The 249,113-nt window shown below is 38.5% G+C and overlaps 6 protein-coding genes across 8 annotated transcripts in view; 4 read left to right on the top strand and 2 right to left on the bottom strand.

Moving 5' to 3' along the window:
- Nucleotides 1–8,183: 8,183 nt before the first annotated feature.
- Nucleotides 8,184–48,947, bottom strand: LOC120523130 (high-affinity choline transporter 1-like). 2 transcript variants are annotated; one of them, XM_039744127.1, is made up of 9 exons: nt 48,906–48,947; nt 30,173–30,387; nt 27,308–27,421; nt 26,910–27,065; nt 22,498–22,646; nt 17,014–17,157; nt 14,859–15,012; nt 11,839–12,056; nt 8,184–8,761 (listed from the first exon to the last, which is right to left on the bottom strand). In XM_039744127.1, exons 2-9 carry the CDS (start codon nt 30,354–30,356, stop codon nt 8,264–8,266), a joined length of 1,617 nt encoding a protein of 538 aa, XP_039600061.1. In that variant the 5' UTR covers nt 30,357–30,387; nt 48,906–48,947; the 3' UTR covers nt 8,184–8,263. The 2 variants fall into 2 exon arrangements, with proteins under 2 accessions (XP_039600061.1, XP_039600062.1); XM_039744128.1 differs by having other exon boundaries at nt 30,173–30,365; nt 48,906–48,942.
- Nucleotides 47,670–62,155, top strand: taf13 (TATA-box binding protein associated factor 13). The gene is made up of 4 exons (XM_039744129.1): nt 47,670–47,851; nt 52,541–52,619; nt 54,947–55,044; nt 61,868–62,155. The coding sequence occupies exons 1-4, from the start codon at nt 47,825–47,827 to the stop codon at nt 62,036–62,038; spliced, it is 375 nt and encodes a 124-aa protein (XP_039600063.1). The 5' UTR covers nt 47,670–47,824; the 3' UTR covers nt 62,039–62,155.
- Nucleotides 62,156–69,539: 7,384 nt separating this feature from the next.
- kpna1 (karyopherin alpha 1 (importin alpha 5)) lies at nt 69,540–123,230 on the top strand. 2 transcript variants are annotated; one of them, XM_039744125.1, is made up of 14 exons: nt 69,540–69,681; nt 75,520–75,679; nt 84,938–85,048; nt 88,403–88,502; nt 89,013–89,107; nt 89,625–89,756; nt 94,334–94,422; nt 94,702–94,801; nt 100,661–100,824; nt 104,043–104,121; nt 105,597–105,722; nt 117,745–117,872; nt 118,279–118,457; nt 121,707–123,230. In XM_039744125.1, exons 2-14 carry the CDS (start codon nt 75,554–75,556, stop codon nt 121,892–121,894), a joined length of 1,617 nt encoding a protein of 538 aa, XP_039600059.1. In that variant the 5' UTR covers nt 69,540–69,681; nt 75,520–75,553; the 3' UTR covers nt 121,895–123,230. The 2 variants fall into 2 exon arrangements, with proteins under 2 accessions (XP_039600059.1, XP_039600060.1); XM_039744126.1 differs by lacking the exon at nt 69,540–69,681 and adding an exon at nt 75,133–75,238.
- Nucleotides 123,231–128,044: 4,814 nt separating this feature from the next.
- Nucleotides 128,045–143,407, bottom strand: fam162a (family with sequence similarity 162 member A). Its single transcript, XM_039744124.1, has 5 exons — nt 143,185–143,407; nt 141,765–141,911; nt 132,738–132,846; nt 132,150–132,258; nt 128,045–128,869 (listed from the first exon to the last, which is right to left on the bottom strand). Exons 1-5 carry the CDS (start codon nt 143,228–143,230, stop codon nt 128,759–128,761), a joined length of 522 nt encoding a protein of 173 aa, XP_039600058.1. The 5' UTR covers nt 143,231–143,407; the 3' UTR covers nt 128,045–128,758.
- A 33,439-nt stretch (nt 143,408–176,846) lies between these two features.
- LOC120523127 (interferon-induced GTP-binding protein Mx-like) lies at nt 176,847–226,327 on the top strand. The gene is made up of 14 exons (XM_039744123.1): nt 176,847–176,959; nt 184,784–184,871; nt 187,882–188,071; nt 191,188–191,325; nt 192,160–192,314; nt 193,114–193,252; nt 196,515–196,713; nt 197,220–197,298; nt 200,760–200,882; nt 204,691–204,832; nt 208,964–209,119; nt 215,484–215,560; nt 224,560–224,757; nt 225,781–226,327. Exons 2-14 carry the CDS (start codon nt 184,803–184,805, stop codon nt 226,009–226,011), a joined length of 1,896 nt encoding a protein of 631 aa, XP_039600057.1. The 5' UTR covers nt 176,847–176,959; nt 184,784–184,802; the 3' UTR covers nt 226,012–226,327.
- An 11,093-nt stretch (nt 226,328–237,420) lies between these two features.
- The window catches only part of mix23 (mitochondrial matrix import factor 23), a 21,836-nt gene continuing 10,143 nt past the window's right edge, over nt 237,421–249,113 (top strand). The window contains exons 1-2 of the mRNA XM_039744121.1: nt 237,421–237,521; nt 246,838–246,963. Of these exons, the coding sequence (XP_039600055.1) occupies nt 237,471–237,521; nt 246,838–246,963 (177 nt within the window). The 5' untranslated portion in view covers nt 237,421–237,470. The remainder of the gene's footprint in view (nt 237,522–246,837; nt 246,964–249,113) is intronic.

The following is a 249,113-nucleotide window of genomic DNA, read 5'->3' as shown; positions in this document are numbered from 1 at the left end:
AGGACGGTTTGATTTGTATCGATATGCAATAATACTGTACTCCTGTTTAATTACAAGTGCGTTTTTCAGGACACAACGCAGCTGTATTGGGAAAATTAATTGTCAAACTCTGATTAACTCCAAATCCACATAATGGTAACCACCTTATTCAATGGATACTACAATGCAGTGTTTTAAATAGTGGGTCACCATAGTTAAGTGTGTGATCAGTGATATTGCGCCCTCAATTTCGCATACTATTTATTGGAGTAGTATACACGGACTTCTCACAACCTCTGAAATGCTCAGAGATTAATGACAAGCAAAGATACGTACAAGCTTAGGAGTTTAACAGACCGCGGCGCTAGTTTGAAATGTCCACATGAAAATAACGGACGCGACTAATGTTGCCTGGTCATACCGTCGAAATCCCCCACCAGCAAGCCAGTCTCCCTGATTTCGAGAATCCCCTTCCTTTCCGAACACAGTAATCTCTTAAGTATTCTTTAATAATTTACACGCAGAAAAATGAAACGCTGCTCTGTTGTAAAGTAAGTTTTTGTCACTTACGGTTGCCCGAGAGAGTCACTGAACTAGCTTGAGCTACGCTGGTCACAAGATATTTATAATTATATTGATGAAAAACTTTTGCCGAATTTCAACTTTAAAAGACCTTTAAATGTAAATGAAAAGCGAATCCATTTTACTTACTGAAGTGTATTGGATCTACTTGATTTAAAAAGAAGTTGACATAATTCAGACAGGTTAATGCAAATTTATGCGGTAATTTTTTTCGTTGACCTGAAATATTGTTTTTAAAGAGTCTAAGAAGAACCACTCTAAACAGGTAAAGGCAGTATTTTGATATCTGATATGAAGTTTTATTTTAACCCCGTGTTGCTTAAATCTATTTACAATTACATAAAGAAGGAAATATTTGTGTTTTTGCTGTCAAGCAGATGCTAAATTAAATTGATATTGTTTAATATTTAATATAACACACAAGCAAACAGTACGCTGGTACGTATTTTTATCTTAGCACAACTTACTTCAAATTTAGACAGTTTCTCAAAATTAGCAGCCAGAATTAACGTGCACGGCCACACCAACACTTCACTTCCATCAGGTGGGTGTAGTTTCCACTTGCTAGATGGCGTGACCAGTGCTTCCAATACAGAAGTATCGTACCAGTACAAATTGAATACGCGTCAGCCGGCATTGGCAGGATACATACGCCACCTTGGCTGCATTCAGGCCAGAAGCGACAGTCGTCTACAAAGAATAATTTATAGCGTTTATCCCAAAATATAATATGTAGTGACAGTTTAATCACAAGCTAAAAAACCTTTGAATTAGTGTAAGCCGCCTTAGTTCATTGTGATCATAAAATGCAATAATTTACTTCATGGGATAAAAGTTTATAATAAATAAGAACAGTTACATCAGATTATTAATTATTCAAATATTTGCTTCAATTTAAATGTCTGAAGTCCAAATATTCTTGAGTGCAAGAGAAATTTGTCATATTGCATCCTCTGATAGAGGTTCATAGAGGTCCAGATTTCTAGTAATGGATCCAATGTCAGAAATAACATCAGATTTGTAATCACTAAACTTGAAATAGTCTAAAACAATAGCCAATGTGCTTATCTTTGAAATGTGTAATTTTTTAACCTTCTAAGAGTGGCTGTTAGAGGACTAGGACCAACGGTGAAGAATTGAATGTCAAAAATATTATATTCGTGATCCGCAACCTAAAAATAGCATAAAACAACACTCTACGAGCCTTTATTACCAGTCCCCATTTTATCAATGTTGTGTGAAAAGGAGTAAGTTTAACCCCTTTTTTCCTTTCGGGGTCGACCCTGGGGTCAGTAAATGTGGCAACTTGGCAACTTCATGTCGTTCTGATCATTTTTTGCTGAAGACACCCATTGGTTTACTGTTTATGATAATGGTGTAATCTCTTGCACAAAGTATGTACCAAAAATGGTCTAAAATGAGGATTTTTCAGGTCTAGATGGCCAAAAGAGGAGGACGAGGCATCTTCCCTAACTAGACATCAAAGCAAATTAGGAAAAAAATGAGTACACCCCAAGAACTAAAAGAACAAAATTATTTTCTTTGGGATCTCTCCATTTTTAAAGCTATCAGACTTCTCCAAAAAGACAAACTTGGGCATACAATTAGTGCTTGTGGTGGGTGTAGCACCTAACCTTGTGATTTAATGGCTGTGTTTGTCTTATGCTGCCACTAGGTGGAGTTAGTAGACTTAGAAACAACAATTCAACCTCAGCCACACTAATGTTTAAAAACTTCTAAATATGCTCACCATGGAGAATGTGTGTAGATTTTACTTTTCTTGTTTTATTATTATTAGGTAGGCACCATTACCCAAAGAAAGCTACAACATTAAGATTGTTAACATATTACATTTTTCAACTGACAAATGAGCAGGCTGCTCAAATTCACACAGTAATTGGAAACTTGTGGTTTAAACAGCTTTGTAACACTTTATTTATACATTCAATTATATCTGAAATTTGAAGATGTACCTTCTACTCCTTGCATCCTCAGCATTCCACTGACCTCCCTCTTATTTACGCACATGTATTCTGTCTTGTTCCTGCTGACTTTCATTCCTCTCCTCTCTAGAGCATATCTCCACCTCTCCAGGGTCTCCTGAACCTGCTCCCTACTCTCGTTACAGATCACAATGTCATCAGCAAACATCATAGTCCACGGGGACTCCTGTCTAATCTCATCTGTCAGCCTGTCCATCACCATTGCAAATAAGGAAGGGCTCAGAGCCGATCCCTGATGTAATTCCACCTTGAATGCATCCGTCATTCCTACCGCAGACCTCACCACTGTCACACTTCCCTCGTACATATCCTGTACAACTCTTACATACTCCTCTGCCACTTCTGACTTCCTCATACAATAACACAGCTCCTCTCGAGGCACCCTGTCATATGCTTTCTCCAGGTCCACAAAGACACAATTCAACACCTTCTGTCCTTCTCTATACTTCTCCATCAACACCCTCAGAGCAAACATTGCATCTGTTGTGATCTTTCTTGGCATGAACCCATAACTAATCATCACCTCACTTCTTAACCTTGCTTCCACTACTCTTTCCCATAACTTCATGTTGTGGCTGTAGTTACTACAGTCCTGCACATCCTCCTTATTCTTAAATATCGGCACCAGTACACTTATTCTCCACTCCTCAGGCATCCTCTCACTTTCCAAAATTCCATTAAACAATCTGTTTAAAAACTCCATTGCCATCTCTCCTAAACACCTCCATGTTTCCACAGGTATGTCATCTGGACCAACGGCTTTTTCATTCTTCGTCCTCTTCATATCTGTCCTTACTTCCTCCTTGCTAATCCATTGCTCTTCCTGATTCACTATCTCCACATCATCCAACCACTTCTCTCTCTCGTTCTCTTCATTCATAAGCCTCTCAAAGTACTCTTTCCATCTGCTCAACACACTCTCCTCACTTGTGAGTATGTTTCCATCTTTATCCTTTATCACCCTAACCTGCTGCACATCTTTCCCAGCTTGGTCCCTGTGTCTAGCCAATCGTTACAGGTCCTTTTCTCCCTCTTTATTGTCCAGCCTCTCATACAACTCATCATATGTTTTTTCTTTAGCCTTTGCCACCACTCTCTTCACCTTGTGCCTTATCTCCTTGTACTCTTGTCTACTTTCTGCATCTCTCTGACTATCCCACTTCTTCTTTGCCATCCTCTTCCTCTGTATACTCTCCTATATTTCCTCATTCCACCACCAGGTTTCCTTTTCCTCCTTCCTCCATCCAGATGTCACAACAAGCACCCTTCTTGCTGTCACCCTTACTACTTCTGCTGTAGTTGCCCAGCTGTCTGGTAACTCTTCACGGCCACCCATTGCCTGTCTTACCTCCTCCCTAAACTCAACCTTGCAGTCTTACTTTTTCAAATTCTACCATTTGATCCTTGGCTCTGTCCTCACTCTCTTCCTCTTCTTGATCACCTACGTCATCCTACAGACCACCATCCTATGCTGCTTAACTACACTTTCCCCTGCCACTACTTTGCAGTCTTCAGTCTCTTTCAGATTGACTCTTCTGCATAGGATGTAATCTACCTGTGTGCATCTTCCTCTACTCTCGTACGTCACCCTATGTTCCTTTCTCTTTTTAAAATACATATTCACCACAGCCATGTCCATCTTTTTGGCAAAATCCACTATCCTCTGACCTTCTTCATTCCTCTCAGATCCAACATGAAGACTAGAGAACAAAAGTGAATCATTCACCTAATTGCCAATACATATTTGTATTTACAGGACATCAGACACAATCTAATAACTTCATGGTACTGGCTGAGTACATAGCATGCACATATGTCTTACACAAAAATAATTTACATAGTGATTAGTATAAAATACAGTGAAACCCTGCAATAACATAAAATGAAAAACAGAGCAATCTTAATTTGGCTGCCTTTCCACCCACAAGTGATCAGAGAGGTCAAATTCACTGATTGTGACTGACCTTCCTAAAGCAAATTATTGGTGTGGTGCTGGATCCTGCTGAGGCTCAAAAACTTCACTCCAAACCAGCCAGCAGTGAGTTGTACTGGACCAGTTCTGTAGATCTATAAACAGTAATGCTATAGCCATCCACACTATTCATGTGTAATATCCTAACTCTACCCACCCAGGGAGTCTTATCATCATATCTGAATACAACAGAAAACAAAATTAGTGAAGATATGCAGAATAATAATACACATAGTACATAATTCCTGATATGGAACCAACCCTGAATGAAACATCAGCCTGTCACAGTCCACAGCTACACATGCACTCCTTCATATCAGACCAAGATAGTGGCATAACTTAACCCATCATGCATGTCACTGACTTTTGAGAAAAAAGTAAAGTGCCTGGTGACAGGGCAGGGAATCAGACATTGCAAGGTAACAGTTCTTATCACTGAAACTCAATTTCACCTATCGTCCAACCTGTATGACTTTTTATGAAATAACTTTCCAGTGAATACATTTTCTTATTGGTCAAGGATGCATGTGCCAGTCTTATTACAAACAAATTAATGCATAAAACACACATGTAACAGTATAGGGTAGAATTTGATTTGTGTAGAGATATACTGTATAAAAAACAATACATGGAAAATCATACAAACTCAGCACGTCAGAGCATTCCTACCAGTTTGCTGATGGAGTCTTATTCCACAATTTGCGGTCCCGCGAGAGGAGAATTTGTGCCAAGATATTTAACCATGCCTGGGGCCGGAAATAAAAGATAAGAGTAGATGTCAAAGAAAGCTGCTGTACGGGCTTTTAAATGTTCAAAGCACTGCGCGAGATGCAGATCACGCAGCATGGCGGCAGCAGCAGCAGCAATCCAGCAGCTGATTGAGCAAAGAAGAGGTAAAAAAAAATTTTATTTGTTTCCCATTGTATCACCATTTAAGAAGGGGTTCTTAGAGGAGTGACTGCATCTCCTTGGGGTTCGTTCAGCCCCCCTCTTCACAACATGAGCAGCAAAGACACAAGTGGCTGGCGCGTAGCGTAGGCCCCTTGGCGAGCGAAGCAATTAGGGGGTAACCCCCTAGTTTTAAATTAAAATACTACTGCTATTTTGCACCGTGTTCCCTGATTCTAACTTGTTGTCTTATGGTATATTCACTTAAATTGCTTAATTCATTGCAATGATTTTCTCAAACAGAACCTCCAATATTTTGCTATAGTATGGCTTCGTTAGTGTCATCTTATTTCTTCTTTTTCAATTCTTGTTATATACAGTACATCTTCTCCAGGGCTTTCTTAAAGTCTGTCAATACAGCATTCCTGTTTTGAATTGTACTATTTTTTTAATTCTTCTTATTTGTTCTTTCATTTTCTGAACCTTTTTAATCCAGCTCCTGGTCATGAGGCTGGAATTAATCCTGGCTGTGTCAGGCACAATTCAGGCATCAGTTGTCATGGACAGAGGGTGCTGGTTCTTTGCTTGGGTTTTACACATTTTGATGCTTTATTAAAATCTTATTCTGTTCAACATCTTTTAATGGGCATGTGAAAAAAAGGCCACATATAAAATATGGGCTGACTGCAAGTTTGATTTAGAATTTCAATACCGTGTGAAAAACAAAGAAAGGGCTCTGTTTTCTATGCATGTAATTGTATCCAAATACTGATCTTCAGGCTACTTTCAAAGAGCAGTATGTAAATACACCATTTGCCTTTATTAAAATGCAACTTACACGAACTGTTTATAATTTTTTCTTTTATTTCTAGTAAAACTTTAACTACACTTTAGTATGTATCCATCAGCATTTCATTGTTTTTCTCTCAAATATCATGAGGAGCAACAATAATGAGATCAAAGCCTGATGGGATGTCAGTCAGTCATAGGGCACAGCGGAGCTGATAGTGAAGAAAATTAGAGTCACCAAAGAGTCTAGCAAGTGCATTTATGGGTGTAAAACACAGGTAAAATCATAATTTGAATGAGCAGGCACTAAAACCCAAGTCTATGGAGTGACACAGTCTACAGAAAAAATATTTAACAATTCAACAATAATGTACTTAAAAGTGCTATCCCAGACATCTTCAAAGCCACCAGTCTTAAATAATTACCCACAAAATAGAAGAGCTACATGTTAGAATAAGCAAAGGTTAAAAATAAAAAACTTACATATATATGTTTGGTGTTATTCTTTTCAGAGTGTTTATTGAACTTTAATGTGATGTTGTTAGATTTTCAGATTCTTATTCCATTTTTAAATCATAAACTAAAATATCAAGAAAGTTGTGGTTTTTAATATCAAGAAAGTCGTGGTTTTTATTTTTGATCGCGTACATTTTCTTTCACAGGAACATTCTATTAAAAAAATTAATCTATTCATAACACCAATGCTTGTATTTTGGTGATTTAGTTAGCTGAAGGTCGAGTTACGATGACCCACTGCATACCACTTTAGTTTTCATGTGATTTATCCTCTTATTTAAATTAGTTATTTGAAAAAAAAAAAAAAAAATTTTTATCTATAAGAATGTCAGCTAAAATATAAAATATCTGGGAGTGCAGCTGGATGACAAATTGGACTGGACTGCCAATACTGATGCTCTATGTAAGAAAGCTCAGAGCAGAATATACTTTCTGAGAAGGTTGGCATCATTCAACATCTGCAGTAAGATGCTGCAGATGTTCTACCAGACGGTTGTGGCGAGTGCCCTCTTCTACGCGGTGGTGTGCTGGGGTGGCAGCATAAAGATGAAAGACGCCTCACGCCTGGACAAACTTGTTAAGAAGGCAGGCTCCATTGTAGGATTAAAGTTGGACAGTTTAACATCTGTGGCAGAGCGACGGGCACTAAGCAAACTCCTGTCAATCATGAAGAATCCACTGCATCCACTTAACAGTGTCATCTCCAGACAGAGGAGTAGCTTCAGTGACATACTTTTGTCACTGCCCTGCTCCACTGACAGACTGAGGAGATCGTTCCTCCCCCACACTATGCGACTCTTCAATTCCACCCGGGGGAGTAAATGCGAACATTAATTTTATTTTAATTCTTTTCATTTTTATTACTATTTAATTTAATATTGTTTCTTTGTATCAGTATACTGCTGCTGGATTATGTGAATTTCCCTTTGGGATTAATAAAGTATCTATCTATCTATCTATCTAAAATGAATGGATTGTTTATTTAGTCTCTTATAAATACTCATTGAGCACAGTGAACATCAGTTTAACAGGAATACTCCAATCGGTAAGAGAATAAATATTTTAATCTCATTTCATGATTTTTACTCCGTTAAATAGTAATTCATTCTTCTTCTACATATTTATAGAATTTTGTTATTTTGATTCCAATAAATAATATTTTTTCTTTTGTACAGATTTTCCTAATATTCTGGCCGCAACAGGGGGTTGGGCACCAAAGGCGCCAGTGGGCTTTGCACCCCTAGTTGGATATAAAATTGAGAATTAAAACTGGAGAGGACAATAGCCCATCAAAGTGCACACTCGTGTCTCATCCACATGCGCTCACAGGCGTGTGTCTGAGTAAAAATGGAGTAGAGCTTGTGAGAGGGGTATGCTCAGAAGCAATACTTTTGGAGGTGGAATTCAGTTAAAAAATGATGCAAGTATACAGTATGACAAAAAAAAAAGACAAATTCTACTTTAACATTTATTTATACATCCCCGACTGAAAGAATATTTGCTGGTAATAACCTTAATTCAGTTTCCCCCCTGTTTATGAATTTCCCAGACATATCTCTTCTGCTGGTTCCTCTTGGTTTCTATTTCTGCTATTAATTTGTAGATTACAGATATCCCATCTGACTGGCAGCAGACCTCGGTGGAACAGGAGTGAGGCGAGTGAGGACACAATGACAATGGTCAAAAAGGTAACCACAACTGACAAAGTTTTGAATGGGAAGGACTGGACATAGCTGTTATGCTTTATCGAACATCCTGGATAGCAAATAAAAGGAGGGATGTGCAAAGCAGAATCTCCCCCTCCTAATCTCATTGTCAATTGCATGATGAGTCCAGCTATGGCCCCATATCCATTTGACACTGGAATAAACAGTACACACACCAGCTGGGCAAAAACTAGTGAAAACAACAGATCCAGACTTAGAAACCAGAGCTCATATATTGAAGAGGATGCCATTGCCAGGGACATGGCAATGATACCGAAGACAAGAATAGCAGCTCTAATGGCCCACAGGACCTCTTGATCTGATGCCTAGGGAAAACAAAAATAGTAGATTTTAGTACTTCTTTTTAGAACATTAGAACAATCTAGAAGAGAACAGGCCATTCAGCCCAACAAAGATCTCCAGTCCTATCCACTTAATTCTTTTAGAAAAACATCTAAGTCTAATTTTAAAAGTCCCTAAAGTCATACTGTCTACCACAGTGCTTGGTATGATTGCACCCTCGATCAAGTAGGGAAATGCAGCTGAACCAGCAAAATGATGACTCACGTATAATAATTCATATCATCACACTTTTATTATAATGTGCTTTGATTTTGCAAATGTATTACTGTCCAAAAGTGATGCATATGATGCATAGACTATTTTAGTTCCCTTGTTCTGAGGAACTTTGTTTGTTTTTCCATTTAGTTTATATGGCCTACCTGTCACTTGGCAAGTTCTTCAGATCTTGACTTGATGTTATTTTGGAGAATTTAGTGAATAGCATTGCAAGCTATGTTGGGATGAATAGCTTGTTCTTTTCAAAATTGTTATAATGTCCTAATGATTGAATTTTTGTTTTAAATTAAAAACATATTGAGATGATGAAATGTGGGAACAGAGGGGAGTGGTGAAAATTCAGAGGTATCCATTGCTCTCTTGTTTGAGGGAATGGGATTACAGAAATAATCCAGCAGAGAAGTTTCTATGTTCAAGGGGCACCTGAGAGTGAGGGAAAGAATTCTTTATTCTAGCAATATGGCAATATATAATATTACTTTGATATTCATGCATGCACACACATATAAAGAACAGATCAAATAATATTACAGCTATACTGTGCAAGAGTTGGGGTAGAAGAGAGTATGTGAGTAGAAGCAGGGTAAAGAATAATATAGGATATGCGGATGATGTAAGGAGAATGATTTTATACAAGAAGGAGCAAAAACAGTAAAATAGTAGCCATTCCCTTGGTGTCAGAATGATTGTCCAAATGTGGTATGGCACACTATAGTCTTTTGTGAACTCGGTTAGAAAAATAAACTTAATAGTAAATGCTATATACAATGTTCTAAGAGGGGATCATGACCACAGGATTGATGGCAATGGCGTTTACTCAGCAAATGTTCTACCAACAGTTCCGGAGTGTTATACTTGTAAACTGCCATAACACCAAGGTGATGTCAATCTAGTAAAGGCTTTCCAGACTGTGTACTTTGGAACCGTAGAAGTTCATATCAGCATGCACAGGCTCATATAGCTGTTTCGGGTTTTGATTGAGGCAGTATAGTCAAAAGGCTTAAATTTCAAGAACTCGGAGGGCAAAGCATGGAATAGAAGTAATACAAAATCTTTTCATTTTAGAGCTTCATACTTTACTGCATTCAGCTTACCAAGTACACTTCTTTAAAAAAAAATTCTGTTTCATTTTGGTTGACATCAAAACTGCAATTGTAATATTATACTTGACTGGCTGAAATATCGGTCATGAATCAGTATTTTCAGGATGGTTCCAAATACAATATTCCATTACAAAGTAATGGAGTGCAGGAGAAAAGTAGAGTTTCCATTTATTCATCCATATTGCAAGACAGGTGTGGAATTAAAATGTGTATGTGGGTGCAGCTGACGTAAGGTGGCTGCATGAAATAGTATGGGCATGGGGATGGGAGAGAAAGAAATGGGCTATGGTTTTATTTTTAAGCTATTGTTAAAGTCCATATGCAAGGTTTACCTTCTCGTCAGTAGATGGCTTTTCTACATTGTTAAAGACTAATTGACAAGTTAGATACCACTAGTTTCAACATTTCCTGTTAAAGGCGCTCTCTAATGGCAGGAATCTTCTTCAGGAACCAGGGACTTTTAAGGAACTATTCAACTTTTATAGCATGCCTAACGCAATAACTCTGGTCATTTGTAGTTTCTCGTAGATAGTTCCTTGTACTTTTTTAGCTCTTACTCGAGGGTATGTACTTTTCATTCATCCATGAATCTCTCAAGGGTAGAGCCTGGGCAATGAATTGTGCTGAGTGGATGACAGCAAGCACTGGCACCATGTAACAAATCTATTAGTGGACTTTGTAGAATAATCAATGAAGACAGAGCCCCACGCTTTGCACTACATCACTCTTCATAGCCAATTCCCTGGTGAGCTGGGTAATACACCACACTGAAGCAACAATCTACCTTGTAAGTCATGATTACTTTGAAGTAATAAGGTGGGAAGACCCCAGTATACTCCCAATTGCACTGAACTTTGCACCACATTAGTCTTCACAACCACCTCTCTGGTGCACGGGGCCCTATACACTGCATTGAAGTAATAAGTCTGTGGGTAGGATGGCGGGGAGCAGTCCCCAATTATCTCCAAATGGGCCTCAGATCTTCACTTCACACTGCATCACTTTTCTTGGCATTTCACATATTTTGCAATAGACGTTCCTGTTCTGTGTTGGGAATGCAACACATGAAAGAGGCTCAGGGCCTGATTCGTACAGAATCTCATTGATTCCTGAGGCAATAAAAATATCTAAAATAAAGGCAAGTACCTGTTTCCCAATAATACATACTGTTAGCCCAGTGAGGCACTGCCCCTCTTCAGAAGCAGATATTCAGCCTATTGCTGATATCTTATGCTTCTCCATATGTGCTGGTGCTTGATTCGTTTAGCCGATCCTTTCAGGTTTATTTCATGACACAGGAACTAAATGCTGTTCATCCAAATTGGACCAATACTGCAGCCAGCCAATAAACATTAGATAAGTTTATACTTCCAATTATATGACCCAATTTGTAATTTTCCTGACAATTTCAATACCGTTTAATTTTTTAAAACCCTGAACACAAACATGAAGTCAAAATTGGCTATGGACATTTGTGTATATATGTTGACAACAGAGCCATTTATTATCCAACAATACTGCAACATGCAAACGAAATAAATAAAACGATGAATTGCTCTTTTTGTGTATTATTACAACAAGTCATTTTAAATGCATCTTTAAATCCAGATTGGGACATGCTAGTTATTAGTTAACTATAAAAAAGGAAGTATTTTTTATTTGTGTATTAACCTTCTACAATCACAAAACTGTACATGAAAACAACTGGGTAGATCTCTCACCTTTTTCCTGATTATATTTTTGTATATGTTGCTTGCAAACATGGAACTAGAAGACAGAAGAGCAGAGTCCACTGAGGACATCACAGCAGCAGCCACAGCTCCAATCCCAATGATGGACACATAGGTAGGGCAGAGGTGTTCCAGCATCAAGGGCAATATGTTTTTGCCTTCCCCCTTATGAAATGGAGTAGGTAGACCATGACTGGTTTGGTTCCAATCTGAAAATAAAATGACATGAAGTGTTTGCTGCTGCAATGATTGCTTGGAACATTCTAAAAAATTAATAAGGAGTTCATAAAAGATGACACCTAGAAGCAGCAATAAACAGTTTCTAATGTATCCACAATTCATAAGATGCTCATATTTTTAATATGAGACACTTTAGTGTAACAGAATTCTTGAAAAAACTGCCAGAATACTACATAAGATGTCATTCTGCCAAAAATAACAGATGCATGCTTAAATGAAAAGAATATAGCAGTGCTGAATCGCAATGGCTCCCACGAGGCCTTGACTAGATGTATGAACACATGAAGACTTAAAAGAGAGCAAAACCATCTGAGACTGTATTTTCATTAAATAGCCAGATAAATATATTTAGGACACAAAGAAATCCACTATGGTTTAATGCATGCCATGCAATTCTCAAGTAGTACTGAGGTTCAGTCGCTAAATTCACAATTAGGAAATCTGAAGTACAATGTAAACTTGATAGAATTTAGTTTACAAACCTCCATACTGATTAGCATTATTTCATATTACTTTTCTTCATTTAGCAGATAGAGAAGATAAGGTTCCATATTTTAAAGTCAGCTCAAATGTTTAATAATGAAGGGTCCAACTCTGTATTCCTTGTGCACAAAGACTAAATAATTTCAACTTAATAACATTACCTTCTAAAATAAGCTGAGCACTTGCACCTTAAACCTGACAAGTTAGTGAAAAACTCACCCTTTTTAATTGTGGCACCCATTCTTAACATTACTTTTAGAAGTTGTATTGACAGGAACAGTTCCTGATGCACTAAACCTGAAAACTCTCAGACGATTATTAAAGAAATCAGATCTCTCTCACTTGGACAGTGGCAGTGGTGCTGTAAGAATTATGTTTTTGGACTACTCTAGCGCCTTCAACACCATCCAACCTCTGCTCCTTAGTGACAAGCTGACTGAGATGGGAGTAGACTCACATCTGGTGGCATGGATCGTGGACTATCTTACAGACAGACCTCAATATGTGCGTCTTGGGAACTGCAGGTCTGACATTGTGGCCAGCATCACAGGAGCGCCGCAGGGGACTGTACTTTCTCCGGTCCTGTTCAGCCTATATACATCAGACTTCCAATACAACTAGGAGTCCTGCCACGTGCAAAAGTTCGCTGATGACACTGCTATTGTGGGCTGCATCAGGAGTGGGCAGGAGGAGGAGTACAGAAAGTTAATCAAAGACTTTGTTAAATAGTGCGACTCAAACCACTTACAATTGAACACCAGCAAGACCAAGGAACTGGTAGTGGATTTTAGGATGCCCAGGCCCATCATGGACCCTGTGATCATCAGGAGACGACTGTGTGCAGAGAGTACAGACCTATAAATACTTGGGAGTGCAGCTGCATGACAAATTGGACTGGACTGCCAATACTGATGCTCTGTGTAAGAAAGGTCAGAGCCGACTATACTTTCTTAGAAGGTTGGCGTTCTTCAACATCTGCAAGAAGATGCTGCAGATGTTCTACCAGACGGTTATGGCCTCTTCTACGCGGTGGTGTGCTGAGGAGGCAGCACTATTTATGGAGAAACTTGTTAAGAAGGCAGGCTCTATTGTAGGAGTAAAGTTAGACAGTTTAACATCTGTGGCAGAGCGACGGGCACCAAGCAAACTCCTGTCAATCATGGAGAATCCACTGCATCCACTGAACAGTGTCATCTCCAGGAAGAGGAGCAGCTTCAGTGACAGACTTTTGTCACTGTCCTGCTCCACTGACAGACTGAGAAGATCGTTCCTCCCCCACACTATGCGACTCTTCAATTCCACCCGGAGGAGTAAATTCTAACATTAGTCAAAGTTATTGTCTGCTTTTACATGCATTTTTATTACTATTTAATTTAATATTGTTTTTTGTATTAGTATACTGCTGCTGGATTATGTGAATTTCCCCTTGGGATTAATAAAGTATCTATCTATCTTTCTATACCCAAATATACCTAACTATAAGACGATCAGGATCTGGATGTAACTAATGTTAGTTTAGTTTGGATTTCTTTGATTTCTTATATAGAAATTGATTTTCATAATGTTTATGTACATTTTATTGTCAGGTAACATTTGTTGGTAATGTCACCATCTTCTCCATTTAGTATTGGCATTGCCATGATGCTGTATGTGTATATGTGATGCAGTGTGCAATTTAAGGGCTGCCATCTTATTTTAGGGTGACTTGGAGGATCATCTGAACAATATTAAATTAAAAACAAAGCCAAAACTTTTGAGTTTAAGAGAACTTTAGATTTTCCTCACCTGCCCATTAAAGCTCTTTGATTTTGTTGTTTTAATAAAGATGGCTTCTATTACAGTTCTGAATGTATTACATTTTAAGACAACTCAGCTGTATCATCAGTCATTTCTTTCCTTCATTTGATTCTTATGTGTTTTCAATTGAATATTTTAGGTTGTGACTTGCAGATTACATTTGCTAATTCTCCCCATTATCTGAGTACAATATATTCATATTACTTATCTAGAAGATGTGTTGCTTTGTGTTCAGTTTGCTTTGTAAAAGATTGTTTCGTGCAAGGATGGATGGATGGATGGATGGACTGGCTTTGTACAAAATGATGTTGTCAGACTCATCATAGTGTGTTTTCGTTTGTAAAATGAAACAAACTGCACATTCTAAAACATGCAAATAGATTTTAGTTTTAGTCCAAGTCTTATTTTGAGATTTTTTAAAGATTTTCAAAAAAAAAATGAAACACATCATGCACAGTTGCTTTCGAAACTGTGTATGAAGCCATTTTCACCTGTTGATGCTGCCATTGCCCCAATCAGCATGGGTGGGATTCCCAAGGACAAGCAAAATATCCCGGAGACGAGGCACATTATCTTGGCGTGTTTCACACTCGATGATGCCAGCACTCGCTGGTAGAATGGTTGACAGCAAAGTCCACCAAGACACTGAAAAACATTTCAAGTAATAGTTTTGGTTGGAATGAGTAAGTTTTCAAATGTATTTAACTATATTCCTATTTATGTAACTAGTTGTAATAGTGGAGGATGTGCCTTTGTGTACTGTGCAACAAGGTAACAGTTTCAGGTTTTGGTCTTTTTCCAGGTTCTGGTAAACCCATTTACTGTATTAACATTATACTATAAAGAACATTTTCCTAATTTGTCTCAGGACTAAGATGATAAATTATTTGACTTTGCCCATTTCTTTCAATACCTGCTAAAAACAGGAACATGGAAATTCACAGTGTTGTGTCTCCCGTCAGTGAAGTGATGAAATTCTGTCATCATAATCATAATTCTCCACCATTTCTTTCAGGTCTCTAGCTCTAGCCCTAGTGATTCTTTCAATGAGCTCAGCTGACAAGCCTGGTAAGTCTCAATTTTGTAACTGCTAAACTTCAGTCTCATTAAAATCCAAATCTTTTCAATATTAATTTTATACATGCTGAATTTATTCATTTTAGCTTGAGAAAATTAATTTAAATTAACTTAAATCACGAATATTGATGCTTTATTTGCAGTGTTAGGACAGCCTGTAGTCTTTATATCCCTCCTGCTCTGGCCTGCTGCTATGCAACATTTAAAACAAAGCAGTCACATGATGGAGGGGCAGGTGGCATAATCTGGTGTAGCTCGGGTGGTACTTTTACTCAAGCATTGTGTATCATCTTCTTTAAAGAACTAATTTAGAGCTCCCTTCACTGTTCACTGTTTTTAACGTTTGCTTCATTTTGGGAATGATCAGATTTTGACTGTTTTTGATTCCTGTTAAAATGCTTACTTCTGACTACTGTTTTTTGGTTGCTATGCTTCTTTCACTTTTACTACTTATCACAGATGCTGTCCTGAGTATTACAGCCCGCTTGTCTCCTTTTTATTAATTTATCAAAATTTCTGCTGGTTTGTGTTATGATTTTTTTTGCATTTATTTCTTAGACTGGTATGCATGAGAATTGATTAGTATTGGGTTCTTGTTATTATTGTATCATTTCATTTTTTGTTTTAATTTTGTCCAGGAATTTTGTCTATCTCTTGTACATCATTTTTTTATTTTTCCAGGAAGCTGCACATTATGATGTCACTTCCAGGAAGTATTTAAGGAGACTATGTACTCCACTTGGTGTCCAAGCTTTTAGATTTCCAAAATGAACAACAATTTGTGGTATTAGGAATTACCTTCGTAAAGAGAAATTAGGGCAATAGGCTTTTTGCTGGTTCTTTTTTTATTTTGATTTTTAATTTACATATTGGGTTTCGTTCACTCATGTTTTGTTTTAAAGTACAGATTTGACCTCAGTTTTTCGTCTGACAATAATTTTAGCCTTATCATGTCTTGGTCTTTCTTTAAACGAACTAAAACTCTTTCTGCTTTCATTCTTGTGGGTGATTTAACTTCTTTGCTGATATTCTTATATGTAATTTTAATCACCTTTTATTATTTACTTTTTGTCCTCTTCTTTAAGTTTTTACTGTTTTTGTATTTTTTATTTTTGTTGTTTTTTTTTCTTATTCTAATTTAGGGGTTTGTGTTTCTTATATTAATCTATTATTTGGTATTTAATGTTTTTTTGTTAATTTGTATCCAATGTCACTAATTTGAACTTTTGTGCTTTTATTCCTTTTGTACCCAATTGAATATTTATGAAGCACTGTGAGCAGGGGAGCTATATACATAAATTATTATTATTATTATTACTAAATAGAGCACTTTTTGTGGCTCACCCTGAACTTCACTCTTAAGGTATACGCGGCCTGCTTCACTTTACAGAGCAGCACATCTCACAGGGTTCCTAGCCTGCACTTGGCACTAGGAGTCTGTGCATATGTGTACTCCCACCTCTATCAGTACACGAAATTGCTGTGTACCTGACACCCCACACTAGTATTAAAAGACCAAACAACTTTACTGTAACTTCTCATTGTAAGTTAGAGGATTTAAAGTCTTACAGTAACAAAAAATTCATCCAGCCATATTCCAGCATCCTCAAGCTCTAGGAATCCAATCCATGGTGCCTGATATACTTCATGTGTTGCTGTGTACCAGATATTGGTGACTGCAGGGTTAATCAGAAAAAATGGAATGCAGAGCCACTGCAGAGTAACACAGAGAAAAACACAGAGAAAGTGTGAGGGAAGAAGATAAACAAAAGGTCAATTAGCATTTGCTTTGACTTTCATCTAATTTTCCTGAGATTGGTAAAAAAAAAAGAAGTTCTGATAACAATGTACTGAATTCATTAGAGGCAATTAAACATCAGGAGTGTCCATAGATTGAGCCAAGCTACTGCAACAGTCTTTAGCATTTTGTATCTGTTGTTCTAGTCTTCCACAGCTTTTACTGCATGCCTGAGGTATTCTTCTGATGATAACTTACTGTTAATAAACTCCTGTGCATGATCCAAAGCGTTATGTATTGACTTAATGCTAAGATATCAGCCTCTAGCCTGAACATTTAGTCTGCACTTTAAATATTTACAAAATACATTATTATGGATATAATATATTGTGATGCTCTTTATTCTTTATCTAGAAGTCTTAAATGACTACCGAAAGGTGACTCTTACATCACACATTATGAAGACCTTGGAAAATGATCATTTTGGCTGACCTGCAACTCCTGCTCAGAACAGCTCTGGACCTCTGCAATTGGCCTACCAGACCACATTGGGGATGGATGATGTTGTAATCTGTCTGATGAATAGAACTTACTTAAGTCTGGAGAAACAGGGTAGCAGGGTGAGGATATTGTGTTTTGACTTCTCTTGTGCATTCAACAACATACAGCCCAAGCTGCTTGTGAGGAGCTCTGGTCAATCAGTGTTGATACTATGTAACACTAAGTCCTGGGTAATGGATTACTAAACTGACACAGCCATAGCTGGGTTTATCAGCGACAAGTAGCAGAATGAATACAGAATGCTAGGGAAGGACTTTATTGCATTGTGCAGATTGAACCACCTGCACCTCAACATCAGTAAGACAAAGGAAACAATTGTAGGCTTCAAAGGGATGAAGCTCACTCTGCCCCAAGTTCTAATAATGGTGAAAATGTGTATGTGTGAGTAAATACAAATCCTACTGGAGTATCTGAACAACAGGTTTGAGTGGAGTACCAACGCATTCTATACACAAAAAGGGTTAGAGTTGCCTTTATTTCCTGTGAAGGTTGAGGTCATTTGGTGTATGCAGTCTACTCTTACATGTTTTCTACCAGTATGTAGTGGTTAGTATATTTTTCTATGTGATAGTGTGGCAGGGAAATGACATTAGTGCAGGTGATGCCAACATGCTAAATGATAATCCAATTAAAAAGGCTAGTTCAATCTTGGGACTCTGGCTGGACTCACTGGAGGAAGTGGTAGAACAGTATGCTGCTTACTCACCTGGACTATGCCTGCCTGCCTGCCTGTTTTGTTTGGCTGTGTCAGGCACAATGCAGGCATCAGTCGTCACGGACAGGGGGTGCTGGTCCATTGCTTGGGTTTTACAATTTTGATGCTGTATTATAATCTTACTAGCCAACCCGCGGCGTACCATACGCCACGTAATCAGGCCGGTTTTTTAATAATTTTTAAGCACAGGGAGAAAATTAACATTTGAAAAATCTGTAATGTAATAAATGAGCAAGAAAAGCAACATTGTAACAATGCACGGAACGAACCAACACACAATCATCCGTGCGGCGTAGCGAGGTGGGAGGGGGGTGTGTACAAAGTGCAGGAGCATCTAAGAAGACACAGCAATTCGCATCCGCGACAAACATGCATGTAGCGTGTGAAACAGTTTGCTATGGTGCACGCGGTCATGCATCATAACCGAAAACTCGTTTTTTAAAGACTGCTCACTTCATTGTGTTTTAACCTCAGTTGTAAAGGAATGTTTTAAAGATACCATGGGATACCCCTCGCAAACAGTTTTACACGCTGCATATGGCGATTCACCTTCGCGAGAAACATGCCTCTATGAACAGTCAACGTGTGGGAGGGGGGTGTATACAAAGGGTAGGGACGAAAACAGTGGGAGCGTATGAGTCGCACTTAGTGGGAATTCCACAGTTTGCAGCCCGAATGGGGTTCAACATCTTACCCACGCCTAGACACAGGCTCAATCTCATGCATAATTATTTATTGAATGCTAAACACTTCTGAAAAGACACGGTTGTCTAAAACGTGTTGGTGTAAAAATACAACAGTAAGTGAATGAAAAGATGGAACTCTGGAGAGAGCAAAATACAACACAATAGTGAACCCGCGGCATAACAAACGCCGCATAATTATTTATTGATGGTTGAACACTTCTGGAAAGACACAGTTGTCTAAAAAGGGAGGGTTTGAGGATACAACAGAAAGTGAATGAAAAACGGAACTCTGGAGAGAGCAACATATAATTGTCCGTGAGTGAAGAAGACGCATGTTTGTCGCGGATGCGAATTGCTGTATGTAGCGTGTAAAACAGTTTGTTATGGTGCACGAAGTCGTGCATCGTAACCAAAAAGTTGTTTTTAAAGACTGCGTACTTAATTGTTTTTTAACCTCAGTTGTAAAGGATTGTTTTAAGGATTCCATGGGATACCCCTCGCAAACCGTTTCACATGCTGCATATGGCGACTCACCTCCGCGAGAAACATGCTTCTATGAACAGTCAAGGGGGCTCGGAAGTACATGAGGCCTCCACGATAGTGATGGGTCATTCTTGATCGATTCGTTCATTTTGAACGAATCTTTAATGTGACTCGGGAAGAACGAGTCGTCTCGTGGGAGTGATTCGCTCAGTCGCGCATGCATTGGCTAACTTCCTATAGTTTCTGTATTGGAATTGATTCACCTGTTTCGAGTCCTCGGGTTTTTCGAGTCGTTCGTTCATCACATGACAGCCCCATAAGCTTAACCAATGCAGTCTGAGCTGGAAAGAGAATTGAACGAAATGACTCGAAAAATGATTCATTCATTTTGCTGAACGAGACTCAAAGGTCCAAGTCGGTAAAATGATCCGAACTTCCCATCACTACTCCACGACAGACGAATATAAATGACGCTGTTCTTTCCGTGTCATCGCGTCTGAATTCGTGGGCGTGGCTCTGTGAGTTGTCGTCGTATCCAATGGTCTTGGAGTTGGTGGGCGTGGCTCCTCCCTGCGTGCGCCATAGGTGTCTTACTTGTCGCCGGCTTAGTGAATCCACGCCCCTTCCGGCGTGTTTTCCATGGGTGTCTTGCCTTAGTGAATTATATATATAGATTCTGTTCAACTTCTTCTAATGGGCATGTGAAAAAAAGGCCACATATAAAATATGGGCTGACTGCAACTTTGCTTTAGAATTTCAATACCGTGCGACAAATAAAAAAAAGGGCTCTGTTTTCTATTTATGTAATTGTATTCAAATACTGATCTTCAGGCTACCTTCAAAGAACGGTATTTAAATTCACCATTTGCCTTTATTAAAATGCAACTTACATGTACTGTTTATAATTTTTCTTTTATTACTAGTAAAACTTTAACTACACTTTAGTATGTATCCATCAGCATTTCATTGTTTTTCTCTCAAACATCATGAGGAACAGCAATAATGAGACCAAAGGACTGTGGAAAACCCAGCAGGGTGAGCCGAGTTGGGAGGAAGTGTGACAGAACTGGTGGGTTCAACGGGGCAACTCCGCCTCTAGCGTCCACAACCTGCAACAGGGTCCCAAATTATGTACTGCAAACTGCAGGAGGTCATCTGAGAGAGGCAGTTTATTGCATGAAACCCTTAAACACATACACACCTATAAACACTCACACCAAAATTTGAAAGGAAAAGTGGAGTACCTGAAGAAAACAATCCACACAGACACAGGAAAATTGAGTAAAATCCACACAGACACTAACTGGGCCTCAATTCAACCTGAGAACTCTGGAGCTGTGAGGTAGTAAAGCTAACCAATAAAACAGAATTTAGAAAAGTGAAATAACCACTGCATTTAAACCGTATATAGGTTCCAATACAAGACCTCTTAAAATCTAAAACACATTTTCTCTTTCAAAAACAGATTTTGTGGAAAAATGACTGGTATATTTATGAATTACAAGTATGCCAAGACCATTTTTCTTTTCATGGAATCAATTTCACTTGACAAGTTACTGTAATGTGCACTGAATCAGTTTCCGTTTAACACTCCCACAGTGTCATGTCTCTGGATGAAACAGACCAAGTAACAAGAAGATTTCAAGCAGAGCAGTACTCTCAAGAAAGTCCAAATTGAATAGCTAAATAGAAAAGCTATACATCAGTAAAAGTACATTTTTCTTTTTAAGCAAAATGGAAATTTTGTCTGACTTTGTGCATTTTTCTCCATGGGGTTTATGTATTCATTTCATAGCTGATTTAACACTGCTGTGCAAGATCTAATGATACTAGTGTACACTTACACACTGAATAGCTAAATGAACTGAGTTTTGATTTGTTTTTTCACAGCTGGTCAGATTAATCCAATAAGTACTTTTACATCAAATCATTTACAGTTTATAAGACAAGGGATTTCAAGGTTTCTAATCAAATATTTGTGTAGCTTTCAAAGTATACAGTATATCTACAATTCAAACAAAGGGGATGGATGTTTATGCAATACAGCCTTTTGTCAATAGAAGTGCTCACACTGTTATGATTTCCAATGGGATTTGTTCTAACCATATTTGTACTGTATATAAATATCAATGTGCATTACTTCTGAGAAAGAGGGAAAATGTGTTTAATTAAGGGATGATTTTAATTAAATATTGGAATTAACTTATGATTAGGAAATTCAGGAGAATTAAAGACAGCAGGTATTACTATAAGAACAGACTTAGTTTCTGCATCTAAATTATTGCATGAGATAAAGAAAGAATCAAGCAAACAAAAGAGGTTTGAAAGTGCTTGCCAGTGTTAGAGTTATATAGAACATAGTCAGGTCTGGACCCAGAAAACTAACTAATCTAGCAAACAAATTTTATGAGCATGAAAGAGAGATAATGAATCAAAATCCCAACAACTGAGCTGAGTTTCTGAAAACGCACAAACAAAAAATGAGCCCTAACAAACAATGATACAAAGTCGTGCAACAAAGTTTTGATTTCTTTTAAATTATCCCAAGGCTAGGATAGCAAATGTACTGCTTTGCCATCTTAAGCAGCACCAACGAATGTCACATGATGGCAACTAGCCTAGCAAAAGGAACAGTGACGTGAATGGCAACAACAAATTGAAGATGATGTTGGAATAAACTCATCACCAGAACATGAAATAATTGCAAATAAAGCAAAATCAAAATATTAATTTAAAATTACACATGGAATTCAAGCACAGCTAAGAACAACACAAATTAATAACACTAGGATAGTGAATCCTATGTAAAAAAAAGTAAGAATGATATCATCATTAAGGAAACCAAAAGAACAGAAGATAACAGTACCTACCAGGGTGAAGAAAATGAAGATCAGTTGAATGACGTCTGTATAAACCACAGAGTACAGTCCTCCAAGCAATGTGTAGCATATAGCCACAATTGATGAAAGAAGAATGGAATACAGGGATTTAATATCGAGAATTACTTTCATTGTCCCTCCTGAAAGGATCCATATAATAAAATCAGATTAATACAGTTTAGGATAGGTTAATAGAGCGTGGCATCTTTTATATGTCACTTTGGATAAAAGCATCTGCTAAGCAAGTTAATATAACCATTAATGTAAGAATATCCAACATATTAATCAGTCTTCTTCAATTTAATCAGCAGGAAGTATTCTAGTTCAGTGTTTCTAAATCATGCCTGTTTTGCCCCAGAGGGGACTGGGCAGTCTCTTGGTCTGGAATCCCTGCAGATTTTAATTTTTTTTCTCCAGCCGTCTGGAGTTTTTTTTTTTTTTGTTTTTTCTGTCCACCCTGGCCATCGGACCTAATTTATTCTATGTTAATTAATGTTGACTTATTTTTATTTTTTATTGTGTCTTCTATTTTTCTATTCTTCATTTTGTAAAGCACTTTGAGCTACATTTTTTTGTATGAAAATGTGCTATATAAATAAATGTTGTTGTTGTTGTAGTCATGTCCTTTTTCAGCAAGTAGTGTCTTTAGTTGTTAGGCACTGACACACACACACACACATATATACATATATATATATATACACATATATATATATATATACTATATATATATATATATATATATATACACATATATATATATATATATATACATATATATATATATATATATATACACACATATATATATATATATATATATACACATATATATATACACATACATACATATATATTATATATATATACACTACACATATATATACACACACACACACACACATATATCTACATATATACATATACATACATATGTACATATATACACACACAGCTATTTCGTATCAGTGCAATACGCTGCTTGTTAAAACGGATAACTCCGCTCTTACGCAAGTGTGCGTGGATATTATGAACTATCGTATTTGTTCAAGTTCTATTTAAATTTTAAATAGAAGGAATTTTTATTTAGTCGACAGAAATATCTTTGGTAGGAATGGTAAAAACAGACAGGAATATTATTCCTGAATAAATCAACTCAAACCTTAAACAACTTATAATATTTTGCTCTCCATAAAAATATATCCTGTCTAAATTATACAAGTTAGAAATAAAGTAAACGTTAAAAGAACAAACATTCAAATTTCTTTACTCTTATGTAATTTTATATAAAAAATAAACTTAGATTTTAAATATCCCAAAAGATTTTGCTCTCCATAAAAATATATCCTGTCAAAATTATACAAATTCAAATATGAACATGCTGCATAACAAAACCTGGAAATATAAATAAAATGTGTTCCTTTCAGCAATAACAAATCAAATCATTCAGTTGTCTTTGCTCATATGTCATTTTAGAGCTGGACGCTTGGCATGTTTTTTTGGCAACAAGTTCGTTTATGTTTGGTGTGAGGTTCTGTGTTCTGGAGATTCTCAGGATGGATTGCAGGTGCTCATCAGTGAGGCGACTCCTGTGTGCTGTTTTGTTACATGCACAAGGTTCGAGCCGCATGTAGACGGACCTTTTTTGTTCTTCAAAGTCACCAAAGCGCCGTGCAAACTCAGTGCGCTCAGTTTATCAGCAAAGTGCGTATTTGGGAACACCGTAGTGACGACTTGGTTCAACATTACTTGGCAACAGGGAAAAGGCGGCAAGTTGCACTGGTGCATTTGTGTCTCCCATAAAAGCAGCTTCACTTGAAATCACTTTGTGATTGTGCACGGGTAAAAACGTCCGCTGAAGTGTCAGATTCTTATTTAATTCTTCTGCTTTCTGTATCTTCTGCATTGCATTCAGGTCTTTCAGGTTACCCTGATGTTTTGTCTCATAGTGCCGTCTTAGATTAAATTCTGTAATTACAGCCACATTAGCTCCACAAATGAGACACACGGGTTCAGTAAACATATACTCAGCCTCCCATCGGTTTTTAAAGGCTCTATTTTCAGAATCAACTTTTCTCTTCAGCATCGTGTGAGCTAGCTTCGCAATAACTTGCAGCATCATAAGCTAGACTTGATTAACGCAGCAAGTGTTCGGCAAGGCAGCTGAAGCGCTGCATTATGGGATCTGTAGTTTATTGTGTTACCAGCGCTTCATATACCCGGGCCATTAATAACAATAATACAGTATATAAAATGATCTCGCGGGCGGATATAATTACACGCCGGGCTGGATGTGGCCCGTGGCCCTTGAGTTTGACACATATGGACTAAATAGAACTTGAAAAGATATACTTTTTCAAATGTGATCGCGCAATTCAGATAGAGTTGACGCAAGACTACAGCCTGCATGCCTCAATAAGTCATCCTCCCTCGCTCTTACTTTTTACCGTTCATCTAATGAATACACTGACTATGGCTTTACCAAAACAATCATTGATGGCGAATAAAGTATCCATTATTCGAGCATGTAGCATATATATATACCCGCGTATCGGAGCGGAGAAGTAGTGTGTTAAAAAAGCTATGAAAAAGAAAAGGGAACATTTTAAAAATAACGTAACATGACTGTCAATATACAGTATTTGTTTTGTGAGTGTTACTGAGTGTTGCTGTCATCAAGGATTTGATTATCATTATTTCTTTCAATCAGGTTCGTATTTGTAGGATGTGTTGTGTTCAAGTTACATTCCGTGTTTGTCAATCGTTGTAAAGATGACAGGTTTCATTCATCGATTCGTTTCTTACTGCATCAATAAACAGCTCGTCTTCTTCTTTATCTGAGACCTGACACACTGCATGCACGGTTTTTTTACACTGTCTTCCTTTAGCGGAACATTGATTTTTTCCACCGTGTGCTTTGTTTCCGCAGTAGCTGGATTTATGAATATGCTTGTATGTATCAGACGCTTCATATTTTTTGCTGCCTTTTCAATTGTGTAATTCGGTTTTTGTTCAGCGCTCTTTGGAACTGTTGCTTTTTGGCTGTGCACTGCGTTAGTTCACGTGAGCCGCTCGGTGTACATGCATCGAAGGTTCCCAGCTGTGCTGGTGCCATCTCGTGCTATGTCCATGGCTGTATTTAATGTTACCTTAGTCCTGGCACTTAAAACTTTCTCTCGCAGTTTCGCTGAGTTTGTGCCAAACACCACCCTGACCATCTCATCTTCCTCTGCATAAGCACAGTCCTTCACCCGTGAATATTTAGTGGGAGTTTGCTATTGGATTGCCGCTGACGGACGGCCTTATATGGGCAGGCACTAAATTACAAACGCCAGCGCAGCCTGTCTATGAACTTAATTTAAAGTGTAGGTTTACATCGTGCTTTGTTTCAAGTAGCAGAACTCATGAATATGGTTGTATATGTCACTTTCGCCGCTTCTTATTGTTTCGCTGCCTTCTCAATTATATAATGCATGTTTTCTTCAGCGCTTTTTGGAGGTCTTCCTGGTTTTCTATGTACTGCGTGATTACGTGGGAGGCGTGATGATGTCACACGAAACTCCGCCCCCACGGCGTTCAAGCTCATCTCCATTACAGTAAATGGAGAAAAACTGCTTCCAGTTATGACCATTACGCGTAGAATTTCAAAATGAAACCTGCCCAACTTTTGTAAGGAAGCTGTAAGGAATGAACCTGCCAAATTTCAGCCTTCCACCCACACGGGAAGTTGGAGAATTAGTGATGAGTGAGTGAGTGAGGGCTTTGCCTTTTATTAGTATAGATATATATACACACACACACACACATACATACATATATATATATACACACACACACACATACACACACATACATATATATATACACACATACACACACACATACATATATATACACACACACACACACACACACACACACACATACATATATACACACACACACACATACATATATATACACACACACACATATTTTTCGTCTAAAGGTTTGCTCTGCAATGACCAGCAACAAAAGTCAAGTCACTAGGAAAAGCAGAAAAACACAGGAACTGATCTAATGCAGGAAACTTTTACTCATGGACAATTGTATACGGCATGTTCAAAAGTAATCAGCTTTAGTGACCTAACAATTTTATTACTTGACTGACGCCTTTACTCAAGGTGACTTGCAACATTTGAGATATAACTGGTCACATTTTTTGTTTGCAAACCAATTAAGAAGAGAAATATACTTTCCTTAACAAATTTCTAGTTTTTAATTGACCGTCCTGTGGATGTACTAATGCATTCGATGTGTCACTTGCAAAACTCCGCAATTAAAACGTCAGCTATTTCAAATACAGTAGTTTTAAAAATACATAATTTCTCTAAGTTTTATTAACTCCACAACTTGTATAGTACCTAAAGCTCCAAGAATGCAAGCTGCCCAAAATATGTCTGACATTACCAATGGAAGGACTAAAATACTTGAAACTATATTTCCAAATTTCTTCTGAAAGGGATCGATAACAGTCACATACTTCTTCGCTCTCATTGGGCCAGCAAAGAAAAATCCACCTGGTGAGAAGAAGAGTAAAAAATATATTATGAGTTTTTAGCAATGGTTGAAAGATTTATACATTAAAGCCGGGTTTGGTGAAGAGCGGCTATATTGAAGTGTTGCATTTAGGTGGCACTGAAACAAAAAGTGAAAAGAAAATTCATAAAATTAATTATAGAGCTACGCAAATTTCACCATATATTGTATATTGTAACTTGTATTTATAACAACATAAACTTTCTATATGTATTTACTTTACCAAGAATCAGACTGATGGTGTATCCAACTGGCCCAGTGGCCCAGAGGAGTCCTTTTGATGGAAGGTACACAAGTTCTGCTGTTCCAAGGATGTATCCTCCTCCAACCCAAGTGGCTAACAAAGAGTAAATAGAGGAGCCAAGTTGTTGTAATTGGTTGACAAAAAGTCATATTTAGTTAATTCTTGTTGAAAACATTTATTTTCCCAAGCATGTTGGTAAGTATATGTCAGCAGGGGTTAGAAATCAGCACCAGGTCACTGTTTGTATGGAGTCTTCACTTTTGTACTGTATATGTATGAATTTTCCCTAAATATTCTAGTCTTACTCAAATATCCTAAAGACATGCTTGTTAGGTAATTTGCCAATTTTAATTTGGCTGCGTGTTATACCCTGCTGTATACTAGCACCAAGTGCTGCCAAGTTGGACTCTGTCCAATCATGACTCTGTATTGAAATAGGCAGACTGAACAAAGTTATTTTATGCTTTCCTAAATGTAGGCTGGCAGTAGACTAGACTCTGTCTCACCTTCACTACGCTCAAAGCAAGAATGATCCCTGGTGGACGGATGTGATACCAATCCATTGAAGGACTCAAAAATTTTGATTTGCCAATTAGACTAGCAACATTGTGTTTGGAATATGGAAGGAAAACCAGAGAGCCAAAAGAAAAACTCTTGAGAACAGAGAATAGTGTATGTGCATATTGCACATAGACAGCATCTGGGCTGAAAGTGGAGCATCTTCCATTTAAATAAATACAGAAGGCTTATTGAGTTGTGAGGTATTGTTTTTGAGGCTGTTTCAATTAAACATTATATCTACAGTATTAAACATTTAATCAGTACAACAGCACTTGGAACAACAACAAACATAAGATATAATAACATTCAGTATGAAAAGAGTTCCTGAAAATAATTATTTTGTTTCTTGTAAAAGTAAAAAAAAATGAATAAGCCAATGTAAATGTATTGTGTTCCTACAGCTTTTGCAATATGCTGTCTTTGGAACTTTTCATTATGACTAAAATTACAAAGTGCTCTGCATAAAATTCTATAGCATTGCAGTGAAATGGGAAATACTTGTTGCAGAATAAAGAAATTAAAGTAGTACTCAGGCTGTCATCATTTCATATAGTGTTTGTCATGTGAAATATTACCACAAAAAGCTTTAGAATGCTATTCCAGTATCCACCTTAATATAAGTGTCTGTGTATCTGTCTGTGTGTCAGTCCAATTACTGTATCTCTGCTGTCCAACAGATGGCACATCACATACATTAGCACTGCTTTTACAAGTCCTGTACCAAATGACATGTAGCAGAGACATACCTTCAGACAGACACTACAAATGTTAACACTGAGGTCTACTTTGTTTACTTAGATTTAAGCCCATTTTAGCAAAAGGACGAAGGTTCGAGTGTTTAGAGTCGTTGTGCTTCCTACCCTGCTATATGGTTGCGAGACATGGACGCTATCCAGTGACCTGAGACAAAGACTGGACTCCTTTGGTACTGTGTCTCTCCGGAAAATCCTTGGAGTCCCGAATAAGGCACATTACCTGCATTGTGAGGGAGCGTCAGTTACGGCGCTACAGTCATGTGGCGCGTTGGGGACCTGAGTGGCTGGACCAGGTGAAGGGGTCGCCCATGTAACACCTGGCTGTGGCAGATAAAGGGTGATTTACGAAGGGTGGGACTGGACTGCATGTCTGCCTGGGGTGTTGCCAACTGGGATCCCAAGTTATTTCATTGTGTAGTGGGTGCGGCAACACACTGTACCAGTGCATACTCCCCAACTTGACTTGACTTGACGAAAAAACAAATTATAGAAACTGGTCAATTAATATTATCCTTATATACAAGTATAATGGTGTCTTTCAAATCACTTTCTGACAATAATACACATTTTTAATAACAAGTTCACATAGAAGTGAAGCAATTTACATTGCAACATTTGATCACAAACATTACAGTATGTGTTCATGTTTAACCTTACCAGTTATCTTTAAATGGTGATTTGGTAAAGGTCTTCTGGAAACAGATCTGATCTTTTATTGTAATGAAACATTTCTTATTTTTATTTTGACATTTTTTTGTTTCTTATATGGTATCCAAATGAAGATTAGATTAGATTAGATTAGATTGATAGATTGATAGATAACCACTGTTGTGTATCCTGGCAGCATCAGGCATGGGACCAGAAATAACCCTACACAGGACATATCATATGCCATAGTCAAACACACACAAAGCTCTCAACAAACCAATTTTGAGTCACCAGTTAACCTAACATGCACTTTTTTTTGATTTGCAAGGAATAACAGACCACTTGGGGAAAAATATATGCAGACAGAGAGAGTATGAGCAAACTCCACAAAGCACCTGAGCTTGAATTTGAACCAGGACTCTATATGAGAATGCTACACTAACCACTGTGCCACCTTGTGACTTAATTCCAATATAGCAATAGGTTGTTTTACATAATTTGACTGCACTTCAGTTATAGATACAGGCACCTAGAAACCATTTCCTCCGTACACACCTGTAATAATTATATTGTTTGGGTAAAGTGCTGAAGGATGTACTTAACATTGTCAAGATGTTGTATAGAAAAAAACTAATTACTTTAGTCAGAAACAAAAGAGAAACTGCTACTTTCCTTCTGCAGACTCATTAATACTTGAACTGCATGTATTACAATAATAACATGAAAGGCAAAAAACTTAGGGCATATTAAACATCCTGAAGCATAATGCCATTTTTGAATTCATGGGGGTTGTAGTTATTCTTGTTACATGCTCATAGAATGGCACTAGTCATCACGTTAACATTTCTATTCTAGCCTCAGTGACAGAAGCCAAGCTTACCAGTCGTGGTGAAAATTCCTAGCCAGATTCCAAGATTTCTCCCTCCCAACATGGATACTTCACTCCGCTCTCCAACATATTTCTTCTCCTCCTTCTTGGATATCTTTGCTGCCCAAATCCCAGTGATCAGAATGACTGCATAAAACACAACCACAGCAACTAGACCAGGGATGTGAAGAGCCATCTTCAGATACTGTAGGTAAAATGTAGATATTCTGATAGGCACAGAGTAAAAAATATATCATTACCATACATTTGAATACAATGCAAATAGCACTTATTAGAATTTTATTTCAGGGCAATGAGTCTAATTTAACTTAATTACTCATTTTAACTTAACTTATAAAGTAATGTCAAATGTTTACATTATTGAAACTGGAAAATGCTGTGGCAAAATTGTAGAAAAAGAAAATAACAGGCAATAAAATTGTGAAGTAAAAGTGGGGCAATAGTATATTCTAAGGAAGATCTCTTCAGATTAATTGTCTTGTTCATCTTGGTGTGGAACTAGCAAATACAGGTAGCTGCTACTTCATTCACCTTTCTACAGTGTCATTTGTGTAAAAGGCAATAAGTCATGAAGAAGGAAGCTGAATCACAGCTTAGTTTTATAATACTTTTTCAGTGATTTTCCTTCTTTGTCATTAATTACCTTTCCTTCCAATATCCTATGTGTCCACCCCTTAGATGAGTCCTTCAGAGAGCAAACAAGGTGGCATTCCCATCAAGCTAAGTGGGCAAAAGCTTCTATTGTAAGACTACAGACCTGGACAGAAGATAAAACTAAATATCCACTGAATAAATTAGGGGAGATCCCAAAAAGGTGAAAATACTCTGACATCAAAAAGCAAAGACAAAAGCAGCCAAAAGCTGAAGTGAATAATAATGCAGATATAAGTATCAAAAATGCAAAGCTTTAAGACAAAATCCAGAAAAAGGCACTAAATCAAAAACAAGAAATACTAAGTAATCAAGTGAGAAGCTCACTAAGGGTTTCACAAGGCTAAAAGCACAATGTTAGACAAAAGAATGAAAATTAATTTCCCCTATTTTTTGGCCTCGCTCCCAACTGTCATGACCTAGACCTTACTAGTCAAAGTCAAAGTGAACTGTATTGTCATCTCAACCATATACAAGTATACAGATAGATGAAATTGCGAAGCTCAGGGTCCACAGTTTAACAACGTGATGTGCAAATAATAAATTAAAAATAGAATTTAAATTTAAAATTAAAACACAAACAAGACAAAATATTGTGCAAAGACAAGACAAAGAAGTAGCAGGAATATTGACGTGTAGTTAGCAATATGAACGTTGATGCAATGTATGGTATTTGCAATCTAGATTCATAAGTATAGTCAATAGATATGTAATATAATAAATAAATAATAGATTTAGATAATACAGAAATTATCAGTGTATGATAACAGTTGTTTAGGATATTTGTAAACAATGACAGGTCAGAATGTTTCACAGCAGAAGGATATCAAGAATGTCAAAATACTGTCAGTATGAGATTTTCAGTTCTTTTCTACATGCACACTCGCCTTTGCAGGAAAGTGGCTTGCATGTATAAAAGTTCTGGTTTTAGAGGTGGTTGAGGCCGTGTGGAAGATCCCAGGGGGCAGCATGGTGTTAAGGAGTCTGACAGCTTGGGGGTAAAAACTCTCCTGCAGCCTGGCAGATCTGGCTTTGATGCTGCAGTATCTTCTCTTGGATGGCAGAAGTGTGAAAAGTCCATGTGTGAGGTATAGGGAGTCCTGAACAATGCTGCAGGTCTTGTGGACACTGCATTTGTAAAATATACCCTGTAGTGAAGGGAGAGGCACCCCAATAATGTTCTCTTCTGTCTTCACTATCCTTTGCAGGCGCTTGCGGTCAGATATATTGCAGTTGCCATACCAGACAGACAGTGATGCAGCTGGTCAGAACACTTTCAATGGTGCCTCTGTAGAACATGGTGAGGATGGAGGGGGGAAGTCTTGCTTGCTTCAGCTGCCTCAGGAAGTGTAGTCTCTGCTGGGTTTCTTGATTAGTGATGAGGCGTTATGTGTCCACGAAAGTTCCTCAGTTATTTGCACACCGAGGAACTTGGTACTCCTAACAGTCTCCACATCTAAACCGTTGATGCTGAGTGGGATGTGGGCAGGACGTGATTTTCTGAAGTCCACGATTATCTCTTTTGTCTTGTCGACATTGAGAGATAGATTGTTGTCTTTACACCATGCAGACATCCGTTCCACCTCATCTCTGTAAGCTGTTTCATCATCCCTGCTTATCAGTCCCAGCACCGTCATATCATCTGCAAACTTGATGATGTGGTTGGTGTTGTGTGTGCCTGTGCAGTCGTGAGTCAGCAGGGTGAAGCGGTGCTCCAGTGCTCAGTGTGATGTTGCTGGAAGTGTTGCAGTCCATCCGAACTGACTGGGGCCTCTCTGTCAAGAAGTCCAGGATCCAATTGCAGAGGGTGGTGTTCAGGCCCATCCTGCTCAGTTTTACAACCAGCTTTTGAGGGATGATTGTGTTGAAGGCAGAGCTAAAGTCTATGAATAGCATCCTGACATGTGTCTTTTTTATCCAGATGTGTCAGGGAGAGGTGAAGAGCAGAGCATATGGCATCCTCAGTTGACCTGTTTGAGTGGTATGCAAACTGAAGAGGGTCAAGGGAGGCAGGGAGATTAGTCTTTATGTGTGACATGACTAACCTTTCAAAGCACTTCATTATGATTGGCGTGAGTGCAACTGGTCGGTAGTCATTCAAACATGTCACTGATGACTTCTTTGGCACTGGTATGATGGTGGTCGACTTGAAGCATGCTGGGACTGACGACTGGCTCAGAGGTGTGTTGAAGATGTCTGTGAGGACACCAGCCAGTTGACTGGCACATTCTTTCACCACACGACCAGGTATGTTGTCAGATCCTGCAGCCTTGCGTGGATTGACTCTGGATAGAGTTCTCTTCACGTCAGTTATGTAGAGACAGAGTACCTGGTCAGTGGAGGGAGGTGTTGCTTTTCTCACTGGCTCTTTGTTCTGTGCCTCAAACCATGCGAAGAAGTTGTTCACCTTATCTGGAAGGTAAGCATCACCATCGCTGCTGTGTGGGTTGGGCTTGTAGTTTGTAATTGTCTGAATACCCTGCCACATACAATGTGTCTCTCTGGTACTGCTGAATTGTTTGTTAATTGCGTGGCCTCTAAAAACAATAGAGGTATTGTTTTGGGGTATTTAGAGGTCAAAATATATAAATGTCAGGGCAGTTCTTTGATTTAGGATGTTTTGAAGGCATTATTTTTTTTAATACATCTTCCCATAGTGCAATTTCTTTGTTATGGGAGCTGTCATTGTTTTTGATGGAGGTACGAGTTTGCCAAGCTGTTGCTGGGTAGGACAACTGTGAATGTGCAATGTGTGACACATTACCACAATGCATTAAGGTCATGATGGCACTGGCCAAAGGGCAGAAAACAGCACTGGGCAAGGTACCAGTCAATCAGAGGGCTCACATATACACACCCCTGAGTGAATGTAGATTTACAAGTTAACCAAATATACAAATCTTTGGGCCAATATACAAAAAGGTAAAAAGTACAAACTGGACATGAACAACAAACAAGCACAACATTTGAACCCAGGAGACTGGATCTATTAGGTACTAGTCACTGCTCCACTGTTCTGCCCAGATATAATTTTATACTGTAGGTACTGAAATTATTCCCAGTTTTACATATTATTTTTGAATATGTTTCTAAGTATTGGAAAACAGTTTTGCATTTTTACCAATAGGTTTAATGGTTCTCAATTACATCACAAATAGAGTTTGCATTTCTTTAAACATTGAAACCCATTATGTCATTAGTCTTTATTCACACATGCATTAACTCACTCATACTCATCAGCTAAAGATTCAACAACTGGTAATTATATACAAAGTATTTGTTGTAATATAATTTAACTGATGTGAGGTAAATTGTGTGTGCAAGAGACTAAATAGCCAACAGGGTGCTGGTGGAAATTGGGCTACTGTTGGCCAAAGAAGAAGAAGGAGATGAAGATGGGGGAGACGTGTCTGGAGGCAGGAAGAGAGGAGAAAGGTAAAGAGATTGGAACTGAGGGTAGGAACTTTGAATGTTGGCATTATGACTGGTAAGGGGAGAGAGTTAGCAGATATGAGGGAGAAAAGGAAGGTTGATATATTGTGCGTGTAAGAAACTAAATGGAAGGGGAGTAAGGCCAGGTAGATTGGAAGTGGATTCAAATTGTTCTATCATGGTGTGGATGGGAGGAGAAATGGGGTAGGGTTTATTCTGAAGGAACAATATGTGAAGAGTGTTTTGGAGGTGAGAAGAGTATCAGACAGAGTAATGATTATGAAGCTGGAAATTGGAGGTGTGATGATGAATGTTGTTAGTGCAAATGCCCCGCAAATTGGGTGTGCGTTGGATGAGAAAGAAGATTTTTGGAGTGATCTAGATAAAGTGATGAAGAGTGTACCCAAGGGACAGAAAAGTGGTGATTGGAGTAGATTTCAATGGACATGTTGATGAAGGGAACGGAGGAGACAAGGAGGTAATGGGTGGGTATGATGTCAAGGAGAGGAATGAAAGCGGTCAGATGACAGTGGATTTTGCCAAAAGGATGGACATGGCTGTGGTAAATATATATTTTAAGAAGAGGGAAAAACATAGGGTGACGTACAAAAGTGGAGGAAGATGCACACAGGTAGATTGCATCCTATGCAGAACAGTCAATCTGAAGGAGATTGAAGACTGTAAAATAGTGGCAGGGGAAAGTGTAGTTAAGCAGCATAGGATGGTGGTCTGTAGGATGATGTTGGAGATCAAGAAGAGGAAGAGAGTTAGTGCAGAGCCAAGTATCAAATGGTGGAAGTTAGAGCCAAGTATCAAATGGTGGAAGTTTAGGGAGGAGGTAAGACAGGCAATGGGTGGCAGTGAAGAGTTACCAGACAGCTGGGCAACTACAGCAGAAGTAGTACGGGTGACAGCAAGAAGGGTGCTTGGTGTGACATCTGGACAGAGGAAGGAGGAAAAGAAAACCTGGTGGTGGAGTGGGGAAGTATAGCAGAGTATACAGAGGAAGAGGATGGTGAAGAAGAAGTGGGATAGTCAGAGAGATGCAGAAAGTAGACAAAAGTACAAGGAGATAGGTGCAAGATGAAGAGAGAGATGGTGAAGGCTAAACTAGAAAATGCATATAATGAGTTGTATGAGAGGTTGGACACTAAAGAGGGAGAAAAGGACCTGTACCAATTGGCTACACTGAGGGACCAAGCTGGGAAAGATGTGCAGCAGGTTAGGGTGATAAAGGATAAAGTTGGAAATATACTCACAAGCTAAGAGTGTGTTGAGCAGATGGAAAGAGTACTTTGAGAGGCTGATGAATGAAGAGAACTAGAGAGAGATAAAAGGTTGGATGATATCGAGATAGTGAATCAGGAAGTGCAACGGATTAGCAAGGAGGAAATAAGGACAGCTATGAAAAGGATGAAAAATGGTCCAGAGGACATGCCTGTGGAAGCATGAAGGTGCATAGGATTGTTTAATGGAATCTTGGAAAGTGACAGGATGACTGAGGAGTGGAAAAGAAGTGTACTGGTGCCAATATTTAAGAATAAGGGGGATGTGCAGGACTGTAGTAACTACAGAGGGATAAAAATGATGAGTCACAACATGAAATTATGGGGAAGAGTAGTGGAAGCAAGGTTAAGAAATTAGGTAATGATTAGTGAACAGCAGTATGGTTTCATGCCAAGAAAGATCACCACAGGTACGATGTTTGCTCTGAGGATGTTGATGGAGAAGTATAGAGAAGGCCAGAAGGAGTGGCATTGTGTCTTTGTGGACCTGGAGAAAGCATATGACAGCATGCCTCGAGAGGAGCTGTGGTATTGTATGAGGAAGTCGAGAGTGGCAGAGAAGTACGTAAGAGTTGTACAGCATATGTACGAGGGAGGTGTGACAGTGGTGAGGTCTGCAGTAGGTGTGAGGATGCATTCAAGGTGGAGGTGGGATTACATCAGGGATTGGCACTGAGCCCTTTCTTATTTGCAATGGTGATGGACAGGTTGACAGATGAGATTAGACAGGAGTCCCCATGGACTATGATGTTTGCTGATGAAATTGTGATCTGTAGCAGTTGGAAGACACCCTGGAGAGGTGGAGATATGCTCTGGAGAGGAGAGGAATGAAGGTCAGTAGGAACACGACAGAATACATGTGTGTAAATGAGTGGGAGGTCAGTGGTGGATGAGTTTAAATACTTGGGATCAACAGTAGAATGTAATGGGGATTGTGGAAGGGAGGTGAAAAGAGTGCAGGCAGGGACGTGTGGGTGGAGAAGAGTGTCAGGAGTAATTTGTGACAGACGGGTATCAGCAAGAGTGAAAGGTTAAGTTCACTTTCCCAGAGAGTCATTCTTCTTGCATCACCCCAGTCCCAAAGGTATCATGTCCTATTGAGCTGAATGACTTCTGGCCTGTCACTCCGACGTCAGCATGTGATGAAGACTATGGAGTGGCTGCTGCTTCACCACCTGAGGCCACAGGTCCGCCACACCCTCAACCCTCTGCAGTTCGCATACCAGGAGAAGGTGGGAGAGGAGGATGCCATCATCTATATGCTACACTGATCCCTCCCCCACTTGGACAGAGGCAGTGGTGCTGTAAGAATTATGTTTCTGGACTTCTCTAGCACCTTCAACTCCATCCAACCTCTGCTCCTTAGGGACAAGCTGAGAGAGATGGGAGTAGATTCATAACTGGTGGCATGGATTGTGGACTCTCTTACAGACAGACCTTATGTACCAGTACCAGTATGTGCGTCTCAGGAACTGCAGGTCTGACATTGTGGTCAGCAACACAGGAGTACTGCAGGGGACTGTACTTTCTCCGATCCTGTTCAGCCTATATACATCGGACTTCCAATACAACTCGGAGTTCTGCCAAATCTGATGACACTGATATCGTGGGCTGCAGGAGGAGAATAGGAACCTAATCAAGGACTTTTTTAAATGGTGCGACTCAAACCACCTACAACCGAACACCAGCAAAACTAAGGAGCTGGTGGTGGATTTTAGGAGGTCCAGGCCCCTTATGGACCCTGTGATCATCAGAGGAGACTGTGTGCAGAGGGTGCAGACCTATAAATATCTGGAAGTGCAGATGGATGATAAATTGGACTGGGCTGCCAATACTGATGCTCCGTGCAAGAGACGACAGAGCTGACTATACTTCCTTAGAAGGCTGGCGTCTTTCAACATCTGCAATAAGATGCTGCAGATGTTTTATCAGACGGTTGTGACGAGCTCCCTCTTCTACGCAGTGGTGTGCTGGGGAGGCAGTATAAAGAAAAGGGACGCCTCATGCCTGGACAAACTGGTGAGGAAGGCAGGCTCTATTGCAGGCACGGAGCTGGACAGTTTGACATCTGTGGCAGAGCGACGGATGCTGAGCAGGCTCCTGTCAATCATGGAGAATCCACTGCATCCACTGAACAGTATTATCTCCAGACAGAGGAGCAGCTTCAGCAACAGACTGCTGTCACTGTCCTGCTCCACTGACAGACTGAGAAGATCACTCCTCCCCCACACTATGCGACTCTTCAATTCCACCCAGGGGGGTAAACGTTAACATTATACAAAGTTACTGTCTGTTATACCTGCATTTTTATCACTCTTTAATTTAATATTGTTTTTTATCAGTACGCTGCTGCTGGAGTATGTGAATTTCCCCTTGGGATTAATAAAGTATCTATCTTGGTGATTTCAACATCCATATTGACATTACTACATGTAAACTGAGAAATGAATTCCTATCTTTACTGGACTGTTTTGACTAGGTGCAGCATGTTGATTCTCCGATCCACTCTGGTGGTCATATACTGGACCTGATCTGCACATCTGGATTACCTGTCGGCAACACTTTTAGCAGTTATTTGGGACTCTCTGACCATAAAGCAATGCTTTTCACTGTCTCATTACCTCTCCTTCCTCTTACCTGTAAACGTCAAATTTATTTCTGAAACCTTAAAAATATCTGTCCCTCTGTTATTGCTGGATCTATTTCTGATCTTTTTCTTTCTTCACCTATTCCATCAACAACACTAGATAGTCTTTTGACCACTATAACTCAGCCCTTCATTCAGCACTAGATAAAACAGCTCCTTTAAAACATAAGGAGGATTCCTTTAAGCGTTCCGCTCCATGGTATAATTCACAGCTACAATCTATGAAAGCAACTGGCCGATGCCTTGTGAAAATGTCACCGAAGTTTGGCCTCACTGTTCACATCCAGGCTTTCTCTGACCATCATAGGGCTTACAGGGATGCACTAACTGCAGCCAAGAACACACATTATGGCAGAATAACAGAAAGTGGCCATGAAAACCCAAGAGTTTTGTTCTCTGTAGTTAATAAATTACTTCAACCTGCATCTGGCCCTATTACCTCCTCTACTGAAGTCTGTGAAAAATTCCTCCACTTTTTCTGCAAAAAAATTAAAGATCTAAATAATTCAAATAACATAAATGCATCATCCATTTATATCATTCCCTGTCTTCCCACTCCATCCAGCTCCTTTTCTAAATGTTCACCAGTCACATCGGTATTTGTTAATGACCTGCTTTGTAAGATGAGGCCAACTACTTGTATACTGGACCCCATCCCCACCACACTTCTTAAATCCTGCCGTCATGCCACAATCCCGACTGTTACGACAATAATCAATACATCCCATGACACTGGGTTTGTGCCAGCCACTTTTAAAATTGCTTTTGTAACCCCCATGTTAAAAAGTCTGGTCTTGATGGTGACGATCTTAACAATTTTCAGTCTATTTCCCACTTACCTTTTCAAAAGTTCTTGAGCGTGTTGTAGCCTCCCAACTCACCAATTACTTAACCTCTAATAATTTGATGGAACCCTTTCAGTCTGGTTTTAGGGAGCAGCACAGCTGTGAAACTGTCCTTCCTTGGGTAACCAATGATTTGCTAATGGCAGCAGACTCTGGACAGACCAGCATATTAATTCTGTTAGACCTCAGTGCAGCATGTGACACTGTCAGACATGATATTCTACTGTCCAGAATGGAGAACATGCTGGGTATCTCTGGCACTGCCCTCCAGTGGTTCAAGTCCTATCTGACTGATAGGCAAGAGTTTGTTAGTCTTGGCAACAGCAGATCCAGCTCAGCACCAGTCACACAAGGAGTTCCTCAGGGCTCTGTCCTCGGCCCTCTTCTCTTCTGTATTTATGTGCTTCCCCTTGGCCATATTATTCGTAGCTCTGGACTGGGTTATCATTTTCATGCAGATGACACTCAACTCTATTTCAATGTCAAAAGTGTAACATCAGAGTTTTCTCAGCTCACAGCTTGCTTCAGTGAAATTAAAAACTGGATGGAGCAGAACTCCTTATAATTAAATTGCAACAAAACTGAACTCCTGCAAATTGGCACTAAAGCGCTACTTAAGAAAATGGGCTCCTTTTCAGTCACTCTTGACGGTGATCTCAGACTTTCTTCTGATGCAAGGAATCTTGGTGTCTTTTTGGTTCCTCCCTTTCTTATTCCGCCCACATAAACCACTTTAAGAAACTTTCTTACTTTCACCTCCGTAACATATCCCGTGTTCGCTCATTCCTCTCCTTTTCTAATGCTGAGAAACTTGTCCATGCTTTTATCACATGCCACATCGATTATTGTAACACTGCTGACAGGTGCCCTTTCTAATCTTATATCACAGCTCCAGTTGATTCAAAACTCTACTGCAAGAGTCCTTACTTGAACCAGCAACAGTGAGCACATCACACCCATCCTGCTTTGCCTTCATTGGCTCCCTGTGTCTTACAGGGCTGAATATAAAATTCTATTAATAACCTACAAAGCTTTAAATGGCCTTGCACTGGACTACATCAGTAACCTTCTAAATCACTATGTGCCTGTTCACCGACTAAGGTCCTCTGATTCTGGTAATCTTGTTGTGCCTCACACTAACCTGCAGTCTATGAGTGACAGGGCCTTCAGCTCCATAGCACCCAGACTTTGGAATGACATCCCAAACTTAATTAGATCAGCTGACTCCATTCATCCTTTTAATAAAAAACTTAAAACTCATCTATTTAGGAAGGCTTTTAACTTAACAACATTCTGCCCTTTCTTTCAGTTTACCTCTCTGTCCAGGTGCTCAGAATAATTGGTATGTCTGTTACAGTCCATCCAGAAAGTATTCACAGCTCATCACTTTTTCCACATTTTGTGATGTTACAGCCTTATTCCAAAATGGATTAAATTCATTTTTTTCCTCAGAATTCTACACACAATACCCCATAATGACAACGTGAAAAAAGTTTCCTTGAGATTTTTGCAAATTTATTAAAAATAAAAAAACTGAGAAATCACATGTACATAAGTATTCACAACCTTTGCCATGAAGCTCAAAATTGAGCTCAGGAGCATCCTGTTTCCCTTGATCATCCTTGAGATGTTTCTGCAGCTTAATTAGAGTCCACCTGTGGTAAATTCAGTTGATTGGACATGATTTGGAAATGCACACACCTGTCTATATAAGGTCCCACAGTTGACAGTTCATGTCAGAGCACAAACCAAGCATGAAGTCAAAGGAATTATCTCGAGGCACAAATCTGGGGAAGGTTACAGAAACTCTGTGGAGAGAGGAGAACCTTCCAGAAGGACAACCATCTCTGCAGCAATCCACCAATCAGGCCTGTATGGTAGAGTGGCCAGGCGGAAGCCACTCCTTAGTAAAAGGCACATGGCAGTCCGCCTGGAGTTTGCCAAAAGGCACCTGAAGGACTCTCAGACCATGAGAAACAAAATTCTCTGGTCTGATGAGACAAAGATTGAACTCTTTGGTGTGAATGCCAGGCGACATGTTTGGTGGAAACCAGGCACCGCTCATCACCAGGCCAATACCATCCCTACAGTGAAGCATGGTGGTGGCAGCATCATGCTGTGGGGATGTTTTTTGGGGCAGCAACTGGGAGACTAGTCAGGATAAAGGCAAAGATGACTGCAGCAATGTACAGAGACATCCTGGATGAAAACCTCTAGAGCACTCTTGACCTCAGACTGAGGAGACGGTTCATCTTTCTGCAGGACAACGACCTTAAGCACACAGCCAAGATATCAAAGGAGCGGCTTCAGGACAACTCTGTGAATGTCCTTGAGTGGCCCAGTCACAGCCCAGACTTGAATCCGATTGAACATCTCTGGAGAGATCTTAAAATGGCTGTGCACCGATGCGTCCCATCCAACCTGATGGAGCTTGAGAGGTGCTGCAAAGAGGAATGGGCGAAAATGGCCAAGGATAGGTGTGCCAAGCTTGTGGCATCATATTCAGAAAGACTTGGGGATGAAATTGCAGCCAAACTTGCATCGACAAAGTATTGAGCAAAGGCTGGGAATACTTATGTACATGTGATTTCTCAGTTTTTTTTAATCATCTTCTTTAATAAAACCCTTGTGTGCGTCCAGTGTCACTGTGTGTCCTCTGGTGAAGTGCGCATGCGCGGGGCAACACAGCACGTGTTCAGTCTCTTCCTGTGCATTCCATGTGCAGAGAGAGAGACAGATACACACACAGGCGCGCGCGAGTCGCATGCACGCACGCACACACACACACACACACACACACACACACACACACACACACACGGGCGCGCGCGCGAGTCACGCACTCACACACAGGGCGCGCGCGAGTCACGCACTCACACACACGGGCGCGCGCGTGTCACGCACTCACACACACTGGCGAGAGACAGACAAACACACACACAGAGGCATGCGCTTAGAGACACACACAAAGGCGCGCAAGAGAGAGACACACAGGCGCGCGTGCATTGTTGCAATGTTACTTTTCTTGGTTGTTTATTAAATGACAGATTTTTCAAATGTTCATTTTTTCCTCTGTGCTTAAAAAAGAGTTTTTAGCGAGCGGGTCATAAGGCTATAGCGCAAATTCTTGCAGTGTTAGTTTTCTCTGTTGTTCAAAGTTTTCTTAAGTGTTATTCAATGTTTTTACATTTACAGTAATCCCTCCTCGATCGCGGGGGTTGCGTTCCAGAACCCCCCGCGATAGATGAAAATCCGCGAAGTAGAAACCATATGTTTGTATGGTTATTTTTATATATTTTAAGCCCTTATAAACTCTCCCACATTGTTAACATTATTAGAGCCTTCTAGACATGAAATAACACCCTTTAGTCAAAAGTTTAAACTGTGCTCCATGACAAGACAGAGATGACAGTTCTTTCTCACAATTAAAAGAATGCAAACATATCTTCTCTTCAAACGAGCGCCGTCAGGAGCAGAGAATGTCAGAGAGATAGAGAGAGCATGACAGAAAAACAAATAATCAAAAAATCAATACGTGCTGTTGGGCTTTTAAGTATGAGCACTGCGATACAGCAGCCGCAAAGAAGGGAGCAATGTGAAGGTAGTCTTTCAGCATTTTTTAGAGTAGCCTCCGTATCTTCTAAACAAACAGCCTCTGTGCTAACAGCCCCTCTGCTCACACCCCCTCCTTCAGGAGCAGAGAACGTCAGAGAGAGAGAGAGCGCGCGAGATTAAAGCAAACAATCAAAAAATCAATACGTGCTTTTGGGCCACCGCGATAAAGCGGCATTTCTTAGAGGAGCGTCCGTATCCTCTAGGCAAACAGCCTCTGTGCAAACAGCCCCTCTGCTCACACCCCCTCCGTCAGGCACAGAGAATGTCAGAGAAAGACCAAGAAAAGCAAACAATCCGCTCGGGAAGCACATCGTATTAGTGATGGGTCGTTCTTGAACGATTCGTTCATTTGGAACGAATCTTTAATGTGACTCGGGAAGAACGAGTCGTCTCGTGGGAGTGATTCGTTCAGTCGTGCATGCGCATTTGCGCAACTTCCTATAGTTTCTGTATTGGAATTGATTCACCTGTTTCGAGTCTTGGGTTTTAGTCGTTCGTTCATCACGTGACAGCCCCATAAGCTTAACCAACTCAGTCTGAGCCAGAAACAGAATTGATTAGTTCATCTCTCGAGTCTTTGGGTTTGAGTCGTTCGTTCATCATGTGACAGCCCCATAAGCTTAACCGAGTATGCAGTCTGGTTTGGACATGTGCAGAGGAGAGATGCTGAGTATATTGGGAGAAGGATATTAAGGATGGAGCTGCCAGGTAAGAGAAAAAGAGGAAGGCCTAAGAGGAAGTTTATGGATGTAGTGAGAGAGGACATGCAGGTGATGGGTGTAACAGAACAAGATGCAGAGGACAGAAAGATATGAAAAAAGATGATCCGCTGTGGCCACTTCCTAACAGGAGCAGCCGAAAGAAGGAGAAAAAAGTAAATTCTAGGCATGTCCTATATATTTAAAATCCAACATCTGTCTGTTCACTTTTCACAAGAGAACTACTTAACAGATTTAGATCGGGTTTTTTTCTATAATTTGCTTGAACATTCCTGTTGATTTTGTGACATCTCTCATTGCACTATGTATCATAGTACTGATTTATTTGTGCAAATCTGAGAGAAATGCAGCGGGCCGATCGGAGAAGGACTGGGCCCTCTTCACTCACGCAGCAGCTTTGGGGAGTACCTTACCTCTGTTTAGTTAGTGAACGAGAAAATACTTAACAGATTTAGATTGTGTTTTTTTTTTCTATAAACTTTTTTTTTTTTTGCTTGAACATTCTGGATGATTTTGCGATTTCTCTCTTTGTGCTCTGTATCATAGTTCACTTGCTGTAACCGATATATTCACAGTAATCCGAGACAAAGGCTGCGGGCCAAGGGCAGGGGGAAGCATGGCGTCAGGAGTGGAGAGCCGGACAGGGCCCTCCTCATTGTCCTGATTCAATACTACATGGGCGGAGCCGTGGGGCACGGCTAGTTGTTAATATCTCTTAACAATATAAGGAAGGGGGCGGCACGGTGGTGCAGTAGTAGTGCCGTGCCCACATAGCAAGAAGATCAGGTTTCTTGTCCCAGGTGCTACCTGCATGAAGTTTACATGTTATCCCCATGTCAGCATGGGCTTCCTCCAGGTGTTCTGTCTGTCCTCTACTGTCCAAAGACACTAAATTGGCCATAGAGAGTGTGTGTTTGCCCTGCGAAGGGTTGGCACTATGTGCAGGATTTATTCCTCCCTTGCACCCTATCTAGCTGGGACAGGCTCCAGCCAACATCCCCTGCATCACTGATCTGGATTAAGTGGTTTAGAAAATCACATGACATGTCAAGAAGATTAGCTGCTCTATTCCATGAATGCTGCGTGCATTAACTCAGTGAGTTAAAATTTACTTTGGACTCAAATGAGAAAGAAGACCTAATCACAAGGCAATTTTTAAGCATACAGTATATTAATAAAAGAAATATATACTTTATGTACAGACTCCATTCGTATATTAAGAAAGACAACAGTTGAGAGATGGGAGGCATTTCTCTGTGCCACTTTCTTTGTTTAGAATAAAACTGCCAAGGCAAGGTTTATAAAAATAATAATACAACATTAATTTTTATTTCTAATATTTATTTAATATATTAATATTGTTGCCATTTTGGCTGAAAGAATACATTGTGTTGCTGTGCATGTAAGGCACATGCATCATTGTGTTATCATGTTTGTATTAAAAAAGATTTCCTTGTACATCAAGTTATACTCAAACTTTAAAATTAAAATCTTTAAAGGAAAAACTTTGCAAAGGGCTTAATTTGAGCCAAAAATTCTCGGAATCGGTCAAAAGCGCAAGAGTATGGTGTAGTTATTGACTGTGGTGGTGTGGTGTCTGGTATGATCAATCAACCTGCTGAGTGGCATCTTGCTGAGTTGATCGAGTGCATATTTTTGCACAGTTTATTCTACAATTACACACGTAAGCTTGGTGATTTGTTTTTCTGATGACGTTGACATTGACGGATTTGCTCATAAAGACTTTGTTTCCTGTGAACAGACTGTTAATCAAGGATATTACATTAAAGTTTTGAAGCATCCACAGGAAATCATCAAAACTGCATTTTGCACTATGACACTGCATCTGCACACACAGCTTTGCCAGTCAGAGTTTTTGATCAAAAACTATGCATTTGTTACTTTGAATTTTTGACATTTCATTTTGACATTGACAGGATCTTTCTATTTAAACAAGCACTATAACTTCCGCTGTACCAGACTTTGCTCTGGTTTTTGACTATTCTTTAAGTCATTCTTTAAGTTCTGACATTGTTTCTAATCAGGACACTCTGAATCTGCTTACGGGGTAATCCCCAGAACTACCTGTAGAGTCATTGGATTTCACACCTGCCCTTCTTCTGGCTGTCCTAGGTCTTCCCTGCATCCTTCAGCCCTAATATACACTTAAACAGCAAGGTGGTATTGCTCATTTTAGTTGTTCCTCCTACCAAGCCACATAACTCCACCTATACTATGAGAAGATCCCATTCATATTAAGTGGCCCATAAGTATCCTGAAAGTGCCAAAAGTAAAATAATGCAGGGAAAAAATACAAAGGGTTCTAATGGGGAAAAGATATGTCTCTGCTGTCTCTATTTGAAGACAGGGGGCCTACTGTTCAACAAAGGTGTCTGGCTTGTAACTTGGAACAGAGGCTTATGAGTTCAAGAATACAAGACATCTTCAGAGGGAAATCTGGTGGATCAAGACCAGGATTATTGAAGAGCATTCCTGACTGTACAAGATGCTTTAGACACTGGCCAGAAAGCAAGTCCTAGATATGGAATTTACCCTGTCATCAACCACAATCGGGCATTTATTATGATATAATTTAGGTAAAATAGACATTTTTCAAAGCTTCTATGCTTTTGTTAATCTGGTAAAATCTGGTTTATTTTGCAGTGAATGGGCAAGTAATGGGATTCTTGAGTAAATAAATAGTTTCTCTCTTAAATAGTACCTGCACGGACTACCATGATAAAGGAATTTAGTATTTCACCTTCTCTGAATGAACTTATTGTGTGAACCATTACCTATTAACTACCATAGCAAAAATAAAGTATTACAAAATTTGTCAGAATCTTGTACTAAGACATGCAAAATTTTGATCTAGTGGCATTACAATATTCATCCATAAAAATCCTGGGTTACCCATCTGCAGTTTACAATATACATAGTTTACGGTATACCGTATAGTATAGACCGGGGTGGGCAAAGTCAGTCCTGGAGAGCCGCAGTGGCTACAGGTTTTCATTCCAACCCAACTGCTTAATTAGAAACTAATCCTTGCCAATCTCAGACCTTATTTAATTTTATGGATTGTTAGTCTGCAATGCAAGGTTCTTATAGCATAGATTTTTTCCTTTCCAAAGATATCATCCAAATGATTTGAAGCCTTAAATGGATAATTGTCAGTCTGCCACATTTTTCTATTAAGTGTTTTATTAAATCCAACAGTGCATGATGAATACACACAGATGTAAATGGAATCAAGGTAGATGGAGAACTGCTGGCAGCTTTGTCATTTACATCTTATTGCTAATAAGGAGCCATTAAAACAGGGAATGCAGCTGTTTAAGATTGAAATAAGCAATTAAGGTTGGGGACCCTTAACGAGCAAGACCACTAAAATGAAGAATCAAAGTTACACTTAAGCAATAAGTGCTTCATCAGCAATAATTGACTTCTCATTAAGAAGGTGTGTTGGAAGAAAAACCTGCGGCCACTTTGGCTCTCCAGGACCGACATTGCTCATCCCTGGTATAGACCAAAGCCTCCAAGCAACATACATGTTTTAGTGCCCATCTCCCATCACTCAACTTCACTGTGTCAGTGGGGGACCTTGTTTGTTGAAGGGCCTTAAGCCCACTCTTAACTAGGAATGACCTGGGTGAAACCATTCATTTAGTAATTCATTTTTAACTCACTATCCTAAAACAGCACTGGTCACACCATAAAAACATAATGATAGATTTGAGTGTTTAAATAGTTGACAAGTTTGCTATATTTATGTAGGTGCTCTAAAGTGCAATACGATGATGGTCTATGATCAGAGTGTTTTCATAACAAAGCAAAGACTACTTTTATTGAATCTGTATTCTGTATTTGAGAATGTGACATATGAATGTGTATTTGACAAAACTAGAGTTTTAAAATCTCTTTAAACTACCAATAAAAATGCCAAAAAAACCTTAAAATAGAAATAACTATGCGATATAAAAAACGAACATTAGAATTAAACATTCAAACAATACAGAAATAAAAAGTTAAAATAACCCTGGATAAAAATATACAACTTTTTTATCAACTTAATACTTTTTCGCAAAGGAAATAACACTTAGGCCAAACTTAGAACTAAGTGCAAATGTGTCTATTGCCAACATAATAGCCCTATTACTGACCATTACGGTAACGGGCTGAAGAATAGTATTCGTTCAATATCAGGCTACTAACATTTCGTATCGTGTGCAGGCGTAATCTATTCAACCTCCCAAAGACAGATGGCAGTATTACGATGTAGTTGACCCTCGGAAAGATTTGTAGGCGTGTATTAGTTTATTTTATCCGGTCGGGGGCACCGGCAAGTGGTTTATATTTTCATATGAGTTCGTCTCTTGCCTGTTGGTAGAAAAGCTGCAAGTTTACCGAGTGATCCGTCAGTATTGTTTATTTCCCAAGCTACTAGAATGGCGGACGAAGATGATGATGGAGGAGTGAGTAGACACTAATTATTACCGAGTCGATTTGCTTCATTTTTGTCTCTTTGCTACTGCATTGCTGGTTCCGTTTTGATAGAAGTTATGTCTAGCGGGCATGTTTTAGCGAGTGTGTTTTGACCAGGCAAAAGAAAAAGACTATTGTCTTGAAAAGTGGAAGACTTTTTAATACTCTTCATTTCAAACATAATACCGTCTTGTAACTAATCTCACGCATTCATGTTGAGAAATGACCGTATCGTGACTTCACTTTTGTGTCTTACGTCTTTGACACCCAAACGCTAGGTTTTCGTTAAGCAAATGTTTCTGTTAGTTTCCAAAATGTGTTAATAGTGGGTTTAAATATTACATTTATGTGCGTCTGCAAACACACGATTTCATTTGCACATCTCCTTTATATTGGTAGTGTTATGCGCCTCTCTATTTATTATTTATGTAATTAGTATGTGAGTGTGTTCAGTTATAAGCAGGTCCTAAGCTACCAAGTGAAACTCCTGTGCATTAGGTATTGGCGAATGCATTAGGTATTGGCGAAGAAAACCGATTCTGATTCAGAGTAGTCACAATGTATCGGCGTTAAGAAGCAAAAAAAGGTGGGAACTGCTTATATCCAAAAAAGTTTTTTTTAAACATTATATTGACAAAGTGGATGGTGTTTAATTTCAAAATACATAAAACATGGAAAAGTATCAGTCATGGCTGTCATGCACACTGCCAGTCAAAAGTTTTAGAACACCTCAGTTTTTATTCAAATTTTAAAACGATGAATGACCAAAAATGGTGAAAAGGTAAGCAATAAACTGCCATAGGGTTAAATGTAAAGTTTAATTTACATTTACAGTTCCGTTCCTACAACAGTGATGTAACCCAAAGTTTGGTGCAAGTCGAAACACACCCTAGCCTAAGTCACTTACCTATCCAAACACATTTGCAAAATCATAATCTAGAGCATAAAAACACAGCTAAGCCACAGAAAAAGGAAAAGAACATAAATATACTGTACTGTAGTAACAGAAAAAAATGACAAAAATGAGTGTAAAAAATTCCTTACCTTTATTCTTTCTGATCTCTTTACAATTTCACTTCCATCGTTATGGCTTTCCTCTTCTTCGAAGCACTACCATCTGAAGACTCTGACTTTTCGTTTAGGAGCCATGATAAGGGCCACACAAATAGAACACTTCCCCCGCACGCAACAAAACCCCCAACAGAGAACTACTTTGCCAACTCCCTCACTCATACGCTGCATTACTGTGTATTCTTTCGCTGTGCGCAACAAAACTATTTCGCCCACGCTGCATTACTGCGTATTCTTCCGCTGTGCGCAACTAAACAAGTTCGGCCATGTAGTAAGTGCGATGCTAACACTCATGCCTCAATTTTTGGGAGTGAGTGTTGTAAACTCGAAACGTTGTAACCCGAGGACTCCCTGTATTACAAATGGAACAGCTAAATGGTTACAACCTACAGATGTTTTGCAGCAAATAAAGTAAATTAATCCTTGCAAGTTGAAGCAAAAAAATTGCACAGGGGTCCCAACTTCTGTTGATTACTTAAAAACCCGTGTCTGTCTTAAAGCAGTTGGAACAGGCTGTGTTACTACACCCTCTGAAGTACTACTTGGGCAATATTCCAGTGATAATGGCACAAAAACAAATTAAATGAGACAAAGCATTATTATCCTTAGAAGTCTGGCCTTTCATTAAGAGAAATTGCAAAAAAAAAATAATAATCAAACTGTCAGTGAGTACAATATCTTATACAATCCAAAAGCAATTGGAAACTGGAAGAAGCTGTGACAGGAAGAGATCTGACAGACCCAAAGTCACAACCCAATCAGAAGACAAGTTTCTGAGCGTCACCAGCTTGTTTAACGGGAGCCTCAAATCACAACAGCTTCAAACAGAGCATAACAGTGGTCGAAGAAAACAAGTATCAGTTTCTACTGTGAAGAGGAGACTTTGTGTGGCATGTTTGACTGTGTGAGTGACAGGAAAAAGGCCATTCCTTAAAGGACAAAATAGGGTCTTGGAAAAACCCATCTGTGGACTACTGCAGAATGGAAGAAAGACTTATGGATCAAAATATGAAATCTTTGGTTCATCACACAGGGTGCTTGTATGCCATTGAGTTGGTGAAAGGATGGTTCTTCAGTGTGTAACATCAGCTGTCAAACATGGAGGAGGAAGTGTGATGATCTGGGGCTCTTTTGTTTGAGGCAGAGTTGGTGACTTGCACAGAGTGTCTACTTCTGAATCAAAAGGGTTAACACAGTTTGGCTGTTATATCGGCAAAAGGTGGCTACTTTGAATAATGCATTTGAATACAATTTTGTACACTTTAATAGGACATAAGGCTTCTGTGTATCTGGTTATGGAGGAGGATAGGGCAAAAAGTTTTTTAAAGGGATAAACAGGAGGGAAAAAATTGTTTTCAGAATCAGCTGATCAAGTAACATGAAATCGGTGATCAGTATTTGACTTAAAAAACCAGATTGGAGCATCCCTAGCACTTCATTTGTCTTGCTTAGTCTTTATAGTCCAGTGGATTAGATCTTGGTGTCAAAAATCTAATGCACAGTTTGGTTGGAGATCATGTAGAAAAGACTTTATTTTTTTGGTTCTGGCTACTTATATGTTCTAGATGATGTCAGATGAATCATTTAACTGTTGTAAACATTCAGTTTTGTTAAGCCTGTTAGACGGCTTTCACTGCATCTCTGGACCCAAAATTACCTTGAATAAAACGAAGCCTACTTTTCTTAGTGAGTTGTCTTCAATGACAGACTGCTCAAAATAATTGTTCACTGACTGCCTTGCAACTGTTTCAATATCAAACATTTAAAATTACAAGAAACCTTAAAGATCTGTCAGAATTACATTTTTGCAATTTGAAGGAAGCAACAAACAAAATGTTAAAACATTGCCTTATCTCCCTTTAGCTGAGAAAATGGCAGCACGGTGGCGCAGTGGTAGCGCTGCTGCCTTGCAGTTAGGAGACCTGAGTTTACTTCCCGGGTCCTCTCTGCGTGGAGTTTGCATGTTCTCCCTGTGTCTGTGTGGGTTTACTCCGGGCGCTCTGGTTTCCTCCCACAGTCCAAAGACATGCAGGTTAGATTGATTGGCGATTCTAAATTGGCCCTAGTGTGTGCTTGGTGTGTTTGTGTGTGTCCTGCGGTGGGTCGGCACCCTGCCCAGGATTGGTTCCTGCCTTGTGCCCTGTGTTGGCTGGGATTGGCTCCAGCAGACCCCCGTAACCCTGTGTTCGGATTCAGCGGGTTGGAAAATGGATGATTGGATGAATAGCTGAGAAAATTAATATTGTTAAAATAACTTTCCAAACTACCTGTTTCTTTTTCGGAGTACCTCTTTATATACAGCAACAGATACTTTTATTAATTAATTTATTTTCCTTTAAAAAATTAGATACAGTGCAATGCAGATGTATTCATCTGCAACAAAAAGGACCACATTTAATTGATGACTCTGCATAGAGCTAAAACAGAAGATATGACATTATCAACCTTCTAGTTTTACTACTTAGTTATTTTCACATTTTCAGACCGTAAAAGAATCCGAGGTCAATTAAATCACACTTGACTAGTTACCTTTGGAAATTAAATGTTACACTCTTCTCTCCATACTTTGCTCTGAACTCCAGTAATCGCTATCACCAATTTAGTATTTATTAGGTGGTGCATCATTAGCTCAGGGCAGCACTGCTGCTTTGCAGTAAGGAGGCAGGGGTTCATGTCTCTGGGTTTGCCCTGTTTAGATTTTGCATTTTCTTCTCTTGCCAGTGTGGATTTTCCTCCCTTAATCCAAAAACGTGCAGGTTAAGTGAGTTAGTTTTGCTAATTTGGCTGTCCAGGTGTTGTTCCTGCCTTACACCCTAGAATTGCCAGGATAGTTCTCGGCTGTTCCATGTCCCTGTCCTGGATAAACAGATTAAGAAGATGAATAGATTGTTAGCTAAAAATATTGGTACTAATGTAGAAAATAGTGTAAGGCTGAGATACTATTATTTAAGGAATAATCCATCCAAAAATGATATTTTTTTTTATATGTTCCTTACCCCATGTGGTTCATGGTGATGGCCAGCAGAAGATTTTAATCTCCTGTTTTAACTGAGAATGGACATAACAATGTTTCTGATAGAACTGGAGTCTCTGGAGACCAATACTGAATGCCGAACAATATCAAAAATATCCATGAAAGAACTTCTGCTTACTTATGTTGCCCAATCTACATTTCAGGTCATCCAGTTATATGCAAACAACATACAAAACACATGTATTTTTGCTAAAATATTGCTAAATACTTAAGGAAAATCAGTGTAGTACATGAACAGGAAACATGTTCTAACAGAGTTGGACATTTATTGAGAAACATTGACGAAGTTGTATTGGTTCACTCTTGGATCCTTTATTTAATAATAGATTTTGGTTGAAGACCTGAAAATATTCAGTGTCAAATATTTGCAAAAGTAAAGGAAGCCAAGAAAGGGGAATTTTTTTTCATGTCACTGTAATAATAAAGCTTACCAGTGTTTCAATTACATTTTGTTTTAAGATGGTGTGTTATTTGTGTGGTTGGTGCATCTTTTGAAAGGAATATTGTATTTGTATTTATTTGATTTATTTGTATGCTTGCATAAAAACAAAGTTATTTTTTCTACAACCTGTAGTTTGAAGAAGATATTGAAGAGGTGGGAGGTGGCATTGATGGAGGACAAGGAAAAAGAAAACGATTCTTCTCTAAAGAATGTAAGATTGTTTAGGTTATCACTTTAGAATTAAATCAATGGAACCAGGGTTAAAAATTGTACAAATAGTTTTTTTTTTTTTTTTTAAGTTGTTTACTTTTTGTCATACTTCATTCACTAATTTTTAGTAAAGAATATTATTTTTGTTTCAAGTAACAGTAGCAGTTTAAACAGACTGTGAAACATTATACACCATAATACCTTTAACCCCCACCTTTTTTTATTTTTTATTTTATTTTTAAACTAGAAGACCTGCCCATTGTATGCAATATAGAATAATCATTGACTGTGGTTTTATAGTAATCCTAAAAATATTAACAACAACAAATAATAAAACAGAAACATAAAAACAAAAGTACAGTAAAACCTCGATTATCCATCATGTGTCTGGACCGAGGCAATGACAGATAAGAGAAAAGAGGGATGACAGAACAACTACTTTAAAAATGATATATAGTAGATTAGTTTAGCAAATAGTCATATTTACTTACAAAAAAATATATTGGCATAATTTAATAATATTAACAATATTAATTTATACAGTATTGTAATGACCAGCATAATAAGCAAATACAACTCAAAGCTATGGGAGTTTTCTACATTTTACTTTGAGTCTTTATTCCATAACAAACGGTGCCCTGTCTTATAATCCATTATCTGGGTTACAGAGCACATCTCCAAAACAACTAAAGAAAGTTTTCCCTACCAATAATTATCTCCTGCCATTCACGTTCTTTTTCTTTACCACAAACACTCCTATTTATTGTCTACTGACTCCCTACTCAGAACTTTAGTCCGCTTCACCTTCCTTTTTCTCCTAACTTCTCCTGTCACTCACCTCCTAAGAGGCGTATCCACCCCTCACAGAACAGAAGCCTTTCACTCACTTCTAGCACTTACACAGCATTCCGCCTTTTCTGCTCCCGCAAAGCGCATCACAATATATTAACAAAATGTAAAACAACAGAATATAAAAAGAAAATTACAATGCAGAAGAACATTAATAAAGAATAACATTACCATCTGTGGTTTCCATTTTCGACACGGTTTTCAATTTCGTCAGCATCACGCTTTATATCCATTGTTCTAACTACTCTGTAAATTGAAGCAGTACTTGATGCCCTTGTGCTGTTTCATAAATGTTTAATAACTTCATTTTTTTGTGACAATTCCAACACCACATGCATATGTTTATTGGCCATAACCCTGTATAGTAGTTTAAGTATAACAAAAGAGAAAAGCTGAAGGTGTGTAACTGACACTGTGATTTCAAGATGCAGCAAGACACGTGGTGCTGGAGAGAAGCACTACATGCTAGCAAAAGGGAGAGTTGTTCCCATGTGCATAGCTTGCAGTGTAACATGTGGAAGTAGTAATAGGTAGACGCTGACAAGCACAAGGTTTTTTTGCCATGATTTTTAATAGAGACTGATGGTTAATCGAGGTTTTACTGTACTATTTTGTTCATAAAAAAACTTGTGTCAGTTTGTCTAGTGATTGTTCTGTGCATTTATCTGCAGTATAAACTAACTCTTAAATGAAGTGTCGCATAAAGCTTTAAAATACTTCACTTGCATATAAAATTGACCTTTCCCACTCCTCTGCACAGCATGTTTAGGTTTGTATATTACTAATATGTATTCTCAGTGTTTGATGCATGGAACAACATACTTGGCAAATGCAGAACTTTTAATGTTGCTTATCACATTTTATTATTTTTGGATTTCTTACATAAACATGTAATTTGTCCAAAGGTGTATGCATTTTCACCATTTTAGCTTTCAGAAAGACCCATTGAAGTACTGTGATTAGTTTGAAAATTACAGAAACATTTTGATATTCTGGAGTGGTGATGTGGCAGAATGGTCAGCTTTCTTACCTCACAGGTCCAGGGGCCTCTCTTTCCCTTCCAAGTTACAGTCTCTGTAAAACCTGAAAATGTTCCTGTGACATGCATGCAAGGTAAGGTAAATGGGCCTGTTATGAGTATTAGTTGTGGGTGCAGATCAGATTTTCTCTGCTCTGTCCAGTTATGTAATATTGACCGTCTGTCTATTTAGTTTCTACCACACTTATCCATTTCATGGTTATAGAGCTGTTCATTCATGCCTCTCACCTCAATTTAAATAATTCAGGAATCAAAAATAAACCAAGAGAAAAAATCAGGTAACAAAACAATTTTCTGAAAATCGACCAGGCAAACTTACTGTATATATGTTTAAGCTGAGTGACATGTCTTATAAAATACAATAAATGTACTTCTCTTGTAAAAAATACATGTAAAATATTCATAAATTTGTGGAAATTTTTTGTTTATACTCCCTACAGTGCGGTGTATGATGTATGGTTTTGGTGATGATCAAAACCCCTACACGGAATCTGTAGATATTCTGGAGGACCTAGTAATAGAATTTATCACAGAGATGGTAAGTTTTTGTTTAATTGCATTAGGTTATTGTAATGTTAAAAAAATTAAGTTGTTACATTTAATTGATAAATGACTCTTTAAGATTTCATGTCTAATGATCAGTAGATATTAAATTTTGCATTTTGATACAATTTAGAATTTGATTTACATAGTCAATTCCAGTGTGCTTACATGTTGCTTGCAGTTTGTATAACATTTTCTATCATTAATTCTGATAATTTTTACCAAATGTGCATTGACTGTTCTTCCTATTTTAGATATACTTGGTTAGTCCCTTACAGCACGAGTGAAGATTTTTTTTAACCTCTGTCCAACCATTCATGTCCTGAACTGGCTTAATCCAGTAATTCGTTTTTTATATAAATGGTTTGTCCTGAGAGTATTTGTTTGGTTTTGCTTTTTTGTTGCTAATTATATTAGAAATAATGTGCAAAAGAACAGGTGAAGGATTGTTCTATAATAAGAAATTGCATGTCAAAATAGTATATGCTGACTTCTTCAAAAATACATTAGACAATCTGATGATCTATAAATCCCTTCATAACTGGATTTTGTTGTTCACTGAATGTTTCCAGGTCTTCCAACAGTTAATATATAGTGTTTTATGTAATTTATTGAATGGACCATTATAAAATACCTGCTTAAAAATCAAATTACCTCGTAAACTTTAGTAAATTGTGTATTACCTTTAGTGTTAATTACTGCAACCAAATGCTTTCCTTAATTCAGCTGTAGGCTTTTCACATTATTGTAATAGCATTGTGATTTAAGTCAGGGGTATTGGTGGATTTTTTCACCATGAACAGCTGATTTTGGCCATAAAAACAGCCATAACCTGTAATTGGGATTAGGTCTGGACTTTGACTCAGTAAAAACTTTAACTTTTCTTCTTTTTAGCCATTCTGATGTGAACTTGTTTGTTTGTTTGTTTGTTTGTTTTTTTGGGTTACCTCATGACCCCACTGTGCTTTAGCTTCAGCTCATTCCCGATTCGATATTTACCTTAAGAATTTTCTGATACAGAGCAAAATTCAAGATCCCTTCAGTTATGACAAGTCATCTAGGTTTTGAGGCAGCACAATATCCTCATACCATCACATTACCGCCACCTTCTTTTACTACTGCTGTATTCCATTCCTGCTGTGGAAAGTTGTATTTGCTTTATGCTGGACACAATAGGACAAAAAGTTCCATTTGTATCTATTCTGTCTATAGAAAAACTCCTAAAAGACTTGAGAATGGTCCAGGTGCTTCTTGGCAAATGAACGATGAGAATTAAACTTCTTTTTGGTTAGCAGTGGTTTTCTGCCTTGATATTCTCCAGTAGTCTTGATCTGTAAAAATTGCCAAATGCATCTTTCACAGCAAATAAGCTATGTTTAACTATGCTCTTATTTGCTGAATATTTTCCTGGAAATTCTCCTTGGGGTCAGGTTAGACAAATTACTTTTTTCCCCTAGCACCCCATGATGTTCTGTGAGGCCAGTGTGACAGTAAAGAGCTGTAGCAGTTTAAATGGGAGAGCACCCCACTGATTATATAACACCCCGGAAATGAAAGGAAAATTTTCAAATACATTTAAACATAAATTGTGCATGCAAAATGAAAACTGGAAATGGGTTGGCGTATTTGTGTCTTAAATGTAATGTCTTTTTGTATGGACTTGTATGTGAAATGTGTAATACTGAGCCTACCCATTTAATAGTATTATCTATAGTGCTGTATATTTGATACAGACCGGAAGGAGTGAAAAATCCACTTATTTGTTGTGCACTTGGTAGCAGTGGCAGTGAATGAGCAAACGCTCCAGGAGGAAAAAAAAATAGTTTTTCAGTTTGAGAGTGGGATTACCTGCTATCAAATCTGTGGTGGACAAGCCTTAGTGAATTAATGCTTTGTGTCTGCAAGTAATTTTACTGTTCTAACATTTATTTCTATTCATTTATCTCCCGGAGGCAAGGTGGAGAGCACTGCTGCTTCACAGCTTAGATCACATTTTTGGCCACCAAGACGGGCCCAGCATAGTCCGCAGATGTTTCCCTAGCCATCTGGGACACTTAAAAGACAATTCCAAAGTTATCCACTCAAACTAGTTCAGTTTAAACTTCTCCATTTACTATTTTGACAAACTTGAGATTGGGCAAATTCAACAGGTTTCGCTCATTACTACTCTCCAATGAAGTTTATTCTTGCCCATTGTCTCGCTTAATGTGTAGTCATGAGCACTGTCTGTTACTGAGGCAAGTGAAGCCTACAATTTTTTAAAACGTTTTGGTTTTGTTTTTTTTTTGTTTTTTTTGGATGATGAATGATTTTTGCTTCTCCCCTGCAATAATTTGGGCAGGCCAGCCAATATGAAGGAGATGTTGTTTCAAGTGTTTTCCATTTACAGATTATGGCTGTACTTGTGGTTCAGTGGAGTCCCAGAGTATTACAAATCGCCTCTGTCAGATTGATAGATATTATCAACTTCTTTATATTTTCAGAAATTTCCTTTGATGGGGTAGCATTATGTGATGAACCTAGAAGCTATACAATTCAGAGGTAATCTGAAAAACTGGGTCTCAAGTTGGTTAACTGGCAGGAGACAAAGAGAAGAGATAAAAGGAGAGTGCTTCATGTGGAATGAGAACATCAGTGGGGGACTTCAGAGTTCTGTCCTTGAACCATTACTTTTTTTGATTTATATTAATGACATAACTTGTGAAATTTGCAGAGCACACTAAAACTAGAGGAATGACAGACACTGAAGGAGCAGCAAAAATAATTAAAAATGGACAAACTGGCCAAGCTTTAAAACTGGGTGAACACTTTAAAAATTCAGTCTAATGTAAAAAAAAAAAAAAGCAAAGTACTACATGTGGGAAACATGTGTGTCAACTATAAATATCAGAATATAGACACTGTTGTAAATTAATCAAGCTCTAAAAAGAATTTGTGTTCTTTTTTTTTTTTTTAACCCATTTTCATTATCAAAGCAATGTGCAGAAGCAATTAAAAAGGCAAATATATATTCAGGTTATATCATAAAATATGTTGTGCAAAAAAAAAAAGATATAGCAGCACTTAAAGCTGTGCAGAGGAGAGCAATCAGGTAAAGTCTAGCATTTTAGGATATGTCATACTCTGACAGACTCAGAGAATTAAACCTGTTTGTTGTTAAACAGATAAGGGTGGGGACCTAATCCAATTCTTCAAAATTCTCAAAGGCATTGTAGATCCAGCAGAATTCTTGCAGCTTAAGGGAGAATCATATACTCGATGTGCATTTAAGACTGAAGCCAGGAAGCACTCCATTGCCCAAAGAGTTATTGGAATCTTTAACAAATGGCTGAGACGTGTAGTTAAGGCAGAAACCTTGACAACCTTTAAGAAGAATGTGCATGAGATACTGGGACAGCTTATCTATTAGCTAAAAAAAAATGAGCTTGATGAACTGTATGGTCTCCTCTCATTTGTCACTTTTTTATGTTCTTATGTTTGTTGAATCTTTGTGCTGGCAACTTGGTGCTGATTGTAAGAGCCAAAATATGTTAAAAATTATATTGTGCAGTGCTAGCTGCATGGCTGTAATGAAGTCTGCCTGTTTCCACTCAGTTGACCTGTAAATTAGTTGTTCATTTGATAAACTAATTAGAAAATATTGATTCATAATTTTACTCCTAATTCTGTCCCACAAACAAATTATAGAAAAACTAATAAAAATAAAATACTAAGTAGCAGTCATCATGGGTTCTGAAGAGGAAGATTGTTAAACTTTTCATTTGGGAACCTCAATTAGTTGACAAAAGCAAAGCATAGGACATCATTTACCTAAAGTTTCAAGAAATCTTTCAAACAGTACCACACCAAAAATCATTTTGAAACTAGAAGTGTTGAGATCAGTAGCAAAGTAGATGTTGGTTGGTTATGACAGTGATTCTGATTATAGTTAGTAAACTTGAAATTGAAGTAAAAGGAAATTGGAGGAATAGCAGATATTGATAAGACAGCAGTTGAACAATTGAAAAGACATGGACAATCTTCAAAATTAGGTAAACACTTGGAAAATTTAGCTTAGTGTAGAAAAACACAATGTTTTTTGACATTTGGACATTGACTTCAGTTTCCCATTATGAAGGCATTTAGCAGAATCAATTAAAAACAAATATAATGTTAGATTATATTGTTAAAACTGTTGAATGTAAATCAAGCAATGTTATAGTTGGACTTTATGCAGTTCTGGTTACCACATTACAAAAGGGACATGGTAGCTCTTTCAGTTTTACAGAGAAGAGCAACCAGAAACAACCAGAGGATGTATCCTAGAACTAAATAATGTGTCCTATTATGATGGGTTAATGGAGTTAAGTTTCTTCAGTCTTGACCAGTCAGGGCTTTTTGGCAACCTAAATCCAGGTCTTAATCATAATCATCAACGGCATTGATAAAATTGACTCAGCAGATTTATTTTCATTAAATAGTAAATCACATACTCCGGTTGAAACTAAGGGGAAGTACATGGAAGAGTGAAGCTGGAAAGCACTTTTTTTTTGTTGTTTGTTTTTTTTTTTACACAAACAGGCAAGCAGTAATAGAGCAAACTGCTGTGCCATGTTGTTGATATGGAGACCTAGACCAGGGGTGCCCACACTTTATCGGCTTGCGAGCTACTTTTAAAATGACCAGGTCGAAATGATCTACCTACATTAAAAGTGAGATATATATATCTCTCTCACACACACACACTGAATATACTTTATACATAAAATATATGTTGTCATACCTTGCATAACTGAATAACCTTTGTGGCACAATAACAATTCAATACATTTATGGTCACTACAGTATTTGGATTTAATAATCTTCATGTAGGAAAAGGCTGACTCGCGTAAATAAGCCGAATAATGTAGTCAAGGAGGTAACTCTTGGAAGTACTTTTTATGCTTAATGATCGAATGACTCACCCGGAACGATGCTTCGGTGTGTCTGCCTTTGCTTTTGAATTCAGCCGAGTGAAAAATGACGGCTGTCCGATTAACTGCGATTTTAGTTCCCAGTCATTTCTCCTTCTCAGATCACTTTTCGGAAGGAAGTCAGTTTTGTAGTTTTTATGAACAGTTCGAAAGTGCCTTCCACATTTTCTTTCTTTGGAATAGTAATGATAGATTGACAGATCAGACAAAGACACTTCAATTGTGAGAAAAAAATCCTCTTCCAATTCCACATCCAGCCCATACCCTCTCCAAACAAATTTTCTTGTAAATCCCTTTTTTAGTCGATATAAATTGGAAGGCTAACTAGATCAATTAGCTGGAGTTTTGCAGTAGCTCATGCGTTTGATCGTGCGTGTGGAATGACCAGTGTGTTAGAAGAAAAGAGATCTCAGACTGGCTGTCCGTTATATCAATCAAGTGGCAAATGCCATAGGGAGGATATATGATAGATGAACGTTTAAAAAAATATTTTTTGAATGCAACGTGATCTACCTGCACTACCTTCGTGATCGACGTCTTGGGAACCCCTGACCTAGACTATTTTTTTTTTAAAAGTATATTGGAACAACTTAACCTTATTTTGTCTTGGTAGGGTCCTAGGTAATCTTATTTTCCCCTTTATACTCTTTATTGGGTAGACCTTAACAAAATGTATTAAATCCTATACTGTTATCACTTTTGTCAGGTACACATTTAATTATATTTTTTAGATAATATGCCCAAATTGTAAGTAACATGAGTGTGACAAAAACAGCATTATAGCCAAAGTAGCAGTGCATCTGTAGACAGCTCTCAGTCTTCTGTCTGACTTGCTCTTTGCTAGCACATGGCCTTTAAATTGAGTACTGAAACAAAAAGCATGCCTGTCTTGATAGACTTTTATTCATCATGGAGAAATGGCAAAAGGAGAGAGGTGGTCTTCTCTTCATGGCAAAAGAGTAGGCCAGGGTGACCAACTTATACCATTCCTGTCACAAATGATAGACCAATGGGTGTGGGCAACTCCCTTGGTTCCTTCAGTCGTGTTTCAGCATGAGTGGACCAATGGGGTACAGAATGACCAGTTATAAACAGTCATTTCAGTTCTCCAGAACCTGTTTCATATGGTTTTCCTGCTGAGGATGGCTTATAGGCTTATGTAATATCTGAACAGAGTCACCGTTGCCAAACCATTTCGATGCATGCTGTCAATCCCTCCGTCATAAATTTCACATCCTGAGTTAGTATTTAACACTTCTTTCTAAAGACTTGTGGGTACCTTAGGTAAGAAACAAAGCACAGCTGTTCTTATCAGTAAAGCAAAACATGCCTCCTGAAAAATATCTAATACAAACTTAAACCTATTCTTATAAGACATAATATATACAATAATAATGCAAGATATCACAAATGCACTTTTTAATATTCTTTTGTTATGTATTTTCTGCAGTCCTTAAATCAGTTCATTTCTGCTTATATTAATTTCTGAACATTTGTAATCCCCATTACAGCTATTAACCAACCAACCATGAGCTGCTTCTGTTTTTAAGTGAATGCAATCAACATTCTGTTCTTGTGCATCTAGTAGAGTGGGTAGTGTTAAATATTCATAGAGGTAAAAAATTTCACAGAACCAGCAATGTTGATAAGTAAATCTGCTCTGTCAGTTGCATCCATTAACAGACAATATGATTGTTTGTAAGTGCATATATAAAAAATGTATTCCTATTTGTTGCTGCCTCTACACTAATCAGGGTGTAGTTAAAATATGGATTTCAAAACATCCAAATGTGTAAATTGTAAAGTAACTGCAAAAAGTGAATAAAACAATGTAAAATTACTAATCAAGTCTTTTTCTTTTGACAGACTCACAAAGCAATGTCAATTGGACGACAGGGACGTGTCCAGGTTGAAGACATAGTGTTTCTAATCAGAAAAGACCCTAGAAAGTTTGCTAGAGTTAAGGATCTTTTAACCATGAATGAAGAACTGAAAAGGGCACGTAAAGCTTTTGATGAAGCCAATTATGGATCTTAGCATTCAGACTACCCTATTGATTATTCTCATGTATAAAACTGAAACCTATTTTATAATTTCAAATCAGTTTTTTTTTAATCCTGGCAATCTTGATTTTTTGCATGTTTTTCATTTATTTTGTGTTTTAAATGTGCCATGCTGAATTTTTTTTGACATTTTGAAATATGAAATTAAAATAGTTTTACAAAACATGTTCTACTTTATTTTTTTTCCCCATATATTGTTTTTATTGTCACTATTTGAGTAACAGAATAAACTTGTAAATTAACTCTTTACCTAGAAATCTTCTTTACGTACGGGTGTGGTAAATGTCATAAAAATGCACTATAGATATAAATAAAGAGTGATATGACCACTTTAGCATAGCTCAAAACCCCATTCAACCGGCACTATCAAATTCAACAGAAGTCTGTTTTATGGGTTTAGCTGTTTCTTTATTAAGGTAGCTGGTACAGTATGTATAGTGGAGGATGCACTAACTGCAGCATCACCGAAAACTAATTGCAGTGTAAATCATTTTGTGAAGCCAAGCATTACTGCAAGAACAAGGACATGCTGGTGATGCTAGCTGAACAGTTAATTTTACTGTGCAGGAGTAAGTGGTGATGTTTTTAATAGACCAGAGTGAGACTTACCCCAAGGAAAAGGAAGAGAATATTTAAAAACAGTGGCCTTATTCAAGAGTTCAGGAGATTGTGAGACTGACCAGTGCAGTGATGTTGTGTAGGTGTTCTACTGGGCTATGGTTGTGCATCCTGAATTAAAAGGGACTAAATCCCTGAATAAACCCAGTTGTCATTTGTTGCATATACTCATTATCTTCTATTCTCATGACCTGTGTTTAGTGACTGAGAAGGTCAACAAAAGAGAACTTACTGCTGCTTTGGACTGACAGGAGCAGATTGAGCTGATTTAAGCATCTAAAGTGAGGTTGCTATGTATCACCCACTTGGACATTGTGGTGGGATTATATGTTTGAGGTAATTTATGGGAAAAGATTCTGGTGGAGATAAAGGAGGTCTAGTTAGACCTGTTAACTGTGATGTCATAGAAACATTTCCAGTGCAAATGAATTGAAAATAAGATGAAGTTTGCAAGCAGCTTTGACTGTTTTAAACATACTATTTTTATTGCAGAAAATTGCGTTGGTAGAATTTTACATAAAAACATAAACATTAAGTGAGTTAAGCAATATACTTTAAATATTTTTTATTTACACAGTTCTATTAGAAAAGGCATATGTTGAAGTACAATTTACCTTTTGTATGATTGTTTTTCCCCTTTTTTATTGTCTAGGTAATAATGTATAATTTGTATATAAAATTAGAACATGTTCCCATTTTTTGTAGTTCATATAAAAAGGCAAAGTGTATTGGCCTACTGCAGTCATGAGCATGTTGATTCCTCCCGAGGATGAGAGTGAACACTGACAGTAATTTCCCCTACTTTCCATCCACTGTTTTGAGAGGTAAAGCAAGGATGACACGTTCCATTACTCTCACCCTGTTTCAGGGACTCCACCCTTCCAGGAGAGGTCATATAAATTCTGGCCACTTGCAGGAAGTGGCATTCAATTTTGAACCTTTAGCCAGAATGGAGAAAGGACTCCAGTGATGTATCCAAAAGACATGGCACCAATATACTGTAACCATGGCAAAGGCTATTGATTTATATTATTTTTTTTGTTCTATATTAAAATGGAGGTGCCACAACTCTTGAATCTTCATTGCTCTCATCATTTCCAATGTTCATACAGTAAAATATTACTAATCTTTAAAATTGTTAAACTTTATACAGTGTTTTCATAAAGCACTATAATTAATCATAAAAATTATGCACAGAATCAGTGACAAAGGGCAGCACTGCCAGAGCCCCAGAGTCTGACTTACTGCTGATACTGAGGACTAAGATTTCACTTTGGTTCTACAGAGACTGAATATCCCGAAACAGCAGAACTGGTACTCAAGGGATACAGTCATGAACCTTTTCCATGTCCACAAAACATTTGTAGGCTGGTTGGGCATACACCCATGAACCTTGCAGAATCCTTGACAGGGTAAAATACTGGTCCAGTGTTCCACGAATGGGGTGAATCTACATTGTTCCTCCTGAATTTGAGGCTTAATCAACAGCTGGATCCTCCTTTCAAGAACCCTAGCATTGGCCTTCCCAGAGAGGCTGAGAAATGTGATCCTCCTAAAGTTGCAACACACCCTCCGATCCCTTTTCTTAAAAATGGCAACCACCATCCTAGTTTGCCAATTCAGAGGCACTGTCCCCAACATGGAGAACGACTTCCGGAGGGCTTTGAGGAGATTCTCGTCCACCATCCAGCTTCTCAAGAGGGGGAAGCAGTGCAGTGTCAACACTGTATATGGTGGGGATGGTTTGCTGCTGACCTCGACTTGGGACGTGGGTGAGGGGGGGAGTACTTCGAAGAACTCCTCAATCCCACTAACATGCCTTCCAATGAGGAAGCAGAGCCTGGGGATACGGAGGTGGACTCCCCCATCTCTGAGACTGAGGTCACCGAGGTGGTCAAAAAACTCCTTGGTGGCAGGCCCCCGGGGGTGAATGAGATATGCCCGGAGTTCCTCAAGGCTCTGGATGTTGTAGGACTGTCTTGGTTGACACGCCTCTGCAACATCACATGGAAGTCAGGGACAGTGCCTCTGGATTGGCAGACTGGGGTGTTGGTCCCCCTCTTTAAGAAGGGGGACCAGATGGTGTGTTCCAACTACAGAGGGATCACACTCCTCAGCCTCCCTGGAAAAGTCTATTTGGGGGTCCTGGAGAGGAGGGTGGATTCAGGAGGAACAGTGTGGTTTTCATCCTGGTCGCGGAACAGTGGACCAGCTTTACACCCTTGGCAGGGTCCTGGAGGGTGCATGGGAGTTTGCCCAACCAGTCTACATGTGTTCTGTGGACTTGGAAAAGGCGTTCAGCCGTGTCCCTCGGGGAATCCTGTGGGGGGTGATCCGAGAGTATGGGGTACCGTACCCCCTGATAAGTTCCTGTACAACCAGAATCAGAACTTGGTCCACATTGCCGGCAGTAAGTCAAACCCATTTCCGGTGACAGTTGGACTCTGCCAGGGCTGCCCTTTGTCACAGATTCTGTTCATAACTTTTATGGACAGAATTTCTAGGTGCAGCCAGGGTGTTGAGGGGGTCAGGTTTAGTGGGCCCAGGATTGGGTCACTGCTTTTTTCAGATGATGTTGTCCTGTTTGCTTCATCAAGCCGTGATCTTCAGCTCTCACTGGATCGGTTCGCAGCCGAGTGTGAAGTGGCTGGCATGGGAATCAGCACCACCAAATCCGACACCATGGTCCTCAGCCGGAAAAGGATGGAGTGCCCTCTCAGGATTGGGAGCGAGATCCTGCTCCAAGTGGAGGAGTTCACGAGTACGGGAAGAATGGAGTGGGAGATCGAGAGGCGGATCAGTGCAGCGTATGCAGTGATGCAGGCTCTGCATCGGTCTGCCGTGGTGAAAAAGGAGCTGAGCCGTAAGGCAAAGCTCTCAATTTACCAGTCGATTTACGCTCCTACCCTCACCTATGGTCATGTGCTATGGGTAGTGACCGAAAGAACAAGATTGCGAATACAAGCGGCTGAAATTAGTTTCCTTCGCAGGGTGTTTGGGCTTTCTCTTAAAGATAGGGTGAGAAGCTCAGTCATCTAGGAGGGGCTCAGAGTAGAGCCACTTCTCCTCCGGACCGAGAGGAGTCAGATGAGGTGGCTCGGGCATCTGAACATAATGCCTCCTGGATGCCTCTCTGTTGAGGTGTTCCGGGCATGTCTAACCGGAGGAGGCCCCAGGGAAGACCCAGGACAAGCTGGAGGGACTGTGTCTCTCGGCTGGCCTGGGAATGCCTTGGGATTCCCCCGGAACAGCTAAAAGAAGTGCCCGGGGAGAGGGAAGTCTGGGCATCTCTTCTCAAGCTGCTGCCCCCACAACCCGATCTCGGATAAGCAGAAGAGGAAGGATGGATGGCTGTCCCCAGCATTCATGAAATGTTGAATAGATATGCTGGCAGTGTGGTGTGGTGTATTGGTTAAAGCTTTGGACTTCAAAACCTGACAATGAGCGTTCAAATCTTGCTGCTGACACTTTGTGCTCGTGACCAAGTCACTTCATCAGCCTGTGCTGAAATTGGAAAAACAAAGGAAATGTAACCAATTGCATTGCAAATGTTGTAAGTTGTCTTGGCTGACACATTTATTTGTCAGACACCTTTATCCAAGGCAAGCCAACAACATCCAAAGCCTTTTAAGAACCTGAGACAAATATCAAACACCAAGTAGTTTTTTTAACTACTTAAGCTCCAGTAACGGGTGAGTCATCCTTCAAGTATGCTTCCTCAAGTGAAGGTGTGTCGGTTAGATGTGATGGCCTCAGGATTGCATCTCTGCTTTTTGAAGATGATGTGGTCATGCTGGCTGCATTGCACTGTGACCTTAACATGCACTGGGGTAGTTTGCCACCGACTGTGAAATTGCCTTGATTAGGATTACGACCTCCATATCCGAGGTCATGGTTCTAAGAAGGAAAAGGGTGTATTGCCCTCTCCAGGTTGGGGATGAGGTGCTGCCTCAAGTGGAGGAATTTAGGTATTTTAGGGTTTTGTTCATGAGTGAATGAAGAACAGAGTGGGGGATAGACAGGTGGAGCAGGGCAGCATCCGCAGTCATGTCATGCGGATATTGTACTGGCCAGCCATACTGATGAGGGAGCTGAGCCAAAAGGCGAAGCTCCTGATTTAAAGGTCAATCTGCGTCCCTACCTCACCTATAGTTCCAAGCTTTGAATAGTGACTACAACAACTAGACTGTGAATATTAGTGGCAGCAACAATTTTGCTTTGCAGGGTGTCTGGGCTCAGCCTTGGGAGAAAGGGTGCAGAGGGCAGAAATTCAGAGGGAGCAAAGAGTAGTGTCACTGCTCCTATGCATTGAAAAAGGACCCTGTTGAAGTGGTTTGGGCATCTGATTAGGATGCCTCCTAGACACTTCCCTGGGGAGGTGTTTTAGAATTGTCCATCTGGGAGGACACCCAGAACAGGAAGGAAAGATGCCTAGTAATGCCTTTGTAATACCATGGAGAAGTTGGAGGAAGTGGAGGGGAAAAGGGATGTCTAGGTATTATTGTTTAGACACCTGCCCCAATGACCTGGACCTGGATAAGTGGTAGAAAATGGATGGATGGCTAGGACTTGAATTCCATCCATCCATTTCTAACCCGCTAAATCTAAACATAGGGTCATGGGGGTCTGCTGGAGCCAATCCCAGCCAACACAGGGCACAAGGCAGGAACCAATCCCGGGCAGGGTGCCAACCCACTGCAGGATACACACAAACACACCCACAAACCAAGCACACACTAGGGCCAATTTAGAATTGCCAATCCAACTAACCTGCATGTCTTTGGACTGTGGGAGGAAACCCACGCAGACACGGGGAGAACATGCAAACTCCACGCAGGGAGGACCCAAGAAGCGAACCCGGGTCTCCTAACTGCAAGGCAGTAGTGCTACCACTGCGCCACCGTGCAAGCCAGGACTTGAATTCATTTCAGTTATTTATGTCTGCAGCATCCTGACTTACCAGTACAAGAAAACCCTAACATATGGTATACCGTTTGACTGGTCTTGATGTGTAGTTATGCAAAACAATCAAGTGTTTTTGAGTTCCTCCTATTTTTGGCATTCCAAACCTGAAACACCTTTATTCTTAGGCCATTTTTGGAAGTATGTTGTGCAGGAAATTACGTCCTAATGATAAAGAGTAAACCAGTATGTATCTTCAGCAAATATGATCAGAATTTTCTTCAAGAAAATTCTGCCCAATGGCTGTCAAACTTAATTCTTTTCACAATACTATTAAAAATGAGGATCAGTAATACAGGCATGTGAAGGGCCATTTATTATAATACATTTTATTTATATAGTGCCTGTCCCATGTTCAAGGTGTATAAGATACAATATTTTATGCATAGAACAATAAACAAATGAAGTATATACAAAGCATTAAATAGAATAGAAAAAAGAATAAATCAAAAGTATAATACTAAATTAAATGCCTGAAACAGCTCACATAATTTGTGAAATAACACACACGCAAATTATCCCCAGCATCTGGACAGAGAGGTTACCTGAAAGAAGGGGTAGAATGTTAGGTTAAGTTAAACGTCTTCCTGAACAGATGTGTTTTAAGCTGCTTTTGTTTTTTAAATGAATAGTCAGCTGATCTAATTCATTTCGGGAGGTCATTCCAATTTCTGGGCGCTATACAGCTGAAGGTCCATAGAGTGTAGGTTAGTGTGGGGCACAATATCAGAATCAGAGGACCATAGCGGGAAAACAATATTGCTATTTCGAGGTTGCTGATCACAAATATAATAATACTTGTTATATTTGACTCATTACCGCGGGAATAGGCATACAAGAGCTACTCTCAGAAGGTTTAAAACGTCAAATTTCAGACATAAACACGAGAGGTATCGTTTTAAACTATTTCAAGGCAAAGGTTTTTCTATTACAACCGAGATTATTTTGACTTTAAACATATGCATTAAATATGTTTTAATATTTCAAATGTCTGAATCAATTATTCTTGTTTATTATGTACTTCTGCCTCATTAAATAAATCATAGTTCCTATGAACATCGCAATTTAGGGTGGGTTAGTCTAATTCAGATTTGTTTTGCTGCAGTATACATGTACAGTATATTTAATCTAATATCTGCATTCACCTGAATAAACGAGATGTGCACTTACATGAATACAAATTAATGTGTCTGTGTGGATGTCCTCCCAAAAAAAAATCAGTTTAAGCAAACTTGCGAATCTAAACTGACCCAGTATGTGCGATTGATGACAGGGATGGTTCCTGTTTTGCCGCCAGTGCTTGCAAGGCTGGCTCAGCCCCCCACAAGCCGTTAATTTAAACGACAGTCAGAAAGTGAATGAATGTATCGACAGAATTATTACATTTTTTTTAAGAAAAGGGTTTGCTATATACTGTACACAGATGTAAAATGACCCCTCAAAAAAATAAAAAACGTCTCTGCCTGATAATTAATTTTGTCCCGTATGGCTTAATGATTGTCCATCATACTACCTAGAGTAAAAATGTGAATATAATAGAACGTGAAAATATTTTTTACCAGCAACGTACTTTAAATATCAGCATACTTGAAGAATGTGTGGCGCAGTTAACCTGAAAAAGACTACAAGTAACGGACATGCACAGTCGTATTTCCCCAACAAAGCTTACCAACGTTAAGTAAATATTGCCTGAACAAAGAAACTGAACAAGCGGCTTCGATATGAGAAGAATCTTGAATTGCGTAAACTGCTGTCCAGCCCAATGGCCGTGCAGTGGCGCTCTGACCCGCGATAGCGATGACAGCGCATGACTAAACGCAGCTTCGCTTTCATTTCCAATCTTGAGGTGTCCCGCTCGTGTACGACGGCAGACTTCCGTCTCGCGTGCACGAGCTTACAGCGCCACAGATGCGCGTTCCCCCTTTTTTTTCCTGCGCGCTACCCGAGCGACGACGTATAGAGCATGCGCCATAAAGCACCGCCAGCGGTCACCGGCCCGAAAACGCAATAGGAAACAAAACGCAATTAAACAAACAGGTCAGCACTGAAAAATATTCATTTTCTTGTAACCGATATGTGAGCCACCGTCCGCTGAGGGTGGTAATCGTACCATGTTAACAATACCGAAACGGGCGGTGTGTGGAGAAACGTTTGGACGGTGTAGGTCCGACGGCACGGCGTACCTCGCTGTTCAGAGTAGGGGCTGCGAGGGTAGGTCGCGAATAAAGAGTAGGAAGGAACTGGAAAGGACGCCCAGCGGACTCCCGGTTAAAGTTCCGTTGTCCCAGATTCTCCCTTGCGACTGGACCGTCTCGTATCGTACTGTCACGCGGGTCCATGAGCACATTACTCGCATGAGTCCAGTTCGAAAACGTTTTTTGGAAGGAGGCGGGTGCGCATGGACAGCGTCCGCGGGGTGGGGGCGGGATGGTGAGCCCACAAACCGGGCTCAAGTCGGTACGGCCAGGTGTGCTTTACGTTAACCGTGTGTTTCAACTTCCTGTTAGGAGGACAAACGTGTACTTGGAGAAAATCGCCTGCAAATCAGTGATGTGTGTTTAGATTGTACCATGTGAAGGCAGATGTGGGTGGGGCTGGTTTGTAATGATAGGTGAAGACTTGTGGCATATACAATGTATCCGTACAAATGGAACCTACACTTATCTTGTAGGTTTAAATATATTCATAATACATCGGACTAATTATATGAATTAATTAACGATTGGTGCCAAATTAATTTGTTAAATAAATTAGTTTAAGAGCGTTAGCCTTAAGCTTTTGTAAGTTCTGAAATACGAAAGGTGTTAAATACTGTGCTATCCTGTCCTGTACTGTACTGTACAGTACTATCCTCCCCTCCCCCCTTTTATTAGAATGATCAGTGTAGCCTCAGTCACTTTGTGGCTCTTGGGCATGGAGGAAACACAATGCAAAACTGCCTTTCAACCGAGGTTGTTCCACCTTATGTTATTGTTATTGTTATATTGAGCTTACACCCTTACTTAAGGCAGTCTGTGTGATTAGGATACTTTACAGTAGTTTACGTAGTATATTTTTATAATCAGGAGCACAAGCAGATGTGGCTTGCTCAGTTTAACACAGTCGGAGGCAGGGATTAAACAAGCTGACTTGTGGTTTCATTCATCAAGTTGTTTGAATTACTGACACATTTTAAAAATATTTTTGATGAACAACAGTTAATTTGGTGTTTATTGAGGTGTTTTTTGATTCACAATTTAAAAAGTTAACATTTTCAGAATATTGAGATACTTTTGAAGTAAATAACAACAGTATGGCTACATTAAAACATGTTTTTGTGTACCTTACACTCTTTTACCATTTAATGTAACTATGTGTTTTGGAAACCTTAAATTTGTTTGCTAGAGTAGAGTGTCCAGTAGAGTAGGAAATTATGTGTTCTAACGTTTATGCCTTAAATCACCTGTAATAAATTCATTTGAATGTTCAAATATCTGGTCCCAGATGAACACTGTTCTTCCAGTTTTTCATTTCATCTCATTCCTTACTCATAGAATAATTCGTCCCATTAAAATGTGACATGGTGTGATGGAGACTTTGACTATTTTTTATTATGCACTCCTTAGTTGCATCTGAGGTGCTAGATATGCTTGGGAGTTTCACCTTAATAGTACTGTGGAATTGGTGGGCAGAGGTATAAGAAGATATCGAGTTATTAACATTGTAGTGCATTTCATTTGACTTTAGACAAACTCCAACTCCTGCTTGTCCCCAACGTTTTGCTGAGGTTTTTTTTTTTTTTTGGTGTTTAGTTCAGTAATAAAACTGCATCTTCCTGTACAAATACCTTTTATCACAAGCAAATAGTACTTTTTATTTTGACCTATGCTTCATTCATCAGATGTTTGTGATTTTATTTTTCCTTTGGTGAGTGCTCATACCGGCCACAATTAAATCCACAGGCAGTTGACCAACTAGTTAAAGATAACTGCAGCGCTGATGATTATAGTCTTTGCCTTTCTAGGTGCTTAAATCAATGTGACTGATATGACCTAATTTATTCCTTTGCAAGAAATAGTTTTTTTGTTTTCTTACTAGAAACTATCAAAAATGTGTTAACTCTACATATACTCTATTTCCTAGTCTCAATTAGTTTCCCATTTATTCTTTTTCTGAATGCACTTAATTGAGTTTGAAAGTGTGGAGAGCAAGAATCTCTCTGGGTAAGGCAAATTATGTGACTTATAGTCATTGGGTATGTCAGACATGCTGACCGAGTTGCCCATCTTGTCGCCGGACCAAGTCAGTTTACATGACTGAAACTCACTGGGAGTGACAGCTTTAGTGACTGCGTGCTGACCTTCTAGCACAGTTCTCTTCGCCCCCTTTTATTACAGCCAATAACAAGCTGCCTGAAAGAGCAGGTGCTGTATGAAGGGTTAACTGGTATGATGAGTTCAGCTGCAATCATGGCCCAGTTTTTCTTTAAAACACAAGACCTCAAGACAGAAAAGCTTATTCCTCGTTGCTGGATTATATGTATTGTACTTCTGGATGAGCATTCATGCACACAGAGTCCACCCCTACAGTTAAAGACATAGTCAAACTTGTCTGATTTTTTCAGGACAAGTCGTGGACTAGTTAGAACATGTCACATTGGGCGACCGGCAGCCACAGAAGCATGCCATCGACTGTCTCCAACTAACAAAGATTATTTAATTGAATACTATGACTAAAAATATCTCAAAACATTGTCTAATATGGAATGCCGTTTACACTGGACAGAAAGCAAGAACCAAACTGGTATGATTATGAATCCATCACATTCAATATGTGTCCTAAACTTGTTTATATAGGGCTATTTCAGAGTTACCAGTTAACCTATTACCCATGTATTTGGGATTTATGAGGGAAACTCAAATAGCCATGGGAAAACGTGAAAAATGCACACAGCGACACGTGTACCAGTGTTAGAAAATAACACCCTTGAGATGTGAAATATCAGCACTGATGACAGTCGTATAGAGCATTCTCCAAACATTTAATTTTAACATTTAATATGACTGCAAACTGAAGAAATGGTTTATAGTTAAACTGGTTGTTTATAGAGAATTCAGTTTTGTTCCTAATTTTAATAGTTGAGAAAGTTAAATATTTCATGCTGATAATAATAAGGAGTTGTCCAGTTCTGTTAATAGTTGCTACAGGTTGATTCTAATTTACAAAGTAATTCGGGCAGTAATCATGAGTTGGTAGTATGGTTTCTCAAGACTGAGATTGAGAGCTGTTGTTGTTCCCTAACTGGGCCTTTGAGCACCAGCACTGTTGGTAATATTGTTAATGTATTGTGCCAGTGTTAACATACAAAATGTCTGGCCAAGACATTGTTAAGAACAGGGTTGTTAAGATAGAAGACTGATGCTGAAGAAGCAAAATCTTGAGGTCAACCAGAGACAGACAAAATAATGGAGAGATTGCAGCTTGGGGTTAATCCAATGGTGCAAGGGAACCAAGTCCCCCACCCTTCTGACAACAAAATTATTTAACTAGAAGGATCAAGAGAGTGTTGGTCTTATATATTAGACAATTTATTCATATTGTTGGAGTTATCGTGTAAAAACTGGTTGTGTGATGTGGGGAATGTTAGGTTATGTGCTTTAGAATAAAAGATGTATGATCCTTCTAAAATGCTGTTTTTTTCTGAACATGTGCATATGCTGGAATGTTGCATGAGTTGTTATATTAGTATTAAAGTAGTCTGCCTTGTGTGTCCATTATAAAACAGCATTAAGAGCTGAGCCACGCAGCTGTGTGGCCAGTGTGAACATTTTGAAACCGTGATTTGTAAATTTTATTTTGAGATGAGCAAGTTATATATAGAGCAGCTCATTTCATCACAAATGCAGGCTAGCCACCTGTACAAATGCAGCCATTTAGTTGGAAATTTGTCTTGATTCTTTTCTTGCCAAAACAATGTAACAGTTGTATTCAGAATGTGAATGAAAACACTCGTCTCCATATTTAAGGTATACACTGTAATTGGATAGAATTTAAAAAAAATTATGACCTTTTATTTTAAAATGTTTTGTCTAAAAGAGCAGCCGGATGTTCCCATCAATCAAGTTAAACTTTAACAGATTTTTTTTTTTAAAGTGTGCATTGAAATTCAATCCAGAGATTATTGGGAATACTGTATATTTATTTCTTTGCATATATGTTTACCTTTTCATACTTTGGGGGTGTTCTTGGTAAACCTAACTAAACAACAGAAAAGATTAATTTTTGGCTAAATATTTAAGGTAAACTTTAGACTTTGCACAATAATGTTGTGTATTTAAACACTACTGATAATGAGAATAGCTTAGTTTTAGTTAAAAATATTTACCTACGTTTCATACTTTACATCTTTCTAGCTTATATGAGGTTATATTATCAAGAAAACGGGCAATCCAGAGTTTCACGAAAGATTCATCTACACATTTTGTTTCAGCTTTTTTTGTGAACTTTAGGGATACAACTTCATTCTACCAGTCTTTGCTCCTAACATTTTTCATGCTTGCTTTAAATAGGCATCAGAGAACATTCAGAATAGAAGAGAATCAAGAAAAGTTTTTGTATTTTGCTTACTCCAGATTACAGAATTTTGCCTTTGAAACTAGTGAGTGGTCAGCCCAGTAATCCTTATGTGAAAGCATCCAACCTTGAAGTGAATGAAGTTATAATATTAAATCACAGTGGATTTTCAAAGGGATACACTACAACCAGTTTGGTTGTGTCACATCTTTGTTAATTTTTGCGTGATGCTCCAGTTCATATTCTGCCATTCATTGCTTTGATTAGTTGCCAACATATCCCTCCCCTTGTGCTATTTGCAATACTGACTTCGAGTCTGTGGGAAAGTTAAGAAATAGTCTTTTCGTTTGTCATGCACTGCAATTCACTTAAGATGGCAGCTCATGTGACGCAGTAGTTATGTGATTTTAGCAACTACTGGGCTTCTGTGTGACATGTCTTCTGTCTAAGACTTGTTGGAAGTTGTTCAGTACAGCTAAAACTACATTTAAACAGTAACTTGAGCACCCACCCCGACCAAGCAAGCAAAACTCAAGATAGTGTTGAGCAAACATTAAGTTTCACTGCGTATCCAAAGAGTGACAAATAATAGGGGGACAAAGCACACTGCAAATACTTGTATCATATGAGTCATCCAAAACCTCACCATGTGGTTATCACATAAAGTGTACTTTGCTGCAGAGTCGTTGATAGTTCCGTGTCTTGGGTCTTATACAATTGAGCATGTTAAAAATGAAATCTATTGAAATTATATGATTGCACATGTTGTGAATAGAAAATTTTAATATCCATGTAAATGCCTAATTTACATTATGAAATATTTGAAAAATTAATGCATACAATTGCAGCATTATGAAATATTTGTTAAAGTAATGCATACAATTGCAGTCATTACTATTAGTAATTGTGACTGCTAAGATATGCTTCTATGAGTATAAAAAAAAAAAAAATCGGTGATCGCTAAGAGAGTAAGCTGTGAAAACTTGAATTGAGATGAAGAAAGAGGAACAAAGACAATGGATAAGGTGCAGTGAACTAGGAGGTATGCAAAGAATGCAATATTTGTAAGATGCATATAAAAGAATATCTTATGGTGCTGACGATAGTATAATTAAATAAAATGCTCAGTTCTGAGGTCTCTGTCTGAGTAAGAAATGGTGATGAAGTGAAAACAAGTAGTGTCTTAGGCTGCTTGATGAATTATGATTCAAACTTCTTGCACTATTAAAGGTGACAAAATGTGTAAAACTTTTTCTTCTTGGCTCTAGCGAGTCAGTCACAACATGACTAAATCTGGTGATATTAATGTGTTTCTATTTACAGCTTTTTCTGGATCCTGGGGAGTTAACCTACAAAGATGAGCTCAGGAAAAGACAACTTGCGGCTAAAGAGCTATAAAAACAAGTCTCTAAATGCAGATGAGATGCGGCGTAGAAGAGAAGAGGAAGGCCTGCAACTACGAAAACAAAAAAGAGAAGAGCAGGTATTATTTGAAGTGAAATTTGTGTGTAAACTTTTTCAGAACCTTTAGCACATTTGTCATGGGGGGTCAGGAATCTTTTGTGTTTATGTTAGAAGCACTGCCAGTGAAACAGCAAAGCACACCCTATGACAATTTTTAACTTTACGCAAGCCCAGCTCCCCATGAATACATTTTCATTAATGAGCTAGGACTTAACTAAGTCGAGGAGACATGGAAGGAACATCATTAGTTAATATACTTTTGCTAAAAGTCTCTTAAGTAGTGTGAGGGAATAACACCTACTACACAGCCTTTAGCCACCAGGGAGACCTCTGTTTCCATGCTATCATAGGTGACTGTAACACAGAACACATAATAGTATTGCTTAATACACTCTACGCTGCTCTAAGCCGTCTAGATAAAGGAGAATATGATAGACCAGAGGGACCTATATATGTCCTCATCAATGTGCTAAATTTCAGTAGCAACTGGTTTGACTGAAAGTATCATCCTATATCTTTGCGTCTCCCTCCATATTTCCCAATCTTAATATTAATATATTAACATGAGATGTAGCACAGTAATGTTAGATTTACAATATTTCTGGATGCTGATGTGCAGCATTTTTCATTCTTTTTGTTTTCTTCTACAGCATGTGTAAAACAGTATTAGAAACTACTGTATAAACAGCAAGGAACAAGTTAATTCATAGCTAATCAATGTGTTTAATTTTTCAGCAAAGTGTTTTTGGTGAGGATCTGTATGATCTACCATTCTAAGCAAGATTACTTCAGTTGTAGTGAAATAGTGAACTGTTTTTAGATTTGTGCTGAAAGATCTGAGAGGATGATGCATAATTTCAGACAATCTGTGTAAACATTTAAGAAAAACTTTATTAATGAAATTTGTATTTTTGGAAAATAGAGTTTTAGTGTACACCACTTTTGACTCTAATTGTCTCACTATTTGTCTGAACTTTCACTTGTAAAGATGACAAAGGGGCCAAAATACAAAAACTGCATTTTATTATCAAAATAAAGTACACCAGGTAGGTTAAAACAAGGCAGATCATAAAGTGACAAATATATAAAACAACAAACCAACTGTTCCTGTAGGCCTGCTTATACTGATCTTGAACTTTCTTTACTAGGTCTTGTGGTTTGCAAAGTTGCCCAACTCAATAGTACACCAAAGCATGCCTCTTTCATATGTCACATCTTTCTCCGTTTTCTTCAACCTTGGAGTCCCTCTTCTTCCTGACATTTAAGCTTTTACCCCCCAAAAAATCCTTCGACTTCCAGGCTTAAATTGGTTCTGACTATGAGGTAGTTTTAGACTCTATTCCAAGTTCACTTGGTCACATGGTAGCTCTGTTTTTACTCCAGGACATCAGGTAAAAACTGCCTCTAATAGCACCTAATGTTCCTGCTAAATTAAGCTTTCAGCTATATTTAAATGGCTAAGTCTTCCTTCTGCCCATTCTGTATACTTTCTTAAAGTCACTTGATTTCCCCACAGGACTGTGTGCCTTCTGATGGTCAGGATGTCTTGCAACCTCTTGCTTTTTCTTGTACCCTTTAGCCTTTCCTCCCTATCTTGACAAACTAAGGAGCAGGTTAAGCGACACCAGCACTGGTTGAGATTGTTTCGCTGTAGCATCCTGGAGGGAACAGTATGCACATTTCTGATGAGGCAGCATCACTCCTTCACTTGTGCTCATGCCCCGGGCTATTCCTCAGGAATTTTGGTCTATATTGACATGAGAGTATGACACAGTTACAGATTTGTCGGCTGCACATCCATGATGCGAATCTCCCGTTCTACCACATTCCAAACGTGCTCTATTGGATTTAGATCTGATTACTGTGGAGGCCTTTAGAGTACAGTGAACTCATTGTCATGGTCAAGAAACCAGTTTGAGATTATATGAGCTTTGTGCCATGGTGCGTTATCCTGTTGGACGTAGCTATCAGAAGATGGGTACACTGCAGTCATAAAGGGATGGATGTGGTCAGCAACAGTAGGCTGTGGCGTTTAAATAATGCTTGGTAATAATTGGTATTAAGGGACCCAAAATGTGACGAGAAAATATCCACCACACAATTACACCACAACCAGTCTGAACCATTGATACAAGGCAGGATGGATCCATGCTTTCTTATTGTTGATGCCAAATTCTGACCCTACCATCCAAATATCACAGCAGGAATTGAGACTCATCAGATCAGGCAACGTTTATACAATCTTCTGTTGTCCAGTTTTGGTGAGCCCGTTCAAATTGTAGCCCCAGTTGACTGTTCTTAGCTGACAGGAGTGGCACCCTGTGTGGTCTACTGCTGCTGCAGCCCATCTGCTTCAGTGTTCAACATGTTGTGTGTTCAGAGAGGCTCTTAATCATACCTCAGTTATAACGAGTGGTTATTTGTGTTACTGTTACCTTTGTATGAGCTTGAACCAGTCTGACCATTCTCTTCTGACCTCTTCTGATTTTCACCCAGAAAACTGCCACTTACTGGATATTTTCCCCTTTTCAGACCATTCTCGGTAAACTTTAGAGATGTATTAGATGATTCGATATTTGCATTAGCAAGCAGTTAAACAGGTGTACCTAATAAAGTAGCCGGTAAGTGTAGTGATTGGTGGTGTAGGTAGGGTGTGCGGCTTTGAATCTACTCACACTTACATTTCAGAAAAGTTGAATGCATTTGATGCTACATTTCCTTTAATAAGCATTGCTGGCCAAAATATCAAATGCTCACTCAAGAGTTTTTGCCAGACTATCTCAAAATGGTAGCATACAATGCTATTTATTATATTGTTAGTTAAATGTTTACTCCCGAAAATGTTTTGAGTAATGCATTTCTACCATGCTGGTTTTAGAACTGCAACAACTAATAATCGATTATTAAAAATGTGGGCAGCGATCACCTTAATCGAGTAGTTGATTACATCATTAGGCCTAATGTGTTGTGACTTGTAATTGCGTCACTGCTCTCAACTGTGAACATATTTGAAAAAAGGCAAATGGTAAGCAAATGGCGAAATATGACTATCAAGGTTTGGGAACACTTTACTCTGAATGCAGAAAAAAAGGATGTGAGTTGCAAAATGTATAGGCCATTTAACATTTTTTAAGGCAAACATAAATTAGAATGAACATTGACATGCTTTTACAAGAAAAATTGAATATCAACAACCTGTACTAAAATTTGCTTCTCTGGACCATTTCTTGTACTGTATAAGCTGTCAGTTATTTATTTCGCCATGGATGGGCTGAGAATGGAAAGGTCATAGGTTTGCATCCTTCTGGATGGTGCAGGCTCTATTAGCTAAAATTACAGAAATTGTGTACTTTAAAGGAATACTGCACACACAAATGATAAATTTTGTATTTGATACTCATGCTGTGTTGTTTGTAAAAAAATATTTTAATTTCACATTTTCTTGGAGAACAGAGAGATAGCAACGCTCTTCATTAAAATAAGCAGAAAGGAGACTGATTAAACAGCAGCAATTTTTATACTTCTCGTACTGCATAATTTAAATGTCAGGTATCCAGTCATATGCTCACAATATTTAAGACGTGTATTTTTACTAAATCATTGTTAAACAAACCCGTTTCCGAAAAATCGCCTTATTTAAAACAGAGCTGAGGAATCAATACACTAAACTTTCAACTCCAATCCTCAATTTATGGTACTACCGTAGATCCCGGAATATAAGCCGACTCGGTATATTAGCCGACCCCCTTCTCTACCTACTAAATTACATGTATTTGCCGATGACCGGTATTTAAGCCGACCCCCTTCTCCAAGCAAAATTTTCTAAATTTCCTTAAAAGTGTCTCTTCAGGTATATTTATCATGTTTATCTACGTGAATTTGAGACTGTCTGCATTTTTGATGGAAACCAGGAAGTGATTGCGGAGAAGTTTGGTAAAATGAAACCTTTGTGTTGAAACTATATACGCAAATATGGTACATCGGCGGGTGGATTTTTGGAGACTCGTTATAAATTTGATTAACATAAATACGCAATACATTGGACCCTTGACTTACAAACTTAATTCTTTCGCAAAGGCTAACCCATAATGCGTTCCGAACCTCCCACTGCAACACTTACTTAACCTTTTCATAATAAAAAAGGGTTGTATAATGTGCATAATTTACAAAAACACCAATAATTTTTCTAATGTACTAACTAAAATTTATTACTATTTAATTTAATATTGTTTTTTTTATCAGTATACTGCTGCTGGATTATGTGAATTTCCCCTTGAGATTAATAAAGTATCTATCTATCCATCTAAAAAGTTATAAAAAGTGCCTAGCCTACCAGAAGTAGGCTAGATTAAGCTAGGAGCATGGCGGTGCGCATTGTCGCAGTGGCTCAGGGCTCTTCTTTTCAGTGCACTTTTTTGTTGTTTTTGTACTTTTTTTTTTTTTTTTTTTTCCTTGTTTGTGCACAATCGGTTCGGCGAACATCCACACACTCGTCAGAACCTTATAGACCTCGGTGTCCAGAGCCAGACATCTGTTTCGGGTGTTTTTCATCACACACACAACATCCCAGACAACATGGCGAGACCAGCGGGCTCTCCGTGGATTGTTGTTGGGTCTAGGAGACGACGCAGACGGAGGAGGGAAAGAAAGCAGAAGCGGGGCCGCAGATCCGGTGTTATGCTAAGGCTAAAAATACAACCATACAAGCCCTATACAGAACTTTTTTTCTGCACTGAAGGAGCTGCTTTTAATCTCATTGTAGATTTGTATAGTGACAGTAAAAGGCATTCTATTCTATTCTAGAAGCAACAATTTCATGCTGTACTCGCCATTTAATTTGACATCTTTGGGCTGCAGGAAGGGAGGAGGAGAATGAAACGGAAGGTGGTTATTGTTTAGAAGGAGCCTCCTTATGCAAATCTTTTCTTTGTAAAATTGCCGAGATGGTGGATTTCGACATGTTGTACATATTAGCGAGATCGGTCACATGAACAGCACTCTCATATTTCCACACAATTTCCATCTTCGTTTCGATTGTGATCACTTTCTTTACCTTCTCTTTCTTCCTTAGCAATTATGTGTCTTGTTTGCATGGTCTTAGTGAATTATATATATATAGGTAAATCACTGCAATGACCGAAATTACATCCACAAACACCTGTATCTGGGCTCCGACTGACACTACTAATGCTCTCGGTTGTTTGTTTACAATCGCGCAAGCGGATACACGTGACCGCATTTGGGTGGTAACGCAAGATGTTGGTCGTAAATCAAAACAAAAATTTTTATTTTAAACTTCACGATAATTTATTATAAATTTTATTAAAAAAAAAAACTAAAACACTTTTTTGAATAAATTCTTTATTTAATTTAAAGTACCGGCATGCAAAGTTACTTCTTCATCTGATAGATGGCTCTGTGGTTTCATCATTATTTACTCCGTATTCATCGGCAAAACCGGCATTGCGCTGGAAATCTTGAATCTGAAACAATACTCGTTGTATAAGCCGACCCCCAAACTCCAAGCCAAAATTCTAGGACGAAATTCTCAGCTTATATTCCGGGATCTACGGTGCCAACTTCGACTCCATGCATAGTACCGGTCAAAAGTTTGAGGTCAATCAGAAATTCTCATGTTTTTGATAGAAATTGTTGCTTTTTTTATCAAGATACCATTAAATTAATTTTAAAATAAAGACAAGGTCTTACAAGTGTGTATAATGGCTATTTCTGCATGAAATTACTGATTTTTAGTTTATGGTTGACAGGCCCCATTTTCAGCAACAATTCTGTCATTGTCCTAATAGTAAACTCCTATAGCTAATCCTTAATTAGTCAAGTGTTAATCCTAACTGGTTATTAGAGAAACCTTTCTAACTATTTTAGCACTACTGAAACCTGTTATCCTGTTCACTTGTGTTACAAGATACTGATATTCCTAAAGTTCAGTTCTGTGTATTTATTGTGTATTTACTATTTTATCACTAAAAGCATGAATCATCAGGCCACTTTTTAGCACACTAACCTGTTAAAGTTTGGGTTTAAAGGCTGTAGCGATGCTGTTGTGGCCTTTTATATAATTTACTAAAGAAGTTGCAAACATTGAGTAACATTACACAAAACTTAGAAAATTAAAAAAAAAGTTTACATTTTTACAAAAAGCTAAAAGAAAAAAGTTTTATTTGTAATAGTATATGCAAATTGGAAATTTTAACACCTACAATTTACATAGTCGGAGTCTGTACATTTTTACCGACCCCAACTCCAATAATCGCTTATGACTCTGACTCCACAGCCCTGTGCATCATAGTAAAGCCCACATAAGTTGTTGGAATGAAGTCCCACATCTCCATCATTCATTGATCAGAAGCCTTGATTACTCATTGGTGACCCTGGCACTTCACATGTTTTTTTGGTTTGAATATTCCTCCGAAGTATAGCAGCCAATGCTAAAAATCTTAAGATGGATCCTCTGCTCCTTCAAAGGACAGGTGTAATTCATCTATGGAAAATAGAACAACGGGACAGTTATGCTTTTATATGATAAGAGTAGAAGCAAAGTTCACTGAGGGGTTTAAAAATAGTAGTAATTGGGATTTCCACATTTATCTGTAAGACATGCTTGTCACATGTTGGTTTTTTTTTTTTTTTTAACTTACTGGTTGATTTAGTGAGTTGTTGAACATAAGGAAAATGGTTAAACTAAACTATTAAAGGAAGTACAGTGGAACCATGGTTCACGACCATAATTCGTTCCAAAACTCTGGTCGTAAACCGATTTGGTCGTGAACTGAAGCAATTTCCCCAGTAGGATTGTATGTAAATACAATTATCCGTTCCAGACTGTACAAACTTTATGTAAATATATATTTTTTTAGTTTTTAAGCACAAATATAGTTAATTATACCATAGAATGCACAGCGTAATAGTAAACTAAATGTAAAAACATTGAATAACATTGAGAAAACCTTGAACAACAGAGAAAACTAACACTGCAATAGTTTGCGCTATAGTGCTAGGAACTGCTCGCTAAAAACACTTTCTTTTTAATGAGTTTTAAGCATAGGGAAAAAATGAACATTTGAAAAATCTGTAATTTAATAAACCACCAAGAAAAATAACATTGCCACAATGCTATGAACCGATCGCTGTAAACAGAACTGAAAACAAAAACAAGCCTTTTCTACCTTATGCATCCAGCCCTCCCTCTCTCGCTTGCTCTCTCTTTTGTGTGTGCATGTGTCTCTCTCGCCCGCCTGTGTGTGTCTCTCTTTGGCGAGCCTGGAGCGCCTGTGTGTGTCCTCTTTCGCGCCTGTGTGTGTGTGCCTCTCTCTCCCACGCCTGTGTGTGTGTGTATCTCTGTCACGTGCCTGTGTGTGTCTCTCTTGCGCACCTGTGTGTGTGTGTGTGTCGCGATCTCTCTCTCTCTTGCTCGCTCGCTGCACAGGAAATGCACAGGGAGAGACTGAACATGTACAAACCAAAAGGGAAACTGGCTTGTTCGTATACCTAGTGTGTGGTCGTGAATGGAGGCAAAAGTTTGGCGAACTTTTTGGTCGTAAACCGATTTGTACGTGTACCAAGACGTTCGTGAACAGAGGTTCCACTGTATAGTGAAAGTTGTTACAAGATTAGTTCCTTTCGCAGTACAGAACTGAATTGCTTGTTGGCCAATATGTAAACAGATACATGCTGTTAGTGAGCTGATGCATTGCTTGTGGCAGTAAATATTAGGCTAAAGAGTGGATTTTTTTATGTGGAGCAATGGCAACGTACAAACATGAATCTCATGACTATTATGGTTAACGTGTAGTATACATTTACTTAAACAGAAAGAGATGCCCCAAATTATTCAGTTCTGCTGACAATGTTATCGTCTTGGTGAGATTTTCCTAAAATCTGATAAGACCAGCATGTCAGTGCTTCTAGCAAAACTTGAGCTAATGAAAAGTGGAATTTAGCTTAATACTGTGACAGATTTGGTTATGAAGCTACTACACACATGTACCTTGTATAGTTTTTATGTGTTTTATTATGAATGGTGTATAATCTATTTTTGTTGGTATATTAATTTCAACTAAAGCACCAAATAGTAGAAACTATTTAAAACTAGTTCGTTAAAATCACATATGTGACATTTACTTGATAATCACAATTTAACAATGGAAACTGCCCCAATTTCATCATGTACTTGTACAAGGTGTGGCAGAAAAGTAATGAGACTGGCAACACTGCAAGCGATCTGGCAACGCTGCGCTGTTGTCCTTGATAGAGCACGTGTATCAGTACCCTCCCATAGCTCAGTGCGAGTTTTAACACCTTACGTTAACTACGTGATTTTTGTGACTGCTATTAGCGAAGTTGTGTTTTTGGTTGTGCGTCACGCAAAATGGAACAGCGGAATTTGGAGCAACGTTGTGCCATTAAATGGCAAGTGTGACGTTTGAAAAGTTAAATCAGGCCTATGGGGAACATTCTTTATCCCGAGCTCAAGTTTTTCGCTGGCACAAATCATTTTTGGAAGGCAGAAAACACGTTGAAGATGAACACCATTCAGGGAGGACTTCAACTTCGAAAACCAATGAAAACATCGAACATGTGAACACTCATGTGAGATCAGATCGTTGTTTAACATTAAGAATGTTGAGTGAACAATTAAATTTGAACAGATTTACCGTTCATCAAATTTTGACTGAATATTTGCACATGCGAAAGGTCTGTGCTAAAATGGTGCCGAAAAACTGCCCTCTCCATAACAGAATTTTTGACCTCAAAAGGCATTCCTGTGGTTCCCCAGCCCCCTTATTCACCTGACCTCAGTCCATGTGACTTTTTCCTTTTTCCTAAACTGATAAATGTCCTCAAAGGACGTCATTTCGGGACTTTAGAAAACATCCAAAAGAGTGTAACAGACATGCTGAAGACCATACCGGTTGAAGACTTTCAGCGCTGCTACCAAGAGTGGGAACAACGTCTCCATCGGTGTGTAGCTGCCCAAGGGAACTACTTTGAAGGGGATAACATTGATGTTTGAAAAAAATAAAAACTTTGGTAAATAAAAAATCAGTCTCATTACTTTTCTGCCACACCTCGTATGTCCTGGGGCTCTGTGAAGTGTAAGTAGTCTGAGTCAGATATACTATAAATAGCTATGGTTGCATTGTAAGTAGGCACTGTAAAGTGAAATATCTTGGTCAATTATTAGCTGATTAATTTCATGTAATTTTAGAAAAAAAATAGTCTTTCATGGTCTTACAATTTTGTTTTCTTATTTCAGCTGTTTAAAAGGCGAAACGTTGCTACTGCAGGAGTTTCTGGTGTTGGAGATGAAGAAATGTCAGATATGGGCTCCCAGGATGTTCAGATCAACAACTTGGATATGACCTCTGTAAGCTGCATAAATCACAGTACATCATTATTTTTTTAACTGCAGAATTAATGTTATTCTCTGAAAAAAGACATACAGTTTGTATTGTACATTTTACAGTAATTGGACATGATTATCTATCTGTAGTCATGGGATAAAGAAAGTACATACTTCTTCAATTCTGTGAATTTGTTTCTCTGTGTGTAGTACTAGGGTGTTGTACCATGTTAGTCATTATGAATGTAGAGAAAAGACAAGCAAAATGACACCTTTTATTGGTTAACTAAAAAGATTACAATATGCAAGCTTTCGAGGCAACTCAGGCCCCTTCTTCAGGCAAAATGTAATACAGAAACGGGAGTTACCTGTATGTATATACACACTAGGACAAGAAACAACATTGGTAAATATTTTAATGAGAAATCTTAAATGTAAGAAATTAATAGATTCCTTCAGGCTAGGGTTCATTTAAAAAGAGAGAGAAGAACAATGTATGGTCAAGATCTTTAGATAAGTTAACTGTTCAACAAAGTCTTTTGAAGTTTCTGATGAGCTTTTCAAAACAGTATGGGTCTGTAGACAGGTTGTCTGTGTCAGTCTGAGAGACAAAATCAATCATCATATCTGGCCATAAAACTCTTGTCTCTATTCAAATCATGTTGTAATGTATTAAATTTTAACATGAGTTTAACTTCCCATTCTTTTCTCTCTTGCTATGCTTTGAAGTTGCCCATAAGCACTGTGACTTTAAAGTCCCACTCACAGTGTCCATGGCTGTTGAAGTGGGCCACTACAGAAACATCTGTGTTGTCATGTTTAATGTGGAACCTGTGTAAATTCATTATCTGGTGGAGTGTTTGTCATGTTTCTCCCACATAGAGTGCAGTGTCAGGGCATTTCATGCAGAAAATTAAGTAGACCACATTAGATGATCTGCAGGAAAATGATCCCTTTATGCGATGTTCTATTCGGCAGTGTGGTATAACTATACGGTCTGTATTATAAACGTGGGCACACGTTTTATATCTTTTCTGTAGGGAAGGAGATGTGCCATTTTCTGTTGGTTCACTTAGGAAGTTTCAGACAATTAGATGCTGAAGGTTTGGTGGTTGTCTGTATGTCAGGAGGGGAGCTTCAGGAAATACATTTTTCAGTGTTTGGTCATTGTTTAGCATTGGCTGAAGTACTTTTATAATTTTTTAAAGTGCTTCAAGATGTGGGTTGTAGGTGACAACAAGTGGGATGCGGTTCTTGTTGTTTCTGTTTTTATATTCCAGAAGGTTGTCTCTGGGTATGGCAGTAGCTGTTCTTATTTACCCATTCATCTACCCAAATAAGAAGAGCTACTGCCATACCCAGAGATAACCTTCTGGACCAGTACCATTTTTTTTTTTTTTTTCCTTACAGTTTCAGTAGTACAGAGAAAGTCAGTACTGCACTCATGCGTGATTGCAAGTTGACAAACTACTATGGAAAGCACAATAATTACATGACAAAAACTGAGCAAAACTGCATTTAAAAATGGTTCACTCTGGTGATGATGCAGCACAGCATCAACTCATGTTTAAAAGGGAAAGCAGCAGAAGTCAAGTATGAAAATGCTTTTGTCTTCACCCAATGGAATTTCAGCCCGCAAGTGCAGGAATTGTACTTGTTATTTTTTAAAAAAAAAAAAAAAAGCAAAACACACAAAATCTTGCGTTATTACTACTTTTATCCCATTATAGAGTTATTTCAAAATCAAATTTCTGCATGCTTTGTCAGAAAAATAACTGTACCGATCAAAAGACATGTAAATTGTTTAACTTGTATTGTCATGCATTTGTAACAAGTGATTAAAAGATAAAAGGATTAAGCAGTTTTAAATAGTATCCTAAGCATCTGTCTGTTTTTAACTGGTGTATACAGTTCAGTGTCATGCTGGGGTGCAACTTAGATGCATCCACGGTTTTGGGAGGACTGGCAGCAGAAACAACAGTTGTAGCAAGTTAACATCACCATAAGATTCAAACAAGGTGGCTGTTTGGCTTGTTTGCACCGGCAATGACATAAGTTGCTCCATTTGATAGTACTAAAATAAAGGATTTATGTAAAACTGACCAGTTTGATTTCACACAGGATGTTTTAAAGATGGGACAAATGTAGAAAGAAGGGACACATTTAAAAAAAATTACAGAAAAAGGGAAAGTATTGTTCAAAACAATAAATGGGAATACTTCAATAAAAAGCCATTGAATGAGATTTCTGTTTTTGCTGTGGTATAGAAAGGTGCAAGGTATCCTAAAATTTCACTGTTATTGTTACCAAATACAAAAATTCTGATATTGTGACATCCCTACAGGTGACAGATGAAACATTACAGATTTCAGCAGGGCTGTGGACTTGGAGACAATTTTGGGTAACTGGAGTTGGGGTCAGAGTCTGCAAAGATGTACCAACTCCAACTCCTAATAAATTTAAATTGCAGTGAAAAAAATACAGCAAGTTCAAATGTCCCATTTCACAAATAATAGTCATAATTAAGTACTTCTCTGATGTAAGAATAAAGCCCAGTGTATAGATGTGTTACTACTAGTGTGTAGTTCAGCTGAGCCATTATACAACCTCACATTCACATATTGTAATCTGGATTATAGTACATTACAAAAAGTTTTTTCATTTTATTTCAGATATAATGTGTTTAACAAGTTCATTTGAGTGTAAACAAGTGTAATGATGTAGGGTGTAGGTGCGTGCTATGGCCTGATGTGTGTTCAGGGGTTCTTGTCTTTTGTTTAAACTGGCCAATAGAGAGTCAGCTTCCTAGCCAGTAGTTCTGTGGTTAAATGATGTGTATGTTTCCTTCCTTTAATCAACATGGAAAATACATTAGCATATTAAATACAGAGGAGTCGGAGTCAGAAATACCAGAAACTAAGGAGTCGGAGTCGAAGGATTTATCTACCGACTCCACAACCCTGGATTTCAGTATGTGGTAATTTTTCCAAAATGATGTAAGATACTGATAAATACATACAGTCAAATGTTTACTTCAAGATATTGCTACCAAAGTTGATTCCAAATTATAAAATGTACTTCTTTTTTTCCACATGGTTTCTGAATGTTTGTTTTGTTTTTGGAAAAAATAACATATTGAAATCTGTTTTGTTTGCCACCTGAGGTTAGAAGTCTCTTTGTATAGAAGTTAGTGATGACAACACAATTGTGATTCAGACTCTGATTATTAAAATAACAGAATTGAAGGTGGATGTGCTTTTTTCTTACTTTGAATTAACCATCCATCCATCCATCTAACCCTTCCTTGCCTATAAGAATGGTTGGAAAAAATCTGCAGTGCTACAATCTATATAACTGAGTACTCGTCTGTATTCTTAGGCAGGTGTCATCACACTTGAAATGACACAAATGATTTTCTCTGATGATCCAGAGCAACAGTTACGTGGCACTCAGAAATTCAGAAAACTACTTTCTAAAGGTAAGAATAGACTTTGTTTTCTGTCTGTTTTGGTTGCATGGTAGGTATCATTAACATTAGTTTTCTTTTTTCTATATACACTGCTTTAAACAAATGATATATGTTCTTTTAATGGAACGGTAACTGTGGTGTGATAAACTTACAGAAAGAATGAAGGTTGGCATTAAGTATTATAAAAGTTCCTAGACATTTTATAAATTAACGTATTTGTTCCAGTGTTAATAATAAATAATTTTCTAAAATATTTAAAAATATTCTGTCTGTAAAGTATTAGAGGTGAAGACATTTTTTAAGTTACAGCTTGCTTTCTACAAAGTATTGTACTGCAGAAACACATTACATTAAGAAATCTAGTGTTTTATTTTAAGAAAACAGTGTGAAAATGTACAGTTGTAATTGCACTTTGTAGTAATGACTAAATTTTTACAACTGTATAATAGCATATACATCTCACTATATGTCTGTATTTACTGTGTTTCCAGCATTTTTAATATAATTGTATTTTAACAGAGCCTAACCCTCCTATCGATGAGGTTATTTCTGCTCCGGGTGTTGTTGACAGATTTGTAGAGTTCCTTAGAAGGAGAGAGAACTGCACCCTTCAGGTACTTTTGCATTTCTACCACTGTTTTCTCAAAGTAACTCAATGAACCTTTTAAAGAAAATTATTAAAGCATTATCAAAAATGTATCTTTTGTTTGAATTAGATAAAATATGATAATGTAATGTGGGAGGACTATATTTAGCATTTTCCTTCAACTTTAGAAGATAGTTTTGTCAAGAAGAGCAGTGTTGTTCCACATGGGTTAAAATTACAGTCAGTGTGATTTAACAATGTCATCTTCCTGAAAGGTGAAATGGGTCATGCATTTTCAATCTTAAATTAACACTTTCCAAGACTCCAAATAATAATGGTGCCGAGCTTCTTCTTAAATTTTAATGTAAAGTCAGAAAAACTTGCATTTTGTTTGCTTTCAACCTGATTTTGTAATAAGTAACATTTTTTTTTTAAAGTTATTGTGAGAGAATAAATATTAATTTGTAAATAATGGTATTTAACAAATGTAATTTTTTTCCTCTAGATAGGTCTTCTTATGATATATTCTTTTTGTCTATTTCAAGTTTGAAGCTGCTTGGGTCCTCACTAATATTGCCTCTGGTAACTCTCACCAGACAAAAGTTGTCATTCAGACAGGGGCTGTACCAATATTCATTGAGCTGCTGTCCTCTGAGTTTGAGGATGTACAGGAGCAGGTAAGAGGCACCTTTTGAGGTGATAATGTTGACTTATTGCATATATATATATATATATATATATATATATATATATATATATATATATATATATAGGCTGAAGATGAAGTTTTATAAACCTGAAATAATTTGCATGATTTGTTGTTTGCTGCTTTGTTTAATCCAACATGACATAAAATACCTGAAACTGAAGTGCTATTACTGAATACCTTAACTATCCATCCATCCATTTTCTAACCCTCTGAATCCGAATAGGGTCACGGGGGTCTGCTGGAGCCAATCCCAGCCAACACAGGGCACAAGGCAGGAACCAATCCTGGGCAGGGTGCCAACCCACTGCAGGACACACACAAACACACCCACACACCAAGCACACACTAGGGCCAATTGAGAATCGCCAATCCACCTAACCTGCATGTCTTTGGATTGTGGGAGGAAACCGGAGCGCCCGGAGGAAACCCACGCAGACACGGGGAGAACATGCAAACTCCACGCAGGGAGGACCCGGGAAGCGAACCTGGGTCTCCTAACTGCGAGGCAGCAGCGCTACCACTGCGCCACCGTGCCGCCCATACCTTAACTAGTTTAGAATATTTTGTGTCTTATGTTAAACATGGTTGTTACATATGTCCAGTCATTTTTAAAGAAAATAAATAATTTTTTTTGTCTGAGAGGTGGAGTCTGTCCTGGTAGCAATGTGAGAGAGATGGGAGCCAGACCACAGGTCACTTGCATGCATACTGACAAAATTCCCATACTACGTACCAATTACATTGTGTTTGTAGGAGGTAATAGTAGACTTATTAATTATATGTGCATTTATAGTCATATCCTTGCAAAACCAATCATGGTGAATTAGGAAATTCAAACAAACTATGTGTAATAACACCTAGGTTTGAGGAGGAACAGTCAGCTTTTGCTGCTTGTTCAGACTAGATGTACAAGGTATGTGTAGAATAGAATGAATTGTGTGGAGGAATGAGACATTAATCGATAAATTTAATTGAACTACACTTACCGTGAATTTTAGAAACATAAATGAGAGGCAGACTACACTTTGTCATTTTAAAGATGCTGGCTATACGTTTGCTGCCCATGTAATCCATTACAGCCACAATTTTTGATGTGGTAACCACTTTCATTTGTACGTTGGTTTGCATTATGAGTCTTCTCTGCTTGTAAGCACTTTGAGTAGTGAGAAAAGCACTATATGAATGTAAACAATTTATTATTATTAGTATGTGCTGTTCCCACTTCCAAGCCTCATTAAAGAGGTGCACATCCACAATATCCAGTGCTTTTATCATTTTGTGTTGGATTTCCTCTATTTCTTCGGCCTTGACACTACAGATATTTTTTTCTATCACAAGGATCCTGAAACCCAGAGGTGTTGTTCTCTTCAGTGTGTGCCTAGTGGCTGGGTGACCCACAGAGTTAAGTTGGGCTCAGCCCAGAAAGGCGTAGCTGCTGTATGATCTTCCTACAGACAAGGCAAATAAAGAGAGTCAGGTGCACTACCATTCACTTGGTACAGGCACAGACATACGACTTCTTTCTTTCAAGAAGATCTCTCTCCCTCTCAATTGTGAAGTTTCTGTGCAGAAAAGGTGGCCTTCAGACAGGTGTTGTATTAATCACAATCTCCCACCTCAAGCTTGTTCCAGTAGACACGAGGGTTGCCACAATTAGATTTCAGATTGCAGAGAACTCTCTGACTGTTGTTGGCATGTATTTCTGAGAAGGCATTCTCAGAAGGAATATTAGGATATTTTTTAGATACATTGGATTTGGTGCTTGAATCTACTGACCTTTAATGATAAACAGGGAACTGCGAGAAATACATGGAGAGATATGGTTGGGAGGAATAGCCTGCCTGATGTGAATTGGAGCAGAGACTTATTAACTGGGTTTCTGAGTATGAATTTCCTAAAATGAACATGTTCAAACACAAGGTTCCAGAATGTTTTGGACGAAAGGTCTATGACCAATCTCATTTGAAACTGGGTATTCTGGACACTTGCATGAAAAGAGTTGCTGAGATGTCAAATCATCACCACTTGGTGTTGAACTGGCTCAGACAGATGGAATACCTGCTGGACAGACATGGAAGCCCAAATGAGTAGGCAGTGTGTGCTAGGAACAATTAGCTATTGTCTCTATTTAGAACAAATTTTCCTTTAATGTCCAGAAGAGTGTCTCCTAAATCATTTGAGAAATTGGGGATATAGAGTCCAAGTGGAAACTATTCAAGGCCTTAATAGTGGAAGAAGAGGATGAAGCTGTTGCCAATAGGTTGTTAGTACCCATCATGGCAGCAATCCTAGGAACTGTTGGTGGACACCAGCAGTAAGGAAATCGTTAAATTGAAGTAAGTGGCCTTCCTTGCAGTATTAGTAGGATGGCCTCCCCGATGGTGCTCTAAGTGCTCAAACAATTCTCAAATGAAATGACAATTGTAGTATTCATACAATGAGCTACAGTAAACCATTGCATCCTTTGGGCTGTATTTGCTACAGATGCAGAAAGGCAATGAGGCGAAGAGTACAGCTGGACTTCTTTAGAAGTGTCAGAATCTCACAAGTTTTTCTATTTCTATAAACAATATGAATATGCAGTAGTGAATCACAGCTGAGTAAATCTAATTTTATAAAAGCTCAGACAACATTCAGTAGTGAGAAAAGTGCTATATAAATGTAAAGAATTTATTATTGTTATACATCAAGTCTCACACAATGAAAAGCTCATTACCATTAGGCAGCTGAGGTTCAGAGCATTCTAACGATGTATAGTTGTCTATGATTGGTCATTTATACTACATGTTACAGCTGTGAATAAAAAGCAAAAAATAAATTGGGTGTGCAACAGCACATCTTTACACACTGTTGCACACAAGCCTTCATGAAAGTGCATGGGGATTGTTTGGTTGACGTGTGATAAGACTTGAAGTTCATCCTAGGGAAATATAGTTGAGGAAGTCCGAGAAAAGTTACAGAATGTTACTTTGTAGGGAATGTGACAACCTTGAGTCAGATTCTGATCATAGTTTTGATTGTATTGAGAATAACACATTTACTGAAGGACTCAATGTTCCATTTGATTTGTAAGTACTGCTTATATCATACATTTGAAGTTATACAGTTTAGGCATCAAGGGTTCAATTACCATACCTGAATGCTGTCTTCTTCATATTCACCCTGTGTTAGTTCTTCTTTCAATTTCAACTTACAGTACAGGCAGTATTTCTCCACGTAATGAGTACTGTTAACACTGTGTCCACGCTGCTTGAAGTTTCACATGAAAACAACCTACCCTTCACCCCCAGGAGAATATCACTAAGTCATGAGCAAATGAGAGGGGGAAAAAAAAATCAATTCATGTTCCCACCAACCCAGAGTACTGTGGTATTTTTTTTATCCAGTTTCTAAATGTGCTGGCTTCACCTGCCCCCTACTATCCCCACCTTTGATTGGACACTCTGTTGGCCCCAGTGTGAATTGGTTTAGGTCATTTACTCACATCCTTTATGGTCTTGAGACCTGCTTTACCTAGTAAAGCTGATTGGTGACCCACATATAGGGGTATGATACAAACACAATAAAAATCTTGTTCAGCATTGTTGATCCCTTTTTATTTTTATATTATGATCAAGTCTAATGGGCTTGCGACCCAGTGACGGCCACCTGCAACCCAAAAGTGCCAAAAACAGTATAACTTTGCAGTGGTATGGGATATGACATCTGAACTTGGCACAATAATAGTTGACAGATTGGGGCACAAAAAAAGATTCCATAGTTGTGCATCATACAATGTATTAGATGTGCACTGAAAAATGCAGTTTTCATAGAAATCCATAAAGCACTATTTTTTGTGTTTTATTTAGTTGATATTGGTGTAAACAGATGTTTTTAATCATATAAATACTTTTAAAGATTTGAAGTGTTATATTCAATAATCTTCACCTATTTACAGCTCCTTTATGATATAAGCAGAATAATAGCCTTTCATTTTTTGGGTATGCAAATGTGTATAAGAGGTTAAACTGCAAGAACGGCCAGAGAGTTTTTAAAAGTTTATAAAAAATGCTTTACTTAAGAACACAATTTTCCATGGCAAATTAGCGAATACTATAATTGTGCAAACATAATTGCACAAAATTACCAAACATGTTCTCTAAAGCCAGCAGCATAAGCAGAAAACTAGGATGGAAACAGTTTTTAAACCTGTAAACATATCTCCGTTTTGATTTCTGGTGGTTTATTTGATGTACAGGTGCTGTGTGAAATCTGTTGTGTTGTTTCACATAGGGTGAATTTCTATAGTATACCGTCTAAATTGTAGCAGGGAGAATGTGTTAGAACTTCCCATTTGAAAGTTACACAGGTACAAATGGACATATTTACTTAGAATTGGGAGGAATGTGGATGATATTGTCTTTTGGAATATAATGAAGATTATTCTTTAGACAGTCTTTTAAACTATATATATATCTTCTGTAAATATTTACATGGATGAGTGAAGATGGTAATACTAGTTTCTGTAATTACACATGATGTTTATTTCCATATTTTATAATGCAGGCAGTTTGGGCTTTAGGCAACATTGCAGGAGACAGCACTGTGTGCAGAGACTATGTCTTGGAGTGCAACATCCTCTCACCTCTATTACAGTAAGTACCAGTGGAGAACAAACACTTGACTTGTAGCTTTTAAGTGAGATGAGCAATTGCCTCTCTGAAGACTACCAAATAAAATTTTCATCTTTTTATGATATGGCTGAAAATGTTAACAAAGTTGAAGCAATACATTTAAAAACAAAATGAATAATAATTAGGTTATCCTCAAAATACACCATTGAACTCTAACAGATTGTTAAACACCTCCAAGAATGCTACAATTGATTGTACTGTTCAGTTGTTTTAAAGCTGCTTTTGCTTATCTTTTGTCAGGCTACTGTCAAAACAAAGCCGCTTAACGATGATGAGGAATGCTGTATGGGCTCTTTCCAATCTGTGCCGAGGGAAAAGCCCACCACCTGACTTCTCCAAGGTAAAATGCTTTAAAATTCTTAGTCTTTTTACTAAAATGTAAGAGGCAACCTTTCAGAAGTTTCTTCCATGAGATCTAGTTTCCTGTTACAGTCCAAAGACATATTGTCAGATTTGATGGACATCAACTTGGTATACAGTACACCCCCAAAATTCGCAGGGGTTACATTCCTAAAGCACCTGCGAATTTTGGATGTGGTTTAAAAAAATGCCAATTTTCATAGTGTTAAACCCTAAATATGCCCCTAAAACACTTTAATTTAATTTCAGACTCAGCTTAATACATTACCTAAAAATAAAGAATGTAAAGGTAAACCTGTATACTGTACTGCTATGTCTCCTGCAGTGCTAGGATGTGAAATACTGATGTTACCACTATATGTACTGTAATTCATGCAAGTGCGTTTTCATTGCCAGAGGCCTTAGACGGTGCAGCTCGTTTTGGTGGCATCTTGGGGCTTTAACCCTTAAACTGCCACATACTTGGGGGTTAATGCATCCCTGGACACCAAATACTTTTTTGCTACACTTTAAGTAAACGTCACAATTAACAAAGAAAAAGTCAAATATTAATGGAACACATTTTTTTTCATGCAAAGAGCATCACAATTACTGCAACACTGATAATTTTACACACTGCTAATGAACTGTAAAAACTATTTTAAAAACTACTGGAAAAATATGTGCAAAGTGCAACTGACACCATGGATGTAAATCACTGAGCCAACTGCGTTTGAACTGGCAGCACAGAAGCATACAGAGGTAAGCGCTGGTGCTTGCAGGCTAGTCTTAGTGCAGCTTGGGTCACACAATTGCACAGAAACACAGGAGATTGTAGAGACAGAAACTTTATTCAAACACTTCAAACAATCATGTCTCTTTCAGAAGTAAAAGGAGCTCAGTATGCAGTAAGTTATCGATTAAACAATAGTCAAACATCATAGGGGAGCACAACCCCCAACAGGAGCAGAGAATGTCTGGGGGAGGAGAGAGAAACAAAGCAATCAGCCAAAAAGGACAGGCTTTTAAGTAAAGCCACAATCGAGAAGACGGTGATTTATTTATTTTTATGGTAGAGATTCCAGGGACGCACTCACAAACAGATAAAAACAAAGCAAACCGGTAATCAAACAGCAAATAAAGAATGTAATGAAAACTAATGAAATAAGAAAACGATACCACCCCTGTTCCCCTTACAGAGATTACACATTAAATACAACAAAGCACAAATAAAACACACGCAGTAAATCATGAAAAAGTTCATGAAAAACGGCAGTGGATGAAATGTAATGATGAAAATAGATAGTTCAGAGATCCGCATAGTGAGATCGGTAGTTCCTGAAATGGTGAAGGATGCAGGATGGCCATGAATCCACTTACAGTCCTCATGTACACAGGCAGACAGCAGACAATCCAGATGCACGAAACGATCCAGGACAAAATGAACAAGTACAGGTAACCCAACAGAAGGCAGACAGACAGGAACTTGAAACACAAATTACAAAACCTTTTTTTTTTTTTTTGCTTTTGGTCACCGGCCTCCATTTTTAAAGGCAACGCTCACATCCTTTGACCTCAACAGCCCCAGCACCCTCTGCAGAAGACTAATCGGAGCCACTGCAGGGACTGCTGGGAGTTGCAGTTTCAAATTCTATTGGCTACTTTCACCATCCCAAGTCGCGGATTTCTACAACTGCTTCCTCTTCTCTCTACTGTACAGTATTGCCACGAAAAAAGCCATAAAAATTGTGGAGGATATTTGTGGTTTCCGCTAACAATTACTAGTTAGGTTCTAAGGAAAACTCACCGAATGACTAAGGCCGCGAAATGTGAACTGCGACATCATGGGGGGTCTACTGTATTTAAGGCTGCGTGCATTTCATAGCATTGAATTGTGATCAATTGTCAATCCATCCTTCTATTTTCTGGATGTGCTTTGTTCATTACTGGGTTGTAGATGCCTATCCTGATAGTTCAGAGTGCAAGACTAGAAGAAACACTAGACTGGATGCAAGTTAATCATTGTGTACGCTTGCACATTTCAGGCTAATTATGAGTTACCGGTTAACCTCAATTGCACATTTCTGCCATTTGAAAAAAATTGGAGTACTTGAGAATGTCTGTAGACACAAGGAGAATGTACAGTTCCACTAAGAGTGCATTGGAAATTGACCGCAGGTTCTTAGTGCTATGAAGCAACAGTTTTAATTATTGTGCTGCCTCAATAAAGTCTTTATTCATGGGAGCAAATGCTTTTCAAGACAGCATTGACCTTAAGACAAGAACCCCCTCTGGATGGAACCGTAGTCCTTTGTTTGCCACATCCCCATGGACACCCACACTTATTCATATGGGGCCAATCTAGAGTCAACAGTCAGTCTATTGTGCACATTTATGAGATGTATATGAAAACCAGTGTAACTGGAGAAAATGAAAGCCAACACTTCAAACACATACTTACCAAGTTGGGAATCTTACCTGGGTCTTTGCGAATATGAAGTAGCAGCTAAAACCACTGAACAACTCTACTGCCCCCTTGATTATACATATCTGACTAGAAAAATGTTTCTTGGACATAAGAAAAGTCCGCTTTACGATTTTGAGATTGAATAATATTAGAAACTGGTGAGACATTTTAAATAAGAATCTATATTCGTAGACACCTTTTTCAAAGTTCAGATCCTAAGTAGAAATAACACAAATGCTAAAGAGCAGCTATATTTATTCTTTGTATCAGTTTTTCTTTATATTTTAATGGCATTGCTTTAAGCAAGCACTAGCTGAAAGTGTTGTATGTAATAATAAAGACATTTCAGGATAAAGCAAATAGGTTTCAAATACATTCCTATAAAGGATGGCAGGAAAAACAAGGGGAAAGTACATTAAAAGGATTTCCTTTGAAAAATTGGAGGTGATTGGACTCTAGTTGTAGAATCGCAAATATTAGTTGACAAGGTGGTTCTTCAGCCTGCCTTTAAAATGTTGAGAACAAAGAAGGTTAATAGACTTGATGATGAAGAAGGGTTCTAGAATAAGGGAACCTGTAAACTTAAAGAACATTATGGTAGAGAAGTATGGGGTTGGTCCTACAATTCTAAGAAACTTGGCTTCAGTGAATCATAGTTGTTGTGCAGAATTGCAAGTAAATTTCTATGAGGCAGTTTATCACCTCTTGCACTGAATGTTATTGTATACAAATATTGTGTATAAATAATAGGTCCTGCTGAAATAGACTCCGTTACTATTTGTACCACATTTAAGCTGTAGTAACCACTACCTCCCTGTAAGTGTTACTCAGCCTCTCATTTCATTATCTCATTCCTGCACAGAAAACGGCAACATTAAAGAATTTCCTAACTTGGGATTTCTTCATTCAGGTCCTGCCACAAGTTTTTTATGGACTGTAGCCAATGACTTTTACTTGAACATTCCACAAAATTTAATTAATTGATCTTGTAGATTTGTATGTTTTTATTTTAACTGCATGACTAATTTATCTTTCACCTTCTGCTGATGTAGGTGTGTGTCAAAGTTCTCCTTTAATATTTCCTGATATAAGCATTTGTGTTCCCTTCCATGGATGGAAAGTCATTCTGATTCATACTTACACAATAGCACTGTCACTGTCATGCTAAATAATGTGTTTTTTCATAGACATCACTAGGCTTATGTTGCTTTAACGGTTGAATTTCTGATATAGAAAATTCTTCCAAGAGCAAAAAACAAGCACAAGCTTTGCATGGGGCATCAGGTTACTAATGATATCTGTCATATTGTTACTCTTCAATGGTTACATTTTTATAGTGTCCCTTGTCCCCCACCCACTTTCATACTGGAGATTTAGCTGGGGTGAGAGAGTCCAACGCTTCTTTCAATTTTTTTTTTTTAAATACATTTATGCATCCGTCTTATTTGTGATTTTTGGCAGAACTACAACATTTGGGTGATTTCACAAACAGCCCAAAATTTCTACATTTCAGGACTATCTCCGATCTGTAGACCATGACGCATCTCTAGAATTTCAGGAAAAAAATGCACAGTAATTTCTGTGGCACCCCTGCAAAAGAACCACCTCTTTCAACCCTCACAAAAATATGCAGTTTTTAATATCTGGAAAAAATTTGGAATTAACTTGCTTAGAGACCTTTATATAGACAACGTCTTTGCATCCTATGAACAATTACGTTCCAAATTTAACATTCCAGCTACAAATTTCTTTCACTATCTTCAAATCAGGAACTTTGTTAAACAGAACCTTCCAGATTTTCCTCATCTTGCACCCTCATCCACGCTGGAAAAATTATTGCTCAATTTCAAGGAGTTAGACTCCATCTCTACAATATATAAAATCCTTTTACAATCCCTTCCTTTCAAAGATCCAAGAGGACACTGGGAAAATGACCTCTCAATTAATATATCAGAAAAGGAGTGGAAAGTAGCAATGCAGAGAATTCACTCAAGCTCCATATGCGCAAAGCATACAATTATACAACTCAAAATTATATATCGAGCACATCTGTCTCGACTAAAACTCTCCAAAATGTTTCCAGGGCATGATCCAACCTGCGAACGTTGCAACCAAGCCCCAGCCTCACTAGGTCACATGTTCTGGGCCTGCTCCAAATTAACATTATTCTGGACAAAAATTTTTAATTACCTCTCAGACAGTCTTGGACTCACAATCCCTCCTAACCCATTAACAGCTGTGTTTGGGGTTCTTCCAGAGGGTCTTAAAGTGGAGAAAGACAAACAAACTGTGATTGCATTCACTACACTGTTGGCACGCAGACTTATTCTGATAAACTGGAAGAACCCAAACTCTCCTCTTTAAGTCAGTGGGAAACTGATGTGTTATATTATTTAAAATTGGAAAAATCAAATACTCAGTTAGAGGATCTGTGCAGACTTTTTTCAAAACATGGCAGGATCTAATCAGTAATATTTTGAAATGATTTTATAAAGCACAGAGAATTTGTTGATTTAGGTATTTTAAAAGCCTTAAATTTTACACCGTTTGGCTTGCTCTCTCTCTCAAGGGTGGGGATCGATCTGTTCTTAGCATAATTCTTTTTTTTTGTAAAACTTGATTGCTATGTATTGATTGTAATAAAATTAATAAATAAATAAATAAAAAAAAAATAAAAAAATGCACAGTAATGATAAAATCTGAGGACACTTAATGAATATAATATATTGCTGGCTCACATAAGTCCTGATAACTAAATCTAGCTATATTAAGCTGGATAGACTAATTGAGGTTTTGCAGCTCATTTCAAAAGAGATCAATAGATACACTGTGTTTATTAAACTGGAATTTGAATGTTTATCAGATAACTGAAATATCAGAATTTTGTGTTCTTCAGATAAGTAGTCATTGTCTTTTTTATTAGCATTTTGGTGCAGTTGTAGTAACACACAATGCCAGAAACATGCATACAAAATTCAGTACGTCTAATTTTGGAGTGTTCCAATGGGATCTTGAGGACCAGGGAGAAATTTTAACACTCTGAAGAACTATACAGGCATGGTGTTTGATATTATAGCAAGCTTTTGTATAAGGTTTATTCATAAATATTCTTTAGAAAGGTAACTAGAAAAGAGAATAGCATGAATCCAATGCAGACTCTTCTAAAATGTAGCGGCAGACCAGACTCTGGGGAATTATTTCATATAGTAAATTTGTTTGGAGAAGTTGATAGTGATTTGTTAAATTCTATTAGAGACAATGGAGTTATATATAGTAAAGGAAGTTGCATTGTCTAAACAGGAATAAATAGCAGAATGCAACAGGAAGACAGGAGGATAAGAAGAAAAAATACTTTACTGAAATAACTGTATTTTTCTGTTATTTATTTTGCAGGTTTCCCCATGTCTTGGCGTTTTGTCCTGGCTATTATTTGTTAATGATACAGATGTTCTTGCTGATGCTTGCTGGGCTTTGTCGTACCTGTCGGATGGACCCAATGACAAGATCCAGACAGTGATTGATGCTGGTGTGTGTCGGAGATTAGTGGAACTTCTTATGTAAGTAATTTAATCAGTCATTAGGGATTTATTAAGGCCAAAGCAATAATAAAGGAATAAAATACAGTGAGCAATAGCAGCTAAAAATATAAATCGCTCTGATGTTCTTTTGAGCCCCTTAGGGTCCCGTTCTACTTAATACAGGTCAAATCTTGTTAAATTTTCTAAATAAAGAATAACTTTTTGTTGACCCGGACAAGTATTCATACAATATCATGTTAAACGAATTGTGTTTAAATGAAATGTAAATTTCTGTATAATTAATCTTTTTTTCCCCAACCAAAAATGGCCACCGAAGATGATAATATGATGCAAAAAAAAAAAGCTTAATGCCATGCCTACATTTTCGCCTAGTCTCGTTAACCCTGCAAACGGGCTGTCTCTCTATTGTTAGACATAAATAAAGTGACAGTCTGTTGCAAAATTTCTCTGGTGTCGGGCAGTCTCTGTGAGGCTTGGCGAGAGTGTAGGTGCAACATCATACACATAGCCGAATTCTGAGTCAGTGCTCCATCTAGCGTCTACGTGGGTAGTTGTGTCGTGTGTGGATACTGCACTGTTCGAGTTTCATAGCAGTTCTTAAAGTTTTCTTTCAGATAAAAAAAACAAATGAGAAACTGCATCAGTTTATGATGAAAAAAGAATTAACAATCCTGGAAAAAGTTGATTCCAGAATGAAGAATTCAGAATCACACTTTCATCTTTATCTAACGTTTCATACCTGTATTTCTACAAAAGTTACATCTAAAGTCTCATTTTTATTCTGTATTCATAGTTGTATTTCTATTAAAAAAGTTACTTCTAAACATCTTGTTTTCATTCTGCATTTTCATACTTTTTGTTGTATAAAAAGAAAGTTGCATCTAACGTCTTATTTTCAAATAAATCATTTTTTCGCAGTTTAAGAAGCATTTTTTTATACAGGTATTGTTGTGCTTGTGTCAAAGAGTTGCATGAGAGATGGGAAGGTGAGTCTGAGTTTTCATGGAAAATACAGGTACTTTATTACTATATAGAGAAGGCAGATACAGTCTTAAGTCTTAGTTCAAAATACGAGCGCTCAAGCACATGACATGTGAGCTGCGACATGGCCAAGCATCCTGCTTTAGCTCCCACCTTCAAATTAAAAGAGCACTAGTGGCTCGGAATCACCGCTATGGCAAATGTGGTCTGAAGAAGAGAGATCAGGAAAGTGTGAGGAAGAGCAGGTCAAAGTCTGGTGATAAATGTTCTAAACATTAGATAGGTAGATACTTTATTAATCCCAAGCACGTTGCTCAGTAAGCTTGATCTGCAGACAACAACCAATTACTTTGCCCTTGGTTTACTGTTTACCAGACACAGTACAGTAGCTACGGAGCTGTCCTTGCGCCACTGCCGTTAGAGATAGCAAATCGCTGGCAATCCCGGTCACAATAGTATATGTATTTTTCCCATATTCATTATAACAAAATATTAGTTTTCTTGCAACAGAGTTCCACCTGTATTCTTGGTCTGTTTTCAAAATTGTTACAATTACTTTTTTTTTTTTAAGTGTTAAGTCTATATGTGTGTTTATACTTGTGTAAATAGATATTTATTTCTAAACTATATTTGTAAAGTTTTGCTTGATAATGTGTATATCAGTCTTCAATACCTCAGCATGTTGTATTTCTAATAGCACAATTACTGACACAATCTCAGCAATGTAGAGTTTATAGAGAGTAGAAGTTACTGTAGTAAATTAATTTGTTGTTTGTTTGTTTTCTAAACTTGCTTAAACTTGCACGCTAGGGAGCTGGAAGCAATTTCAGTAGCTTAATTTGGAGAGGAGGACCAGTTACTATCTTATATATGGCCAATATAAGGCTTCAAATAAATGTAATACAGTAATCCCTCCTCGATCGTGGGGTTGCGTTCCAGAACCCCCGATAGACAAAATCCAAGTAGAAACCATATGTTTGTGTAGTTATTTTTATATATTTTAAGCCCTTATAAACTCTCCCACACTGTTAACATTATTAGAGCCCTCTAGACATGAAATAACACCCTTTAGTCAAAAGTTTAAACTGTCCTCCATGACAAGACAGAGATGACAGTTCTTCCTCACAATTAAAAGAATGCAAATAGATCTTCTCTTCAGGAGCAGAGAATTTCAGAGGGAAAGAATTTCAGCTCGCAAAGAAAAGCAAACAATCAAAAAATCAATACTTGTGCTTTTAAGTTTGCCGCAGCATTTTTTAGAGGAGCGTTAGTATCTTCTAAGCAAACAGCCTCTGTGCAAACAGCCCCTCTGCTCACATCTCCTCCGTCAGGCGCAGAGAAAGTCAGAGAGAGAGAGCGAGATTAAAGCAACAATCAAAAAATCAATACTTGTGCTTTTAAATATGGCGAGCACCGCAATAAAGCGGCATTTTTTTAGAGGAGCGTCAGTATCTTTTAAGCAAACAGCCTCTGTGCAAACAGCCCTCCATCAGGCAGAGAATGTCAGAGAGGGTGAGATAGAGGCAGAGACAAGCAAACAATCAAGCTCCGCGCGGGATGCATATCTTATAGCATTGAGGAGTTTTAGTTAATATGTAATACATGCTCTGATTGGGTAGCTTCTAAGCCATCCGCCAATAGCGTCCCTTGTATGAAATCAACAGGGCAAACAAACTGAGGAAGCGTGTAGCATAAATTAAAAGACCCACTGTCTGCAGAAATCCGCGAACCAGCGAAAAATCTGTGATATATATTTAGATGTGCTTACATTTAAAATCCGCGATATAGTGAAACTGCGAAAGTCGAAGCGCGATATAGCGAGGGATTACTGTATTTGTCTTTTGAATTTGGGAGAATTCCATACTTTACAGAAAAGTGCACAAGCATGGAAAGAACTTGAATAGCTACATACACAAGTGCTCAGGGTGCTGCTGGAGCTGTGAGGCAGCAGTGGTGAAGAATATGCTGCTATGTTATCTTTGCTATACTTTGTATAAAAGATTATGCTGAAAATTGTATCAGACCTCTCAAAAATATAAAATAAGTTCATCTTTGCACTGTGATTGAGAATCATATGCTGTTTTATTGATAGTGTATATTTAGTGCTGTTCCTGATGAATATATTTGCCCAATGCAAGTATATTTTTAAAATATACTTTCTTCCCAAACCAGAACATTCTACGTTCTGTCTGAAGTGACTACTGTTTCTGTTGTGTTTGATACTCAAAATTTAATTTTCCCATTTGTATCAACAGGCACAATGACTATAAAGTGGTTTCCCCAGCATTAAGAGCTGTAGGAAACATTGTGACAGGAGATGATATTCAGACACAGGTACATTTTTGCTGTTCTAATCTCACAGTTTACACAAGATATTAAGCGCTAAATTAAATTTTCTGCATTAAAAAGAATATTTTTAATGTCTCTATACTGTGAATTTAAATAGTTTTGAAATTTGTAACCTTTTTCTGTGGTTTAGTTTAAAACATATGGTATTTTTTTATAGAACTTTAATATAATCTAATCTCTAAATATTACATTACATTCAAAATGGTACATGCTTAAACCTGGGGTGATAGTCTTATTATATATGTAAAAGAGTATGTTTATTTTATTACTGTCAGATAGAATGTCACAATTTTAATATAATTGATATAAGTTTTTTAACATTTAATTTGAGAGTAAAAACTGAAATTAGGGTATAAAAGAACATGTCTCTGTTTTACCTTGATTAACTTGTGTCTGTTGTGGTTGGGAATCGCAGGCATAGCAAAATGGTGTGAATCCTTCAAATGCTCCACAAAATGCTTCACTGGTGAGACCAGAGTGACTTTGCCTGCCTGGAAAAGGGCATAAGCCCCATAGGCTTACGTTGCCCCTGGCTTTTCAGGCCAAAAAGAGATTTTAGCATCAAGAACCCCATAGAAATAAGAATGACCCTAGGACTTAAGCTTGTATGAAACAGGCAAAACAAAGAATGTATATAAATGTTATATTTTTCAAAAATGGAAATATACAAGCAGTTGCCTAAAAGGCAATCCTAAGCAAACCGGTCTCATTGCAGAGGCCAAAAGATTTTCTAATTCGATTAGTCCTGAATGGGGTCACATGTGCTGAAATCTAGTAACACAGCAGAAAAAAATACAAAATGCAGAGAAATAGCAATACTTACTACAATAAGACTCCAAACAACTATGATACATGACTTTTGGGTTTCACTTCTGACTGGGATAAATAATTAGTTTTTCTCTAAAAAGTCAATTTCCTATATTAAATATAATTTGTAGACACTGTTCTATTCACATTGCAGAATCAGCTTTTTAAACATAATTTTTTGAAAATAATAGTTACTAGTTGCTGTAAATTTAAAGTTGGTGAAAAATTGGTCTAAAGTAAAATATTAAAAGATGTAGTGTGAGGGCCAGAACAATTGCCTTCCAAGTTTTTTTGACCACAGGTTGACATCCAGTCCCTTCCATCCTGATTTTGTTTTGGAACATTTCTTGTTTTTAGTTCGGTCCATTTTTTTTTTAATCAACACATTTCTGTTATTTTAATTACTTTTCCCTAAACTTTAAAGTATTGTAAAGCATTGTACAAAATAATATATTCATTATTATAAAAAATGTAAAGATTTTGTTAATTTTAATTTAAGTATTGCATTTCTGAGTTTAGTAAATAAATGTTGAAATTAAAGCAAATTTGTACCACATACAGTATACCTAAAATGAATTTAAAAAAGATGATTAAAAATTATGAAAACTGTCAGCTTTGTTTTGTTTATTAAATGAATGCCCGTATCTTGACAGGTTATTCTAAATTGCTCAGCCCTGCAGAATTTATTACATTTACTTAGCAGCCCAAAAGAATCCATCAAGAAAGAGGCCTGCTGGACCCTATCAAACATAACTGCTGGGAACAGAGCTCAGATTCAGGTAGGTTTCATGACGCACATCAGTGCAATATTTATGTATTCTCCAAGGAAACGCTCAGTTTTAAAATGATTTATCACAGCTCCAAAATGATGTAGAACATAACACTGACTTTGAAGAAGGACATGTAATCTAGTAATAGAGCAACATGAAATTAGCTACTTTCACAGAACCAGATGTCTAATACACATCAGAAGAAAACCATGAGTGAATTTGGCTTAAATGTGAGTGGGAACAATTAGACTGTTCACTAATATGACATTTCTAAACCAATCCAGTGCCTCATGAAGGGGGAGCTCAAAATAGGGGTGGTGAACTTGTTAATGTCACTTGACTGCCAGTAAACCTGTTGGCTATGATGCGTAAACCTTCTATTGCTGAAAACTCTCTTAAAATGACCCATATAAACATATTAATGTGTTAGTGTGTGTAGAGAACATTACATATGTTAAAAATACACATAACCTGTTGCAAGGGAAAAACATTTTTTAGCATGCAAAGACATCGCTGGACTAGTGAATGATTCAGTGCTATCTACCGTATGTAGTCTCAGTCTCTTATGATACTTTGGAGACGGTATAGATTCAAAGATTTGACAGCTTATGTTTCTGAAAATATGAACAATAAAGCATGTGTTTGAATTAAATGTTGTGTCATCCCTCAAAGTTTACTGAACTTGTGTTAAGAGTGGCATAGGAGATGCAGATATTGGTACTCAGTATGCCCAAAAGAGTAAATCTGCCTAATGACTCTGACACCACTACAGCAGAATTACACACGTGGACAAAATTGTTGGTACCCTTCAGTCAATGAAAGAAAAACTCACAATGGTCACAGAAATAACTTTAATCTGACAAAAGTAATAATAAATAAAAATTCTATGAAATTTAACCAATGAAAGTCAGACATTGATTTTCAACCATGCTTCAACAGAATTATTTAAAAAAATAAACTCATGAAACAGGCCTGGACAAAAATGATGGTACCCCTAACTTAATATTTTGTTGCACAACCTTTTGAGGCAATCACTGCAATCAAACGATTCCTGTAACTGTCAATGAGACTTCTGCACTTCTCAGCAGGTATTTTGGCCCACTCCTCATGAGCAAACTGCTCCAGTTGTCTCAGGTTTGAAGGGTGCCTTTTCCAGACGGCATGTTTCAGCTCTTTCCAAAGATGCTCAATAGGATTGAGGTCAGGGCTAATAGAAGGCCACTTTAGAATAGTCCAATGTTTTCCTCTTAGCCATTCTTGGGTGTTTTTAGCTGTGTGTTTTGGGTCATTGTCCTGTTGCAAGACCCATGACCTGCGACTGAGACCAAGCTTTCTGACACTGGCCAGCACATTTCTCTCTAAAATCCCTTGATAGTCTTGAGATTTCATTGTACCCTGCACAGATTCAAGACACCCTGTGCCAGATTCAGCAAAGCAGCCCCAGAACATAACAGGGCCTCCTCCATGTTTCACAGAAGGGACAGTGTTCTTTTCTTGATATGCTTCATTTTTCCGTCTGTGAACATAGAGCTGATGTGCCTTGGCAAAAAGTTCAATTTTTGTCTCATCTGTTCTTAGGACATTCTCCCAGAATCTTTGTGGCTTGTCCACATGTAGTTTGGCAAATTCCAGTCTGTCTTTTTTATGATTTGTTTTCAACAATGGTGTCCTCCTTGGTCGTCTCCCATGAAGTCCACTTTTGCTCAAACAACGACGGATGGTGCGATCTGACACTGATGTTCCTTGAGCTTGAAGTTCACCTTGGATCTCTTTAGAAGTTTTTCTGGGCTCTTTTGTTACCATTCGTATTATCCGTCTCTTTGATTTGTCATCAATTTTCCTCCTACGGCCACGTCCAGGGAGGTTGGCTACAGTCCCATGGATCTTAAACAACAACAACAACATTTATTTTTTATATAGCACATTTTCATACAAACAGTAGCTCAAAGTGCTTTACATATTAAAGAATAGAAAAATGAAAGACATAATTATAAAAAATAAATCAACATTAACATCGAATAAGAGTAAGGTTCAATGGCCAGGGGGGACAGAAAAAACAAAAAAAACTCCAGACGGCTGGAGAAAAAATAAAATCTGTAGGGATTCCAGACCATGATACCGCCCAGTCCCCTCTGGGCATTCTACCTAACATAAATGAAACAGTCCTCTTTGGATTTAGGATTCTCGCGGAAGGGCTTGATGATGATGATGTTCACGTAGACTTCTTCCTTTTAATCCGTCCATCATTGTTGGAGCATCATGAAGCTTTGAGTAGGTGGAGGTGGCGCAGGCCACCACCACAAAGAAACCGGAAAAAGAAACAGAAAAGAGAGTAGGGATCAGTACCGATTTTAGAGCCAAATTTCTGAATAATATGTGCAACTGTAGTCACAGGAACATCAAGCTGCTTCGAGATGGTCTTATAGCCTTTACCTTTGACATGCTAGTCTATAATTTTCTTTCTAATCTCCTGAGACAACTCTTTCCTTCTCTTCCTCTGGTCCATGTTGAGCGTGATACACACCATGTCACCAAACAACACAGTGACTACCTGGAGCCCTATATATAGGTCCACTGACTGATTACAAGATTGTAGACACCTGTGATGCTAATTAGTGGACACACCTTGGAATAACATGTCCCTTTGGTCACATTATTTTCAGTCTTTTCTAGGGGTACCATCATTTTTGTCCAGGCCTGTTTCATGAGTTTTTTTTTTATTAATTCTGTTGAAGCATGGTTGAAAATCAATGTCTGACTTTCATTGGTTAAATTTCATAGAATTTTTAGTTATTATTACTTTTGTCAGATTAAAGTTATTTCTGTGACCATTTTGAGTTTTTCTTTCATTGACTGAAGGGTACCAACAATTTTGTCCACGTGTGTATATACCACAATTGAGGCTGTGCAGCATCCATCATTTTGTCAGTATGTCTAAATGAATAACTTAAAAAGTAAATTAAAATTACTATCTAGTTGAAAATTTAAAAAATGCCATACTAAAATATATTTGCAGCGTTTTAAGACATAGTATATTATATAGACCACCATATTCTATATAATATTTACAGTTTTTATGCCATATAGTGATGTAAAAGTCAAAATAACAGCAACATTGGCTTGCAAAAGTTTGGGCACCCTTACTTAAAATGTCTGTTACTGTGAATAGTTAAGTGAGCAAAATATGAACTGATCACCAAAAGGAATAAAGTTAAGGATGACACATTTCTTTTAATATTTTAAGGTTACATGTTTATTTCCATCATCCACTGGTACAGAATACTAAAAATATGAAAAGGGCCTAAAGCAAAAGTTTGGGCACCTGACATGGTCAGTACTTAGTAACACCCTCTTTGGCAAGTATCACAGCTTGTATAAACTTTTTGTTTTCAGTTAAGAATCTTTCAGTTCTTTCTTGAAGTATTTTCACCCATTCGTGACCTAATTCTGCAAGATTCTTGGACTGTCTTGCATGCACTGCTTTTTTGATATTTATCAACAGATTTTCAATAATTAGGTTGGGGAACTGTGAGGGCCATAGCAGAACTGACAGCTTGCACATCATAAGGTATTCCATTGTAGTTTTTGAGGTGTGTTTCAAATTAATATCTTGTTGTAGGATCCTTCCTCTTTTTAACTTCAACTTTTTTGCAGATGGTGTGATGTTTGCTTCTAAAATTTGCTGGAATTTATTTGAATACATTCTTCCTTCTACCAATGATATGTTCCCCGTGCCAGTGGCTATAAAACAAACCTGAAGCATGATTGATCCACCCCATGCTTAATAGTTGGAGAGGTGTTTTTTTCCTGAAATTTGGCTCCCTTTTTTCTCCAAACAATACTGTACTTTTGGACATTGTGGCCAAAAATATAATTCTGGCTTTATCAGTCCACAGGACTTATCTCCAAAATAAATCAGGTTTGTTTAGAATGATGTTCATTTGCAAAATTCAGGAGCTGAATTTTGTGGCTAGAATGCAGGAAAGGTTTTTTTTGTTTGCTACAAAGTAGAACAGTGCACCACCACTCCAAAGTCTGCAAAATCTTCCTGAAAGTCTCTTGCAGCCGAACAGGGTTTTTTGTTTTTGTTTTTTTTAATCTTTCTAGCAATGCAACAAGCAGTTCTTTGAGAGTTTTCTTGGTCTTCCAAACTTTAACTTGACTTCCAACATTCCTGTTAACTGCCATTGCTTAATAATATTATAAACATAGTAAACGGATACAGTCATATGAAAAAGTTTGGGAACCCCTCTCAGCCTGCATAATAATTTACTCTACTTTCAATAAAAAAGATAACCGCGGTATGTCTTTCATTTCCTAGGAACATCTAAGTACTGGGGTGTTTTCCGAACAAAGATTTTTACTGAAGCAGTATTTAGTTGTATAAAATTAAATCAAATGTGAAAAACTGGCTGTGCAAAAATGTGGGTACCCTTGTAATTTTGCTGATTTGAATGCATGTAACTGCTCAATACTGATTATTTGCAACACCAAATTGGTTGGATTAGCTCATTAAGCCTTGAACTTCATAGACAGGTGTGTCCAATCATGACAAAATGTATTTAAGGTGGTCATCTGCAAGTTATGCTTCCCTTTGACTCTCCTCTGAAGAGTGACAGCATGGGATCCTCAAAGCAACTCTCAAAAGATCTGGAAACAAACATTGTTCAGTATCATGGTTTAGGGGAAGGCTACAAAAAGCAATCTTAGAGATTTAAACTGTCAGTTTCAACTTTAAGGAATGTAATCAGGAATTGGAAGGCCACAGGCACCGTTGCTGTTAAACCCAGGTCGGTCTGGCAGGCCAAGAAAAATACAGGAGTGGCATATGCGCAGGATTTTGAGAATGATTACAGACAACCCACAGATCACCTCCAAAGATCTGCAAGAACATCTTGCTGCAGATGGTGTATCTGTACATCGTTGTACAATTCAGCGCAATTTGCACAAAGAACATCTCTATGGTAGGGTGGTGAGTTGCTTGTTGTATGCAAATGCTCATTTATACAAGCCAGATTAATTTTGGAACAAAGTGCTTTGGACTGATGAGACAAAAATTTAGTTATTTGGTCATAACAAAAAGCACTTTGCATGGCGGAAGAACAACACCGCATTCCAAGAAAAACACCTGCTACATATTGTCAAATTTGGTGGAGGTTCCATCATGCTGTGGGGCTATGTGGCTAGTTCGGGGACTAGGGGCCCTTGTTAAATTCAAGGGCCGGATGAATTCAACCCATTATCAACAAAGTTGAACTTATGCAGGGTTTGGATATTCCAACAAGACAATGACCCAAAACACAGTTTGAAATCTGCAAAGTCATTCATGCAGAGGGAGAAGTACAATGTTCTGGAATGGCCGTCACAGTTCCCTGACTTTAATATCATTGAAAATCTATGGGATGATTTGAAGCAGGCTGTCCATGCTCGGCAGCCATCAAATTTAACTGAACTGGAGAGATTTTGTAGGGAAGAATGGTCAAAAATACCTCCATCCAGAATCCAGACACTCATCAAAGGCTATAAGAGGCATCTAGAGGCTGTTATATTTGCAAAATGAGTAAGTATTGGGGTGCCCACATTTATGCACCTGTCTAATTTTGTTATGATGCATATTGCATATTTTCTGTTAATCCAATGAACTGTCAATGCTGAAATACTGTTTCCATAAGGCATATCATATATTAAAAGGAAGTTGCTACTTTGAAAGCTCAGCCAGTGATAAACAAAAATCCAAAGAATTAAGAGGGGTTCCCAAATTTTTTCATATGACTGTATCTGAAAACACTTTGCTATCTTCTTGTAGCCTTCTCCTGCTTTGTAAGCAACAATTATTTTATTTTTCAGACTGCTAGGCAGCTGATTAGAAGAGCCCCTGGCTGCTGATTGTTGGGACAAGTTTTGAGGAGTAAAAAAATTTATACAGCTTTGCAATTTGCATCACCTGGGGTTTCCTAACGATGACTGTTAACAAGCCATAGTCCTAACGAGATAGTTCTGATACCTTAGTAAAAGTAATCTGAGACATCAGATATCTTGGGTTGCCCAAATTTTTGCATGATGTTCCATTCCTTTTTTACTGCACAATAGTACAAAACAACAATGCACTAATCTTGCATAAAATTCTGAAAAGAAATGTGTCATCTTTAACTTTATGCCTTTTGGTGTTCAGTTTATCTTCTGCTATTCACAGTAACACATATTTTAAGCAAGGGTTCCCAAATTTTTCCATGCCACTGTGTGTGTGTGTATTTTATATATTCATTTATTTATCTCAATCCTGATTCTTTCAGTTACACTGTCCCAGTGAGTTCTTAAATGGATAACAGCAATTTCAGTTTTTAATTTTCTCTCAGGATTAAGTGTTGTTTAGTTTCTTTTGCTCTTTCTCAGTTCTACATTTCCGTAATACATGAGTTGAAATTGGACACTGTTTACCCTCGCTGTATAAAGTGCACAAATTGGAGGAAATTGGGGGCTGGTTTTTATGAAGAAACGCTGTGAGTGTGGCATTTCAGTGGCAGATTTCACCGCTATTCACTACAAATTGTTTAGAGAGTTGTCCCAAGGCATGTATCTCATCCAAAGAATCACATCTGGCTCTGCAAGACTAGATATTAGCAAGGTTCTCATCTTATGAAAAGAATAGTAAAAATTTGGGGAATGTAGTCATACTTCTTTATGAAATTAAATTTGTTTTGTAGGATGAAAAGGTAACAGTAAGAAATTGTTTGCATAGGTACTCCAGGGTAAGTGTTGAGTTTAATCCGGTGTAGAATTAGGATCTTTATACCTTGGAAACACTATATTTATAATTTCTGTATATAAAGAATTATAAGGGGTGTAAACTGAACTTAAGTTACAATGGTATAATATGTGGTTTGCAATTTAAATTCCAGATCTAGTGATTCCCCTCAGTTAATGTGGGGATTATTCTTAAAAAGCCAAATCTGTTCCCAGAAACCTTGCATGCACTTATATAGACTATGTTATTCATCTCGGTTTGGGGCTTTGTAGTATTTGGATGAATTCAGTCCTTTATAGGCTACAACACCTTTATATAATCTTGGTAAGAGGCAAAGCAATTTTAAATTCTCAAATTTTCTTTTAGTTTGACCTTCTGAGGTATAGAATTATAAGTTACACAAGTTTTTTTTCAGCACCAACTAATGTGCAGCGTTACGCTACTCTGGATTCATATTGGTTACTTGATGCTGCAAATTTTAATTTTTATGTCTTCTTTCCCCTTCTGTCTGTAACTCAGTTGGTATTACAAGAATGAGAGGTGGCCCAGAGGCAGAATCGGATGTTGTTGAATGATCTAAGACCACTTGATTTTACAATGTGTTCTCAAGCTGTTGTGGGACCTGACATCCTACAGTTTGCTTATCTTTTTTAAACCGGCTATAAATTAAGGAATTTTTTGAATGAAGCACTATCTGCTAATATCATTAGAAGAAGCTAATCTGAACATACTGCTGAAAATACAAATAGAAATGAGGGAAGGACTGCATAAAGTGCATGTTGCTTTCAACCTGGAATAAGTACACTTTAGTTCAGTTACATGACACTGAAATAAACATGGATTTTATAACAGTTGAAATGCTGAAGAAGCATTAGATATATGGGAGTCACAAAGCTTCATGATACCTCTCCCTCAGGAATCTGTTTTATTGGCATAATTTTTGTTTTCATTTAGAAATTGGAATTTTTAAACTAAAACAAATTCCATCCACATGAGAGTTTTCACATCATGTATGAAATTGTGTCCACCACCACTAAAAACAAAAATGCATGACACACACATTCCTCTGCACTAGCCATGTGTGCATAAGCTAAAAATCCTTGAGGGGATGGATGGTCATGGCCAAAAGATTTATTGCAAAACTGTAGCAACCAGTAAATAATTTGTGTTTTGCAAATGTATCCAATATTCAAACTGCACAAAATGCAATTCAGATGCATACAGGAAAGCAATAAAATAAGCGCCATTTAAAGCAACTGTTCTCTGCTGGCTGTGCTAGAATATGAAGGGTCCTCCTTTGAAGGATGACCAGTCAGGGAATGAGACGTTATAATGAGCAGGATGCAATCAAGAAGGAGCTATGTAACAAGCACAAACAAATCAGAGCATGTTTAGCATCTGCGGTTTCAATATTCTGTTCTTACCCATCTGCATTGCAACATCAAGTTGGAATTTTACAGAAGTATCAGGCTCTGGAAGGTGTTTGCAAAAGTCTTTGTTTTCAGGGGTTAAAATACAGTATTGTTGTGGATGAAAGGCAAAACTGGATCTTTGCTTGTTTAACACTAGAATTACCAGAGCCTACGAAAAAACTCGTAATTCCGTCCCACCTTAAACTGCTTCTTAAATCCCTTCACACCTCTCCTCCAGCGCCCTTTGTCTTCTAAATGTGCTGATAAAGAGAAGCCGGCTATTCCATCCCCACCAATTTAGAACGTGCACGAACTTCTCTCAGCTCATGCCTTGATTGAGTATCTGGGAGTGAAGTGGAGTTTTAGAGCGGAAATAATAGATCGTTGTTTGGAACACACGCATTTCATGTCTGTTCCGTTTCTACAGTAATCTGTGTCAACACATTGTTAAAACAGAAACTTTTTTATATTCTAGTAGTAGATGACAAAATGTAGGCATAAACTATATAATGTATGAAGCCTGAAGTCCAAATAGCAAAGAAACATTTTCACAAGAATAACACAATTGCACTTTTATTCAAACATATAACTGCAGAAACAAAAAGCCGCCTTAACATGCGACATTGACAGTAGTTTACTGTAACTGACTCCGTGGCTCAATAGACTCAGCCCCCGCTTGGGAATCAAGGGGTCGTGGGTTCGATCCTGCCCCCCTCCGTTTTGAGAAGTAAACTGCTCTTGTCTTACTGTTTTACAATAAAAGCATACATTTGATTTCAGTCTGTAACAGCCAGTGCAGTTTATGATCCTTGTAAAGGTTAGCTTTTTTTTATTCACTTTTCACTCTCTCAGTCGCGTTCAGAATCAATCCATACAACCCCATCTGACACGGCTGTTTTCACTAAACCCCCCCCCCCGGTTCTGACACACAAACGCTGGCGAAGCTGCCTTCTTCGTATCTCGCCGTCACTTGCTTTTCGTCTTATTGAGTTTTCCTGCCAGTCCCCGCATGTTGCTGTATGCTTTTTCTTTTGTACTACAGGACATGCAGAGGAAAGAATGGTAAAGACCAGTAACTTCGGCGCTATATGCAATCATCAGACACTCCCCATCTGCCCGTGTCGTTCAAGCACAGGAACATATATTAGTGTAAAAGTATAACAAAAGTGCACTTTTATTCAAGTGCACTTTTTCCATCGCCTTTTCCTGTAAGAAGCAATGTACACACTTCTCTCTATGCTGTGGTTTCTATTACACACCTGAAAGAAAGAGACAATATATGTGAAAATATAATCGCACTAATGCAATATTATTTGAAAACGAACAGCGTCAGATCGGGTGTGAATTTATGCAAGAACTGGAAATTCTCTGATGCGGGACCTTCCCCCAGGGAAGAAAGTACAGTGTCAGGTGCTCATTCAGTGTAATAGAAACCATAAGCACAGAGAGGACGGCAACAAGTACACGTGTCGTAAATGTAGGAAGGACGGTCCTTGGGTGTGTGGGAACTGTTAATATTTGAATGTGATGATTTCATATAGCACGGAATGAAAATCTGCACTTCTTAGCATTGCACCATGCAAGGTGTCGTATCAATCGCCTACTGTAACTTGCTTTCTTTTTTCTTCGGTTATACAGGTAGTTTTGAATAAAAGTGCACTTGTTTTGTTTGAGAAATGAAGTGTCTGCGTGCACTTTTCGTGGCATTACACGTGTATTTTTTGAGCATGCCAGTTTGAGCAGTATAAAAGTATTGAAAAGTATAACAAAACAACGGGCAGATGGGGAGTGTCTGATGATTGCATATAGCGCCGAACTTACTGCTCTTTACTATTCTCTCCTCTGCGTGCCCTCGAGTACAAAAGAAACAGAATACAGACGCTATAGCTCTGCGTTGTACCACGATGCATACTAACGCCCCCCCACCCAGTTCTGACACACAGACGCTGGCGAAGCTGCCTTCTTCGTATCTCACCGTCACTTGATTTTCTTTTTATTCAGTTTTATTGAGTGTTCCTGCCAGTCCCGCATGTTGCTGTATGCTGGATAGAGAGAAGTGTGTACACTGCTTCTTACAGGAAAAGGCATGGAAAAAGTGCACTTGAATAAAAGTGCACTTTTGTTATACTTTTACACTAATATATGTTCCTGTGCTTGAACGACACGGGCAGATGGGGAGTGTCTGATGATTGCATATAGCGCCGAAGTTACTGGTCTTTACCATTCTTTCCTCTGCATGTCCTGGGTGCAAAAGAAAAAGCATACAGCAACATGGGGACTGGCAGGAACACTCAATAAGACGAAAAGCAAGTGACGGTGAGATACGAAGAAGGCAGCTTCGCCAGCGTTGTGTGTCAGAACCGGGTTAGTGAAAACAGCCGTGTCAGATGGGGTTGTATGGATTGATTCTGAACGCGACTGAGAGAGTGAAAAGTGAATAAAAAAAAAGCTAACCTTTACAAGGATCATAAACTGCACGGCTGTTACAGACTGAAATCAAATGTATGCTTTTATTGTAAAACAGTAAGACAAGAGCAGTTTACTTCTCAAAACGGAGGGCGCAGGATCGAACCCGACCCCTTGATTCCCAAGCGGGGGCTGAGTCTATTGAGCCACGGAGTCAGTTACAGTAAACTGGTGTTAATGTCGCATGTTAAGGCGGCTTTTTGTTTCTGCAGTTATATGTTTGAATAAAAGTGCAATTGTGTTATTCTTGTGAAAATGTTTCTTTGCTATTTGGACTTCAGGCTTCATACATTATATAGTTTATGCCTACATTTTGTCATCTACTACTAGAATATAAAAAGTTTCTGTTTTAACAATGTGTTGACACAGATTACTGTAGAAACGGAACAGACATGAAATGCGTGTGTTCCAAACAACGATCTATTATTTCCGCTCTAAAACTCCACTTCACTCCCAGATACTCAATCAAGGCATGAGCTGAGAGAAGTTCGTGCACGCTTCTAAATTGGTGGGGGATGGAATAGCCGGCTTCTCTTTATCAGCACATTTAGAAGACAAAGGGCTGGCGGAGAGGTGTGAAGGGATTTAAGAAGCAGTTTAAGGTGGGACGGAATTACGAGTTTTTTCGTAGGCTCTGGTAATTCTAGTGTTAAAAGAACGAAAGTAGTGTGGATGTTGTCTTAGACATTTAGCTTTGAGGTGCTCTTCTTTCCAGTGCTCACGGAAAATTCAGGATGCTACAATGAGCTGAAATAGAGCGTAATTACGTGTGTTGTGAATGATCTCTATACCTTAAACAGCTAAGCCAGTGAATTACTGTTAAAAGCATACAACATAATGTATCTTTTAGTTTAATGTAAACATAATTCTAATGTATATGAATCCTAATTGAAAACCGCATTGCTGCAAAATTGATGTTATGTTCTGCTGATGTTGATTCAAATTTCAATATATCAAAGTGCAGTAATTAATTTTAGTTAAGTAATTATTGCAGAAACTTTAAAATGTGTACCCCTTAAAACAAGAAGAGTCATTTTTCCATTTCCCTGAGGGCCAAGTAAACAACACTACATTTGCAGAGTAGTCTGAATCTGTTTTAAATCATTTTTTCTGTTGAAAGCTTATTAAATAAAATACAATATCAAAGAAAAGGGTTTTTTTTTTCCATTAAATATTTTTACAAATCTTTAAAATATATTCTTTTTCTATTCAAATTTGAAGACCTTTGTTAAACTGACCTTCTAGCTGTGTAAGTAGTTAACCAGAACATAAGTATAACATTGGCCAGAAATGTTAAAATATGATTTGTAATTTGCCCTTTTACAGAAAATAACTTCTATTTTTCCACTTTTAATTTACAAAAATAGTCCTGGGCACTGAACTATATTTTTTAAACTATATTTTTCAGGCTGTAATTGATGCAAACATTTTCCCATCCCTCATACACATTCTGCAATCTGCAGAATTTAGAACAAGGAAAGAGGCTGCATGGGCTATCACGAATGCCACATCAGGTGGCTCATCAGAGCAAATGAGGTGAGTGCCAGTTGTAAGAGAAGAAGGGTTATATCTGTTAACATTTTCCAGAGTTTATAGAGTGCTTCTTCCTGACATTTTCTCCTGCCTCAATATGATCTGGAAATGCTTTTGTAATTGTTTTCCTATCACTTTTGATTTACGACCAGGTTGCTTTATCTCTGGTTTCATAACTGTTTTGTAAATTTCATCTGTAAATTGATTTTATTGAAAATTAAACCATTTTAATTATCTTTGTATAACTAGTTTGGAAAGTAGATGGCTAGATAGATTTTGTATGTTCAAACAAGTGTACAAGTATTATATTTAATGAAACAACCAAAGCATTGAAAAGCAGATATACAATGGTTTTAATGTAACATGTAGTTTGTGCCACTAATAAGTATGATTTGTGTTCTGTCTAAAGATATCTGGTGGAGTTGGGTTGTATCAAACCCCTTTGCGATCTACTAACCCTCATGGATTCAAAGATTGTGCAAGTCGCTTTGAATGGCTTGGAGAACATCCTGCGGTTTGGGGAGCAAGAGGCTAAGAGAAGTGGAAGCGGCATTAATCCCTATTGTGCACTCATAGAAGAAGCATATGGTGAGTCACATAGATAATAAAATTATTATAATGATCATATAAATATTTGAAATTACATGTATGAGGAGATGAAATGTCCTTCAGACCAATTTGACTAGAAACACAAGTTCGGAGGGCTTTTGCAGTTTTGTTGAGCACATTTAGAGTCAACTACCCTAAAATATTTTTGGTTCTTTGACATTTTTGAAAGGCACCACTTTTTTTTTTTTTTTTATAACATCAACACAACTTTAGAAATATTCAGTTGTCAAACCTCTTGGTTCCTTATTAAATTTCTTGTTGACTGTAAGCGAAAATTTAACTGTCAAATGCTCTCTAACACCATTTCCTTAAGGCTTATTCCATCCAGTAGTATTGATTTGCAGTATCTTATGCAGGATACACAATATTATGGAATTTCACTGGATTACATAGTGAAATATAGTGGAGTCCTGTCTGCCTTCATTTTTATAACTTTCTGTATGCTATTTAAATATACAGTGCTTGAATGTATTAGGACATCATCAACTGTTACAGTTTAATGTGTCTGAAAAATTTTATAAATCCTTAGTATGATCCATCTGTAGAAGTGTATATCTTGACTGACTTTTATTTAAAAAAAATGTCAGCTTAGTGTGTATTTCTTCATACTAGAATGTCTGAATGTTTTTATCCTGGAAGCAATTCGCACAGGCTAAGAACCAATCAGGACAGGGCACCATTCAGTCCTGCATTCAGCATTTTCAAACAAGATTGAAAAAAAAACATGTTCAAATGGCAATCCGTTTTCAAATAGTGACATTTCCATGTATGAATGTGTGTGTGTGAGCGCGAGAGAGGCAGAGACAGATTCAATCTCATTCAAGTGGTTACTGGAATATACAATAAACACTTTCGCAAAGGTAAAATGAAACAAGTGTGGTTTTATTCAAGAATAACACTGAGTAACAAAAAAATCAAACGACAACAAGATACCAAAAAGACATGATTCACTAGCATTTGTGTGCAATATCTTTTACAGGTAGGAAAACTTTACACTGGCTGTTACAGGCTGAAATCAAAAACTTTTTTTTTTTTGGGACACATCCACCGTCTGCATGACACTACTAGATCTAAACACTAGTGTGGCAAATTGCTCGTGTACTGAAGTGACTTCAGCTGCAGGTGGAAGTCCCATTTTTATTTATGGTGCCAAGCAGGGTTGTGACACGGTGTAGCAGTCTATTAGCCAGCAAAATCGCTGTGAAGAAGATGTCTGTTGTTACAGTTCTGCCTTTGTCCAGAAATGGCTCCATAAGCTTTTATGACCACAGACTCGGAAAGTCTTTGCCCTGAGTTGTAACTCAATACATAGTTCTCAAGAAAATGTTGCGAAATGTCCCAAGATTGCAGCAAATCTGTCATTTTTCACACATTCTACACAGTTATCTTTGTTCTCAAACTGCAAATGCCGCATAGTGGTCACGGGACACCATCTTTAATAACCAGTACAACAAATAGTTCTGAGCAGGCTTCAAGCACAGCACCAACTGTGATCATTGCTGCTCTTGTGAAAAGAATGGGGATAAATGCAATCAACTCAGAGAGGGAGAGGCAAGTTTGTTGTACCATGTAAACGTCATTGACAGAATAAAACGGAATAATAAAAAAACAAGCACTAACTTTTACAAAATTAGCCAAAATGTACACCGGGTGTTACAGACTCAACTCAAATGAATGTTTTTTATTATATTATAGTAATAATAATAGCAGCTCACTACTCAAAAGGCAGAATGGCCGGCCTCAAACACATAACTTTTGGTTTATATGGCAGGAATTCTCACCTCTACGCCATTCAATAATACAAATCAACTTCCTGTCAATTGATATTTTGAGCTTAGGTTTTTAACTCATTGACAGCAACAGGGAAGTTTAATGATTTTTTTTCTTTTGTTACATTCTTGAATAAAAGCACAGATGTTTATTTGATATTTGGACTAAAGTCTTCACTTCACGTCATTATTAATATAACATAGAAAACGTTTCTTCTTTAGCTATGTGTTCAGCAGTTCCTGACATCCTACACTTGCACAGATCGTTGTAGGCATGGACCGCACCTGAAATGTGTGTATTCCAAGTAACAATTTATTATTTACCCTATACAACTCCAGGCACCTCACTGCCAGATAAAGAGACCTGAGCTCTGAGAATTTTGGACTCCGCTCCGGCGGTGGGGTGGATGGGATAGCAGGCTGCTTTTTGCTTGTGCACATTTGCAAAACAAAAGACGCTGATGGAGAGGTGTGAAGGAATTCAAGGTGGCCTGGGAGTTAAAGTTTTTTCGTAGGCTTCAGGGATTCTAGTGTTAATTCGGTTACTGTTAAGGATTTTGTAGTCTGCGTATGTCCATTGCACTCTATCAGCCTGCGCATATATTTGCTTCAAACACACTTTTATTGGGTGTAAGGCAAGAAGCCTACATTCTGGGTTCTTAGCAGGGCTAAATCTCACAGCCAAGCAAAAAAGAGTGTGCTGAATGTTATCCTTTAACTGAAATCTATAAATAAAGCATCAATTTGACTAAACATATTGATAAAACAGATGAAAATGATAATAGGTGTCAGGCTTATTTTCATATTCACTGTGCTCAATGACGACCTTTAACTACATTTTGTGCACTTTAATGATGTTAGAGTGTTTTGACAAAGGAGATCTCCAGAAGATTACTTGCCCATGTGAATTTTTAAGAAACCAGGTTTTTGCCTCAACTGGGTTATTCATCTTAGCCCAGATATGTGTGTGAATGTAAATGCACTGACTATAAAGCCACTTTATTAACTTTTTCTATCTTTGTGTTTGGCTCCAGGAGTGTGTTTGTATTTTGTTTTATGTTTTTGTAAAAAAAAAACATATTGGTAATTTTTGAGATTAGGTATTTTCATGTTGAATAAAGCACACATTTTGGCTTCGTATCCAGCTTTGGTTTCTGCCTTGCACCTGATATTCTTAGGATAGACTCCCGATTATGCAGATGCCCAAACCTGGATTAAGAGTGGTCAGTGAAAGGAATATTACATCCTTTTGCAACCTCAACTATTTAAGAATATATATATTAAAAAAAATGCACAAAGCAACAAAAAACATCCATCATGCAGCTGAAATTCATTTGAATGTAACATTTTAAAATACTAAAACTAATAACTTCTGTGTTGGAGTTTTTATTTGAAAATCACTGCTAGTTATTTTTATTTATTTAGTTTTTTTTTTCCTTTTCTTTTTTCTCTTTTTAAGGCCTTGATAAAATTGAATTCCTACAAGGTCATGAGAACCAGGAAATTTACCAGAAGGCTTTTGACCTTATTGAGCATTACTTTAGCACAGAGGATGAAGATGCCAGCAGTGTACCACAGGTGGACCTTGCCCAACAGCAGTACATCTTCCAGCAGTGTGAAGCTCCCATGGATGGCTTCCAGCTATAAGGACAGGCGTTAACTTCTACCATCAATTAACATATCCAGTGCTAATTTTCAGTTTCTAATTTCCTGAAGGACACCTTGTTCTTGAGCATTATTCTAGTGCTTCTCCAAAGAAACTATTTTTCTAAAGTCTTGACTGAAGGAGCAGATGTTGGCCACATCTCCCATTTGTGTGCACTTGTATTATAACCGCAAATCACTGCAAAGTTTTGAAACTGCAAAACATCAGGATGTCCACTTTTACAAATACCTGAAATTTTGTTTGACACCAATGCCAAACAGGTTTCTGATAACTTTGACGCTCCAAATTTCATATCCTACTGAATGATTAAACTAACTGCTTATTCGTCAGAGCCAATTAACATGCATCCATGCAGTGCGTCTTCTTAGGGTGGTGGCCTGTCCTTGTCTGTAAATTGATTTGCTGTGTTTCCCTTAAGTGAACATTGGAACTGCAACAGTTCAAGCAGGGGAATGGATCCTAATTTTATTTTACTGTTTGAGAGAACCAGGCAAGATGAAGAAACAAACACATGCTCTGAAAAAGTTTGATCTGAATGTTTATTTTGGTTTTAAAAAGTTCTATGTGGAGACTCTGTGATGTCTAGTTTTATTTTAGCTGTCTTCCCTTGATGGCTAATGTAATGACACAGTAACCCTTGTTCTATGTAAGCCATTGAGGCTCTAAATTTAAGGCATTTTGGCCTTGGACACTTATTGGACACAAATCTGATATATTTGTGGTATGTCTGAAATGAAGAAAAAAATTCTTTCCTTCCATGATGGAATCATTCTAATTGTAGTTGTCATTGAAACAGAAATATTCCTTTTGAAGGGTGAAAAAGATCTTATAAGAACAAAAAAGGGTTCAAAGAGTAGATTATCTGGGGGTTCTTGTAAATTGTACAGATGGTCATAAAGTAGTATGCATTGTTGTATTTTATTTTTTATTGGGTGGTTAATCAGGCTTTATACTGATCTTTTTGTTTGGTTTTCAATGTTCTGTTTATTGAAGAAAGGTTCTCTGTAAGTTGCAGTATCTGAATTGTAAGAATAATTTCAGTGGAAACTCAGATATCTGTGTGCTTCCTGGGGCGGGAGCATTAGTGTAAACGTAGGTAAAAATCAACAAGATAATGACAATTTACCTAGTTAGCAAATTCATTTTGAACTGTCTGGTCACTACACATAAGTCTGTATTCCATCTGAACTGACCAGTCACTACAAGTATGGCTGTATTCCATCTGATTTTACCTGTGACTGCTGGTACTGTCTGAATTCTTTCTAACCAGACGTGTCAATGCTGTCACAGCCAAACAAGTAAAATGACTGAAACCTCCCTGTGTGTGTTTTGTTTAAAAACCTTTGTCCTATGCTTAAGAATCTTTTTCCTATGTACATTTTTCTTCTTATGTGTTATGAAATGGGCACAATAATGTTAAACCTTTTTGACCTGCGGCCTATTAGAGCTGCACCCATCATGATTGATTTTTAAAACCATTGCTATGTCAATATGAATTTGCTTGCCAATTTCCAGAAACACCATACTCTATTCTAAATGACCTTTTACATCTTTGAATCACATTTTGAGAGTAAAAATTAAGACATCATACAGCATTAGATGGCTTCTCACCTGTTTGGCAGAGCATCATTACACAAGGGCTGCTCAAATGAGGCAAGATATGCATTCCTACTGTGATGCATTCAACAAAAGGGGTTCTGCATCTAAAGGGCAAAAGATCATGCAAGGGACCCTGCACTCCTACAATGTAAGTGCACTTTCTATATAAAGAACCTTCTGTTGTAACTACTAAGAATTACAGCAGACTGGTAGTGCTCTGTGCTAAATTTGCACTATAATGTAGCTGAGCTATTCATGGGAAGGCCTCAGTGGTGTCCTCTTACTCTCCAATTAACCAGTCCGTCCGTTAAAGCCAGTAATTACTTTGATGATGTAATCAACCCGGCCAATCCATTCTCCATGCTGTGCCAAAGATTGTTTACTGACCACCTGCAGATAGAGGCACAGAACGCCTGCATACCATTGCATATCTTTTAATGGTGGTCAGACAGGGAACTTGAGAATTACTTTTTTCATAAAACATGATGATGACATTCAAAAACTAGCACATGCAAGATTAACATAAAATCAGCAAGAAACTGGACAGCTGTGTATTAAAAATGAAAACAATTAAAAAAGGTCTCATTTTCAGGATAACACCCAAATACTACTATACTATACTTAGCCATATAAAAATTGGCATTGCACCAGTCAAATAGATGGCAATCAGAATTGGACAATTTTCATTTTTAATGCAAAGTCACCCAATTTGTGTATTAGTGGCTGAAAGTCTGTCGATTTTACATACATAAGCACAATTAGAATGTTATCTTGGCAAAAACATTTTAATTTACTTCCATAATACTTCCAGAAGAAAGATTTGGCAGTTCTATTCACAGTCTGTGTCCCAAGAGCTGCAAGGTGATAGTCATGTCTGCAAAGGAACGCTTAGCAGAGTAAGAACTGCAGGATTGTGGGCAATGCTTCAGTCCCTAAATGTGGGGTAGATAATAGCAATGTAGAATGTACCCTGATATAGGCAGGCGACTTTAGGAAATGGGTGAAAATAACCCCAGCCCCTTTCAGCTTCATTTATGATGCCAATTACATAAAATAGGGCTTCAAAGATGATGAAACTGGACTCGCACACCAACCCAGGAACCACTTTTATCATGCTTTATTTGTAAATTTAGATCTATATAATTTTTTTCTGGTCAATCTCCAGTGTTTGCAAAGGTCATGAATGCATTCATCATTATTGTGAATAAACCTTACAGAACACCTACCCGTTAGAGAACATTGGCTTGCAAGTACCTCACATATTCTGTGCACTAGCCAAGCACTTTCTGTAACCACCCATACTTTCAGTCTCTCATTGGGATTAACATAATGCTTGTGAGATGAATGTTATACTAATGCAGGGGTGCCCACACTTTTTTCGGCTTGCGAGCTACTTTTAAAATGACCAGGTCAAAATGATCTACCTACATTAAAAATGCTATATACAATAAATATATATTATATATATATATATATATATATACTGAGTATTAGAGTTGGGTAGTAAGGAGTTACATTTACTCAGTTATATTTACTTGAGTAACTTTTTTAAAAAATTGTACTTCTAAGAGTAGTTTTACTGCACCATACTTTTTACTTTTACTTAGTGCATTCGTGAAGAAGAAACACTACTCTTACTCCTCTACATTGAGCACTTGAATCGTTACTTTTTTTCATTAGATAAAGTCTGACAGACAATCTTCAATCTGCTCTGTGTAGCATATGCTGTCGAGTTGCGCACACGCCTTCCATTGCGTCTCCAGCTCTGACGTGAGGTTTTGGATGTTCCCCAAATCAAGGCGCTGTAGCTTTGAGGACAGATGTTGCATTTTTCATTTGAAAGCATTAACTGAGCTAATCATATTGACCATAGTTTTCTCTTTTCCTTGCGGCTGTAAATTAAGCTCATTGAACAGGTTGGTCAGATCGGAAAAAAATTCCAAGTCTAGCGGCCATTGATCGTTATTAAGTTGCTCGTATTCTGCATGTCTAATGACAAGGAGAAACTCCTTTTTCTCCAGCCACGGGTCTTGAAATCTCAGCAGGAATTTCTTCCTAGCCATCTGCCTCAACGAAGGCATCTTTTATCATCTCTCCATCTTGGAAGGACTTCTTATGCTTAATGATTGAGTGACTCGCCCCGGAATGATGCTTCGATGTGTATGCCTTTGCTTTTGAATCCAGCCGAGTGAAAAATGACAGCTGTCTGATTTAACTGCGATTTTAGTTCTCTCTCCTTTCTCTTTCTCAGATCTCTTTTCGGAAGGAAGTCAGTTTTGTAGTTTTTATGAACAGTTCGAAAGTGCCTTTCCACATTTTCCTTCTTTAGAATAGCAATGATAGATTGACAGATCAGACTAACACACTTCCATTGTGAGAAAAAAATCCTCTTCCAATTCCACATCCAGCCCATAAACAACACATTTTTTTAAGACCCCTTCTTTAGTCGATATAAATTGGAAGGCTTACTAGATCACTTAGATAGCCGGAGTTTTGCAGTAGCTCATGCGTTTGATCGTTCGTGCGGGATGACCAGTGTGTTAGAAGAAAAGAGATTTCAGACTGGCCGCCCTGTATGTCAATCAAGTGGCAAATGCCATAGGGAGGATATATGATAGACTAACATTTAAAAAAAATTTTTTTGAATGCAGCGCGATCTACCTGCACTACTTTTCCAATCTACCGGTCGATCGTGATCAACATATTGGGCACTCCTGTACCAATGTATTTTACTTTATTACTATTTAACTGAGCAAAGAGAACACAATAGATGTGTTGTCTGTTATGCTTAAATTCTTCTTTTGTTTTGGGTGTTTAGGCAGTAGTCCTCATACCACTCTAATGCCCAGCCAACACAAGCTACCTAGTTTCTCTATGTCTCCTCCCATGCTCCATCCTCCCTGCACACTCTGAAAGCATATTTCATGGTGTGACTATCTTCCAACAATGGGCTTTGCCATCGTGTATTCCCTGCATCACTGCTTACTCATGTGCTATCCTGGTGGCAACCTCGATGATGATGATTCTTCTGTGACTTCAATGTTCAAGACAGGCATATCCAGGATGAAGATTAACAACTGCTCCTCAGACTCCTCTGTCTGTGCAAGCTGTTTAAATGCCTGAATTCCTACTTGGTTCCAATTCCACTACCACCGGGATGCATCTTCATACCTAAAACGTTGTAAACTCAAGAGAAATTGTGGACCTGATAATGTCATAGAGACCATATGCTTGAAAACAGATGGCTTCCAGTGTGTTGGGTAAAGTCCAATTTAAGAATTTGATCAGTGCAACAAAGTTCACAATCCTCGGTCTATAAAATATCCCAACATAATCCGTCACTGCTAGCTACATCACTCCAAAAGGTAACCCTAATGGTAGCCCAAGAAGAACATAAACCAAAAAAAACAACCCAGGAGATGAAGTCATCCTAATAGACCTTAACTGATAGTCAGAATGTGTGGTTTTATGAAAGGTTTTAGCAACTAAAACCAATCTGGTGTCAAGAAAACCTGTAATTTTTGGGCCAGAAAATGGTTGGGATGAAGTGGAGAGGACAGGTTATAGTGTGATTGCCCTAAAGGTGATGCTCTACATTAAATAAACATTGATTCCAGATGGGTATTGTGGAAGAGAGGTGAAGAAGAGAGTGCAGGCAGGGACGAGTGGGTGGAGAAGAGTGTCAGGAGTAATTTGTGACAGATGGGTATCAGTAAGAGTGAAAGGTAAGGTCTACAGGACGGTAGAGAGACCAGCTATGTTATATGGGTTGGAGACATTGGCACTGACCAGAAAGCAGGAGACAAAGCTGGAGGTGGCAGAGTTAAAGATGCTAAGATTTGAATTGGGTGTGACGAGGATGGATAGAATTAGAAATGAGTACATTAAAGGGTCAGCTCAAGTTGGATGGTTGAGAGACAAAGTCAGAGAGGTGAGATTGTGTTGGTTTGGACATGTGAAGAGGAGGGATGCCGAGTATATTGAGAGAAGGATATTAAAAGATAGAGCTGCCAGGCAAGAGGAAAGCCTAAGAGAAGGTTTGTGGATGTGGTGAGAGAGGACAAGCAAGTGGTGGGTGTAACAGAACAAGATGTAGAGGACAGAAAGACATGGAAGAAGATGATCCGCTGTGGCGACCCCTAACAGGAGCAGCCGAAAGAAGAAGACCCAAGCTGGCCAGAAAACAAGTGCATACCTTGTATTTTTTCAGGATTTCTTGCATCTTGTCCTGGAGACGGTTATAATCATCTAGCAGCAGATCTTACTTTGGAGTAGCTTGGTTTCTTTGGAGCAGCAGCATTTTGGCATTCTTTACATTGACTGACCCGCACATAGCCTTACCAGTTTTCCCTACCTGGCTCCAGGTGCTCAGCTTTAAGGGGGTGAACCTGACAAAGACCCCTTCTCATCCAAATGAGTGAGTGAACTGTGCTCAGACCAATTTCAAGGGATATTTTTACCATTCTGTATCATTGGCCCCCGACTGCACTCGAGGTTTTCACTTATGTGTCTTAAGAAACCTCAGAGACGGAGAGTTTTTAAAAGGCAAGGCACAGAACTGCTGCTTTATTTGTGAACAGTACAACAGCATTCTGTTTACATCACTTACACACCACCCTCCACCTTTCTTAACTTGCCAACATCTTGAAAAAAGGCACTTCAACGTTACATAAAAAATGCTTGGTAAAACAGCCAGGAATGATCCACAGTAGAAAATGGCGGCCTACTTCAGCCACGGGCTCCCTTCTCAAGCAGGCAGTGTGCCTTTGGGGTCGGGGTGCTTTCATTTCTACTGCCTGTACGATTCCATGTCACTGTCCCCATCACTCTCTACATTTTCTCATGATTATGCTCATCATTCGTTTCACTGAAACATTAGAATGGTCCTTTTAATCTATTCTAGCAGAAAGAGTTTTAAATAATGTAAAGAAAATAAAAGGTGAAGAAAGCAAGGACTGGCATCAAAATCCAATCTGAGACCCTAATACTGGCTACTACTATTTCTCTAACAATCTATGACCTTTAGGTTTAGTAAATGAAACCATACACAGGCATTTTTACAATAATTTATAAAGAATAAATCAAGAGATTATTCACAACTGGCTGATGTGTTTCTTTAAAAAATGCTGAAAATGTTTACCTCTGTTGCCTCAGGGTGATTAGCTTATCTTCCTCTGCAGTTTCTTTAAAATTCTAAATACTCTGTTAAACAAACTGAAATAAACACATTTTGACCGATTTCAGCTTTAGTGGGTTTTACTAACTGCAGGAGAGTCTTGCTCTTTCTCTGCCTCTTCTCTCCAGCGGGCCTTTTTTTCCATGTTCAGAGCAGACAAGGATTCATGTCTATCAACAGCCTTAGAAAAAAAAAAAATGATATATATATGTAATCATTATTCAGCAGATGTCTTTAACCAAGATGATGTACAAGGTTATAAAAAAAGTAATCAAATAATTAGTATTAAAAGAGCAGCTATTAAAAAGTCACTGATGAGCAAAAAATACCATCGACTCCTTGGTCTTAGGTTCTCAATAGGGTTGAGGTCAGGGGATGATGGTGGCCACACCATAGCCAACAAGGAGTCAATGGTGTTTTTTGCAGCATGGGATGGTGTGTTGTCTTCCACCAAGAATAATTTAATTGCAGAAGGCATGGTTCTTCTCTTTATAGAATGGCAGGAAACGGTCAGTTAGGAACACCACAATGAGCCCATCAGGAACCCTAAAAGAAGCTACCATCTTACTTCCCAATATTCCAGCCCAAAACATCACTCTGCCACCTCCTTGATGATACAGCAGTCATGTTGGAACAGGGTGGCCATTCACCAACCATCCAGAACTCCATCCATCGGGACCAACCAGTGCAGCACAGTATCCACCAGTGGATAAAACTGAAATTTAGTCTTCATGTGTTTCTGAGCCTACAGCAAACATTTCTCTTTGGGAGTGTTGGTTAGGGGTGACCGAAGCGCACCTTTATGCGCAACTTGCAAGCCTTGGAAGGATCCTCCATCGAGAGGTTCTTGGGACTCCAAAGACACCAGCAGGTTGAAATACCTTTGGTTTTTTAATAGCTGCTTATTTAACATAATGACATAAACTTTCCATTATCTGACCGAATTCATCCGTGCTCTGAATCACACACACAAATCTTTCCAATTTGACTTCTCTTCAGTTTTCGTGCCTTTTGCAAGACATTGCACTATTTCACATTTTTCATCTCCTGGAAGATCTTTCTTTCTCCTCATCTTGTAAGAGAACTCTGACTTGCTTAATAATTTCGAACAACCTCCTTAAGTAGGTTTCCCTTTCATTAAGATGGCAAACTAATTACCGAACCTGTCTGAGATGGATCCCGGTTACCTAAAAAAGACACGAGACACAAAACAAGCAAGAACTTTCATTGAGAAACTAAAAATGGTTATTTAACTGAAATCTTACCGTTATGTCACTGGCCTAATACAGTAAAACCTTGGATTGCGAGTAACTTGGTCTGCAAGTGTTTTGCAAGACGAGCAAAAATTTTTAATAAATTTTAACTTGATAAACAAACGAGGTCTTGCAATACGTATTGTGAACGCGACCCCAAGAGGACGTGGCCGCTCCTCCGAAACGATCGATAGATCGATCCCAAGGGGAAATTCACATATTCCAGCAGCACCATACTGGTAAAAAACAATATTAAAAAGAGTGATAAAAATGCAGGTATAGGAAACAAACACAGCTTTTCATCTCCCCATTTTTGCGGGATCAGCTGCTAGTCTTCTGCTTGCTGCCATGTTGCATGATCTGCATCTTGCGAGGGGCTTCAAACATTTAAAAGACCGCACCACAGCTATCCTAGTGTCTCACTGCCTTGTCTCTCTTCCCCCAGAAATCCTCCCGAGCCGGCGCGCCCCTTTGAGGAGGAAGACTTTGTGTTCTTCTGATCAAGAGGCAGAGCTGTGGCGACCGCTTTTGACAGTGTGCCCGGATCGTTCCTGAAAGAGACTTGTGTTTGTTCCGCCTGTATTCAAATAAAGTTTCTGTCTCTAGATAACCCTGAGTAAACCTGTGCAACTTTGTGACCCAAGCGTGACAGTATACACTTTTTCTGTCAAGCATTACATGATCACAACTGAGCACAACTACTTCTTTCTATCGCTGCGGGATTGTGGGTAATCGTCTCCTATGCTCGGTCTCAGTCGGCATGCTTCACTCGTATAGTCAACATACCGTATACTAAAGCATTATGACCACGTGCATGTGTGTAACGATTCTTTTCAAAGGTAAAGTGCAGGTTAATTTGTTTTATGTATTTTTACTTTATTTTTTTTATTAGTTTTTTTGGGTTGTGGAACGAATCATCCGAGTGTCCATTATTTCTTATGTGGAAATTCGCTTTGATATACGAGTGCTTTGGATTACAAGCACATTTCCGAAACGAATTATGCTCGCAAACCAAGGCACCACTGTAATTTGGAACACAGTGTAGCTGTGCTACCTATCTAAGCCGGGCTTTAGGGTGTACTCACAATAGGCACACTTGTTCCATATTGTCCACCACTCCCTTATCAAGCCGCTGGCCTGCGCTCACACTGCGCTTAACATTCTGGCCCAGGACATACTTTCGTCATGACCATGAGACTTCATGTAAACAAGATCTGAACATGGAGTGACAGCATGCAATTCAAAATGATTTGACTTTCCATGCTTGGTTGTTGCATGCTCACCTTTTGGTGTACTACTTCAGTTAGTCTGCTAGAAAAAGATTGTCTCCATGTTTGGTTGTGACAGGTTTGTCGTTTGGGACCTTTGAAGTGTAGAAACTATATAAAAAGCTCAAGGCAATTGCTCTGAAACTTTCAAGCTCAACTCCAGATGGATGGATGACATAGCCGCCGTCTGTTTCACAGGGTGCCTTCCACATTGCCAAATTTGATGACCTCCTCCTCTTGGTTTGCCCCTCCAAGACCAACTTGTTGTCAAGAGCTTCATTCGAGTAATAATTTGCAGTGTAAGCCAACATTAAACAAAGTTAACTGTATTTCTCTTACGCGATTTATTTAGCATCACCACTGTATCACTAGGGAGGGGTATCGTCTTTTATTTTATAGCTACACAGATTTGAGGTAAGTAACATGCCACAATCACTAACTAAACTCCTTCCCAGGAAGCGAGCACACACTGCTGGAGACATTAAATGGCTCTGCAGTTGGATGCTTCTTGAAAGCATACAGAGAGCGAGAGGAGAGGAGAGGTTGGGAGCATGCACTGATAACAGTGCGCTGCCACACACACACCACACAACAGGATTCCAATTTTGGAACCAAGCATAGAAATATTTTTTTTGGCAGCATGATCTTCTTTCTTCCACTAGATGGCAGCAGAATACTGTCCCGAGAAATATTCCGGCTTAACACTGTAAAGCGGATCATTGCACATCACCCTGGGTCTGATTCGGGTTTCACCGTACCTGCACAGAATTCCAAATACAAGTCATGCCTGTGGACAGTACCAAGGAGGTTAAAGCTTTCACAGTTCGGGTTATAGTCAAAATGCCAGCCATTCTGATTTGGAGGGGTTTAATATTGTAGCATTTGAGCTGGACTAACAGCACATGATCAAAATGTACAATCGGCCAATAGGAGTACTCACCTGCTTTCCTAATATGGTCATTCCTATACATGACATAATTGTCAGGAAGATCATGATATAGCAGCCCTTTATCCTTACACGGTTTCTTGCTGCATTTATCATTTCGAAGCTAAAAACAAAATCAAACAGACCAAACACTTCAGTACACTTGATTAACTGGGCATGCTTGAAGTGGCTAACTAAATAAAGATACCCTTCTCAAATAATGCTAGCAAGTAATAAAGCAAGTATTCCACTTCTTGAGGATAATGACCTGTAAAATGAATGCATTATGAAGATAATGAGGAGGAGGAAGCTGGCATGGATGCCAGCACGAGGAAATACATCCATTCTACTTTATTTTTTTTGGGTAACTATTTCACACAACACCTTTTTAAATAAATAAATGAATGTGTGCTATACAGCCTCAGGCTTGTACTGCCATATCTCTTCAATTCTATACAAAATATAACAAGTTCACTTACACTATTTCAACAAGTGAAAACATTTTTTTAAAATACTCATTTATTTTAAGGCCCTTACTTATAAAAAATAATCCAATATATAATGCTCTTCTATTGCAAGACCTACAGTAAATGAAATACTCACGAAACCATCTCGGGAACATCTGATTTGCTTTTGAATCGGCCAGCCCACACCAAGACTCGTTTGTCCATTTCTGTAGGTTTATATCCAGGCACCTTAAATAACGACTGATCTGATGATATAAAATGAACACATTGCTTGTCAAATCTCAAGTTGTTGGGGTTTTTTTTTTTGTTTACCTTGGTCTTTTAGGTCCACATGCTTTTCAAACTCTGTCAGCAGTTCTCTACCCTTACAGATCTTTAGATATAACCGAGTACAAGGGGGGGGAAAAAAAAGTTAAAAACCCTCAAACCTTAACATTTATTATGGGTCTCTTATAAATCAATTCAGTGTCCATAATCCCTCATCACCCCTAGAATGTTTCATTCGCCCTGTACTTTTACAACATGCCATATTAAATACCCTAAACGTTAGACAGTGTAGTTAGGATGTTGTTGTCACTGCCAACAAAATATCAACTATTATTAAACAGCACAGATATTATTTTATAGTCTTTTTTGGCCAACACATCATACAAATATTATATTGGGGTTTTTGGCTTTATTCACATTTATCTGACATGGATCCAATACAGGTATTCGTCAACTTGTCGACTGGGAGCCTGATCGAACTGTGCTACAAATTCTACGTTTGTGAAATCCATACTTTCTCTGCAAAAAATTATTTGTTTTTTAAGTCCTTGAAATGATTTTGTTATCATGGCACTGATTTGTGCTTAAAACAGATCTTTTCTGCCGATGTAATGAAGAGCTTCCTGTTAAAACGGGGCTCTGAGACATGAACTCAGCTCTTCGGTGCACCTCATTTGATTTGACAAACCGTATTTTACGACTCTAATCAGAGTCGGAGTAATAATTATGTTGGCATGGTCATTTTAGATCTGAGATCGGCTAAAATTTAAACAATGACCGTTGTTAATACCTAGCCATCATTACTCAGTTTGCCAATAGATGTCAGAAAGACGGATGCCAAAACCGAACTGCAAAAAGATAGATTTCAACGTACCAAGCAAATGGCGATATGTTCTAAATTACTTACGGTTCCGGAGCTGTCAAAAGATTTAAGTCAATCGACGATTTAAGTCGTGGAAAGTACGCTCCACCAAACCAACGTTCAAAAACCAACCGAACTTACTGTTATCTGCTCGAACCAACACCGACTTACTATACTCAGCCGTCCAACGGAATCACTGAAGCATTCGAACATTCTTAGCCAATCATGCAATACTGCGTCCACGTTTGCCACGTTATGTTCTAACTACAGAGGCAGAGTCCCATTGCATGCTTCTAACTTGTATTGAGTCGAGGTATTGACGCGAACACCATACATATGGGGTATTGACACGAACACCATACATACGGATAGTATCAAATTATATATAAAGGATTTATCTTACATTCGACTTACGACTTCTACCATGCTTACTCATGGGCAAACACTGTTCGACATGCTATTCTGTATGCCGTGACTCATACATTTTGATCTTGGTTTAATTACCTGCATCGGTTTTTGAATCCATTCAGTCACGAATCTTTCAGTTACAGGTAAAAAAATGAAAGTCATCTCAACACAAAAATGAAGGTGATCAAGCAGTATGAGGGAGGAAAGAAAGCGAATGTGATGGCCTGTGACTTTAAGTTATCCCATTGTAACAGGAGTTCACTGCACGTGCTCCACTGCTACTCTCTGGGTTTGAATCCAGTTAACCGCCAAAGCTTCTGCGTTGTGACTCGCAATGTGCTGCTTTGTACGAACTGCCATAAAGGGGTAATGAAACCACACTGAACTTCTTTATCTGTTAATGTTTACTATTAACAGGCTGAAATGTTAAAACAGAAGACATATGAATGCTCAAACTCTGCCGGTACAATTCCTCCTCTCACTGGGAGATGCTTACACTGATGACGTAACATAACCCAGACAAAGAAACGATTCATGAAGCTGTTAAAGGTTCGGCACTCATGCAAGCAACAGTAATAACGTAACAAAATAATGAATAATTTACAAAAACAAATGGTAGAAAATCTACACAATTGCTAAGAATGATGATAAAAAAAGCATATAAAACAAACAATATGACTTAAGAGACTTATTATACCGTACTATACATACGGACAGGTTTTAATACATTTACCAGTCCATCTTACATCCAAAACGACATATGACTGGTCTGTTGGAACAACGACTACTTGTATATTCAAAAATAGTCACTTAAAGTATACAGCATATAGTATGACTTGCATCTTACGTAGCCACTTTGGAGATTAAAGCACCAAAGCAACCTCTCAAGAGTGTACATCCTAACAAAGCATTATTTCCAAGTTATGAAACTGTCAATTCACTTATTCCACTTTGGTTGATCCCTGAAATATGGCCAAAAAATATCTTCATAAAAACTTGGGAGGGCTTCTAAGGAAAATAGGACTTCAATATTCCAATTTGGTAAAGTGGTAGCACTGTTATCTTGCAGTAAGGAGAAGATGGGTTCACATCTTGGGTCCTCTCTGCGTTGAGTTTGCAAAAAGCTTTGAGAATTGAGAAAAACACTATGCAAGTGTAAAGATCTATTATTATAAATAATATTGTTGCTTGCAAAAATGGCTACCGGGACTGCAAGAGCTTGACTAATGTAGGCTAAAGTCCCTCATATAGCCCTCCACAGGAGAAAACCCAACACTGGCAGTGACAGAACATCAGGCGGGAAAGCTTCAGGGGTACCAGTTTAAGAGAGAACATTGAACCCTGGGTGGAAACATGCAGTGGTCTCCTACGCACTAGGAGGAAGCCACCCCAGCAGATTCCTGGCAAGCTCAATCCTCTGCTAAAAGAAAAGCTAGCAAAAGGCTTTAAGATCTCCCCGCCAAAAAATGGCATAACATGGTCCATAGCCAGTGAAGCCGTGTCAAGCTGTCATTTTAAGAGTGAGACCACAGGGAGGAATGTCAAAGGGCAAATAAACTTCTTAAATACAGCAGCCAGCACCCAGTTCTGACTAGGATGAGTGGGAGAAAGTAGTGCTTTTGGAATACAGGGAGCTGCTTTAACAGCCAAAATAGACTTAGCTACTGAGCGGTCTGGGGGATGGAAACACTGGAACACGGCCTTCAAGCCTGGCATCCTTGTGGGCAAGGTAGGGCACAACATTACCTTTGATGTTACATCTAAAACTGGGTTAACAATGGCCTAAGTTTCTGGCTGAAAATGAGTTGGGGTGAAGGCACATGGACCACCATCATGAAAGAAACTGGGAAGGAATGAAAAAGGGAATGTAATCTTTGAGTTAATAGGAGTAGTAGGCAAGTAATGAAAATCCTCAAGCAAACAGAGACTCAAGACCTTGGGTAGCCAGGCCTAGTGGGCCAGCTAGGGTTTGGCTTTACTTTACTGGTGTTAAAATATATAAGCTCTTGGCATTTTACCAGAATGCCAGGAAAGGGCTATGCTCTTCAATTAAATTGGATTTTCTTAATTAGATAATTTCATATGTTACCACAAATCTTATTCCGAGGCCTCATAAAACACATTTGTCAACTTCTTTTTTAGCAAACCGATACATTAGAACACTACTTTCTTGCCCTCAGCATTAAGTAAAGTATTTGCTTTGAACTACAGATAAGCATTCCACTCTTACCAGTGCAGGTGCAGAGACCCTCAGTGCTGCTTTACCTAAAGACTGCTCTGGGGACACTGAAATGGGGGTTGTATTTAAATTATATCAAACGTCCAAACAGCTGAACATAAAAAAGACAAAATTAACTATGTAAATAAATTCAAACTGTAACTACACGTTCTTCCATTTCAAGACAATTCAATCGGAAACTTTTTTCTCCCTTTCAGAAGTGGCCCCATCCCATTTCTTTTACTGCTACACGATTTAAAACCAAATCTGAACTTCAAGCATTCGACATCTCTGCTACTCGGGTCAGGGTGGGACTTGATTTTTTTATGGAATAATGGAAAAAGTAAACTTATAGTAGCAATAAAAAAAAAAACTTTCACTCCTCTTCCCATCCGCAGGAATTTATGATAATGTATTATGTTATAGAATTGAACCCTGATGCCATTTATTGAAACAAAGTCATCTAAATTGTCAAACTAAAAAAATACACTATCGAGTGTGCAGGTATCACAGAAACAGAAATACCACATCTGCTAAAAAAACCAAATAATTCCACCTGAATAATAAAAGAGCAAGGAAGAGAGATCTGTGTGTCTTAAAGGAATACACCACCCAAATATATCCACCTTAATAAAAGTATAAGTGTCTGTGTGTCTATCTGTGCGTCCATCCGGTTGCTATGTCTCTGTTATTTTAATAGATGGTACATTACACACATTAACATTGCTTTTATAGATCTTATATCAAATGGCATATATCAGAAATATATGCAGTGCATTTTTCATTCCAACAGATGGTGCATTGCAAGCCTCTGTAATAATAAAATGCATTGCATTTTTTATTCCAGCAGATGGGGCATCACAAACATATGCAATAATGAAATGCATTGCAAATGTCATTCCAACACTATGATGCACCACAACTTGCATTGTAGTGCATCACAAACATTAACATTGCTTTTCATGTCAAATACCAAATGGCATATAACAGATGAAATACCACAAATGTTTGTGATGCACCATCTGTTGAAATGACAGATGCAATACATTTTAATACTAGAAACATTACAAAATACATTCCAATAGATGGTGCACTGCAAAGATTAATGCTGCAGTCTATTACTTACATTTTAACCTGTCTTAGACAGGTAGCACAACTATATTTTTATAACTAGGGGGCTTCACTCGCCAGTCACTTCTCGTCTCTGCCGGTCGCGTATGTGGATTTCATTTTCACGAAACAACAAATCTTTTAATTCTCACAGATAGGCCTCTTCATTGGGAAGAAACACTACTTTTCCCTGATGGCAACACGGATTAGACGATCTACAATTCTCCGACTTAAAGTTTAAATCTGTACAGTATATTCAATCTCTTTTTGCTGTTCCGTTATTTCACTGAGTAATAATTTCCTTTTGTTTGCGCTAATACAATCTTTACTAATCATTTTTTTTAAACTTTCAAATTTTTGTAGGAAGGAAATAATGGACAATGTTGTTTAACAGTGTGGACTATGGCCGGCAGTTTATCCCGGCCAAGACCCCCAAGCTGCCAGATGGAGCCCTCCCTGCAATGTGGAGATGCCCCAAATTCCAGCAGGGCATCAAGGACTTTGGAGTTTTAACACACAGCCCTTCTGGATAATGTCGGGGCCGATGCAGGCAGGCACAGAGACGTTTATTTATTTTCCACACAGCCCGGAAGTACATTCCAGTCACATGGTTGGAAGAAATAAAGTGCTTCCGGGCTGATGAAGAAAAGGAGTTTTCACCTGACCCGGAAGTGCTGGATTATCACATGGACTGAGGAGTCAGACGTTCCGGGTCAAGGACTATAAAGGACTCTGGGAAATCCCAGACGGATGAGCTGAGTCGGGAGGAAGGGTGGCAACACGTCTGGAAGTAGGAGGATTGATTATTGTATTGATTTATTATAGTGTATTGTATGAGTATTGTGGAGTGGAGGGTGCTTTGTGCACTGTATAGTCCAGGGGTCCTCAATCACGGTCCTGGAGAGCCGCAGTGGCTGCAGGTTTTTGCTCCAACCCAGTGGCTTAATAAAAAACACTTATTGCTAAAGTAACACTTCTGCTTCACTTTAGTGATTTTGAGCCCTTATTGCTTAATTTTGTCTTAAACAGCTATTTTAATTGCTCCTTATTATCAATAACATGCAAATGACAAGAGAGAGCAGCATTTATCCGTTTAGCTTATTTACATTTACACCTGTGTGTATTTATCTGCACTATTGGGTTTAATTAAATACTTGGAAGAAAAATGAAGAGAAAAAAGTGAAGGACTGAGAATTACTCGTCCATTTTAGCCTTCAAAACATTTGCATGATAGAAAGGGAAAGAAAATCTAGGATATGAGAATGACCTGACATAGCAGAGTTAATTTAATTTCATAGCTTGTTAGTGCTTTATTGGCAAGAATTGCTTTCTAATTAAGCAACCAGGTCAGAACAAAAACCTGCAGCCACTGCGGCTCTCCAGGACTGGGATTGAGGACCCCTGGTAGTCTAAATAAAAACAATAATTGGACTTTTATCTGGCGTCTGGTCCGAGGGTTCAAGGGGACGACAGCGCCTCCTATCTGTCACAACAGTAAAAAATGTGAAAAACACTCATGGAAAAAGGAAAAAAAACCTTCACATTACCCGTGACAATTAAACCACATTTCAGTCATCCAGTCACATGCTCAAAATGTGCAAAATGCATGTTTTTCTTCTAAAACATTGGTAAACAGATACTTCCAGAACAATCATGACCTACAATAACAAAAAACAAAAAGCCAATCCCATGAGGCTTTAGTTTCCTGTAATGAAAAGTGATGATTATTCTGGAAGTATCTATTTAACAATATGTTACTGAAAAAGCACACAACTGGATAATGGACATATGGACTATTGGATACGAGTAACACAAGATTGTTTTTTTTCTTCGTGGCTGTTTTTCACAACGTGTGCTGTTGTAGAGCACTGGTCACTACTGGCTTCTATTTTTTTTTCTCCTTTCTGCATGAAAACATTAGATCAAAAGTTTTTCCAACCACCTCTACAAAATACATGGGGTAAGTAAAATATTAAAAAAATGTTTTAGAGTAGGTAATTCCTTTAAACAAGCATAGATTTTACAGCTGAAGTACATTTTAAATTGGCAAAGTACAATAAATGTAGTTCAATTCAATTTATTAAAAGATTTTTCTCCCCATATCACACTTTTTAAAATGTGCAAACACAGCAGTTATTCGCTCCTAATTCATTTAAGGCTTGTGTGGAGTTGAAGCCTAACCTGGCAGCATTGGGCACAATTCAAGAAGCGAAGCATTAGTCTATCACTGAGCAGACTTGCACACACACACACACACACACACACAAATTTAGAATCACACGTTAACTTAAGTTTCAGGTTCTTGAGATGTGAGGAAAAAAAACACACACACCGAAAAACATGCAAACTCCCCATAGAAAATGAAAACAGGACGCTGGATGTGTAAGGCAGCACTGTTAACCACCACTCTGTTTTAAACAGGCGTCACTACAAACAACATACACAATTCAAACAGATACACAGCATATTTACACGCCCTTACAGAAGGCCAAATCAATTACGCCAGTGTCAGAGGCCCCTATACAAGTTCTTTAACACAGGGGTTCTCAAACTCCGTCCGGGGGGACCCCTGTGGCTGCAGGTTTTTGTTCCAACCAGATTCCTAATCAGTGAGAACACTTGATCTCATTTAATTAGCTGGTAATATTTATCTTTTATTCTACATTCAGAAAAGCACAGCAGCATGATTTTTGCATTTATAAGAATCTCAAATATTTCTGTTTTTGCTATGGATTTAAATGCTTAACTCTCTTATATTTCGCCCTTTCTCTGTGCAGTTTGCGCCCTTCATTGAATCTTAATAATGACAAAAACTAGCAGAGCAGAAACCCAAGCAAACAACACTCAATCGTGAAAGGCTGCAACTACTTTAGCATCAGCTCCACAAAGTAGTAATGGATTAATTAAACAATTAGAACACCTAGAAAAGTAGAATGACAATCAAGATGAAAATACTGTTAAAAAGAAAAAAATATATATATATAACTGCTTAGTACATTTTAATACTTTTTTTACCAAGCTTAGTTTCTAATTTATATATTGTTCCCAAAACAGGGAATCTGGGAAACAACAGTTCACTTAATTAGTCCAGGAGTCCAATTACAAACAGAGGCTGGTTGGAACAAAAACCTGCAGCCACAGGGGTCCCCCAGGACCGAGTTTGAGAACCCCTGCACACCTGAGCAGACGAAAACAGGCCATACAGCCCAACAAAATTTGCCAGTCCTATCCACTGAACTGTTCCAAAGTAACATCAAGTCGTGTTTTGAAGGTCCCTAATGTCTTACTGTCTACCACACTACTTGTCAAATTATTCCGAGTGTCTATGGTTCTCTGTGTGAAGAAAAGCCTCCTAATGTTAAGGGTAAATTTTGCACAAACAAGTTTCCAACTGTGTCCCCGTGTTCTTGATGAACTCATTTTAAAATACCAGTCTCAATCCACTGTACTAATTCCCTTCATAATCTGAAACACTTCAATCATGTCACCTCTTAAACTTCTTTTGCTTAAACTGAAAAGGTTCCACTCTTAATCTTTCCAGGGCTACAGTGGAGGAGTTATGAGGAATCAGCCTAGTCGCTCTTCTTCTTTTTTGCTGGCCAATTCTAACTTGATGGGAAAAATTCTTTTGATTTTTTTATTGGATGCTGTCATTTAAAATTAGAGTCTTTCTTTTATGAGGCTTAAAAAAAAAAAATTAAATGGAAAAAAGTCAGGCTAATTAATAAGAGTATCGAACTATTAACCATACTGTGTTAAAGAGAAGTAGGGTATAACAATCATATCAAATATTCAAACATACAACATTACTGGACCAGGTCCAGAATATTATTAATAGATCTCCTTTCCATGATGTGCAGCATCACGAAATGCTTTGCAATGCAACTGTTGTTACAGCCCTTCCCAAGAAGACAAAAGGAAATGCCCAGAAAGGAACAAACACAACCTGCATAGCAATGCTTTCAGACAATACGGGGTTTTCTTTTTTTCTAACCCCCGAAAAGCTCAACAAGGTGATAAACTTTACCACCTGTGCGCCCCATTGTTTCTATACATGCATCAGCAGCGTTACCACAGGAGAATTAGTCAGACGCCGGCCGCTCTAAACAACAATCATCAAGCAGAGCTCAAGTTGGTCTGGTTTTGTAATAAATTTAATCAGCCTGCCAGACCAATTACTCCTGAGCCCCACTTAAACTTCACAGTTCACTTGAAACCACCAAACAATAAAGAGCATGGCGTCGTGCACACAATGTCTCAAAACAAGTCCTCTTAACACACAATTTCTGATCACCTACCTGAAATCCCATGGCCACTCTTCACAGTCTGAGACTTGGATTTATGTCCCAAGTTTGGATCTTCTGCCTTTGAACAAAATCCCTTCTGAAAAGAATGTTTAGGAGCACCACTTCTAAATGTTACAGTGTGATATGGATTCAAATGGCCTGAAAGTAAACAGAGATTAAAGAAAGTGGCATAAGAACATTCATTCTGGATTTCTGAATGACATTGAGAAAAAAAAATGAAGTATTAAATTAGGACAGTGTAGTATCAAGATGAATCTGAAATGTTTTCACTTCATCTTGGGAAGAGATAACCTGAAGGAGAATAACGGATGCCCGAAAAACAATTTGGGTGAATCCCTGCCCGGGATTTGTTTCCTGCATTGTGCCCTGCGTTGGCTGGAATTGGCTCCAGCAGACCCCCGTGACCCTGTAGTTAGGATATAGCAGGTTGGATAATGGATGAATTGGACAATGAGTGTGCACAAAAACAAAGGAATTTGTCAGTGCCAATACTGAAATGAAAAACCAAAACTTAAACCACACAATCACCAACTGCAAAGCTTGGAGAACTGCCTGCTAGTCGACAAATAAATTGATAAAAGTCCACTCAACTCAACACCCATATATATTGTAGTAGAGCAACCTTCTGAACTAATGTATTTGACACGTATGTGTAATTTTTTTTTTTTACTTTAAGATAAGTACCATCATGTGAAAAATCTTAAAGCAAAGTGTCATTTTTTTATTTTATATAGTGCCTTTATTAAGAGCACACTGGCAGACTGTATACTAATATGCAATTCTAAAGTTACACTGCAGTGGTTATTTCCTGGCTTCACAACTTGCAAAGTTATCTAACAAGATAAACACTTATTAATGGAGAGGCATACAAACTGGTAAAATGTACTCTTTTTTACAGTAATGTAGTGATGATAAAAAATGTCCACATTTCGAAATGTAGCAATCGTCATCCTATTTGCAGTACTGGTAATAAGAAAGTTTAAATCTTGACACTTTTTTTGACAAGGCAATACGTAGCGACAAGAGTTTGATGTGACCTTCTCAGCAAGCAATTACTGCAAATCAAAGTACACGTAACAAATCAGCCCTGCCGGTTTTAATGTAGTTCGGAAGGAATTAAGAGATCATATACTGTGACTGTGAATAAATAAAAATCACGGGGTCACAGAAGAATGCCGTTCTTCAAATAAACTGCAGCCGAGCTCCACAATGACAACCAGGACAAACACGCGAGACGTACATGTGGACTTCGTGGCTTGAATCTTTAGACTCCATGAAGTTATCATGCCGCATGTTGTCAACGTTTCGAGTATTAACACTGCTGCTCTGCAAAGAAAACAGCATTGCACATGCAGCAATAGAACCGTTCTTCAAATTTCAGTAAATCGGCCTTTTTGCATTTCTGACGTACCCCAATGAGGAAATGCGTTGAGTGTCTTCCTCAAGTAGCCCAGCATTCTGGTGATATTCCCCGAAGATCTGGAATTCCCGTGATGAAAAGAGACGATTTCAGCAACACACACTTACACACGAACGAGCGCCGATTTGCACTTAATGTTAATCGGCTGAAACTGTACGGCCTTATTTTTTTTCACAAAATCCCCGCCCCCACAACGGAGACCTGCAAGGTACATTTACTAATCCTGGTCCAACCCACACTCGGAACTGGGGCGGCTTGTGGGCGTGACGCATGCAAATAAGCACCTATCAAAGAAGCAGAGCGTGCCGAAATACTTAGTGTTTCGATCTAAGTTCAATAAAAAAAAAATCTTTTGTTGTATACTTTTTTCTTACATTATGTGTATATTTTTAGAAAGTTATTTATATTATTAAGACTGATTTCATTTTATTATGCATGCCTACATATTTTTAGTTCTTTTTAAAATAATTATAATAAATCTGATAATCCACTTGTGAGTGACGGCGAAATGAAGTGGCAGTGTGGGTGAGTTTGTGGTTCAATTTTATTGCAATACCTACATTCAGGATTTTTAGTTACCATAGGCAGTGCTTAATAGCTTGCCAGTAACCAGGTCCATCAAGATAAAGCAAAGAGGCAGATTTTGCATTTTGTATTGCATACATTTAATTTTACGGTAAGATTCCACCATAAAAATGTGACCATACACTATAAGACATTCATATAAAGACACCTCAAGTTAAATCTGTTTTGTTAGGTGAAAGATTTCTATGTGAAATATGAAAGTGCAAGGCCAGTCTGTGCTTTGTAAGCGAGTAAAATAGTTTCAAAATCTATTCTAAAAGATGCTTGTAGCCAATGAAGTTCACGCAAAAAATGGTGATCTGATTTTTTTTTTTTTTACTTTTTCATGTTTTCTAGCTCAGCATTTTATTCATGTATTTGGCATCCTCGTGCTTCACTAATCTTTTAACTACTTATACTCCTCGTTCTCTAAGATTCCTCGATTCTAAAGATATACACATACACAAAGTTAACAAGAAGTAAAGTGTTAGAGGCAGCATTTAGTCAGTTGTGCACCAAAACTAGTAGCAATTATTGGATATTTATTTTTCCTATTGCTTTATCTGAGACTCTCTTAGTTTTTTTTACATACAGTAAATGCATTTTAGCTGTATCTCTTATTGCCTACTGTGCATGCTGCTGTTTTCTTTCTTTTTGATTTTATTCTATTTATAAAATACTTTGAGCTGCACTTCATATATAAAAGGTACTTTATTAAAGAAGAAGTTTATCTTGAAAGTTAAGAAGAAACTGTCTTGTCCCCTTGACAAAACAGAACAGCAGTCATTATTCAATTTGAGAAGGTCATTTTGGGAAAGGACAGGGACACATTCCAAGCCATATGAGCTACCTAGATCTAAATATCACCAGGGGATGAGACTTGAAGAATAGAGGCCTTCCTAGTTGACGAGGAGCACAAGTAGTCCAAGTAGTTCCTCAGTTTTCTATTTCAATAGAAGGGGGTGGTCTGTGGGCCCTGCCTGATCATTGTTGCTGTATTATAAGTGAAATGATCATCAGAACAATGATCAATTAAACAGGGCAAGAATGTAGGATGGGTAAATTATCCACCTTAACAAAAGGATGCATGTCTGTCCATCTGATTGCTATATCTCCCTTATTCCAAAAGATGCACATCACAAACATTTTTACTAATAAAGTGCATTGCATTTGTCATTCCAACCGATGGCACACTGCACACATTAACATTGCTTGAACAAATCCCATACCAAATGACACATAACAAAGAAGCATGCATTGCATGCTGCACTGCAAATGTTAACACTGAAGTCATGTGGTATAGCAAGTAACGTTCATGGCATTGCACAATTTAAAATACATAAATAAAGCAGTGTTTTGGCATCAGAAGGTTGTAGGTGTACGTGGCAGAGCAGCTCCAGGGTGTTAGTGGTATAATCGACTGGTTGCACATTCAGGTGCAGATGTGTACAGTTTTGTCGATTGTCTCATTATTGCTATGGGGTATGTATTCAGCACCAGTGCCTCTACACCCCTAATTGTATAAAAGGAGTGTATGCAGGAAACAGGTAAGAACAGAGATTGGAGGAAAAAAATGAAGAGAAGCATGGAGATGGAGATGGACGTGGATATGGACATGGACATAGAGTAATTGAAGCAGGTGATTAGGAACAGCCTGCGGTGGGTTGGCACCCTGCCCGGGATTGGATTCCTGCCTTGTGCCCTGTGTTGGCTGGGATTGGCTCCAGCAGACCCCCATGACCCTGTATTCGGATTCAGCAGGTTGGAGAATGGATGGATGGATGGATGGATTAGGAACAGCCCTGAAGGGAGCATGAGGCTGGCACTCGAGGGACACACGTTCCTCCTGCTGTGCATATCAGGGAGCAGGAGCAACATAGCACTTGGGACATCTCTCTGCTGGAGGCTAAGGACTGGTGCTCTGAGATGGGAGCAAGGCTGAGCACAGCGCTTCACTGACGCAGGGACTCGAGCAAGGATTAAAGTGTAAACTGCACCTGCTGGCAGATGTTTCCTTTTGTTGAAGAGACCCCACTGGGTAAGCAGGGGTGGCCTTGATTTTTAGATGGAGGCACTATGGCTTAGGATTGCTTTTAAAGGACACATTCTGCCTGTGGGAGTTTAGCCTCCTTTTATTGGATCTAGGTATAGTTTGTAACCTCCCTGTACCACCTGTTTTATCGATGAATTTCTTTGTAGAGCCTGCACTACACTATTTTCCTTTTGTTTGAAAATAAAAGCACTGAGGCACTTTTGCACCAACTCTTGCCTGTAAGTCACGGGTGTCGAATTCTGGTCCTGCAGGGCTGCAATGGCTGCAGGTTTTCATAACCTTCTTCTTCATTAGTGACCAGTTTTTGCTGCTAATTAACTTTTAATTAACTTGACTCACGCCCTTTAGTTGTTTCTTTCTCCTCAATTGGTAGCTAAACAATAATGAGACACAAAACAAGCTGCCACATGAGCAGCTCACCTGGGTCTGACGCTAAAGTTACTGCAGCCTTTCATCATTCAGTGTTGTTTACCTGGTTGTCAGCTCTGTTTGTTTTAATTATCATTATTAGAATAATGCACAAAAACAACAAAAGAGAGGCAAGCATTTAAAGTAAAAGTAGAAATATTTCTAAATGTCTTATAAATGTAAAAATCATACTGCTGCACTTTTCTAAAGGCAGAATTAGAGAAGGGAAAAAAGGCAATCTTAATAAATGAGATCAATTATTATTGCTAATTGTGGATTTAGCTGGAATAAAAACCTGCAGCCACAGTGGGTCCTCAGGGCCGAGTTTTTTAGAGCCACTGTATTAAGGGGTGAGTGCTGAGCAGAGGTTACCACAGAATGCTCAAAGAATAAGAGCAGAGGTCATTCTTTATAGTCAACTGAATTTACATAATCGTGCTCAATTAATGTATACACATCACCTGACATTTTACTCTTATTGGTTCACTGGTTTACACACCCATCATCTGATTGTTTCATTAACTTATATATCAACATAAAATATCTAAATAAAAGTCTCATTTCTACTAAATTCTTTTCGGTACTTCTTGAGTTCTATGTGTGACATCTGTCAGGGCTTACTGGGCACATGATTGTTAGCCAATTTCTTGAACCATCACCCGGACCTTCTTCTTCTTTGTTGCTCACTTGGCCTTTATCTGGTTTCCTGAATCTGCTTGAACAGGTTTCTGAAATGTATTAACCCTTTTACACTACTTCTAAGATAGATGCTATGTTTAATGTGGAGAGCAAAACAAAAAAAAAATCTGCAGAATAACTCTATTACCCCTAAATGACTATGTGACCCATAAGTTTCACTTTTTCTTCCACACTTATTTAATTTAATCTCGCTTCCTGGTAAAACAACTGTCTGATTGTAAAAATGACAGGGACAGAATCTACAGCCCCAGTGGTTTTTCAGGATTGAAATTGGGAACCACTGGCTAAAGTAACCAAACGCTGGCTACACTGTATGGCACAGAATCCACTAGAAAACCAGATACAGCACAAGTGTATCACAAGATGAGGCCTCACCGGTGCATCAACCTTTATAATGCACTGGTGAGGCCTCATCTTGAGTACTGTGTGCAGTTTTGGTCTCCAGGCTACAAAAAGGACATAGCAGCACTAGAAAAGGTCCAGAGAAGAGCGACTAGGCTGATTCCAGGTCTACAGGGGTTGAATTATGAGGAAAGATTAAAAGAGCGGAGCCTTTACAGTTTAAGCAAAAGAAGATTAAGAGGTGACATGATTGAAGTGTTTAAAATTATGAAGGGAATTAGTACAGTGGATCAAGACTGTTATTTTAAAATGAGTTCATCAAGAACACAGGGACACAGTTGGGAACTTGTTAAGAGTAAATTTCGCACAAACATTATGAAGTACTTCTTTACACAAAGAACAGTAGACACTTGGAATAAGCTACCAAGTAGTGTGGTAGACAGTAAGACGTTAGGGACTTTCAAAACTCGACTTGATGTTTTCTTGGAAAAAATAAGTGGATAGGACTATTGAGCTTTGTTGGGCTGAATGGCCTGTTCTCGTCTAGAGTGTTCTAATGTTCTAACTGTAAAATTCTTGAGGAGAGAAAAATCCAGAAATAGTATAGAATGAGAAGTTTCAAAAGCTGTCTTGTGTCGGATGGTATTTACGATCACGGATTATAACCACTATAGTTCTATAGTAAATTGGTAATCTGTACTACAATTAATAATTAAAACACAGGTGTAAAGTCAACAAATAAGATTAGATAATCAAACAATACCCAGTACCTTCAACATATCAACTCTTTTACCTTTTTTACAGGCACTGATGGATGTAAACAAGTGAAAATATGCTTAGGCAGATCTCATAAGTAGATAAAACAGCCTAAATACACAAAAAGTAATACCCATTAATGAAGCGTTAAATACTTTAATGCTACAATTCTCCTCTGTTATCTTATTTACAGGCACTGAAGGGTGTAAATAAGTAAAAGGATTCCATTAAAAGGACTTCATGAATAGATTTAACAGCCTAATTAAATAAAAAGGAATCGCCTTCAATTCTCTGTTAATGGAGTATTTAATATGTGAATGCTACTGCATTAAATTAAAATTTAAGCTTCATTAACAAAGTAATTTGGCTTGTTGCCTTCTATATAAAACCATAAACAATAATGGAAAAAAACAGTTTTTATAAGCATTGTCTATTTGAAATGGTTAGGAATAACAGTAGACGTCTAGCGTGACATTGGATGTCACCTGATTTTTGCAGACATTGAAATGTCACATCCCATCACCACAGGGAACCTTTGGCCTGACCGTGGATGTGAACTCACATTGGATGTATGCATTCACACCCTTCTCAAACAAGAAGTGGTTGATGAAAATGTATAGATAATAATAATTATTATTTTTATTATTTAGTCTTTTCTCACTACTCAAAGCACTACCACACAGGGAGGACCCGGCATGCGAACCCATGATCTCGTTACTGCGAAGCAGTCATAAAGGTGACTAAATTAGGCATATAGAAGTGAAAGACCTGTGTGTGTATGGAGCTGTACACTCTGCTCACGCTCAACGACAGCCACTAGATGGCGCATGCATGAACTTTTAAATTTTTTTGGTGCTTACATGCACCTCACTTTTCAATACAAAAGACCTGTGTGCAGCAAACAGCACGGCAACAATGTCACTCTAATGACACAGATGAAGAGACACAACGTCGAAAGGAAACAAATGCAGTGGCTCAGCAATGTGCACGTGAAACACCTCAGCAATGGAGGGCAAGGCTTGAAGTTTTCATTAAAATCATTGTGTATCTGGAGATATTTTCTTGAGTCAAAGATTAATAGGACTCACATGCCAGCAATACAGTGAAGATATGATATTGCCAGTGTCTTCTTACGAGAGCCAGTGGAGCAGCAAGTACAGGTAGGTCTACGTTCTCTGCACTGCGTCATTCTTAAGAGTTAGTTAACGCCTCTCCAAGTTCACAAATAGAGTAAAACTGTTAGGGCTTCTTCTGGTTGTTTTTTGTCCCAAAGACCACACACAGCTAGTTATTTTATATGGAAGAAATCAGCATGCTGTGTGCACAAGGCAATAAATGGCGACCTTGACATAAAACAAATCAAATGAAGGTTCTCCGATGTTGTCTTTAATTAGTTGTGTTAGCGAAATAAAAGAGTAGATGAATGAGAATTACTTGTCTTTAAATACAGATAAAACAGAGAAGTTAATTGTTGGAGGGAATGACGCTGATCACAACAATATTTTGTCGTCATTTAACTCAGTTGGAATCCCAATTAATTTTACTGAATCAGCCCGCAATCTAGGAGTTATCTTTGACTCTAGCATGTCATTTAAAACACATATTACAAAGTTGTCCAAAACATGCTTCTTCCATCTTAAAAATGTTAGGAAATTAAGGCGCTTTCTAAATAAACAGGATTGTGAGAAATTAATTCATGCATTTATCTCTAGTAGGATTGACTACTGCAATGTGGTGTTCACTGGCTGTTCAAACTGTTCTCTATACAGCCTCCAGTAAATCCTAAATGCTGCTGCAAGAATTATTACAAGAACAAGAAAATATGAACACATAACTGCAGTTCTTAAATCCTTACACTGGCTCCCGGTTAAGTTTAGGACAGATTTCAAAATCCTCCTTTTAACATATAAAGCATTAAATGGCCAAGGTCCGGCTTACTTGTATGAACTTATCATGACTTACAAACCTGAGCGCACATTAAGATCTCAAGATGCTGGTCTGCTTAGGATTCCAATGATTAATAAAATAACAGTGGGAGGTCGAGCTTTTAGTTACAAGGCTTCTAAACTGTGGAATGGTCTTCCTGCTTCTATAAGAGATACCCCTTCGGTCTCAGATTTTAAATCCTGGCTGAAGACTCACTACTTCAGTTTAGCATATCCTGACTAGAGCTGCTGATTTACTGTACAGACTGCATCTCTGTTGTTGGTCATTACCACTAAAACATAAGTAACATGATAGTTAGAATTGGATACTAACCCTCACCTATTCTGCTTCTTTTCTCGGTACTCAAATGTTGCACTCTGTGCCACGGCCCACCTGCCAAGTTGTTTGCCTGCCTATGGTAAAGTCATCCTTGATGGAGGATCGCAGGAATCATGGGAAAGAAGGGTCCTTTCATCGGATTGGCTGGCCCAGCACTGTTTCAGCCGTGGCATGGCCAAATGGGAGAGGCAGCTTGATGGATGAGGTCTCCAGGACTCTAAAAATATCCACATCTTATTATGTGATATCATCTACTGTTAAATTCTGCTCTGTACTTCTAAAATTTTTATTTTTATGCTGTATTAAGGATTTGTTCTGTTCTGTGTATTGTATTGTATTGACCCCCTTCTTTTGACACCCACTGCACGCCCAACTTATCTGGAAAGGGGTCTCTCTTTGAACTGCCTTTCCCAAGGTTTCTTCCATTTTTCCCTATAAGATTTTTTTTGGGAGTTTTTCCTTGTCTTCTCAGAGAGTCAAGGCTGGGGGGCTGTCAAGAGGCAGGGCCTGTTAAAGCCCATTGTGGCACTTTCTGTGTGACTTTAAGCTATACAAAAATAAACTGTATTGTATTGTATTGTATTGTATTGTATTGTATAAAATGATAAATCATCAATCCATCCTTTTTTAGAACTTTTAAGTCCAGTTTAGGGACATGTTGCCTGGAGTTTATCTTGGCAGCAGGAAGACATTGTACACATGAATCCCAAGGAGCTGTAAGTAGAGGAAGAGGAATTTCAGAGGGCATCTTTGTTTTATTGTGGTACTTCTGTGCAGTCTGACATAACGACAGGACCGGGTGCTTGCACTGTTGATCGTCCCACAGAGTACTGTGGAGTGGGGATAATATGGCGAGCTAGGACATTGGTAGGATTTGAGATTTTTTTTTCTTAGTTTCAAAATCAGAATCAGAAAAAATTATTAACCCCAAAGGAAATTACAAAAACCACAAGTAATATGGAGAGCAAATATAATAAAAATAAGCATATAAAATAAAATAGAATATAAATATCAAAAGAAACTACAATAAATTATCTTTCACTATGCTTTACAGGTATGCAGTGAAATGTAATAAATACTGTGCATTTGAATCTTTTGCAAAATTCCCAATTTACCGAACAGTAATAGCACACTGAGCTGGAAGTAATTCACATAATAGGATTGTACATATAAGTGGAATACTGTATGGCATATTCTGAGAACAAAAAAGTGTTATTTACATGAGAAGCAACAGATGAGTTATTGCACATCTAAGTATTTGAAAACTGTTCTGGGAGATCCATTAAGGAAAGATGGAAGAACTTATTGTGTGGATGATCGATTGGAAGAGTAGTTACAGAGTCTGATGGCTGTGGGGAGGAAGGATTTCCGGTGACGTTCAGCGGAGCTCTTTATGCTAGTCAGTCTACTACTGAAGACACTCCTCAGTCCAACCACAATATTTTGAAGTGGGTGATTAGCATTTTCAATAACTCACTGAAGTCTAGACAATATTCTTCCATCTGCAACAGTTTACAGGATGTCCATTTTTTTCTCCTACTACAGAGCCGGCCTTGCTGAATCAGTTTGTTTAGCCTCTTAATGTCTGACAACTTCATGCTGCACCCCCCACCCAGTATGCCACAGTGAAAAAGAATGGCACTGGCAACCACACACTCATAGAACAATCACAGCGTTGAAGACCCTAAAGAACCAGTGTCTGCATAGGAAATACAGCCTACTTTGACTCTTCTTATGTATGACCAGTGAGTTCTTAGTCCAGTCTAGCTTACTGTTCATATGCACCTCCAGAAACTTGTAGTCCTGAACTATCTCCACATCCACACCCCAAATAGACAGGGGACTAATTGAAGTTCGTGATCTTGATGGAGATCATTTTACTGATGTTGACCTGCCACTAATTCAGCTCACAGCAGTCAACAAAACTGTCCACTACCCTCCTATATTCCATCTTATCACCATATCTGATACTTACCACTATTTCACAGTCATCAGTGAATTTCAGCAGATGGCCGCCCTCTGTGTTGTAGACAAAATCTGTGGTGTGCTAGGTGAAAAGCAATTATGACAAAACTGTCCCTTGTGGAGCACCAGTGCTGCACAGTAGTGACAGACACACAGCCCTGTAGCCTTCCAGTCAGATAGTCCATGATCCACGAAACTAAGGGAGCAGTCACCTGCATTGCGAATATCTAACTACCCAGTCTTGCTGGTCGGATGGTGTTAAAAACACATGATAAATCAAAGAACATATGACTGTAGGCATGGTGCAGCAGATGATGGCATCTTCAACCCCAATCCTCTCCCGGTAGGCAAATTGGGGAGGGGCTCCAATGCAGACCTAACCAGGAGGTGAGGCAGTTCCAGGACCAGTCTCTCAAAAATTTTCCTGATGTGTGCGGTGAGTACCAGATGGGGCACTAGGATGTGCCTTCTTTAGTAAAGGAACCAGCCAAGATGTTTTCCACAGCACTGCCAGCTTTTGAATACTCAGGCTCATGCTGAAAATCCTTAGTAATACTCCATAGAGCTGTGAGGCACAGATCTTAAGCACCCGTGGGCTGATGCCATCAGGGCCCGTTGCCTGGGCAGAATGAAATCTACATAGTGCTCTCATGACTAGGACTTCAACAATAGTAATGGATGGTCTGCTTGTGGACGTTGTTATAGGACGTCCTTGGGTCCTTTTCTGTTTTTGTTGTTTTTTGGACTCCAAAAGTCCTTTGTGCTCCATTTCAGCAGCCTAAACAGGGAGAAGAGAGCGAGGTCATTTTGTTTTCGTCTGTTCTTTTGTTCTAGTGTTTATCTGTTTTTTTTTATTTTTGCATTTTTACATACATGAAATGTGGATTTTTGATGGACTTACCAGTGTGCTTTTTCACTTCACTGAATAACTTCAACTTTTAATAAAGTGATATTTTCACTTTATGAGCTGTCTGTGTTCTCTGTCTCTCTATTAGACTGTACATTTTAAAGAAATGCAAGTCTTTTGATGTATGCCTACAAAAAGGTTTGGGGCAGCTGCCCGTATATAATATGCTCTGGCTGCAAAACAGGTACGATTTGTTGAGATGTGTTCAGGTTCAAGTCCAAAACAGAACTGATTCATGTATGTAAAGATGGCAGATTTAAAGGCAGAGACAAGAAATTACGTCATTGTGATCAGAAAGTAATGTCATTGTGGGTGCCGGAACCAGAAGTGATGTCTTCATGGGCGCCGGAACCAAAAGTGTAATCTTCATGTGTGCCAGAACCTTGTGGGATTTCCCTTGATTGGTCAGCAGAGGATCGAGAAAGAAAGTCAGTGCACCTCGCCACCCCATAGACTGGCATGGAATTGTCATTATTCTGGCCCTTTAGCTGCCTCCCATTCACATGCGTGTGCCAATACACACAGACAAACACACAGACATAATTCCAAAAATGGTATTTTCAGACTCACGCAGAGATTCATCAAAATCTTGAAATCGAATTTTTGGACGATTCCAATTCTTTCCCTAAGAGAAAGTAAATCGGACAGGGAGGTCTAAAATGTTGGGCTTCATCAAAATCTCGAGGTTGAATTTTTGGACGATTCCAATACTTTCCCTATACTTCGTATACGAGAAAATAAAAGTGATCATTATCTAAATTTAGATGATGATTGGGGTTTCTTCAGTACAGATTTTAAATTTAAGCACATAAATGGTTAGAGCCACACGCTGCACTAATTTGAAGAAAGTTTCATATAAAATTTCTACAACAAATGACCCTTGCCTGTTTTGGTAATGAATTGTACTTGGTAGGCAGCATTTACAGAAAAAGACAACAAAAATCATTAATACAAACAAAAAAAAAAGTTGAATTTGTAGATGGCTCAGGAAATTGGATACCCTTAACAAGTATGAAATTGATAGATAGATAGATAGATAGATAGATAGATAGATAGATAGATAGATAGATAGATAGATAGATAGATAGATAGATAGATACTTTATTAATCCCAAGGGGAAAATCACATACTCCAGAAGCAGCTCACTGATAAAAAACAATATTAAATTAAAGAGTGATGATAATGCAGGTAAAAACAGACAATAACTTTGTATAATGTTAACGTTTACCCCCCGGGTGGAATTGAAGAGTCACATAGTGTGGGGGAGAAATGATCTCTTCAGTCTGTCAGTGGAGCAGGACAGTAACAGCAGTCTGTCACTGAAGCTGCTCCTCTACCTGAAGATGATCCTGTTCAGTGGATGCAGTGGATTCTCCATGATTGACTGGAGCCTGCTCAGTGCCCGTTGCTCTGCCACAGATGTCAAACTGTAGAGCTCCGTGCCTACAATAGAGCCTGCCTTCCTCACCAGTTTGTCCAGGCGTGAGGCGTCCTTCTTCTTTATGCTGCCTCCCCAGCAAACCACTGCGTAGAAGAGGGCGCTCGCCACAACCATCTGATAGAACATCTGCAGCATCTTATTGCAGATGTTGAAGGATGCCAGTCTTCTAAGGAAGTATAGTCAGCTCTGTCCTTTCTTGCACAGAGCATCAATATTGGCAGTCCAGTCCAATTTATCATCCAGCTGCACTCCCAGGTATTTATAGGTCTGTACCCTCTGCACAGAGTCATCTCTGATGATCATGGAGTCCATGAGGGGCCTGGGTCTCCTAAAATCCAACACCAGCTCCTTAGTTTTGCTGGTGTTCAGGTGTAAGTGGTTTGAGTCGCACCATTTAACAAACTCCTTGATTAGGTTCCTATACTCCTCCTCCTGCCCACTCCTGATGCAGCCCATAATAGCAGTGTTGTCAGCGAACTTTTGCACGTGGCAGGACTCCAAGTTGTATTGGAAGTCCGATGTATATAGGCTGAACAGGACCGGAGAAAGTATAGTCCCCTGCAGCGCTCCTGTGTTGCTGACCACAATGTCAGACCTGCATTTCCTGGCATGATTTCTTGAAAATCCAAAGCCATGAAAACTATTGCATTTTGCAAAAAAAAAAAAAAACAGATAAAATGAATACTAAAAACAGACAACTCTAATTAAAACTATTAGTTTTACAAAGGTGTTGAAGCTCATTTCATGCTACAATTCTGTCCACAGGTTTAATTTATATTATGAGTCATTTTTCCTCTCTTGATTAGCAAAATTCTTGCAAATTAAAAATTCATTTTCTCTCATTTTGTAATTAAATTAAAATCATAAACACGTAAAATAATCTTTGGCATGGCGAAAAGTTAAATGTAAAACTTAGTCTATGAAAACGTTACAAATGCATTTATCATTATAGTAGCATGTGTCTTTACGATTTTTGATTTTATGCTTCCATCTTGTGGTCAAATAGGTAATTCCATCTTTTCAAAGCATTTCTTGCAGTGAATTTGCTGTGTTCACTGAATTTTTACCTGGAAAATGTGCCATGCAGTGAGCTTTGCCAAAATGTATTTTTTCTCAGTGCCCCATGATGCTTTGAGAAACCAGCGTGACATGACAAAGCTGTAGCAACTAATGTTGGATTGGATAGCCCCCCTAAATACGTAACATGTCTATCCCTTGCTCACGGTGACTCAGTGAGGCAGAGGCATCAATTAAACCAGCAGCCTTGAGTTTTGACACACACATGGATCCATTGCATCACAGGCTCAGAGTCTGCCAGTGGAACCCAGTCCCTAATGCAGAACAGAGAACAGAAGGTCCCATCCAGAGGCAGCCATTATGCAGCTTCTACTCTTCCATGCAGCTTCTACTTCAGGGTATGTACTTTTTAATTAACCAGGAACTATATCATGAGTGTGCCTTGGGAGATGAATTGTGCTGATTGGCTGACAATAAGCACTGGCACCATCTAACAAATCTAGTAATAGTTTGGACTTTGGAGAATTATTGATGAAGATGGAGCACCACATCACTCTTCATAGTTGCTTCTATTGCACAACAGTGCTATGCACTGCATCAAAGCAATAATTTTCCTTGTGAAGTCACAGTTCCTTCAAAGCAACTAGGTGCAGATCCTCCATAAACTCCTGATTGCACTGCCACATCTTAACCTGACTTTTAAATGTTCCTAAAAACAATATGCATTATTGGACTGATGGTCATTAAGGGTTGGTTCCTGCCTTTAGCCTATTGCTGCCTGGCTGCTTCTACTATTACAGTATATAACATTACATAACTATACTGCCATAACAACAGCTTTTATATGGGATTTGGCTTGGTGAAGCCCATACAAATCCAATTTAAATGCACACATACAGCATGAGACAACAGCAATGATTGATCCACAACAGCCCCCAAAGAAACAATTTAACAAAACATATTTATGATATGATAATAAATTTTGTGGGGGAGTTAAGGCACTGGAATTTAAACCACAAGGTTGCTGGTTTAATTGCTGCCTCTGCCTCACTAAGTCATTGTGAGCAAGTCATTTAACCTGCCTGTATTACAATTGTAAAACAAAATAATCGTGAACATTTAAAACACATCTTCATCAGGTAAGGTGTCAGCTAAATATATATGACTAGCAGAATACCCGCGCTTCGCAGCGGAGAAGTAGTGTGTTAAAGAAATTATGAAAAAGAAAAGGAAAAATTTTAAAAATAACGTAACATGATTGTTAATGTAACTGATTTGTCATTGATATGAGTGTTGCTGTCATATATATATATATTGTGCCTCCTCCAGACCGTGAGGGTGCGTCCGCCCTGGTTATGTTGGGGGCCTCGGGTGAAGGGCTTGGAAGCCCAGCCCTGTAGGGACCCGTGGCCACCGCCAGGCGGCGCCCCAGTGCCTGAATATCCCAGGAGCCCAGCACTTCCGCCACACCAGGAAGTGCTGGGGGGAAGACGACAGGGGACACCGGACGGCTTCCGGGTGCGCAGCCGGCACTTCTGCCACACTGGGGTGTGGCTATGGAGGAATGCCGGGAAGCAGCTGGAGCCCATCCGGGTTCCTATTTAAGGTGCCGCCTCCCTCCAGTCATCGGCGGAATTCGGGTGGAAGAGGATGGAGCTGGAGGGAGGACTAGAGGCGGCCAGGAGAGAGAGGCACGAAGGACTGTGTGGCCTGGACATTGGGGGATCGGTGCTGGAGGCACTGGGGTTTGTGCACTGTAAATATTATTAGAAATAAACGTGTGTTGGAAATATGATGTCCGCCTGTCTGTGCCCGCCAGCGTCAATATATATATATATATATACATATATATATATATATATATATATATATATATATATATATATATATATATATATATATATATATATATATATATATATATATATATATATATATATATATATATATATATATATATACATACATACATGTGTACATATATACACACACACATATACTATGGGGTGCCAAACAGGCAAATACATTGATTTTGTGAATATATAAAGTCAGCGCTGGAATATATAAAGTCAAAACTTGAATGTATAAAGTCATCGCTGGAATATATAAAGTGAAAACTTGAATATATAAAGTCAGCGTCAGAATATATTCCAGCAGTTACTTTATATATTCAGAAACAAGTTTTGACTTTATATATACCGACGCTGACTTTATATATTTAAGTTTTGACTTTATATATTCAGGAATGACTTTATATATAAAACTTTTGACTTTATATAGTTAAATTTAGTCATTATTGCATAACTTTTTCTTTACCATAGAAATTTAAAGACTAAATTCAACTTCCATTCCTACCAAAGATATTTCTGGCGACTAAATAGAACCTACTTATATCCAAATTCGAGCTATTGAGCTGTCGCCTGCCTGCCTGAATAAGTCACACTCGCTTCGCTCTTACTTTTTTACCGTTCATTTAATCATGGCTAGTGGCGGAAAATTATAAAATGGAAGGAGTATTACACTGAGTATGGCTTTACCAAAACAATTATTGATGGCGAATCGATTATTCATAAAGCTTCAATTGGTGATCTGTTTTTCTGTGTTAACCTCATATTTTTTCATACTTCTTCTCAAACCAAGGGGGTGCGAGGGTAAAATGAATTGGGAAGCGCTGAATCAATGTAATCGGTGTACCAGGAAATCATACATTGACAGAAGTTCCCCTTTGCTTGATTTTTAACGCGTTATGGAGCACATGCATCGAAGCTTCTCAGCTGTGCTTGTGCTAAGAAAAGGAAACATTTTAAAAATAACGTAACACGATTGTCAATGTAACCTTTTGTAAGTAGTGCCTGGAGGATTCAGTGTGGAGAAACTGTAGAGACAGCGTGTGTATTAACTTGTGGATTTTTCTGTGAGTATTTGGTGGCAGCGTCACAAAGTTGGTTCCGCAAGACTGCGTTAGGTGCCGAGCTCAGCTCACAGCGAAATGAGGTGAATGGGAGGGGAGATGATGACGTGACTCCCCCACCCGCCTTAACTGTCAATCCCCCCACAAAGACAGTCTCTCAGAATTTGCATAAGCACAGCCCTTCACGTGCAATTTTAACTTAGTTACAAAGTGATCAAAACTCTCGTTTATATCCTGCGTCCTCTCATTAAACTTGTATCCCGCATTACCCGTGGGCATGACAAACGCCAGCGGCAGCCTGTCTATGAACTTAATTTAAACTTTAGGTTTACACCTTGCTTTGTTTCCGAAGTAGCAGCACTCATGAATATGTTTGTATATGTCACTAGCTCACTTCTTATTGTTTCGCTGCCTTCTTAATTATATAATGCATGTTTTCTTCAGCACTTTTTGGAGGTCTTCCTGGTTTTCTATGCACTGCGTTGACAGTCAGTTCACGTGATTACATAGGAGGCGTGATGTCACACGAAACTCCACCCCCCCACGGCTTTCGAGCTCAACTCCATTACAGTAAATGGAGAAAAATACCTTCCAGTTATGACCATTACGCATAGAATTTCGAAATTAAACCTTCCCAACTTTTGTAAGGAAGCTGTAAGGAATGAGTCTGCCAAATTTCAGCCTTCTACCAACACTGGAACTTGGAGAATTTAGTGATGAGTCAGTGAGTGAGTAAGTGAGTGAGTCAGTGAGTCAGTCAGTCAGTCAGTGAGGGCTTTGCCTTTTATTAGTACAGATTATATACAATATTAACTGTGCTACTTGTCTAAGACAGGTTGAAATCTAAATAATAAGTATGGATCTCAGTGTTAACATTTGGAATGCCCCATCTATTGGAATATATTTTGTAATGCACGTAGTAATAAAATGCACTGCATTTGTCATTCCAACAGATGGCACATAACAGACATTTGTAATAATCGAATACATTGCATTTACAGTGATCTCTCGCTATATCGCACTTTGACTTTCGTAGCTTCACTCCATCGCGGATTTTAAATGTAAGCATATCTAAATGTATATCACGGATTTTTTGCTGGTTTGTGGATTTCCTAGGACATTGGGTCTTTTAATTTCTGGTACAGGCTTCCTCAGTTGCTTTGCCCAGTTGATTTCATACAAGGGACGCTATTGCAAGATGGCTGAGAAGCTACCCAATCAGAGCAAGTATTACATATTAAATAAAACTCCTCAATGATATACGATATGCTTCCCGTGCAGCGCTTCGGATACTTGAAAGCCCAAACAGCACCTATTGATTTTTGATTGTTTGCTTGTCTCTGCCTCTCTCTCTCTCTCTCTCTGACATTCTCTGCTCCTGACAGAGGGGGTGTGAGCAGAGGGGCTGTTTACACAGAGGCTGTTTGCCTAGAGGATACGGACACTCCTCTAAAAAATGCTGAAAGAATACCTTCACATTGCTGCCTTCCTTGTAGCTGCTTTGTCCGGCGGTGCCTCGTGCTTTAAAAGCCAAAAAAGCCCTATTGATTTTTGATTATTTGCTTTTCTCTCTCTCTCTCTCTGACATTCTCTGCTCCTAACACACTTTGAAGACGAAGATATGTTTGCATTCTTTTAATTGTGTGAAAGAACTGTCATCTCTGTCTTGTCATGGAGCACAGTTTAAACATTTGACTAAAAGGTGTTATTTCATGTCTAGAGGGCTCTAATAATGTAAGAAAATGTATTTAGAAGGTCGTATACAGGTTTTCTATGCTCTAACTGTGAAAATATTCGATTTATAAATAAAGAATCCTACTTTGCGGAAATTCATTTATCGCGGCAGAGTCTGGAACGGATTAACCGTGATAAATTAGGGTTGACTGTACTGTATCACTCCAACAGATGGTACATCATAAGCTTTTGCAATAATAAAATGCATTGTACTTGTATTTCCAACTGATAGCACATCCCTAACATTTGCAGTAATACAATGCACTGTATTTTTCATTCCAACAACAACGACATTTATTTATATAGCACATTTTCATACAAATGATGTATCTCAAAGTGCTTTACAGGATAACGAAAGAGAAAAAAGACAAAATATATTTAAAATAATAATAAAATTAGGCAATACTAATTAACATAGAATAAAAGTAAGGTCTGATGGCCACGGAGGGCAGAAAAAAAACAAAAAAAAAACAACTCCAGATGGCTGGAGAAAAAAAAATCTGCAGGGGTTCCAAGGACACGAGACCACCCAGCCCCCTCTAGGCATTCTACCTAACATAAATGACCTCAATCAGTCCTCATGGTATTCAGGGTTCACATGGAAGAACTTGATGATGATGGTCATGTGGACTTCAGATGGTGAATCACAAACATTTCTAGTAATAAAGTGCATTGAATTTGTCACTCCAACAGATGTTGCTTAATAAACATTTGCTGTACTAAAATGCATTGTATTTGTCATTCCAACTGATGATGTATCAAAAGCATTTGTAGTAATAAAATGTCATGCATTTGTTATTCGAGTAGATTGCACATCAGAAACATTAGCACTGCTTTTACAAATCCCATATTAAATGGCATATGCCAGAGACATAGCAGCTAGATGGAAACACAGATACACAGGCACTTCTCTTTTTATTATTTATAAAAATAATTATTAATGTATTTTGAATCTACATTTTTTCTCTTTTTAAGCATTTTAAAATGGCACAGCATAAAGTACTAAGAATAGTATTTGGGTATTAGGACCTGGGCAGGAGAATTTCCATAGACTTGTGGTATCGGCCCAGGATTAATAAAGTTACTTTAATAAAGCAGCTTTTCAGGTTTCACCAACTCTGACACTCATATGAAATATATTTAATCTAAATTCCAAACGATAATGATGCATGTAATGAGATTATCATTTAGAAAAGATGGAGCCTACTGCTGCATGGAACATGTCAAGTGATGTTAATTGTAATGTATTATAATTTTTCTGATGTGATTTTTAGTCATCAATACCTATGAGAAAGTTTGTGAACTCAGTAGCTATGATGGTGTCCAGTGTGTCACTGTTTGTCCAAAACCTTACATCAGAGATGCTTTGCGTCCTTACGCATACTTCTTTTTTTTGTATTTGTATCTTACATTTACTAATATTACTGCTCTTGGAGTGTCAAAATAACACAAAAATGTGAATAGGTATATGTGTTTGTTTACATTGCATAATGTCTTCTGCTTTATTGAATGCTGCCAGGAAAGTCTTTGGTTCTCAGCTACCATATTCTATCAAGTAAAGTTAAGTTGGGGAGAATGCACTGGTACAGTGTGTTGCTGCACTCTCTACACAACGAAACAACTCAGGATCCCGGTTTGCAACCCCCCAGGCAGACACGTGGTCCAGAAATGACCCTCTATTTGCTGCAGCCAGGTGTTACATGGGTGACCCCTTGGCCTGGTTCAGCCACTCAGGTCCCCAACAATGAGGATCCTATGAGCTGGATCACCCTCGGGGAAATGCACCACATGCCCAGAGTGCTGTAACTGACACTCCCTCACAATGCAGGTAATGTGCCTCATTCGGGACTCCATGAGCTCATTCAACACAAAGTCAAACCAACCAAGGATTTTCCGAAGAGACACAGTACCAAAGGAGTCCTGTCGTTGTTTCAGGTCACTGGATAGCGTCCATTTCTTGCAACCATATAGCAAGACAGGAAGCACCAGGACTCTAAACACTTGGACCTTCGTCCTTTTGCACAGATATCGGGAGTGCCACACACCTCTTTCCAGTGAAAAATAAATAAAAAAACTTCACAAAGCTCTGAGACTACAGGAAGGACTCCTTTTTACTCTCCGCAGGAGTAGCTCTGCTGCAGCCGCCCATAGTGTCCGAAGTCACTACTTTCAACGAATGCATTATGAGACTCAGATTACGGCACTCCCTGAATGCTTTGTCTGTTGTCTCAGTGTATGCTCTGACCACGGTGAGTGATGTCTCGGCGAGGGAGACATTTTATTCACAGCTTTGCTCGGTGGTTGATGGGTGCACACAAGGTGACACTCCTCTGGTCATAGGTGACTTCAATGCAGGCACTGGCACTGACAGGGCTGGCTATGAGGATTGTCTTGGTCCCTGTGGGTCTGGTGACCGTGGTGAAAGTGGCTCCATGTTCCTTGACTTTCCAAAAGGTCAGGGGCTGCGAATCGATGGATCCTGGTTCTAGCTCCCTGAACCGGATCGTTGGACTTGGTACTCCAATACTGGTGGTGCAGTGAAGGAGATCGATCACATCCTCGTGGGCAGACGCTGGAAGCTCTTGCAAAACTGCAGGGTCTACAGAAGTGCCCAGTTTGTGAATTCTGACTACAGACTTGTTGTTGCTACTCTTAGGATCCAGCTTAGGTCCAGTAGGTTACCACCTACTAGGAAAATGAGCCTGGACTTGGACAGACTCCAAGACCAGGCTGTTTCTAATGAGACTGCACGCAGTTTGTGTGAGGAACTTTCGGATTTGGGTACGACTGCTGATCCTAATGTGATATGGGAGACCTTCTGTGAGAAGACCCTGAAGGTTGCTGAGGGTTGTGTTGGTGTTACCAGTGTTCCCAGAAGGAGGTGTTTCATCTCATAGGGCACCCTGGATATCATCGAGAGGAGTCGCAGCGCATGGCTCAATGGCAACTCTGGTCTGTACCGGAAATTGAGAAGGACGGCTGCGAGGGCTTTGAGGGCAGATAAAGAGGCGTTTGCTAGAGGAATCTGTGAGCAAGTGACACACCGTCTATGGTCTAGCAACCCACATCCTGCTTACAAAGGAATCAAAGCATTATGCACATCAGAATCTGGTCCTCGGAGAGTCACAGTCAGAGCAGCTGATGGAACAGTCCTTACGGATGACACTGCAGTTGTGACCCACTGGGCTGGCTATTTTGAGCAGTTGTTCAAAGCTGATCCTCCAGCTATGACACTGGATATCTCTGGGTCCACGGTCCTTGAGGCTGATTCTCCAATTAGCTGTGAACCACCCAATCTCACTGAGATGGACAGGTGGTGAACCAGCTGAGGGGGGAAAAGGCTGCAAGGATCTGTGGTATCTGGGGTGAACTTCTCCAGGCTGGTGGTAAGGCTGTCCTCCAGGCATTGCAAGCAATCTTTGTTTCCATTTGGGAGACCGGCATTATCCCAGCTGACTGGAAAACGGGACTTGTTGTCCCTATCTGGAAAGGGAAGGGTGATCGCCTGGAATGCAGCAACTACAGGAGGATAACACTGCTCTCTGTGCCGGGTAAGGTCCTTGCTAGGGTCATCCTCAATAGGATCAGTGATAACGTGCTCACCTACCAGCGACCGGAACAGTCTGGTTTAAGCACCTAAGAAGTGTACTATCGACTGCATCCTGGCACTGAGAGTTCTCATGGAGTGCAAATGTGAATATCAGCAGAGTTTCTTTTCAGCCTTTGTCGATTTTCACAAAGCGTTCGACTCACTTGATTGAGCTTCCCTGTGGGACATCCTGAGGATTTGTGGGATCCCCAGACTGGTACTGTGAGTAGTGTGCAGAGTGGAGGGAGGACCTCTGCGTTTTTCCCAGTTGATTCGGGGGTTCGTCAGGGGTGTGTTCTTGCTCCTACTCTGTTCACTGCTTGTATGGACTGGGTGTTGGGCAAGGTCATGGGGTGCAGCGGCTGTGGGGCATCTGTTGTTGAAAAAAGATTCATGGATCTTGACTTTGCTGGCAATGCTGTGATCTTCGCAAAGTCAATGGAGGCTCTGATCGGGGCACTCGAGAGACTAAGTGAGGAGTCTGAGTGTCTGGGCTTGCAAGTGTCCTGGATAAAAACCAAGATCCAGGATTTAATGACCTCTTGGGCACAGCCATCAGCAGTGTGTCTGTTTGCAGAAAGAGTGTTGACCTTGTTGAGAGGTTTACTTACCTTGGCAGTGACATTCATGTCTCTGGTGCCTCTTCCTATGAAGTCAGTAGATGGATTTGGAGAGCATGGGGGGTCATATTCTATAATTAGAGTAAATAGGTTTATACAATTAATGTTAATGTTTTTAGTTTTTATGTCAGTTTTTATTGTTTCTGTTTGTGGCATTTATTAACATTTTTATTTTTGCTTCTTTTTGTATTGTTTCATGCCATTTGCATTCTTACCCTATGTGTCAGCATTACTAGAAGTATCCATAACAATGACTGTATATTGCTATCTATAGTGACTTATTAGTCACTCATTGAGGCGTAACTGTACATTTTGGGTGTGCCATGCTGCCTGGCATGTCTGGCAACTGCAATTCTCACATGTTTGATCTGAGCCTCATGGAATGGGCGGTGGACAAAGGCAGCACACTGTACATACAGTATCAGTTTGGTCTGTTTTTTGGACCCCTTTTACTCACTTGTATACCTTTTTCTATGCATATCTATTTATTTTTACTGTTTTTGAATTATTTTATCTTCATTCTGGTGACAATGTTTTGTATTCTCTTTTTTTTAGGGTGATTGTCATTGTCAGTAGAGTCTAGCTGCAGCCCCCCGGAGCTCTGCTACTTTGAGATTTATTGTGGAGCCATGACATTTTGCACTACACGATATGCCCAGCCATTTGTGTCTTTCTCAATACTCCCATCGCACTTTGGTCTCATAAAACATCCCTACTCTGTGGTTAAGGTTAGAGTTGTGGGAGGGTTATCTGACTTAGGGATAATAAAGCTTTTGAGTAGTCATGTCTTCCAGTGGGTGTGTCATGTCGTATAACTGTCTCGTGTAAACCATGTGACATAAACATACAATCCAATTTGGTGTCCGGAGGAGCTCCTGAATCTCTGAGCTGTGGAGGTCTACGAGTCAAAACAAGCGTTGAAGGAGCCTTCCTACCACCTGTCAGAAAACACAGGAAACTATAAAAACAAAAGATTTATTACTACACTATTTACAAGGCATTTCTTTATTGTTTATGGAAGAAAAAAGTGTGAAGCATCTGTACAGATACATGGAAACCAAAAAAGACATTTTAGTTGCGCCTGGAGCCATGACTTCAAACGATGTGACAAGCCAGTCTCGTCCCCGCTGCCTTTTCGTTCAATTTGTGCCTCAAGACTGGAACTCAGTAAGCACAATTATATTCCTAGTCTGTGGCCATTTGGTGTGTTTTTTTTTTGTGGTCGATCAGTCCGCGTCTTTTGTTGTTTGGGATGGGGTGATACATTGGTTAGCATTGCTACTTCATACCTCTGGTCACATTTTTGGCCTTAATGAAAAATCCAGCTGTCATCATTTTATTTTATTTTATTATCTCTCCATCAAATGGGGGTGTCAGTTTAAGGATTCTGTTTCTGTGATTTTTTTTCCTTAGAATTCTTTATAGTTTAAGTACACTGTTTTGTTTTGCAACATCTTTGATTACATTTTAGGTCCTAATTGCCGCCATTTTGAGTTTCTGTCAAGTCAAATGCACTTTTCTGCATTTCTAGGGGAGTAGCCTCAGGGGTCGTGACCTGTTTGTAATTGACATGACAGAATAAAAGGACAGCTAGGGGTTCATTTCCTCATCCGATCTGTAGATACCAAAACTCTTATCAGAAAGCCTTTCTCGAAATATTCTCACATGCTTCTTTCGCTTGTTTTGCTTGTTCTTTTGACTTTTGACTCACATCTTAGCCTCATGTTCTACTTGTGATTTCCTGGCTTGTCCTTTATTTTTGTTTTGTTTTCTTGTGCACATCTAGTAGTGCTACTCATCTGTCAGTTCACAGTCATGAAGGGTCTGAACTTTGGCACAACCTTTGTTATACTGTATGTTGTATGTTTAATGGCTCATTGCAAACAAAACATTCATTTCTTATGTTAATATAAATAACTAGGGGGCTTTGCCCCCTGCTCGCTTCGCTTGCCAACCCCCGTTTTTGGTTTTCCAGATACACACTTTTGAGATTTTTTTTCTTTAAATTGTTGCTATTTCATTAGTTTTACTTTTATTTCAGAACTTCTGTACAAACAATATTTGGAATCTTTGGTGTCCCAATATGCTGAATCTTTTAAATGAGGTCAGTGAGACATGTGTTTAATGACTTTGTACTATAATTTAGGATAGGTTTCTCTGTTTGGAATTTCAGCACAGACAAAACAATCCACATCATCAGCAGTTAATAATTTTTTTTGCAAAGTAACCAATAAATAGATGTGAGTTAAACTTCGTTTTTTGAAATTCTCTGACTTAAACTAATTTCCTTTTGTTTTTTGTCAGTGCGATCTGTGCTATCTTTTTTTTGATACTGTAGCTACTGACATAATAAAGTGTCAGAAAAGTTCTACTTTAACAATTGCCGACTGCGTACCCCAAACACAATTTTCTAGCACCCTCTCCAACCCCTCCTCTCATGGGTCTCGCCTCCCCCTTACCGCATCAATCAGCACCCAGCTATCAGTCTGCCATGCTACACTCTGCCCTCCCTCAATCGGATCTAACAGTCACTTAAAACAAAAAAGGCTTCAGCTTGGCTGAGACGCTAAAATACTTTCGACTGTTACTGCTTTCATATTCTGTACCTTTCTCTGCATATGTATCACGCCTTGGGTGTCTTTTCTCTGCGCTGCTCTTTCTTCTTTGCTGAGAGCACAGGCTCTGTGTGTGCCACGTGACTCTACATGACTAAATGTTTTGCTGGCTGTCCGAGCTCTTATTTGATAAGAAGGGTGTGTCTTGCAAGACTCTTATGTTCCACGTCCCCGCAAGACTGCCCTGGGACAATCTCTTGGCACCAAGTCTCATGTTTACAGTAGTCCCTGCATGACGCTCCGTGGCCAGTCTTTTTTGTCTCGCGGGTCTTTAAAGTGTCTTTCGAGAACGTCAAAGAAGATCACGTACCTTCGCCTTGCTTTTCCATTCCAGGATTTTCTTTTATATATAGAGAGAAATGCATAGTGTCCTAATTGCTTTTCTACTTTTTCTTTTCATTAACTACATTCAGCCATTCTGATTCACATCCTTCAAATTATTTAATTTTTAGGAGTTTCCATTATGTGATAAAAATTAGCCATGCATCATTTTGGGGATATTTTCTGATCCAAAGAAGTAAGTCAGAAAACAATTTATTTACAGTTGTATGATTGTACAGCCAGTCAGCACAGCTACTTAATTTGAATCCGAGGAAGGCTATTAAACCCTTTAAAAGAATGTTTATCAATGAGTGGTAGATTCACTGTGGACATCAGAAGTTTCTACTTTAGCCTTCTATTGCCTATTTCTCTTTTTTATATATATCAGGTGATCAGTTGCTTCATTAATTAACCTTTACAGAGAAATACTGTTGGGAATTTAAGAGTGCCATACACTTCATTACACATCACAGGCCCTTAGATATCCTATGTTATGTACACTGCTCAAAAAAATGAAGGGAACACTTAATCATCACATTCTAACACCAAGTCAATTAAGCTTCAGGGATATCAGTCTGTCCAGTTAGGAAGCATACATAAGTGATTGTGAATCAACTTCACATGCTCTGCTGCAAATGAAAGTGACTGTGACAGGTGCCCTGGAGAGACAACAGCAAGACAACCCCCAAAAAGGGAATGGTTTTGTAAGTGGTGTCCAGCGCTCTTACTTTTTCCTTCCTGACTGATGTGTCCTTGTCACTAATGGTAGCATGAGGTGGTACCTGCAGCCGATACAGGTTGCACAGGTAGTCCAGCTCCTCCAGGATGGCACATCCGTATGTGCTGTCACAAGAAGGTTTGCTGTGTCTCGTAGCACAGTCTCAAGAGAATGGAGGAATTACGAGGAGACAGGCCGTTACATGAGGAGAGCTGGACAGGGCTGTAGAAGGGCATCAGCCCAGCAGCAGGAATGGATTCTGCTCCTTTTTGCGAGTAGGAACAGGGACCCTACAAAACAACCTCCAGCTAGCTGCTACCAAACTGTCAGAAATAGACTCCATGAGGGTGGCATGAGGGCCCAATGTTCCTCTAGTCAGACCTGTGTTCACAGCCCATCACCGTGCAGCTTGATTGGCATTCGCCTTAGAATATAACAATTGGCAGCTCCACCATTGGCACCCTATTCTCTTAACAGATGAGAGCAGGTTCTAGAGTTTGGAGATGCTATGGTGAATGTTATGCAGCTTGTAACATCATTCAGCATGACTAGTTTGGTTCAGTGATGGCCTGGGGATGCATATTCTTGGAGGTTTGCACAGGTAGCATGACCCTGACTGCTTTTAGGTACTGGAATGATATCCTCAGAGCCATTGTCAGACCTTATGCTGACGCAGTGGACCTTGAGTTCCTCCTGATGCAGGACAATACCTGACTTCATGTGGTCAGAGTATGTAGGCAGTTCTGATGCCATTGACTGGCCCACACATTCCTCCGGCTTGAATCCAATTGAGAATCTCTGGGACATTATGTATGAGTGCATCCGATGCTGCCTAGTAGTGTTATAGACTACCCAGGAGCTCACTGATGCCCTGATCCAGGTCTGGGAGGAGATACCCTAGGACACCATCCACATGCCCAGATGTTGTTGGGAGTGCCATACAGGCACACAGAGTCAATTTTTGAGTTTGATTTTCGTTCTGATGTTGAATTAAGTACTCAATGGGCTGGTGAGTTTGGTTTTCATTGACCATTATTACATCATTTTGTTCTCAACTCGACTCGGACGTACTTCCGGGGTGTAGGGTAAATAAACATTGTTCCTCCCTGCAGTGTCTCCTAGAGGCCCCCATGGTATCCAGCAGGGTTGTGCATAAAGACTCCAATGTCCACAATTCCCTGCTGGTCTTTGGGGCACCTCCATGCTGCAGGGAGGGTTCCACCTGGCGGCTTGGGGGAATTGGCCAGGATGAACAGTCGGCCATACACCACAGTACTCCTCCCCCAGCGACGAATTATAATTCTGAGCGGCCTGCCCCACAAGGGAAGTCTTCTCGAAGAGGAGTTTCCGGTCGAGCCATGGTTGATCCATGTTTCTTGTTCCTTGGAGAATCTAGAGGGAATATTAGTCTGATTCGACATCTGGTCCCCTATTCTCCAAGGACAGTTTCGCCAAATGTGGCCCAACCTTTGGCATCCGTAGCACTGCCCCCATCCTCCTGTTATTCTCCCCCTGCGGAACTGAAAAGAATTGGGAAAAATTAGGTCCGCCCCTTTTCTTGCTGAGGAGAAGACCCCCGCCACCTCTAACGGTTCTCTCTCACCTTTTCTTTCTTTGTCAGGAGACCCCGATTTTATTTTTTGGGATCTCCTCTTTGCTTTGGGGGTTTTCCACAGTTTGAGTCTCTCTATTTAATAAAGAGAGATCCTTTCCTGCCTGCACCCCTCTAGACTTATTTTTTAAATGGTTCGGGGTCTTCAGGACCGAATCGTTCTGAAAGACAGCACCATCCAGCTGTTCTGGATCGATCGTCCCTTCCCCCGACCACTCGGTTAATGTTCTGGCCTCTCTTGTAGGGCATGCAGTGATTTGGCACCCGCTACTTATTAAAAGCGGTCCCGGATCACACTGCGTCCCTATTTAGTTATTTACAATACCGGCATTACCTGCCTGTACTGCCAAATCATATAACACGGGAGGCTCTTGGCCTAATCGCCGCAGGTACTCACTCACTCTCCTTATGAGCTTTTCGGCCGCCTCTCCCAGTTCCCCGACGATCTTCTGAATCACTGTCAGCATCTGTAATATATCTTTAATGGGCTCTAATAATTTCTCTAATTCATGCATTTCAAAATAGTTAATTGATTTGGCCGGAGGTATACTCACTTCCTCATTCTGCTTACCTGCTGGCCAGGAGCCAATGAGCCCATCCACTGTTGGCACATGCTCTGACTGGTCTTACGGAGGCTTCTGGGAATTGGAGTTCTTTGTACGAAGGACCGGGTTGCCTTCTTCGGCGGACTGCGGTCTGTCTTTATTAATTTGCCAACAGCCCGATCAGCCATTTCCCGGACCTCCTTACCTTCTTTCAGGGTGAGCGGTGCTTCACTCGCCTCCCCCTTCCCCTTTGAAAAGTCCAGGACCGTTTCTTCGATGGCGAAGTCGCAAGCAGTGGGAAGTGGACCTTCTCCTTTCCTACAATGCAGTGGGTGTGGTCACGTGTCCCTTGCCAGCTGCTGACATGCCGAAGTCCCTTTGGCTCGTCGGCTGAACTGAGAACGGAGCCTCTTCGTCGGGTTTTTTGTTCTCAATCAGGACCTCCGGAGGATCTTCCTTGAGGTATGTGCACGGAACAAAGTGTGTTATTTTAAAGATGTTATTCATAGAATCCCCGGCACATACCTCTTGGTAGTCGTTTTTCTCCGAAGGCTTTCGCTTCGCCAGTCGCTCTTCAGCTCATCCTGAGCGTCCTCTGTGACGAGCATGGTACCTCCACTGACGCTGACGCTCTGCTTGCCCTTATTCTTCCCCATTATGGACCTGGAAAACGTTTTTTCTGGAGATGTCGTGGTGTGTTGGAAAGACATTTTCTCAGGGTTCTCTGCCCACAGAAAATTTAGGTACAGGTCCTCTGCAAATGACACTAGAGTATCCTGCCGACTATGCCACTGTGACAGATAGGGGGCGCTATCGCTCCCTTGAACCCTTGTCCAAAAAGCCAGACACCAGATAAAAGTCCAAAAGTTTACTTTAATTATTAACAGCAGTGCAAAAAGCACCCTCTTCACCACAATGCTCATTAAATTCACCAATACAATAACAATAATCCAATCCACCACTCCCAGACGCGTTTCCACCCTTCCACCCAGCTCAGCTCACCGTCTGGGAGCTCCCACAATCCTTTTATATTCCCTGACCCAGAAGTGTTCCAATCCCCAGTACATGTGATCTCCTATCACTTCCGGGTCAGATAAAAAACATGTCATTCCCCTTGTCCATGTGACTCAGACGTACTTCCGGGGCGTAGGGTAAATAAACATCATTCCTCCCTGCAGCGTCTCCTAGAGGCCTTCATGGTATCCAGCAGGGCTGTGCATAAAGGCTCCAATGTCCACAATTCCCTGCTGTTCTTCGGGGCACCTCCATGCTGCAGGGAGGGCTCCACCTGGTAGCTTGGGGGTACTGGCTGAGATGAACGGCCAGCCATTCACCACAAAGTGAATGCTGTCTAGGATAGGCTCCAGCAGCCCCCATGACCCTGTTCGAGACAAAGTGGGTTTGAATATGACAGACTGACAGTATAACAAAAAAATAACAAAAAGGAATGAGCACTGTTCATGTCCTTTGGAGAGTAGCAATAGTGAGATGATAGACTCATATGGCTATGTTATTGTGAAGTTATTTGTGTACAAGAGAAGCATAATCAACATTGCTTTAAAATTCATCATTTCAAAATAACTAATAATGCAAGCATTTAACACACTTAAGTTACTGTATGTGCTGTTATAATGGCAACCTCCATTATTACAACTTTCAGTATTATACTGAAATAAAAGAAGTCAGTTTATCTTTAGTTGTTAATCTGAAAACTCATTGTATATAGCAACAACAGAATGTAACAGAAGTATTTCTAGTTTAACACATATTTTCTTGAAGCACCTGCTGCAGCTCCTGGTTTTCATTTTGTGCAATATTTTTGTTATTTTCTCAAATATTTAGCAAATAAAAGCATTTGATGCTCTGGGGTGGCATCATTGATTCTCCTGAGGCATCAAAAATAATGACTGGGATGGCTAGTGCAATGAGGACACACAACAACAAAATGGGTGCTATAAAAGTGCTTAGTGCAATTTCTTCAAACAGACGGTATCCAAATAAATAAGTGCAGTGCAATTGGCTATTCTTCAATCAATATTCCAGTAAATTCCAGTAATCAGTAAAGAAATTAAATTCCCATTGAAAAGAAGTAATAAGTAATCCAATAAAAGAAAGGATAAAATCAATGAAGGCCATCATTGTATCCGGGGAACATACTTGACATCAGACTGTCCACTTGACATCCTAGTAGTTCCTAACTGAGATTGGCACAGTACAGATAGAGAGACAACTAGGTTCAAATAGCCAAAGTGCATGTTTATTATATAACTGTCCAAATAACAAAATGCAAGCTTAAATCTACTTAAAAATCAGTGCTCTTGTACAGATTAAAAATGAAAAATGAATACTTTAAAACTGCAAAATGAAACGTTAAAAGACTACAGTTGTGTTCCTCAACAAGGGTTATAACAGCCTTCTCTCCCTGCATCTCTCCGCCTCACCTAAGAGGGTCTTCCCAGCTGACGGTGATGCCGACAGGTGCAGTCACCATCACTCGATTCCCGTCCCGCCTGCCCCTTTTGGATTTGGCAGAGATGCACCTAACCAGCCCAGCTACACCGCACTTCCTGGATCCAAGGGTTGGGGTGGTCAACCCAACTCCCCACTAACACAAAACTGTTCAATGGAGACACCACTCAGAGCAACATGAACTATGCTCCCTTACAAGAGCCCAACCACACGCCTTCCTCTCTCCACTGCACTTAATGGCTATCCTGAAATTATATTTTGCCTCTTGTTGACAGAATTAGGCTGAAATGCTTATAAGTGATGTATATTGTCATAAGACACACTGACTTTGTCAAATTTGCTTGCAACTTTCTATTTATTGATATAATTTATCTTTGTCATTTTTGGCTTTACAATTGTATACTCCTGTCCTGCATGATCATCTTCTAGTAAGGCAGTGGTTCTCAAACTGTGGGGCAGCCCCCCTGTTATGGTGTATAAAATCTACATCTTATTCTGTATTATATTTTGCTCAATCCCAACAAGATGAATTCAGATGTAGGAGGCATTATAATAAAAAAGACATATCCTCTTCTTTATACCTCACTTTTATAATAGTTGTTCATAGCTTAGTGCTAATTTGGTTTACAGCCTGGGAAAGGAAGCCTGAACTGATACCTCAGGCTATTGATTACTTTACGGATGGACATCTGGGACATCAATTGGGTTTACGGCCTGGGAAAGGAAAAACTGAGGCAATACCAAAGAACTTTATTACCTGGGGAGGAAATTTCATCCATCATATTGGCAGCCAACCAATCAGGTGCATGTGTTGTGAAACCAAGGCATGACATTTCATAATAAATATGCCTTGGTTTGAGACAGAAGAGAAGGAAAGAGAAGGAGAAGAAGAAAGTACAGAAGGAGAAGAAGAGGAATGGACGAAGATGGCATTGGTTGTCAGAAAAACATCATAAACATCGATTGCTAAATCAAACACCTCCCTGGGACATTCATCCTTGTCATCCCTAACTTTTTTCGTAAGCTTTTCCCAAAGACTATATATATTCAGACTTTCCTATCAGTACCTATTTTCTATTATTCTTTGTTCCAGTGGTATTATTATTATTATTATTGTAATAAATACCATGCTGATTTTAACTTTCTATGCTTTGTCTTAATGTCTAGAGTGATTGAAGTAATAAGTTAGATTTCTTTGAGCACCTGGTGAGAGCTGGATTTTTGCCATTATTTCTGTGCTGCGGGTTTTATAAGGCTGAGAGTGAGGGCACCACTCAAAAGTTAGGGATAGTACGATAAAGAAGGTCTTCTTGGCAGATAAATGGCCTATAGTCAAGAGTGCTGAGTCTTTGTATGTTTAAATGTATTCTTGTAGACCAAAAGTAATATTTAGGTCTGAGATATCACTAAAATATCATATGTTGTTCGTGCCGAAAATAAGTAAGTCTCTCTTTTTAATATTAAAGCATGGATTTCAAATGTTGTAAGACAATGTGAATGAAACTTTACTTATTTTATTATAATACCAGTAACGGTGCACTGCATAATAATGTGCAGTGAATACACTTGACTTGAGCATTCATAGTTTTCCTCCTCTTTCTCTGTATGTTTAGCATTCGTTTGCTCAGAGGTTGATGCGCTTGCTGCTTCCTGAGCAGCTCTTCTTTATCCACCCTCGCGGCCCGCTTCTTCTCTTCTTTTGTCGGCGTCTTTTCGTGTTAAAACTGATTAAGTCAGTGTTTGTGTTGAAATTACTTAGTAACGTTTTCAATAATTTTTCACTTAAGCTGGCACTTAAGTCTTCAATCTGCCTCAAGAATGATTTAAGATATGAAGAGGTAGGGGAAGTGACAGAGAAGGTGGTAGGGATGAGAATCACTCATGCGCCGCACTGCAGCCCTGTTGGCCACTGCCAAGAGTTGATTCTAGAATGAAATAGACTAAAAATAAAAAGAGAAATAACCTTGGAGGTCAATCATCACCCCAAAAGCGAACAGTAGACGTCACATAGTTTATGTGTACCAAATTTCAAGTCAAACGGTTTGCTAGCTACAAGTGATTTAAAATTCTGGACAGACAAACTGACAGCCATGGTAGCATATTATATAATAAACTACTTTTTGCTTTGAATTGCAAACAGTGACCCTATCAAGGCATTAATGTTTAAAAAGAAAAACATCAGAAAATATGAAACTTGATTAGGAATAGAGTGCTTCCACACCTTTGTTTTAAAAGCAAGGAAACCAGTTTGTTGTAATTTTGGCAGATGTTCAGTTGCTTTATGACTCAGCCTTTTGGTTACTTTCTACTGCAGTTATATCACATAAAAACAGACTGGAAATGTTTTGTTTAAATTTGCATTTGAATTGTTATAATGTTCTATTTTCCCCAAAAAAGTATTCATTTAGTTTATATTTTCTATTTACTAAACTTGATCCAATTTTGAGGTTGCTAGCAGTGAAGTCCATCCCAGCAACACTTACAATACACAAAGTCTGAACCATCCTGGGACTATCCCAGTTCAGACTCCTGCATGGCCCCTATACTAATTCACAATGGGTCAAATGAGAATGTGAGAGGAAATTTGGAGGACTACTTCACTACTGGGCAAAATGGGAACCATGTCTTCTTGAGCTGGAGTAGGCAATGTCAGTCCTGGAGGGCTGTAGGGGCTGCAGATTCTTGTTTCAGTCTGATTTGTTTATTTAGAAGCCAGACCTTGCATTTAAAAGGGTTTATACATTTTTTTGGCTTGTTAGAATTTTCATTCTACCATGTCCAGTCATTCTTGTATGGCAGATTGTATCCTTGACAAAGATGCTGTCTAAATGATTTGTAGCCTGAAGCAGATGAGTCATTCTCTATCTTTCTCTTCAGTTTCCTTCCCGGTAGTTCAGGAGGAACACACGCAGGTATAAATAGAAACACGTTACATGGTTCCTTTGTCATTTGCATCTTATTGCTAAGGAGCAATTCAAAATAAAATAGTAAATGCAGCTGTTTAAGATTAAAATTAGCAATTAAACAATAACTGCTTCAACAACAATAGCTGATGTCTCATAAAGAACCTGGGTTGGAACAGTACAGCCCTCCAGGACTGACTTCAGCTACTCCTGTGCTATAGTATATGGGTGTGGACCACAGCGGGTGACACCATTAGAGGGGTAGACACCAAAAAATGCTGTTTCTAATATTTTTGTGCAGTGTTTCAGGCTGAAATAACTAAGGGGGACGTAACGCACCCAAGCCCCAATGAAACAATCGAGTGTCCCCGTGCCATTAATAGCGTTAAGTAATGTGCTGCATTGTTTAAAGTACGCTCAACTCTCTGTTCAGGAGCTCTGTTCATCAACTCACAGTGGGGCCTGTGGGGGTCTTAATCAGGCCTTGGGTATAGCACTGGAAGACACTGACTCTAGTGACGACACTTTACACTTACCTTTGGACTTGTACTTAGATTCATTCACTTTCAAATGCAGTGTATGTGCCTAAATAACCGCACACAAACACAGATCGATAATATGGCTCTGAATCCTAGTGTACTCCAAAATAATTGCTGTTAAGTCTTATTTTTCTGTATGTAGTAAGGCTGCAGTGTCTTTTCACCTCACTGTTCTGGCGGGACAGCGCACAGAAAAAAACCCTTTCAAAAGTGAATGGACATTAAAATTTGTCTGCTATTCAGGAATTTCTTTGTAACAAAAATGGTTCTCACATATGATTAAAACTTTTACATTTTTAAAATCTCAATAACTTTGATTAAAACATTAGCTGAAGTAAACTGTTAAGAAATGTTTATTCAAACACTATTCTTTTCATTATGGCGTCATGAAAATGGTTTGAAAGTTGTCCTCTCTTGCTTAACTGCTTTATGCTTTTTTCTTTTTCTTTGTATGGAACTGTCTGGAATCAGTGTGGCGATTCATATACTGTTGAAAATGCTGGTGCAAACGTTGAAAACGCCCAGTGATCTTTGTAAAACTGGATTTTTCTCTGCTTCCAGGAAATTCTAGGCCGATTGGCTCCACCAATTAAGGAGGTTTTGTTTAATATGAAAACGAAAGTAACATCACCTGTCACTTCAGACACTATAAAAGTGTTTTTGTTTTAAGTCACCAGCCGGTGTGTCAATTCAACCAGTCAAATACATCACTCTGGAGGAGAACGACACCCGACTAAGACTTTGCCTGCACTGAGTAAATAACTAATAAGCTGGTAAGGTGAACATTTTAATTTCTCTTCACTTAATTGTACTGTATTGTAATTGTACTAATTAATCTTCACGGTGCTTAAATGTACTGTACATGATTTTTAGTGGAGGTTATTAGAAATGGATGGATATACTGGACAGATATGTTTACATTCTTTGCAGATTACATTATTTATCTATTTCTATTATTGCACTCAATTCATATGTGCTTTATACCTAAGTGCAATATTTAGTTAATTTTTTGTATTATATTGTATTGTATTATAATTAATTATTTCCATTATATGTGAATGCACCTTCAGCATTGCAGCAATTTTGTTGTACTAAGTGCAGCGACAATATAAAAAGGAATCTGAATCTGAATCTGAAGGAATGTGACTAATGACTAGCAGTAACTCTGCTCTGCTTCATTGTATGGAGGGCCATCTTAATGCAGGGTCGGGGGACCCCACAAGCACAGGGGCCCCATGCTAATCTATGTATGTGACTTGCTGAATGGTTGTGTAGGTAGGGGATCCAGTGCACTGCTTTGCCCGGGGGCCTTATAATGCTGTGGAGATGGCCCTGATTGTATTGGCTTTATATTAGTGTGGGGCCCTGACCAGGTAGTATAACATTTTGGGGGAACTCAGTTTAAACAAAAATGTGTTATGGGACAGCCTGGTGCCTCTCCCAGATCTGGAATCTGAAATGAATATTGATTTATTTGCCCATTTTTTAATTACAGATACACACAGTTGAAGCAATCTGGCAGATAAAAATGTAAATATATATTGGAATTCATATCAGTAGTATGCAGGAAAAAAATTGCAGGAGAAGCAGAGTTCTCTTCAAGTTATGATTCTCAGCTTAATGAAAGCAATTGTGAAAGGTACATCGATTTTCTGGAATGCAGTACACCCGGGTCACCAGGTTTTTAAAACACCACATTTGAATTTCAGCAGCTTGTTTTACACGTGAAATGAAATATTTAATTCATTTGTAGACATCTGTAAATCCCTGCAGCATTGTGCTACCTGTCTGACAAGTGTATTTCTAATGTACTAATATTCTTAAATATCTTCCGTCATGATTTTTTTTCTCCTTGTTTTGAAGTATTAGAAAATAATGTTGAGATATTGTTACGTAACCTCTTGTAAAATATTTTGTGTTTTCAGGGGCATTTCTGGGTTTTTTAAATGTCTTGGCACGATTTTGAGACATCTGCAAAAAATGTGCATACATTTATTTTAAGGTATCTTGAAATGTGTTTGGAAAATCTCATAAATACATTTTTTATTTCTCTTATGACACTTTGAAGTGCACTTGAAATACATGAAATGCACAGAAAGTTATTTTAAGACCACTATGAGGCATTCCAGTATAGCTAGAAATATAATCAAGATATCTTAAAACACTTTTGAGATATTCTCACATTAACTCAGCGGTTCTCAAACAGGGGGGTGTGGGGGGCGCATCCACCCCCCACCCCCCACATACAAGGGGGGCGTCGAATAAATGAACAAGACATCAAAATTAATTTTTTACATTTTTATTTCAAGCTTAAATTTGCAAGCATATAATCACAACGAATGCATTATAACTAAAATTAAAATAAAACATTTCTAAGGCATAGATCGAATGACTCCTTTAAAGTACACAGCCTGTCCAGGTTTGGTTTGATATTCGAGATGAACACTCTGAGCTCCTTTTCTATTTGAAGTTCGTTTCTATGACGAGAGGCGCCGCTGCTGCTGCTTTTATAGTCGCGTATTTTCAATCCAGAAAGTTCGAGACGTATCGGTATCTGTCGCGAACATTCGGGTAACAGTAGATCAGGCGATAATGCGGCGCGACTGCACCACATTGGCAGCGTAGTCAATATTGCCAAATTGAGTTAAATAATCTACTCCGTTTTGGGTTATTTTCATGATGCAACTAACAGAGGTATAATATTTAGGACGAAAATACGTTCGTCTCGCGCAGATTGACTTCATCGGTGTCCTCGTTTACGAAATTTTTAAACATTAAAACATATTTAATCGTTTCTTTACATAAAAAAAAAATAATTAAATAAGAACAAATAATTTATTCTTTTTTTGGGATTAGAATTACTACCAAAAACCACACAAGACATTTTAACAGTTATTAAAGCACTTTAAAAAAAAATAAATTGCAAATATTTCATCGAAGTTAGCCAAACACATGCAAATCTTATGGAAGTAAAAATGATAGGATACCGCGACACCGCATAAGTATCATACCTTTGTTAGTTGTATCATGCGTTATTGTCATCTATCTTATATTATGCAGGGGGCGCAGAATTAGGTATGGGGGTCGGTGGGTGGCGCGAAATACGAAAGTTTGAGAACCGCTGCATTAACTGATGATTGTGTTGTGTAAAATACATTAGTCAATATCTCAATATTTAATTTCCTGATTTTTCTTAATGGGCTCATCCCCTACTTGAGAAATCTAAAAATGTACAGTATTAGATATGGCATTATTAAGTGTGTGGTAAAGGTTCTATATAAATAAAACATGTTATTATTTCCAAGATATCTGGATTTATTTTTTAGGTTGATTACATATCTTCAAGAGAAAGAGAAAGTTATTTTAAGATATATGAAGCCTAAATTCAGCTTTATTGTCATTGTTTACCATTCAATGACATTTGGAATATCATTTTGGTGATCTAAAATATAGTTAGAAGTATTATATTTACTGTGATTTGCTTTTGTAAGTTGCCTTGAATGAAGGGGTCTACTAAACAACATCAAATATGTCTCAAATTCACTTTTTGTTTACATATTTTACAATGCGTTCTAAAATACACTGATTTATCTTTAAATGGGCAATAAGGTTTGATAAAAAAAAATAGCACATTTTACAGGGTGTGATTTTGACATTTGTTCAAATACATTTCAGGAAGCATGTTGGTGACAGGCGTAATCCGTTTAATTCCTTTGTCTCTGTCTTTAGTGTTTTCAATAAAGAGCTTATCCAGGTAGTTGACTGTGTCTTTTGAATCAGAACAAATACATTTATACCAGTTGCAGAATTGCAAAGTGCTTGTAACAATATAGATATATATATACTAGCTGTGTAAGCCGGTGCTGTAAAATGCCCGGGCTCCTAGAAACCATGGATTCTGGCACTTCAATCAATCATTCATATCGGTTGTGTATTAGTGGCTAAGTGAGGTTCTCTTTCCTCAGTGGTTTTGTTTTGCCGATGTGCTCTCCTCTGTTGTCTATCAGTGGCTCGAGTTTCTCTCTCCTTGGAGGTTTTGTTTTGCCGATGCGCTCGCCTCGCTTGTGTACCAGCGGCTAAGCGAGTTTCTCTTTTCTTTGCGGTTTCACTTTGGCAACAGAGTCACTTTCTTTGAGCCAGTGGCATAGCTAGAGTTCGTGCCATTCAGGGCCGGGCAGTGCTTCAATTTGCTGCATTCCAACATATCTGAATATGTTAACCTATTTAAATAGAAAATGAAAATGACGTATAGAGAAAAATTAAGATAAATTTGGATAGATTTATTAATATATAGAGAAACAGCAATCATTTTTCAGATATAATTATTTATAAGCATTAACTAGACAAGAATATAGTATAGATGGACTGATAGACCGTGTTCTAATTATTACTTTACTATACAGGCAGTCCCCGGGTTACATATGAGATAGGGACTGTAGGTTTGCACTTAAGTTGAATTTGCATGTAAGTCGGAATAGGTACATTATTTTAATAAATGGTATTGTTGACCGTCTGTAACTAAGTGCTCTGACAATGAATGATGGAGTTTCACCTCTCTCTGACCTTTTTATTATTTCTACTTTATTTTCAATGGTGATGGCATTTCTCTTCTTTGCTATATCACCAGCACTTGCATCAGATTTGTGTTTCAGAGACATTCTTGAAGGGTGAAGACAAAAGTTTAAGATGAGCTCTTCTGCACAGCCTGCGCACATTATCACAGCAGGAAGGCACCCGCATCAATATGTCTGATGTATAGGGTGGTCCAGATCTAATTATGCAATTTTCATTACGCTACAACTTATTCAGATTATTACATAGAAAATCACTCGAAAAATCTCAGACCATCGAGAAGTGTGCGAACTGATGACATAAAGAATCGTCTTCGCGCTGAACTGCAATCATCCCTACATAAATCAAAGTCATCCAGACGATCTGGATCTGCATAATTAGATCTGGGCCACCCTGTACTGACAAGAGGCAACTTCCTGCTGTGTGCGTAAAAGTACAAGCAGGCTTGCTATTGAGAATGAATGGAGGCAGCGAGGAGCGGTTCACCAGCCCACCTCACAGTCACCTCCACTACAGTATTTTGCCTTCAATGTCCACTGCACCACCGCCCCCATTCAACACGCAGCCATCCGAGGCACACTACAATGCTACCCCCCGCTGCCCCATTCACCCTAAATGGCCTCCGCTCAGCCACAACCAGGTCACCACTTGCAGCATTACCAGCTACCCACCTAGAATGAACAGACAGCCGTGTGGGGTAGACAGGATGTGAAACAGCTTGCTGCTGGGAGCCGCCCGAGGTGACACTACACTGCGCGAGCAGCGAAATCGCCCCCCTCCAGCCTCCGTCCAGCTACCGCTTGCAGCGTCCCCATGCAGAAGATGACGGAGTTACTGAGGTGCATGCATCGCAGCTGCGGCCCCGTTCGTATGTCGTAGGTCGGATGTCCGTAACCTGGGGACTACCTGTAATTACGCTACGAAAACCAGAACCAGTGTAGTGTACAAGTGATAGGTGGGGGTGTTTTCTGTGCAGAGCAAGAACGCATTTGGATTGATAATGAAACAAAATTATAAATTGTAAATTAGTTGTTTACCTTCCTAGAAATTATTATTGGTGTAATGTTTATGTTTATTTTTGCTATTGCCTCATAAATTTCAACTGCTGTGTCTGATGCCATCACAGAAGGACAGTCTAAAAATTATTTTTGAAGCATTTGTGGATAAAAATCTGAAAATTTTCCTTTTTTTATTCATTATATTTTTCTGAACCCTGCTACTTTCACACGAATTGTATTGAGCCTTTTGGCTAATAATGGCGCCCCCATAAATGTGCCACCAGGGACGGAATGACCCTTCACTGGCCCCTAGCTACGCCACAGTTTTGAGCTTCATGCTGTAGCCTCGCACTTCCGGGCTGCCTCACCTCACACAGACTGACACACACACTTCCACGTGCAGACATTTATATATAAATATTGCAAAAGAATAGTCTCAACAAACTGGAAATTTTTAGGGTAGCCACCTGAATATTGTCCCTGGATGCTAAAAGGGTTTTGAGATACGCACTGATGTGTGTAGGTTGAGTTCCAGACTGAACTTATTTAGTGATGGAAAAGATGGCGGCTTTAAAGGGTGATACCGTAAGTGATGTCATCTGAGGCCACAAACCAGAAGTGGCATCTTTCTTGGTGCCGGAACTGGAAGTGACATCATTCTTCGTGCTGGAATTGTAAGTGACATCTTTCTTGGCACCGGAGCCGTAAGTGCTGTTGTTGTTGTTAAATCAGGTAGGTTTTCCTGTATTTGGCCTGCAGAGGCAACAGAAGAAGGTTTAGCCCACCCTGCCACCCCCTGGCCTGGCAGATGATTACCTCCACTTGGTCCACTCAGCTTCCTCCTAAACGCATGTGTGTGACAATATAAATATATAAATATATTTATATATAGTATATGAATACAAATATATACACTATATATATATATACACTATATACACTACCTAGTATATTGATCACTCATCTAGTCATCATTACACTGACTGTTCAAGTAGTATTAATTAATTTTATGAGTATTAGTATTTATTAGTGTTATTAATTATTTTTTACAGTCCAGTGTCTTGCACCATATTCTTGTTTGTTCTTGTGTTTATTTCTCTCTTGGCTTTCATTTCTCAGATATCTGTATTTTTGCCTAGATGTTTAAACTTGTTTACCACTCTGTCCCAAAAATGTCCCAACATTTTTTTCTCTGTTTTCTAAAATTGGTCCCAGCCTTCCACATTTACCTCTACAGCATTTCCTATTCACCTTGTAAGAGCTCTAGGAGGACCCGAGTATGCTCTTCTTGTTGAATTCTGATTAAACATCCCCAGTCCAGTTCCATGAAATGCAGAACATAAATCACATCTGTTAATTAGTCAAATGTAGGAGCTCACAAATGAATGATCTCGTGTTATGGTTGTGCCCAGTATGGATTGTTCTGTATCTACTGAAGTTATCAGAGTGAATAATACAGACCATAGGAAGAACTACAGTATACTCCACAATCTGTAGAGCAGACTTGTCTATGTCAGCTGGAGTAGAAAGGTTAAGCATGCTGGACTCAGACTGGAGATAAATGTAGATACAAATTAAATAGAAGCTGCCAACTACATTGCCTCTATGGACAGTGTTCAGTTATTGACTGCCATTTAGAATTTCTGCAGCAAAGGAACTCTTGATGCTTTCAGTAGAAGCCATTATATTACAAAATAATTCAATACAGTATTATAAATAAGCTGTAAAATGTATAATCATTTATATTGAAGAAATAGTGTTTTAACTACATTGTATATTTATAAATGTGAACAGCATACTGAGTTTATAAATGCAAAGAGCCCTTTAGAAGGGAATGAACTCAGATTGCCTTACATGCAATAGAAACATGTTCCCCTTTTCACTTTGTTCCTCTTTAATCTGATCAATTAAGTCCCATATAGTTAGGGTTGCCTAAGAAGAAAACCACGTAGAAAAGGTAAGGGTCAAACAGCACGGGAAATAAGGGTGTGGGGACAAAGTTCTAGGCATTACCTGAAATGGTTTCCCCTTTGCATTAGGCTTTCAGGCATGTGTTTGTTTTGCTTTTGTTTGCATTAATTACATCACATGCATACTCAGAAACATCATAAACCTACACCTGAGAAGCACAAAATGTTATGCCACTGACATTAGTTAGCCGAGGACTACTCAAAAATCAACAACATCAGGAAAAAACCCACGGTCCAAATTCTTAGCATCAGGCTGGCCCACAAGCCAAAACCTGGCACAAGGTTGCACCATAGGGACAAAGGCAACATCATGAATGCCCATTAGACGTGGTGGCGTAGGAACAGCTGCTAGATGCTGTAGCTCAGGGAGATACTTTACATTAGATATTTCAGAAACACCAGATGATCCTTGCAGTTCTGGAGCACCCTGTGTTTTCAGCAGCTATGAGTTATCCCCTGAAACTGGCAACTTCCAAATAGATGGCACAAGGGAAGACACTTCTACAGAAGTCAGCATAGTGGCAGGGACAAAGAGTAACTGAGCATGGCAGAACATTTAAAAGGATTTGCTTTTGTTTTTTTAGCTTTTAAAAAATCTAATTGAGAATAAATGGAAACTTTCCTCAGATGCTTGTAAGAGGAATCCCTTCAGCAAGTTGACTAGAATGTCCGACCCTACACGTGGTGGCCAGTCATGTCCTTAAGGGAAGCCATTCACTGTGTCCAGTGCTACAAAAGCAGTTCTTATACTGCCGGAGCACAGTTCTGTGGTCAGAGATAAAACTGACGCTTCAGGATACACTGCCATCTGCACAAGATACAGTATATGGCAAGGATGGATTCAAGGAAGCAGATTTGGAGAGTGCAGTACAGGAGCCCTACAGATTAAAAAATTACCAGGCAGGGATCAAAGAATGTAAATGTGATTTTTTTAAAGTCCATTTTAAAGGTTCTTTTCTTTTTCACAAATAATAAAAGGTTTCTTGCAGATAAAAAATTGAATTCAGGAGTAGGGCTGGGAAGACTTCTCTGGTTTATTTATTTCTCTATTTTTAAGGTTTCTGACATTTAATAAAATGTCAAAATCAAAGATCACAAAAGGTTTGGATCCCCTCAAAACCAAACAGCTACCTTTGAGCAACAAGGTAAGAATTATTACTACTTTTTTTTTACCTTGTATACAGTGTTAAACTCATTTATTCTGACACTTATACTTATATACTTACACTTGTAAATAAAGATTAGTAGTCATAAGATTACCTTCATGTTTTATTGACCCTGTATAAGTATCTTTTTATTAATTCTTTGTTTATTCCAACATTAAAGTTAGCATAAATCAGTATCTTTGTAACAAAACAAGTATATCTTTTCATCCCTGCTATTCATAAGTAACATTATTGAGTAAAATTAGCCTGCACCTAAAAATGTTTTAAACAGATCATTGAAATATTCTCTAAACTGTATGATCCCACCAAGTATTAATATCTTTGTTATTTAAAGTTAACAAGGAATGTTTCCACATTTCTCGCATGTTTTTGCATTTGTGCAAGCATCACCTGTATATGTTGCATGTTTAACTTGGGGGTGTAATTTTGCACAAGTTTAATTGTTATATTCAACTTAAGTTTTTAGTTGTATATGTGAGCTGAGCACATACAATGAGCTTTTAATGGCATTGGCATTGTTTTTCCATGTCAATTTTGTTTTTAAACCAAAGCATACCCAGAAATCATTCTAATACTGTAAGCTAAAGGAAGTGAAAATATTCAGTTCTGAAATTATTAAAAAAAGACATGGCAGTGGCTAGAAAATAAAAAATATTTTTTTTATTGTTTATTTTTTACCTGCATTTTTATCATTCTTTAATTTAATATTGTATTTTATCAATATGCTGCTGCTGGAGTATGTGAATTTTCCCTTGGAATTAATAAAGTATCTATCTATCTATCTATCTATCTATCTATCTATCTATCTATCTATCTATCTATCTATCTATCTATCTATCTATCACATACAGTACCTCATCTATCTATCTATCTATCTATCTATCTATCTATCTATCTATCTATCTATCTATCTATCTAATTAATAATCAATATTTCTTTGTGGTCTATGAGCAAAAATGCTTTAAACATATTTACTGTATGTTTAGTTCTCTTATATACAGAGGCACTATGACCACTAGAGGCTGGCTTATTAACACTTAAGCTATAGTTTTAGCTGTCTCCATAATTAAAATATGCCTCACAGGTGCTTTAATATCCCTAATTTTTATATGGACCATCTGCACGGGCATAGTTTGAACTTCCACGAAGAAGTACAATGAACAATTTCTTTTTATTCCTTCCTGTTCATGCTGGACAAGGATGACTGATCATTGGAAAAACTCAATTTAGATTCTCACAAAATATCATCACATACAATGTACATTGTATATGGGGCGAACCTCTATGCGCCACCTGACCCAGAACATAAAGTTGTAAACATATAAAACCTGATCTTGAAAATTATTGATATGATACAAAAACTAGAAAAGATGGGAGATTGAGAAAGCATACTATCAGATTCAATATTCAGAGAACAAACCTGTGGTAGCACTCTGTGGCTCACTTTCAGGTCTTAATGTCTGGAAGGCTTACTTGCCCACTATCAATAATATCATTTCATAAGCACCAAACAGCTCCCTCTCTTTCTGCCTCATAGAAACTCTAGCTGCACTACTGCCCTGCCACTCAGATCTCTGCACCAACTCACCTCTCAACTTTAAACTCCATCACCAACATATTTTGTATATTTAACAGTTTATAAACACCACATAGGGTTACTTCCAAGGCAATTCCTACAACCAGTTTAGTGGTCAGTTAATATCTTTGTAATGTCTGTAGGCCATTTTCTCTGTGCTCTGTTTCGTCACAATATTTACAGTATTTGTGTATTACTTATCCCCAGTGCACAGTTAAAGGGCCAAGGCTACCTGTTGGCACAAGTCCTATTTGGTCCGTGAAACCTGCAGTAGGATTTTTATATGTTACTTACCACATGTACTTTGCAGTGACGGCTAAAAAAAAAAACAAACCTCATGATTTAATGCAGAATAAGAGAAAATGTTCATGATATAGTTGAAACCCATAGTGATCAGTTTTGTACAACAGTAAATGACGTGAAGAACATCCATGGAGAAGAGAAAATAAAATGTCAGTTACTCATGTTGCTTAATCCAAATGCCACTTATCCAGTCAAATGAACGAAACATGCAAAATAAATATAGTTTGGCTGAAATAGTGTTAAATAGTTCCTTCCAGAATAATGAGCACAAATTATAAACCAAAAATTAAAGCTGCATGGTATAGGCTTATTTGTTGGTCAAAAGTCATGTCTTTTCAATTCAAAAAGTGACTCCCATGAGGCTTTAGTTTTCTGTTTATGATGTGCACTGTTTTATGGTGCTGTCAGGCAGTTGCAGCACACTGGCATTTTTCAGTCCTACATATTGTTTCAGATTGCCCAGATGAAATGTTGGAATATTTGTGTGCTTGAGTGTATTTATCCATCCATCCATCTTCCAAAATGCTGAATCTGAACACAGGGTCACAGAGGTCTGTTGGAGCCAATCCCAGCCAACACAGGGTGCAAGAGACCAATCCTGGGCAGGGCGCCATCCCACCGCAGGGCACACAAACACCAATCACACACACTAGGGCCAATTTAGAATCAGCAATCCACCTAACCTGCATGTCTTTGGATGGAAACCCACACAGACACGGGGAGAACATGCAAACTCCATGCAGGGAGGACCTGGGAAGTGAACTCCTTACTGTGAAACAGCAGCGCTACCACTGCGCCACTGTGCCGCCCATGTGCTTATCTAGTTTTTTGCAATTTTTATCATCAGTGTTAGCATTTTACTTGTTTGATTTGACTTGTTTTTATTTAAAGTGTTCATGTATGCATAGATGATTTTTTTCATTTCTTTTCAAGAATCTTTACAAATGCAGACTATGTTTAAAATCAAAGAAATAAGTGCCTTTGTTCATAATCATCATTTGTCTTATCTGAAAGTGAATGGAAGATATTGTTGTTTCTATGCAGTTGAATGTTTTAAGCTGTAGCCTCCCTTACAGCTACATAACGAATCTCTAAATGCATGTTATACAGGTAAATGGCACCTTGTACTGCCATTATGAACAAAAAGTGCGCCCCTACATTGATCTTATTGACTCTCTGAGATCACTGGGTGTGGACCAGGATCTGCCTCTACCATCTATTGCTGTGATAGGAGACCAAAGTTCTGGGAAAAGTTCAGTTCTTGAGGCCCTGTCTGGTGTGTCGTTACCTCGAGGATCTGGTAAGAGAACAGTTCTGTTACTATGTAAACATTATTTAGCAGATAATATTTCAGTTTGGGACCAATTTGGCAGCAAACATGTGTTAATAATTACATTTAAATTAACAGCAAAATGAAAAAAAATAAAATCGACTCACTGCACACTAAAGTTTGTGGCTTATTTTAAAATGGTATGGTAGATGCATTCTTGACTCTCAAAACAAGGTTGAGGCCTCAGCACTCGGCCATAACACAGACACTGAGCAAGTTACTTAACCTGTTTGTGCTCCACCTATAAAAAGCATGTAAACTGTGGTACCAAGTTCATGCATTTGTAAGTTGCCTCAGGATGTATTTAAAATACTAGGCTGACCCGCCTTTTAAGGCGACCGACTTTTAAGTTGACGACTTCTTAAGGCAATTCGATATGTAGATCAATTTGATATTTTATACAAACTCATTAATTTGGTTATATTGCATTTGAGCAGTATTACTTTAATACTCGTAGTTTCTGTTATTTTTGTGATGAAATTTAAACTTTTTTTCTATATTGAGGTTGCCCTTTTGAACCCCCCTTAAATTTACTATGTGGTGAGGCATTTGTACTTCATCAACATTAATTATTTCCAGAGACATAATTTTGTCTATTTTTCCAGCGCATCGCACACAAAAGCAAGGGAACGATGGGAGCACCAGAACTCAGCTCACATCATGTCGCTTCGTACTGCAAGCTGCAAGTAGTAAGTCTGTGGAATACCGCTATGCTTTCCACTCACGGGACGGAAGGACAATCCCGACCGCTTTTATATAGTAAGAAAGAAGAAGAAGATATCGTACAGTCTGGAGTAGAAAATAATCTTTTACCGGAAAAACGAAACTACAAATCCCATCGTGCATTGCAAAATGGACGGGGCATGTGTGAAACTCCGCGCCTGCGTATCACTCACGGGACGGAAGGACAATCCCGACTGCTTTTATATAGAAGGATAAGCTGTTTTAGTACAAATCTAAAATACAAGGGATGTTCAAAAAGTTTCCACACTTTTTTAACTCTATTTATTAAGGGTTTCAAAAACCATCATACCAATTTTTTAATGCCCAATTACTACTCGTCCCGTCTCCACCGTTTCCAATAAAAATGTAAAAGTGCAGAAATTATTCCTCATATTATAGAGATCAGAAACATCTTTTCTAAATAAACCAGGCCGAAATCGTGCAGAGATAAATTTAACAGCCACAAATGATTCCCACACCACCATCCATTGCTTTGGATCACATTTCTAAGCCTGCTTTCAGCATCATAGTTGATTATACAATTTTTAAATTCTTACTATAATAAAAATTACAATAACTGCAATTATTATCTATGTAATATGGGAGGGAGAAGCAGAACTTCAGTAGCAGTGGTGTAGTGGTTAAGGCTTTTGCCCTCAGACCCTGAGGTACTGACAATGCTTGTGCTCCAATTGGAAAGCCCAAAGAAATGTAACTAAGCATATCATAAATGATGTAAGTCGCCTTGGATAAAGGCACTGCCAAATAAGTAAATGTAATGAATTGTAAGAACATCTAATGCCCACTATAAATAAATTCAGCCTCGGACACACAAAAAGGTTTGGGGCAGCCACCCATATATTATGCATGGCTGCAAAGATTTAAATCAGCACTGAAGTGCACAGTTCGCGTTCTCAGGTTAAACTGATTGTTTAAGACAAAATAGCGTCTTTACATACCTGGTCCCGGAAGTGATGTCATCTTGGATGCCGGGGCTGGAAGTGATGTTTCAAGTTGGCACTGGAACTGTAAGTGACATCTTTCAGGACGCCGGAACCGGAAGTGACGTCTTTGAAGAGAAATCAGGCCGGCTTTCCCGTATTTGGAAAGAACAGGGGAAGGTTCAGCGCACCCTGCCCCCCCTGGCCTGGCATGGAATTACCTTCTTTCGGTCCACTCAGCTTCCTCCTATTCGCACCTGTGTGACACCACTTAAAAACTTAGAATGACAAAGTAGCCATTTACAGTAACTAAATGTAACTAAATTGTTAGATATTCATTTTTTGCATTAAAATGACAAATTTAAGAATAGGCATATTTTGAAATGTCTCTTTTTTATATATGACTAGGGGGGCAAGCCCTCTGCCACCTTCGGCACCCAACCCCAAGATGCGGCCAGAATATTAGTAAAATCTGTAAATGTACAAAAGAAAAATTATTATGTATTGGAGTCAAAATCATGAAATTCTATAAATATATAAATGAAAAATTAATTATTATTTAAAGGAGTAAAAATCATGAAGTGAGATCAAATATTTACTCTTTTACTGATTGGAGTATTCCCGTTTAAACTGAGGTCCACTGTGCTTGATGAGTATTTGTAAGAGATTAAATAAACGATCCATTCGTTTTAACTGACATTCTTATAGATAATAAAACTTTTTTAAAAAAATAACTAATTTGAATAACAGGAAAAATCATGTGAAAACCTTTAGCTAGCTAAATCACCTAAATATAAATATTGGTGTTATGAATAGATAATTTTTTTTTTAATAGTGTGTTCCTGTGAAAGAAAGTTTACTTGATCAAAAAGAATGTAATTTATTGAATTAAATTATTAAAATAAATTATTGAAATAATAATGATTTATTGAAATTAAAAACCACAACTTTCTTGATATTAAAAACCACGACCTTCTTGATATTTTAGTTTATAATTTAAAAACGGAATAAGAATCTGAAATCTAACAACATCACATTAAAGTTTGATAAATTCTGAAAAGAATGATACCAAACTTATATATGTAGGTTTTAAAATATGACTGATTTAAAGTGTAACAAAAAACGCAACATAAAAAGTCTCATAAAATCGTTGTACTTTTAGGCTTAAGATATATAAAGTAGATTTATTCACAGATGTTAAGAACAAAATTAATTACCTCACTTTATTTCCACTGTTGTAGAATAGACTTAGTAATGCCCATTCCTAAATTGTTATAATTCTTAAAACTGAATATATCTTGCGCCAGCAGCATGCTTTCTAATTAGTGTTGTAGTTACGAAGAACGTTTGAACATTTTGTATACTGTGTTTTAACACACTGAGTATTTGCCTTGAAAATCTAATAAATGATTTCAATTTCAGGAATTGTAACACGATGTCCACTTGAATTGAAAATGAAGAAGATAAGAGCTGGAGAACCATGGAAAGGGAAACTTAAATACAGAGACATTGAAATGGATCTTGATGAACCTCATAGTGTAGAGCAAGAAATTGTAAAAGGCAAGCAAATTAAATATGAAGGTCTTTGTGAGTGGGAACCAGGGATTTTATTTTTTCTTTCTTTGAAAAATGCAATCTTAAGTGCTGAAACTAAACTTAGGGTGTCTAGTAAAGCAGAGCAGCCATGGACGTTATTAAGATTATCAACTGCGGTTATATTTACAGTATATCTAGAAAATGAAATGTCTACTTCAGTGAGATGTTTAGATGCTTTTAAAAACCCTAAACATAATCCTTATAGGTTTACGTTTTAGTTATTGTGGCAGGGGCATTTCATTGTATAACACAGGACATGGCATAAACTAACACCACCCTCACAGAATACAGTTACTGTTTAACAATGAAATTAGCAAATCACAACAAAACTTGTGATTAACTAGCCTTTTATGAGCTTCCTCTGTTGTGCAGATTTTTCAGTAGGTGAGGGTGCAGCTTGCCTGTTATTCCGTCAAACACAGCACATTTTCCTCTGTTCTGTACACTTCACGTTATTAGGGCCTTTCCTTCCTCAGACAAGAAGTCATCCACATTTAAGTTGATTGATTTTGCATTAGGAATGACCAAAGCCCAGTTTCCTCTAGTAACTCATTTACATTCCTACAGTTTGATTAACTGGCAACTCTAAATTGACTGCTATGCTTGAGGTTAAAATATCCTGCAATGTACTGTTGTTAGCTTGTGGTCACTGCTGTTAAGATCACTCCACGTATATAAGTTAGCTACTGCTGAATAATGCAGGTTTGGGAAAAGGAAGGATGGATTTATATTGTCAAAACACACAGTTTTTCAAACCTAAAGTCATGTTGAATATAAAATATATTGTTGTTCTTTCAGCTCAGAATATCATGGCTGGTACTGGATCGAGTATTAGTCCTGAACTAATAAGCTTACAAATTGAATCCAGTGAAGTACCTGATCTTACCCTCATTGACCTTCCAGGAATTGCAAGAGTGGCTGTTGGCAACCAACCCAAAGACATTGGTGAACGGGTAATGTTTAACCGAGGAATTTTGCTAATATGATGCAGTGCTTAGTAATGTTGTTAGAGTCCTGGGTTCAGATCCTGAGGCCAATTGCTATCTGTGTGGAGTCTGCATATTCTACACATGTCTACGTGGGTTTTTCTAGGCTCTTTGGTTTTCCTCCCATATCCCAAAGATGAACTGGCAATCTTAAATTAGTCTACATGATTCATTAGAACCTCAGAACAATCCAGACGAGAACAGGCCATTCAGCCCAACAAAGCTCACCAGTCTTATCCACGTAATTCTTCTAAAAAAACATCAAGTCTAGTTTTGAAAGTCCCTAATACACATATGTGAGTAGACCTTGATTTGGATTAGGTCCTGCTTTGTGATTACTGCAGTTGGGAAAACTTCTATCCGTCAATAACCTTGAACTGGATTAAACAGGTCCATCTTGGGGCCCACTCACACACAACTACAATCCCACCAGGGTTAACATGGAATCACCAGTTCACCTAACTTTCCTTTTTTGAGGATATGGGAGGAAATATATTAATGGATGCTGTCGCTAAAAGTACTCGTAAACTCCACTCAGACAAGAACTAAGCACAGGATTTAAACTCGGGATGCTGCATCACTGAAGTAGCCACGCTGACTGCTATAGTACAATGCTGGGAGTCAAGTAGACGAAAATAAAAGTCTGTTAATTCAGCAGGATTTACATGCTTATTACATTTCCAAGCAACAGCGTACGTTTTGTACTTGTGTCAGAAAATAAATTAAAAATTAAAATTAAATATTGATTTTACATATTTTCTTTCAGATTAAAGGTTTAATCCAGACATTCATAAAAAAACAAGAGACAATTAATCTGGTTGTTGTGCCCAGTAATGTTGATATAGCAACTACAGAGGCTTTAAAAATGGCAAAGGAATTTGATCCTTCTGGACAAAGGACACTGGGTAATACATTGTACTTAGACCACTATATTTTTAGTTAGTTGGAGAAGTGTTTTTTTTGTTATACTCTTTCTGTTCTATTATTTTTACTAGTTTATCTGTATTATTTACTGTTATTTGTAAATTTTGATATTGTCACCACAGTGGATACTAAGCAAAATAACGCCAAAGATAGTTGATTTTATTATGAAAAAGAAACCAGGTTAGAAAGGATTGAAACTTGAAATCTTAATTTGTGCTCTAGTTTATAAGTAATAGAAAGGTTCAGATAAGTAAGCAGTGTCTTGGCTATTTAAGGCTTTATATGTAAGAAGGATTTTTTTTTTAAATGGCTCTAAGCTAAACTTAAATGCAGCAGCATGTTGAATTACCTAAAAGATGCTTCAAAGTGTGATTTGACCAGCCAATGAATAATGCACTGCAGTAGTCAATATTACTAGAAATAAGTGCATGACTTCATTTTTCATTATCCTTCATTTAGAAAATATTTTAATTGCCCAACATTTTTAAGATGATTAAAAACATGTTTTAGATAAATAATGCCTAAGTTGCAGGTGAATTCAGTATAACTAACTGTTGTGTCTCAGGTTAAGTAATGCCATGCAGGGCAGCACTCACAACAAAAAAATTAATGGCAGTCTGGAGAAAAGTCCAATTGACAACTGCTTTATATCAAACATGATCTTCAATATATGTAAGAACAGTTTGATGCAATCTAATTAACCCTGGATAGATGTGGTGCCCACTTGTGGCCAGTCTGCCGCTCGTGTTGTGTAGAGAGGGCGGCTGAACGCACCCCAAGGAGACACGGTCGCTCCTCCAAAACCCCCTCTTAAACGGTAATACAATGGGAAACAAATACAGCTGCAGGCTTGCTGCTGCTGTCGTGCCACGTGATCTGCATCTCACACGACACTTTGAACATTTAAAAGCTTGTACAGCACCTGTCCTACTCTTTGTCTTTTATTTCCTGCCCCAGGTGTGGTTAAATCTCTTGGCACAAAATCTTGTCTTGTGGGACGTGAGTTCTTGATATTTTTTAGTTTATAATTTAAAAACGGAATAAGAATCTGAAAATCTAACAACATCACATTGAAGTCTGATAAATCCTAAAAAAAATGATACCAAACATGTATATGTAAGTTTTAAAATAAGCCTGATTTAAAACATGACATAAAAAGTCACATAAAATCGTTGCACAAAATCGCTGCACTTTTATGCTTTGGATTTTATATACAGTATGTAGAGTAGATATGGTCTGGTGTACATCTGGAACGAACAACCTTTTACTGCCGAAATGAAAGTCCATTTTGAAACAGGCAAAAACAGAAAGAAGTCATATCCAAAACTAGTCTTTATACTAACTGAATTAAAACATGACAGAATATTGCTATGGTCTGTATCATACATCTAATAAATACCACTTCTATTTTTTCTGTATTCAGAGACATCGGTCTTTTTCTTTAACCCACTGATGCAATTAATTAAGGACAGCATCAGAAAAATGTCATTTGGTCTTAAAAAAAAGGTATAACTGGGCATCATTTACATACTACTGAAAATTAATTTTAGGTTTTCTAATGATAATGGCATCAGGGAGTAGCAAATCAATTTTACTGTATATTGCTTGATTTTTCTTCTTCTTCTTCTTTCGGCTGCTCCCGTTAGGGGTTGCCACAGCGGATCATCTGTCCACATATGGATTTGGCAAAATTTTACACTTTTAATAGATAAAATTTGCTTAGTTATAATAAATAATAATAATAATTCATTACATTTATATAGCGCTTTTCTCAGTACTCAAAGCGCTATCCACACAGGGAGGAACCGGGAAGTGAACCCACAATCTTCCACAGTCTCCTTGCTGCAAATAAATTTGTATTTGTTTAAACACAATTTTAACATAATATTAAGAATACAGCCATAATAAGACATTCCTCCTAGAACTTGAATAAATTACAACTTCAATTGAGGTATGCTATTTCAGATGATGCAACACCCTCATATTTGTAATATATTTAAGGGCACTTTGTAAAGAAACCCCAGCATTACTGCTGTCCAGCACATGATTATGGCGACACTCTTATGTTCACTGATTTGAAGGTGTTCAGAGGAAATTGACTGAGTTCTGCACATTCTTTAAAGCAGTTTCCCCTTCCTCTCTTAGAGTGGAGCAAAACACTCAGGAAGAAAGCAGGAGAGACAAATCAAAGTTGAGAAAGAGAGAAGAATTCATAACCAAAGATGTCTTTAACAATAATAATACCAGGATTTATTTCTTTTTGATTTAGACGCACATGGACAGATAGAAAACATACAATACTGACTTTTATACCATTGCAGTAGTGATGACAAGCATCACACACTCTCAATTGTCTTACCAAGCAACAAACTGGCAAACCTTCCTCACAAACAGTAAAAATGGGCCATAATTTAAAAAACGATGCTGCGGGGAGGCATATTTACAAAATAAAATCTTTAAAAATGTCCCAAATCAAAAAAAAAAAAACCACAACACGGCCAGTTAAATCAATCCATCCATCCATTATCCAACCTGCTATATCCTAACTACAGGGTCACAGGGGTCTGCTGGAGCCAATTCCAGCCAACACAGGGCGCAAGGCAGGAAACAAACCCTGGGCAGGGCGCCAGCCCACTGAAGCCAGTTAAATCTTTGACCTCTAAAAATCCCCCAAATTACTGTATATTTTGAGGTCAAGAAAAAAAATGAAAAATTTAAAACAAATTCCACAAGAATATACCTAAATCTTAATACATGAGGCCTGAAAGTGCATACAAAAGTTAAATTATCTGCCCAATTGCAGTTTTTATGAAGAAGTTATCATATTTCTGTTAAACAAAAAAAAAAATCTACAGCAGTAATATTGGGTTTCTTGTCTGAAATGTAAAATTACATAAAAATCAAGCTTTCTTATTGATATCAGTAATATAATTGAATTTAGGAAATAGTCACTGCAACTGACTTAAAATTGACTTAAAGCAGCATCTCCACTGTCCAGTTGGCCAACTAAGGCTGAAAAACCACAGAAAGGCACGGAAAACCCAATTAGTTAAATCCAGAGATGCTGGCAGATCAAAAATCCAGAAAGTGTAGCAGCGTAAGGTCAAGGGCCGTCTCACTGTCACAATAAACTTAAAAAATGGTAACCACTGCAAACAGAAAACAATTATTTTTGTAATGTAAATGATAATTATCACATTGGAGAGCAATACATATTAATACTGGCATATTGTTTTTTAAAAGGCATCTTGACCAAACCAGATTTGATTGACAAGGGAAATGAAGAAAATATAGTGGATATCGTTCGCAATCATGTTATTGAGCTGAAGAAGGGATACATGATTGTGAAGTGTCGCGGACAACAAGATATTAAAAAAAAACTTTCCCTGGAAGAGGCAATCCAAAATGAAAGGGTCTTTTTTGAACAGCATTCACATTTTAGGTATTCCATTATTTTGCGGATATTGATTTTTTTACTCCATTAGCACCCAAACATGAGATGGTTAAGTAGTTTACTTTGTTATATGGTGATTTGATAATTGCTTAACTGCTTAATAATGTAAAAGTCTTAGTATTTCGTGTCTGTTTAAAGAAGTTAAATCCTTAATTAAATTTTTTTTGTATATCTTTTATGTATAAGCAGATTGACGTTGCATTTTATTCCCTACTTTACATTTACTTAGCCATAGACTAAACTGACTTACAAGAAATTGCCATTTTAGCTATAACTTAACTGTGACAAGGTCCTTATAACAAAGCAAATGTATAGAGCAAGATGTGCAAGACACAATATGCATTGTATTTACGCCAGCCAATATTATCTCACTGTGTGTAGCATTCGCTAGAAATATTTTATAATCAATCTTTGTTTGAGTATCACTATTCAGTTAATGAGTAAATCAGTTAATGGAATAATTAGCTAAACTTGTTTTCCTTTATTTGCTTTAGCTCTCTTCTTGATGATATGAAAGCGACAATTCCACTTTTGGCTGAAAAGTTAACAAATGAGTTGGTGGAACACATTTCTGTAAGTGCCCCCTTATGCCCTCGTGTGTATCTGACTGATGTCTTGAAGCATTCAATGCAGTTTAACTGATCATACTTCTGTTTTTATCATTAGCCACTTACTCCTTAACTTTCATCATAAGGAGCAGTAAGTATGTGTGCTAATGAACAATATCTAAATTGATAACAATATTTATTACAATCATACAGTATTTAAGGAAAGAATTTAAATATCATTATAGCTGATGTCAGTATTTCCTGTTATACCTAGAAGGTCTTCTGGTAAAATTAAACATTCGTTTTTATTGATATTGTTCAATCAGTCTAGCTATGTAAAATTGAAATATTTTTGTGTTGCTATTTAAAAAGGGTAAAAATCAGTAATATGTGGTTTAATACGATATGGCAAAATTATTGTTTGTTTTTATTAATGCTTATTTTGTGCATTTTCGACTATAATGCGTTAGCTGATCTTAATATTTGCATTATGTACCCTGCTTGTTGGAAAAGTTATGTTTTTTCTTGCTACTCTGTGGTATTCAAAACACATACATGATTATGGTGTTTAAAAATTTTCACGTGCATAGAAAAAATCTACATTTATGTGACTATTACACCTACTATAGGAATATTTTGGAGTAATGTGTAAATATGATGCTTACGTGTATGATGCTAAAGGAGCCAGCAGGCTGATCTGCTTACAGAATGGGTGGAATTAGCTAACTGGATGGACAGCAGTCTTTCTAGGGCCCCAGTTTCTACCCTGCTTTCTAGAAAAATCTTTTCAAGGGTTAAGTCACAGTGCAGTAACACTGCTGGTGTTTGAAATACAAAAACACAACAAGTAGAGGAAGACTCAGAAAAATGAGATTGGGAGGACTAAGAGTTCTTGAGCAATAAATAATGGATCTGCAAAGTGAGAAGAGCTGTGACTTGTCTGGTTTGCATTTGTTATTTCTGAGGTGTTCCCCATGGCCTTAGCAGCCTGGAATTTCATTTAGGTGCTTCAGGGTTATCCGCTTTTGGCAAAGTAATAATATGTCCATTGACTGAAAGTTCAAAAATGGAACAGCCCTGTACCTTTGCGTTTTGGCACCACCATCTCACTTGTAACAGTACAGTAAACTGGAAAATGGATCAAGTTTAAAAATTTTAGTCCATGTTATATATATTATGATATAGATGTTTTTCATCTGTATCATATAACATGTAATACAGAGTTCCTTTGTGGACCAGCTTGGCCTTTAACATAACGTTCAAAAGAATTTAAAAGTACAAAAAATGTACACATGTGGAATTATATGACAGTAACTAGATAAAACCACAAAATAAAATTTTAATACCTCCTCTAGGTGTTTCACTGTGTAGTGGGTGCAGCAACGTGCTATCAACGCATACTCCCAACCTGTCTCTCTCTATCTGGACCTAACTAACCTTGAAATACAGTAAGTCAGCCATGTCTGACCCAACAGTAACTTGTTCACTTGCCAGCCACAAAAGCAGCAACCAGCCAAGCCTTTCTTTTCACCAGTCATTCTCTCTGACAAAAACTTGAAACAACTGGACCTTACTAATAAGAAAAGCCCCTGCTCACCTCGTGACTTGTCTTTGGAAAACATCTTGTATCACCCCAGTCCCAAAGGTATCACGTCCTAGTGAGCTGAATGACTTCCGGCCTGTCGCTCTGACGTCACAAGTGATGAAGACCATGGAGCGGCTGCTGCTTCACCACCTGAGGCCACGGGTCCCCCACGCCCTCGACCCTCTGCAGTTTGCATACCAGGAGAAGGTGGGAGCAGAGGATGCCATCATCTATATGCCACAACGATCCCTCTCCCACTTGGACAGAGGCAGTGGTGCTGTAAGAATTATGTTTCTGGATATCTCTAGCGCCTTCAACACCATCCAACCTCTGCTACTTAGGGACAAGCTGACAGAGATGGGAGTAAACTCACACCTGGTGGCATGGATTGTGGACTATCTTACAGACAGACCTCAGTATGTGCGTCTTGGGAACTGCAGGTCTGACATTGTGGTCAGCAACACAAGAGCGCCGCAGGAGACTGTACTTTCTCCGGTCCTGTTCAGCCCCAAATACTTCCAATACGATTCGGAGTCCTGCCACATGCAAACGTTCGCTGATGACACTGCTATTGTGGGCTGAATCAGGATAGGGCATCTACAGTATCTATCTATCTTTAAATAGCACCAGGATCAGAACGAGGAGGGTTTGGGAGATGGAGCAGAAGTGTAAAAATAATTAAAAGAATAAAATAAAAGATGCAACAACATAGAAGATGCATTTTTTTATTTAGCAATAGAAAAGGATAGGAACATGCCCCCTTGCCATATACCATATTATATTAGCCTGGATGTTGACATAATAATTGGGATTACGCACTATATGGACATCCGGAGTTGGTGTTAGAAGTTATAGGAGGATGGAGCTTAGAGAGCATTCCTGACACCAGAAGGTCTTCCTTTAAGTGATTCCAGGAATTGGTTTAAAATTGGTTCTGGTTAACCATTAATTCCCAGAGAATTTGAATTCAGGAAGAAGGTTATTGGTTGGAGGTCAACTGATGAGTGAATTAGAGGCCAACGGTAGTGAAAAGGATACAGGAAGCTGGCTCATGGAGAGTCCACTGGTGGGTTTGCTCTAAGCAGGCCACAGATTAATTAGGGAAACATTCTGTGCATTCTATTGGTTAGCAAGTCGTTTTCAAGTCCTTTAATCAATGTGCTTTGTGCATAACCCAGCATCCTTAGTGCGCTTCAGTGTTATAGTAAAAAAAAAAACAATTTGTGCACCTTTTGATATGTTTGGCCTTGTCTTGGTTGAAGGACCACCGAGAGTGAACCCAACTGGTCACAGTAATCATGGAAAAAACTGAAACTGAATCATTAGCCTTGTTTTGGTTACTGGTTTTAGTGACCCAAGGTTTACTTAGCATAAATGTTTGTAGGTGTGAAAGAATATTTCCTAAAATGGATGGTGCTTGAAAAGCCTCTGCCTCTCCATGACCCTGTAATGAAGAAAATGAATTTAGAAAACAAACTAATGGATGTGTCATGGGTTGGGTTCCTTTCTAGATAATGGTCTTTTCTTCAAATATTGGAGGGATAAGCTGCAGATGCTTATATCCTACAAATGACAGCTTCATAAAATGGATTACTAGATGGGACTGAAAATTTTAAAATTCATCAAAAGTCCCTTTCCATGTACTTTTTAAAAGTACAGTAGTTGAATAAAAAGAATATAACACAGTCCACAATAACATATCACGGAGTGATGCTTAGAGAAATAAATGCATGGATGAGCACAATCAGGCCCAGGCTCAAACCATAAACAAGGGTACAGTAATATTAACATAAAAATCAGAGCAAAAACTAACACTGCTTTCAGATTTTAACCAAAGTAATAACTTAAAGTACATTCTATATTTGTTTCAATATGCATTTTAATTGAAATATTTTTTCAAGGAATCACTTCCTAGTCTTCAAAAAGAAATTGAAGTTAAACTTCAAGAGACAGCTGCAGAACTGAAAAAGCATGGCAAGCCAGTTCCAGAGGAAGATGAAGAGAAGCTCACTTTCCTAGTTGAAGTAAGTAGATTTTTTAAATGCAGAATTGTTTTATGTCATTTTTATTAAAGTGAATCAAAAAGTATTTTTTGAATGAATTTGATTGTATGCATTTTTCCACTTTGTCAAATTAAGGTTAAAATAGATGTGTAATGCCATGGAATCCTTTAGGTTTCCCAGATTTTCGACAAAGAGAAGGTAGTGATTAGTCATTTCAAAATCTATTAATTTAGAACAAATATCACTGATAACAAAGTGCAGAATCAAAACTGCAAACAGATGGAACTCTTGTAGGCCACTGTTATATTTTCTAAATGAATTTTGTACTTTCTCAAATTTAAATTTACTTGTTAGACAAATATTCTTATTTTATACTGTATATCACTTACTTGTGTTTAATTATCTGATTATCTAAGTGACATGTAAATCTCTCATACTCTTTAATCTGTTATTTAGCACAAGTCCACTATTCGCTTGTATAGAACTCTTGCTTACCAACCTATGTCACAGCATGAGTATCACGTTTTTGAACCGCCTTTTACTGTATGTCACATCTTCAAAAGCATTACAGTTTCTTATTGTTGTATTAATATAAATTCATGTTTGATTCCTTTTAAATGAACTGCTACATCACACAGTAAGTACAAGTACTGCAGAGAACCGTCCTACACCTCTTATTTCATACCCTAGTTTAATGCTGGACAGAAAACGTTTTACCAAATGTTCAGTGCAGTTCTGTGTCACCCAAACATGTTCCTGTATTTATAACAGTCAGCCTTCCCCATGACCTCCACACAGATAATGGACTTGCCCAATGCTAGAGGCACCATGGTCCAACTTTCTTGCAGATGTTAACAATTTTTACTCATGTTTAATTCTTCCTCACTCTGCTCCAGTTTAGTAGCAGTAATCAGTCCTGGTTTCTCTCGAAAATTTTTCAAACTTGTAATCTCTATTTCTAACCTAAGTTTCTTCTTAATTTTTCAACACAGAATTAACTTTGCTGTTTATTTCTCTTGCAGATACATGAAAAAACAGATTTGCTAGAATGTTATAATGTTAATATTTGTTTTAGATAAAAAAGACAACTGACTTTATTATTTTTAAATAAAATTAATAGAACATTAGAACACTCTAGATGAGAACAGGCCATTCAGCCCAACAAAGCTTGCCAGTCCTATGCACTTATTTCCTCCAAAGAAAAACTAAGCAGAGTTTTGAAAGTCCCTAACTCTTACTGTCTACCACACTACTTGGTAGCTTATTCCAAGTGTCTATCGTTCTTTGTGCAAAGAAAAACTTCCTAATGTTTGTGCGAAATTTACCCTTAACAAGTTTCCAACTGTGTCCCCGTGTTCTTGATGAACTCATTTTAAAATAAGTCTCGATCCACTGTACTAATTCCCTTCATAATTTTAAATACTTCAATCATGTCACCTCTTAATCTTCTTTTGCTTAAACTGTAAAGGCTCAGCTCTTTTAATCTTTCCTCATAATTCAACCCCTGTAGACCTGGAATCAGCCTAGTCGCTCTTCTCTGGACCTTTTCTAGTGCTGCTATGTCCTTTTTGTAGCCTGGAGACCAAAACTGCACACAGTACTCAAGATGAGGCCTCACCAGTGCATTATAAAGGTTGAGCATAACCTCCTTGGACTTGTACTCCACAGATCGTGCTATATAACCTAACATTCTGTTAGCCTTCTAAATGGCTTCTATACACTGTTGGGAAGTTGATAGCTTGGAGTCCACTATGACTCCTAAATCCTTCTCATAAGGTGTACTCTCGATTTTCCGACTGCCCATTGTGTATTCATCCCTAACATTTTTACTTCCTATGTGTAATACTTTACATTTACTGACATTAAACTCCACCTGCCACAAATCTGCCCAAGCCTGTATGCTATCCAAGTCCTTCTGTAAAGAAATAACGGATTACAAATTATCTGCTAATCCACCTATCTTGTTATCATATGCAAACTTAACCAGCTTGTTACTTATATTCCTATCTAAATCATTTATATATACTAAAAATAGCAGCAGCCCTAGCACTGACCCCTGTGGAATACCACTCTTAACATCGGCCAGTTCTGATGAGGTTCCTCGCACCATCACCCTCTGCTTCCTGTGTCTGAGCCAATTCTGCACCCATCTAAAAACATCACCCTGAACTCCCACTTCTTTTAACTTGATGCCCAACCTCTCATGTGGCACCTTATCAAATGCTTTCTGAAAGTCCAGATAAATAATATCATAAGCTCAACTTTGATCATATCCTTTTGTTGCCTCCTCATAGAATCCCAACATGTTAGTAAAACACGACCTCCCTCTTCTGAACCCATGCTGACTGTTCAGAATAACTCCTGTCCTTGCCATGTGTTGCTCAATCTTATCCTTAATAATTCCTTCCATTAATTTTTCTGTGATACATGTTAAGCTTACTGGCCTATAGTTGCTTGGATCTGCCCTGTCACCCTTTTTATATAATGGGATGATATTTGCCATTTTCCAGTCCTTTGGAATCTCTCCAGTGCGCAGTGACTTCCTAAAAATATGTATCAAATACAGGTGTTCCAGTGAAAATATTTTCTTCAGTGAAAGCTAATAAGAAATTTTTTCTCTTTCTTCACTTTACTAGTTTAATGGTCAGACTTGTATTCTATGCAGTTTACACAATTATAGCCATGTGGAGGTACGAACCAAGACCAGGAAGCTCTAGCTAAGTCCAGCTGGGGTACACCCCTATAAACACATCCAGCTTCCATTATAAAAAGAATTATTTTAGGGAGAATAATGTATAGAGATGGACTTAAGGCTGTCTCTGTAAAAATGTGTTTCAGCTTCCAACAAAACTTAAGACATGTTCAAGACCAAAGTCAAATTGTGTCCAGTGTAGGTATATATTTATTTAACAAAAACCATGACTAGAAAGGAAATTTAAAACATGTTAAATTTTGTACCAAAAGCAAATGTTGTTTAAATTCTAGCTGGCAGGCTTTGGAGAGGGTTTCTATATTTAGTTTTTAAAATTGTTTTCTTATAAAATCTTCTTATTCTTTATTCTTTATTTGTTATCTCTTTTAAAATCTACCTGGAAAGGGATCTCTTTTTGAACTTCCTTTCCCAAGGTTTCTTCCATTTGTCCCTACAAGGGTTTTTTTGGGGGTTTTTCCTTCTTAGAGACTCAAGGCTTTGGGGTGGGGATGCATCGCAGCACTTCTTGTGTGATTTTGGGTTATACAAAAATAAATCATAATTGTATTGTATTGTATTATTTTATTCTGATTATAGAGGTACAAATGCAGTATTTTCAATAGAACATTCAGAGTCACACCAAGTAAATGTGAAAATGGAGAAAGGGAGGAATATGTCATCTGCAGCAGGTCATGGCAAATTAGCAATGACTATGAGTTTGCCAAGCATAAATTCTCAAGAACATTTTGAAAAGTAATTTATGTATTAGTGTTAGAAAACTAATTTATGTATTATTTTTTGAAAACTAATATTGCATCAAATAAATGTTGGGTCTCAAGATAGTAATTTGACATTAAAATACCTGTAAATGGTGAAATGCAATATCAACTTGAAAAGTTTCTCTCTGAAGTCTTTTCTATAAAATTTGGTTTCATGGCACAATATATGATATGTGATAAGTATTAATGTCATATCTGTAGTGGAACAGGTATGGGAGCCATTAAACATGAAAATGGTGTAGAAAGATGTGTGCTTGGCTCACTAATTACAGATCACTTTAAGAAAATTACAATTATGATGCAGATCACACAATTACGGGTTTACTTTTCTGAAAATGTATTCCCTTTTGCTTTCCAGAAGCTCCAAAGCTATTATGATATCATTTCAAGTATAATCAAAGGGGAAGAAATGTGTCAAGACCAAGAAAGCAAAATTTTCAATCAAGTGCGAGAGAAGTTTGAAGACTGGAAAAGCCATTTGGATTTAATCTCTTTAAACTGTGAGCAAAATTAACAACAAATATTGAATATGTTTAATTTTTAAATAATACAGTGTGGAAATGCTCCAACCCGACACACACAGGCAGACACAGATCGTCTTAAAACACACACGTTTAATTGAAACCCCTATTTACAAACCCAACCCTCAGTGCGGTAATCACCAACACACAGTCCTTTAGACTTCCTTCATCTACCTCCTGGATCCCTTCTCCCGGAGACTGCTGCTTTCTTCCAGCCACTCCTTCCGGCATGCCAACCCTTTCAACGATGGGCTTTTTGGGAATGCCCGCTGTCTTCTGGCTGCGCCTGGCTGTCTTCTTTCCCATTAGGGAGAATGGTGAGACATCTGGATGTTTAGCGACGAGCAGGGCAAACACACGCATTTTATTGCAACCCCTATTTACAAACTCAACCCCCGGTTCAGTAATCACCAACACACAGTCCTTTAGACTTCATTCTTCTTCTTATTCTTCTTCTCTCTGTTGCCTCCCACTCCTCCCAGGAAAGCTCTGTCCACTTCTACCTGATTCTGGTTTTCTTGCTGGAGTGAGGCGGCCTCTTTTATACCTCCCCCGGATGTGCTCCAGGTGCTTCCTGATCTTATCCCAGCAGCACTTCCTGGTGTGGCGGAAATGCTGCTCTTGCACCCAGAAGCACTCCGGGGCGTACCTGGAATCTTCTGCCGGCAGTACTTCCTGGTGTGGCCAAAGTGCTGCCTTCCAGGGCTCCATAAGTTTCCGGGCGCCCCCTGGTGGTGACCACGGGCCCCAACTAGGATGAGCTTCCAAGCTCTGCTCCCATGGCCCCCACGCAGAACAGGCCAGCTGCCCTCTCGTGGCCCGGGGAAGGTATTGCTCCTCTCCCGGACCCTCCAAGCGACTCGGCTCTGCCACAACAGTCACTCAGTCAGTAAGTCATTTTCTAACCCGCTATATCCTAACACAGTTTAATGGGGGTCTGCTGGAGCCATTCCCAGCCAGCACAGGATGCAAGGCAGGAACAAACCCTGGGCAGGGCGCCAGCCCACCGCAGGACACACACACACACCCACACACCAAGCACACACTACGGACAATTTAGGATCCCCAATGCATCTAACCTGCATGTCTTTGGATTGTGGGAGGAAACCGGAGCAACGGGAGGAAACCCACACGGGGAGAAAATACAGACTCCACGCAGGGAGAACACGGGAAGCAAACCCAGGTCTCATTACTGCAGCGTTAAATAATACAAGCAAAACATTAATTTGAAATGAAGTACAATGCGAAATTTTAGTTTTTAATTAGATATTCTTCTCCAGACTTTAGAATAATTTTTGTCGAAAAATTTAAGGTTACCAATCTGAAAGATTGAAAATTTGAAAGAAAGAGAGGAAGAGACCTTAAGAAGTATCTTAGATGTCTAGTTGATACTAATCAGTCCAAATGGAAAAACTCATTGCTTCTAGCAGAACTGTCCAGAAATGCCATGAAAACCACAGCTGCAGGGATGTCACCTTTTAAACGTTCATGCAGTTATAAGCCAATTTTATTTGTAATAGATTTGACTACCTAATTAGTGTCCAGTTTAACTGACTTGACTACCCAAAGAATCTCTCGCCCAAATGGGTAGCAGTACTATCGATGTTTGGAATCCTCTGCTAAAAACAGGGCAGATATGGCAGATGTTTTCTAGTTGTTCTTTTTATTTCCTGCTCAATAGACTCCTGGGTAATTTTTAGACAATGTTATTTTTAGCACCAGGGCTCATAATAATTTCATTAAGAGTAAAAATCGACAGTTCACTGCATAGCACGTAGTTTAAAAATGACAACCGCAAATCAGCACAACATACACAGAGCACACATTTAGGTGACGATGCCGATCTTCATACAGCATCAGAGTCTATGAAAAAAGAAGGGTTTTTGATTGAGTTTAAATCTACTGGGCAATTTCTCAGCTGAAAACACTGAAAACACAGAAGCATAACCTAAAATAATAGTTATAAAAGGGATTAGAATATGAAATGTCACCCAAAATCAGTTATGTGTAAGTCACCAAAAATAACAATGTGTACATCAGAGATGAAGATGTGATCAAAGATTTTTATCTATATAAATAAAGCTCATCTTTTTTCTTTTTTTTTTTTTACTGTTTCTATTTTTCGTGGTTCTCATGTCAGAAACTGTTTTAGCTACAATGAAATAAAACCTCTGTTCTTCTCCTTTTCTGAGCAGAACTAAAAAGGGGTCCAAATACAGAATAGATTCATGCATGAACTTGTTCAAGAGCATTTCAAGTCATCAGTTAACCCGATTGCATGTTTCTGCAGTGAAGGTGAAAATCTACATAAACACTGGGATAATGTGTCTAACCTTCAAGATGGAGGACAGTCCAGAGCTACAATATGCAGTATTGAACCAAAGCTCCAATGGAAAGTTGCCCTTAGATCAGTGAAATATTCGCAATTAAACTCCATTTAATTGTGGATCAAAGAAAAGGCTCTTTCAAGGATCAGAATTCATCATTTCATATAATGATTTTAAAATAGAAGCCTTGTTAGAAAAGATGAATACATGTAACTTTATGATAACTGATACAGGATCAAAGGTCAAAACAATGTGCTTCTTACCTTACCTTTACATTTTCAGTTAAAAAACTGCAAATGTTAACCATGTTTATTCTTAGTTCTTACTTATCAATCCAAATGGTGGGTAAACAATTCCTGTAAGTTTGAAGGTATTACTTAGAGAAGCTGGAGAGAAAACAAAATTCTGGGAAGCTCGCATTTTTCCTGTTTTTGCAGAGAGAGTACTTGGGATATTTAAAGAATTGTACTCACAGACCACAAAAAATGATTAAAAAAATTGCAAAATAAAAAAGAAAAGTTTCAGGCCAAAGCAAGGAAAATCCAAACAACTGGACATGTGAAAATCAAAATGTATATACAATAGTATGCATTTTTTTCTTTATGCCTTCCAGAATGAAATAATATTTTCAAATATAGTATCTCATGTGAGTCGGTACAGCTAGAAGATAAAAGCGCCATGATAGAAAGAGCAAAAGAAGGCTGTAGGAGAAGAAACAGAGGGAAAGCTGGGCTTATTTTTGAAAAGCTGGCGACTTTCTCATGGATAAAGTGATTTTGTTGACAATTCTCTGTCTCATTTTTTTTCTTGAGAAACACATTCTTCTCAAATACAAATGGCAAGGGTGCTGTTTTATGGGTAAATATAAACTATAGTATTAAACCTTTAAATTTACTATCTAGGCTTAATTTGTTCCAAGAGTTTGTTTTAATAATTATCATGAAGTTTTACTTTTTGGTGTTTCTTTCTGTACTGTTAATATTAAACAAGAAAAGCATCATTACTTATGCACCACCAATGCAATTTTGTATTCATTCAGTAATGTCCAATATGAAAGACTCTATGAACAGGTGCAGGAATGACAGCTCAGGACTGTGGCAAGAAATTGTGGAACACCAAAGTCAAGAAAACAAAGAGAAAAGAAATGAAATGGCACTCATTCAACGGGAAGTCAAACAAAGGCTGACTGAGGTTTTGTTGGTCTTAGCGGAGTTCTGTCTCACGGGTTGCTCTGGACAAAAAAATGACACCTTTTTCCGGGACGCCCGGGATTTTGTGGTGGCTGGACTGGATGGACTGGGGCTAATTGCCTTCAATGAGTGGCTTCTTGGCACTGTGGGGAAAGACGGAGATGACAGCGTTAGCAGCAGTGCCCCCTCTCTCCTCAGCAAGTTATTACATACTTCGATTGAGCCTGCAAGGAGGTCCTCTGATGTGCATGCATGACAGACTCATTATATAAAGATTAACATTACTGCAGATTTTGTGAATGAGGTGACACTATTTCACAATCTACTATGACTACAAGTTTCTCCTTTCTTCATTATTAACAGTTTGTATCCATCTGTAATATAATGTAAAACACTTTATATTATTACTTATTATCTTTCTGATGCCTTTATCCAAAACAGCTCAGAACATTTAAGACAGAGTTAAATAGATTTCTTTTTTGTTTTTACAGTTGGAGCAAAGGCAGTTGAAGTGATCATGGTCACACAGTGTCAGTATTTGGACCTATAACCTAAACGTTAAATGACACACGCCTGTGTCTTTTTCTTTCTAGTGGAAGTTGCTGATTTGGATATGAAAGACTCCATTAAGAAAAACAGAGGAAAAGAGCTTCCAGGATTCATCAATTATTCAACTTTCGAGAAATTTATGAAGGAACATATTGAAAAGGCTGAAGCTCCCTCCTTTAAGTTACTATCTGCTATTTCAGGTGGGAAAAACATCGCTTTACAATCAAAATAAGACAAATACACACATATGTAAATATTTTACTATCACTTGTTTTTAAGGTTTTGGCTTTGATTTTTGAACTTATTTTCTCTCTTTTGTTGCCCTGATTGTGTGCCTGTTCTGACAATGAATTTGATTGCTGCTTTTGCTCTCTCAGTTTCCTAGTTACTTTCCAGTCTAAAAACTCATTCTCACCTACCTTTTCCAAGTGGTCATAACAGCTAGATGTTAAGTCATTTAAGACCAACAATAATTAGTAACATGAGGAGCTGAGATAGTTTCAGATTTACTTACGAATGTTTTAAGATTTTAACCTTGACATCATTCAGGGGATTTTTATTTAACCTTTAGATGTGTGTTATCAAGAACCTTCTGCTTCTGATAAATTTGTCTAAGGTAGGTATGGCCTGGTTATTGGGCTGTTTTGTGTGTGAGCCATGTTTAAAGGTGTCACTAGCTTTTGCACTGTGTGGACAGTAGGGAGCGCTCCAGCTCCCCAAATACCCAACACAAGCAGGCTCAGGACACAAGTTCAAAGCACAAAGAGTCTTTATTTGTGGCAAACTCTTTCCACCACAGCCACAAGTACAATAAAGCATAATAATCACTCTTTGTCTTCTCTCTCTCTCTCTCTTTTTCTCAGTCACTCACTGCCTCCTCCACTCCTCCCCACACGCTTCATCCACCTCTACCCGACTCTGCCTTGTCACTAGGAGGCAGATTGGTACTTTTATCTAATCCCCTGAGAGTACTTCTGGTGATATGATCCTACAGCTCCGAAGCACTTCCAGATGAGGTTGGAGCCTCACAGAATAGGGACTCCCAAATCCTGCAGCTCCCTCTGGCGGCCCGCAGTGGACCCAGCAAGACTGTTCCCTGGGACTACAGTACCAGGCATGCCTTGTGGTCACCTGTGCGGGGATCCAAACCTGGGCTTGTTGCTATCTTTCTCTTCCTCACTCCTTCCATTCCAAGGACATCCAGGCTGGGTAGGAACCTGGGCCGTCCTTCACAACTGATTAATGCCGTCACTTCAACATACAGTATGTGCAAGATAGCGTTGAGGGTGGGGTGGGGGTCATCTTTAAAGTTTTACTGCAGTCAACAAGTGGGGGAGGGTAGAGAATTGGTGGGTCTGGGAGCCTAAGTCCATTAGATTGGTTTTGGGTGGTGCACTTTCAAAGGTCAGGGGCTAAAGCCTCGGAAGCCCCCCACTAAGGTCGCTACTGGCCATGTCACATGAGACAAAGCAAGTGAACCAGAGAGAGAGACAGAGAGATGATTACAAGTGTGGTCCACATTGCATTGTCAGTGCTCTTCTCCAGTCACTTGAACCTACTACTACCCCACCCCTCCAACTGCCCTAACCTAACTTACAATGCAAAACAAAGAAGAAGAAAGCATGAGACACAGATGAGAGTTGTAGAAAATGTCTTACAAAACAGAGAAAAAATGTAACCACTCCAGTAAGAAGCAGCAGAGTGAGGGACTGCGGCAGAGTTAAAGTGATTGACTGTTCGGCTCGGCAGCCTTTTTACAGTGACTGCTTTTGACAACCAAATTAACATAAATGATTTATTAAACGGTGACTGCACTGGTGAAGGGTATAGTAAAAGTTTATGAACACAATATAAACATACAGTATGAATCAAGACAAGGTTATAGATTATGGACTTTGATTGTATTTCCTCTAGTTTATTAGCGAGAAGTCAAGCAAAATGACACCTTTTATTGGCAAACTAAAAATATTACAGTATGCAAGCTTTCGAGGCCACTCAGGCCCCTTCTTCAGACAAGATGTAATCAACAGTTTAGTTTCCTCTAGTTTAGTGTAATTATCCCTCCATCCAGTATCCAGCCCGCTATATCCTAACTACAGGGTCACGGGGGTCTGCCGGAGCCAATCCCAGTCAACACATAGCACAAGGCAGGAAACAAACCCCGGGCAGGGGTTTAATAATTAGTAATCTAAAATGTGTAATGCTTTTTTTTACATGGACGCCAACTTTCAAACATGGGTGGAGTAGAGTTAACATGTTAGCAAGCAGTGAACAGAACTTTAGTTGATATTGTTAGAGCTGCCCACATTCTTATTTTTTTACCAAGGTTTTAGCTAAGGGCAGCATCTGCAGAACAGCACAACATAGTTGATGAGTGGCAGGAGGACCAACTGCTGCAGAGTATCACAAAGATGGTTAGGGGGATATTGTGGACAGCATAAACGTCAGCAGTATCAGCACTAGGAGTCAGATAGAGTTAGCAGGACAGTCCAGCATTTGTGAGTCCCATTTTTTAATTAGGTGAAGTTTTGGCTCATCTTATTCAGAAAAGTGCAGTAGTTTGAGATTTACATTTATAAGAAATACAAATTATTAAACCTTATCTTTAGTGTTATTTTCTTTTTAATTAACTTTTCTGTGATTTTTGCTTTATTAATTATATCCTGATGCTGACATTTAATGAGCAGAGTTGACAGCAGGGCAAACAAAACTAAATGCTAGAAGACCGCAGATATTTCAGCATCATACCCGCGTTTGTGCTTATTAGAAAATAATAACTAGAAAATTCAAAATGAACAAAGCATATGAAAAAGAATTAATTCATACACATCTAACACATTTAAATTATTGTTTTATTAATTAGAAAATTAAAAAATAGTAAAACAAGTATTAGCATAAACTGTCTGTGATTTCTGGAATGATACAAAAAAAAAACAGAAACAGAAAAATAAGACATTTGCTTAATTAGGATCCTGTTATGAGAAGAAAGTGGTTGGGACAAAAACCTGGGCCACTGTTGGCAACCATTAGTAAAACTAAGGAACAATATACTACTTGGTTCAAGGATGATTGGTATCTGACTGATTGTGCTGGGCTAGTCTGAACAGATTATATAAAATTTAGCAGTAAATTTAGGTCTAAAATCTCAAACTGTTATTGACAAAGGGAGAAAATAGATAGAAAAATAGATCGGAAGGAGTTTTGTCAGAGGAAGAAAGTTGTCCTAAAATGAATGCCGTACCAGGGAGTATATTTTGGTTAATGGTAATGAAGATTGCAGTTTAGAAATATGTACTTCTGTCTTTTGCATCATGAAAAATCATTTTTCTGATTTATTCTCTTGGCAACCATTGACAGTTATGTTATTAAAACACACATACACAGAATAGATAGATAGATAGATAGATAGATAGATAGATAGATAGATAGATAGATAGATAGATAGATAGATAGATAGATAGATAGATAGAAGCAAACTCCTGTCAATCATGAAGAATCCACTGCATCCACTTAACAGGATCATCTCCAGGCAGAGGAGCAGCTTCAGTGACAGACTTTTGTCACTGTCCTGCTCCACTGACAGACTGAGGAGATCGTTCCTCCCCCACACTATGCGACTCTTCAATTCCACCCGGGGGAGTAAATGCGAACATTAATTTTATTTTAATTCTTTTCATTTTTATTACTATTTAATTTAATATTGTTTCTTTGTATCAGTATACTGCTGCTGGATTATGTGAATTTCCCCTTGGGATTAATAAAGTATCTATCTATCTATCTATCTATTAATAAATATATAGTAGAGCATTCATGATAAATGCAGCACAAGGCCTGGATCAAATTTACTTAGATGATGTGAACCATAAAAGAAGAAATTAAGGAGAACATTGCAATACAAGTACTGTTTATCAATGTGCAGTATCAGATTATGGCAAAAGCACATTTAAATGATTGCATTACACAAACAAAAAAGGAAAACATTTGCAAATCTTCACATAGCAATTTTTAACTGCTTTTTTTCAGACACTGAAAATACCCCAAGGTTACTTGATTTCCTGCTCTGTAATTTACTGTTTGTATTTTATTTTCTAATGTTGTGTACCCTGACGGTAATCCTTTGAATAGGGTGGTCTAGACTTCTCATTCTCCAGGAGCAGTCTGATATGATGAACCAAGTCAAATCTTCAAATTAATTACAGACCTTGTTCTTTTGGCTGCTCCCGTTAGGGGTTGCCACAGCAGATCATCTTCTTCCATATCTTTCTGTCCTCTGCATCTTGTTCTATTACACCCATCACCTGCATGTCCTCTCTCACCACCATAAACCTTCTTTTAGTCCTTCCTCTTTTTCTCTTACCTGGCAGCTCTATCCTTAGCATTCTTCTCCCAATACTCTCAGCATCTCTCCTCTGCACATGTCCAAACCAACGCAATCTCGCCTCTCTGACTTTGTCTCCAAACCATCCAACTTGAGCTGACCCTCTAATGTACTCATTTCTAATCCTATCCATCCTCGTCACGCCCAATGCAAATCTTAGCATCTTTAACTCTGCCACCTCCAGCTCTGTCTCCTGGTTTCTGGTCAGTGCCACCGTCTCCAACCCATATAACATAACTGGCCTCACTACCATCCTGTAGACCTTCCCTTTCACTCTTGCGGATATCCGTCTGTCACAAATTACTCCTGACACTCTTCTCCACCCATTCCACCCAGCCTGCACGCTCATTTTCACCTCTCTGCCCCATTACTCTGTACTGTTGATCCCAATTATTTAAACTCATCCACCTTTGCCAGCTCTACTCCTTGAACCCTCACCATTTCATTGACCTCCCTCTCATTTACACACATGTATTCTGTCTTATTAATACTGACCTTCATTCCTCTCCTCTCTGGAGCATATCTCCACCTCTCCAGGGTCTCCTCAATCTGCTCCCTACTATCACTACAGATCACAATGTCATCAGCAAACATCATAGTCCATGAAGACTCCTGTCTAATCTCGTCTGTCAAACTGTCCATCACCATTGCAAATAAGAAAGGGCTCAGAGCCAATCCCTGATGTAATCCCACCTCCACCTTGAATAGATCCATCACTCCTACCATAGACCTCACCACTGTCACACTTCCCTCGTACATATGCTGTACAACTCTTATGTACTTCTCTGCCCCTCCAAACTTTTTCATACAATACCACAGCTCCACTAATCATCACCTCACTTCTTAACCTACCTTCCACTACTCTTTCCCATAACTTCATGCTGTGGCTCATCAAAGCACATCAATTTTATCCCCCTGTAGTTACTGCAGTCGTGTACATCCTCCATATTCTTAAATATTGGCACCAATACACTTCTTCTTCACTCCTCAGGCATCCTCTCACTTTCCAAGATTGCATTAAACAATCTGGTTAAAAACTCTACTACCATCTCTCCTAAACACCTCCATGTTTTCACAGGTATGTCATCTGGACCAATGGCCTTTCCATTTTTCATTCTCTTCATAGCTGTCCTTACTTCCTCCTTGCTAATCCATTGCACTTCCTGATTCACTATCGCCACTGCTCAACACACTCTCCTCATTTGTGAGTACGTTTACATCTTTATCCTTTATCACCCTTTCCCAGCTCAGTCCCTCTGTCTAGCCAATCGGTACAGGTCCTTTTCTCCCTCCTTAGTGTCCAGCCTCTCATACAATCACAGACCTAAAGAATCTAAATTACTCTTATCCATAGTGATCCATAATCCTGATCTTTAATATTATCTTTGAAAGCATTCCCATGATTGATCTTATCAAGGAAAGCAGTTTAAAATAAAATAAAGTACTGTTTCTATACAATAATAACCCATCATTCCATTATTTCATCCAATAAATCTTTAATTTTCTGAACACACCTACTTGATTACAGGCTTGTACAGAACTGACACCCATACCAACTGCACAGATGTGGATGTGGATGATCCCTCCGGATACATTCACACAAACACACATCCCCCCAGCACAATACATATAGAGTTCAAGATTAGTTTTGTCATTTTTCTCTGGTACTCCGTTTCCTTTTATAAGTAAATCTGAACTTGTTACCAGAAAGTGTGTCTTATTTTTGTCATAAATAGAAACACTACATAAAGATCAAAGTTAAAAAAGTAAGCAAAGGGTTGAATACCAGAATAATTAAACAGAATAGCACATCAATAAAGTAAGTTTTTTTTTTTGTTTATTTTATTTAAAGAAAATAACATTGCTTACAATCAAGTTGAACTTATACAATAACTGACTTCATAGTGAAACTAGAAAAAAAAGAAAAGAGAACAAACACAAAAATAGACCCAAAATATCAGAAATTTAACAAAAAGAAGCAAGGAACAAAGAGAGACGAAAGACTGTTAGGTTTTTTGCTTGTTTTATCTGCAGTCTCCGATAACCAGGAAGACCGTCACACGACTGACATCACACACTGATCACTTCAATTTATTCAAGCCAAGCAACAATGTTGAAATGTTAACTAAATAGAAACATCCGTAATGAAAACAACCAAACAATGAAATTCAACATTTTTTTCACAGAGCTAATACGTTCAGCATTTACAAAGACTGCAAAGGCTTACTTCGAAAATTATCCAAATTTACTTCGAGCAATAAAGGTAAGATTATATTTTTTTTTTTTGCTTTTAAAATAAAAAGCATACATGGATGGACAACGTAATGGAAACACCTAACAATATGCTGATATGAATGGTCTAGGACCATTTAGAACAACTTCTTGAAATGCTGTCCTCCAAGTCCTGAACAGTTCTTTATGGAATGAAGTGAGCATAATTCAACTTTGCTTTCTATGTTCTAGAACTTAAAGACTCATAAAGACTTAATGACATTTAAGTCTGGTTACTGGGGAGGACATGGAAGGCATTTAATTTCATCATGATGTTCATGAAACGACTCTTGAATTAGTTTAGCAGCACATAATGGGGATTGCCATCCTGGAATACAGTAACATCATGTTTGCACCACAGAGTTCATTTGCTCCTTTAAAATAGTCACATATTCTTTGGCCATGAGCCTTAACCATGTTTAACAGTTGGCAGCACACATTATACATTGAAGACATCCTTTGGCCTACTCCAAACATAAATCATCAGCAGAATGTAGAGAATCATCTGAAAAATGATCTGCCTCTCCCCCTCTTTTATTGGTGAAGAGTAGGGTCAGACTCACAGCATTGTGGGAATGACATCTTTCTTATTTACTATGAAAGCTGGCCATCCACGAAGTAACCATTAATACTATTTTAGGAAAAAATGCACATATTTTCCACGTTTCACCATATTGATGGATATCCAACATGCGGATTATGTGACACCAGTTAAGTGACCTTTTTTTTTCCATGGATGTTTTTCATACAAATTTACCGTTGTGCATTATTGGCCACCTCAGGGCTCTGTGGAGTGTGAATATTCAATATGTAATTTCTCCACAAAAACATGAGATTAAATATTTTCTCAGCCATCACTTCAAAGTACATGGGATAAGCAACATTAAACAAAATCATTTTTGGGTGGACTATTCGTTTAAGAGAAGAAACGGGTTGGGACAAAAACCTGCAACCACAGGGGACCACCCTGGACTGAACTTGAGGACCGCTGGGCTGAGGCATCTCCGGTCTCAGTGCAGATTGAGCGCAGTCCCCACAGCTGCAGTGTCGCACAGTTCCTGTCCTTTGCTCCATTGGCTCAACATGTAAAACACCAGGACAATTTCAATGTTAAAATGAATCTAAATCGCACAAAATACAAAAATAATTTCACAAACCAAAAAATACTTAATGAGAGGAAAAAAATCAAAGAAAATATCATTTGCATAGACAAATATAACTGGATAATCGTCCCGCACAAAAAAATAAACAAAATGGAGTAATTTATAGATTCACTTGTGCTGAATCCATTTTTGAAATTGCAATTTCTCTACCACAAACCTTTTCTGGAAGATATCAGATTCAGTGAAAAAGGCCATCTTGAAAAAAAATGTTGATTTTTTTTTAAATAACTTATGCCATAAACCAAATTTATTTTGTATTCCCAGAACATTGTTTGAAGTGTATTTTGAACTGAAAAATGTCTGTCTTCTTCATTCATTACATTAGTTATGGTGTAAACAAAATCAAGTACTTTGATACACAGCTACACAGTTTTTGCTCTCAATCAGTACTTTTCTTCTTTTCTTATTCCTTTAAAATAGCCATGAATTTATATTTAAAAGTTTTAGAAAGATGTATTTTTTTATTATTAAAAGATAGAAAGTTGTTGTTTTAAATAGTTTAACAGAAATGCTAAAGGGTCACGTTGATCCATTCAATGCCTTGTCTTAGTAACAGGTAAACAAATGGTAAAAGGATACACACCATTCCTTTTTTGAGACAACAAACATTACTGGTTACATTTTTTTGAGGTCCACACTTCAGTCACAATATCACCCAGCACAACTCCGAGTTTAAAATAATACACTTTTATTTTCACCAAGCTAATTTTACGGTGCCTCAGCCACAAATACCACAGTATCAACTGAATAAATGATGTTGTCATGTGTCACTACCTGATCCAAGTGTGCTTGTGTATTGAAAGCCTACTTCATTTTACACTTTGGCAGTGAGCTCCTTTACAAGTAAGAACTGGGAATGCTTCCAGTGTCCGGAGCACTTCCAGGTTGAGTGGAAACCAGTGTTGTCCTCCACCGGCAGCGCCCTCTGGTGGCACCCAAGGACACTGACAGGGCTGTATTTCTGCACTCCAATTCCTATGCAACTCTATGCATGTCCTGATTGGGACCAACCTAGAGGACCACTGCCACCTTTGTGTGGGGGTATGAACTGCTCCTGGTATCCACATTCACCCTGTCCATTCATTATACTTGAATCCCAGCCAGGACAAAGATTACAGGGCATTTCAGCCAGTTTGTGTTTCTGCTCCTGCCATCCTACCATTATGGCCTCTGATTCAGGTAAGAACTCAGTCTCCATCCCAGTCTGGATGCCCATCTGCCCTCTGTGGCACTCACAGTAGATAGAATATAAAATGAAGAGGTGCGAACCTGTGTCAGCAGACTGTGAAACACTTTGAGAGTTTGTAAGAGAAAAAAAAAAACTAACAACTGATTATGTTTTGTAAGTAATATGTTTCCAGTCTAAATAATTAATTTAAAAACATAGGTTTTTTTTTTATTTAAAATAGTGTTCTGCATTTTAAACTTAACTTTCAAAAACAGACTGTGATAGAGCCATTCTGTTGCCAGATTTGGATTCAGCAGCCTAAAAATGATAAAATACTCTTAAAACATTTGACAAAAGCATTTTATTTTTGCAGACAAGTGTAAACTACGGAAGCTCTGAACCGGACAGTGAAAAAAATTATGGGATAACCCTTATCTTGTATGTACGTGAAAATATCATGTACATACGAGATGATTTCACGTACGTACGAGATGTTTTCACGTACGTACAAGATAAACTTAGATTAAAATATTACAAAAGTGTGCTTCGGGGCTTCCTAATTACGACCTCACCAAGGCCATGGCGCTTCAGTTTGACGTAACTTCCAGCGCTTGTAGCGCGGTGATATAAAAAAGCAGACGGATGGGCTTTTATTTATTAAAGGAGTGTGGGATGGTTAGAGATGGGGTTAACAGCAGCTTGCAATACCTACATCAGGTAATGCCCAGAACGTCAGTCACGAAATGCCCATCGCATACCCCATTACACTATGGTTAAGATTAGGCTTGTGGGAGGGTAAGGGTTTAGTTACGTGCTTTATGTTTACAGGTATTCGTCTGCACACTCCTACGGAGCAACTGAAGAGATATGGTGTTTTTTCTTCTTCCTGGAAAACAATTTGATGTGTACAACTTACTATCTCGTGCCCACCACTTACCATAGCCTGCGCACCAGGGGCCTCATGCATAAACGGTGTGTATGCACAGAAATGTTGCGTAAGAACGTTTCCACGTTCAAATCGCGATGCATAAACCTACACTTGGCGTAAAACCACCCACTTTTCCACGGTACCTCATACCCTATCGTACGCAAGTTCTCCGTTTGGTTTTACAGACTGGCGGCACCCAGCGTCAAAGCAGTGCTACTGTTCCTGTGTGGTTACTCTTTATTTTCCTGATGCGGCATTATAAATACACTGAAATTAACCATATTGTTGATTAGTGTAATGCGTCTGATTGTAATTAACATGTAACAATATAATGGCCCAGGGAATAGCCATAGTATTCAAAATACCATAACTGCTTTAGCGTTGTTACGCTCACTGCACCTTCTTCTTGTTATTCTTCTTCTTCTTTCAGCTGCTCCCTTTAAGGGTTGGCACAGCGGATCATCTTTTTCCATATTACTCTCATTGCACCACTCGGAGTATTTATATCACTGTATCTGAGTGTGAATCACAGCAGCAGCTGATCGGAAAGAGAATTATTGGTATACAGCTTCAAGCACACGCTGTCTCAGCCACAGCAAAACATTTCAAAATCTTTCCTGTACAGACCTTGCGGTTCAGAAACAGTTACATCCCAAGAACTATAAACGCACTCAATCACTGCTCCTTGTAGAACTGTTTGTACTTATAAATTCAATTACCCCACTGTAAACTTGCACTACGGTTATAATATTGCACAACCTGTGCCACTTTATAAAGTGCGTATTTACATATGATGACGGTATCATTTGTAATATGAAATGCAGCAAAATATGTTGATTATACCTGTGTTATACACATAAAATTTTAATGGTGCCGCAGCGCTAGCAAGTTCACGTATTGTTCCTGCCTTGCGCTGTATATTTGCTGAGGCTGGCGCGACACTGGAAGGATAAATGAATAGAATAATTAAACACGTACTGTACTATGAAGATATTTCATTGTTCCTTAAAAGTTTTGAAGAATTGTCGTTGTAAGCTTACAGATGGCTTAACGTCTATTACAGAGCTGATTATATTTGGGGAAAGAAAAGTAAGGACAGTAATTGTTTGAAAGAGACAGTACTGCTACAATAAATTATTTCATCGAAGGTTTTGCATGGCACAACAGCATCTTGTGTGAGACATGAACAATCACTGCACCACCATGTTTCCATGTTTAATAACATGCTTTCATTCCTATCATCATGAAAATGATACCACGTATACATCTCAGTATTTTAATTATTCAGAGAGCTGTAATATCACGAATGTAATGGATTCTGTGTCCTGTTGGAGAAAGAGAAAGAACAGAAGCACATAGTGATTCACACACATAGAGCACATAGAAGATCAAATACAAAACAAAGCATTTAACATGCTACTTTAGTTATGATGGGATTTAAGAAACTAGTAAATTAAATGATTTTAAGATGAAGTTGATGATGTTCTACTTTAATGACAAAATAAACTACGTGATTAAAGTGGAAATTTCGAGATTAAAGTTAACATTTCGTGCTTTTTTCCAACTGTGTGTCTATTTTTTTGTCTGCACCCTAATAAGCTCAGACGGTGGGCTACAACTCGCCTTTTCACGGCGACTTTGATATGTGACTTCTTTTTTATTTTGGCACTGTGCAACTTTGTGAACTTGAGCTTTCGAATTTCTCTGACGCTATGTCACTCGATCAACTTCCTTTTGTTGATCATACCACTGTTTAAATCAACAAATAGTATGCTTTTCCTTTGCCTCCACTTGGTATTCACTAAAATTCTTATATTTTCCCCCGTGCTTTTCCCATTGTCTTTTCACAGAAGGCTGAGCTTAAAGGCAATTTATATTGATTTGCATATTCATAGAGGCATAATTCTGGGAGGAGTTGAGACGGGACAGAAGGCGCATGCATAAGCGTTACTTTTCACGCTGATCGGGATTTATGGAGCAGAAGAACGTGGAAGTTGGAGTACGCACAGATTCCTGCATCTAGATTTGCCAATATTGCTTGTGCGCCGCATTCTTTCAGATGAGCACCAAATGCCATCGCGTACTACTGTACATCATTTTCTAGAAACAGGACATGTCACTGAACAGTCTGATGTTTTCCTCATAAAGTTACAGTCCACAGAAATGAATATTGGCAAGTTTATAAAAGCAGGCTATGCATTCAAGCCCAGATCGTTAAATCCGCTAAGCAGCACTGGTAACCAATGCACTAATTTATAGTTAAAGGAAATTACATTAGTTAGTCATTTACTTACTAGCCAGCAGCTTGTATTCGCACAAGTTACGAAAGAAATTCATATTTCACATACAGTATTTAGTGCGTGTGAAGTTTACCCAGTTCAATGCGGGTTCACTAATTTAATTCTCTGGTAAACCTGGCACACTCAATTGCTTATCTGAAAGCAATGAACCGTGTGATTTAACGTGCATCTAAAGAGTTAAATCCAAATCGGGCCACTTTAACTCCCACCGTTTTCAGGCAAGAAATGTACCCTTGTTAAAAAGCCAAACTTGAATATCCTAGTGAAATCCACTGGCCAACCTGGCACACTGGGTCACCCATTGCATTGTGCAAAATGAACTGCGATCTTTAAAAGTACAGCAGAGATCTAAATCGTGTTGCGGTGGATTTTTATTGTCACGTATTTGACAAGATGGATCCCTAAGTTAAATGGCAGCTAATACTTCCTTAGCCCAAACGTAGGGAAAGTCATTGACTTACTTGCCCTGTTATCGGTGATGCGAAGAAGAAACTTTCTTTCTTTGAATATGCAAATCAATATAAATAGCCCTTAAGCTCAGCGTTCTGTGAAAAGACAATGACAAAAGCAAAAGGGGAAATGGAAGAATTTCAGCAAATATCAAGTGGACTTGAGGAAAAACGTACTATTTGTTGGTTTAAACAGTGGTATAAACAACAAAAGGAAGCTGATCGAGTGACATAGCGTGTCAAGGAAACACGAAAGCTCAGGTTCACAAAGTCGCACGGTGCCCTAAATACAAAAGAAGTTGTCAGATATTAAAGTCGCCTTGAAAAGGCGAGTTGTAGCCCACCATCTGAGATTTATATGAAAGCTTATTAGGACACAGACAAAAAAAGGCACACAGTTGGGAAAAAGCACAAAATGTCAACTTCAATCTCGAAATGTCCACGTTAATCACGTAGTTTATTTTGTCATTAAAGTAGAACATCATAAACTTCATCTTAAAATCATTTAATTTACTAGTTTCTCCAAACACATCGTAACTAAATTAGCACGTTAAATGCTTTGTTTTGTATTTGATCTTCTATGTGCTCTATGTGTGTGAATCACTAGTGCTTCTTAAACCAGCTTTCTCTACCTCTGACAGAACACAGAATCCATTACATTCGTGATATTATAGCTCTCTGAATAAATAAAATACTGAGATGTATATGTGATATCATTTTCATGATGATAAGAGTTAAAGCACGTTATTAAACATGTGAACACGGTGGTGCAGTGATTGTGCACGACCTCCAATGAAATAATTTATTGCAGCAGTATTCAGGAGCGGCTCTAGGCTCGTGGAGGTCCTGGGCAGAGAAAGAATCGGTGGCTCCTTCGCCCGCCAATGTCAAAATGGTATCTTATGCACGGCGGGTGGCCACATCCGTTGCGGACACTGCATAGCCATCTCGTGCTCATGACACAAGCGTTTAACTTTTGCCGAAATTTGGTGCTGTGTTTTTAGCTGTGTCATTATTTTCTCTTTCTGTTTTTTAGGCCTATTCAATATATATTGGCGTGGCGGCCCCTGGGATTTGGCGGCCCTGTGCAGGTGCATAGTGTGCACATGCCTAAAAGGCCACCCCTGCAGTACTGTCTCTTTCAAACGTACTAACCTCCAATTCCTGTCCTTCCTTTTCTTTCTCCAAGTAACCGATCGCCACACAATCAGCTCTGTAATAGACGTTAAGCCATCTGTAAGCTTATAATGCTGATTCTTCAAAACTTTTAAGAAACATTGAAATATCTTCGTAGTACATGTTTAATTAGTCTATCCTTCAAGCCAGTCCCAGTGAAGCATATAGTGCGAGCGGAGCAGAGCACCAGATCCTTGCTAGCGTAGCAATACCGTGTCCTTCAATTATTAACAATATAGATTATTTAAATGAAATTAAAGTTTTATCTGTATAATATAATAAACATATTTTGCTGCATTTCATCTTAAAAATGATATCATCATCATATGTAAATACGCGCTTTATAAAGTGGCTCAGGTTGTGTAATATAACTGTACTGCAAGTTTACAATGAGGTAACTGTACTTATAAGTACAAACAGTTCTACAAGAAGCAGTTGATGGACTAATTGAGTGTGTTTAGAGTTCTTGGGATGAAACTCTTTCTGAACCGCGAGGTCCATACAGGAAACGTTTGAAGCGTGGGTCATATGAGGAGCAGTTCAAATAGGAAGCATGGCTGAGGCAGTGTGTGCTTGATGCTGTATACCGATAATTCTCTTTCCAATGAGCTGCTCCGAGTGGTGCAGTGAGAGTAATATGGAAAAAGATGATCCGCTATGGCAACTCCTAACAGGAGCAGCTGAAAGAAGAAGAAGAATGTGCAGTGAGAGTAACAACGTTAAAGCAGTTATGGTATTTAGAATAGTTTGACCATTCTGTGGACCATTATATTGTTACAGGTTAATTACAATCAGATGCAATAAACTAGTAAACAATATGCGGTTAATTTCAGTGTATTTATAAAGCCGCGTCAGGAAAATAAAGGATAACCACACAGGGACAGTAGCACTGCTTTGACGCTGGGTGCCGCCAGTCTGCAAAACCGAGCAGAGAACTTGCGTACGACAGAGCATAAAGTACCGTGGAAATGTGCGTGGCTTTACGCCAAGTGTAGGTTTTATGCATCGTGATTTGAATGTGGAAATGTTCTTACGCAACATTTCTGTGCATACGCATCGTTTATGCATGAGGCCCCTGGTGCGCAGGCTATGGTAAGTGGTGGGCACGAGATAGTAAGTTGTACACACCAAATTATTTCCTGGGAAGAAGAAAAAACACCATATCTCTTCAGTTGCTCCGTATGAGTGGGCAGACGAATACCTGTAAACATAAAGCACGTAACTAAACCCTTACCCTCCCACAAGCCTAATCTTAACCATAGTGTAACGGGGTATGCGATGGGCATTTCGTGACTGACGTTCTGGGCATTACCTGACGTAGGTATTGCAAGCTTCTGTTAACCCCATCTCTAACCATCCCACACTCCTTTAATAAATAAAAGCCCATCCGTCTGCGTTTTTATATCACCACGCTACAAGCGCTGGAAGTGACGTCAAACTGAAGCGCCATGGCCTTGGTGAGGTCGTAATTAGGAAGCCCCGAAGCACACTTTTGTAATATTTTAATCTAAGTTTATCTCGTACGTACGTGAAAGTATCGTGTACTTACGTGAAAACATTTCTAACGTATGTGAAAGTATCTCGCACGTACGTGAAAGTATCTTGTATGTACGTGAAAACATGTCTTACATACGAGATAAGGGTTATCCCATAATTTTTTTCACTGTGCAGTTCAGAGCTTCCGTAGTATTCTCATTCATCTGATAATTAAAAATTATTTCTTTAATTTGTGTTCATTCCTTCTAACTTTAAACTAATAAAATGTTAATATTGTTGTTATAATATTTAACTTTTTCATTTTTTACAGTGCTTGATTGAAGATATTCTTAAAAAAGAATCCCAAGAAGCTGAAAAGATGTTGTATTCGCAGTTTAATATGGAAAGAATTGTTTTTTCACAAGATATAATTTACAGTAGAGTACTTTCTACATTGAAGTCCAAGCAAAAGTTTCCACAAGATGCTGATGTATCTGTGATGAAAGATCATTTGAATACTTACTTTGAGGTATGGACCTATCAAAATCTGCCTGTGTTATTTATAATTTTATTCTACTGCAATGCTAGTCAGCCTAAATCTTTAAAGCATATCTTTTTGCAAAACCAATATATTGTTTGTGCGCATGTATACAGTATAAAAAGGTACAACACAACATGAAACTTCACAACAATCCCACTCAGAGACGCACACTTTACTCCACCACAGTGCACCTACCATCCTGGATGATACACTGAAGATTTGCAATTTCCTTTTTCTTTTTATTTCCCCAAGTCAACTTAATATATAAGAGAATAAACATAGCTAAAAATGACATTGTATTTCAAGTAATACTTGATTTTTGTAAAAGAGTAATGTAATGGGTTGCCCAAGCTTTTCAAACAATAAAGTGTGCCATGTGGTGCAGAGTCTAGTAAATCCTTAGCAGATTAAGATTAACCATGCACCAGCAATGACAACACATGTCGACATGCCAGTGCAGGTGAAAGGGCACGGCCAGGGCGTGGTAAACCCTTTTAGTGTACACTAGGTGTAACGGTCATTGACAGCACTACAGGACACTGAGGGGTGAAACCAGTGTGTAAATGTGCCACACTCCCTCAGATTATTGAGTGCAAGCAATCCACCAGAGGACATGGATGCCTGACATTTCTTATGGAGGATGCAGGAGAGAGAGACAGAGAATGAGGTCACAGAAGTTGTGCAAGTGGGTGGAGGTCTCACCAGAAACCACTTGATTTCTTCTAGTCCAGGTTAGAAAACAATGTAATCCTGTGTTGTCAATGATCGCACTACGTGAACACACTTCTTCCCTACTCGTTACCTAATAATGGTCTGACACAACAAGACTTGTTTGGTGCTGCTTGAAGACTACACAAATGCTTATATATGAATGGAATAACCTTTCAGATGCTGGCAGGATGGTAAGCGGCTTATGAGAAAAAGTGTACATCATTGTGCTAAAGAAGAAAGTATTAATTCTATTCTTGTTCATCCTTATCTGAATAGCAATTGAATTATTTCCCATTTCAGATTGCTTCTGATCGGCTGGCAAACCAGATTCCTTTGATCATTCTGTACCATATTGTTAACCAGTTTGGCACTGAGCTGCAAAAACAGATACTGCAGCTCATTCAAGGGGACAAGAATGTTAATGAATTGCTTTCAGAGAACAAAGATGTTGCAGAGAAAAGGAATCGCCTGAGCAAGCGACTGGAGCGGCTTAGCGAAGCCCAGGAGCAACTGAATAAATTTAGCGTTTAGGTTGTGATACTTTAATATTCCTAAAATGCAGGCATTTTCTTAATTGTACACTTCTGTACTTCTTCATAGAATTAGTATTTTATTTAAAATATTTAATCTGATTAAATCATAACTTAAATAGTGACTGAAAAGATTACCTCCAGTAAACACTTTAGTTAAGCAATCAGCCATTACTGTATACTTAACAGTAAAGACATAGATGTTAACTGTTTTAATACTTAAAATCTTAAAAGTGATAATTCTTAAAGTGAAAAAATAATTTTACTGATGTAATACATTATTGGGTTAATAAAGTGCCAGGGGCATTTTCACTTTTGACTATCGTTCTTTGCTGTCTTTCATATATTCTTTTTTCCTTGTTAAACTAATCCATTACACATAGTTTTATTCTAAAAATAAAATTACATGCAGCATCCTTTCTATATGTCTAACTGGCACAAGGAGACTGGAACACAAGGTTGTGTTAGGCTGGCCCAGTTATTGTGTGAGACAAAAATAAATAAACATGCACACACACACATATATATATTTTTTTTTTTTATTAATTTATATATATGCAATATATATATATACAGTACAATCCCATGGCCGGTTGCCGTTTTGGCCGGTTAATCCAACGCATGCCTATTTTCATGTAGAAAAATATTTCTAAGGTATGTACTGTACCTCTTCGATGTTCCTGAAGAAACCATATCCACAAGGCTTCACCCACGATTTCGCACATGGGTTTTTCCTCGTACAACGACTGGACAGTGTGGTGTAGCGAGTCCACAGCTCAAGTCAAAAAGGCCACTTTTTAAATAAATAATCGTCACACTCGCAGCTTTATGAGTATGTGTGGCCGATTGGTTCCCAGGGAATTCGTGATGTGGTCGATCCTAGCTTAAGTGCACAGGTGAGGAGTCGTCCGCATCCATAATTGTTCCCAGGAACTGCTAATTGCCACATCTGATCCACGTCCCTGTGATAAATAGAAGTGCGAGACAGCTAGGGGGAGAACAGGAAAGAATGGGAGGTTAATGGAGAAGGAAGCAGACAGAGACAAGCCAGTGCAGGAGAGCGAGCGAGCGAGAGAGCAGATTCGATGGAGCAAAGGCAGGCAGCTGGGAGGTGAACCCCTGCAGATGAGTGTTTGGCTGACATTCAGTGGGGCTGAAGAAAGTGGTCGCTCCAGCTGAGTGATCACAGAGCTGGAGTGACCGGTATTGAAGATGACTGGCCGTCAAAAGGCAGCGGCAGTCGTGGAGGCTTTGGGCTGGTTTAGCCCCAGTGTGAGCACCCTGGCCGCTGGAGAAAAAACCCAAGTCTAACCAGGGACTGGAGGGCTACCGGACCAGTGTGGAAGGCAGCTGCACCTGCAGGTAGGGCGACTCCCCTGTTGCGAAGCCCAATGGGAGAAGTCCATGTGGTTTCCCAGCACTTCTGGGTCAAGGACTATAAAGGACTATGGGAAACCCCAGTGAGTTGAGCTGAGTTGGGAGGAAGGGTGACAACGCATGTGGGAGTGGAGGATTATTGAGAATTGCATTATTATTGATTTATTGGAGTATTGTGGAGTGGAGGGTGCTTTGTGCACTGTATTATTGTAAAAATAAAATTATTGGGACTTTTATCTGGTGCCTGCCGTCTGATCTGAGGGTTCAAGGGGGCGACAGCACCCCCTATCTGTCACAATTTATATATATACAGTATATATATATACTGTATATACTGTATATATACAGTATATATATATATATATATATTAGGGGGCTTCACCCCCGCTTGCTTCACTCACCAACCAGACTCCGCCTCCCTTCCAGAGCTACGTGCCATGGTGAAGAGGGGGGCCGAACGCCCTCCAAGGAGACATGGTCACTCCTCCAAAACCCCCTCTTAAACGGTGATACAATAGCAAACAAATAGTTTTTTTTTTTTACCTCCTCTTTGTTCGATCAGCTGCTGGCTTGCTGCTGCTGCTGCTGTGCCACATGATCTGTATTTCGTGTGGCGCTTCAAATGTTTAAAAGCCTATACAGCAGCTGTCCTTTTGTCTCACTGCCTTGTCTCTCTTCTCCCCCAGACATCCTCTAACACTATTCAATCTCTTTTTGCTGTTCTGTTATTTCACCAAGTAATATTTTCCAATTGTTTCCGCTAATGTGATCTTTACTCTCATTTTTGTGAGACTTTTGAATTTTCCTACTTCCATTATCTGTAACCTGCTCTATATGTGTATCACAGAACTTGCTTCCAAAGGACGTGACTTGACTGTTTCACAGAAAGTGTCTCTCTTCAAAAGATCACACCTTGCCACAGGAAAAAATTCTTGTATCGTCACAAGATTTTTTTTTCATAATATATATATAATTTATTGTGATGGAAGGCCGGCAGCTTAACCCAGCCGGGATGCCCAAAGATCGGAAGGATGGGAGAAGGCAGCTAATGTGGGACACTGCTTCCCCCAGGACAGTAGATGGCAGCTTCCCTGCAGGGGGACTGGGGGATTTTTACTTTCCGTATAGCCCGGAAGTACTCCCAAGTCACGGGGACAGACACCCTGAAGTGCTTCCAGGCCCTCCATTTGACCCAGAAGTGTTGGCAAGCCACATGAGAGGAAGAACGTAAGCACTTCTGGGTCAAGGACTATATAAAGGACTGTTGGTAACCCAGCAAGCAAGCCAGAGTTAGGAGGTAGATGACAGAGCTTGCTCGGAGGTGTGGAGGAGAGATTTATAGAGAGAGAATTTTGTGCTTTTACCTGATGTCACTCCACATGTTTTCAATAGGGTTCAGGTCAGGGGACTGAGATGGCCATGGCAAAACGTATTTTTCCAAGGAACAATGACAATAACACAACATTACTATGCTTCTGTTTGCTCACTAAGGTCCACTAATTATGCTAATCTTGCTGTATCCCAAAACTAACCTGTGTGTATGGGTGACACAGCGTTCAGCTCCACTGCACCCAGACTTTGGAATGACCTCTCTAAATTTTTGAGATCAACTGACTCAACCCATCCTTTAAAAAAACAAATTACTACTCATTTTACTCTGACATTCTGACCCTTTCCCTCAGTTTACCACTCTGGTCCAGTGCTCAAGATGATATTTGTTTGTATCAGAAATTATTTGTTTATGTTTTTGTACTTTTTAGTAGTTTTTTATGGTTCAGTGACTCCTTGCATATTTCAAAGCTTTGCGTGTTTGTATTTACCTTTCATTTAGTGTTCTATGCTGGTGTTATTTTGTATCCAATGTTGTGTATTTGATCTACTGTATTTTGGTGAAGAGGTGGAAAGTCACTTTGTAAATATATATATATGTGTAGGAAGCCATTTTAACTAATAGTTTTAATTATAATATTAACTTTTACTTTTAGATACATATGTTACATCAGGATGGTTTGGATTTGCTTAAAGTTCAGCTAGCATCTGCTATATGTCTACAAATGGAAAAAAACATATACATACATCACAAAAAATACAGCCATCTTTACCTCTCCAGAGACCTAGAATTACTACATCATTATTTACAGCATTTTCTATGTCCAATATCCTTCCTGATCATAAAGAAATAGTGGCAATAGAGGTTAATGATCTATGTATTAATCTTGGGAATGCAACAACATTAGAATATGGAAACTGCCACACAGTCCACCGAGGCTCATGTGATTGTTCTTCACTTGACATCCACTGAGAGTGAGTGCAGCTCATTTATATGGAGGCACCAAAATCTTTAAAGTGCTTAGGGCCTCTAAAGGTCTTAATCCAGCCCCGGTGCTGTTAAATCATTATTTCACACAACACAGTAAATGTTACAAGAGAAAATATCGCAAGGTGACAAAGTGTTCTTATGTAGAGCAGCATGACATAAAGTACAGCAAATGCACAAGGACAAAACAGAACACTAAACATGATAAGACAACACAACAGTATAACAAAATTATTTAGAACAGACTTTCTCCCAATGTGAATGCTCTGAAATAAAGGTGTCAAAAGAGTTAAATTTCTTATTCAGCAAAATTATAAAAACTGTCTAAATTCATATACAAGCCATTTAATATAGGCCATTTCCTTTCATTGTACAAATGAAATATATTGAAATATTATAAAATTATATGTGTTTTCAGTCACCTCTTCTTCTTCTTCTTTCAGCTGCTCCCATTAGGGGTTGCCACAGCAGATTTTTCCATATCTTCCTGTCCCCTGCATCTTGCTTTGTTACACCCAGCACCTGCATGTCCTCTCTCACCATATCCATAAACCTTATGTTAGGCCTTCCTCTTTTCTGGCAGCTCTATCTTTAACATCTTCTTCCCAATATACTCAGCATCTCTCCTCTGCACATGTCCAAACTGACGCAATCTCATCTCTCTGACTTTGTCTCCAAATCATCCAACTTGAGCTGACCCTCTAATGTACTCATTTCTAATACTGACCATCCTCGTCACACCCAATGCAAATCTTAACATCTTTAACTCTGCCACCTCCAGCTCTGACTCCTGCTTTCTGGTCAGTGCCACCGTCTCCAACCCATATAACATAGCTGGTCTCACACCATCCTGTAGACCTTCCCTTTCACTCTTGCTGATACCCATCTGTCACAAATTACTCCTGACACTCTTCTCCATCCATTCCACCCTGCCTGCCCTCTCTTTTCACCTCTCTTCCACAATCTCCATTACTCTGTACTGTTGATCCCAAATATTTAAACTCATCCACCTTTGCCAACTGTACTTTTTGCATCCTCAGCATTCCACTGACCTCCCTCTCATTTACACACATGTATTCTGTCTTGTTCCTACTGACCTTCATTCTTCTCCTCCTCTCTACAGCATATCTTCACCTCTCCAGGGTCTCCTCAAACTGCTCCCTACTCTTGCTACAGATCACAATGTCATCAGCAAATATCATAGTCCAAGGGGACTCCTGTCTAATCTCGTCTGTCAACCTGTCCAACACCATTGCAAATAAGAAAGGGCTCAACCAGTCCCTGATGTAATCCAACCTCCTTGTTGAATGCATTCGTCACACCTACCACAGACCTCACTACAGTCACACTTCCCTTGTACATATCCTGTACAACTCTTACATACTTCTCTGCCACTCCCGACTTCCTCATACAATACCACAGCTACTTTCAAGGCACCCTGTCATATGCTTTCTCCAGACCCACAAAGACACAATGCAACTCCTTCTGGCCTGCTCTATACTTCTCCATCAACACTCTCAGAGCAAACATTGCATCTGTGGTGCTCTTTCTTGGCATGAAACCACACTGCTGCTCACTAATCATCACCCACCTTGTTAACCGAGCTTCCACTACTCTTTCCAATAACTTTGTGCTGTGGCTCATCAATTTTATACCCTTGTAGGTACTACAGCTCTGCACATTCCCCTTATTCTTAAATATCGGTACCAGTACACTTCTTCTCCATTCCTTAGGCATCCTCACACTTTTCAAGATTCCACTAAACAATCTGGTTAAAAACTCCACTGCCATCTCTCCCAAACACCTCCATGCTTCCACAGGTATGTCATCTGGACCAAAGAACTTTCCATTCATCAGCCTCTTCATAGCTGTCCTTACTTCCTCCTTGCTAATCCGTTGCACATCCTGATTCACTATCTTCACATCATCCAACCTTCTCTCTGTCTCATTCTCTTTATTCATCAGCCTCTCAAAGTACTCTTTCCATCTGCTCCACACACTCTCCTCACTTGTGAGTACGTTTCCATTGTCATAAATATGAGACAGAGTCATATAAAGGTTTGGGGCAGCCACCCATATAATCTGGTATCCTGGCTGCAAAATAATGATTAGCAGATACAGCACTGATGTGCACAAAACCGAGTCCAAAACAGAACTGAGGGACTAGGGCAAAGGTGCAGGTTTTTAAAGGGGAAGACAGGAAGTGAGATCATATGGATTGGGCTCATGGTCTTCAGCCATTGGTTCAAGTCCGGACGTGACATCACAGGGGCTGGGGCCGGCAAGGTCTTCTTTCATAGGCTTGGTCCCGGGAGTGTAGTCAAAAGAGCCAGGTGGGATCTCCCGTGAATGGTCTACAGGAAAGGGAGAAAAAGAGTCAGTGCACTCTATCACATCCCAGCATGCTTCGGAACTGCCCTTACTTAAGCCCTTTAGCTGCCTCTCATGCGCATGTGTCTTTATTCTTTATTACCCTAACCTGCTGCACATCTTTCCCTGCTTGGTCCCTCTGTCTAGCCAATTGGTACAGGACCTTTTCTCCCTCCTTAGTGTCCAACCTCTCATACAACTCATTATACGCCTTTTCTTTAACCTTCGCCACCTCTCTCTTCACCTTACGCCTTATCTCCTTGTACTATTGTCTACTTTCTGCATCTCTCTGACTATCCCACTTCTTCTTCTCCACTCTCTTCCTCTGTATACTCTCCTGTACTTCCCCATTCCACTACCAGGTTTCCTTTTCCTCCTTCCTCTGTCCAGACGTCACGTCAAGCACCCTTTTTGCTGTCACCCTTACTACTTCTGCTGTAGTTGCCCAGCTGTCTGGTAATTCTTCACTGCCACCCAGTGCCTGTCTTAGCTCCTCCCTAAACCCAACCTTGCAGTCTTCCTTTTTCAACTTCCACTATTTGATCCTTGGCTCTGCCCTAACTCTCTTCCTCTTCTTGATCTCCAACGTCATCCTACAGACCACCATACTATGCTGCTTAGCTACACTTTTCCCTGCCACCACTTTGCAGTCATCAGTCTCCTTCAGATTGACTCTTCTGCACAGGATGTAATCTACCTGTGTGCATCTTCCCCCACTCCTGTATGTCACCCTATGTTCCTCCTTCTTCTTAAAATACGTATTCACCAAACCCATGCCTATCCTTTTCACAAAATCCACTATCATCTGTTTCAGTCACCAATTTCTATAATATTATATTTAGTAACATACATTTATGGTTCATATAATATTAAACTAAATGGTGCAAAGAAATTTGCTAGCACGTTTCTGGTTTTGCTTGAAATTGTTTTTCTAACATAATTTAAGTATATATTTTAATTACACAGTATAAATGCCTTTAATTCTTTATGCTCTTCTTAATGATCTTTCCTTTTATCTCTGCAGTGTTATATTTTATGCACTTTGAAGTACTGAACATTTTGACTATTGCAAATTAGCCATAAGCCCAACTGTCCATCTCCAGAGCCTCTTTTTTCTATGAAAGGGTCACAGTGTAATGGGGCCTGTCCTACACCATTATCTTGCATAGTGTTCTCATCCAGATTGGTTTCAGAATAGAGAAGAGACTATAAAGATGGCTGCAGTAACACAACTGGCTTGACAATGAAAAAACAGGTTGATGTGTCTCACAAGAGGAGAAGTGAGGTCACTAGTTGTCTTTCATGGAAAGTCACTCATTTGTTGTTTTTTTTGGGGGGGGTCAATGGTAGGGGGTGTTTAATGATAAATGTCACAGAAAATATTACCATACATTCCCAAACTTGCTGTATCTAATTTTGGATAACAGCAGGGCGGGTATTCCACAGCCTATTCCAGTAACAAAGGGTGTAATGCAGGGAGCATTCCTAGAGAGGACGTCAGTTCATCATATGGCACTCATCTGCACATGTTAACAGTTGCCAATTAACCTAATCTGCATGTTTTGTGGTTTGCTAGAAGAAAGTGAAAGTCCCAACAAAAAGAATGTGGAAACTCCACACTGATGATTTGAAAATAGGCCGCTGCATTTTTTAGCCAGAAACAATAACCACAGCACCACCCTGCCACCCCAAAACATCAGCAGCCCTCACAAAATAAATGAGGAATAAAACAAGGTTGACGACTTGGCCCTCACTGGCAAATCAGGTTGGGTTATTTATTAATGAAAATTACTTTTAACAATACAAACCCTTATACAGTACTACATTATACAAGCAACTCTTAAAATGTCAATGTAAGGTAAGGTATTATTTAAAGAAAAATCTAAAGAAACAAAAATAAATAAATAAACAAGTCCCAATATTTATGAATGCACTATTATTAATGACATTTCCCTTATACGTGTAAAATGTAAGGCCAAGACTTGGAAAGGTTAAACATACAGACTTACCTTTAGTACACCAAAAAATCTTCACCCTGGTTACTTAATATGTTTACTTGATGACAACTGTTCTTATTATGCATAAGACCACACATTTATCCTGTGATATAATTCATATTGGGATTCAGACTTAATATTCCAATGATATGAAATATTCATAAAATAAACATGCTGCATGTTTAGTGTTACTTATTATTAGACACTCCTTAACCGAAACACTGCGAAATGAACCCAAATCAGTATGTAAATGTGCAACTTTTAACGTGTGTTTAAATAATCTTGAATATTGCAATGAACATTTAGATGGAAAGTCACAGAGCAAATGACAATTAGAAACTTAAGAATGTGTGCGTTTGTTTTTTTTTTTAATGAAAGAACATACTCTGAAAAGTAGCACCTTCCCACTGTTATCCCTCATGTAATAGCAGACACCAACTGAGAAACTAAACATGGATATTCTTGGCCCTGATAATCTTTCACTGTTGTGTGTTGTCTCTCCCCACATTCCATTGAAAACCACTTACCTTGTGTTAGGGCTTTTATTTTTCCTAACAGTCTTGAACCTTCCAGGACTTGTAAGGTATACCACGAATGATCCCAGTTTTTATGAAATGCAGAGCTGAGTTTGCCTGTGCGACAGGTCACTGTCAATAATGCATATAGCCCCTACTCTCTTAATGAAATCTGATGACTTCTACAATAGCAGCAAAACATTTACCCTGCAGTAACACAGCACGACTTACATGTTGATTAGCACAGGCAAGTAAGAATCTCACTGTACTCAACACACATGACAATAATGACCTTACAAAACTGCTATATAAAGTTACTGCACCATGAAACCATCAAATTGAAACATTTGTTTTCTGAGTTGACATCAAACATTGCTCCAACATTGGCCTTCCTTTTATTCTGCTTGAATGACTTACTGACCTGTTAAGTGTGAGTCCTAACTGGGTCTTTGATGAATTTACAATGTTATGCTGCTTTTAAAAAAAAATAAGACTGTCAACAATCTGTATGAAGCTGTGACGATATTCTTTTCATTTACTGGGTACTAACATGACAGGGTCACATGTAAAATTTGTCCAGAAAAGCAAACATTGTGAATTTGACTGCGAGCAATGAAAGATCCACTGCTGTATAATCCCTCCTTCTTTAAACTACCCCTATTTCAGTATCAAGGAATGCGTTTACATTGACAAAAACAAAAACCCGGTTCCACGAATCCTCTTATTGCCCCGAAAACAACAGAGACAACTTAAACATCATCATTGGCCGACACGAATCCAGAACCAACCATGGACCCCTGTGTCTACCGGGCAGTGTGGAGCATAGATATAGAATTACTAGACGCCGCATGACCAGCAGCATCGTATGTCAACGTCGCCGCCATATTGCGAGTGGCACTGCTGTGGAGTGAAGTAATGGATAAAGATGCCTCACGCATGTGCTGCTTGGGATTGTACAAACCGCTGTACGCTCCAAACCAGATCCTGGGGGATTACATTTAAAAGGTCAGGCTGGACAATTGTTTTGGTTATATTTGGCCATTAGAAAATCCCGTTTTATAATCTTAACTTTAGCTACGCCAGGCTAAGCTAGCAAAGCTATGCATTTATGTGCTCAAGTGAGCCTCCAAACAACGTTTTGGCTAAATGTATTTAGTCACTAACTATGTAGATTGTTGTTGGCTGTTAACATTCATCAAACTTTGAAGGTTTCCCAAAGAAATCCACCTCAGGAAGCAGTGGGACGGGATTTTGAGAAAGCTGTCCTGTGATGTGTGCCGTGCTAGTTTGGTACCAGATGCTGTACAGGCATCAAATGATCAAAGGTACCAGTTGCTCACATTAAAAAACAAAGGTGGTTTGATGATTACTTCTGAGGGTACAGTCAAGGTGGTCAAAGTAGCTGAGCGTGTTACCCGGCAGTCGACATTAGGGCAAGAGATGGAAGAAATGTTACTTATATGGGGGGAATTATTTAATAATAATTATTAAATAATAATTATTATTAAATAATTGCCATTATTAATGTATAAATGGACATAAATAATTGCATTTAAACGATTCGCCAAATGTAGTATGTAAATAATACTGTTTTAAACCTTATTGTTTTTTCATCAGAAAATCCGGTTTCCACGTCTACCTGAATTAGTTTAAAATGGCACTTTTGCCACTCGCAATATGGCGGATGCGCTGACGTATCGTGTCGACTGAACAGCACAGGGAATGTGGTGTCTATCTCTATATGTCTATGGTGTGGAGGACTTTACTTTTAAAAGTAACTGTGATACATTACTCATTACTTACAAAAACGTAACTACATATATTATATGGTTACTTTTTTTGTATGAAAACCTTCTCATTTGACTGGCCTGTAATTTTTTTTTATTAAATCCTAAATCCAGAAAGCGTACCTTCGTGAAATCCAATCAAAAAACAGTACTCGCTAGAACCCCGCCCTCTCAGCTTTGATGAGTAAAAGTGACAGTTTCATATGAAAGCCGTACTTATACAAGTTGCGTTTGGAGGAATGTTGCGGTGTAATGAAAAATCCAGATCTGTTGCAATGGAGAACAACAAATAAATACTCTGTGATACATTTATTTATATCCACATTCGTTGCTGTCTCTTTGTTTATTTTCACATTTCACAGTAAATTAAGCGAGTGTGTGAAACACGTAGCCTGCAGTCTCAGCCCACATTCACTTACACTGTAGTTTGTTGCGTGCCAACAATTTTCACCCTCGCATTATTATACAGGCCGTGAATAACAGTTTAGCTTAAGCGCCGTCAGTTGCTACAGCGTGTCTTAGTTATGTTTCCTTCACATATTTTTAAAAGTCCCGCTTTTGATTAAATACGTTTTTGTTTGCCTATGAGTTTCATTGCAGCCAGATGCGGATATCTAACAAAACACGATATAACGTCACATTTTGCATAGGTAATAGTTTGCAACGAGATATTCGATACAATAAACTCCACTCTCGCTTCTAGCTCATCTCTGATTTGATCTGTTCTTTTCTCTTTGGTCTTAAAGAAAGCACGGTGAAGACCTGCCAACGAGGTGCCCATAGATTTGCCGGACCAGGAATGTCACACTATAATAAAATAATCCTCAAGTGACTTTTTTCTTTTTCTTTTTGGCCATTACGTTTATAAACGTAACCACAGTCATTATTCTTAAAGTTCACAAAGATTACTTGTATTCTTAAGCATTATACTACAAAGCGAGTATTTGTCGTCAGTGTAAAATTTAACTGTAATCTTAAATATTATGCAAGCTATGGCATCTAAGGTCTCCGTTAAATGCGTATATGCTCGATTATTATTTTCCCAACACTCCAGGCAATTCAGTGAGCTCTCCCCGGCGGAACTCGTTTCAACTAATATGGCGGCGCCCAAGGAGAGTCTGAGTTGTGAGGACTTCTCGGAGTTTCAGGTAAAACAGTGCACGTTCCATTTAGAAACATATTCAGGACACTTACTTCTGAATGAATCAAGGGCTACTTTAAAAAGCTATTCCGACTAATTACTGGAAGCGCGATCTCAAAGAGTGCCCTCCACCTTACTGAGGCGGTGTGACCCTTTAGCCAGGTGGAATTCAGAAAGATACTGGAGGGGGAGATTTGGACATTATAAAGCAGTTAATGGAAATTGTACGTACATTTTTTTTCTTTTCTTCCACAATTAGGAATTGGTTGGTTTCTGTTTTCCTCAAAACGTTTACGAAGCGCCTTTAATGAACAGCGGTGATTAATGGGCAGACCACCGCAACCCCCCGCCCCATGTGCTCTACTCCACAGTCGACACCGGTAGAAGTAAAGTTGGTCCTTGTGTCCAATGTCACGGGTTTGATTTGTGTTATTGTAACAACAGATCATCACTCGTTCAATGATCAGTAGTCAAACTGTTTAAACAGGTAACTGTGAAGAGCGTTTTCTGCTGTAGAGCTCGAGTGGTTCCTGTTTTCTCAGTAAGATCAGGAAAGTCTGCGCCTGCTGCTTTAGCAGTGCTTGATGTGATTTTATTGTTGTTTAGTGGTTAGTAATGCTGCATCCAAGGGCCACAGTCTCGGTTTCAAATTGTCTTGTCATTGTGGCCACGAGGATCTCTCGTCCCCATTGAAATGTGTGAGTGTGCCGTGCGATCAGGGTTGCCAGATTTGAAAGGCACTTTAGAGCCCAGTCAGAGAGTCAAAATCCTAGAAACTTTAGCCAAATTAAAGAAAGTAAATTGCCACTCAAATACACCTTCCTACCCCCAAGCTACTGCACACTACTCTGATTGACCTATTAGTCTTATATTTTGCATGAGTAGTCGAGGCGCACTTATTTTTGAGTGTTTTTTCCCCCGAATGTCTCAGTTTTGCCAGGTCATAGGGAAAGGGAATATCGGGAGAAATCATAGTTGTGCATGGGGGTGGGGGTCTTAAATATACAGGGGAGTTTTTGATGTGAATTAACTTCTTACAGAAGTAGGATTTCATAAATTCTATATCTTCCCCGCATGATCGATGAAATCAAGGTCTGGAATAAACAACATGCTGAACTAAGGAGACCAGAGTTCACATCCTGGGGCCTCCCTGCATGGAGTCTGCATGTTCTCCCTGTGTCTGTGTGGGTTTCCTCCCACAGTCCAAAGACATGCAGGTTAAGTGAATTGGTGATTCGAAATTGGCCCCAGTGTGTGGTTGGTGTGTGTGTTTATTTGCCCTGCGATGACTGGCGCCCTGCCCAGCATTTGTTTCTGGCTTGTGCACTGTGCTAGCTGAGATAGACTCCAGCAGACCCCGCGATCCTGTTCAGGACTAAGCAGGTTTGAAAATGTGATCATCTGTCATTGCTCCACTCCACTCTTCTCACTCATATCAAAGCGTGTGTATTTGGTTAGGGTCCTTGGCAGTTTGGGGTTGATGCCATTTGACAGTGGTATGGTTATCGTGCCCCAGCCTATACTTCTGTAATTTTTTTTTTCCCCAAACTCTACTAACAAGATTCAGAGTTCCAGCTAAGCACAAAAGCATAGCTGGTATTATCTTGTAGAGTTCTGTGAAGTTGTTGTTTCAGCTTTGCAAGAGTAGAATCAAGTCTTTTAAATATATATGTGTAACAATTAACATTTGTAATGACAAATCCCAAAGCACGAAATTGGAATACAAAACAGGAGTTCGTAGGTAGTGTCAGTTATTTAAATGATCAGCTTAGCTTTTCTTAAAACGTTTTGGCTTGTAAATGAAATGTGATTGTATATTATATTTTGAGATAAACACTACTTGAAATGAAACGCTACATATTAGGGAAATGAACACTACCTTTTCATGATTAAACTAGTGTTTCCATTCATTCATCCATCCATCTTCCTAATCCTCTTATTTTGTGTTTCAGGGCAGCTATTGTAGGGCACAAGGTAGCAACAATGACAGGCTATGGCTACAGTCCATTTCAGGGTGAACACACACATGCAACAGGGGCCAGTCCTCCTAACTTGCACGTCTTTGGACTGTGTCCTATGAGAGATTTACATGCACTAAGTTGATTTTAGTATAAATAAGTGAAGAATATATTCACAGAGCACCCTGCCCAGGATTGGTTCCTGCCTTGTGCCCTGTGTTGGCTGGGATTGGCTCCAGCAGACCCCCGTGACCCTGTGTTCGGATTCAGCGGGTTGGAAAATGGATGGATGGATATACTCACAGAGTTTTTTTCTGTAGCATGATTGTTTATCAGGTGACATTTGAACCTGCTTTGTGTAACAAAAGGAGCCATCATTTGTGAAGGCGCTCCATGTAGTACAAAAACACAACATTCTTTTGCAGATGGCATACAATATTGTGAATTTCCCCTTGGGATTAATAAAGTATCTATCTATCTATCTATCTATCTATATATCTATATCTATTGCACATGCATGTTGGAAGTGACATTTCATCAGAGTAATCTGAAATATTTTAGTACAACTGTAGCCTGAGCCAGTTAGTGACCTATCTGGGCAACATACCGGTAATTGTACAAGCTGTTGTTTATTGCAACTCTAGTTTTAAATTAAGCAGGCCCAGTAGTTGGATAAATGGCTTTTCTTTCTTTTTTGAGTTGTGGGTTTTTCTGACACCAGTGAGGTAGGAGATTTAACAGAAACATACTTTAAATCTTCTCCATCATTTCTTTTTTTTTGTATTCTTTGTAAGCAATTTACCATTCCACTTCTTTGTAATACATTTTTCTTATTTCCATTCCCTTCTCTCATGTCATTGGTAAATTAGTTTTTTATTATAGTATTTCGTATTGGACTTTTGTTGACAGTGTCTGCAGTTATAAATAAAACAATTCATGATATCTGCTATTTCTGTTTTTAGATGTTTAAAAAAGAAACTTGTGTAAAAGCAAAAAATGATAAATAAATCTTTACAACTATATACAGAAATATCAGGTAAGAAATAAACACTGGCTAACATTATGGGTACCACAGACATGTGCCCCAGGGGCCTGAGAAATTTTCAGAGTTGTTCATCCATTTTTAACACACCACAAATTCGATTAAAATGAACCCAAACAAAATTCATAGTTCCAAGGTTGAATGATTATGGGGATCCTAACACTACCTGGTAAGAAAATAAATTAATTAGTGGAATTACAAATTACGTTTTCATCTTTTGGGACAAATTTGGATCAAAGCCTATTTATTGTTTTAATTTGAACGATTAAATAATTAAGAGAGGAAATAAAGAATTCGAAACTTTATAATCCAAAAATCCAAGAGTATGATTTTATGATGTATAATATGCACTTTATACTAAATTAACATTTTCCTAATGGAGTGGCGGCTCTGAGGCTAGGGATCTGCTCTGGAAATTGGAAGGTTGCAGGTTCGAATCCCATAAATGCCAATAGGGACTCTGCTCTGTTGGGCCCTTGAACAAGGCCCTTAACCTGCAATTGTTGAGCACTTTGAGTAGTGAGAAAAGCGCCATATAAATGCAAAGAATTTAATGTGCAAATAACACTTTCAATATGAGGGACTCTCTGTAAAATGCAAAATTTATTTTATGCATTATGGCAATTATTTACTCTGTGTACGCCCTTTTGTGTTACTATGTATCAGGAGGCTAGGGGGGCACTGAGCTATGAAAAGTTTGAGAACCATTGGATTATAACAAAGACAAGCAGATGTGAATCATACAACCACAAGGGGTTCCCCATCTTACGCTATCTAGACATTCACTGTTAAGGTCAAGTGTAAATTGTGTAAGTGTCATTGATGGAGTATGACATTCAGGAGCACTGAGGAAGGACAGAAGTGCAAAACAGAAAGTCTTGTTGCATAACTTGCCAAAGATTTAGCACTTTTTAATGTAGTTAATGTGGAGTGTGGAGATGACTGTTTTTTACCAAGTAGATGTTTAACCAGGAGGTGAAGAGCCCTACCAAGACAAAGGTAAAAGAACAGGACAAAGTTCTCACAGGTGGTCTTGATCTTTCAGAAAAAGATTTCAAGTAAGGAAGAGAATGAAAATGACAATACAAGGAAGGATTTAGGATCAGCCACAAAGTGGTGGTGGTAGAGATTGGTGCTGATACTATTACTGCTGTACCTACAAATGAACAATCCTGCAAGGACTGGGTGTTTGAGTTCTAGTTGGGACACCATAACAGATCCTGTTATGTGGGGAATAGTTTAGAGTGACTTGTAGGCGTTTAATATTCTTATTCAGAGAGGGTCCTTTGCCTTCCAAGCCCTAGCTGACATATACCCAGTGTCATTACATGGGGATGTAAGCATTGAAGTTTAAAGCTGATCTCCTATAAGTGAACTCTTCAGCTTCCATCTACTAAATGAAGACATTATTACAGGGGTATTTGTTCCCCTGCATGGGACAACTTTGTTTTTCCTGTTTGCTGTTTCCCCACATTGCATCACTCCTTTGTGAGTGGATTCAGTGAATGACAACATTGTCAACTAACTGGTGTGCACATGTGTTCCAAAGAGCATGTAACAATAATGTCTTTATTGTGAGGGGCAATAGAACAACCAATAGATTCTCCTGTTTTCAACAAGTGGTGGAAGGAGAGCAATACTAGAAGGAGGTTTGTGGTACCGTTGATCAAATTCCTTGCTGAGAAGGTCTCTCTTTCATGGTGGGTAATAAACTGTTGGGATCAACACAGAAACTTTCTTTTGACTTTGAAGTTAATCAGCCAATGATGTGATTTTCTGGTAGAACACATGAAACAAATTTGGACAAAAAAGAAGAGGCAGTGCAACCTACTTGTGATCAACAATTTTTAATGACTTCATTGAGCTGATGAGAGGGGTGAAGTATTTCTCTGTAATGGTAAACTCAACACTGGTCTTGGTGCACAAAGGTCAACCGAGATTTCTAAAGTAGGAAGGGTAAGGTGATTAAATGTTTTTTGGGATACCATCTAGCCGAAAATCAAACTGGGGAAACACTCATTGAATATGAGTGATGTAGAGTTAGTTAGTTGTCTGGTTTTCATGGCCAGACATACAACAATGCTAACAATACTGGGGGACATAAAGACATGCAAGCTCACCTTAAAAAAAGCTGTGTGAGCCCGTGCTGTAAAAAGCCCAGGGTCCTAGAACTATTGAAATCATCAGAAAAAAACTGAAAGGAACTGCTCTGGGCGTCTCTCTCCTAGGAGAATTCATTTTGCCAACGTGCTTGCATCGCCTGTGCATTAGTGGCGGGTGGAAAAGTTAAAGGGATACTGTTTTGGCGATGTTAGCAGCTGGCCCTGCTTGTGTTATTAGCGGCTAAGGGAGTTTTCTGTTTCCTCGGAGGAGGAGCCCTTACCCCACCTCCACCTCTCACTTCCGGGCCGGACAGACAGACACACACACTTCCACGCGTAGATATTTATATATAAGATATCCTATGCCTGTGCACCTCGCTTAAATTAATACAACTAAACACAATAGACAACTGAACAAATATAGGTTGGCCCTCCAACTTTTTTAGATACTTTATTTATCCCAAGGGGAAATTCACATACTCCAGCAGCCGCATACTGATAAAGAACAATATTAAATTAAAGAGTGATAACTATGAAAGTATAGCAGATAGACAATACATTTGTATAAAGATATATATTTTTCAGTCACTCTCTGTATTTTGCAGGGTATTTACTCACAGATGGGCGAAAGTGTTCACAAAATCAGAAAAAATAGACGAGAGTGACTCTCAAATCACCATCTATTACTTGCTAGAGTTGCCAAGTGAACTTGACTAAAGCTTTTAAAAAAAAAACTGTTCCCAAATAAAATAAGCGTTAGAAATGAAGCAGAAAAGAGAGAGGCTAAATGTGAGGCCGATCCAGTTTATTTATGACTGCATTTATCGATTATTTTTTCCTGTTTTCACACGGTTCAATGTTGTTCAAAAATGGAAAACAGATTTAATCAAAATAATTTTTTTAATGCAAATTTTGAATGCTGAGCCTGATGCACTGAGTGTACAAGAGTAAAACAACCAATTTCAAATTAAGCCAGTTTATGTCATGGTACATAGTAGCTGTCTTGCCATTCCCATGTCTTAGATAAATTTGCTGTGCTATAGAGCTGAGACCCCTGTGTTATCATTTACATATTCAGTTAGATTCAAGTTTGGGAGATGAACACCAGCAGTACTCATAATTTACTTTTATTTTTTTTTGATGCTCTTCAACCTTTTCATCAACCAACTACGAGGGAGGAACAGTCATTTTCACGGTTGGGTAGGATAAAAATGAACCTGCATAGGAAAGCAGTGGCTCAGTGCACATTTACTTATGTCATTGAGTCGGATTTGGTCAGCAATCGGGATTTCCTTGCTTTCATGGATGACTTTGCAACTTTTTTTTTTGCTTTCACTTCACTTTGCTGATGTGTTAGATATGGTGATGAAAACAATGCGCACAAAAGGCTGCTGATGAATGTGTGTTACTGCCTGTTTTTGATGTTGGCATTAGTTTTGCCAAATTTGGCTCTGTTATAACATTAATTGCTGACCAAGACCACTATTCAAGGTCCTGAATTGTTAATCATCTTTTTCTTTCTTTCTGAAGACAGATGGAAAGAGACATGACTATAAATATGGTATAGGTACACTGTAATCATATATTGTATGGATGTGTTTGTATCAATTCCTACCCAAGATTAATCCTGCTTATCTTTAGGTGGTGCATTGTTGGAGGCTTCATTGGCCATATAGTAAATTAGTGTTTGAGCTTTTTCATTTAAGGAAACACATGTAAGTCAAAGCCATCAGAAAAAAAATAGCTATTGCCACTGTTTGAATTTATAGGCTGAAGCCTTGAGACTTTCTGCAGTAAAATGCACTGTAACAAGTGGTACATTGCAAATGTTACTGCTCTTTCAGCAATACTTATAACTCATCCTCCACATGACAGATTTAGGAAGTGGAGCAGAGCCGTGCTCTTTGACTGTTTGGCTGGGAGTGCTGCGAGCATTTCCTTTTTCTGGCTAGCTAGAGGCGGTGTTTTCTCATTATCATCTTTTAGTTTACTAAGGAAGCGGACTGGAAAGAATTTAAAGTATCCTTGGATGAGAAAGAAATAAGTAAAAGTGAAGTCTTTTCGTAAAAAGACACTACCTGTTCAAAACCTAGACAAAAATATTGTGCATTATAAAGTTAAACGTTAAGTTTTAGAGACTTTGAATAAAGATGTCTGAAGAAAAAATGTAAAATCATCGTAGTAGCATTTTGAGCACTTTGAAAAGTTTCAACACACAAAGGCAAAACTGTCCTAGGTATTGCCATCTCTGTTGTTCTTAGCTTGAACAAACTGAAGGTAGTTTCCTTTTTTTGGCACAGTGGACTCCACAAATTGGGGAACAACGTCTTCTTTCCTGTTCATAGACAGAATATCAAGAAGGAGGTAATAATTGTAGAATGGCAGGGTTGTGAATTTCAGGATTACATCTCAGTTGTTTTTTAGGCCTGTGATTTCTGGAGTATACTTAGACTAATTGCTACTGAGTGTGCATCGAATGGTTAGCAAATTGGCAACTCAAAATATGAGGCCTTTCTTCTCTTGTGAAATAGAGTGACTTGTTCCATTCAGTTAAGTGGAAGCAGCTACTCTGACTGGAAGAGTTCAAGTATCCTAGAGTGGTTGTACTGTTCATGTAGTAGATGAATAAACTTGACTGACTGGGCAAAGACCCAAGGGTAGACCAAGAAAACATTGGACGGATAACATCTCATAGCTAGCCTGAGACCATCTAAAAATTCCCCAGCAGTTATTAGAAGGTTCTGGGGATATGGACGCCTGGTCAGCTTAGCTCAACCCAGAAAGCTGGTGCTGTGACCCTTATCAGGATAAGTGGAGGGAAAATAATCATGATGGGAACAACATAAAAGGTCATAGAAAGCTGATTTTGTTCTCTGGAATTCTTGCTCCCTCAAAGCCTTATTATCAAAATCTTTAGAAATGATAATTTAGCTTTGAGTCTGTTACTGTCTAGAATTGTCTTCCTAGGACATTTGTTTCAATAATTCTTAAAGTTAGAATCCAGATTAAAGATAAATTTATTCTCTTTAGCTTTTTAAATGATACCCCATCTTTTATGATTATCAGTAGTCTCTGATGTTAGAGGGATTCTATACTACTAACAGTTGTATAGTACAAAGTAAATGGAGAGACATGAAAGATTTTTCCTTAATATAAAAAAATGTATCTTGGGTGTTAAGCAGCCTGTGGGTAAAATAAAAACACTGTTTCTGAGACTCCTCGTGAGAGTGTTAATGGCCTTGTATCCCGTGCTAAAACTGTGCCAGTAGAAAAGTGACTATGCAGGAAGGCCAAAGTCTTCTAAAAATAGTAAACAAACAGGTATCGCTAGTGAAGCGGAGGCGAGGTACGCTCCAAAATATGGCCAGAGGTCGACACGGAGGCTGGTGTGTGAGTGAGGAGAACCCCGCCCGGCTCCCCACTCCTGACAACACGCTTCCCCCTCCCTTTGGCCCACAGCCTCTGTCTTGGCTTAGCACGATAAGAAGTTGCAAAATCAACCGGAATGTTCAAGCAAATTATAAAAGAAAAACTGATTCAAATCCATTAAGTAGTTCACTTGTGAAAAGCGGATGGATATATATAATATATATTCTGAACAGAAAGGATCTGTACACCAGTCATATTCTGTGCCATTGCCATTATCCTCTGAAGTGCGTGATGGAATGGTGACCCTTCCTGACAATAGTGAATGATGAATGCAAAAAATGTAATGCTGATAACCCTCTCCATTGCATTCTTTCTGATGTATTGGGAATATTGCCCAACTGTCTGCTTCTTGTTACTGGCTTCTTGACATTAAAGGATAAAATTGTTGTTGTGGTACCACTGTGTCAAAAGGCAAATCTTCTACTGTAAGTCATAGTATCACCAAGTGCCACCTGTCGGTATAGGAGATGGAATTGATGCTCCATTCTTTTGTGTTGTGACTGTAAAAACATAATGGACAATTTTTAATTAAATAGTCAGTTGTGCCTGAAAGTTCTTAGATGTAAATACGAGGAAGGGGGGTTGTTAGAGAACATGAATTGACATATTGCCTCATCCAAATAAAAATAACCTTAAGGATAAACCAAATCAGGCAAAATTTGCTATTAATCCAGTTATGATTCCAGTGCCAGTATCTTAACAGTTAATGTAACCGTACTAAGGAATCTGTTATCCAGTTACAGTATGTTGTACAGTCACATTTTTAATTAATTTTTTTCCTGTTTTCACTAGGAAAAACTCAAGCTGCTGCGTACGCTAGATGACCGAATAGTGCATAAACTCAATACAACAGTTCCAACAATTTCTTTTGCTGGGAAAGTCAATCCAACTGAAACATGTAAAGAGCTTTATGAATCTGTAAGTATAATGGTCATTCATTTTTTTCTTTATTCAATTACACTTCAGTGATTTAAAATAATAGAATATTTCAAATGCAGTGCCATGCCCAAGTATTTACACCCTTTAAGATTTTAAAATGTTCTTGAATTTCAAATGAAGCTTAAACACAATGTTTTTGTCAATTTATTTTTAAGCACAACCCCACATGCTCAGATACCAACAGATATCTTAAAGTCAGAAAGTTTTTTATTCAACTTGCATGTCATTTTTTACAGAAGAAAATGACCCCTTCCATAATACTTGTTTACACAGCCCTTGGCAACGATGACCACCTCCATACGTTTATTGTAGCCCTCTATAAGTTTGACATTTATTCTAGCTCTTTAATGTTTTCAAGATTACATTTACTAAACAAAACTTTCAGCTCTTTCCAACAAGATTTTCAGTTGGACCAAGACTCTTTCCTAGCCAGTTTTATAGCCTGTTTATTTTTCATTTTAGCTATTCTTTTGTGGTTTTGTTTGTACTTGTGACATTCAACCCATGCCTGCTTTTCCAACACTGGGTAGCACATGTCCTGGTAATCCTCTGATTTCTTGATTCCCTGGAGTAGCCCCACCACATTAAGGATCCTCCAACATGTTTAAACTTAAGTTGTTACGGTAATTGTTTTTTATTTTGTCGCTATAAACATATCACTGATCTGCATTACCAAAGAAATGCATTTTGATTTCATCAGTACACAGAACATTTTCACATAAGGATTTTGGTATATCTAGGCAGGTTTGGCGAAAGACCAGTCATGTCTTTTTATGTTTGCTTTTCAATAGTGGGGTCCTCCTTGACACTTGTCCCTAAACCCTTCTTAATGAGTGCTCCAGTCAAAGATGTATCAGCAGTCTGTTGCATGATGTAAAAATGGTGGTCCATGGCCACGATACCAGAAAATTGAGTAAGCTGAAGGTCTACCAACAATAATGAGCAAAATGCTGGTAGACTAAAAGACTGTAACCTGTTAGTGTGGCTTTAATCAGATATTAAAAACATGTAATTGATATGATGGCAAAGGTGGAATATTTTAGTTTTTGATTTTTGCTAGAAGTTGACCTGTTTTTATGTTTTTCTTTTTCAGCATTCGGGTTTATAATAAACATATTTTCTTTTGGTTCTATATGTTTTTTAATTACCCAGTTTTCTTCCAGTTTGTTGAGCACTAATTTGTTTGAGCTAATAGGAATAGAGGCATTTCAAATATGGATTTTCTTTTTTGATTCAAATGCAGTTTTATGTTATCAGCACTTGAAATTCACTTAATTTCTACAAATGGTCATTATCCACAGTCTACAATAAATGTGATCATTTATTCAGCCTGAATAATTTGTTAGTGTGCAGATGCTGATAAACAAATCTACACAGGTTGTGAGAGCTGACTAAGTTAATAGACTAGCAGAATACACGACTAAGAGCAGACTTTTCAGGACAGCTTGCTGCATTCTGTCAGGCAATTAGCCTGGTGCCCAACAATGCTGAGAGTGCACTACAACTGTCCCCTTCTTGGTAAGATTATGTAAATTAAAGTCTGTGACTGAACTTCTCCAGAGGTGTCATGTAGTGTGACCGGGGCTTTACAGATTGGTTTGTCTTTGCTCAGCTTTAAACATGTCTGGGTTTATTTATTCCTCTGATAATTTTTGGTTAAACCCAACTTGCAGTACAACAAACTGGTTTACTTTCCAGTGTCCACCTGAATTACTATCAATTATTGCAGTTTGCAGGCATGATAAAGTGTTCTCCGTCATCTTACCATGAATGGTAAAATGCATTCCTGTTGGTTTGCTGAGACACTCCTGGTAAATTTTTAAGGCAATTTTTAAAATGTCCCTTCAACAAGGTGAATGCTGATTATCTTAAGACAGCACAGACAGATTTTTGGGATAGGTTGGGTTTATAGTGGTGTTTTTATACCCAGCCTGGCCCAAAAAAAAGTCGCCATCAAAAAAAAAAAAGGTCACACACTCTAATATTTCGTTGGACCGCCTTTAGCTTTGATTACGGCATGCATTCGCTGTGGCATTGTTTCAATAAGCTTCTGCAATGTCACAAGATTTAGTTCCATCCAGTGTTGCATTCATTTTTCACCAAGATCTTGCATTGATGATGGTAGAGTC

The sequence above is a fragment of the Polypterus senegalus genome, chromosome 2 (assembly GCF_016835505.1).
Source record: "Polypterus senegalus isolate Bchr_013 chromosome 2, ASM1683550v1, whole genome shotgun sequence".
NCBI classification, from domain to species: domain Eukaryota; kingdom Metazoa; phylum Chordata; class Cladistia; order Polypteriformes; family Polypteridae; genus Polypterus; species Polypterus senegalus.
The sequence above is the reverse complement of the archived record's forward strand: the minus strand, read 5'-3'. Positions and strand labels throughout refer to the sequence as shown.

Excerpts from the sequence above, each read along its gene's own strand:
- LOC120523130 (XM_039744127.1), bottom strand. The coding sequence starts at position 30,356 with ATGGCTCTTCACATCCCTGGTCTAGTTGCTGTGGTTGTGTTTTATGCA. Across the intron at positions 27,066-27,307 it reads CACCATCAGTCTGATTCTTG|GTGGATTTTTCTTTGCTGGC; the intron begins GTAAAGTAAATA and ends TCTTCTCACCAG. Across the intron at positions 15,013-17,013 it reads TGGATGAATTTTTTGTTACT|TGTCTTGGTGGACTTTGCTG; the intron begins GTAAGACTTTAA and ends AATGTTTTTCAG.
- taf13 (XM_039744129.1), top strand. The coding sequence starts at position 47,825 with ATGGCGGACGAAGATGATGATGGAGGA. Across the intron at positions 52,620-54,946 it reads ACGATTCTTCTCTAAAGAAT|TGCGGTGTATGATGTATGGT; the intron begins GTAAGATTGTTT and ends TACTCCCTACAG. Across the intron at positions 55,045-61,867 it reads TAGAATTTATCACAGAGATG|ACTCACAAAGCAATGTCAAT; the intron begins GTAAGTTTTTGT and ends TTCTTTTGACAG.
- kpna1 (XM_039744125.1), top strand. The coding sequence starts at position 75,554 with ATGAGCTCAGGAAAAGACAACTTGCGGCTAAAGAGCTATAAAAACAAG. Across the intron at positions 105,723-117,744 it reads GGAACAGAGCTCAGATTCAG|GCTGTAATTGATGCAAACAT; the intron begins GTAGGTTTCATG and ends TATATTTTTCAG. Across the intron at positions 118,458-121,706 it reads ACTCATAGAAGAAGCATATG|GCCTTGATAAAATTGAATTC; the intron begins GTGAGTCACATA and ends TCTCTTTTTAAG.
- fam162a (XM_039744124.1), bottom strand. The coding sequence starts at position 143,230 with ATGCTGGGCTACTTGAGGAAGACACTCAACGCATTTCCTCATTGGG. Across the intron at positions 132,847-141,764 it reads GAGTGGCCATGGGATTTCAG|ATCAGTCGTTATTTAAGGTG; the intron begins GTAGGTGATCAG and ends TTATATCATCAG. Across the intron at positions 128,870-132,149 it reads TGACCATATTAGGAAAGCAG|GCTGTTGATAGACATGAATC; the intron begins GTGAGTACTCCT and ends TTTTTTTCTAAG.
- LOC120523127 (XM_039744123.1), top strand. The coding sequence starts at position 184,803 with ATGTCAAAATCAAAGATCACAAAAGGTTTGGATCCCCTCAAAACCAAA. Across the intron at positions 188,072-191,187 it reads GTCGTTACCTCGAGGATCTG|GAATTGTAACACGATGTCCA; the intron begins GTAAGAGAACAG and ends TTTCAATTTCAG. Across the intron at positions 209,120-215,483 it reads GTTACTATCTGCTATTTCAG|AGCTAATACGTTCAGCATTT; the intron begins GTGGGAAAAACA and ends TTTTTTTCACAG.